At 39.6% G+C, this 288,358-nt stretch overlaps 5 protein-coding genes, 1 long non-coding RNA gene and 1 other non-coding gene across 9 annotated transcripts in view; 3 read left to right on the forward strand and 4 right to left on the reverse strand.

Moving 5' to 3' along the window:
* Positions 1 to 9,707, forward strand: part of LOC110386611 (uncharacterized) — a 10,621-nt gene extending 914 nt beyond the window's left edge. Inside the window, exons 1-3 of one of the 2 annotated variants that reach the window (XM_062675648.1) lie at positions 1 to 8,076; positions 8,740 to 8,983; positions 9,387 to 9,707. The exon at positions 1 to 8,076 is cut by the window's left edge and continues 914 nt beyond it. In XM_062675648.1, coding sequence (XP_062531632.1) covers positions 1 to 3,840 — 3,840 coding nt within the window. In that variant the 3' untranslated portion in view covers positions 3,841 to 8,076; positions 8,740 to 8,983; positions 9,387 to 9,707. Of the gene's footprint in view, positions 8,077 to 8,739 lie in introns of both variants that reach the window. The other variant, XM_062675646.1, reaches the window with a different exon arrangement.
* On the reverse strand, positions 5,784 to 9,676 carry LOC101745787 (uncharacterized). The gene is made up of 3 exons (XM_038020109.2): positions 9,507 to 9,676; positions 6,806 to 7,078; positions 5,784 to 6,057 (listed from the first exon to the last, which is right to left on the reverse strand). Exons 1-3 carry the CDS (start codon positions 9,540 to 9,542, stop codon positions 5,881 to 5,883), a joined length of 486 nt encoding a protein of 161 aa, XP_037876037.2. The 5' UTR covers positions 9,543 to 9,676; the 3' UTR covers positions 5,784 to 5,880.
* A 6,970-nt stretch (positions 9,708 to 16,677) lies between the features above and the next one.
* Positions 16,678 to 19,182, reverse strand: LOC110385307 (uncharacterized). 2 transcript variants are annotated; one of them, XM_021348436.3, is made up of 4 exons: positions 19,070 to 19,172; positions 18,489 to 18,590; positions 17,778 to 18,143; positions 16,678 to 16,951 (listed from the first exon to the last, which is right to left on the reverse strand). In XM_021348436.3, the coding sequence occupies exons 2-4, from the start codon at positions 18,540 to 18,542 to the stop codon at positions 16,715 to 16,717; spliced, it is 657 nt and encodes a 218-aa protein (XP_021204111.2). In that variant the 5' UTR covers positions 18,543 to 18,590; positions 19,070 to 19,172; the 3' UTR covers positions 16,678 to 16,714. The 2 variants fall into 2 exon arrangements, with proteins under 2 accessions (XP_021204111.2, XP_021204117.2); XM_021348442.3 differs by lacking the exon at positions 18,489 to 18,590 and having other exon boundaries at positions 19,070 to 19,182.
* A 42,208-nt stretch (positions 19,183 to 61,390) lies between these two features.
* Positions 61,391 to 65,552, forward strand: LOC101738299 (uncharacterized). Its single transcript, XR_209695.1, has 2 exons — positions 61,391 to 61,508; positions 64,818 to 65,552. It is a non-coding gene; the product is annotated as an uncharacterized LOC101738299 (long non-coding RNA).
* A 7,652-nt stretch (positions 65,553 to 73,204) lies between these two features.
* LOC101739354 (irregular chiasm C-roughest protein) lies at positions 73,205 to 180,306 on the forward strand. Its single transcript, XM_038019886.2, has 22 exons — positions 73,205 to 73,359; positions 105,527 to 105,862; positions 112,269 to 112,419; positions 115,116 to 115,196; positions 127,546 to 127,697; positions 130,093 to 130,184; positions 131,926 to 132,034; positions 144,505 to 144,589; positions 145,208 to 145,296; positions 149,120 to 149,222; positions 152,841 to 152,974; positions 155,916 to 156,039; positions 157,923 to 158,068; positions 162,495 to 162,648; positions 163,104 to 163,336; positions 164,453 to 164,626; positions 166,646 to 166,835; positions 168,660 to 168,758; positions 169,890 to 169,976; positions 171,117 to 171,211; positions 172,753 to 172,840; positions 175,348 to 180,306. The coding sequence occupies exons 2-22, from the start codon at positions 105,560 to 105,562 to the stop codon at positions 175,377 to 175,379; spliced, it is 2,721 nt and encodes a 906-aa protein (XP_037875814.1). The 5' UTR covers positions 73,205 to 73,359; positions 105,527 to 105,559; the 3' UTR covers positions 175,380 to 180,306.
* Positions 128,535 to 128,606, reverse strand: TRNAD-GUC (transfer RNA aspartic acid (anticodon GUC)). The gene has a single exon. It is a non-coding gene; the product is annotated as a tRNA-Asp (tRNA).
* A 71,185-nt stretch (positions 180,307 to 251,491) lies between the features above and the next one.
* On the reverse strand, positions 251,492 to 258,176 carry LOC134201221 (uncharacterized; the record flags this gene model as incomplete). Its single annotated transcript, XM_062675575.1, has 2 exons — positions 257,960 to 258,176; positions 251,492 to 252,063 (listed from the first exon to the last, which is right to left on the reverse strand). Coding segments are annotated over exons 1-2 (789 nt in total), but the record flags the coding sequence as incomplete, so codon positions are not given.
* Positions 258,177 to 288,358: the final 30,182 nt, after the last annotated feature.

A 288,358-nucleotide genomic window follows, 5' to 3' on the forward strand; every position in this document is an offset into this window, starting at 1 on the left:
GATATTATAACAAACATTGTCACAGCAAAAAATATTATCGATCAACAAAATTCGATTAAAGATGAAGATAGACGCAAATCGATCTTCCAGGAAGCTCAGGGTAGTCTCGATCATCACAATATTGGTGTAAAATTACCGCAAATTCAAATATCTAAATTCAATGGGTCCTATTTTCACTGGTTGGAATTTCATGATACTTTTGTAAACCTAGTGCATAAAAACGAACATATAACGAACATACACAAGTTCCATTATTTAATTTCATATTTGGAGGGCGACGCAGCGCGCATAATTTCTAATCTCGAAGTGTCCTCGGCGAACTATGCAGAGGCCTGGGAACTACTTTGTGCGCGATACAATAATAAACGATTACTTATTAACCAACACCTTAAATCACTATTCAATATTCAGTCCATTACTCGCGAATCGGAAAGGTCACTACGTTTCTTGGTGGATCATGTAACCAAAAATTTACGGGCGCTATCTAGCTTGAAACAGCCGACTGATCATTGGGATATGCTTATTATCTTCATGCTCTCTTCCAAGCTAGATAATATGACGCTAACCAAGTGGGAGGAGACGCGTAATGCCATCGACGATGTACCTACTTTACAACAATTCTTTAAGTTTTTGGTCGATCGTGCTGACGTTCTCGAGGCTTTAAATAGAAACAAATTTGATAACCCTACCAAGACATTACTAAATACTTCGCGTCACTCAGCCCCTACTACTAATAATAAACCAATCCATGTGAAATCGTTTACCAGCACCACTCAAAATTATTCATCTTCTTGCATTATTTGTAAAGAAAACCATCGAATCTATAATTGTCCCATATTTATATCAAAAAACATAAAGGAAAGATGGTCTGAGGTTGAAAATTTAAAATTATGCGCTAATTGTTTGAGAGCTGGCCATTCAGTGACTGAATGTCGATTAAGCAGCTGTCGCGAATGTAATGAGCGACACAATACACTTCTCCACCAGTCTAATACTGCAGTCGTAAGTACTTCCGCTATGTGCTACAACTCTAGTGATGTGCTACTATCCACAGCATTAATCGAAGTATCCAATCCAAACACTAAAGAAAAATCTACTGTACGTGCCTTTTTAGACTGTGGAAGTCAATATTCGTTTATCACTAAATCTTTAATGCAAAGGTTATCACTTAAATCTAGATCCATTGATATACTAAATGTAATCGGAATCAGCAATAAATCAGCGGATACGATTAAAGAAAGTTGTACTGCGCAAATATCGTCACTACGAACTCAATTTAGTGTGACACTTTCTCTATTTGTCCTCGACCAGTTAACGGGTATATTACCTAACACTCCTATCAACATCAAACATTTAAATATACCTAACAATATTAAACTAGCCGATCCTTCTTTCTATCAACCTGGTCCAATCGACCTGTTGATTGGATCAGATATTTTTTGGGACATTTTGGGTAGCGAAAAACGTTCCATAGGCCCTAGTAATGTTAAGTTAATTAATTCTAAATTTGGTTGGTTGGTCGGCGGCAACATAAACAACATATCACGAAACAACAATACATTTATTCATCATTTATCCAAACATCATCCATCAAAACATAATTTAAACACACATCATTCTATTATACATTGCAATCATGCTGCAGTATATAACCCATCTAGTACAACAAACATTCATGAAATGTTATCTAAATTTTGGGAGATAGAAGATCTGCCTCAAAACAAAAAAATAAGCATAGAGCATAAGGCTGCAGAAGATCATTTTGTAGAAAACACCACCAGATTAGAATCAGGTCGATTTTGTGTCAGATTACCTATGCTTGAGTCCCCGGACTGCCTGGGTGACTCATACAATACAGCAAAAAAACGTTTCCTTAATCTAGAGAAAAGGTTCCGTAGAAATGGTAAGTTAAAGTCGCAATATACAGAGTTCCTACGTGAATATGCGAGTTTAGGTCACCTATCTAAATCTGATACTCCAATACCGCCACTATCATACTTTTTATGTCATCACGCCGTATTCAAGGACAATAGCGAAAGCACAAAAATCCGTGTTGTTTTTGATGGGTCAGCTGTCACCGCATCCGGATTTTCCGTTAACGACATACTTCGGGTAGGTCCAAGTATTCAGGATTCTCTTTTCTCCATATTGATAAGAGCACGACAATACAAATATCTATTGACCGGCGATATAGAGAAAATGTATCGCCAGGTATTAGTTCACGAAGACGATCGTGATCTCCAACTAATACTATGGAGAGAAGATGAGTCTATGCCTATCGAGACTCTGCGCCTGAATACTCTCACTTACGGAACCGCAAGTGCTAGTTATCTAAGTACGCGCCATACGCGCTGTCTGTGGCAGGTAGGTGAGGAATGTACTGACGAAACTATTAAGACAATTATAAAAAGAGACTTTTTTGTCGACGATCTCATAACTGGTTCAGATGATGAGCTCACGCTACGTTATAATATTCAAACCGCAATATCACAAGCTCTTAATTCAGCATGCTTCAAACTTCGTAAATACAAATTCAACTTACCTTCTATTTTTGACAATTCATTTATTGCCGTTCAAGAAAATCTTGCGTTGAGTGAGTCTTCGAGCACTCTTGGAATCGGGTGGAGTCCTTCTAGTGACTGCATACATTTTCCCATAAAGATTCCTCACAATACAAACAACGTAACAAAGAGAACGATCATGTCTGACGCGTTCAAAATATTTGATCCTTTAGGTATTTTAAGTCCATGCATTATTAAGCCTAAAATGATTTTACAAGAACTGTGGATCCTCAAGCTCGATTGGGATCAACCTGTTCCCCATGATGTTAAAACTGAATGGTACGATTTTATTGATAATTTAAAATTTATATCAGAAATACAAATCCCAAGGAGGGTGCTTTGTGACTCACCTATCGCAATCGAAGTGCATTCGTTCAGTGACGCATCACAAAGAGCCTACGGGGCATGTATTTATATAAAATCTATAGATTGCAATAATGTAGCTACAGTAAACTTATTATGCTCGAAATCTAAAGTAGCTCCACTAAAACCTGTGACAATTCCAAGGCTAGAGTTATGCGCAGCTTTATTAGCGGCTAAGTTATGCAAGAGTGTACTCGATTCTATACGATACGTACCTTCTCGTTCTGTATTCTGGTGCGACTCAAGCATAGTACTAGGGTGGCTGAATAGTAATCCGGCTAAGCTCAAGACATTCGTCGCCAACAGAGTAGTTGAAATACTAGAAACATCAAAATCATCATCCTGGAGATATGTACCTACCGATATGAACCCTGCTGATTTAATATCCCGCGGTGTTAACGCAAATAAACTTCAAAACATGAGTTTATGGTGGTCAGGTCCTGCTTACCTTGGTCACGACGAAACACATTGGCCAGTCTTGAATCCCACTAAACTTCATGAAGAGCTACCTGAAATAAAACAAAATATTAAAACCAAACACTTACCAAACATATACGCTAGTCCGGCTGCCATCCTGGAGCCTGTAATAAAAATCGAAAATTACTCTAAAATAAATAAATTAAAAGGTACATTGGGATACATAAATAGGTTCATTTACAATTCAAAAAATCCCAAAAACAAATTAACCGGCCATTTATCAATCGAAGAAATAAACAATTCATGTACTCACCTTTGCAAAATAGCACAAAAACAATCATTCACTGCAGAATACAATTCACTAAGCACAAATAAAATATTAAATCCAAAATCAAAAATTTTACCTCTGTCCCCATTCATAGATAAAAATAATTTAATACGGGTCGGTGGTAGGATCAATGCATCGAATTATTCTTACGGCGCGAACACTCCTTTTTAGTAATAACTGTAAAAGGATGATGGATAAAAAAAAAAAAAATCAATCAGATTTGAAGTTAGTGATTAAGTGAAACAGCGAGCTAACAATTTGCTCGCTGTTTTTTCTTTAAATAAATTTTTGGGTTAAAAGTGTAGTTTAACAAGCGTGGTGTTATTGTTTTTATTTAATTCTGGTATACTATATGAAATGCTAATGAATGTAAATTGGATGCAAAATCTGAGTAAATGAAAAAAAAACCAATTGCATTATACGGGGCGCCCGTGTGGGACCAGTATTATTAGAGATCCTCAAAATTTATATTCCATGAGGGTGGGGGATGGAAGGGGGTCGGCTCTGTGTTCGCGTTAGAAAAAAAAACCACAATTCGCAACATCTTCAAACCGATCTTCGAATACTCAACATATAGCGTTGGGATATTAAGCAAAATAAAGTTAAGACTAAAATCTGGATGTTTTTTTTGTATTTCAACTCCTTTTCTGTTTCATAGTGTAGTCTTTAACACTAAAACAGTATTGATAGTTGAAAAAGATCGAAAAGTTATGCCGCCCGAATGAACAGTAAAAATATTTCACTGGGTGCACCTCCAAAAGGATATTGACAGAGAAGAATTGCTGGTTGATGCGGCAGATAGAATCGATCTCCGCTCCAGAAGGGAGCCGCGTCCCGGCGCGGCCGAAGTTCGAGCGCGGAAGCTTCAATCTCGGCGTGCCGTGCTCGAGGCGTGGTCTTGCCGCCTGGCGGACTCCGCTTACAGGCGACGGACCGTCGAGGTGATCCACCCGGTCCTCTCGGACTGGGCGAATCGCAACCGAAGACGTTTCACCTTCCGAGCGACGCAGGTGCTCACGGGACATGGCTGTTTCGGTCACTACCTGCACCTCGTCGCCCGGAGGGAGCCAACGCTGAAGTGCCACCACTGCAGTAGCTGCAACGAGACACGGCGGAGCACACGCTCGTGTACTGCCCCGCTTTCAGAGGAGCAGCGCCGCGTCCTCGTTACAAAAATAGGACCGGACTCCGGCCCCTATGAGGAGGCAGTCTCCTCCCGGTGATGGTCACGGGGCGACCTAAGGGGGTTGAGGCTGTGCCGCACGCTACCGTCACTTAGCGCGCTGGCACCAGGAGGATGGGACGACGCGTCGGCGGCTGCGGACTGCGATGCGGTCCGCATTTTCGTCGTCGCTGTTATCGCCGAACATACTGGGAAGAGCAACCCGGTCGGCGGTGTATCGCGTTCCGACCCGGCAGGCTGGTTCTGGCCCAGCGGGGTATTCCGGAACACCAGCGGCATTGCCCGGGCGGCCTGGTAGGGCCACCGTACCGCGGAGACCGACATCGTTGGTCGTCGACTATCGCCTCGACCACCCGTCGGTCGGGCGTCCTCGGGGTGGCGCCGCGTGTCTGGTTGTAGTGTTAACCGCGGGAACCCCCCTACTCTGACCGGGTTTTGACCCCGGACGAAGATCGGACGTCGGGTGTAAGAGTGTAGGGGAGTCGTTTAGTGGGTGGGCCCTAAAATTCCTTGGGCCGGCGGTCTGCTCTCAACACCTGCGGATCGTTGAGTCTCACATACCCCGCGCGCCCCCTAGGCGCGGGGATCTCGTAAGAGGTTCGGCACCCGGCCCGAAAAAAAAAAAGAAGATAGAATCGATAACCACTCATCTAATTATCGTCGATTGGCGACATGTTGGCCTACAATAATTACCCGTCTTTTCTCTTGTGGGTCATTAAGCCAACAAAGAGATATTGTTGTGAGAGCATGTTTATATCTGTTACCAGCAACTCTAGATTCCTAATTAGAAAAGCAGAAAAATCGTAAAAACTTTGTAACCATATATTAAGTGGATTGTAGCATTAAGGTGCTTACGCCGTGAGTTCTGGTAACCAACAATTGGCGCGGTAAGCTCGTCTGCCAATAAACAACAGTAATAAAACGACAAAGCAACGGATTATTCGTTTAATTCGAAAATTCAAATACGTTTACAACCAATTTGGTGGCAAAGTCCTTCCGCATTTCGTTTTTTTGCATCTTTTTGGCTTCTACGATGCGCAAATGTTGAATTCGTCGTAACTTTCTTTGCAGATAACAGGGCAATCTATCTGATTCTTTTGACATTGTAGGACGCAGCGTTTTACTTTCTGGCATTGGTCTCTGAGAGCAGAACGAAGGCTGTCTTTCGCCTCTTTGAAATCGGAATGGTAGTTGTTGTTGGTATTCTGGAAACAGAATAAAAAAAACATTTTATGAAAACTTTTTCACGTCACAGTATTGGAATTTTATCTTATTGCCATTTAAAGGAAAAGTAAGAACATGAATAATTTTGGAAAAAGAAGGAAGATTTTTCTAAAGGTTTGGATTTCGATGCTAAAAATGAGGAAAATGTAGATCTTACTTCAGATAAGCAGATCCAGGCAAACAGAGTGAACGTTGCTCCAGTGACAATTGGTACTGAACTAAACTTTAGCCGGTTTTACGAAGATCCACGGTAGGCAGCGGCTTGGCTCTGCCCCTGGCATTGCTGAAGTCCATGGGCGACGGTAACCACTCACCATCAGGTAGGCCGTATGCTCGTCTGCCTACAAGGGCAATAAAAAAAAAAGATCCAGCCGGGAGCTGATTATACTCCCTGACCCGCGTTTGTATCTGACCTAGCAGGATTGGTAGTAAGTACCACTTAGTCTCATTCGAGGTTTGGATGCCAGTTGATGGGGGCTTTAATCATTTTAATTCCACCTACGTCCTAAAACGCTTTGGTGGAAGTCAGGCGACTCAATAATGGCCCAGATAAAAAAAAGGTTTTATTTCAGTGTCCCATTTTAGACTATTTAATTTTACCGTCGGTGTGATGACGTTATCAATCGACGGTGCTATAGGTTCGAGGAGTGAGGATGCTAATTTGAATAAAAACAAGTTATCAGCTGTGTTGATTTTAGGAACTATCTAGTAATTTTTATATGAACTCACCCTAAGAAGATGATAAAGTATATATGCAGCATCGTCATTTGCAGATTCGGTGTTGTGTTTAACGTTATCGTCTGTAAAATAATTAGGTACGTTCTGCGGATGATCGACTTCATGACTGAAACCGTGTCTATTCGCATTTATGATATCATTAATGACGCGATGCGAGTCAAACCCAGGTTCCTTTGGTACAACAAAAAATATTGAATCGCTTTTATCGGCCACGTCAGAATTAATTTTCACTGAAGCATAATTCGCGAGCTCGCCGTAAGTGTTCTGAAATTTAACGTTTTTATTTTTATTTTTTATTGTAATAGTAAAATTTTTATTTTAGTAATAACAAGTGTTTTTGTATTTGAATTTCTATGGTAAGCAATTGCGGTCTAGGAGAGTATATTATTACACTTAGCGTACTTTTCATTAATGGGTTATACCTCACGGACATTAAAGCTGGGAATGACCAAGCCAATCAACTGTCTTGAGTTCATTAAAAAGAAATGCTTGAATTTTTTTTATCGTGTTTTGCTTACGGTTTGTTGAGACGTAATTAATAATAAAATAACTTTGTATCCATTTTCGTTGTAATGAAATGGAGATAATTGAATATTTGAAAGCAATAGTTACTTTAGCCAGTCCCGCGGACAAAAGCATGAGAACACAACTGCACGGGCCCAACATATCGATTACAATGAACCGTTCTCGTTCAAAATTTTTCTTCCGAAAAATCTTAATTAAAGAAAACAAGAAATTTCTAATTTAGTAAACATGCTTTCTGAATATCATGACTGATTAGTTTGTGTTTGTTATAATGTACAGGGTGTTCGTTCACGTATACTGGTACTGGTGGTAGGACCTCTTGTCAGTTCGCACGGGTAGGCACCACCGCCCTGCCTATTTCTGCCGTGAAGTATTAATGCGTTTCGGTTTGAAGTGTGGGGCAGCCGACCTTAGAACTCATATCTCAAGGTGGGTGGCAGCGTTTACGTTGTAGATGTCTATGGGCTCCGGTAACCACTTAACACCAGGTTGCCTGTGAGTTCGTCCACCCATCTATGCAATAAAAATATATGACAACGGGTAATAAAAACATTTATGACCGAGCAGGTCATTGTCTATAGTTAATCACGGAAACAATTCCCAGTATTTAGAATGATTCAACAAAAAATCTATTCAAAATCAACAAGCAAAAACTGGATGGAAACAGATTACCAGAACACGGCGAGGCTGGATCGCGGTTGGCAGTACGTGCATACCATTCGGACTTCAGTCTAAAAGTGAGCATTAATTACCGAATTACCGACACCGTTACAAGTATCCCAACTCAACTGACATTGACATCTCGCTTAGCCAACCTCCATTTCTGACCGACCAAGTCTTTTCGGACTTGACGTTTCACAACAAGAATATTAATTTAAAGTGGGTTTGGTCATAGGATTTTTTTTATTTATTCTAATGTCCGTTCTGCTCTTTCAACTGAAGCACAGGATAATTTTAAACAATATTTCAATTACAACATTATCAATAGTGTGAACAATATTCATTTATTTATTTATTTATTTTGCTGACTTCAAAACAGAGCACACTGTATAAGGTAGCAGCCTAGTCATATATGTGTGACTAATAAAGAATAATTATTACTGTAACCAATGCTATTTAATTAAGTCATTTAAGGGAAATGCAATTTTTTAATTATTTTCTCTTTTTAAATGAAGTTTTATGTAATGAGTGTATCAGTAGACAAAGATAAAGGGTATAATTAAAATTCGTTTTACGATTTTATTTCGCGTTTGTTATTACTGATTATGATTATTCTGTGGTTACGCGCTATGGTTCGAGATAAATAAAATTCTACCGAATTACAAGTCAACACTGTATTAGCACTTAGAACACTTAAAATACCTTAAAATTTTCAATTCGCTTCTTCTACTTCGCTTCAGGTGATCCGTTCGCTGTTTCGCTTCGAGTAGTACCGATTACTGACTAACTGCGTGCCATCTCTGCAACGCTTTTATAGCCGATACCACATCCCTAGAATTATCGAGAATATTCCATAAAAGTCGAGTATTGTATTTCGGCAATCTGACAGCAGATGGCGTCGTACTTCTCGAGCGTTGTAGATCTTACTAGATCCTTCGATATTCGTTCGGCTATTCGGCGATAGATGGCGTTACTTTTACCTGGGTAACATTATTTTATTATTATTATTTTATTGATCTGGTACGCAAACGAGCATATGGCCCACCAGATATTGAGTGGTTACCGTTGCTCATGGACTTCGCCAATGCCAGGAGCATAGCTAAGTCGCTGCCCACCGTTAAGTACTCTCCAAAAGCCGCGTTTGAAGAAGGTCATGTCACAGCGCTCGGGAAGCACCGTGGAGGGGAGCTCATTCCAAAGCCGGATGGTACGTGGCAAAAAGATCTCTGCAAACGCACTGTGGATGAACGCAGGGCCTCTAGGTAGTATAGATGAACTCTACTCCGGTGGCGGGTGGTGCGATGGTAATAGCGTGATGATGAGAATTTTCTGAAACAATTCCTCAGAGCACTCCTCCACTTCTTCCGACGTTTCGAATAATTTAAAGGTTTTGTGATCAAGTGGTGGTGGTTTCGTGGAATATTGATCCAGCTGGTCCAATAACACTGATAGTAAACTGCTGCAGCTCTAACACTAGAAGGAGGAATAGGAACCCTGGTAGCCGTACTCGTAAACTCTTCGAAGTGTTCGAAATGGAACGCATCCCAGGTCCGCTGAGTTTCCCGTCGGTTCTTCTGAGATCCGCTCAGGGCTCTAATCGGCAGTTGATGCATTCGTGAAGCAGCTGCCCTTGAGCTGCTAGCTCTCCTTCGGAGGCGTTTGGGTGGCTATATATTATATAAAAATAAATAAAATAAATTAATGCTTATTTCTTTCTTTTTTTTTGTAAATTTATGACCTGGTAACTAAGACAATTAGGTCAAGTCTTATTGAAATTTATATTCTTAATTTTATGAAAAATGATTAAATGAAATGAAATGAGATGAGATGATATAGAAAGAAATATAATCTCAGTAAAATGGTGGTCACCTGTCGATGCCCATATCGTGGTTGGAGGTGTCCGTATCGGGGTCGGAGTGCAGTTGAAGTACCTCGGCCTCATTCTGGACAGTCGTTGGACCTTCCGTCTCCTTCTGAACGTCGGGGGGCCTGACCAGGTGACGCGCCGACTCTATACAAGGGTTTTTTGATCTAAAAATCTTCAAATCTGATTACATTCATTTAACTAGTAATATGGACTTAACAACTCGTTTTTAGTAATAACTGTAAAAGGAGGAAGGATAAAAAAAAAAAACAATCAGATTTGAAGTTAGTGATTAAGCAAAATTGTTAGCTAGCTGTTTTTTCTTTAAATAAATTTTTGGGTTAAAAGTGTAGTTTTAACATGTTTGGTCCTTCGAGCCGGATGGTCTTTTTTGTGGGTAACATTTACCATCTCCATAGAACGGAAACAATTTTCTAAAAATAATGATAAAATGGTAAATGTGGGTATGTCTTGAGATGATCCAAGTGACTGTTCCCATTGTTTGTGTGTTTCCAAGTCCAATTTGGATACAACTAAATGTACGATAATTGCATCCCATGTATCCAGGGGTATCCACGCCGAGATTGTCAAGAGAATTCAAGCATTCCTTCGTAGTATCTAAAATTTCCTTTAAACTTTTAAAACATTCTGTGTTCATCTTCTTTTGATTTAAGAGGCGGCTAATAAAACTCCCGTTGACTCCTGGTCATTTTTTGATCGGCGAAGCACCGGTTACTATCCCGGAAGAAAGTTTCGTGGATACTCAACCAGACTATTTAAACCGATGCAAAAGGTGCAACGTATGGTACGAAGTCTATGGCGACGCTGGCGATCTGAGTATCTTACTTTATTGCAACATCGTTACATATGGTCCCAGAATCACCCCGACATAAATGTTGGTACGATTGTCTTAGTGAAAAAAGATCGTTTACCTCCAAGTAAATGGCTTTTGGGACGAATTGTGGCGAAGCACCCGGGAGCAGATGGTGTAATGCGTGTAGTCGTCTCCTTACAATTTAAAGATCGTGTGTTTAAGAGACCAGTTACTAAACTGTGCCCTCTGCCTTTAGCTGCTTCAGAGCCTTAGTTAAGTTATAGTTTATAGTCTTGTTTTGTAGATTCTCACTCTATTTAAGTTAAAGTTCAGATGTCTGTATCTTCCACGGTTAAAGGACCCATATAGTCCTTGGGTCGCGGCATGTTTAATGTAAAAATCTTTAAATCTGGTTACATTCATTTAAATAGTAATATGAACTTAACAACTTGTTTTTAGTAATAACTGTAAAAGGATGATGGATAAAAATAAAAAAAAATCAATCAGATTTGAAATTAGTGATTAAGTGAAACAGCGAGCTAACAATTTGCTGGTGGTGGTGGAGGTGGTGTTATTGTTTTTATTTAAGTCTAGTATACTATATGAAATGTTAATGAATGTAATATGGATGCAAAATCCGAGTAAATGAAAAAAAAAATTGCCCTATACGGGGCGCCCGTGTGGGGCCAGTATCATTAGAGATCCTCAAAATTTATATTCCATGTGAACGGGGCGGGGTGGAGGGTGACGGGGGGGTCGGCTCTGTGTTCGCGTTAGAAAAAAAAACCGCAATTCGCAACATCTTCAAACCGATCTTCGAATACTCAACATATATCGTTGGGATTTTTTTTTATTTTTTTTTATTGCCCTTATAGGCAGACGAGCATACGGCCCACCTGATGGTGAGTGGTTACCGTCGCCCATGGACTTCAGCAATGCCAGGGGCAGAGCCAAGCCGCTGCCTACCGCTTAATACTCTCCACAAGCCTCATTTGAAGAAGGACATGTCATAGCGCTCGGGAAACACCGTGGAGGGGAGCTCATTCCATAGCCGGATGGTACGTGGCAAAAAAGACCTCTGGAAACGCACTGTGGATGACCGCAGTGGCTCCAGGTAGTATGGATGAACTCTACTCCGGTGGCGGGCGGTGCGATGGTAAAAACGAGATGCCGGTATCATCTCGAACAATTCCTCAGAGCACTCCCCATGGAACATACGGTACAAACTACAGAGGGAACCGAAGTCCCTCCGCAGACCCAGAGGTTCCAAGGATATTAAGCAAAATAAAGTTAAGACTAAAATCTGGATGTTTTTTTTGTATTTCAACTCCTTCGACGACCGAGGACGTCTCACCTTCCGAGCGACGCAGGTGCTCACGGGACACGGCTGTTTCGGTCGCTACCTGCACCTCGTCGCCCGGAGGGAGCCGACGCCGAAGTGCCACCACTGCAGTAGCTGCAACGAGGACGCGGCGGAGCACACATTCGCGGAGAAGCGCCGCGTCCTCGTTGCAAAAATAGGACCGGACTTGTCATTTCCGACCGTCGTGGCTACGATGCTCGGCAGCGACGAGTCCTGGCAGGCGATGCTCGACTTCTACGAGTCCACCATCTCGCAGAAGGAGGCGGCGGAACGGGAGAGAGAGAGCTCTTCTTCACTCTCGGCGCCGTGCCGCCGCCGCTGAGCCGGGGGTCGGAGGAGGGCGTTTGTCCAGCTCCAGCCCCTATGAGGAGGCAGTCTCCTCCCGGTGATGGTCACGGGGCGACCTAAGGGGGTTGAGGCTGCGCCGCACGCTACCGTCACTCTAGCGCGCTGGCACCAGGAGGACGGGACGACGCGTCGGCGGCTGCGGACTGCATTTTCGTGGTCGCTATCGTCGCCGAACATATTGTGGAAGAGCAACCCGGTCGGCGGTGTATCGCGTTCCGACCCGGCAGGCTGGTTCTGGCCTAGCGGGGTATCCCGGAACACCAGCGGCATCGCCCGGGCGGCCTGTGGTAGGGCCGCCGTACCGCGGAGACCGACGTCGTTGGTCGTCGACTATCGACCCGTCGGTCGGGCGCCCTCGGGGTGGCGCCGCATGTCTGGTTGTAGTGTTGACCGCGGGAACCCCTCTACTCTGACCTCGGACGGAGATCGGACGTCGGGTGTAAGAGTGCAGGGGAGTCGTTTAGTGGGTGGGCCCTAAAATTCCTTGGGCCCGCGATCTGCTCTCAACACCAGCAGATAGTTGAGTCTCACATACCCCGCGGACCCCCTAGGCGCGGGGACCACGTAGGAGGTTAGGCCCCCGGCCCGAAAAAAAAAAGCAGATAGAATCGATAACCACTCATCTAATTATCGTCGATTGGCGACACGTTGGCCTACAATAATTACCCGTCTTTTCTCTTGTGGGTCATTAAGCCAACAAAGAGATATTGTTGTGAGAGCATGTTTATATCTGTTACCAGCAATTCTGGATTCTTAATTAGAAAAGCAGAAAAATCGGTTTGCAATACCATCACAACTTTGTAACCATATATTAAGTGGGTTGTAGCATTAAGGTGCTTACGCCGTGAGTTCTGGTAACCGACAATTGGCGCGGTAAGCTCGTCTGCCAATAAACAACAGTAATAAAACGACAAAGCAACGGATTATTCGTTTAATTCGAAGATTCAAATACGTTTACAACCAATTTGGTGGCAAAGTCCTTCCGCATTTCGTTTTTTTGCATCCTTTTGGCTTCTACGATGAGCAAATGTTGAATTCGTCGTAACTTTCTTTGCAGCTAAGATGACATTTTTGGACGCAGTGTTCTACTTTCTGGCATTGGGCTCTGAGAGCAGAACGATGTCTGTCTTTCGCCTCTTTGAAATCGGAATGGTCGTTGTTGTTGGTATTCTGGAAAAAGAATAAAAAAAACATTTTATGAAAACTTTTTCTCTTTAATTATTTAAAATCTGCTTAAAAAAGTACTTAAGTAACATATAAATCTTTAATCGGGAATTCTATGACTATAATCACGTCACAGTATTGGAATTTTATCTTATTGCCATTTAAAGGAAAAGGTAAGAACATGAATAATTTCGGAAAAAGAAGGAAGATTTTTCTAAAGGTTTGGATTTCGATGCTAAAAATGAGGAAAATGTAGATCTTACTTCAGATAAGCAGATCCAGGCAAACAGAGTGAACGTTGCTCCAGTGACAGTTGGTACTGAACTAAACTTTAACCGGTTTTACGAAGATCCACGGTAGGTAGGCTTGGCTCTGCCCCTGAAGTCCATGGGCGACGGTAACCACTCACCATCAGGTAGGCCGTATGCTCGTCTGCCTACAAGGGCAATAAAAATAAAAAGATCCAGCCGGGAGTTGATTATACTCCCTGAGCCGCGTTTGTATCTGACCTAGCAGGATTGGTAGTACCACTTAGTCTCATTCGAGGTTCGGATGCCAGTTGATGGGGGCTTTAATCATTTTAATTCCGCCTACGTCCTAAAACGCTTTGGCGGAAGTCAGTCGACTCAATAATGGCCCAGATAAAAAAAGGTTTTATTTCAGTGTCCCATTTTAGACTATTTAATTTTACCGTCGGTGTGATGACGTTATCAATCGACGGTGCTATAGGTTCGAGGAGTGAGGATACTAATTTGAATAAAAACAAGTTATCAGCTGTGTTGATTTTAGGAACTATCTAGTAATTTTTATATGAACTCACCCTAAGAAGAGGATAAAGTATATATGCAGCATCGTCATTTGCAGATTCGGTGTTGTGTTTAACGTTATCGTCTGTAAAATAATTAGGTACGTTCTGCGGGTGATCGACTTTATGACTGAAGCCGTGTCTATTCGCATTTATGATATCATTAATGACGAGATGCGAGTCAAACCCAGGTTCCTTTGGTACAACAAAAAATATTGAATCGCTTTTATCGGCCACGTCAGAATTAATTTTCAGTGAAGCATCATTCGCGAGCTCGCCGTTTGTGTTCTGAAATTTAATGTTTTTTTTTTTTTTTGTAATAGGCGAATTCTTATTTTAGTAATAACAGTATTTGAATTTCTATGGTGAGCAATTGCAGTCTAGGAGAGTACATTACACTTAGCAGACTTTTCATTGATGGGTTATAATACCTCACGAACATTAAAGCTGGGAATGACCAAGCCAATCAACTGTCTTGAGTTCATTAATGTTTTGCGTTATCGTGCTTACGGTTTGTTGAGACTTAATGAATAATAAAATATCTTTGTATTCATTTTCGTTGTAATGAAATGGAGATGATTGAATATTTGAAGGCAATAGTTACTTTAGCCAGTCCCGCGGACAAAAGCACGAGAACACAACTGCACGGGCCCAACATATCGATTACAATGAATCATTCTCGTTCAAAATTTTTCTTCCGAAAGATCTTAATTAAGGAAAACAAGAAATTTCTAATTTAGTAAACATGCTTTCTGAATATCATGACTGATTAGTTTGTGTTTGTTATAATGTACAGGGTGTTCGTTCATGTATACTGGTACTGGCGGTAGGACCTCTTGTCAGTTCGCACGGGTAGGTACCACTGGCGGAAGCTTCAATCTCGGCGTACCGTGCTCGAGGCGTGGTCTCGCCGCCTGGCGGACTCCGCCTACGGGCGACGGACCGTCGAGGCGATCCGCCCGGTCCTCTTGGACTGGGTGAATCGCGACCGAGGACGTCTCATCTTCCGAGCGACGAAGGTGCTCACGGGACACGGCTGTTTCGGTCGCTACCTGCACCTCGTCGCTCGGAGGGAGCCGACGCCGAAGTGCCACCACTGCAGTAGCTGCAACGAAGACACGGCGGAGCACACGCTCGCGTACTGCCCCGCTTTCGCGGAGCAGCGCCGCGTCCTCGTTGCAAAAATAGGACCGGAATTGTCGCTTCCGACCGTCGTGGCTACGATGCTCGGCAGCGACGAGTCCTGGTAGGCGATGCTCGACTTCTGCGAGTCCACTATCTCGCAGAAGGAGGCGGCGGAACGGGAGAGGGAGAGCTCTTCTTCCCCCTCGTGGCCGTGCCGCCGCCGCTGATTTGGGGGTCGGAGGAGGACGTTTGTCCAGCTCCGGCCCCTATGAGCAGGCAGTCTCCTCCTGGTGATGGTCACGGGGCGACCTAAGGGGGTTGAGGCTGTGCCGCACGCTACCGTCACTCTAGTGCGCTGGCACCAGGAGGATGGGACGACGCGTCGACGGCTGCGGACTGCGATGCGGTCCGCATTTTCGTCGTCGCTGTCGTCGCCGAACATACTGGGAAGAGCAACCCGGTCGGCGGTGTATCGCGTTCCGACCCGGCAGGCTGGTTCTGGTCCAGCGTGGTATCCCGGAACACCAGCGGCATCGCCCGGGCGGCCTGGTAGGGCTGCCGTACCGCGGAGACCGACATCGTTGGTCGTCGACTATCGCCTCGACGACCCGTCGGTCGGGCGTCCTCAGGGTGGCGCCGCGTGTCTGGTTGTAGTGTTGACCGCGGAAACTCCCCTACTCTGACCGGGTTTTGACCCCGGACGGAGATCGGACGTCGGGTGTAAGAGTGCAGGGGAGTCGTTTAGTGGGTGGGCCCTAAAATTCCTTGGGCCGGCGGTCTGCTCTCAGCTGCGGATCGTTGAGTCTCACATACCCCGCGCGCCCCCTAGGCGCGGGGATCTCGTAAGAGGTTCGGCCCCCGGCCCGAAAAAAAAAAGAAGATAGAATCGATAACCACTCATCTAATTATCGTCGATTGGCGACATGTTGGCCTACAATAATTACCCGTCTTTTCTCTTGTGGGTCATTAAGCCAACAAAGAGATATTGTTGTGAGCGCATGTTTATATCTGTTATCAGCAACTCTAGATTTTTAATTAGAAAAGCAGAAAAATCGGTTTGCAATACCATCACAACTTTGTTATCATATATTAAGTGGGTTGTAGCATTAAGGTGCTTACGCCGTGAGTTCTGGTAACCAACAATTAGCGCGGTAAGCTCGTCTGCCAATAAACAACAGTAATAAAACGACAAAGCAACGGATTATTCGTTTAATTCGAAAATTCAAATACGTTTACAACCAATTTGGTGGCAAAGTCCTTCCGCATTTCGTTTTTTTGCATCCTTTTGGTTTCTCCGATGGGCAAATGTTAAATTCGTCGTAACTTTCTTTGCAGTTAATAGGGCAATCTATCTGTTTCTTTTGACATTTTCGGACGCAGTGTTCTACTTTCTGGCATCGGGCTCTGAGAGCAGAACGAAGGCTGTCTTTCGCTTCCTTGAAATCGGAATGGTCGTTGTTGTTGGTATTCTGGAAACAGAATAAAAAAAACATTTTATGAAAACTTTTTCTCTTTAATTATTTAAAATCTGCTTAAAAAAGTACTTAAATAACATATAATTTTTTTTTAATCTTTAATCGGGAATTCTATGACTATAATCACGTCACAGTATTGGAATTTTATCTTATTGCCATTTAAAGGAAAAGGTAAGAACATGAATAATTTCGGAAAAAGAAGGAAGATTTTTCTAAAGGTTTGGATTTCGATGCTAAAAATGAGGAAAATGTAGATCTTACTTCAGATAAGCAGATCCAGGCAAACAGAGTGAACGTTGCTCCAGTGACAGTTGGTACTGAACTAAACTTTAACCGGTTTTACGAAGATCTAGCCGGGAGTTGATTATATTCCCTGAGCCGCGTTTGTATCTGACTTAGCAGGATTGGTAGTACCATCTAAACTGGCTTCGAATAGTTTACCAACAGATACCAAGTGGTCGTGATGCCAACGACCTGCATTTCCACTTCTGATGGGAAAGATGTGAGAAAAGGTCACCTTGAACTTAGTCTCATTCGAGGTTTGGATGCCAGTTGATGGGGGTCTGGGGGCTTTAATCATTTTAATTCCGCCTACGTCCTCAAACGCTTTGGCGGAAGTCAGGCGACTCAATAATGGCCCAGATAAAAAAGGTTTTATTTCAGTGTCCCATTTTAGACCATTTAATTTTACCGTCGGTGTGATGACGTTATCAATCGACGGTGCTATAGGTTCGAGGAGTGAGGATGCTAATTTGAATAAAAACAAGTCATCAGCTGTGTTGATTTTAGGAACTATCTAGTAATTTTTATATGAACTCACCCTAAGAAGATGATAAAGTATATATGCAGCATCGTCATTTGCAGATTCGGTGTTGTGTTTAACGTTATCGACTGTAAAATAATTAGGTACGTTCTTCGGATGATCGACTTCATGACTGAAACCGTGTCTATTCGCATTTATGATATCATTAATGACGAAATCTTCTTTCTCATTATTCGAATCTGATCTATATCTGTCCTCGAAATCATATTCGTAGTCATCCGAGTCCTTGACTACATATGTTATATCACTGCTCAAATGTGAGTCAAACCCAGGTTCCTTTGGTACAACAAAAAATATTGAATCGCTTTTATCGTCAGAATTAATTTTCACTGAAGCAACATTCGCGAGTTCGCCGTGTGTGTTCTGAAATTTAACGTTTTTATTTTTATTTTTTATTGTAATAGTAGAATTTTTATTTTAGTAATAACAAGTGTTTTTGTATTTGAATTTCTATGGTAAGCAATTGCGGTCTAGGAGAGTATATTATTACACTTGGCGTACTTTTCATTAATGGGTTATACCTCACGGACATTAAAGCTGGGAATGACCAAGCCAATCAACCGTCTTGAGTTCATTAAAAAGAAATGCTTGAATTTTTTTTTATCGTGTTTTGCTTACGGTTTGTTGAGACGTAATGAATAATAAAATAACTTTGTATTCATTTTCGTTGTAATGAAATGGAGATGAATATTTGAAAGCAATAGTTACTTTAGCCAGTCCCGCGGACAAAAGCACGAGAACACAACTGCACGGGCCCAACATATCGATTAAAATGAACTATTCTCGTTCAAAATTTTTCTTCCGAAAGATCTTAATTAAAGAAAACAAGAAATTTCTAATTTAGTAAACATGATTTCTGAATATAATGACTGATTAGTTTGTGTTTGTTATAGTGTACAGGGTGTTCGTTCATGTATACTGGTACTGGTGGTAGGACCTCTTGTCAGTTCGCACGGGTAGGTACCACCGCCCTGCCTATTTCTGCCGTGAAGTATTAATGCGTTTCGGTTTGAAGTGTGGGGCTTAGAACCTTAGAACTCATATCTCAAGGTGGGTGGCAGCGTTTAGGTTGTAGATGTCTATGGGCTCCGGTAACCACTCAACACCAGGTGGCCTGTGAGTTCGTCCACCCATCTATGCAATAAAAATATATGACAACGGGTAGTAGAAACATTTATGACCGAGCGGGTTATTGTCTATGGTTAATCACGGAAACAATTCCCAGTAGAACGATTCAACAAAAAATCTATTCAAAATCAACAAACAAAAACTGGATGGAAACAGATTACCGGAACACGGCGAGGCTGGATTGCGGTTGGCAGTACGTGCATATAATTTGGTCTTTAGTCTAAAAGTGAGGATTAATTACCGAATGACACCGTTACATCTATCCTAACCCAACTGACATTGACATCTCGCTTAGCCAACCTCCATTTCTGACCGACCAAGTATTTTCGGACTTGACGTTTCACAACAAGAATATTGATTAAAAGAGGGTTTGGTCATAGGATTTTTTTTACTTATTCTACGAGTAATGTCCGTTCTGCTCTTTTAACTGAAGCACAGGATAATTTTAAACAATATTTCAATTACAACATTATCAATAGTGGGAACAATATTTATTTATTTATTTTGCTGACTTCAAAACAGAGCACACTGTATAAGGTAGCAGCCTAGTCATATATGTGTGACTAATAAAGAATAATTATTACTGTAACCAATGCTATTAAGTCATTTAAGGGAAATGCTATTTTCTAATTATTTTATCTTTTTAAATGAAGTTTTATGTAATGAGTGTATCAGTAGACAAAGATAAAGGGTATAATTAAAATTCGTTTTACGATTTTATTTCGCGTTTGTTATTACTGATTATTATTATTCTGTGGTTACGCGCTATAGTTCGAGATAAATAAAATTGTACCGAATTACAAGTCAACACTGTATTAGCACTTAGAACACTTAAAATACCTTAAAATTTTCAATTCGCTTCCTCTACTTCGCTTCAGGTGATCCGTTCGCTGTTTCGCTTCGAGTAGTACCGATTACTGACTAACTGCGTGCCATCTTTGCAACGCTTTTATAGCCGATACCACATCCCTAGAATTATCGACAATATTCCATAAAAGTCGAGTATTGTATTTCCGCAATCTGACAGCAGATGGCGTCGTACTTCTGGAGCGTTGTAGATCTTACTAGATCCTTCGATATTCGTTCGGCTATTCGGCGATAGATGGCGTTACTTTTACCCGGGTAACATTATTTTAATATTATTATTTTATTGATCTGGTACGCAATGGTATGAGCATATGGCCCACCTGATATTGAGTGGTTACCGTCGCTCATGGACTTCGGCAATGCCAGGAGCAGAGCCAAGCTGCTGCCCACCGTTAAGTACTCTCCAAAAGCCGCGTTTGAAGAAGGAATGCCATAGCGCTCGGGAAGCACCATGGAGGGGAATTCCAAAGCCGGATGGTACGTGGCAAAAATATCTCTGGAAACGCACTGTGGATGAACGCAGGGGCTCTAGGTAATATAGATGAACTATACTCCGGTGCCGGGTGGTGCGATGGTAATAGCGTGATGATGGGATCATCTGAAACAATTCCTCAGAGCACTCCCCCACTTCTTCCAACGTTTCGAATAATTTAAAGTTTTTGTGACGAAGTGGTGGTGGTTTCATGGAATATTGTGGGACTATTCCTGCAGTCACCGTCAACGTCCCAGACACGTCTTTACGGATCCAGCCGGTCCATAACACTGTTATTAAACGGCTACAGCTCTTTTTTTTTATTGCTTAGATGGGTAAACGATGGGCTCACAGCCCACCTGGTGTTAAGTAGTTACTGGAGCCCATAGACATCTACAACGTAAATGCGTCACCCACCTTCAGATATAGCTTCTAAGATCTCGGTATAGTTACAACGGCTGCCCTATCCTTCAGACCGAAACGCATTACTGCTTCACGGCAGAAATAGGCGGGGTGGTGGTACCGACCTGTGCGGACTCACTTGAGGCCCTACCACCAGTACGGCTGCCAGGATCCCTATTCCTGCTCTAACACTAGAAGCAGGAATAGGGACCCTGGTAGCCGTACTCGTTGAACTCTTCGAAGTGTTCGAAGTGGGACGAAACCCATGTATCAACCCGCTGAGTTTCCTGCAGGTTCTTCCGAGCGGATCACGATTCGGTAGTTGATGCATTCGTGAAGCAGCTGCCCTTGAGCTGCTAGGTCTCCTTCGGGGGCGATCGGGTGGCTATATATTATATAAAAATAAATAAAACAAGTTAATGTTTATTTCGTTTAGGAGTCTAACCTATAATCATCAGTATTGTGCTTAATATAGTACTAAACTACTATAGAGATACCCAGCTCTCAAGTTATATGAATGGTAGCCTATGGGTCCTGTGACGACGTTCAATCAGAGGGATAAAAATTTGGGAAACTATTCTGAATGAAAATCAAACATTCAAGGTGACGTTTCCTTGTAATTAAAATCCATCTCAGCCACAGATTCAGCACTCCGTGCGTAAGCACAATCGGAATTTACATTAACGCGGTCGTATGACCTCATTTAAAACCTTCCGCGCGAAAGGAGAGCCTCTCTATGGTACATTGAATCACTTGAATCGCCGGGACGCACAAAAGTATTGGATATGCCATTAAGCATAACTTATTTCGAGCCTGCGACCCCAGGTGGGGGAGGAAAGTTCTCGAATGGAGGCCACGGATGGGTACCAGGAGCGTCCTCCAACCAGGTGGACGGCGGTAAGTCGTTGGATGCGGAAGGCGGAGGACCGCATTCTGTGGAAGGCATTAGGGAAGGCCTATGTTCAGCAATAGGCAGATAAAGGCTGATGATGATGATGATATCTTATATTTCGCCCATATGAGATCACAGATAACCAGATTGGCTATTGCTATCGTTGGTTATATATTTTTATATATATTGACATTTTTTCATTTTGATCTTTGATGTCCTGTCGGTAATGCTTTCTCGCCTGTCAGTAAAATCGTCGTGGACTAAGGGATATGACACCCGGTGTAATCGTATCAAGCGATACCTACATCGGTGTTCGAATCTCACAGGCGGGTAACAATTCTTCTAATGAAATACGTACTTAACAATCTTTCACGATTGTCTTTCACGGTGAAGGAATAGCATCGTGTAATAAAAGTATAATTTGCGTAGTAACTGGTGTCGTCAGTCCGCACGGGTAGGCACTACCAACCTGCCTATTGCTGCCGTGAAGCAGTAATGTATTTCAGTTTGAAGGCTGGGGCAGCCGTTACACTGTACTGTAAAAACTGCGACCTTTACAACTTATATCTCGAGGTGGGTGGTGCCATTTAAGTTGCAGGTGTCTATGGGCTCCGGTAATTACTTAACACCAGGTGGGCCGTAATCCCTTCTAAGCAATTAAAAAAAAAGGTAATAGACAAAACCACATCCGATTTTCATTAATCAATGTTTTGCAATCAAAACGCTTTCCACTCGTGGAACGATTCCTAAATTAGTGTGCATTTACGTATATATGTATATGTGTATATGTGCATGTATGTAAATTAATAGTTTCGTCCAAAAGCCTAAACTAATAGAACTTTTGTTTTAGAATGTGTACAGATTAAGATCCAACGAATAGATTTTGTCTATTATGCCTGTCCTCACAGACACAGCCCACTGAGTTTCTCGGTGGATCCTTTCAGTGGGTCATGATTTCGATCCGGTGGTAGATTCTGCTAAGCACTAGCCTTGCTAGGGCTAGTGTTAGTAAATTCGCCAGGTTAAGTCCGCTGAACTCGCCTACGCGTTGAACCTAGATTAAGAACTCGAGGTTACTGGGCTAGTCATGAAAACAAAAGTGCCTTCACTAATTTAAGATGTACCTTCATATAACATTGGGTAAATACCACCATACGACTCTAATCTGTTATCAACGGATCATACTTTTGGGTTTCAAACTAAAAATTTCCATACCAAAGCCCAAAAAAACTGCCTTTTCCTTTTCTAGGGACAAAGGCATTCAGCGAAGGAATGGGTAGCAGTGGTCTCTGAGTATTATACCTTACTCAGATTGAGAACCTGGATTTACTGACGATAGGCCCTTGTGGATGCTAACTGCCTATTTATGCCGTAAAATAGCCACACGTTCCGAGTTCGAAGCTTGAGACAGTCGTTGTACAATACGATTGAGAGCTGGACCTCAGGCCTCAAGGAGGTCAGCGGAATTTGCGTTATGATATCACTAGCAACCACTTTATACATCCGTGACCTCGTCCAGTCCCCTTTTTATTTATTTATTGCTTAAATGGGTGGACAAGCTCACAGTCCACCTGGTGTTAAGTGGTTACTGGAGACATCTACAACGTAAATGTGCCATCTACCTTGAGATATAAGTTCTAAGGTATAGTTACAACGGCTGCCCCACCCTTTAAACCGAAACGCATTACTGCTTCACGACAGAAATAGGCGCGGTGGTAGTACCTACCTACGTGCGGACAAGAGATCCTACCATCAGTAAAACCTATGCAATGAATTAAACAATGTTCGTGGAATAGATTAAAAACTAATATAAAAATTTCTCGAAATAACCAACACAAAGTAATTATTAATGTAATTATTTTTTAATAACTGTTTCATTACAAAACTTTTGTAATCGGTCGATAATGTGTGTTGAAATTTTCATGAAGTCGGTGATAATGACGTTCAAAGATTCCATTACGCACAAACTAAAATAGCCCAAAATAAAATCGTGCTAATAAAATAATAGAATTCATCTCTACTGCCACGCTGGTAAGAGTAACGCCATCTATCGCCGAATAGCCGAAACGAATATCAAAAGTACTAGTAACGTCGAGAACGCTCGAGCAGTACAACGCTATCTATTGCCAGATAGCGGAAACACGCATCGAAGCTACTCGACTTGTCCAGAATGTTCTCGATAAATCTAGGGATGTCGTATCGACTATAAAAGCGTTGCGTCGGAATCGGAACTACTCGAAGCGAAACAGCGAGAAGATCACCTGAAGCGAAGCGGAAGAAGTGAATTAAGAATTTTAAAGTGTTCTGTGAGCGTTCTAAGTGATAATACAGTTTTAATTTATACTTCGGTAGAATTTTATTTAACCCTAGCGTGTTTATTTTTTATTGCTTAGATGGGTGGACGAGCTCACAGCCCACCTGGTGTTAAGTGGTTACTGGAGCCCATGGACATCTACAACGTAAATGCGCCACCCACCTTGAGATATAAGGTCTAAGATCTCAGTATAGTTACACCGGCTGCCCCACCCGCGCGGACTCACAAGAGGTCCAACCACCAGTAATTACGCAAATTATAATTTTGCGGGTTTCACTTTTATTACACGATGTTATTCCTTCACCGTGAAAGTCAACCGTGAGCATTTGCTGAGTACGTAATTCATTAGAAAAATTGGTACCCGCCTGGGATTCGAACACAGGTGCATCGCTCAACACGAATGCACCGGACGTCTTATTTCTTAGGCCACGACGACTTCAAACAACACTACTAATAAAGATGAATTTGGTCTTAACTTTGAATTATACGATTGAGTAATTACAACCAACTATGAAATTGTAAGTCTGTCTGTCATTGCGCAGCTGGCAAAATCATTATACGTCGGTCTAACGCGGTAGTTTGAAACTATACCAGTAATTACTGCCGTAATTATAGATAACAAAGTGGGCGGTAGTAATGGGGTTGGGCCTGAGTTACTACGGGAGCACACAAGCGATAGTACAGTAGATGTTGCAAAAGTCCTGGTTCGATTATCGATATTAATCGATAAATGATCGGTACGTTCGATAAATATTTGTGGGTAACGCAGAGATTACAACGTTTTTGGCACTTTTACTTCTAAAATTCTTTAAACACAAAACACGCATATGACACCATAACCAATCTTTATTTATTTTTGACTACCTTAATTTTTTCATAGCATTGACCGTAGTAGTTCTATTTTCCCAACTGGAAATGCAAAGGTATCATGCCGTACAGCCTAATCTTTTATATTGGCTATTAATGACGAACACCCGCTGATACAACAACACGTGTATTTAGTACTCAGTAAGTGTATTTCTATACTCAAACCGTAGAGCGCACTATTTGGTCGTTGCCGAAAAAAACCTTTTTATTTGGGATGGGGGCTGTACCTCCCACGAGGTCCCCGCGCGGGGTGGAGATAAAAAAATCAAATTCTCTCCGTAGACCGAGAGGCTCTCAAACGATTCGTGAGAATTAGATTATCTCCTTTAACGGCTTAATCTCGTATTTATTATTGTCATTTTCTTATAGTCGTCTATGGCTACGTATACTGTAAAATATTCAACGCTTTGAGACTGATATAATGACAGAAAACCTAGAGATTAAATCGTAAAAATAGTTCTTAAAATATCTGATTAATTTCAGCAATAATTCTTCTTCTCAGTCGTATGCACTCTTGGCAGAGTGGTCGTGGTCATCATTTCGGGTGGTGGTGCGCTTCACCAGACGTTGCTATTCCTCGCGTACCGCAGCCCTTCTTGTGCACTCGTTAACGGGACCGTCTAGAGCTGCCTTTATTTGGTCGGTCCATCGTAACGGTGATTTATATTTTTAATACTTATTACAATGTATTAAAAAACAAACATTAACATGGAACAAATATTGGAGTTTAAGAGAAATATTCAAGAGTAACCTAATCTCAAAACGAAACTTCTAAATTCCAGCCCACTGAGTTTCTCGCCGGATCTTGATCAGTGGGTCGCGTTTCCGATCCGGTGGTAGATTCTGCGAAGCACGGCTATTGCTAGGGTTCGTGTTAGCAACGTCATCAGGCTTGAGCCCCGTGAGCTCACCTACTGGTTAAGGTTACGCTGAAATAGCCTCTCAAGGCTCTCAACTAGGTAGGAAAAAAAATATCGAAATTCTTGCCTTCTGCCTTGCTTACTTATAGATACGGATGTCAACCATGGAAGTTCAGTAACAATATAAAAAACCAAACAGTCACATGCCAAAGAGAAATGGAGCGTATTATGCTAAATTTAAAGAAAATACAGAAAATCCGTCACTCAAAAATCAGAAAAATTAGCAAAGCAACTGATGTACTAGTTCAAGTCTTAACTTTAAAATGGAAATGGGCTGGACATGTTGCACGCCTTCAGGACCAGAGATAGACAAAAAAGGTAACAATATGGACGGGCCCACTAGGAAAAAGAAAGAGGGGAAGGGCATATACTAGATGGGAACACGATATAAAGAAAGTAGCAACTACAAACTGGGTTAAAATTGCGCTATGTAGAGAAGATTGGCTATCCTTGGAGGAGCCCTTTACCCGAGGAGGGGTTCTTGCAAGTGGGAAATAATACCTGATATTATTCAACAAACATATTATGTATTCGTTAATTAATAGCATAGATCACATTGCATTAATTTGTGTTTTTATGTCACTTTTACGAATTAAAAGGCCTTTTTAATTTTTATTTATTTATTTCATGAAAAACAAAAATATAACCGCCCTTAATCGCGCTCCACCCTTATTAAGGGTTGAGGGGAAACTTCGTACGCAGGCCACAAGACAATTTATTATGCGGATGTCTCAATGTTATGCTGACTTTTAGCTTCTATAAAATGCTAAAGTCAATTATTTTGTTAAGTTGTGACTGTGCTTGCGTCCGCCAGTCTTCAGACGGCAAGCAGTTCGATGATCATAAAGATAATTGTGGCCTTTTAAATGTTTTTTATTGCCCTTGTAGGCAGACGAGCACACAACCCGCCTGATGGTGAGTGGTTACCGTCGCCCATGGACTTCAGCAATACCAAGGACAGAGCACTTATCGTTAAATACTCTCCACAAGCCTCGTTTGAAGAAGAAGGTGGAGGAGAATCGTAGAGGGAAGCTCACTCCAAAGCCGGATGGTACGTGGCAAAAAAAATCTCTGGAAACGCACTGTGGATGAACACAGTGGCTCCAGGTAGTATGGATAAGATCTACTCTAGTGGCGGGCGGTGCGATAGTAATAACGAGATGATGATATCATCTCAAGCAATTCCTCAGAGCACTCCCCATAGAACAGGCCCAGAGGTTTCCAACGTTCCGTGAGAATGCGGTTATCGAAAATCCGAACGGCCTTCTTCTGTATGGAGTCAAATAAAAGTAGCTGATATTTGGGAGCCCCGGCCCAGAGATGGGAACAGTACTCCACGCGAGGCCAGATCTGTGCTTTATAAAGCAAAAGTCTTTGTCCAGGCGTGACATACCGCTTCGCTCTGTTGAAGACTCCAAGCATTTTGGACGCCAACTTGGCTTTGCCCTTCAAATGACTCCGAAATTGGCCATCTCTCAGATCCTATGATCTAAGTACAATTTTATGACAATTAGATTGAAACTCAAGAACCAATCAAACAGTAAAATGTAACGAAATAGAAATCACACCGAGTCAAAGTCAAAAGTCTGGTCAAAATCAAAGCCAAGAGTCAAAACGTTAAACATCCAAAAATATTATAACATAATCAGATAAAGAGCAAACAAAGTTGTTCATCGCCCGAATGTTTTCTCAGCATGGGAATCGAACTCACATCATAGCGCTCAGAATTGCAAAATGCGCCACCGATTCAATCATGTCAGTTTTCATGCCGTAACATAACACTATATAGTCGGCTGATTAAAAACATCGTATAATATGAAATTTCATTCTTTTTATTATTTTTTATTATAGCCCCTGTAGGCAGACGAGCATACGGCCCACCTGATGGTGAGTGGTTACCGCCGCACATGGACTTCAGCAATGCCAGGAGCAGAGCCAAGCCGCTGCCTACCGCTCAACTCGATTTATTATGTTCCCGTAAGAAGGACACTGAATAGTCATAGTAAAACCGTAAGAAAAAATCCGTGGAAAAAAGTGCGTGGAATAAAACCGTTAAATGAGAAGTGCGCAGGCACGACAGTCGTATACACAAGCGAGTAGTGTATAATACCTTTCACTTTCTCCTTCTTTCTTTTCGTTCTCTAATCCCTTCTCTCTCTATTTAGTAATTATTTCTATTTCTATGTAATTTTATGTTGTCAACCAAAAATAAAGAGATATATTTTGTTATTTTAATTGATAATTTGAATTACTATTTTTTTTATTTTACGTAATTTATTATTTCCTAAAATACTGAATTTCGTAAATACTTTCCCGTACTTAAATAAAAAGTAATCAGCAAAATTTAACAGAAAAACCAAGAAAACCTACATAAAATTGAGCACCATTTCTTTTTTTGCAAATTGTGTCGATTCTACATTAGCCGAAGGAACTTCGTTCCTACCTGGTGTCCCACGACACCACATTTTTATTTTTATTGCTTAGCTGGGTGGACGGGCTCACAGCCCACCTGGTGTTAAGTGGTTACTGGGGCCCATAGACATCTACAACGTAAATGCGCCACCCACCTTAAGATAAGTTCTAAGGTCTCAGTATAGTTACAACGGCTGTCCCACCCTTCAAGCCGAAACGCATTATTGCTGCACGGCAGAAATAGGCAGGGTGGTGGTACCTACCCGTGCGGACTCACAAGAGGTCCTACCACCATTGTTCGAACCATATTCTCAAATTAAGGCAAACAATTTTTGTACCGTCAATATTCGTGGTATTTTTAATTATAATTGAAGCTACTGACGCGATGTCAAAGGACGCCGCTGTGAACGAAACCCTAGTTACTCGTGGAACTAACGGACAACACGAAAAAAGTAAAATATCAACGTAACGTAGAGGCTTCGATACGTACGCAGTGCAGCGAAATTGCAGTAAGACAAGTTCAGATCGAAAGAAAGCTTTGACAAATCTGAAAGGAAATCAGGTATCAAAGTAATTACAACGGCTGCCCTGCCCTTTAAAGCAAAGCGTATTACTGCTTCACCGCAAAATTAGGCGGGGTGGTGGTACCTACCCGTGCGGACTTCTAAGATATCCTACCACCAGTAATTACGCAAATTATATTATATAGTTTGATGTTTATTACACGATGCTATTCCTTCGCCGTGGAAGTCAATCGTGAACAATTATTAAGTAAGTATTTCATTAGGAAAATAGGTACCTACCTGCGGGATTCGAATACTGTTACATCGACACGAATGCATCGGGCGTCTTATCCTTTAGGGCACGAGGACTAAGAACTTCTTAAGAAGTCTTTTTGATTTTAAGCAAGTTAATTTTGACGCAATATTAACGAAATCAGGCATTGCGGTAATCAAATAGAAACAAACTATTTAAATGTGTTTGATTAAATACTAGTGGACCCGGCGAACTTTATTCCGCCACACGGTTTGTTTCAAACACATCAACCGGTCAACTTCAAAATTTTACTATAATTAACCATAGAACGTTTAGCTGTCAGTTGCGTTTTGTTATTCCATATCAGTTGCGTTTTGTTATATCACGTTTTATGTCACGTCCCACGGGAACGTGATAAAAAGTATCCTATATCCTTCTCCTGGTTCTAAGCTACCTCCTCACCAATCTTCAGTCAAATCAGTTCAGCCGTTCTTGAGTTATAAATAGTGTAACTAACACGACTTTCTTTTATATATATAGATTATTAAATAGGTATATAAAAACTTCGATCAATGAATTCAATTTCGTCACACTTGATTTTTCCAATATACGTTTTCCAATGTACACTCGAAGGAGACATAGACTTAGCATTGAGGTGCGGTTCACGGAAAGGCCGAAGAAGATTTCTTTAATTAAACATCTCCCCTGAAACAACCTATTGAAATTTAAAAGTAACACCTAAAAATACAGACAAACAGGTTCTGTAAAATTCAGCTAAAATACTTGCTTGAGGAGCTCGTTAAGCACTTTGGTACTAAAGAGCATCTCCGTATGATGAAATTGGCTGAAAACTCTACCTGAATATCTTGCATGGAAGAAGTAAAAACCGTACGTCAAACACTGTGTAAACACGACAGTCTGTCAAGAACCATATTGAATCTATGTGACGGTTACTCGAACTAAGTTAACTGTATGATGCTTATCTCCCATTGTTATAGCAAAATGCATGCGAATTACGGGAAAATGTATTAGGTAAAAATTGGAGGGTTTTTTACTGGTGTTAGGGCCTCTTGTGAGTCCGCACGGGTAGGCACCACCACCCCGCCTATTTCTGCCGTGAAGCAGTAATGTGTTTCGGTTTGAATGATGGGGCAGCCGATGGGGAAGTCGTCGTGGCCTAACGGATAAGACGTCCGATGCATTCGTGCTGAGCGATGCACCGGTGTTCGAATCTCAGGCGGGTACCAATTTTTCTAATGAAATACGTACTCAACAAATGTTCACGATTGACTTCCACGGTGAAGGAATAACATCGTGCAATAAAAATCAAACCCGCAAAATTATAATTTGCGTAATTACTGGTGGTAGAACCTCTTGTGAGTCCGCGCGGGTGGGTACCACCACCCTGCCTATTTCTGCCGTGAGGCAGTAATGCGTTTCGGTTTGAAGGGTGGGGTAGCCGTTGTAATTAAAACATGAGACCTTAGAACTTATATCTCAAGGTGGGTGGCGCATTTACGTTGTAGATGTACTGTAGATGACTACTTAACACCAGGTGGGCTGTGAGCTCGTCCACTCATCTAAGCAATAAAAAAAAAAGTATCTATACAAGCATTTTTTTTTTTTTATTGCCCTTGTAGGCAGACGAGCATACGGCCCACCTGATGGTGAGTGGTTACCGTCGCCCATGGACTTCAGCAATGCCAGGGGCAGAGCCAAGCCGCTGTCTAAGGAATAAAAAAAAGGCGTCTCAAAATATCTTTAAAGATCGCAATGCGGCTTTGCTACCCAACGCGAAAAATATAACATAAAAATATATTTTATGTTTCAAGACATTAACGCTATAGTATCAAGTAAATTTAAGTAGCTGATCGAAATTCCACTGTGGTCCCATCTGTATATAGAATACTGATAGCGCTCGGTGTTGGCTGCTGCAAATAGAATCGTAATAAAGCAAACACCATACGAACGAAATGCTATAGTGCATTTAAATTTAAATCTATCAAAAAGAAAAAAGAAATATTGACTGCTGTGCATTTGAGAGATATTTAGCGACAGAATTTTGATTTTTTAAAAGAGGTTTGACGACTGATGTCCCACCGACCTATCCAGTTTCACCAGGACTGATGGGCGAACACCAGCTCAGCCAGGAGTGGTGGGATTTGCTTTAACAAAGCTTCCCGAGCCCCCCGTAGAAGACTTAACGGCTCAAGGGCAGATGGTTCGCGATTTCATCTAATACCAGATCGGGATCGCGACCCTTTGAGAAGATCCGCACGGTAGGTACCACCAGCCCGTCTATTTCTGCCGTGAAGCAGTAATGCGTTTCGGTTTGAAGGGTGGAGCAGCCGTTGTAACTATACTGAGATCTTTGAACTTATATCTCAAGGTGGGTGGCGCATTTACGTTGTAGATATCTATGGGCTCCAGTAACCACTTAACACCCGGTGAGTTGTGAGCTCGTCCATCCATCTAAGAAATAAAAAATAAAAATATCGGGCGAGAAGAGCTTTGACGAGTTCAAGGATTACGATAACCAGGGTCCCTATTCCTGCTTCTAGTGCCAGAGTTGTAGGGTTTTAATAAGTGTTATTGGATGGGGTGGATTCGTGGAGAGCGTGTCTAGGACTTCGACGGTGACTGGCTTCTGCGTGAGCCGCAGTGGGGGAGTAATCAACGGCGCAATAGTCAAATCTCGATGTATAAAAGAGTCGTCTATTATCAAAGGCGGCAATCTGTGCATTTGGACAAAAAAAAATTATTGATATGTCAATACAGATTGATTTGAATATAATCGTCTCCTTCCAAGAATACGGTTCAAAACCTGCATTAAATAAAGGTTAATAGTTAACCTGTTATTTATCTAAGATGTCGTTCAGAAGAGTTTTGTGACTGCCAATGGAATACAAAGTCAATAATTCGTTTTTCTGATTTACCAATAATTGTCCAAAAGTCACATTGCCGGCTTTGATAATAGTCGACTCAATACTTTAGTTATCCGTGGCCTTGAAAACTGGAAGGTATCCAGAGCGTCCGAAGAAACATAATTACAATAAAATAGCGAGATAAAATCGCTTTTATTATAAAATATATTTTATTTAAATACAAAGTAATTAAAAAAAAAAAAAAAAAGATTTGCTGTACACCGCCAATGATAAGAAGTAGTGGTGTACCTTAGAGATGGTTTTTACCCGAAGGGGGTCCGTACAGACATAATGTAACTAATAATCAATAATACATTAATATAAGATACTAACTTTCTAATACATTAGTGTATGTTCAAATTGTTTGTAACTATATAACTATTTTTGTATGTAATAAAGAAAGCTTTATTATTATTATTATTATTAAATGGTAATATTGATTCAGAGCTGGAACACCAAATGACGTCAAGTTATCCATTCTCTAGTGCTCGTATGCGTTGGTACTCAAAACCATTGGCTAATTATTTGTTAATAATTTATGAATAAATTTAATTGATTTCACTAATTATTGTTGTAATCCCTGATTGTTTTAGTGATTTAATAGTCTGCATAATTAAAATGGTACAGAGTCAACACCACAATTAAAATATTTTACCATTACGGATTCCATTGTTGGCCAGTTTACGAATTAAAAATATGCATAGGCGAGAGTCTGGCCTCCAGACGCCGCGAAATGTATTTCTATGCATTTCCGTTGGATATAAATTTTTATGTAATAAAAAATAAATATGTCTCGTCAATCAAGATACGCATTCAAGGTATCGATGCATTTCTGAATTCGAAATTGAAAATCGATATTTTAAAAAATAAAATTTCATTAGTGCTTACAAATTTATTATACCAGCCACATGTCATCAAGTATTGATTGACGTGGTCATCCAAAGAGCAATCGAGAGGGCTATGCTCGGAGTTTACCTATGAGATCAAATCAGAAATGAGGAGATTCGCAGGAAAACCATAGTAACCGACATAGCCCAAAGGATTGCGACGTTGAAGTGCCAGTGGGCAAGGCATATTGCTTGTAGAGTTTTCGCGTCCAAAAATTATTAGTCACGATAGAAAATTTTAGAAACAAAAATCACAAAAAATATTAACAACTTTCGCAGTGTTGGCAACCCTGACATACAAAGTAGATTTTCTTAGAGTTAAACATCCGGGCTACCCCCGGTTAACGGATTATCCACTAATTACTACTGACCATGTATAATAACTAGGATATAACAGTTCGTTTCCCGTAACTGGTGAAATTTGTTGCGAGCTTCTCTCCCGAAAAATAAACCTAAAAGCATTATTTAAAAATTCTGCACCAAAACTGTATGGTAGCTTCGAAATTTAAAATGCAAATGCGCTTCACAGAAACGGATATAGAATCAAAAACAAAAAAACCGTACGCGAATAGAGTGTTCGCGATATCCGATTTGATTGCTCACTGAATTGATTTTTTTCAGTGTCCAAACATTGATTTGCTTTCAGTATATCGTCAAAATAAAAATTATCTATCTATATATCGACGCTTGAAAGGTAAACGTGACTAAGCGACAATAACTGCTTTGTACATAAATGATAGGCAATAACCATATTCGATGCGCAAAAAAAATATATTTCTAGGTCTATTAAAATCATTTCAATCCTACAACTACTAGCTAGATTCTACTACAGCTAGATTCGTTAAAATAAATTTTGTTTTCAGGTATTTCAACTTTAAATTAGTCCCCTGTAAAGTTCACGCATTGTCGCTTAGTCACGTTTGCCTTTCAAGCGTCGATATATTATTATATATAAAAATGAATTACTGTTCGTTAGTCTCGCTAAAACTCGAGAACGGCTGGACCGATTTTACTAATTTTGGTCTTGAATTATTTGTGGAAGTCCAGAGAAGGTTTGAAAGGTAAATAAAAATATGAAAATGCTCGGAATTAAATAAAAATAACAATTTTGTTTTTCGTTTGATGTGTCCCCCGTCGGATGGATTGCTTTTGTTTGTTTTAAGTTCATTTTATACAAAAGTGTCTTTTATTTATCGATTGAGGCACAACGAAGTCTGCCGGGTCAGCTAGTTTAAAATAAATTCATCTCGTTATTGTATGCGAACAACAAACACACAGCCAAAGATATTTAATAATGATATATTATTATTTCTGTTATCCCGTAGTATATTCTTTCTTGGAAATGACAATATTGGGTATTGATCCAACACAGTACATAATATTTCAATTAAACTCTGCAATAAAAGTTACGTAAATTTTATTCACGTGACTATGGTGCTATTTCGAAATAGGCTCTGATTTTATATATACATATAAATAATATGTATTTCTTACTGGTGGTAGGACCTCTTGTGAGTCCGCTTGGATAGGTACCACCACCCGTTTCGGTTTGAAGGGTAGGGCAGCCGTTGTAACTATACTAAGACCTTAGAACTTTAATCTCAAGGTGGGTGGCGCATTTATGTTGTAGATGTCCATGGGCTCCAGTAACCGCTTAACACCAGGTGGGCTATGAGCTCGTCCACCCATCTAAGCAATAAATAAAAAAAAAGAGCTCGTTCACCCATATAAGCAATAAAAAATGTTTTGATAGATCTTGCTCAGAGAATTGGGAAATGCTACACAAAACGAACACACGGAAGATTCAAATCAATTGTACGTTTTATTGAGTATTGATTTGCTTTGTTAGTACGTACGCTGGCCTAACAGAATACTAGGAATCAATTAGAATTCCGCTTCTGTCAAAACCACAATCTCGGTGAATTGTTTTTTAGTGATTTATTTTTATCTTAGAATAACAGTAATTGTCTTCGTTGCCTTTAAGATTAATAAAATAACTGCCAGCCTCTTTAATTAATTCAATTATTTATTTCTTGCTTATACGGGTGAAAGAGCTAACGGTCCGCCTGGCGTTAAGTGGACATCGAAGCTCACAGACATTACCAACGTAAATGCCATTACAAATGATTCTTTACTCTTGTATTCAATCGATCACTTTACAGCTAGACAGTTCAGGAGCGGCTGATTCGAAAAGCATGCAAAGACACTGTCAAGGATACTAGGAACGTAATACCCTAAGCTCTAACGAGGAGACACCTCTTCAAAATATTACTATAAAGTATTTTAATGAGATGATGATGAGATAATCAGTGATGATGAGATAATCGGATCATGATGAGCTAAAGTTAACGGCCGATACTAACTGGTGGAGGGTTGCTAAAGAAAGACAATAATGGAAAATGTTTGAGTAGGCCTATGCCCATAGGAACACTGAACTGAGAGACATTCTGTAAAATAAATTCCTTTTATTAGTTTACTTGACTAGCCTGTACAAACATTTTGAATTATTCTTTAATATTATTTCTAATTACAGTTAATTTATTTATTATAAAAAAAATAACACAATATTCCTAACCTAAAAGTACATGTTATTATCCGCAACATGCTTCGTCAAAAATTTCTTGACGAAGCATTCTGTAAAATATACAAAAATGAAATCAACAGTTCCAAAAATTCAGGATAAAGGACTTATTGATTGATTGATTGATTTTTAATCACATAATATATCAAAAGCCATAGAAAAATTTAGTTATCTTAACTGAAAACCCTATATTTTCGTTGTCTCAGTGATACCTCACCTAGATACGTCGATCAAAAAATTGGATAAGGGAAGGCAATGCCGCGTTTCCTGGTGTTTTGGGTAGCCATCTAATCAAATGTTCAGAATTGGAATTTTAAACAGGGAAAAACCACATCCCACCTTCCATTCATGCGTTCTGTTTGAACCCTACCATTTGCTACGCGAATCATTTTACACGTCATTGCGAATAAATTCTGCAGTTGTAAAAATCTAATGGTGCGTGACCTGACCAAAGTTAATAAGAACAATGATCCCAAATGAATAAAAAATACCATGAAGAATACTTTATAAAATGCAACCTCTAAAGCGAGGTAATATCGTTCCTATAAAGTTAAATATGGAGAGTTCTGCAAATAACTATCTTTTTTTTTTTTATTGCCCTTGTAGGCAGACGAGCATATGGCCCACCTGATGGTGAGTGGTTACCGTCGCCCATGGACTTCAGCAATGCCAGGGGCAGAGCCAAGCCGCTGCCTACCGAATCTAATTCTGGATTTCGCCAGAAGTTTATAACGGATATAGAATGATGGATAATTAGGTATTTTAATACCTCGTTTTTGGTGTATTTGGTTGGAGTTATTACAACGGTTGATTGTGCGATGCCTTTTAAATGAGTGATATGAATTATGGAACAGAGCTGTGTAAACTAAAGGAAGACACTTTGGCCTTTAGTGTACGCAAAGATGTTAGAATATAATTAATTACATTAACGTAGGTTTTTTTTTGACGATTTCTTCTCTAAACGCAGAGCTGCAAGGGACGTTTGACATACGGTAAACTTCAAACCAGTTTTGTTCACTGTTTCGGTTCCATCATTTGCAAATAGTCGAACAGAAAGTTGGTGCTAAGAAGATAGAAGATGAATAGGTGAAAGCCCAATTCTACAACTTAATAGCTTTCCCAAAAATCAAACAATAAAATTGAAGTCTGATGAATATCTCACGTGGGCTTACACCTATCACCAGTAATAACGCAAAATTTGAAAGGGCGCTTGTGAACAGGTGCTATGTACTTTATTTTTGGGGTTTGTGACGCGATAGCTACCTGCCTGCTAGATCCCAACACGCAAAATCGTATGGCTCGATACGAGCACATGCGTCATATCATTCGGGCCACGACAATTTACTCCGTAACATTTGCCTGTTCGGAAAACGCTGCCAAGAATTCGAAGCGCTAACAACTTCGATAACAAGGGAACTTATTGATCGTTTGTTTCACGAGTTGAACCTTCGAGTTTAACACAAAGTTGGGGATATTTCACGTTAATATCCATTTCCTTGCAAGGGTCGGAGCCCTTTCGTCGGGTCGCGCCGGGCGTCTGCAAAATTTACGATTACGCTAGATTTACAGCAGTCATAAAGAATTCAGTGGGCGCCCTGCGTTTCGCCTTTCAAGTTCTGTACTCCATGTTACCAGATGTACTCGCCGTTTTATTGTTCAGAGGCATTTTAAGCGTCATTTCACGTGATTGTAATTCGGCAGAAAGAAATCGCATTAGGATTTCATTTATTGAACCTAAACTCAAACTGAGAGTATTGTAAAAGGGAGTATTATCGAATCGAATTGTTTTCTTAGATTTTTATTTTTGGGAAGAAGTTCCTTATGGGACGATGCGGAGGGATATCCTAACCGGGAAAAAACGTCCGTAACGTAAGAGTTTTTCTATTTAGTTTTCATCAACAGATGTCACTGCACGTAAATTCAACAATTCCTGAATCGCGATGACGAAATGTTACACAGTTGATAGACGTTCTCGTATTTCTCTTGCTAAATCATACCTGACGTAGGGGATACTGTGATCATGCAGGCAGTTCTCCAAGTCGAGGCTGCTCCATTGCACTGCGGAGTGGTTGACCCTTGCGATTATTTTTATTTTTATCAATAAAAAAATCTTAATAAAAAATGTATTACCCGAATAATTATTTTCTTTATACCTCGAATAGAACTTAAAATTATTATTTTTATAGAAAGTTCGTTCTTATTTTCTTATCCGGTGTCCCACGCCATCACACATCTTTTTCTTTTTCTTTTTTTTATTGCTTATGTGGTTACCGGAGCCCCTTCAAACCGATATGTATTACTGCTTCGCGGCAGAAATAGGCAGGGCGGTGGTACCTACCCGTGCGGACTCACAAGAGATCCTACCACCAATAAGATTATCTAATATTCGTTCAAATGACACATTCTACAGCTTAAAGACCTAATGAATTATAATATGAGTATAATAATCCTATGGTTCAATAATTGCGAGAGTTAATGGTAGATCATTTTAATAGTTGGTACCAAATTAGAATTTAGTTCTGGAACTTTCGGTACATAATGACGATTCAAATATTTTTGCCCCAACTATGAATCCGTTTATGAATTTTGGATGAGAGGATTTGCATGGGACCATGAGATGCTTTTGATAGGGTGCGACAGCTGTTGTAGGATTCCCTACTTTGTCCTATAAGCCTTCCAAATCTACGTGGTTGTACATCAAAAGGATTAATGGCGTATATCTTACTGTATCGTGCCCATTTGTCCTCTGAATAATTACACAGTATAAAACTATCTGGCCTGTTTATAAGAGCTTGTTTGGAATATCGAAAAGGCCAACCAAGAGTACAACAATTCACACGTGGTAGAAGTGAAACCTTCCAAAATTAAAATACAATTATCCTAAACGTCTTAAGTATATGTAAAATTTTGTCATTAGTAAATAATTGTAAGGTAGCGCCCTCTGTGAATTGATATTTTAATTTCACGTATAATCCTAAATTAAAATTCACTACAAGAACTTTCATACACACGTTAGTATTAAAAAATCTCACAGATGGCGCTGTATTAAATAGTATGTATATTTCTGTCTCATTCTTTGCTGGCTTCATCCTACACATTTTTGTATTTGTGTCTCTTACCTGTCGTTTTTTCCGTTGCATCCGGTTTGAAATCACAACGATTCTAAAGAAGTTTTCACTTCAAAAATAAACACCGCCTTTGAAAATGAAACAAAAATCAACAAAAATATCCGAAAAGGTTTTACGAAACTTACTCAACAATATTAGGACAGGCTGTACTTTATGCTTATACAACTTTTAAATTGGATTCCAGCTTTCAGCCTTTTTCGCTTTGTGCCCACATATTTTCGTACCGATGCCTGCGAATCGAGACGGCAATAAAAGACGAATACCATCATTGTTCGAGTGAAAAATTGGTTACCCATTCTCTTAATGCTTATAATGAATTACACTTTACCTGAACTTGTAAGGTTAATAACAGAAAAACATTTATTTCCTGACAATTTCGCGACTCAGATGCGATTTAAAAATTGTCTACTCTACATAGATTTCTTATGGATTGTGTTCACTTTTATATTAGGAAAAAGATTAGGTAAGACTAAGTAATCCTATCCTAAGATCCTAATAGCATAATGACTATAAAAATTGGACGCCTACGATGGACAGGAATTGTACTTGGAATGGACGAGACCAGCTATTATTCCTTCAACGTGGAAGTCGATCACGAATATTTCTGCTGCTTCTATTCTTCTCTATTGGTAGCTTTTCTGGACCAGATTGTCCATCCAATCATCTTGATATCATATGTCCATTTTCTAGCTTGCTTACCTCTTTTTCTTTTGCCATCACGTGGCTGCCACTCTGCTATAATTTTAGTCCATTTCATTCTGCTTTCCCTTGTCATCTCTTCTGTCCATCGCCAAGACAATTACTATATGGCAAACCAGAGGGCCGCAGAATTCGTGGCAGGCCCAAACTTCAATGGTTAGATGGCGTAGGGCAGTACCTCAAAGTAATCGGTGCCAGGAACTGGAACGAGAAAGCTCTGAGTAAAGCAGTCTGGAGAGACATACTGGACCAGGCTAAGGCCCACCCTGGGCTATAAGATGATGATGATGATGAAGACTACGTAATATATATACCATCTAATCTATCTAGTTTTTACTGGTGGTAGGACCTCTTGTGAGTCCACACAGGTGGGTACCACCACCCCGCCTATTACTGGTGGTAGGACCTCTTGTGAGTCCGCGCGGGTGGGTACCACCACCCCGCCGATTTCTGTCGTGAAGCAGTAATGCATTTCGGCTTGAAGGGTGGGGTAGCCGCTGTAACTATACTGAGACCTTAGAACTTATATCTCGAGGTGGGTGGCACATTTACGTTGTAGATGTCTATGGGCTCTAGTAACCACTTAACGCCAGGTGGGCTGTGAGCTCGTCCACCGATATAAGCAATAAAAATAAAGTCAAACTAGCCAAGTTTATCAGCAGAAAATATGCATAAATTACCAAAGAAACAACATGTATGTTTTTTATTCTATTTAGAAATATTATGTGAATATAGATAATTAATATTATTATGTAGATTTATGTTGCTTATGTTAAACAAACAAGAGTGTTTCGAAATATTTTAAACTTTCTTGGCTTTAGACTATACTCCTAAATGCTTTCACTTACTCTGTATTCGAAATATGAATCACTCAATGTCCTATAAAACTATGGTAAATGTACCCTCAAAAATAAAAATTTAATAGATTATTTTTTCCCGAATAAAATATTTATAATTTGACGCGACTCGCGTGTCGTAGAAACCGTGACATTTATCTATATATTAATACGCGAAGCCAAAACTTTGTATCCCTTTTTACGTAAATTGCGCGGACGGAGGAGTATGAAATTTTCTACACTTATAGAGAATATAGAAGAAGTGCATAATGCTAATATTTTTTAAAAATAATGCATAAAAGACACATTAAATCAATAAAGAAAACATTACACACACTACATACCATGCATTTGACGCACACACGCATGCATACTATTTATTGTCAAACTTTTGTTCTTGACGTTTGTGGTCAAATTGAGAATAGATTAAATATTGTTTGTCTTTATTAATATTTTTTTCTAATGTAGCCTTGGCGAAATTTGTGATCATAGAAGTATAAAATACAATCTAGTGTACAAACTTACAATTCCAATTAATTATTATAGTCGAATTTCGACTACTGCGGGACCTCTAGTTGTATTTAAATACATATTTTTTAAGATATTTAAATGAAAAATTTTTTTTAAAGGAATTTTATTTGAATAAAATATTAAAATCTTAATACATATTTAAATTAACAGAATAATTTAATTAAGATTTTTGTGTTACATTCTATCGAAGTTTCACATATTCCCGTAACAATACACAACAAACATAGAACCTAACTGGTCCAAAGAAGGTTGCGCGAAGCCAATTACTCAAATTATATCAGTTCGAAACTTTGTTACGAAGCTCGAAAAGCTTTGAGCTTTCGAGACGATAACGGTTTTCTGAATTCACAACAGTACGTGAAAAGGAAATGGTCGAAGTCATATTTCTAGGTTTTATTCTATATTTTCAAAACCCAGTCAACTTTCATCCGAACCTGACCACAATTCATTTCGCGTACATGATTTGATCACTTTCTTGCTTTAATGATTGGTTACTGACTTCTGTAGTTGTGTTTAGTTTAGTTTAGTTAGTTAGTGTTTGTTTTTGTTTTGAATGTGTATCGTTCCAAAACCCAGAACTAGCTATTAGATTCCTGGGCCAATACAGAATTTTCTTTAAGCAATATAATGTAAAAGACAGAAGATTCACCAAGAAGTTTTGGTCATGTTCTTATTTGTAAACTATTTGACCAAACAGGCTTCGAAGTCCGCGGAAAGTCATTGTGGTCAGTAATGTAGTCTACTTTTAAATTCGGTCTAAGACAACTTTTTATGAAATTACCATTGAAGTGTTTTATTTACGGCCTGAAAATCATGTAAAGTGTAACTGTTACTGACATGGCATTATGATTTCGAATTGTATAAATTTTTTGAGGGTATCTATCTACAAGGTAGTGCAAGGTAAAGGGGGAAGGGATGGACCGAAGAAGACATGGACGGAGTGTGCGAATGACGATATGAAAAAGAGAGGAGTGAGTGCCGAGATGGCGGCTGATAGAGGAGAATGGAATAGAAAAATTCGCTGTATCGACCCCACCTAGTAGGATAAGTTGGAGACAAAGAAGAAGATCTACATTACACACACTACTTTGACGGGTTCTTGTAACAATTGTGAGTTTTTTTCCCTACCTATGCTGATAGCCTTGAGAGGCTATTTCAGCTTCGCCCTAACATGTAGGTGAGCTCACGGGGCTGAAACCTGACGACGTTGCTAAAACGAACCCTAGCTCGTGCTTCGTAGAATCTACCACCGGATCGGAAACGCGACCCACTGAGAAGATTTAGCGAGAAACTTAGTGGGCTTTGTTTGTGGGTTAATTTACTCGTCAAGCCCTTCGTCGCAAGCGACGGGTTCGACGAGAACGATGACCGGTGCTTGGGGTACCTAAAAGCACCGTTAGTGGATCGGGGGATCCGAAATGACGTGTTTTGGGCGACGTCGACTGCTTTCCATTCGGTCCGCAGGATCGGGAATGTAGTTACCGGCGGTCACGAATGAGTTTTCGTCAGTACTGCAAGCGCCACGATTGCCACTTGGCGCTTGTAAATTGCTTGAAAATCGTATTAAGAACCCGTTAAATAATAGGGTGTGTATTAGTTTAATTTGGTTATACCTTCGAAATTATAGGCCTGAGGAATTCCACTGTGGATGGTAGTTACGGAGTAGCTTATTTTTGTTTAGATGGGTTAATGACCCATCTGGATAGCATAGTAAGTTATGTCATTAGGTCGTAGGTTAGGTCGTCGTCTTCCAGCAGAAACGCATGACGGCTTCACGGCTGATTTAAGCAGGATCGTGGTTCCTTCTTATCCAGGCCAGCAATACGCCCCACAGCTACAGTGCCATCTTCGGGGCAAATTTTAAATGAAACATTTTACAACGCCGATCGATCTCCACGTTTGGATCCATCAAATGACAGAGCGAAGGTACATCGCATGCACACACACATCGATTACGAACGGGAGCCGAGCAACACGCAACCAAATCTAGAATATTTAAATATAACCGAATTCGACGACCGCGGGTGAAGTTCAATTATAATAAATTAAAAAAAGGCCTAGTGATTCTAGAACAGTGCACGCGTCCAGGAGCTCCGTGTGGCATTCCCAGGTGCGTATGTGCATTTACTCATTTTTTTAATCCTAGACGTACATCGGGGACCTAGGAGACCTTGCTGGGCAAGTACCGTATCCATCCCCGACCAGGGATCGATTGGTTTGTCCAGACCCAGTGTGTGTGTGTGTGTGTCGCGAAGATAACCGGCTTTTTTATTGCTTAGATGGGTGGAAGAGCTCACAGCCCCACCTGGTGTTAAGTGGTTACTGGAGCCCATGGACATCTACAACGTAAATGCGCCACCCACCTAGAGATATAAGTTCTAAGATCTCAGCACAGTTACAACGGCTGCCCCACCCTTCAAACCGAAACGCATTACTGCTTCACGGCAGAAATAGGCAGGGCGGTGGTACCTACCCGCGCGGACTCACAAGAGGTCCTACCACCAGTAATATAAGCCAGTAATGTAACCTAGTATATTTGGTTTTCCTCAAAAATCTCCGTTTTCTCGGCAACAACGAAAATCCAATTTCAAACATAACGACTAACGTACATTTTATTTTGTACGTAACTAGCCTCTTATAAAATTCATTATACATACATTACCTAGTTGAAGTTAGAATTAAGTTGGTGGAACTCGCGCTCGGTAACTTAGGGCAGGTTAAGTTAGATTTATGTTACTTTCTGAGTGGATCGGACGGGTCTTAGGTCGGCGCTCCAATGACTTTACTAGGCTGTATTAAACTTATCTGTATATTGCATGTAAATTAATCTATATATTAATACGTGAAGCAAAAACTTTGTACCCTTTTTTACGAAAATTGCGCTAACGGAGCAGTATTAAATTTCCCACATTTATAGAGAACATAGAGAAGAAGTGCAGAAGAGTGCTCATATTTTTTAAAAATTATGCATAAAAATACAATAAATCGATAAAAAAACATTACACACATTATCATGTATTTGACACACACACGCATACATACTATTTGTTTATTGTCAAACTTTTCATATTGCTTATAGTCTGTGGTCAAATTGAGAATAGATTAAATATTGTTTGTCTTTATTAATATGTTGCCTAAAGTGTAGTCTTGGCGAAATCTGTGATTATATAATTTGACAGTAAAATCAGAATAATGTTCAAGCTTATAATTTTAAATATTATAGTCGAATTTCGACTACTGCGGGACCACTAGTTTACAAAAATACGTCCACTTAGAAGGGTCAGACAGACGTTATACAAAAAACTGAGGCTTAGACCTCAGATCTCAAAACGGGTGGCAGTATTCACATTCTAATGTCAATGGGCTCGAGTAACCACATTGCATGAAGTCAACCTTCAGCTCTTACACCTGTCGAACCAATAAAAAAATATAATAAATTTACTTTTTTTTTCTATTCTATCAAGGCATAGGCCTCTCCCAAGCTTCGCCACAAAAGTCGGTCCTGCGCTGCTCGCATCCAGCGGATCCCCGCAAAACTTAATAGATCGTGGGTCCATCTTATCATCATCGGGCTGAAAAGTTCTTGAGTGGCGACCGCGTACCGGAAGACGTAGCGTGGGTAGGCTTCCCACAAGATGGACCGACGATATTCTTCTTAATCCCGAATTCAATAAACTATTTTTTTAGCTTAATCTGTTTTGAGCTTAATCAGGCTTAATTGAATTACAGAACAGCCTTTAAGCTTTATATCCAGTTAGCCAACAAGTCCGTTCGCCGCGGCGGTCTACTGAGAGAGGGGGCTTTGCCTTTGATTTTATTCATGTGCTTTTTTTTGCTTAGATGGGTGGACGAGCTCCCAGCCCACCTGGTGTTAAGGGGTTACTGGAGCCCATAGACATCTACAACGTAAATGCGCAACCCATCTTGAGATATAAGTTCTAAGGTCCCAAGTATAGTTACAACGGCTGCCCCACCCTTCAAGCCGAAACGCATTACTGCTTCACGGCAGAAATATGCGGGTTGGTGGTATCTATCCGTGCGGACTAACAAGAGGTCCTACCACCAGTAATTACGCAAATTATAATTTTGCGGGTTTCATTTTTATTACACGATGTTATTCCTTCATTGTGGAAGTCAATCGTGAACATTTGTTGAATACGTATTTCATTAGAAAAATTGGTACCCACTTGAGATTCGAATACCGGTGCATCGCTCAACACGAATGCACCGGACGTCTTATCCGTTAGGCCACGACGACTTCTGTGCTTATCACAAACCGCTTTGTAACCTTAGCCTATTTGCTCTTGTTTTATGAAAACAATATGTTTTTTCAATTGATTTTAATATATGGAAATCTACTGAAATAGCCCGCAAGGCTATATAGTTACTGGAATACATACTTTAGCCGTGTGTGTATACGTTTCCTTGTGAACTTAAAGATATTGTATCGCCAACAATTGGTTCTCGTGTAACAAGACTCTTCAATTTTAATGACATCCGTGTAGTAGTAATAAGGTCTTGTACGAGAAATGGCGTAACATTTTTTTATTAAGGAATTCATTTTTAGAAAATACCATGTATTTTGGGTAATATTTCCTTGTGAAAATTCTTCAAGTATAAAATTGCCATTTAAGGGTTTTTTTTCTTCTATAAGGTGGAAAGTCGATTTTGAAGGACACTGGAACACTGAAAAAATTGAAATTTAACTAAAAAATGAAGAAAAAAAAATAGTTAAAAAAAAAAAAAACGCTTTTATAGAAAATCCAACTAAAAAATAGAAAATAAATTTTAATAAATTTGAATTAAAAATAGTGTAAGGTAAAATTATTTTATTGTAAAAAAAGGGTGGGGTGTATGGTATCAGTAGCTATAAATATTGATGAACAGATATGAGTAGAAGGATTATTTTGATAATAACCTGAAAAGCACCCAACTAGCAAAACTATTAATTTTTATTCTTAAACAAAACATTAAAAATGTCATGCGAAGGGCACATTGCAAAAAATTAACACTCACTATTGCGAGAAGTGTCTAGCGGAAAAGCTTCCCTTAAAGCTAAAGTGTACTCCATTGTAACGTGTGGACTAGAGGAGTGCGCTGTGCGATTTTATCGATAAGATTTAAGAATAGAACCTGCCTATTTCTGTCGTGAAGCAGTAATGCGTTTCGGTTTGAAGGGTGGGGCAGTCGTTCTACTGTAAAAACTGAGACCTTAGAACTACCTAATGTCTCATGGTAGGTGGCGGCATGTACGTCGTAGATGCCTATGGGCTCAGGTGACCATTTAACATAAGGTCGGCCGTGACCTCGTCCTCCCCACCTAAGTAATAAAAAAAAATATTCGATCCACACTTAAAATCTTAAATAATTACAGATAAAATTGGGCTCGGAAGAAATAGGTAAAGTTGTAGTTGTCGTGGCCTGCAGGAAAAGACGACCGGAACATTCTATTCATTATAATTTTTTTTACGAGTATGAAATACGTACTAAACAAACGTTCACGATTGAATAACTAACATCGTGTAATAAAAATCAAACTCGAAAAAGTTATATTTTGCGTAATTACTAGTGGTAGAGCGTCTTGTGAGACAGCACGGGTACATACCACTGCCCTGCCTATTTCTGCCGTGAAGCAGTAGTGCGTTTCGGTTTGAAGGGTGGGGCAGCCGTTTTACTGAAAAATTGAGACTTAGAAGTAATGAATTAAGGGCAAGTTCGTTGTTGATGTCTATGGACTCCTGTAACCACGGAACACCAATTGGCCCGGGAGCTCGCTCTGCCCATCTAAGCAATAAAAAATAAATAATAAAAAGATCTACTTTACAAATACCTAATGTTATGTTCGGTGACTTTCGTCACGATTTTGAAAATAATCGAACTTAAAGTCTTTCTGGGGGGTAAATATCTGAATTACAAATGTAGGTTCCTAATAGACTGTTTATTATTAACTAACTTTTGTGGAATAGTTCACAAATAATGCTTTAGTTTAGAACAAATTTGGTTAGCATAAAAATCGTTATAGTGAGACAACCTTAACATATAGACATATGCTGTCGCGGTCTTTTTTTAGATCTTTTAAAGGAGAACAATTCTGTCATACATTATTTTAGCGAAACTTGAACCGTTTCTGCACCGCACGCAGCAGAAGCTCTCAAAAAAAAAAAAAAAAAACGATTTTGAAACATTATTTATTGGTGCTCCGCTTGTATTGGTCTTAGCTTGATGTTATACAACCTATAGCCTTTCTCGATAAATGGGCTATCTAACACTGAAAGATCTGGTAGTACTTTTGACCCCACTAACTTTAGACCCATTTCAGTACTACCAACATTGAGTAAAATTTTTGAAAAAATTATTTTGGAACAGCTTTTGAACCATTTCTATTCCAATAACCTGCTTCATAACAAACAATATGGATTCACTAGAGGCCGTTCGACTATTGATGCAGGTGTAGATCTTATTAAAAATATTTTTCAGGCTTGGGAGGAATCGCATAATGCCCTTGGGGTATTCTGCGACTTATCTAAAGCTTTTGATTGTGTTGAGCATAATACATTGTTGAGGAAATTACACCATTATGGTATTAGGGGCGTTTCATTAGAACTTATTAAATCTTATTTATCCGGAAGAATCCAAAAGGTAGAGGTTAAAGGAAAGAGATCTTCCGGTGTCTTACTTAATATGGGTGTTCCTCAGGGTTCCATATTGGGTCCCTTCTTATTTCTTGTGTATATCAATGATTTACCAAAGTTTATTGAAACCCGTCACGAGGTCGTATTATTCGCTGATGATACATCATTATTGTTTAAAATTAAACGACAATTGGAAGATTATGACGATGTGAATGATGCTATCTCGCGCGTGGTACATTGGTTTAGTGTTAATAATCTGTTATTAAATAACAAAAAAACAAAATGTATAAAATTTACCACACCTAATGTTAGACAAGTAGACACTAATATCATTGTAAGTGGAGAGACACTGGAGCTTGTTGATTCGACAGTTTTTCTTGGTATAACAGTTGATTCCAGGCTGCAGTGGGGTCCTCACATACGCAAGTTAGCGAATAGACTTAGTTCTGCAGCGTTTGCGGTAAAAAAAATACGAACGTATACTGATGAAGATACGGCACGTCTAGTTTATTTCAGTTATTTTCATAGTGTTATGTCCTATGGCATTTTGCTATGGGGCAATGCTGCCGATGTCGAAACGATTTTCATCCTGCAGAAGAGGGCTATTCGTGCTATTTATAATATGCACCCGAGGGAATCCTTGAGGGACAAGTTTAAGGAAATCAAAATTCTAATTTTAGCGTCCCAATACATTTTTGAAAATTTATTGTACGTGCGTAAAAACATTGTAGAATTCCCCAGAGTCTGCGATTTGCATAATGTGAACACTAGGAACAAACATAGGCTTGCGTTGCCGGCGGCTCGAATTAAGAAAATAAGCAACTCTTTCAGGGGGCTGGGTGTACAGCTTTTCAACAAGATCCCACAAAACGTTCAACTACTACCTGTTCATAGATTTAAGAAAACTGTCAAGGAACGTTTGTGCAACAAGGCATATTATAAAGTTAAGGATTTTTTACTAGATGGCACTACGTGGGAATGAGGCGTTCGCTCCTGGCCTTTTCATTTTTCATTATTATTATTATTTATTTGAATTGTATTTTTTTGACTTGTTTTTTTGTATACTGTAAATATGTTTTCTTGTTTTTAAAAAAAAAAAGAAAAGAAAATAGTTGAGAAAATACAAAAAAAAAAAAAAAAAGCCCGCTGAGTTTGTTTCGCCGGTTCTTCTCAGGACTGTGGCTTTTTTTGGAACCGGTGGTAGAGTTAACATTTTCTTTTACATTTTGACATTCAACAAGTGTGTTTTTGATGACATCCAAGTTGAAATAAATGATTTTGAATTTGAATTTGAATTTGAATCGGACCAGTAGTTCCTGAGATTAGCGCGTTCAAACAAACTCTTCAGCTTTATAATATTAGTATAGATTATCGAGTTTTATAAATTTTCAATCATTCCCATCTCTACTCTATGCATCTCATTGTATGTAATTATATTAGTCCCCCGTGGTCTCAATGGAACGTGCAATGCAGTTGTACTATTTTATTACAATACTAGCTATGCGCCCGCAGGTTGGTTCAGGTAGAATATTATTTACATCGCGTAGTCAGTGACACATGTTAAGCATGTAAATTAATCTATATATTAATACGTGAAGCAAAAACTTTGTACCCCTTTTTACGAAAATTGCGCGGACGGAGAAGTATGAAAATTTCCACACTTATAAAGAATATAGAGAAGGACTGCAGATTGTAACATTTTTTTTTAATTATGCATGTATAAATTAATTGACACACACACTTCAACGATATTTGACGTTGTTTTATTTTTTTAAATAAAAGAACGCTTATTGTGGCATAACTATAATAGTTAGACATATGCTGTCGCGACACTTTTTGTAAATAATAATGTGTTCTACACAGACGTAGTACATTATTTTATTCTACCATCAATAGTTTTCGCAGGGCACGCGATGTAAAGAATATTTTAGGTAATTTTTTTAACACCTTCGGCTACACTATTGGAGTTTTAGTAAGGATCCCTAAATTTTTTCAAAAAAGATTATAGCCTATGTCACTCGGGAATATTGAATTTGGGGGTTGATGCTTCCCGCTTCCGTAGGTTTAACCCGCGATTCCCTACAAGTAAGCCCTGGGTGGTGCTAAACGGGAGCCGAAAACACAATCGGTGGTAGGACCTAGTCCGACTGGCTGGCGACCACCCTCCAACTAGAGTCTGCCGCCAAATAGCCTAGCTGTGTTCCGGCATGTGGGTTGGAGAGCCAGTTCTATTCCTTTCCTTTCCTCCTCCTTGTTGGGGGTGAATCTTGGTGATACTTGGAACATGCAGAGCAAACGTGCGCGCAAGTCCGCGGGGCGTGGGTTGCTGACGGGGGTATAGGGAGACCCAGTGAAACGGTGCCTGCCGCCGCCCGCCGGTCAGTAGGGGACCTGAACCTGGGTGTCACAACTAAACTCCGCCCCAGGAAGCTGTCCCGCCAACCGGTGTAAAATCCTGTCATGCGGTCGTCGTGCCGGAGTCGGAGACCGGAGTGGATCCCGGCGATCGTATGCAGGGTGGACTGGGGGCCCTTCCATGCCCTGCGTCAGCTTCTCGCGCACCCCCGGATCGAGTGTTCATTGTGCCCTGCGCTTTATTCAGGTATTGCCTTGATCTCACCTCTAGCATCCTGCCTCTCCAAATCCTTACTCTCCAACTAAAATTATCTATCATGAAAGTCGACAAAAGAAAAAGAGTTTTTTCGGCGGATCCCCATTCCACGTTTAATGTGGATTTCAGCAATGTCAGGGGCCTACACAGTAACCTTGACGCCGTACATCACCACCTTGAGACGGCGCAGCCTGCCCTCTTTTTCCTGACTGAGACGCAGATATCTGCCCCGGATGATACGTCGTACCTCGGATACCCCGGCTACGCATTGGAGCACACCTTCCTGCGTAAAGCCGGGGTGTGCGTGTTTATCCGGGAAGATGTCTGCTGTCGTTGGCTTCGGGGCCTCGAGCAACGGGACCTGTCCCTCTTGTGGCTACGCGTGGACTATGGGGGCTGTACCCGAGTCTACGCTTGCCTGTACAGGTCTCACAGCAGTGATGCGGGGTCAGCTCTGTTTGAGCATGTACAAGAGGGGACTGACCGCGTGCTTGAGCAGTACCCATCTGCGGAGGTGGTGGTCCTTGGTGACTTTAACGCTCATCACCAGGAGTGGTTGGGGTCCAGAACCACTGACCTCCCGGGTCGGGCTGCCTACGATTTCGCCTTGTCCTACGGCCTCTCTCAACTGGTGACACAGCCCACCCGTGTCCCAGACATTGAGGGGCACGAGCCTTCTTTGTTGGACCTTCTGCTGACCACTCACCCAGCTGGATACAGTGTGGTGGTCGACGCTCCACTCGGATCGTCTGATCACTGCCTTATCCGTGCTGCCATACCACTCTCTCGTCCTAGTCGTCGAACGACGACCGGGTTTCGAAGAGTTTGGCGGTACAGGTCAGCAGACTGGGATGGAATGCGTGAATTTTACGCATCCTACCCATGGGGGCGGCTCTGCTTTTCCTCCGATGATCCTGACGTCTGTGCGGACCGACTTAAAGACGTGGTGCTTCAGGGAATGGAATTATTCATTCCTTATTCTGAGGTGCCCGTTGGGGGTCGCAGCAAACCCTGGTATAATAAAGCCAGTAGGGATGCTGCACGCCTCAAGCGGTCTGCATACGTGGCATTTAATGTTGCTAGGAGATGCCGGGATCCTGATATCTCGGAGAAAAGGCGGAAATTTAACGCCGCCTCTAGGTCCTATAAGAAGGCTATTGCCAAGGCGAAGTCGGAGCACGTTGCCAGAATTGGCGAGCGACTGAATAGCTATCCCTCTGGGAGCCGTGCTTTCTGGTCGCTGGCTAAGGCTGCAGAAGGTAACTTCTGCAGGTCTAGCCTTCCACCACTGCGTAAGTCCAATGACAGTCTGGCTCATAGTGCGAAGGAGAAGGCTGACCTTCTGGTCAAGCTCTTTGCCTCATACTCGACTTTGGATGACGGAGGAGCCACGCCGCCCAACATCTCCCGGTGTGACAGCTCCATGCCTGAGATTCGCATCACACAGCGTGCGGTCAGACAGGAGCTTCGGTTTCTTGATGTCCATAAGTCGAGTGGGCCAGATTGCATCCCCGCAGTGGTTCTAAAAACATGCGCCCCTGAGTTGACACCCGCGCTAACGCGTCTATATCGCCTCTCGTACAATACCAACAGGGTTCCGTCTTCATGGAAGTGCTCATGTCCACCCTATCCCCAAAAAGGGTGACCGGTCGGACCCCTCGAATTACAGACCTATCGCGATAACTTCCTTGCTTTCCAAGGTGATGGAGCGAATCATAAACATCCAACTTCTTAAGTATCTTGAGGATCGCCAGCTGATCAGTGACCGGCAGTACGGTTTCCGTCATGGTCGCTCAGCTGGCGATCTTCTTGTATACCTCACACATAAATGGGCTGAAGCCTTGGAAAGCAAGGGCGAGGCTCTCGCTGTGAGCCTTGATATCGCGAAGGCCTTCGACAGGGTCTGGCATAGGGCACTTCTATCGAAGCTTCCAGCATACGGGATCCCTGAGGGACTCTGCAAGTGGATCGCTAGCTTTTTGGATGGACGGAGCATCACAGTTGTCGTCGACGGCTGCTGCTCCGATACCATGACCATCAACGCTGGTGTTCCACAAGGTTCGGTGCTCTCCCCCACGCTTTTCATACTGCATATCAATGACATGCTGTCTATTTATGGCATGCATTGCTATGCGGATGATAGCACGGGGGATGCGCGATATATCGGCCATCAGAGTCTCTCTCGAAGCGTTGTACACGAGAGGCGATTAAAACTTGTGTCTGAAGTGGAGAACTCTCTGGGGCGGGTCTCCAAGTGGGGTGAACTGAATTCAGTTCAGTTTAACCCATTGAAGACACAGGTTTGCGCGTTCACTGCGAAGAAGGACCCTTTTGTCATGGCGCCGGAATTCCAAGGAGTATCCCTGCAGCTTTCCGCGAGTATCGGGATTCTGGGGGTCGATATTTCGAGCGATGTCCAGTTTCGGAGTCATTTGGAAGGTAAAGCCAAATTGGCCTCTAAAATGTTGGGAGTTCTCAACAGAGCGAAGCGGTATTTCACGCCTGGACAGAGACTTGCGCTTTATAAGGCGCAGGTCCGACCTCGCGTGGAGTACTGCTCTCACCTCTGGGCCGGGGCTCCCAAATACCAGCTACTTCCATTTGACTCCATACAGAAACGGGCTGTTCGGATGGTCGATAGTCCTGCTCTCGCGGATCGCTTGGAACCTTTGGGTCTACGGAGGGACTTCGGTTCTCTCTGTGTTTTATACCGCATGGTCCATGGGGAATGCTCTGAGGAATTATTCGAGATGATTCCCTCATCTCCTTTTTATCATCGCACCTCCCGCCATCGGAGCAGAGTTCATCCATATTATCTGGAACCGCTGCGTTCATCGACAGTGCGTTTCCAAAGATCTTTTTTGCCACGTACCATCCGGCTTTGGAATGAACTCCCCTCCACGGTGTTTTCCGAGCGCTATGACATGTCCTTCTTCAAACGAGGCTTGCGGAGAGTACTTTATGGTAGGCAGCGGCTTAGCTCTGCCCCTGGCATTGCTGACGTCCATGAGCGACGGTGACCACTTACCATCAGGTGGGCCGTAGCCTCGTCTGCCTACAAAGGCAATAAAAAAAAAAAAAAAAAAAGAATAGTGTAGCTTCCAAAAAGTGAAATAATTTTTCATATCGGTTCAGTAGTTTCGGAGCCTATTCAATACAAACAAACAAACAAATAAATCTATATAATACGACTAGTATAGACTAGTATAGGCTGGTATAGACTAGTATAGACTCGTATGGACGGGTATGGACTAGTATAGACTAGTATAGACTAGTATAGACAAGTATAGAATAGTATAGACTGGTATAGACTAGTATAGACTAGTGTAGACTGGTATGGACTAGTATGGACTGGTATAGACTGGTACCGTTAGCACCATGTTTGCATCTCTAACAAATATTCGCAACTGCGTTCAAATGAAACCCCAATTAATGAATTGATAGCGTATTCGCAGTTTGTGGTTTACATGATCATTTTCGTTTAGTGAAAATTCATTCAATTAATTATTTATATCACACAGGACAATTAAAGTAAAAAGCCCAATTTCAATTGGATGCATTAATGTTGAGATTAACTAAAACATGAGTTTTATTTAAGGAAAATTAAAGATGACATAGACACTAGTGAACGTGGAAAATATGTCAAAACAGTTCTAAAATATTACTTTTTTTTTTTTTCCTACCTAAGCTGGCCTTGAGAGGCTATTCCAGCGTAACCTTAACTAGTAGGTGAGCTCACGGGGCTCAAACCTGATGACGTTGCTAACACGAACCCTAGCAAGAGCCGTGCTTCGCAGAATCTACCACCGGATCGGAAACGCGACCCACTGAGACGATCCGGCGAGAAACTCAGTGGGCTGTATCTGAGGGTAAATATTACTAAGTGAGATTATAGTAAAATTTTATAAAATTTACTAAGCGTCTAGGGCAAATTCTTAGCTCGGACGCGCTTGATACGTACATAAAAATTGTTCACGATTGATATCCACGGTGATGGATTAACATCGTGTGATAAGAAGAAAACCTGAAAAAGTTATATTTTGCGTAATTACCAGTGTTAGGGCGTGTTGTGAGTCCGCACGGGTAGGTACCACCACGCTGCCTATTTCTGCAGTGAAGCAGTAATGCGTTTCGGTTTGAAGGACGGGGTAGCCGCTTCACTGAAAAACGGAGACTTAGAAGTCATGGCTTAAGGGAAAGTTCGTTGTTGATGTCTATGGACTCCTGTAACCACGGAACACCAATTGACCCGGGAGCTCAATCTGCCCATCTAAGCAATAAAAAATAAATAATAAAAAGATCTACTTTACAAATACCTAATGTTAAGTTTATTAATACTAGTGGTCCTGCAGAAGTCGAAATTCGACTATAACTAATTGAAACTATAAGTTTGAACATTATTATGGTTCTATTGTCAAATATTATATTATTATATTTCTATATTTAGCCAAAACTACACTATAGACAAATAATATTAAAGACAAACAATATTAATCTATTCTCAATTACGCACGGGTAGGTACCATAAGCCTTCGTATTTCTGCAATGAAGCAGTAATGCGTTTCGGTTTGAGGAGCATGGTAGGATACGAAAATGAGACCGTAAGACCCATGTCTCAAGATGGGTGGAGGAGTTTACTTTGTTAATGTCTATAGGATCACTTTTTTCCTCTACCTATTCGCTTGTAGTCTAAAAGCTTATTCAAGCTTCTTCAAGCTTTTATGATTTGGATTTAATTATTATTATACGAATTTACACAAAAATTTAGATTAATTTTTTTTCAGATCTGCTCAGAAATGCAGACTTATTTCTTATCGTTTAACCCTTAATTTGGCTCAGTCCGCTACAACGAACAATTAAATAAATAAAATCTGGTGGGTCTATGAAAACTTCTATACGGCTTAAATATCTAACAAAAACTTTAAAATATATTTCTATTATGGTAAAAAAAATAAAATTCTTATTTGGTAATCTTGTATCTGTGATTTTGAGACAAAATGTGGACGAAGCACAAGCCATCCGTTTTACTCAAAGTATTTATAATTTTTTATAAAGGTTTTACTAATAAATGTGCACGTTTGTTTACTGTAATAACTTTGTAATATTGTAATTTATTAAATCACTTAAAGATCTTGTAATTTTGTATGGTTTTGGTGACTTTTTTTTACTAAAAACAATGTTTGTCCGCCACAGCGAACAAAATCAATTTCATAAATATTTAGTGTTTGATTGATTTGTCCGCCACAACGAACATTGCCAAAGTTATTGCGGGCTTAACATGTATTGGGATGATTACTAATATTTTACCTAATTATTAAATTTACATATTTATTTATACTTATTTGCAAGAAATTGATGCAAGTAAGGATAAGGAAATGAAGAAGAAGGAGAGAGGTGCATTTTCAGAATCGACATGCGATAATAACTGCCTACCTGTTGTTCGGTGGGACGATAATAAGGCTGTTATGTTTATAAGCACATGCGTAGCTAGGGACCTCATCGAAAAAATTCAAAGATATTGTAAGGACTCGCGAAAAAATGTTGACGTGCAATGTCCTCAAAGTACGTCAATATAACAGGCATATGGGAGGTGTAGATCTTGCAGACATGCTGATATCATTGTACAAAATAGCTTTCAAAAGTAGAAGGTAGTACTTAGGTATTTTTGCACAAATAGTTGATATTTGCCTGAATAATGCTTGGCTTGTTTATCGAGTCCAACGCGGGCTTGGAAGTAAAATTTCCCTAGAGGTATTTAGACATCAGGTATATGAAAACCTATTTTTGCCCAATCGAAGTGCCAAAAGAATGTAAGAGAACACTCAAAAATAAACAAACCTTACGCAGCAAGACCTTCAAGCCCTGTAAAATATGATGATGTAGGTCATTTCCCGTCAATTATGGATGAAAGACGTGCAGATATTTGCCAGAAAAAATGTTTTTTTTGTATTTATACATTTTGTATTTATACACATTACTGACATTGCGTTAAAATGCAATGTCAGACTTTGTTTTGTAACTGGCAAAAATGCCAGAAACTGTTTTCTTAATTTTCGTACTAAATTAGATGTGTAAATGTCATAACTAAATACTTTTTTATTATATCTGTCCCAAAATACTTCAACTTTTTATTTACCGCATATTTAGTACTGGCCGCTACACTGGACATGTATATTTATGACTCCTTTATAACATCATTGTCAATGTTCGCCACAGCGGACATTGATTATCTCAAAAATGGGAAATGATATATTTTATTTATTTATTTTACAGAGATCCTAATGTCTATACAGACATAGGAAAATAACAAAAATTAAAAAAAAATTGAAAAAAATTCTTGCCAAATTAAGGGTTAAGTATATTTAATAAAACTAGGGGCAGTAGTCGAAATTTGACTATAATTAATTGAAATTATAAGTTTAAACATTTTCATGGTTCTATTGTCAAACACTACCTACCTATTATATTTCTATAATTTTATAACAGATTTCGCCAAGACTACACTATAGATAAATAATATTAAAGACAAACAATATTAATCTATTCTCAATTTGACCACAGACTTCAAACAATAACAAAAGTTTCACAATTGACAAAGAGTATATTTTTATGTATATGTTGCATAAAATACATGCTAGTGTGTATAATGTTTTTTTTTTTATTTAATGTATTTTTTATGCATAATTTAAAAAAGAACTAGTAATCTCCACTCCTTCTCTATATTCTCTATGAGTGCGGGAAATTTCATACTTCTCTGTCCGCGTAATTTTCGTAAAGAGGGGTACAAAGTTTTTGCTTCACGTATTAATATACTAGCTTTTGCCCGCGACTCCGTCCCCGTGGAATAGTTACTTGGCATAACGCTAAATTTTACCCTCCACTTCATTTACGTAGAATCTGAAAATATTTTTGAATTATAGAATGATAAGGAGCCATTTAAGCACCTTATTTTGAAACATTATTTATTGGTGCTCCGCTTGTATTGGTCTTACCGTGATGTTATAGCCTATAGGCTATAACATCACGGTAAGACGTGCTTAATGGGAAGAAGGCTATAGCCTTCTTCAATAAGTGGGCTATCTAACACTGAAAGAATTTTTCAAATCGGACCAGTAGTTTCAGAGATTAGCGCGTTCAAACAAAAAAACTCTTCAGCCCTGTAATATTAGTATAGATAGATATTGTAAATTTTGTGTGTGACGTATATTTGGAGAATATCGAATGTTTGAATTATTTATCTATACTTCTCAGCGACGAAGCTACATACCGAATCTTTTACGTAACGATTTAAATGCGCCTACCAGAGCTCACTTGAATAAAACCTTTTTGTATTTATGAGAACGCCCATCCATCAACGCTACGAAATAAATTATTTCCCGAAACTCACAATCAACTCCGAAGTCAATGTATCATTACACGTAAACAAATGCTTTAATTAATTTCGCTTCGGCCGTCCGCCTCGACGTGCTTTTGATTCGTTTTAAAACGATTGTTTCGGGCTTTTGTTGTGTAAAGAGTGACCCCGTTCCACCTGGTCTCGTGAAGGGCTAGGCATATTTGAGTGGAGAAGTTTTATTAAAAACCAAATTCACTCTAGTAATTGAAAAAAATTAAAAAAAAAAAAAACAAGATATATTCGGTTTTTACATGCTGGGATTTTCTGTATAAGCGCCATCTATTGACACTTTGAAACAATCACAAGTGTCTCAGAAAATAAAACAAAGAAAATGGCGCCAAAACCTTAACACTGTGTCGATGTTAAAAACCTGAATTTGTGAATTTTCTTCATCAAGGTGTCTTAAAAAAGTACCGCAGTATAAGCATCATAAAATTATGCATTATGCATGTTTTGCATCCAAGTCCAAAATAAACTTATATATTTCGTTAACAAGTCTGTACTTTATAACTATACTAGCGGACCCGGCAGACTTCGTAGTGCCTCAATCAATAAATAAAATACCTAAACTTTTGTATAAAATAAACATAAAACAAACAAAAGGAATCCGTCCGACGGGGGACACATCAAAGGAAAAACAAAATTGTTATTTTTATTTAATTCCGAGCATTTTCATATTTATCTTTATCTTTTAAACCTTTGGACCATTTTGGTCTTGAATTATTTGTGGAAGTACAAATAATTCAAGACCAAAATTAGCCAAATCGGTCAAGCCGTTCTCATGTTATGTCGTGACAACGGAAAACGGGTTTCATTTTTATATATATAGATAACATATATCAAAATATACTCAAATATGCTTTAAAATTCAAATTATATTACAATTCAAATTATAATTGTATTTTTTAAGAAATATTGAATAATTTATCGCTAACTGCTGATGATTTCACGACTGTTTTTACAAAATGTCGGATATGTTGCGTGGCGCTAGTATCGCGCTGAACTAGTTACATAATTAGCGGACAATTGAGCGGGATGTATCATAATTCAAACGCCGAAATAAAAAAAGCCTAATTTTGTATACAATTGTGTTATGATCAAGCTCTAATAACCTGACCGGTATCGATACGATAATTTTTTTTTGTTAGGATTAGGTAGGTTCTAGGAGGTTCTAGGAGGGTTTCGTAGGTTCCCGGAGGCTCCAGTAGGGTCTCGGAGTGACTGGTGACGTCAGCGACTGGCGCCACGTTGTTCATACAAATTATGACGTCGTGAATATAATCTTATTAAAATTATCATGACGCATATCAATGCATGTTAATACTAGTTTCGAATTTCAATAATTTAGACAAACATACATATTGTTACGCCGGTAAGAGTAACGCCATCTATCTCCGAATTAGAACGCACGTAGTGCGACGCCATCTATTGTCAGGTAGCGGAAACGCACAATACTCTACTTTTGTGGAATATTCTCGATAATTCTAGGGATGTGGTATCGGCTATAAAGCGTTACAGAGATAGCATGCAGTCAGTCAGTAATCGGAACTACTTGAAGCGAAACAGCGAACGGATCACCTGAAGCGAAGCGGAAGAAGCGAATTGAGAATTTTATAGTGTTAGTGAAGTGTTTTAAGCGTTCTAAGTGCTAATAATACAGTGTTAGCTTGTACTTCGGTAATTTTTTTTACTTATCCCGAATCCCATCTCGTTTTTACCATCGCACCGCCCGCCACCGGAGTAGAGTTCATCCATACTACCTGGAGCCACTGCGGTCATCCACAGTGCGTTTCCAGAGGTCTTTTTTGCCACGTACCATCCGGCTATGGAATGAGCTCCCCTCCACGGTGTTTCCCGAGCGCTATGACATGTCCTTCTTCAAACGAGGCTTGTGGAGAGTATTAAACGGTAGGCAGCGGTTTGGCTCTGCCCCTGGCATTGCTGAAGTCCATGGGCGACGGTAACCACTCACCATCAGGTGGGCCGTATGCTCGTCTGCCTACAAGGGCAATAAAAAAAAAAAAAGAATCCCAGCGCTTAATAATATATTTAGCTCCATGTATGATAATACATTATGGTCGATACCGAATTGCGAATCAATAGCGATTGTGATTAGTCATCACGAACTTTGAAAGGGTCACTGGTAGGGATGTGAAAACTATGAGTAGGATTAAATATCGATAACATTGTTTTAAGCTTTCGCGTTTATATGCTTCGTACATGTTACATTTAAGGGCCTAATGCTATTTCACTAATTGTTCTGGATTGTGAATTTCAGACTGTATTTCCTTTGTGATTTTTCTTAGGTGGTTTGTGAAGTCTGCCGTTAAATTACAAAATACTATTGAATTATTTTTGGTTTTAATGTAAAGTAATATTGTACTGTTTTTTTTTTATTGCTTAGATGGTTGGACGAGCTCACAGCCCACCTGGTGTTAAGTGGTTACTGGAGCCCATAGACATCTACAACGTAAATGCGCCACCCACCTTGAGATATAAGTTGTAAGGTCTCAGTATAGTTACAACGGCTGCCCCACCCTTCAAACCGAAACGCATTACTGCTTCACGGCAGAAATAGGCAGGGCGGTGGTACCTACCCGGGCGGACTCAGAACAGGTCCTACCACCATAATATTGCGCGTCTTGTAGCTGTTGAGTCCCATTCAGAAGTGAAGGTGGTTGTGTTTTGTCGCGTCGCGCAGCTCGCCGTTCCGCCGGTTTGCCGTCCCCTCCCTCGCCGCGCTGCCTGCGTCTTTCCCGACTTTGCGAAAGAGGAGTTGATACGTAAACACGAATTGAGTGTAAAATTGTGGCAAGAACTCGTTAAATTACGGCGCGTAAAAAAAAAAAAACTAAGGCATTTCATTTTTAATAATGACTTATTTCTTCATGTGGGAATTCTGTGAAAAAATATAATCGTTCGCAATTTTAGTCTAATATTTTAATATAAATTTAGGACTTAATATTATCATCCATCTCTTTTAATAAAATCCATATTCTATGAAAATTCGAGTTTACCGAAATCGCTTGGATGTTTTAGAGCTGTGGCTTATTATCGAACAGTAGTGAAAACATTTTTGACATCAATATGAATCCAGCGGAATCGGCTTATGATTGATACAGCTATTTATATTTAGATATAAATATTATAAGTCGCGCAAGAAGTGTTTTTTTATAAAATCACTCAATCGAACAATACAGGGTGTCCAAAACTTATTATTTTTTCGGCCTTATCGTCGTTGATATCTATATGTTCCTTAACACTTAACATCAGATATCCGTTAGCTCGTTCGTGTAAAACTTAAAAAAAAATATAAAAATGTTGGATAATAATCATAGGTGACTATCATATGGGGATCATATGGACCAGCATTAAATACTGTGGTCATTTATCTAACTTACATTATTTATTTATTTTATTGCTTAGATGGCTGGACGAGCTCACAGCCCACCTGGTGTTAAGTGGTTACTGGAGCCCATAGACATCCATAACGTAAATGCGCCACCCACCTTGAGATACAAGTTCTAAGGTCTCAAGTATAGTTACAACGTTTGCCCAACCCTTCAAACCGAAACGCATTACTGCTTCACGGCAGAAATAACTAAAATCTCAAGAACGTACCTTATTTGAGGTGGTTAAAGAGATAACAGAACGAAAATTTAATTATTTCGTGTGTTCGTTCCATAGTAATATTTATTAGCTTAAGTAAATTCACATCCTTATTTCACATCGAGATCCCTGAGGCGGTACACTGTGTAATTGCGCCTAATTTACTGTTCATATTTTATTCACAACCATTCTTTGATCTATTGGAAGGAAAGGGAAGGCTTAGAACAAACTGTATAATTTATTTGGTACATAAACTTTGGTGATATTGGCAGATTTGGATGCGCTTTGATTATTTATATTCGATTTCTCATATTATTATTTTTTTTTTTATCACGCCACGTTAACTGGTCCCGTGATAAGTTCGTAAAGAACTTGTGTTACAGGTACCAGATAACGGAAATAAATGTAAGATTTTTATTATACACATACATATATTTAATATACATCCATAGCCCTGGAAAAGACATTTATATTTATCATACAAATATCTTCCCTTGGCGGGATTCGAACCCGCGACCCCCTTGTGTAGTGACCATGTCACTTACCACTACACCAGACGGCCGTTATTATTTATATTTTTTGAGTGAAACAAATTTAGTGTGATAAAGAGCAGGCTATGTTGTGTAATTGTTTAATGTTTATTGCATTATTTATAACACTGTGTACAAATTCAGCACATTTTCTTGTTTAGTCGTGCGAAAATGGCTTATGTTGCAAGCCAGATTTTTTTTTATAATACTTGTTGTATTGTTAGTGTATCTTTTTAGCTTTTAATGTGTATTGTGTGCCTAATAAATAAATAAAGAATTAAATGAAACTAGAGATCCCGCAGTAGTCGAAATTCGACTATAATTAGTTAGAGTTGTAAGTTTGTACACTATTTTGATTGTATTTTATACTTCTATAATCACAAATTTCGCCAAGACTACACTATAAAAAATATTAACAAAGACAAACAATATTTAATCTATTCTCAATTTGACCACAGACGTCAAGAACAAAAGTTTGACAATAAATAGTATGCATGCGTGTGTGCGTCAAATACATGGTATGTAGTGTGTGTAATGTTTTCTTTATTGATTGAATGTATCTTTTATGCATTATTTAAAAAAAAAAAAATTAGCATTGTGCACTTTTTCTCTATATTCTCTATAAGTGTGGAAAATTTCATACTCCTCCGTCCGCGCATTTTTCGTAAAAAGGGATACAAAGTTTTTGCTTCACGTATTAATATATAGATAAATAGATTTGGCGTTTCTGTCATGTTGAATGTGGCAGGTTAGTGGGTCTTATCATTGTGGCCTAAGGGTAAGGACTGCCTGCAGTGTACTCCTGACAAATGATACGACTATGTTTGACATTATATAACATTTTTAACACGCTTTTATAAGCTCGGCATATCTCAATCTATCGGGATTTTTAATTGAAGTGAACTAAAACAATTTTCCACAATGAGATTTTCAAAATACTTTGAACGATTTACAAACATAATTATTTATATATTATATTATTATTTTCTATACTAATATTATAAAGCTGAAGAGTTTGTTTGCTTGAACGCGCCAATCTCAGGAACTACTGGTCCGATTTGAAGAATTCTTTCAGTGTTAGATAGCCCATTTATCGAGGAAGGTTATCGGCTATATAACATCACGCTAGGACCAAATGCAAGCGGAGCACTAATAAAGAATGTTTCAAAATCGGGGTTTTTTCCCTTTTGAGAGCTTCCACTGCGTGCGCTGCGGAAATGGTTAAAGTTTCGCTAAAATAATGTACCAGAGAATTGTTCCCCTTTAAAAGATCTAAAAAAAGTCCGCTACAGCATATGTCTATATGTTAAGGTTGGCTCTCTATAACGTTTTTTATGCTAACCAAATTTGTTCTAAAATAAAGCATTATTTGTGAAGGTGTTTTTATAAAGATAATATTCTACGTAAATGAAGAAGCGGGTAAAATTTACCGTTATGCCAAACTTACTATTAAACGCGGACAAAGCCGCGGGGCAAAAGCTAGTTTTAGATAAAAATGAAATTTTATTTTAGTTACAAAAGAACTTTAGGTCTTGCAAGGCTCAAAATATTAAAATCAAAACTGAATTAGATTTCTTCAATCATATTTTTGACGTTTACCAAAAAAACAAAAATTTTTGGATTAAGCCACATCAATTTTATAAATCCGATACTGCGAACTGAATATTTGAAAGTCATTTTCACCGACTTTAAGAAATGCGAGTGACTTGAAGATTTTCTATTATGACTGGTATGAGCAGGACAATAAGGTATAAAACTCATTGTTACTTCGGTTTGCTTTGTTTAAATGTATTTTTTTAGTTCTTAAGCTACGTAGGTATTGTTACCCGCTGGGGTTCGGGATAAATAAAACTCTACCGAATTACAAGTTAACACTGTATTAGCACTTAGAACACTTCACAAGCACTTTAAAATTCTCGATTCGTTTCTTCTGCTTCGCTTCAGGTGATCCGTTCGCTGTTTCACTTCGAGTAATTCCGATTACTAACTGATTGCGTGCCATCTCTGCAACGCTATATTACAAGTCGATACCACATCCCTAGAATTATCGAGAATATTCCACACATTTCGGGTATTGTGTTTCCGCTATCTGACAATAGATAGCGTTGTACTTCTCGAGCGTTCTAGGTGTTACTAGGTCCTTCGATATTCGTTCGACTATTCAGCGATAGATGGCGTTACTCTTATCGGCGTAACAGTATATTAACTAATCTACAGGAATGCGTGCTCAACACTTGATCAGCTCCGACAAGTTTGTTTACTCATAGTCCGGGCGATTAAAATCTCTATATTATGTATGCATTTATTTACAACTATATTTAACAGTCTCTGATATCCGTAATTCAAAGAGTTTTACTTTTGAAACCAGATGGCGGCGTATCTTTTATATTTGATTAGTCATTTCTTTTGTCACGTATGTACGCAATGAAGAAACCATGTCGTGTAACATAAATAGAACCAAATATAATTATAATTACAAATGAAAATAAGTATATTATGGATTAAGCGACTTCGACCGCGAAGCCGTAATGGATTGCAGTTTGAAGAGTTAAAGTATGATATACAGTTGATATTTCAATCATAAGCCTCAAAGGGGGCTGTGAGATTCACGTTATTGTCTCTATAGAGTCCGGTGACCACTTAACACTAGACGAGGCGTGTTTATATCTACCCATATTGCAAAACAAAATCGACATGTGTGCGGTAGCGGTAGAAGTGAGAGAGAGATTTTCTATCTCACTCTTTCGCCGGCTAAACCTTATTTGTATTAGCATATATTTTAAAAAAAAGCACTCAATAGATGAACTGATTATACGAACACGCTTAGAAATTCGAGTGCGAATTTATCAGGGCGAGGGTTGAGCTTACACGTCATAAAAGTCGCGACCTCTCGCAAAAACTATCATAATTCAAACTCCGACCGTGATTTGCCTCCAAGCTACTACAGACTTCAGAAGAGAATAGAAATGAAATCAATATTTTTTTTTATTTTTTTTTCATGCCATTTCATTATTTTTTCTAATCGCATTTTTTTGTTGCAGAAGTTATTTTTTTACACAATAGGTTCGCGATTAACAGATCTCCTAGAAATTACAAGGTGAATTCTATGGCCAAAACCGGGAAATGAGATCAGTGGTTTTTAATTTCTACTCGTATTTCAGAAAATGGGCGAAAGAACTCTTTGTGTTGAATGGATATTAAAGCCTATAGACATAATACTATAGACATATATGTGACACATTAATAAGATGTGACATATCCAAAGATAATATAATATTAAAAAAAATAACGTGACCTAAATTTGATTTGGTGACCGATTAAACTAAATTAAGTTCTGAAATATCACAGCAGCTTGGCTTGAACAGCCGTCGTAAATATTCTACGAAAAATATAATGACGAAAATTTTTCCAAAATTACCCACCTGTGACTTTCAGAATTTTCCCTAAAATTGTTAAGAACCTTTCCGGCAAGAATTTTTATTAATATAAATATAATCAATAATAAAGGCACGCAATAACTTTATATCCGGATTCCGCTCAAATTCATTCCATGAAAATATTAAATTTGTGCTCAGTCGATTTATGATTACGTCCAAAAATATGATATTATTACGATATATATTACGATACATGATAATGACAGTTGACAGGAGGGAAGAAAAAAAAATTGGAGGAGAGTAGCAGCCGCCCCCCAAGAACGAAGAAGAGAAGAAAGAAGAAATGAAGATGAAGAGAAGAGGGACGAGAAGAAAGAAGTCGTCCCATCACACACCTCGAGCCTGTTACATACCATCCCGCAGTGCATCACCCCTGCCTCAATAGGTAGGGAGATCCAGTCCGGGCAGAGGGGTTACCCCGAGGCCCGCTCCGCGCCCCCGCAAGGGGACGCGACGACCCCACGACGGTGTCATTATATTATTTCCGATGTTTTGAATACTTTTCAGTTCTCGTGGTCACGGACGACTAAGTTATTGTTCGTTGACATTTTAATACTATTGCAACTACCCACCAATTTTCAAAAAGCGACCAATAAGAACGACTGGCGAATATCGAAAAAAATACTAAATTGTAAACCAATGTTTATTTACTGTTCATTAGATAAGTAAAATTTAAGAATTTCGAATTACTAAATCTATTTTTTACGAAAACTATTTAATTTATGTCACTTCTAAACGTTTCTACGTCTATGCTGGAAAATGGCCACAGTTGTTGAACAAAGGAGGGAAAAAGTCACATTACCTCGTCCCTCTCGTGATCCGACCTGTTGGCTATGTTTACTTTATATCATTTTTATCTGATACTATGTTTTGTAATAATCTGTTCAGACAAAGAACAGGAAAAATATTCGTATAATTAAAAAAAAGTCCTTTGAAAATTATTTCGGTGTTTTTTATCATGATGACATTACCGGTTATCCCATCTACACTTGGTAAGTGATAGGATAAGAAAGAACACAACCGGGGTAGGTGTAGGGCGAGATTTACTGGTGGTAGGACCTCTTGTGATTACTGGTGGTAGGACATCTTGTGATTACTGGTGGTAGGACCTCTTTTGAGTCCGCGCGGGTATGTACCACCACGCTGCCTATTTCTGCCGTAAAGCAATAATGCGTTTCGGTTTGAAGGGTGGGGCAGCCGTTGTAAATATACTTGAGACCTTAGAACTTATATCTCAAGGTGGGTGGCGCATTAACGTTGTGGATGTCTATGGGCTCCAGTAACCACTTAACACCAGAGGGCTGTGAGTTCGTCCACCCATCTAAGCAATAAAAAAAATAAAAAAATAATGGGTTCCTCGTGAAGAACATCCATCCTCAATGGTCCGTGGGCTAACCAAAGGGTATGGGAGCCACCAAGAAAATATAAGTACGGTCTATAGAGGCGTGGTCTGTCGCGCTCAGGGCACGGCGATAGACCCACCATTGGCAATCAACAGCGCGTATCTTCCCCTAATCACGTGTATTAATTACCCCGAAGGAGATAGTGCGGCTCTGAACGTGAAGGTGGAGGCTAAAGCAGCGTCACAAGCCCGACCGTTCAGAGTCCAGAGTCTTAACTATTACACCATGGAACCGCAGGAAACGCGACTCTCTTCTCAGTGGGTCGCGTTTCCGATCCGGTGGTAAATTCTGCGAAGCAAGGCTCTTGCTAGGGTGCGTGTTAGCAACGTCATCAGGTTTGAGCCCTGTGAGCTTACCTACTAGTTAAGGTTACGCTGAAATAGCCTATCAAGGCTTAGGTAGGAAAAAAAACGAACGTTCGTACAATCTTTCTTTCTTTCTGGTCGTTCCCTCAATGCTGAGGATCCTGACTGTATGTCAATCTTCTCCACTCGGTCCGGTTCTGCGCCATATGTACCGCTCCCTGTATCTGGCCTCCAGTCACCTCCTTGAGTTGGTCCACCCATCTAGCTGGCGCTCTTCCTCTAGCGCGCTTCCCCTCCATTTATCCAAGAATGGTGAGTTTCTCCAGACTGTGCAATGGGGATCGCATTATGTGCCCAATCTAGTAACACCTATATTCCGAAATTTCGCTTAAATGGTTCATTAGACCATAAGTCAATGGCTTTGTGACCAGTTTCCATCGATAACACAGTGGAACGTCAATTTATTCAGCGACTTATGCAAAAAAAAACCTTTCGGTAATTACGCAAATTTTCACTACTCCGCTACACTAAAATTAATATTTATATGGTAGTGTAAGTAGGTACCTAGTTTAAAACTGAAATAATACTAACAAAATTCGCGTAGTTGCTAGTCGAAGTATGCAAGAAGTGGTCTAAGTACTCGCTAGTGGCTCGTAGTCTAAGTCTGCGGGTGTCAAGCGACATTCTGTCGGGGTGGCAAGTTTTTATGTTGCACGAAAACCGCGAAACGAGAAATTAAAAGAAACGTCTAGAAAAAAGCTTAGGATCATTTTTTTCGTGTAATCGGAAGAGCTATATTTTATGTTCGGACAGAGTAACAAGTTCAGAACATTGATAATGATGTGACGTAGTAAGTAAGCATTTATAAGTAAAAAATTACATCTTAATATAAAAAAGAATATTTAATGGTTTATTTTTTATTTTATTTTTGGTAGGGCATGTGACGTAGTAAGTGAGCATTTATATAAACATGTACCTATCGTTTAATTACGAGAGGAGTAATAAATCATACTTGTCTTTTAAATACCTTAGTCCAGTCCTTATAATAATAACGACAATGACAATGTTTATGACGCACGGTTTTCATGTGCATATATAGATTAATTATTAGGCTGTTCTACCAGCTGTTACTTTAATATTTTAGTTAATTTTTTTATGAACGTAAATGAGTCTATCAAAATATCACATAACCACATTTACTCAATCGTCAAAATTCGTAAAGGTTTATTTCTGATGATTATAGTATGATGCTAATGAACTAAGAGGCTAATAGAATCCTTGTATGACCAAATGGTATAGTAAACTCATCGATTTAGGCCCATTACATTCGTTTTAAGGAGGTTCTACAAAAACTATCGTATTTAAAGTCAGATCATTACTTACGGGAGTATGTTTTAGAATGTTCTGAAAAATTACGCGATTTCCTCCTTCTTTAACGACGAAATGAAGTTACGGATTGACATGATTTGTAAAAAGTGATAGTTTTAAGTCACGTGTGTGATATAGGCTACCTTTTATCCCGAAACAGCCTCTCATTCTGACGGGAAACTTCACTGATACTTTTCTTTGATTGCACGGACAAAGCCGTGGGCGAAGGCTAGTTTATAAAGTCTAAAAGACTGTTTATTTGTATTTTGGTTCTCGTTCTGACGTCACTCGTTAGACTCGTGATGAAAAACAGTCGTCGCTAATACTCCAATGCTTACGGCAGTGAGACATGGTCGCTGAAAATGGGCTTTATCAGAAGGCTCAAAGTCACTCAAAGAGAAAGGCAGAGAGCTACGCTCGGAGTTTCCCGTGCGAAATCCATCGAAATCGAAATCAAGAATGAGGAGATTCGCAGAAGAACCAAGGTCACTGGCATAGCTCGAAGGATTGTAAGTGGCAGTAGGCAGGACACATTGCTCGTAGAGCATATGGCTGGTGGGGCCGAAAAGATTTCAAGTGGCGACAGCGCACCGGTGAGCACACCGTGAGTAAGACTCCGACCATGATATGCTAAAGGTCGCGGTAATACGCTGGATGCAAGTTGCGTAGGACCGGTTATTGTGGTGAGCATTGGGAGGGGCATATAACCAGCACATTTTGGGTTGAAAAAAAAAACACTCCACTGTATCTAGTGTGAGTATTTTAACGTTCTCGATAACGTAAAAGTTACTCAAAATTGTATGCATTTGAAACTTTTACGCTATCGAGAACGTTAAAAAACTCGCACTAAGCACACAGGATATGTATACTCCACTCTGTCATAGTATTCAGTGTAAGCATAGGTCTCGTTAGCAGTTTCATGTTAGTAATAGTTACATGGAACTATTATTCGATCATATGCAAAATGTTAAATACGTTAAAAGAATGTCGTCATATTTAAGTTTTTTTATTTTATTTACTGCTTAGATGGATGGACGAGCTCACAGCCCACCTGGTGTTAAGTGGTTACTGGAGCCCATAGACATCTACAACGTAAATGCGTCACCCACCTCTAGATATAAGTTCTAAGATCTCAGTATAGTTACAACGGCTACCTCCACCCTTCGAACCGAAACGCATTACTGCTTCACGGTGGAAACTGGCGAGGTGGTGGTACCTATCCGCGCGGACTCACAAGTGATCCTACCACCAGTGATTACGCAAATTATAATTTTGCGGGTTTGATTTTTATTACACAATGTTATTCCGTCACCGTGGAAGTCAATCGTGAACATTTGTTGAGTACGTATTTCATCAGAAAAATTGGTACCCGCCTGTGGGATTCGAACACCGGTGCATCGCTACATACGAATGCATCGGACGTCGTATCCTTTAGGCCACGACGACTTCAAAAGTGTAAGTAAACGTTTTTTTTGGCTTAAAATGAGACTTTAAAACGTTAGTCCTAGTCTCCCACTATTCACAATACAGTGTCTATAGCTTTAAATAACCACTAAGCTAGTAAACGGATAGGGTTGCGCTGAAACCCAAAGTAGCAGCTAGGCATTTTCAGGCGTGCTTTATTAAGTTTGAATGCGACATAGGACCCTTCGTAGGCGACCCTTTTTAATTCATGGTCTCGTGACAAGTGCAAAGGGGAAATGCTATTTATACGTGGTTTTTTTTTCTCCATCGAACGGGAAATTGAAAGGTATCGGCCGCTTGTCGGAAAGTCACTGCATATTTTCAGGCTACCACTGTTCGCAAAGAAATATATGTGAACATTCAAAAGCATTTAATGGTTAAGTCGCAGTCGCATAAAAAAAGCTCCCTCGCTCTATAAGCTCCGCCATTACTTATTTATTTATTTATTTAGACACACCAACAGCAATACACACTAAACATTCAAACTTAAAATTAACATGTGTAAAATTAAGTACTGGTATGTAAGCCAGTTACAGGCATGTACCGCAATCTCTTATAACACACTATGACATGTTACAGCAATTTTACAAACAGCGGAAAAATAGGCTAAATTTATATGTTAACAGTAGTACGACAAAAAAAGTTTATTTGAAAATAACATGAAAACAAGAGTTAACTAGACACACTACTAGAGTCACAGATTACTAAATAAAAAGTCGAGCGCGGCCATGCAAAAAATATAAATACATAGAATAGACTGCGCAATGTAATCAGAATGACATATTCGCGGCGTTGGCGCGGTTGAGGACCCATAGAGCTAGGAAGTGTCCAATGACCAGAGCAATTGCGCTGTTAAACAAAGTTTTGTCCGAAATCCAGAATGCTGACGTGTTTGCCGATAGTCGGGGAATACTTTTGTCTAAAATAATGTTATTTTTAGCATAATAATAATCTATCCATCTATCTATATACATAAAAATGAATTGCTGTTCGTTAGTCTCGCTAAAACACGAGAACAGCTGGATCGATTTGGCTAATTTTGGTCTTGAATTATTTGCGAAAGTCCAGAGAAGGTTTAAAAGGTAGACAAATATGAATATGCTCGGAATTAAATAAAAATAAAATTTTTGTTTTTCCTTTGATGTGTCCCCCGTCGTATGGATTCCTTTTGTTTATTTTAAGTTTAATATAACAAAAGTTTAGGTATTTTATTTATCGATTGAGGCACTACGAAGTCCACTGGGTCAGCTAGTACTTTATAATTTTAGTAATGTTTTTTTTGTGTTAACGAGTTAGGCGTTTTGGTGCAAACTATAAATAAATAAAGCGTAAATCAAACTCAACGATAATTTAAAACTCTTAATGCGAAATAAACTATATTTCACAAAATAAACGGGTAAATTGCCTTTTAAAGTTACCATCATGGCGTTATCAGAACTTAAATAGGGACAGACACGCGAATTCATAAACCATTATAAATGTTATTTAGTGTGTCTACATAAATGAAATTATGAATTGGTGTAGTTAAGCTTCTGCAGTGATATAGAGCGAGACGGAGATATCCGTTGTGAATGTAACTAAAAAAGGACAGAGTATTTTCAGTAGACGCTAATTAAATGTTATTGTATTTTTAGTATTTTTTTTATTGTTATAATACGATAAAAGTATAAATTTTATTTCTATTATTTTTAGAAGACTCTTGTTTGATTTGTCTCGTTGTTTCGTATATTACTGCTTACAATGGACTTCTTAAAAAACTAGGTTTAAGTTGTTCAAGGTTGCTAGTTAAGAGAATAATACGATGTCTTTTTTTATTTATTGCTTATATGGGCGGACGAGCTCACAGCCCACCTGGTGTTAAGTGGTTACTGGAGCCCATAGACATTTACAACGTAAATGCACCACCCACCTTGAGATACAAGTTCTAAAGTCTCAGTATAGTTACAACGGCTGCCCCACCCTTCAAACCGAAACGCATTACTGCTTCACGGCAGAAATAGGCAGGGCGGTGGTACCTATCCGCGCGGACTCACAAGTGGTCCTACCACCAGTAATTATGGAAATTATAATTTTGCGGGTTTGATTTTTATTACACGATGTTATTCCTTCACCGTGGAAGTAAATCGTGAACATTTGTTGAGTACGTATTTCATTAGAAAAATTGGTACCCGCCTGCGGGATTCGAACACCGGTGCATTGCTTCAACACGAATGCACCAGACGTCTTATCCTTTAGGCCACGACCACTTCTTCTAAAACTTTAATGTGCTATTAATGTCGACGAGGATTTAAAGGGTCAGGGTGTTCATGCAACACAGCGGCCTCGGCAAGAAGGGACATCAGACTGTTTAGGGCAATCATAAATATAACATTTTAAACTAACATTTTTACTAGTAGTAGGGCCTCTTGTGAGTCCGCACGGGTAGGTACTACCACCCTGCCTATTTCTGGCGTGAAGCAGTAATGCGTTTCGGTTTGAAGGGTTGGGCAGCCGTTGCAACTATACTGAGACCTTAGAACTCATATCTCAAGGTAGGTGGCGGCATTTACGTTATAGATGTCTAAGGGTTCCGGTAACTACTTAACACCAGGTGGGCTGAGAACTCGTCCACCCATCTATTTTTGCTGATTGGCTAAAGATGTATGAGGTCTAGCGTTATCATGATGAAAAACCACACCCCTTCTATTGATTAATTCCGGCCGCTTTCTCTCAACCTTTTGCTTTAATCTCATCAGTTGTTCGCAGTAGAGTACAGAATCGATGGTCCTGCCTGGTGGTAACAGCTCATAATGAATAATGCCTCTCCAATCCCACCACGCAAACAGCACCACCTTGTTGCGAGTTAGCCCGGGCTTCGCCACAGTCTGTGAAGCCTGACCGGCCTTTGACCACGACCTTTTTCGCACGTTCTTGTCGTACGTGATTCACTTTTCATCACCAGTTATCAGCTTCTTCAAAAATGGTTCGGTTTCATTACGTCGTAATAAAGAATCGCAAATGAGTACACGGTTCATTAGGTTTCTTTCAGTGAGCTCGTGAGGTACCCAAATATCAACCTTTTTTGTGTACCCAGTTTTTTTCAAATGCGCCAAAACTGTTTTGTGGTCAATTCCCAGCTCTTCGCCTACGTCGTAACTACTGATATGCCGATCTTGCTCCACTTTTTCAAAAATGACCGTAATAGGGCGACCAGAGCGACGTACATCTTTGACATCATAATTTCCAAGTTACTCTCACAGACACTGCACTAGGTCCATAAAGATCGCAAATTTTTTTCACGACTTGCGTTGCATTTTTACTTTATTGAAGAAAAATAAAAAAAAAAAATTTTCATTAGATTCACTCGTCCTGACAGTACGAAAAATAAATAAAAATCACACATTTTCATAATTTGAATTTGGAATTATCTTCTTTAAAATTTTAACTTTAAACGATACCAAAACCAGCCAGATACAAATATGTAGTATAATAAGCCAAAGAGATTTTATTACAAGTTCGTACATACAATAATGCGAAAAGACTTTTTTCCCAACCTATTACTTAATTGGTCATCATTACATTTAGTGTACATGTTTTTTAGGGACATCAACGTAGGGAATTTTTTGTTTATTGCGTCTTGTAGGTATATCGTTTGTGGCTACCGTCACCCATGGGCCTCAGCAATGCCAGAGGCAGAGCTTAGCTTACCGTGAAATAAAAAAAAGTGAACATTCAAACAAACTTCTTTCTTACACTAATATTTGCCCAATGTGGGAAACGAACCCTCGATCTTTGGCGCAACAGTCAAGGGCGCTAACTTCTGCACCACCGAGTCAATCGACGAGTATTTACCCATAATTACTTAAATGTATACACTCACAAATAGAATAACTTTTTAAAATTCGAAATGTATTCCATTATCATTTGTATGTGTGTGCAAAAACGAACAAAATAGTCTTCGAAATTCGAAATACAAATCTAATAACTTAATAGTGAATTTCAGCTAATTTCGTTAATGCATGTTATGGCTGCCCACGCTTCTTCGCGTCACTCTATGCGCCAAGGGCGGGAAAACACTTTGACTACCAGTCAGCTTACGGGCTTAGTACGCGGCAGACGTGTCTTTTGTAAAACCAATTTCACGAAAAATAAAACATCGCGGATTATTAAGTTAATTATACGAAAAATATATAAGAGTGTTAGTGTTGTTTTTTGGATTTTATTGTTCGGTATGTATCTTTTTCTTGCAATACATTATAGTGCACGAGCTCACGGCCCGTCTGGTGTTAAGCGATTATACACACGCGTATTCTGTCGCTCATCATTAAGCATGAGATCGAAGACTCAGTTGCACTGTAAAAACGACTCTCCTGCCTTTGAATCTAATATGCATTTAGCATGAATGCCTCGCAGCAAAAACTGTCATGATTATGGTACCCGCGCGGCTAAAAAACACCCACCCAATTTTTTGTAGAAAAATTCAATATACCAGAGGTCCCGCAGTAGTCGAAATTCGACTATAATTAATTGGAATTGTAAATTTGTACACTATTGTGATTGTATTTTATACTTCTATAATCACAAATTTCGCCAAGACTACACTTTAAAAAATATTAACAAAGACAAACAATATTTAATCTATTCTCAATTTGACAACAGACGTCAAGAACAAATGTTTGACAATAAATAGAATGCGTGCGTGTGTGCGTCAAATACATGGTATTTAGTGTGTGTAATGTTTTCTTTATTGATTTAATGTATCTTTTACGCATTATTTAAAAAAAAAATTAGCATTATGCACTTCTTCTCTATATTCTCTATAAGTGTGGAAAATTTCATACTCCTCCGTCCGCACAATTTTCGTAAAAAGGGATACAAAGTTTTTGCTTCACGTATTAATATATATATATATAACATGAATAAGTTAAGAGCTCTGCGTCTGTGATTCCGTGAAATCATTAATGTTATTATAACAAAATCGTTCTATTATAGATTTCTCATTTCATAATAATCGAATAGTGATGTAAGAGCGCGTATAAAAATATTGAAAGGGCAATAAAAATTAAACGTGCGGCATTTTTCTAAAATATTTTACGGCTCGGTAACGGGACCTTTAAGTCAAATTTTATTTCTTCTTAAATTATGTTCTGTGAAATGTGTGTGTATGATCTTTTCTATTATGGTATGAAGCTAAATAACATTTCATTTTAGACTTAAATCAATTGGGATGAAATTAAATGTAACGAGAAGAGTTAAGATGAAACAAAGTTTAAGTAAAATTATAGTTAGTGGATTTTTCGAATGAACCCGTGAAGCTAATCATCACCCACAGTTAAGCCACATTTGTACAATTTCACAGATTCTAAACAGTTATTAAACCACGGTTATTATATGTTTAAACCTAAACAAACAATAACAAAATAAAACAATTCACACAACTTTTCCCCTTACGTTCCCGATAGAGTCCTACGGCTTTTAATCCTTTATATTATAGAAAAATCATAAATTATATTAATATAATATAAATTATATTGAAAAATATAAATTATATTAATTTATATTATTATTATTAAGTATTAAATATTATTGGCAATTGGAAAAAAAAAGTTTTTGCCAGAGCTGTCAATAGATGGCGCTACCAGGTTGGTCTTTGTTATATTGGTTTGAAATTATTACAATAAGTTTGTGGATTATCATAGAGCATTTAAGATATTTGATGCCTGAATAGCGCTAACGAAATTTTCAAGGTAAGCTTGCGTTGACAAGTTGTGAACAACAACATTTGGACCGTCGGTCTACCGAGTATTTTCAGCCGCTCGCTGGAAGATCTTCTAAAGAGAGCTAGCTTCCTCCCAAAACCGACCAACATTCCAATAGATCAGACTTTTTGTTTTATTGCTTAGATGGGTGGACGAGCTCACAGCCCACCTGGTGTTAAGTGGTTACTGGAGCCCATAGGTATTAACAACGTAAATGCCGCCACTCACCTTAAGATATGAGTTCTAAGGTTTCAGTAAAAGAATGTGGCATAAGCATGTCTGAAGTGCTAGACGCCAGTTTTCGCTGACGATCAATCCAGCTACGTACCAAACATACACATATGTAGTATTATTATGAAATTAATTTCTCCTTTAAAAAAAAGTAGCTTGCATTCTTTTTTTTCTTTTTCGTTGTTTAGATGGGTGGACGATCTCACAGCCCACCTGGTGTTAAGTGGTTACTGGAGCCCATAGACATTTACAATGTAAATGTGGCACCCACCTTGTGATATAAGTTCTAAGGTCTCAAGTATAGTTTAAACGGCTGTCCCGCCCTTCAAACCGCATTACTGCTTCACGGCAGAAATAGGCAGGGTGGTGGTACCTATCCGCGCGGACTCACAAGTGTTCCTACCAGCAGTACTCGTTCGTTCAATAAGGGTAATTAATTGTAATTTTTTTTTTGGTACGGATCCCTAAAAATCAGAGAACCAGTTCGGTAGCGGCAACACCTGTTGTGTCGTATCCATACAGGCTTCGAACTCGGGCCCTGGGGTCTTCGGGAACCGGTTTATATAAAGCCGAATTGGGCCTCGAGGGATTTTAATTGTTTAGCTTTCATTAGCCGCCCGTTCTTAAATCGATTTTGAGCTTTTTTTGTTATTTTATTTTAACTCGTTTACCATCTAAACAATCTGCATTGATTTACTATATTTTTACAGCGATAAGGCATTTCGTATGCGGTTTTTTCTAAAATTTTTTATCATATGTTGTAAATATAACGGTGAACCTTGGCAAATATTCCGATGTTTACTTTGTAAGAGGTATAAATTAAACTATTACGCACTGGGGTTCAGGATAAACAAAATTTCACCAAAGTACAACCAAAAGCTCTATTCGACACTTAGAACACTTAACAAACACTTTGAAACTCTCAATTCGCTTCTTCCGCTTCGCTTTAGGTGATCCGTTCGCTGTTTCGCTTCGAGTAGTTCCGATTACTAACTGACTGTGTGCCATCTCTGCAACGCTTTTATAGCCTATACCACATCCCTAAAATTATCGAGAATATTCCACACATTTCGAGTATTGTGTTTCCGCTATCTGACAAGAGATGGCGTTACTCTTACCGGCGTAATAATATGTTGTAAATATAACGGTGAAACTTTGCAAATATTGCGATGTTTACTTTGTAAGAGATATAAATTATACTATTACGCACTGGGGTTCAGGATAAACAAAATTTCACCAAAGTACAACTAAAAGCAGTATTCAACACTTAGAACACTTAAAACACTTTAAAATTCTCAATTCGCTCCTTCCGCTTCGCTTCAGGTGATCCGTTCGCTATTTCGCTTCGAGTAGTTCCGATTACTGACTGACTGCGTGCCATCTCTGCAACGCTTTTGTAGCCGATACCACATCACTAGAATTATTGAGAATATTCCACACATTTCGAGTATTGTATTTCCGGTGTCTGACGATAGATGTCGTTGTACTTCTCGAGTGTTCTAGAAGCTACTAGATCCTTCGTGTTCGTTCGACTATTCGGTGATAGGTGGCGTTACTCTCACCTGCGATATTTTTTTTGTTGGTTCAAATAAATAAATAAAAATACATTTTTTTTGGGTTCCGTGAAGAGACCCGTGTAACATTTAGTTTGAATGGCAACAACAATAGTCTTGATCATTGAAATAAAAAATTGCCTTGCCTAATTATTACATGGCCGTATCGCATTTAAATAAACATGAAAGTTAAAACTAGTAGTGTAGTAAAAAAAAGGGTTCGACTTTAAAACAAAAAAAGCACTACCTGACCCTTGGTTCGAGTCTCGACTATGATTACCTGTGGTCGTGTTCCCACCACGCTCATTAAGCTGTCAACGAGCTTTCTGGGAAAGTTTTAAATTCAAAAGACTTGTATAAGGTTCTGTTTTTAAAATCAAGAACATTAAATTGTGTCCTTAAAAATTTTCAACCAAGTATATAATTATTTTAGCGCCGTCTGTAACTGTCGATATGTTGTGTGCAATTTGTATGTATTCACACAATATATGTGGGATGGTATGGTGAAATCTAGTGGATATTTAGTTTAACAACAAAATCTTTTATTCTCTTAAAAAAATACTACATACACATTCGTAACATCGTTCTGTAAATTTTTATATCTGTCAGTTATATTTTCTTCTTTTAAAAATAAAACTCGTGTGCTAGTGTGAATTAACCAAAAAGTTCCAATCTTCCCACTTATATGTACATTGGTATAGGCACATAACTCTTTTTTTTACTTTATTGATGCACAAAACAAATTACATCATTACAGTACATAATATTACCTAAATCGTACAAGTAGTACCTAGATCTAATCTGGATTGCAATGTAAATAGTATGTGCACTCAGAAAACCATATTAATGTGCATAGCTTTGGCTATTGAAAAAACAATTGAAATTACAAATATTGATAACTAGCCTTTGTTGAATAGGATATCCTTCACACATCTGGCAAAATGTTTAATCTTGGCCCTAATGCATTCTGTATTAAATATTAAATGTCACATCTACAGTTTATCTACTCATTGTAGAGAGTCGTTAAAGCAGGTTACTATTTCTAATTAAGACAATGTATTATAAATACAATAAACTTACATTTCTATCGGTTTTCTCAAAAGATTACCTCGCCGGAGTTAGCACTGTCCTGAACGGGGTTAATTAATTAGGAATGTTTTTTTTATTGCTTAGGTGGACAAGCTCACGGCCCACCTGTGGTATTAAGTGGTTACTGGAGCCCATAGACATCTACAACGTAAATGCGCCACCCATCATGAGATATCAGTTCTAATGTCTCAGTATAGTTACAACGGCAGCCCCATCCTTCAAACCGAAACGCATTACTGCTTCACGGCAGAGTTAGGCAGGGTGGTGGTACCTACCCGTGCAGACTCACGAGACGTCCTACTACCAGTTTGGATTATGAACTCATATACCTATCATGATCCATCTTTTCAATGAAAGTAATCCTCACTCAGCGACTAATAAATATGTACATCAGAGATGTCCTATCGTAAAATGTTGATAAAGTACACTTTCCATAAATTTCTTCAAATTTAATTTGTTTTGATAATTTTGTTATTTTAAGATGTATTATGAATAATTTGACGCATTACTAATTTTAATTTGTTTATCCTCATAATATTGTTACATTTATGTTTCTCAAAATAAAAAAACAAAATTGAATGTCTTGTGAATTAATTACTAGTATTTAGGTATCAGCTATTAAAATATCCCTAGTGACTCAACACCCAAAACATTGTCGTCTCGGGTGTATAAGAAGAAATTATGAATTTTCAGTATTCCTTTCATTGTACTTCTTTTTTTTTTTTAATTTTATTGCTTAGATTGGTGGACGAGCTCACAGCCCACCTGGTGTTAAGTGGTTACTGGAGCCCATAGACATCTACAACGTAGACGCGCCAGCCACCTTGAGATACAAGTTCTAAGGTCTCACTATAGTTACAACGGCTGCCCCACCCTTCAAACCGAAACGCATTACTGCTTCACGGCAGAAATAGGCAGGGCGGTGGTATCTACCCGCGCGGACTCACAAGTGGTCCTACCACCAGTAAAGTACACAATTACACAATTAAAAGGGAAACTTTAAAGTTAATTGGGAACCTACTTAAAAATCAATTTAAGTCGAAAAAGAAATTACCCGGTAATTTACATGAAAACTTCGTCAATGATACGGCGTGGTTATGAAACTAATTTTAGAAAATGACAAAAAGAAGTGGATATTCTAAAATTTTATTTTATCATACTGGGCGCAGATTACCATTTTTTGGGCATATCTCCAGGCGAGGAAGTGACTCCATAGAGCGCCTTCTCGTTCAGGACAAAATAGAAGCCACGTGTGGACGATCTCACTAGTGTTAAGTGGTTTCTGGAGACGTAAATGCGCCACCCACCTTGAGATATAAGTTCTAAGGTCTCAGTATAGTTACAACGGCTGCCCCATCCTTCAAACCGAAACGCATTACTGCGTCATGGCTGACATAGGCAGGGTGGTACCTATAATTGAAAAATATATATATTTAAATAAACTATTCACTGTTTAATCTTGACCTATTTTCTAGTAGCCTGTCGTATCACTCTTGTCAGAGTGGTCGTGGTCGTCATTCAGCATCATTACTGTGGGCAGAATTTATGCGCCAGTATTACATAAAAAAACTGTAGATTTCGAGGTCTAAATTGAAATCTATGAGAATTTCCGAAAAACTGTAGATCTACAGTTAAAACTGTAGTGTTGGCAACAGTGGAGAACGTCTGCTAAGATAATAAAGAACCCTTCCACGATTATTTAGCGCGATTGCCTACTGCAAATCAAGCTTAATCGCATTACCCAGAATCCCCTCTTCATAATATACAGGTGTTCGAAATTCAAAACGCAAGCTAAATTCTCATTAGATTACACAACGTATGATTAATGTTCGCTCGTCAAGCTCGACGTGTGTGGTGTACGATGCTGCCAACTTTGCAATAAAATTAACCGCTAAATGCTTAAATGTACCGTCAGCAACGCAATCCGGTGAACGTGAATACGTCTGTGTAAAGTTCGCAATATCTACAACGACTATAGTCATTAATCGATCTAGTATCGACTATCTTTCTTATACCTTTAAACGAGCAATTCTTGTATATCAAAATATACTAGAGGTCCCGCAGTAGTCGAAACTCGACTATAATTAATTGGAATTGTATAATAAGTTTGTACACTATTATGATTGTATTTTATACTTCTATAATCACAAATTTTGCCAAGGCTACTCTATAAAAAAATATTAATAAAGGCAAACAATATTTAATCTATTCTCAATTTGACCACAGACGTCAAGAACAAAAGTTTGACAATAAATAGAATGCATGCGTGTGTGCGTCAAATACATAGTACGTAGTGTGTGTAATGTTTTCTTTATTGATTCAATGTATCTTTTATGCATTATTTAAAAAAAATATTAGCACTTCTTCTCTATATTCTCTATAGGTGTGGAAAATTTCATACTCCTCCGTCCTCGCAATTTTCGTAAAAAGGGATACAAAGTTTTTGCTTCACGTAAAGATATATAATCTGAATCTGCTGAAATAGCTTTAGTGTTATTGTGTCTTTAAAGCACTTAGTTGAATTTATGAAAAATAGTATTATTATTCGCCAATAGATGTCGGGAAGAGTTGATTATTGAAAACACGAATAAAACATTTTTTTCTGATAATAAATCGTAGCTAGATCGATTTATCGCCCCCGAAATCCCATGTATACTAAATTTTATGAAAATCGTTCGAGCCGTTTCCGAGATTCAAATTATATATATATTTATATTTATATAAAAGAATTGCTCGTTTAAAGATATAATAATTAGAAAATAATAGATAAATAACTGGGAAGTAGTAGAAGTACCATAGACTGACATAAATACTTATATACGTTGTAGATAATAATACAATTATTGACGGTTCCACCTCATTTCTCAAAGTGGGGGATGGTGGTCACGTCTATGAACTTATAAATGTTAACAGCCACCAGGACCAAACTCATTCAAACTCATCCAAACATCTATCAACAAAATATTTATCAAATTTAAATACATATAAGCACTGAACAATCACTGGTACGACCTCTTGTGAGTCCGCGCGGGTAGGTACCACCGCCCCGCCTATTTCTGTCGTGAAGCAGTAATGCGTTTCGGTTTGAAGGGTGGGGCAGCCGTTGTAACTATACTTGAGACTTTAGAACTTTTATCTCAAGGTGGGTGGCGGATTTACGTTGTAGATGTCTATGGGCTCCAGTAACCACTTAACACCAGGTGGGCTGTGAGCTCGTCCACCCAACTAAGCAATAAAAAAAAAATTACATCACTTTGATCTGTAACTCACACATATACATTCACGTACACAACTACACTACACACACGCGTGTATGAGATACCACATAGAAAATGAACTAGAGAGATATTATCCAATTAAAAAAAAAACCGTAGATCACACGAAATGCCTCGGATAATTCCAGTTGCAGGATTATTTAATTGATGAAAAGAACTTCGGAATCGAAGAGTTATCTCGACGGAATCAAGCTCGCATGGAATGAAGTACACATCCGCCATCGCGAACGCCAGTGTAAGGCTAAGAAGCTTAAGTTAGGCGCGTTTTCATTGATTTTGATTTCCAAAAAAAAAAACTAACTTAAAATAATCCTTCCCGAGATACTTGAATCTCCACTGAACTAATGTAACATTAGTTAGTATTTACGTAATTAGCAGCTAAGTAAGAACATTAAGTAGGTACTCGTACTACTGTGCCGATTCCTGCGTTAAAATTCACCGGTTTACCAGTCGTTGGTCGTTTTTTTTATTGCTTAGATGGGTGGACAAGCTCACAGCCTACCTGGTGTTAAGTGCTTACTGAAGCCCATAGACATCTACAACGTAAATGCGCCACCCACCTTGAGATATAAGTTCTAAGATCTCAGTATAGTTACAACGGCTGCCCCACCCTTCAAACCGAAACGCATTACTGCTTCACGGCAGAAATAGGCAGGGCGGTGGTACCTAGCCGCGCGGACTCACAAGAGGTCCTACCACCAACACTATGTTTCAAGGTGCTCTGAAAAAAAATAAATAGAAACCGTTCGTCTGATTGTTAGTCTAAATAAATTAGTCAAGTCGAATTAAAGGAACAAAAAAATCCATCAAAATCAGTGTAGCTGTTTAGGGAGAGCTCAGTGGTAATTGAACGTAATAGTAGGCGGTTTTTAACTTATGATAATTGTTTGTGAATGATGATAAATACGCCATCTAACAACTTAGCGAGATCGCCGCTGTTTTAACCGTTTTTATTGGTATCCAATCGAATTTATCTGCTTTCTGTTTGTCGGTACGGTATTAGGGTATAAGTGCTATTCAGTGATGATAAGAACATGTTAATGCTTTTTTAATGGCTTCGAGAAAGCGGGCACGTGCTTTGAAAATAGACGGCAGACAAGATTATGGTACACGTGATGTTAGCCGGCCTTCGATACTGGACGCTGGTAATGCTAGCGGTATACCCAAGGCACTACCTTTTTTTTATGGCCCATAGACATCTACAACGTAAATGCGCCACCCACCTTGAGATATAAGTTCTAAGATCTCAGTATAGTTAAAACGGCTGCCCTACCGCTCAAACCGAAACGCATTATTGCTGCACGGCAGAAATAGGCGGGGTGGTGGTACCTAACTGTGCGGACTTACAAGAGATCCTACCACCAGTAGGTCCTACCTATTGCTAAGGACTGTTTTCTAATCTCGCTTAAACAAGAACAAGGGGCAGCGGTGCGATAGAATGCCTTAAAAAAACTTCCACTTTAAATCCGTTGGGTCAGGCCTTGGGGCAAATCTCTTCTGTCCGGGCTAGGAGCTCTTGGCCTATCAGGACAGCGGTGGTATGTTACTGGATATGTACTTAGATATAAGAGGGTAAAAAAATTTATGATAATGGGTAGATGTGAGTGATGATGATGGTAGGACCTCTTGTGAGTGCGCACGGTTAGGTACCACCACCCTGCCTATTTGAAGCAGTAATGCGTTTCGGTTTAAAGGGTGGGGCAACCGTTGTAACTATACTCGAGACCTTAGAACTTATATCTCAAGGTGGGAGGCGCATTTACGTTGTGGATGTCTATGGGCTCCAGTAACCACATAACACCAGGTGGGCTGTGAGGTCGTCCACCTATCTGAAAACCATAAGTACATTTTTTTTTATTGCCCTTGTAGGCAGACGAGCACACGGCCCACCTGATGGTGAGTGGTGACCGTCGCCCATGGACTTCAGCAATGCCAGGGGCAGAGCCAAGCCGCTGCCTACCGCAAACCTACCTGTTGTTTGTCGACCTTTCTCCAGTATTTATAGGCCGGACTCAGAAACATCAGAAACCCTTTATATTCCAATACATACGATCAAGCTATTTCAAATGTCATCGACCAATATTCAAACAGTATGTCCAATAAAATTCAGAGCATTTTATTAAGCTTTATCGAGGTTTAATATCTAAAAAGGTTCTATGGACGTAATAGGATGAAACCGACACGACTAATCGTAAAGAACCAAGAAATAATTACATTTTAATTTAATGAAATTTAACTTATCGCGTGCATAAACTAAAACCTAATCGTGGCCAACGTTTACATGGAATTATATAAACTAGAGGTCCCGCAGTAGTCGAAATTGGACTATAATTAATTGGAATTATAAGTTTGTACACTATTATGATTGTATTTTATACTTCTATAATCACAAATTTCCCCAAGACTACACTATAAAAAATATTAACAAAGACAAACAATATTTAATCTATTCTCAATTTGACAACAGACGCCAAGAACAAAAGTTTGACAATAAATAGTATGCATGCGTGTGTGCGTCAAATACATGGTATGTAGTGTGTGTAATGTTTTCTTTATTGATTTAATGTATCTTTTATGCATTATTTCAAAAAAAATATTAGCATTGTGCACTTCTTCTCTATATTCTGTATAAGTGTGGAAAATTTCATACTCCTCCGTCCGCGCAATTTTCGTAAAAAGGGATACAAAATTTTTGCTTCACGTATTAATATATATAGATATTTAAAAAATAAATGCCAAGTATTGATTTGTAAACATAAATAAAAATTATATACTCTTCCCAATTTGCCTGGGTTTTTTGTTTTAAATTAAAATCTAATTACTTACAAAATCACCCGTTAAAACTAGTATGTATGCATGTGTATATATAGGACACAACTCGACTTGTCGTATGATAGTTAGAGTGATTAACCACTCGACAGACGAGACGATTAGCGGAGGCTGGTCCCTCTTTGCATGACAACGACCAAACGAACGGACGAGTGTTGTTTTGTCAGCCTCGGAAACAGGTGCATGGCGTCGCATACACTTAAATGTACAGCGTGTTACATTCAATAAGTAATAAATAATAATTATTATTATAATTGGGAACAATTCACACACGGTCACCGTGCCACAATTTACGATTCCTTATGCTATGGGTACCAGAGGCTGACAAACATACTAATATACGATTTAAAAATAAACATATATATCTGTTCATCACATGAATGTTTGCCCGATATGTGAATCGAACCCACGACCCTCAGTGCAACAGTCAGGGGCGTTAATTACTTACCGCACTACCGAGCTAGTCAGTAATTAATAATAATAATTATGTACTATATACTATAATTATATATAAGAAAGTCGTGTTAGTTACGCTATTTATAACGCAAGGACGGCTAAACTGATTTGGCTGAAAATTGGTAGGGAGGTAGCTTAGAACCAGGAAATGGACCTATGGTAGTTTTATGTCGCGTTCTACCGCGACATAAAATGCGTAGAATAGGGATCACAGCGCATAAAATAAAACCTCCACTGTTCCAAAATCTTCTGTTATTATAATAAAAATTATCTAACACTTTTTTTTACACCTTAACTGTGTCTTCGCCATCTTCCTTTTCTCTGTCATTCTCTTCTCCTTTTCTTTCCGTTTTCTCCCACTCACATATTAACGCTCCGTTTTACACAGTTTCATACGTTCCGTTTTTACATTTATAATCCAACCATGTAATCCCAATATACCTACAATTCGTAATTAAGGTCTAATATTTAATTTTTCATGTTTGGACCTAAATGCTTGTTGGGAATATTTCGCCACTCTTATATGAGCATTTATGAGTTAAATAAATAAATTTTAATTGTGTTTTTTTTTCGTCAATTTTTTGTTACCAGTTACTGATGCAAACCTTCTCAAGCCAAAGTCTCAATCTTAAATTTAATTTAGTACACTTTCTTCTTGCAAATTCATCGTATTCTTCATCAGTGCAATTTCTTCGTGTTCATAATCAGTTTTCACACTGTTTTTACCCGGAACCCGCATCACTGAATTAAACCTGAAACACATTCGCTCTAACAACATAGAATTAGTGAAGCAATTCACGATTTAAACACCCCGTATCTTCAATCTCTATATAGATAATTGATAACTTCGTCTCACTCGCACTCCAGTTTGTTGAACCCCGAGAAAGATCTTCAAGTACAGAAAATCGAACAACACAGAACCTGATAGTTAAATTATATGTTTACGTATGAGATTTCATATCCCATATGGCTTAGGTGAGTGGACGAGCTCACAGCCCACCTGATGTTAAGTGGTTACTGGAGCCCATAGACATCCACAACGTAAATGCGCCACCCACCTCGAGATACAAGTTCTAAGGTCTCAGTATAGTTACAACGGCTACCCCACCCTTCGAACCGAAACGCATTACTGCTTCACGCCAGAAATAGGCAGGGTGGTTGTACCCACCCGCGCGGACTCACAAGAGGTCCTACCACCAGTAACTGTAAGTAATATTAGGTATATTAAGTTTAACTCAATATCCTTTTTTTATAACTAGATCTCTATTGCCAAATAATATGTAATTTTGAAGTACTCTTGTTTAAATCGGCAAGATAATGCAGTAGAAAATGAATTTATTAAATGATCCGTTACCCCACTTCGATAAAGCAGCACGACACGAGAACCCTCTCATCGTGGCCGCCGGTAACTACATTCCCGACCCTGCGGACAGAATGGAAAGCAGTCGACGTCGCCCAAAACACGTCATCTCGGATCCTCCCGATCCACTAACGGTGCTTCTAGGTACTTCAAGCACCGGTCACCGTTCTCGTCGAACCCGTCGCTTGCGACGAAGAGCTCGACGAGTAAATTAACTCTCAGACACAGCCCACTGAGTTTCTCGCCGGATCTTCTCAGTGGGTCGCGTTTCCGATCCGGTGGTAGATTCTGCGAAGCACGACTCTTGCTAGGGTTCGTGTTAGCATCGTCGTCAGGTTTGAGCCCCGTGAGCTCACCTACTAGTTACGGTTACGCTGGAATAGCCGCTCCAGGCTACCAGCTTAGGTAGGAAAAAACAAAAAAGAAAAAAAAACCTTTATTGTTTTCTATCGTAAAATAAGAAATGTTTTCTTTAATACAAAGACGTAATAATCTAAGGCTTATTTCACGCATGTGTTGATTATATTTATTACTATCTGAAAAACTGTGTAACGATACAGCCAATGAACGACACGTGTAATGGGAAACAACCATTCACCTCTGAATACCCATAAGAAATCGCAACATCGAACTTTAATAGCCAATTACAATCTTATTGCTCAAATAATCCCATTCTACAGGATAGCCGTCGGAGCACTATGGTTCCTGAGGAACGTAGATCTCCACGATGACAAACGTTAGGGTGAAGCTGAAATAGCCTCTCAAGGCTATCAGCCTTGAAGTCGTCGTGGCCTAAAGGATAAGACGTCCGGTGCATTCGTTATTGCGATGCAACGGTGTTCGAATCCCGCAGGCGGGTACCAATTTTTCGAATGAAATACGTACTTAACAAATGTTCACGATTGACTTCCACGGTGAAGGAATAACATCGTGTAATAAAAATCAAACCCGCAAAATTATAATTTGCGTAATCACTGGTGGTAGGACCTATTGTGAGTCCGCACGGGTAAGTACCACCGCCCTGCCTATTTCTGCGTGAAGCAGTAATGCGTTTCGGTTTGAAGGGTGGGGTAGCCGTTGTAACTATACTGAGACCTTAGAACTTATATCTCAAGGTGGGTGGCGCATTTACTTTGTAGATGTCTATGGGCTCCAGTAACCACTTAACACCAGGTGGGATGTGAGCTCGTCAAACCATCTAAGCAATAAAAAAAAAAAAACAGCATAGGTAGGGAAAAAAAAATGCTCAGATGGCTGGACGAGCTCACGGCCCACCTAGTGTTAAGCGGCTACCGAACCTCAAAGACATCTACAACGAAAAGGCCACCATCTTGAGACATGATGTATGATCTCAGTTTTAACAGTAAAAGTTGCCCTCACCCTTCAAACCGAAACGCATTACTGCTTCACAGCAGCACCTGACCGAGACGGGTCCCGATCTTTCGGCGGAGCAATACGGCTTCAGAGAGGGCCGCTCGACTATCGACGCAATTCTGCGCGTGCGGGCCCTCTCCGATGAAGCCGTATCCCGGGGCGGGGTGGCGATGGCGTTATCCTTAGATGTAAGGAACGCCTTCAACACCCTGCCCTGGTCGGTGATCGCGGGGGCGCTGGAGTATCACGGCGTCCCCGCATACCTCCGCCGACTGATCGGCTCCTACCTCGAGGGCAGGTCGATCCAGTGCATCGGACACGGTGGGGCGATGTACCGCTTCCCCGTCGAGCGTGGTGTTCCACAGGGGTCCGTCCTGGGCCCCCTGCTGTGGAACATCGGCTACGACTGGGTCCTGCGGGGCGTCATTCGGGGACCCCTCCCCGGGCTCAGCGTAATTTGTTACGCTGACGACACGTTGGTCGTAGCTCCGGGGAGGGACTACCGGGAGTCTGCCCGTCTGGCGTGCGCAGGCGTGGCACACGTCGTCACCAGGATCCGACGGTTGGGGCTCGAGGTGGCGCTCGACAAAACCCAGGCCCTGCTCTTTCACGGGCCGGGACGAGCGCCGCCTCTGGGTGCCCACCTCGTGATCGGAGGCGTCCGCGTCGGGGTCGGGGTGACCGGTCTTCGGTACCTCGGCCTTGAACTGGATGGTCGGTGGAACTTCCGCGCTCACTTTGCGAAGTTGGGCCCTCGACTGATGGCGACGGCCGGCTCTTTGAGCCGGCTGCTTCCAAACGTCGGGGGTCCCGATCAGGTGGCGCGCCGCCTCTACATGGGGGTGGTGCGGTCGATGGCACTATACGGGGCTCCCGTATGGTGCCACGCCCTGACCCGCAAGAACGTCGCGGCGCTGCGACGTCCGCAGCGCGCGATCGCGGTCAGGGCGATCCGAGGATACCGCACGGTCTCCTTCGAGGCGGCGTGCTTGCTCGCCGGGGCGCCACCCTGGGACCTGGAGGCGGAGGCGCTCGCTGCCGATTACCGGTGGCGTAGTGACCTTCGCTCTAGGGGGGAAGGGCGCCCCGGCGAAGGAGTAGTTCGAGCGCGGAGGCTCCAATCTCGGCGGTCCGTGCTGGAGGCGTGGTCTCGCCGCTTGGCGGACCCGTCGGCCGGCCTCCGTACCGTCGAGGCGGTCCGCCCGGTTCTCGCGGACTGGGTGGGCCGCGACCGCGGATGCCTCACCTTCCGGCTGACACAGATGTTGACCGGCCATGGGTGTTTTGGCCGGTACCTCTTTAAGATAGCCGGAAGGGAACCGACGGCGCAGTGCCACCACTGCGCGGACCGCGACGAGGAAGACACAGCGGAACACACGCTGGCGCGTTGCTCTGGATTCGACGAGCAACGCGCCGTCCTCGTCGCGGTCATTGGAGAGGACCTCTCGCTGCCGCGCGTCGTGGCTACGATGCTCGGCAGCGACGCGTCCTGGAAGGCGATGCTCGACTTCTGCGAGTCCACCATATCGCAGAAGGAGGCGGCGGAGCGAGAGAGGGAGAGCTCTTCCCTTTCCGCACCGATCCGTCGCCGTCGAGCCGGGGGCCGGAGGCGGGAATACGCCCGTACGTCCCGGCCCCTGTAGGTGGCGGCCTCCCCCCGGTGAAGGTCAAGGGGCGACCTGAGGGGGTGAGGCCGCGCGGCGCGCTACCAGCACTCTAGCGCGCTGCCGTGGAGTGAATAGAGCGACCGGTCGACGGTGTATCGCGTCCCGACCCGGCAGGCTGGTTCTGGTCCAGCGGGGTATTCCGGGACACCAGCGGCACCGTCTGGGCGGCCCGACGGGCTGCCGTACTGAGACGGCCGACGTTTCAGAGCCTTCGATTCGCCTCGAAGGCTCCGTCGGCTGGGCGTCCTTGGGGTGAGCCGCGCCGTCTGGTTGTAGTGTTGACCGCGGTAGCCCCCCTACCTCATCCGGGTTCTGACCTCGGAGGGGATCGGACGTCGGGTGTAAGAGTGCAGAGGAGTCGTTTAGTGGGTGGGCTCTAAAATCCTTGGGCCCGCGGTCTGCTCACAACACCATGCAGATCGTTGAGTCTCACATACCCCGCGCGCCCCTTTTGCGCGGGGACCTCGTAGGAGGTTCGGCCCTCTACCCAAAAAAAAAAAAAAAAAGGGAAAAAAAAATGCTCAGATGGCTGGACGAGCTCACGGCCCACCTAGTGTTAAGCGGCTACCGAACCTCAAAGACATCTACAACGAAAAGGCCACCATCTTGAGACATGATGTATGATCTCAGTTTTAACAGTAAAAGTTGCCCTCACCCTTCATACCGAAACGCATTATAGTAAAAGCTCTTTATTTGCGGGTTATACGTTACGTGAATATTCGGTTGGATGCGTATATATAGGAATCCATTTTATCAATGCGTATGTACCGAAGTACCGATTGGATCCGCGAATAAAGAGATCTTTAGCCAAGAAGATAGGTTAGGGTCGTATTTTTTGAAATCTGCGAATAGTGAATACGCGAATGAAGAAAGCACAAAAAAGGAGCTTTTACTGTACTACTCCACGGCAGAAATATGTAAGGAGTGGTGCCTACTCGTGCGTGCACATAAGTCTTACCACCAGTAATTTAAATATAATAATACTAGCGACCCGCCCTCGCTTCGCTTCGGAAACATTAAAACACACATGAAACAAAAAAAAAAACAAAAAAATAAAAAAAGTAGCCTATGTTCATCAGGGACAATGTCGGCTTCTAATGGAAAAAGAATTTTTCAAATCGGTCCAGTAGTTTCGGAGCCTATTCGAAACAAACAAACAAACAAATCTTTCCTCTTTATAATATTTAAATATAATAAAATTTGAATAATATTCCCGATTAGGAGGTTTGATCTTTATAAAAATGATATCAGTCAACGAGTAGTAGTTTAAGAGTTAACTTAGTCGCATTATGATATTTGATACTGAGATTTTTACTGAGAGAAATCTAAAAAAATCTTTTTGAAGTTGTCGTGGCCTAACGGATAAGACATCCGATGCATTAGTGTTGACCGATGCACCGGTGTTCGAATCTCAGGCGGGTACCAATTTTTCTAATGAAATACGTACTCAACAAATGTTCACGATTGACTTCCACGATGAAGGAATAACATCGTGTAATAAAAATGAAACCCGCAAAAATAGATTTGCGTAATTACTGGTGGTAGGGTCTTGTGAGTCCGCACAAATAGGTACCACCACCCTGCCTATTTCTGCTGTGAAGCAGTAATGCGTTTCGGTTTGAAGGGTGGGGCAGCCGTTGTAACTATACTTGAGACCTTAGAACTTATATCTCAAGGTGGGTGGCGCATTTACGTCGTAAATGTCTATGGGCTTCACTAACCACTTAACACCAGGTGGGCTGTGAGCTCTTCCACCCATTAGCAATAAAAAAAAATCTTTGTCCATTTCCTCAGTATGACCTCAATAGTGAATAACAATCTAGTTTATTGTTTGATCGTATAATGTTGATTTTGTGTGTTCTTTTAGAAACACTGATTCTCCGAACAAAAGTCCGTTTTATTTTTGACCCATACCTTATGAGTATTATGATCGCACAAACACCTGGTTATCTGGTATGCGACCTCGTATTGACCACGGTACATGGTGTAAGCGAGAAGCGATTGATTTTTAAATATTTAATGCATACGTGGAACTTTAAAATTCAAAATTGCACGCAGTTTGAAGATACTCTAAAACTGTATGAAAATGAGATAAGATTCCTGAACTTTATACAATTGATTGCAGAATCAACAACGGGCATATCGTTTATCAGTTGTATGGCATCGTATTTTTAGATAAAAAAATAAATATGTACTAACAATCACACCACGTAAACTGGTCCCGTGATAAGTTCGTAAAGAACTTGTGTTACAGGTACCAGATAACGGAAATAAATGTAAGATTTTTATTATACACATACATATATTTAATATACATCCATAACCCTGGAAAAGACATTTATATTTATCATACAAATATCTTCCCGTGGCGGGATTCGAACCCGCGACCCCCTTGTGTAGTGACCATGTCACTTACCACTACACCAGACGGCCGTACGGACCAGACGGATGAAATATAATTGTTTTATTAGCGGCAAGTTATTCAAGTAAAGTAATATATTTTGTCATCTCACTTCAATTATTGACTTCTGTAAAATAAAATTAACAAATCGTTATCTTATTAGATTAGTGAGACTAATTATTATTAGTGAGAATGAAGTCCTAAAAATAATAATTCTAACATCTTTATGTCTTAAGTGAAAACATAGTAGTATTTTTTTTCGTTTTCAAATCGCCACTGCTTTTGGAAATGGCACAGGGAGTTTATGACTATGCAGCCTGCAATCCGTCTCTTGTTACACTATTATTGTAACATAATACCCAGTTATCGAGCACGTATTGGCTTAATAAGCCTTCCACGAACTGGTGATAGGAACGATAAATTAAATCAGGTATTAACATGTGCTGAGCTTGCGGGGTTCTTAGCTATGCAGCTGACCTGTTGTCTGGTTATAAAATTGTGACGCAGTTTATTTATTTGAGAAACCCAAAAGTACAAAACAAACATAATATAATCTATACTAATAAAACTACAGTGGTTTTCACGGATGTTCCGTTATAACTACTGAACCATGCATCCGATTGATTTGAAACTTGGCATCCATGTAGAAAATACATGTACTTAATGGATAGGCTAATGTTTATATGAGTGTTAGACTCCCCAATGATAATGACAATAAGTAATAATGTTAATTTTAAATGCCCAGCGAAGCGGGCGAATACGGCTAGTAATCTCCACTAATATTATAAAGCTGAAGAGTTTGTCTGTTTGAACACGCTAATCTCAGGAACTACTGGTCCGATTTGAAAAATTCTTGCAGTGTTAGATAGCCCATTTATCGAGAAAGCGAGTGAGAGCTTCCGCTGCGTACGCTGCAGAAAAGATTAAAGTTTCGCTGAAATAATGTATGACAGAATTGTTCCCCTTCAAAAGATCTAAAATAAAGTCCGCGACGGAATATGTCTATATGTTAAGGTTGGCTCCTTATAACGTTTTTTATGCTAACCAAATTTGTTTTAAAATAAAGCATTATTTGTGAACTATTCCACGCGGATGAAGTCGCGGGCATAAGCTAGTATTTAAATAAAATAGATAAAGCAACAACCAAACAAGTTTCCACCATCAAAACTATTTGCTTTTTTGGCTATTGGCTTTTGGATTTTTTGTAGCTTAAGGACGAGGGCTGATTTTGGAACAAGCCGTGACGTTTAAAGTTGGAATTTTTGGAGGGGAGTCGTTTAGTGAGCTGTTTAGTCGGTGGGCCATTAAAATTTTCGGCTACCAAGACCTCCATATCTCACAAGTTTCCACCATCAAAATCACATATAAGTAGAAAGTAAAAAAAGGAAAAGAAAAAAAAAGAAATTCAGAAAATTTAGTTTACAAAAGAAAACAAAAGCAACACATTACGCACATATGTACGCTTACATCAACTTACACTTTAAAACTTAATAATACTCATCGGATTGTTCTAAGATATCGATTTGAAAATTGGCTTTCTTGTAGCTTAAGAAGGAGGGTTGATTTTGAAACATGCTGTGACGTTTAAAGTTGAAATTTTTGGAGGGGAGTTGTTTAGTGAGCTGTTTAGTCGGTGGGCCATAAAAATTTTCGGGTACCAAGACCTACGTATATCGCATGAGGCTTGAAAGCCTTGTAGAAGGTTCGGATTTCGGACTATAGCAAAAACGGGAATCATTTAATGGGCGGCTGCTACCATCATACCAGTCGCACATAAAATACGTACCCTTTGACGCTTGAACCTAGCGGAAGGTTTGAACCCGATCCAACAAAACATTTTTTTTTTTATTGCTTTGATGGGTGCATGAGCTCACAGCCCACCTGGTGTTAAGTGGTTACTGGAGCCCATAGACTTCTACGTCGTAAATGCGCCACCCACCTTGAGATATAAGTTCTAAAGTCTCACGTACAGTTACAACTGCTGCCCCACCCTTCAATAGGCAGGGTGGTGGTACCTACCCACGCGGACAAGAGAGCCTACTACAAGTAATTACGCAAATTATAATTTGCGGGTTTGATTTTTATTACACGATGTTATTCCTTCACCGTGGAAGTCAATCGTGAACATTTGTTGAGTACTTATTTCATTAGAAAAAAAAATACGACGACTTAAACCAGACAATAAACTTCACTGTACAACTACAAAATACATTCATGACCATGAATATTGCGATGTGCTAGCCCAAATAGTATTTTTTCTTTATTTGACCCTAGAATTTTAACGATGGTGACCAGTACACAAAAGCCGTGGTAACAATTGCCTTATACGAAAACAAATACTCATTATAATAATAAATATTCACATTGAAACATTTTCGCTGTCAGAGCGATGTTGGGTTCGGAGAAAAAAAAAACTTTTTTAATTAAAAGCAAAGGTTTTTCGTTGAAGTCTCATATCGGATACTCAAATTTGTTAAATGAGATTATTCCTTTTCCAATATCTCGGAATTCCTCTCGACCTACCTACATTGTATTTGTAATTAACCTTTTTCATAGCTGTAATGGGCAATTTGCTATAATATAATCTATTTATATTACCATAGAATTCAAAGTCCAGTTTTTCAATCTGAAAAGGTTTTGCTTTTGTAATTCGACAGGAAAACTTGAATTAGCTACCAAATAATAATCCAAGAATTATTAAAAATGAAAAATTACACAAAAATCTTGTCTACATTTTCAAATCCTAGCTCACCTATGTTAGCGTGGTGATATAGCGTTTTGGCTTTTATTTCCAATTAGTTTTAAGCTCATTTTTCTTCCTGCAGTCGTTTTAATACCTGGCTCGCTTCCAACGTATTCAGTGAATTGCAATAATTCTATCAGAGATTGGACTAGTAGGTTTTTTTTCTCACTGACCAATGGGTACATTGAATTTTGCTCTTTGTGTTATAGACCCAGTGGCGTATTTCATTAGTGTTAGAGCACTAGTGATGGTTCTTACCAAAATAAAAAGTTTTCCCTGAAGTGGGCGCCTTCAAATATCAATCAAATCAAAATCGATCTTCTATATTATTATGTACTAACAAAACAAATTCAATTAACAAGGAAACAAATTAACCCTCAGATACAGTCCACTGAGTTTCTCACCGGATCTTCTCAGTGGGTCGCGTTTCCGATCCGGTGGTAGATTCTGCGAAGCACTGCTCTTGGGCTAGTGTTAGCAAACTTTCTAGGCTGAGCCTAGTTTGAGCCCCGTGAGCTCACCTATTAGTTAAGGTTACGCTGAAATAGCCTCTTAAGGCTATAGCTTAGGTAGGAAAAAAAAATATGATGATAATAAAAAAAGTGAGTTCGCTTATTCGCACGGTGAATCTAGTATAAGCCCCTCGAGACTACTAGAATAGGTAGACCAAAACAAAATTGGCAATGTGAAAATTTTTACAAAAAAAAAAAACGATTTTCGTACATTATAAATTAATTTAAAATCCATACATAAATATTACCGTACTTGAATTGTTTTGAGTTTTTAAAGCTGCACAGAGGGTAGGTCAATTAGGAGATCGAGCGATTTGAGGACCGATTGCTGATAAACACGCAATGTACTTCAAATAAATGATCAATTGACGCGTGGAATCGCAGGGTCGTTTGACCGATCGTCGAGCGCTTTAGATAAAGGCTTAAAAAAAAGTTTTAAAACGAGCAGCGTTTTTAAGTCAGTGTTTTTTTTTGTTTTATTAATGTTACTGTCTCGAAGTACAAATCCCGCAGGTACCAATTTTTCTAAAGATATTACTTGAAATCTGTTCATAGCCGACTTCTAAGGTAAAGGAGTAACAACTAATTATAAATTTACCCAATCCCTGGTTGTATATTTCTGGTTTAAGCAGGTAGGTGCTGCTATCCTCCTGTAAACGCTACAGGGCGACCTAAGCGATCGAGGTCCACCCCAGCGCGCTGCTTGACAGCTGTTCCACGAAAATTCTGTGGGTGATCAACCCGTTGGCGGTAAATCGCGTTCCAACCCATCAGACTGGTTTTGTTCTAGCGGGATATTCCGGGACATCAGCGGCACTGCCCGCAACAGCTTGACTGACTACCGTACCGAGATGGCTGACGCTGAGTTGTCGACTATCGCCTCGAGAACCCGTCGATCGGGCATCTTAGCGATGGCATTGCGAGTCTAGTTGTATTGTTGACCGTGGAAACTTCCTTATTCTCCTTGGGTTCTAACCTCAGACGGAGATGGGCCATCGGGTGAGAGAGTGCAAATCGTGTCGTTTTGTGGGTAGAGACAGCATCTGCAGACTGTCAAGTCCCAAATTCCTTTCCCTTTGCGCTGACGCCCCGTATGAGTGTCGGACCCTTACCTAAAATATCTCCAACCTGCTTATTTCCACCACGAAGCAGTCAGCTTTAAGAGTGCGACAGTCTTTTGACAATACAATTGACAATTCGATCTCATTTCTCGATGTGTATGAAGACATACATAATATTGCCTCTGTGGACTCTATTACCCATTAGCACTAGGTAACCCGTGAGGTAGTTCACACATCTAAGGAATAATCGTAATAAAACTTAATGTTTCAATGAGAAGAAATGTGGAAAAAGTCTTTAATTCAGACTACCTATTGGACATGAGTTAAAGAATTCTAAACTCAATTTCCATAGTGTTAAAGTGAAAGTTTCTATTCGAGTCATGTTTTAATTCCATGGCTGGAAGCCAAGACCTGGGTTAATGGTCAATAATTCTATCAAGGATCAGTGCCGACGTTTTTAATTATTTCTCATGGTTTGGTACAGTTTCCTTATAGAGCCAGATTCAAAATTGATTTTAGAAACTAGGGATTTCTAATCAGCACTTGTGCATATAGAAATATATTACTCTACGCCGATTGGTCGAAGTTTGACAATAGCCCAGTGATTATGATGACAAATATCGGTTAAGATCTAGATTCGCATCATGTAGGTACCTATTTAATTCTCCCTTTTGTTTTGCCATTGATGTTATTTCTGATAATACTAGACGAAAAATAGTTTTTGAAAGTTCTCCAAATATTACCAGTAAACAAACCTAAGATAAACTCTATTGATAAGCAAAGAATAAAAAGGCATTGAGCAGTTTTGTCTTTTGTTTTTTTTTTTAAATTCCTGCTTTCACTTAGCGACTTCGGTGGCATACAGACGTAATATGTCTCTGGGGAACACTATTTTTGTTAATGAATGATAAGTAATCACCGCTATCGTATTGCTAAAATCTATATTAATATTATAAAGCTGAAGAGTTTGTTTGTTTGAACGCGCTAATCTCAGGAACTACTCAGGAACTACAACTCAGAAAATATTATTTCAGTGTTAGATGTTTCAAAATAGGGGTTTAAATAACTCCTTAATATTTATAAATTCAAAAATATTTTCACTTTTTACTAAATGAAGGGGGGGTAAAATTTAGCGTTATGCCAAAGTAACTATTCTACGCGGACGGAATCGCGGGTAAAAAGCTAGTACATAAATATGGCTCGAAGAGTTTTAAACATAATAACGTTATTACGAAACGCTATTGCCATACGCAATGATGGTAATTCCCTGTCGAAATATAATTCCGCTATTGGCCGGCGCTGTATTGACGCCCTAATTAATTTATTGTTAATTGAAAACGTTCATTAATTTAATTAGCATGCGATTTTGTTGGGTTCATTGGTATTCACAATTACGTCGGTAATTATATTACAAAATACGTTTTTAACGTGCTATTCCCTCAGATTTTCATTGCGTTAAAATATCTTTGTGGTTACTGCCTTCTTTTTTTTAACTCTGGGGAATCCGTTTACAGATACCCGGTCGAGGGGGGTAACAGACCGGGTTATGTCGGACTCCGGCGCCTCCAGAAAAGAAGAGGCAGGAGAGGACGGCAGCGGCGTGACTCTGCCCCTGGAATTGTTGACGTCCATGAGCGACGGTAACCACTTACCATCAGGTGGACCGTGTGCTCGTCTGCCTGCTCGGGCAATAAAAAGAAAGAAGGAAAACCGAGGTTCTCCTCCTCTTCCAATTCTTCCCGGGATACTACGCCTTGAAGAAAGGCGCGTGAGGCACCGCCCCACAATACCGACCACGGATTAACACTATCGAGCTCCACCACTCCGACTCCACGAAAGGAACTCTTCATCGTAATCGACGACTTCGATGAGGTCAGTGACCGGTGCTTCAAGAGCTTAAAGCACCGAGAAAGAAATCCGGAGGACCCGACAAGACATCTTTGACCCCGGGTCGGATATGTGATCAGCGGCAGCCACGATAAGGAGGTTATCGTGTCCATTTTTCTATGTAAATCTATACTAATATATAAATGTACAGTAGTTTAACGGATGTTCCGTTATAACTACTGAATCATGCATCCGATTGGCTTGAAACTTGGTATCCATGTAGAAAATACATGTATTTAATGGATAGGCTAATATTTATATGAGTGTTCGACTCCCTACACCAGTTGCGGGGGCGTTAATGATGAGAATCTTTGTGAGGGTGAGAAATGATAATGTTAATTTTAAATACCCAGCGAAGCGGCCGGGTGTAGCTAGTTGCCTGTAAATTTCTTCTTGGTCCAACGATCAGTGATACCCAGGGTACCGTACCAAAGATATGGTATTTTTTTCTCATAATATGCTTTTCATGCCTAATATCAAGTAATAATAGTTGATGAGCGTCGAATGAAGAACATTTCAATCTCTGACTACATTAACTAGAAAAATAAATTTTACTAATGAAAGTTTATAAATAGATGAAAGGATTTTTCAGGATTGAAATGCGTTACGACTCCGAACGACGCGGCGTCCCCTTGAATATATCGTCCTTAAGCTAATAAAACAGACTAACAAATGCACAGAGTTCGGCAAGCCGTTAAAGGAATACGAAACTATTAGAGCGGGCAGCGGAAACTTATTTTTAATTGCATCCGATTTGATTTGATTTTACGAGCCATTTGGTTAACGACACCAATTAGTGTTTTTAATGTCTCAATGCGAATGCCTAGAATCACTTAAATTGAGACATGAGGTCGAAATCATGAGGTCAGTTGTTTCGTTGTGTCTCAAGTTTTATAACGGCTGCTCCACCGCTCGCACTGGAACTCACTGGAATCACTGCTTCGGAATAAAAATAAACGGGACGGTCAAAGTTCATGTCGTAAGTCGACCCGGATGGGTAATGCTATCCTATTTCTGCTGCTAAGCAATCATGAGTGCTCTGAAGGAATGTTACAGACACAATACAATCAACAGCTTGATCTAATGTCAGTGACCGGAGTTAATTGTTTCGGTAACAACTTTTTTTTTTGCTAATATGGGTGGACGAGCTCACAGCCCACCTGGTGTTAAGTGGTTACTGGAGCCCATAGACATCTTCAACGTAAATGTGCCACCCACTTTGAGATATAAGTTGTAAGGTCTCAAGTATAGTTACAACGGCTATTCCTCCCTTTAAACCGAAACGTATTACTGCAGAAATAGGCAGGATGGTGGTACCTACCCGCGCGGACTCACAAGAGGTCCTACCACCAGTGAGACAACTTAACGCCAGGTGGCCCATAAAACTGTTAACTCGTCACGGCAGTGAATTAAAATGTATTATTAGATATGTTTGTCCGGTGATTTCTTACGTAGTGCTTCAAATAAGGAAAATTAGTAATGATTTATATTTAGAATAGTCATGCGTTAAAGACGATCGTAAAATTTGTACAAAAATAATTTTCCTGTCCGTAACTTAATTAGTCCTTTGAAGTTTTAACTTAGAATAGAAAAGATACTCAGGTTTTTGTAAAAGTGAAGTAGATAGTTCGAATTAACAAAAATTCAGTTTTTGTGATGAGACGAAATGAAAATGAGGTTGGTAAGAGAGTGTTAACTATGAATGTGGAAGGATATAGAGGAAGAGGTAGACCTAAGAAGATATTGATGGATTGAGTGAAAGACGATATGGGTAAGAGGGGAGTGAGCGAAGAAATGGTATATGATAGAAGAGTATGGAAGGAGAAAACATGTTGCGCCGACCGCAAGTGACTGGGAGAAGGGCAGGATAATGATGATGATGATGATGATGAAGTTTTTGAAACGGAAACGAGACAAAAATGTTCATCAAAATCGCCAAGTGAAATTTATGTGTATTCGGCTAATTATTTTCATTTAAATGAGCAAACACTATAGTTTCCGGTTATGCAACGAATGTTTTGCTAATCATGCACCTATTTGCCGTTAGAAGCCGGGCTACCTCGTTTCCAGGGTTGGCACGTGCACTATTAATAACTAAATTGTCTATTATTACAAGTACAAACTTTCGCGGCTATGTATATTACACACAATATTATATAACAACTAGCTTTACCCGTCCTCTTCGCTGGGCATTTAAAATTAACATTATTATTTGTCACCCCCACAAAGATTCTCATCATTAACACCCCCGCAACTGGTGTAGAGAGTCCAACACTCATATTATTATAAATATTATATGTATTTTCTACATGGATACCAAGCTTCAAGCCAATCGGATGCATGTTTCAGTAGTTATAACGGAACATCCGTAAAAACCACTGTAGATTTATATATTAGTCTAGATTTCTTACTACGTATTACACGTGTAATCTGTTCCAAATATTCTTAGACGTACATAAACAGATATTTGCTTCTTTTTATTAAATGCTTTTAAGTTTTTCTTGTTTTAGAAAGTGTTTATATTTTTATTATTATTTAAGACGCTTCTGTTAGTTTGGTACGTTATATAATGGAATATCTGACATTTTCACTGACATCAAGATGTCCGATTAGCTTGAAAACTTTTTTTTATTTTTTTTTATTGCCCTTGTAGGCAGACGAGCATACGGCCCACCTGATGGTGAGTGGTTACCGTCGCCCATGGACTTCAGCAATGCCAGGGGCAGAGCCAAGCCGCTGCCTATCGCTTAATACTCTCCACAAGCCTCTTTTAAAGAAGGACATGTCATAGCGCTCGGGAAACACCGTGGAGGGGAGCTCATTCCATAGCCGGATGGTACGTGGCAGAAAAGACCTCTGGAAACGCACTGTCGATGACCGCAGTGGCTCCAGGTAGTATGGATGAACTCTACTCCGGTGGCGGGCGGTGCGATGGTAACTAACTTTGCACACACATCAAGGACTGATGAGAATCTAATAATTATATAACATCGCTCTAATATTCTGACCAATATCAAGAGGATAAAAAAAAACCGAAATTAATTGTTAGTTTGGTTCACCATTAAGTTTTTAATGTACATAATTATGCTTATAAAAATAGCTTTTAGCTATAGTAAACTAATAATATATTTAACAATCCCTTTATTTTATTTTAATTTTTTTTCCTGCCCTCCCAGTCATCTGGGGTTGGAGTAATATGTTTTCTCCGTCTATACTCCTCTATTGTATACCATTTCTTCTTACATATATCGTCTTTATATTTCTATAAAATTAGAATCCAGTATTTCCGATTCAGCCAACCCTATCAAACTCGGACTTGACTAAGCCGTTAGAATATAGTTATTAAGCCATGAAGAGGTCCGGTCTTCTAGTCTCACAGGAAATTAATGGTTTATAGTAAATACCTAAACGAGAGATCAGGGGATATGAAGCAGGCGTGTTCATGGCAGGAATTAGCTTAAATTGATTTACTAAAACTATACATATTTATATTATACTATACTGAGACCTTAGAACTTATATCTCAAGGTGGGTGGCGCATTTACGTTGTAGATGTCTATGGGCTCCAGTAACCACTTAACACCAGGTGGGCTGCGAGCTCGTCCACCCATCTAAGCAATAAAAATAAAAAAAAATATGACGTCTCATCATGTGTGAAAAAGTGGAAAAGTAATTTGTTCGTTGTCACTTTCAAAGTGATTGTCTGTATCATAAAGCACGATACTAGTGCTGATGGTAAGTATTTTATCTACAAATGTCTCATTTCATTATATTCAAATACATACGATCAGCTTCCTGTTGTATGAACACTGAAGTTTTTTATTGGAACGAAGTTCCTTATGGGACGATGCGGAGGGGTACCCTAACCGGGAAAAAACGTCCATAACCTAAGATTTTTATTAGTACTGCACACAGTGTACGACTTAACTTTGTAATAACGTAAAATTACATATTTTTTATCATTCATTGACCACGATCTCAGAGCGTTCGTTTGCGCAATACACTAACTCTTATGCAAACAACCGTGAATGAAGTGTACCACAATAAGTTCGCATGTTACCGAATGACCGTGGGTTGTTGCGAAACCTCCAGTTTTATTTCTTTTATACCTCGAATAGAACTTAAAATTAATATTTTTATAATAAGGAACTTCGTTCCTATCCGGTGTCCCACGACACCACACATATTTTTCTTTATTGCTTAGGTGGGTGGATGAGTGATTACTTGGCTGTAGGTAAAAACTGAATCGTGAAACCTTGGGTAGGTCCGAAATACGCCCAGCCATAAGAGAAAAGTTATACTGAAACCCTATAATGAAATTTTACACGGGAGAATTGATTTTTTATGGCTTACGTATGGATAGAAGAACTCACAGCCCACCTGGTCAAGTGGTTACTGGAGCCCATAGACATTTACAACGTAAATACGCCACCCACCTTGAGATATAAGTTCTAATGTCTCACTATAGTTACAATGGTTGCCCCACCCTTCAAACAGAAACTCATTACTGGTTCACGGCAGAAATAGGCAGGGTGGTGGTACCTTACCATGCGGGCTCACAGGAGGTCCTACGACCAGTAAAGTTCGTGGAGATCAGGAGAGCTAAGCCAAATATTGAATATCCAGTCAAAGAGCAAACTAGCTTAGGTCATCGACCATCAGCTTAGCAGTTAGGGGCACTAATTCTACAGGCCAATTGGATAAGACGGCTCACCCATACTTAGCCAATCAATTAGAATTGACGACCTTAAAGTATTGCTCGAGTTGAGTTGTTCGCTCCGGGCATTTCAATATTGCAATAATTGTTACGTTATAATACTCATTGTAAAAATTGATATTAAAAAAAATCTAATATTAAAAAAAAAAAACCAAAAAAAAGGACAATATTTATTATTTACTCTGCACTACCTTTGGTTGACTGGTAGAGAATGCCTTAGGCATTAAGTCCACCAATGTAAATTTTACATGAAGTGTAATAAATAAATAATAAATATGCCCGCTGAGTTTCTTGCCAGTTCTTCTCAGTACGGAGGCTAGTTTTAGTGAAATGGCGGTAGTTCTTTTTGACGTTCAACAAGTATGTACTTTCATTTATGTTGAATAAAAAAAAAATTGATTTCGTTTTGATTGGATTGTTTTTCTCTAACGACCGAGAATTCTTAATTCTTAATATCACTGACAAAATTCAATAATACTTCCGATCGTCAATAGAACCTAGAGTCTCTGGTATAGCAACGAAACTTGTTAGCCGCTAACTTAACTAGGCTGTGCGAAGACTGCATTGCAATAACTGTATTTTATTACCCTGAGAAATGGAGAGCGTAACTGGTTCGCGGTGGGAATAAAGACAATTCACCATATGCTTACACAGCGTCGACTAAAATCACCAGTGGGCTTTTTTTTTATTGGGACGAGCGCTCACAGCCCACCTGATGTTAAGTGGTTGCTGGAGCCCATAGAAACCTACAACGAAATGCGCCACCGACCTTTAGATATAAGTTCTATCTCAAGTATAGTTATAACGGCTGCCCCACCCTTCAAACCAAAACGTATTTCTGCTTCACGGCAGAAATAGGCAGGGTGGTGGTACCTACCCGCGCGGACTCACAAGAGGTCCTACCACCAGTAACATTTATTTAGGCTTACATAAATATTTTGTTTCCTCCCTAATAGCTTAGGATTATTCCAGCTAGACTATGTATATCGAAACTTCATTAGGATTATCAGTTAGAATGTAGATAGCAGTGAAATTTTAATTATCCACCAAGTTGCAATGCGGTTCAAATTGTAGACCCCAAATTGCGAACAGTTCATGATGACATTTTTTTGATAATTGATCTGTGAATGAATATACACATAATTTTCTTACTAATTGTAGGACCTCTTGTGAGTCTGCGCCGGTAGGTACCACCGCCCTGCCTATTTCTGCCGTGAAGCAGTAATGCGTTTCGGTCTGAAAGGTGGGGCAGCCGTTGTAACTATACTGAGATCTTAGAACTTATATCTCAAGGTGGGTGACGCATTTACGTTGTAGATGTCTATGGGCTCCAGTAACCGCTTAGCACCAGATGGGCTGTGAGCTCCTCCCCCTATCCAAGCAATAAAAAAAAAGAATGGTAATGAATTGGTAGATATATGTATATAGATTTAGAGGTACAATAATGAAACTTCGAACTCGTGTTTTTAGTGAATGGCAGCGTTTGTTACTCGAAAAAGAACTCAATTATGTCGGAAATTAGCTCGCTTTTTGACATAAAATTAAATTCATTAATTAAACTAATATGATATTCTTCAATAAAAGTAATTTAAGTAGTGCCTCTGATTCCCGAAAACCCTAATTCATACCACGTCTACTATATTTTAAAATAAGAATTTACTTGAGAAAAACGTCCGCAAAAGAGGAAGTTTTAAAAAAGACATGTGTAATCCGGTATGTTTTGTCGCGTTTGTTCCTAACAACTAATCTAAAGCCCGAGAGAGATAGAGATATATATTCTTCATCCCGTTGCGCTGAGAATAACTCCTACTACAGTCACTGAAGTGTTAAAAATAAATATCTCTGCCCGTACTCAAGTTTAAATGCACATATTTCGCGCATGAGGTTTTTTTTTTATTGCCGTTGTAGGCAGACGAGCATACGGCCCACCTGATGGTGAGTGGTTACCGTCGCCCATGGACTTCAGTAATGCCAGGGGCAGAGCCAAGCCGCTGCCTACTTACTGCCTACTAGGTACTTAAAAGCTATTTGAAACTTTTTTCTAAACTTTTTCTCGTAATTTTCTAATTGGGTGATAAAAGGCATGTAAAGTGTAGTAGCGGAGCGTAGATATCACAGCGTGACCCACTTTGAGACATGAGGTCGAAATCTCAATTTTACTTTAAAACAGATCTCACTCTTTTCTCTCCTATCACTCTTCTCTCCCTCTCCTTCTCTCTTCGGAAAGCCTAACTGCTTGTCAGCGCAAAAAAGGCAGTATCGTAGGTGGCATTCAAATACTTGGGTAACCTTGGGAGTGGATGAAAACTGGACTGACTGTCTCTCTAACTGTTTCAAGAAACAATATTTTGACAAACAAAAATTCCTTCCTAAGCTGATGGTCTAAAGAGACCATGTCAGCATCGCCAGGGTAGTTGGTGAGCTCACGGGGCTCAAACCTGACGACGTTGCTAACACGAACCCTAGCAAGAGCCGTGCTTCGCAGAATCTACCACCGGATCGGAAAGGCGACCCACTGAGAAGATCCCTTCGTCGCAAGCGACGGGTTCGACGAGAACGATGACCGGTTTTGACAATACGGAGTCGTTGTCGAGTTTAGAACCGATAGTAACGCGATGAGTCTTACTCCATACCATTTCCTACAACTACGTGTATAAACTGCAGTTGAATTTACCGTCTTTTGCAACGATATAAAATGATTTATTCATGCACGCCTCATATACGAACAGCGTGTTTGTGTTTGTGCATCGCTTATGTAGTTATGAGACTTAAAAATACACTTCACGCTTAAATAATGCACACGCCTTTTCTAAGTCGACATTGTGTATCGTTCCGAGGTAATTTTGTTTGTTTTATCAATAACTAGCTTTTGCCCGCGACTCAGCCCGCGTGGAACTTTATACTTTGATATAACGCTAAGTTTTACGCCCCACTTCATTTACGTAGAAAGAGAAGATATTTTTGAATTATAGAATGTTGAGGAGCTATTTAGACCCCTACTTTGAAACATACTTTATTGGTGCACCATTTGTATTGGTCTTACCGTGATGTTATATAGCCTATGGCCTTTCTCAATAAATGGGCTGTTTTTTTTCTTTTTCTTTTTATTGCTAAGATGTGTGGACGAGCTCACAGCCCACCCGATATTAAGTGGTTACTGGAGCCCATAGACATCTACAACGTAAATGCGCCACCCACCTAGAGATATAAGTTCTAAGGTCTCAGTATAGTTACAACGGCTGCCCCACCCTTCAAGCCGAAACGCATTACTGCTTCACGGCAGAAACAGGCGGGGCTGTGGTACCTACCCGTGCAGCCTTACAAGAGGTCCTTCCACCAGTAATCCTTCCAGTGTCTAATACTGAAAGAATTTTTCAAAACGAGAATGTAATTCTGAAGATTAGCGCGTTCAAACAAACAAACTCTTCAGCTTTATAATATTAAGTATAGATTTACTTACGTACTTTTTAATATTGTTTCAGGTAAAGGACAGAGTAGAGAAGATTTGCAATAAAATGTGTTGTGAATATTCAAGATGGACGACGAATGGAAATTCGGATGGTGATTTCAAAATTCAAACAAAACTTGACGTAAATTGTAATCTAGAACATTCTATAAACAAAATGTGTTTTATTACGAAAGCGTGTAATAAACGATTGACGAGCAGATGCTGCAATACATTGTTCCTTTTGTTGAGGATATCGGGCTTTATGTCAGTTTTAGTGAAGCAATGGATGTTGTTTATCTTTTTTGTTAGTGTCAGTGCCAGTGTCAGTGCGTTTGGGGAGCAACGGTTCGCGCTAGAACCTCAAGATCAGGTGAGACATTTTTTTCTTACATTTAAGGGTTTTTTTAACTATCGGAGTTGAGCTTTAAACCCGCCCGACCTGAGTCCATAGATAACGTGAGGTCAGTATTAAAACTTACGAGAACTTTATCACTACAAATTACTCAATGTCTCAAGAAAGATTATTTTGACGTGACAACGTCTTATAATTCGATGGATCCGGCTGCACGCACGAAAAAACAAGACTGCGGCGCTACCTCACTATGAGGCGTTCCATTTAAGGCTTGAAGTGCAAGCGAGAGCGCGCAACGAGCGACAAAGAGGCACAATCGGCCTCCGCGTTCGGCAGCGTTCGACATCTGTCTCTCTCCTACTAGAGTGAGCGATGCATCCGCGTGGACAGCTGCTATACAATAATACATTTACATGTTTTCGTCAAGTATGAAGTTCAGTGAAAAGTGAATGTGGTGTCAATTGTTTATAGCAACGATAATTGCGAGAACTGAAAAATGAAACCATTCCATCAGTATTTTCTTATGACGTTGTCACGTTCAACTATCGTCAGTAAGCCGACTTTACAGACAACCGATTTTTTTTATTTAACACAACGCATCCTACTCCGTACGATTTCTCTGGTGGTACGAATGGATGGCGACATTCACGTTGTGTGCGTACTTCAAGCAAGAAAGCACTTTAAGCTAGATGGGCTGTAAGTTCGTTCAGACATCCACGACATGAAATAAAATAAAATCCCTTTTAGTTTTTTGTATATCACACGAAGTCCCACTGGTCCAATTAAATTAAGACGATATTGGACTTCATCACCAATCCACCGCGGACAGGAATGAATGGAGGGATATGGTCTGAACTAAAATTCTCCGTAAAGGTCACGACCCTCAAAACTGAGGAACAAGATGTAAAGAGGAGGAGGTTTTTTTTTATTTTTATTTATTACTTATATGGGTGGACGAGCTCACAGCCCACCTGGTGTTAAGTGGTTACTGGAGCCCATAGACATTTACAACGCAAATGCGCCACCCACCTTGAGATATAAGTTCTAAGGTCTCAGTATAGTTACAACGGCTGCCCCACCCTTCAGGCCAAAACGCATTACTGCTTCACGCCAGAAATAGGCGGGGTGGTGGTACCTACCCGTGCGGACTCACATGAGGTCCTACCACCAGTACAAGGATATGAAACAAACTCTGATAAAAATCTTGTTCGTTTCTGCTATACATGACTGATCGGAAATCAAATACGCCTCTAAATTGTTTCCCAAATTTCCGGGCCAGAGTTCCACTTACCCAACTGCGTTACCAATAAACCACCGGGCAATCCTATTCATCCGGATTACAAACAAAACGCTTCGAATCAAATCAATACCGACTGTATTTTCTCTTGCTCTACTAATTAAAACAATGCAATTGCGATCCGCGATAAGTGCTTTATGCTTATACTGTTTTCGGGACGTATTTGTAAATTAATTTCGGATTTGTGTTTTATTATTATTTACTCCGGTGTCCACTTAACACCAGATGGGCCGTGATCTTGTCGATCAATCTTAGCTATAGTAAAAAACAAGATCACTGTTCCACCCCATAATTTTCATGAAAAAATTCCGTCTAATATCCTACGTAAAATGTTTTCGGAAACAGAATTGAGACGTGTGTATTTCCGATGAGAACGTTCAATGAAAGCTATTTTTATCAGTTTAGATATGCAAACTAGTTTATCTTCCACAAAGCGTTAGATTATGCCAAATATCAGTAAGCAATACATGATGGATGTGTGATGTCTTAGCGCTAAATATTTCAGCTAGTCGCATAGTGAAGACATTGTATTCTTTGCAATTATGTTTCCCGCAACGACGACTCTTTGCTGATGTGTAACGCTAATGTCTAGAATAAAACTGAACCGTGAAATTCACATTAAAACAAACGCTAACTGCATGTGGCGTCATTTTATCAAAACATTGCTAGTTGATAACTAATTTTGTAATTAAAAGTCGCGTATGTTATTATAAACAAAACAAAAACTTAGATAAAGCTCATGCGAACCCTTATCTTCTCCATATTCTTGTACGCTTCTGAGACGTGGACCCTCAAGGCCCGTACCCGATCGAGAATTGAGGCATTTGAAATGTGGTGTTGGCGCAAAATGTTGGGCGTATAATGGACGGAGCGCCGAACAAATGTGTCAATTCTCGAGGAGCTAAACGTCAAGATCCGTCTATTTACGATCTGTATGCAGCGTCTCCTCAAGTACTTCGGACATGTGATCCGACGAAATCCTGACAACTTGGAAAAACTAATAGTTGTAGGTCACGTGGAAGGAAAGAGAAGTCGAGGAAGATTGCCAACCAGGTGGACGGACATTGTCAAGGAGGCCACAAACACCAGCGTCCCGGGTGCCATTAAGCAGGCCGAATGCAGGCAACATTGGAGGAAGCTGGTGCAAAAACTAGACCAAGGTGGTCACGACCTTCAGTAATGAGGAAGCGACGTAGAAGAAGAAGAAGATGTTATTGTAAATATAATGTCGCACAATATTCAAATGTCGACGAATAGCACTTTAGTCATTCGCGACCACGAATACTGTAAAGGATTCGAAGCGTTGGAAGTTCTGTAAGAAATAAATAACTGTGTTATGGGTATTAGAGACTGACATACATACTTACATAGATAATAAACAAGCAAACTTCATCATACGAATGTTTGCCCGTTGCGAAAATCGAACCCACGACCATCAGCGCTAACTAGCGCACCACCGAGTCAGTCTAAATAGAAAAACCCGACATTAATTCGCAAAAGTAGTTTTAATTTACGTGTTCCCGAAACCAAAGACAAAGTACATACCTCATTAATTTTAATTACTAAATTTAAAAAAAAACACGTGTGGCATTCGGAGACTGCCGCGGTAAAGCTATTATTGCATAGCATTTTGTACCAAATTATGCAATTATAAATCGACAATAATAATTTAATATTAAAACAACAATAAAATAAGACCACTCTATATTTATAAATATTAACAAAAGCAGAACATTAACTGTCCCCTTCACACTCATAACCTAGACCGCGCGAGGGAGAGATGGGCAGACTTTTCATGATGTGTATGCGGCAGTGCGACGTCACGCCGCGTGCTTATTCACAAACACTACACAAGCGCAACTTGTGAATGTGTGGAATGCGAGCTACATAGTAGGCTTAGTGGGGGTGTCAGGTTATTTTCGTTACGGAATTTCTTTATTCAGTCGCCGCGCTCAAGGCCCGCGATAAAATCTATGCAATAGCATAAAAAAAACGATGATATGACATCAAAATACTCGGCTAATCTTTAATGGTTCAAAACAATAGGCAACTGAAAGGTTGTTTATTATTATTTATTTGGACTACTCCGCTCTTCAAATATAGACAAATGTTGGATAATACCAAAGGTTTTCTGATTCCTCTCCTGACCGATCTGCATTAAATTAAATTCGTCGAGAATTTCATTGGCAAGCGTTATATTAATCAGTTTTGTGTATTATTGAAGCATTCTGAACAAGGGAACGTATAATCTCTGTTTTCCATTTGTATTTGGTTACTAAATAAACATTTTGAAATTGTTAGCCGCGTATCGCAGATCGTGTTAAGAGATAAACAATGATTTTGGGTTTTATTTATCTCTCCTTATTTTTCATGTATTATTGTATAGCAGCTGTCCACGCGGATGCATCGCTCACTCAAGTAGGAGAGAGACAGATGTCGAACGCTGCCGAACGCGGAGGCCGATTGTGCCTCTTTGTCGCTCATTGCGCGCTCTCGCTTGCATTTCAAGCCTTAAATGGAACGCCTCAGAGTGAGGTAACGCCGCATTAGTCATGTTTTTTTTTGCGTGCAGCCGGCTCCACTAATTATAAGACGTTGTCACGTCAATGATAAAAATAGACAATTTACACGGCCTTGTGCAATATTGCGAATCCAGATAGCCCCAGCTATTTCAGTAGCGAAGTGATCTTGCATTCTAGCTTTGGGAATAGGACAGTATCTATACTAATATTATAAAGCTGAAAAGTTTGTTTGTTTGAACACGCTAAGATCAGGAACTACTAGTCCGATTTGAAAAATTATTTTAGAGTTAGATAGCCTATTTATTGAGGAAGGCAATAGACCTGAAGGCAATATCATCATGAGACGAATACAAGTAGTACCAATAAAGAATGTTTCAAAATATTTTCACTTTCTACGTTAATGAAGTGGGGGGTAAAATTTAGTGCTATTCTAAAGTAGCTATTCCACGCGGACGGAGTCGCGGGCAAAAGCTAGTCTTTTATATATGAGACATCGAGAACTAGTTCCTAGTGAGCATTTAACGCCAATTTGGTGCTCACCCATTACTGCTGACGATACCGCCAATAATATAGCGTCCTTTACCAATTTTGCGAGCGACTTTTTCTTTTACCACGGAAGTTGCACGGAAGTCGTCGTGGCCTTGAGGATAAGACGTCCGGTGCATACGTGTTGAGCGATGCACACCGATGTTCGAATCTCAGGCGAGTACCAATTTTTGTAATGAAATACGTACTCCACAAATGTTCACGATTGACTTCCACGGTGAAGGAATAACATCGTGTAATAAAAATCAAACCCGCAAAATTATAATTTGCGTAATTACTGGTAGGACCTCTTGTGAGTCCGCACGGGTAGGTACCACCACTCTGCCTATTTCAGCCGTGAAGCAGTAATGCGTTTCGGTTTGAAAGGTGGGGCAGCCGTTGTAACTATAGCTTACTATGCTTAGTTGTAACTATGCTTAGTTTGCCTTTGCAGTCCGTTGGTACGTACCTTCCGAATTTATACCAACATTTTTCTGTCTTAATTTCCAGGGAAAACTTGAGAAGCTTGTTGTGGTAAATATTTACTCGTCACAGAAAAGGATACCAAGGAGTTTTTAATATAATACCTTACGTTGCCGTCATTGCCTTACGTTTTCCGGATATTCTAATGTTACTACGAATCATATTTTGTAATGTTAATATTAAATCCGTTAAGAAGGAAAAAATATTGACCTCTTTTAATCGTGTTCCGCGCGCAAATATTTGGCGTAATCGACGATGGCTCGCGCGGTGTACTTAATAAAAGTTACTTAATCATCAGAGATGTCGGCTTAGGTGCAAGTAATTCCCAAAGCAGCCATGCTCGTCGGGTCAGCAGAGTTACGTACAACCATCCCAACTATTTATACAATTTGTTTTCACAGTATCATACCTACAAGTGGAAAATGCTATAAATTTGTTTATACATTTCAGTAAAAAGCACTTAAAAATTGAGTAGGTACATTTTTAATCGACTTAAAAAAGAGGAGTGTTTTTGATTCGGCTCTATTTTTTGCTGCGTGTCAATTCAGAACCTGTTTATATGTTTACTAGCTGACCCGGGAGACTTTGTAGTGCCTCAATCGATAAATAAATTGTATAAAATAAACTTAAAACAAACAAAAGAAATCTGTCCGATGGGGTACACATCAAATGAAAAACAATATTGTTATTTTTATTTAATTCCGAGCATTTTCATATTTATCTACCTTTTAAACCTTCTCTGGACTTCCACAAATAATTCAAGACCAAAATTAGCCAAATCGGTCCAGCCATTCTCGAGTTTTAGCGAGACTAACGAACAGCAATTCATTTTTATATATATACTTATAGATAGATATAGATTTGAAAACTGATGCTTATCATGTGGTCCCATTTAAATTTTATTAAAATCTGGCCAGATCTACTGACGATGCTTTTAGGTAACTCAAGCACCGGTTATCGTTCTTGTCGAACCCGTCACTTGCGACAAAGAGCTCGGCGAGTAAATTAACCCACAGACACAGCCCACTGAGTTTCTCGCCGGATCTTCTCAGTGGGTCGCGTTTCCGATCCGGTGGTAGATTCTGCGAAGCAATGCTCTTGCTAGGGTTAGCGTTAGCAACGTCGTCAGGTTTGAGCTCCGTGAGCTCATCTAGCTATTAGGTAGGAAAAAAAGGGATTCTGCGATTTTCACTGCGCATTTTACTGCGCTTGCCAGTTATACAACCACCCCGCCTATTTCCGCCGTGAAGCAGTAATGCGTTTCGGTTCGAAGGGTGGGGTAGCCGTTGTAACTATACTGAGACCTTAGAACTTATATCTAGGTGGGTGGCGCATTTACGTTGTAGATGTCTATGGGCTCCAGTAACCACTTAACATCAGGTGGGCTGTGAGCTCGTCCATCTACTTAAGCAATAAATAAATAAAACCTTAATAATGCATAATATATTTAATTCACTTTGACTGCATTGATGATATTGTAATTTGATTTTGTTGAAGTTCTTTTTCTTTTCCATAAAAAATGTTGTATTATAAATTTATTGTACTACGTCTCAACTCGTTTGGACCGTGAAAATAACGTAACATTATTTTTTTTCAGACCGCCATATTAGGTTCCAGAGTGATCCTTCCGTGCAGAGTTGAGGAGAAGGCTGGGCAACTTCAGTGGACTAAGGATGACTTTGGACTCGGTACACACCGCCATCTGGCCGGATACGAGCGCTACAAAATGATTGGCAGCGACGAAGAAGGTGGGTTTTGACAGTACAGTGCGCTGATAAAACAGTGCTTGGTGCTTGCAAGCTATACCAAACAAAACCAAAAGTGTCTTTGGCCACTTTGGTCTCGGCTTTTTTACTGGTGGTAGGACCTCTTGTGAGTCAGCACGGGTAGGTACCACCGCCCCGCCTGTTTCTGCCGTGAAGCAATAATGCGTTTTGGTTTGAAGGGTGGGGCAGCCGTTGCAACTATACTAAGACCTTAGAACTCATATCTCAAGGTGGGTGGCGCATTTACATTGTAGATGTCTATGGGCTCCGGTAACCACTTAAAATCAGATGGGCCGTAAGCTCGTCCATCCATCTAAGCTATAAAAAAAACGTATTCACCGAAGTTCCTATATTTTTAAAAAGGTTAGGCATCAGTGGACTATTTTTTTAAAATTACAATTCCTACCAAAAGTCTTTCCCGAGCTAAGACTTATCCTATGATTTGTGGTTGCCGTAAACTTACATGTACGAGACAAGAGCGCTCAAAACTCAAAAATTATCATTCAAAGAGACACCAGCTCTAGCCGGTTGACGAACTTGAAATGCGTAGTACATTAGCCACGGTAACTAAATATTACGCGAATCGTAGATATATTATTGAACTAGCAACCCGCCCTCGCTTCGCTTCGGAAAGATTACATTTTATTATTGATAGCTGAGTCCCGCAATGTAACCCGCGGTTATTGACGGTACCGCGAGTGACGCCGCGAGGCGAAGCTAGTCTAAAAAAAGGAGCCTAAGTTACAGTTACTGTCAGTGAAAGTCCCGTCAAAATCGGTCCAGCCGTTCCAGAGATTAGCCGGAACAAACAGACAGACAGACAAAAATTGTAAAAAATGTTATTTTGGTGTATGTACCGTATGCATGAATATGCATGTAGTAAAAAGCGGTTGTTTCAATATTACAAACAGACGCTCCGATTTTATTTATATGTATAGATATACAAATTTCGAAATGGGCACATGTCGCATATTTTGTCAAATACGTTTTTTCATGTACATGTAGTTTTGAGGCTTACCTACACCCATTTTATAATAATTCCAGTAATTTCCAATTGCTAATTAAGTAACACTAAAATATATTATCTCAAAAGTTATTATTTTAAATTTTACACTGCTTTAGAAAATAATCAGTTTTTTTTTTCATTTCCTGAACATTTTATATTTTCGGAGATGTGCCCTTTTCGAAATTGCATATTCAATTAAAAGTAAATTTACGATTTAATCTCTCGTTTATGATATTATCATTATATTATCATATCCGATGTTTCGAATACTATATTTCGATTTTTGGGAGTAGTTTAAACTTTTGAGCGCCGTCGATAGATCGATTCTCTATTAATACGTATAAAGTGCGAAGCGTCGGAATACCGACTATCATTATAGGTGTCGACCTGTACGGACGTATGTATAACGTTTTTAATTGAAAAATAACATTTATAAATAACAATTTCAAATTATTTTACTGTCGATTGAGCATTAATTTTTGTATTTTTTAAATTCTAATTTTTTATAAGGTAGCTTTTTTCAAAAATCCTTTTGGCAATTTATGCAAAATATGTAAAAATAAACTCAGCACTAAAAGGGTTAAATTAGTTTGAATTATGTTAATAGGATGTTATTTTGAAGAGATTTGTAAAGAAGCGCTTCGCACCATCGCTCAACAAATGTTCACGATTGACTTCCACGGTGAAGGAATAACATCGTGTAATAAAATCAAACCCGCAAAATTATAATTTGCGTAATTACTGGTGGTAGGACCTCATGTGAGTCCGCACGGGTAGGTACTACCGCCGCGCCTATTTCTGCCGTGAAGCAGTAATGCGTTTCGGCTTCAAGTGTAACTATACTGAGACCTTACAACTTATATCTCAAGGTGGGTGGCGCATTTACGTTGTAAATGTCTATGGGCTCCAGTAACCACTTAACGCCAGGTGGGCTGTGAGCTCGTCCACCTATCTAAGCAATAAAAAATAAAATAAAAAACACGCGACTCAATGATCTGTTCGAATATTATTCTTATAAATCCCGCGTTTAAATAGCATAGGGAGAGTCTTTGCGAGTCTGCAGCAAAACCGCAGATTATTTAAGTCTAGTTGCGCCGCTGCATTCCGAGGGGAACGATGATCTGTCGATATTTTTAGTATGACTAGCATCTGACATAGGGACTTTGTTTTGTTTCGAGAATGTTCTGAGCAGGCAGCAGTTTTTTTTATTGCCCTTGTAGGCAGACGAGCATACGGCCCACCTGATGGTGAGTGGTTACTGTCGCCCATGGACTTCAGCATTGCCAGGGCAGAGCCAAGCCGCTGCCTACCGCTTAATACTCTCCAGAAGCCTTGTTTGAAGAAGGACATGTCATAGCGTTCGGGAAACACCGTAGAGGGGAGCTCATTCCATAGCCGGATGGTACGTGGTAAAAAATACCTCTGGAAACGCACTGTGGATGACCGCAGTGGCTCCAAGTAGTATGAATGAACTCTAGCCCGGTGGCGGGCGGTGCGATGGTAAAAACGAGATGTCGGTATCATCGATTATTACGATTAGATATTACGATTTACATATTCGTACAGATAAAATGAAGCAACCTCTAATCAAATCTCTGGAAACGAACCTGAGAAAATACGATTTCTATGATATTAATTTTTTGCTCATCATCCATTACTGATCTTGTTATAGGCGACTACTCGTTGGACATCAGAGAAGTTACGCTGGATGACGACGCAGCATATCAATGCCAAGTTAGCTCTGGACCGAGGGGTAAGTTCTCAATATTATAACAAAAGTTTGGCCCATTATAAATAAGCGATATCAAAGTTACACTTTATTCGGCTTTTTGTCTTTCCGCTCATATCCACCAATTGCCGAAAGAGATAGTGCGATGCAATATTACCAAGTTATTACATGTTGATTCACGATTTCCTTTTCAAGGCGTGATTGATAGGCCATAGTGCTATAGTTGATAAATAAAAACCCAACATCATCCTATTTAATTATAAACTGTGAATTTAATATTTATAAGTCGAAGCCCAAAATTATCGTGGCTTAAGGGATAATATGCCCAGTGAATTCAAATTCAGTGATCCGCGTATAGCGGTTTCGAATTCCGCAGCCAGGTGTACATACCTATTAGTTGTTGAATGGCTACTATCACATCATGAAGACTCTGCATCTAGACACATGGAGTTGAAAATATATCAAATGTATTGTACAACGACTGCTTCACCCTTCAAATTGGGACACTTGAGTGTTTCGCTGCAGAAAGATACAGAATGACGATACTTAATCATGTGACCTCAGAATACGCCCTACATCCAGTTTATTTTCGGTCCTGGGCTATGAGAAGCTGATTGGGAAACATGTAAATATACACATATAGATATTAAATAGCCAGAAAAAGACCATATAAACATATTCGTCATGCGAATTACTCCCCGAAGTGGAAATCGCGGCCACCGAATTAATTACCAGAAATTAGCGTACATATAATTATGTTGAAGCACAATTTATCATTGATCGTCGCCAGATTCAGAAGATTCAGGTCCACTAGGTCTATCAACAAAGCCCCCAAGATAACACTGTTTTCTTGAAATACAAACGTCAAACCCAATTTCGTTCGCAATATTGCATTTCCAGTATTGTTCTGTGGCACAACGCGTCTAATCTAAACATATTCCATGCCTTTGAGTAAAGGCTTTGTGCTCCGTAGTATAGACAGGTCTATGACTGCAAAAGCTTCTGATCGAGGATCGAATGTGGCATCTTTAGTTTTTGTCATTGAAGGCAGACGGTCACTCTAATGGGCTGTGGACGTTCTGGTATGTATTAAGGCAGTATACATTCCAATTAGTATTACTTAAATCAATAATTGGGCTCGTTCACAGTGGATTTCTAGAGATCTTTTTACAACCTGGGTCTAGGATGGTCTAGTTTCAACGGTGTTGTGGAGTGCCATAGAATTGTCTTGGTAACAATTCTAAGTGCTAGGCAGTGGCTCAGCTGTGCCGTTGGCATTGCTGTTTCCTATGAGCTTTGGTGACCACTTTCAATTAGGGAACTCCTATTTGCATAGTTTTAAAGATCCTCCTCGCGTCGGTTTCCTCATTACTGAGGGTCGTGACTCCTCTGCTCCATCAGTTTTTCTCGTACGATTACCCTCTATCCGCTGCGATCCTTAGCTTCATGAAGGGCATTGTGGAAGTTAATGTTCAGAGAAGATCGTATTTGGTCCGACCATCTCGTGGGACTGCGTCCTCTGGGACGTTTGCCATCTACCTTGCCTATTTTAAAGATAACGATCCAAAAAAAAAATTTGTAAAAAGTACATGTCACATCCATAGTTTTTCATTTCCTACTCCAGGTTCCGTCAATGGCGCATCCTTTATTTTACCTGGTATCGAAGACGTTCGATTGAGAAATGTGGCTTATTCCTTGTATGGAACAACTGCAATCCGCCTCCAGTGTAACCACTAATGCAATGTTCCAGTCTTTTAATGAAATAATTCTTTCTAAAACAGAAAAAAACTGATGAGTTTCTTTAAGTTATGAAAAAAATAAAGTCCTTATTTTTGTCAAGAATTATCGACAGTCATAATGTGTTCATAATTATTATCTTATTGAATAATAATAACTTATTAGAATTTTTCCTTTGAAAATATTTTAGCAGTAATGAGATACCGTCTCATAATTAATTTTATTATTATTTGGAGACATTTATTTGCTTCTATATTCTTTATAGCATTAAATAAATTTAGGAAAAAAAAAGAAGATAGATAAAAAATATGTTATTTATTACTATGAATATTTAAACAACATAACAGATCATATGATGTTTAGTGTTCTCTGGAGTCAACCTAATGGAAAGCCGCTACGCATCATGAGATCAGTCTCAAATTGTATTGAAGAAAATAGCACCCTTCACATCGGAATGCATTACCGCTTCTGCCATGCCATGAGCTCACAATTGACTCTCTCTTCAATCGGTCCCTTATTACTGAGGATCGTGACTCCATCCGATACCGTCAACCAGCTGTCTCCATCGATCCCGTTGGTGGAGTGAGTCGCTGACAGGTATTTTCAGTTCCTCCGCTATTTGGTCCGACCATCATTTGGAACCTCTACCCCTAGGCCTTTTTCCCTCGATTTTACCGGTCACCGCAAGGCGTTCCAAATTGCTGGCGTCCCTGCGTGCAACATGACCAAAATACCGCAATATTCGTTGTAGACAGGTTGTGGATAGACGTTGAGTCTTTTCTATTTTTAGCTGCTTGAGAATAGAGATGTAGCTGCGGCGGGCCGTCCATGGTATTCGTAGCATATATGGGCGCAAACGCCACTATTGGCAATAATTAACATAATAATATATAGTATAGTTTATTCTACGTAATTTTTTATTTATTATTAGCAAGATGAAACTGTTATTCTACCATATTTAATAATTAGCAGACACTGTTGTGATCTTAAGATGTTCAGAATATGTTTAATGTTTATATTATTGTTTAAAAACACAAATGCTTGTATAAATAATTAAATATGAATAAAGCATAAATATTAATAATAATTTATATTATAATTAACAGTAATAAAGTAATTAAGTATTGTAATTGTTATGCAATGATGTTGTTGGCGCCATCTATTATTAGGCTGGATAATAGCAATATTAGTTTATATTAGTTAAAAGTAATTTATGTAAAATAAATTAAAGTCAGAGTCATGTAAAAATCTACAGCTGGTGGTAGGACCTCTTGTGAGTCCGCGCGGATAGGTATCACCGCCCTGCCTATTTCTGCCGTAAAGCAGTAATGCGTTTCGGTTTGAAGGGTGGGGCAGCCGTTGTAACTATACTTGAGACCTTAGAACTTATATCTCAAGGTGGGTGGCGCATTTACATTGTAAATGTCTATGGGCTGCGGTAACCACTTAACACCAGGTGGCCTGTGAGCTCGTCCTCACATCTAAGCAATAAATAAAAAAAATTAAAAATCACTAAAATGTGTATTGTGAATATTAAGCCATATTTTGTGAATTGTTTCGCAGTAATTACATTTGTTTGTATAAAAGAAGTTGTAGTTGCTATAACCATCACAAAATGGCTAATTGTCTAAGAACTAAGACGTGGCTTTTTGTAATAAACAAATAATGTTAAAGTTTTATAGAATTGTATTGTATTTTCATTTTAAAAGAACTTATGTGTGATCCTGGCTTAAGGCCGACAGCACAATTAACTCAATTACCATTAAAATATAACTGAATGTACACTATCGTATCCGTGATTGGATATCTAGTGGGTTCACGGTAGATAGGTATCAAATATTTCATTACGAACTTACTCTAATTAAGTTCGCTCGGCAAAGCTCTCTTTTGTTTCCTTTGCGGGCATATCACTCTGTTTATATCGTGTTTCTAGTCGCAGGGGTGTCGCACGAAAATAAATGCAGCGTTTATTTTAAGCTGTCACATGTGTGCGGGAGGTGTCTTTGATGAAGGGAGCCGGTTAGGGTTGTCAGTTAGAAATATGTAAGTGATAATTGTATTTTTTTTGCATGAGTGACTGAGAGACTTCTCGATTCGCTTGGCGTTAAGCTACCGAAGGCCATAGATATCACAAATTCTAAATAATATAGCAACCTTCCCGTCTTTCCCTTCCTTCCCAAAAATTGCTTCGATACTTTTATTTTAATTAAAAAAATGTTTATCATAAATTTGTACTGAGACTATGGTATGTTGAGATTATTACATACGTCCATTTTGGTTATAGTACAATGATTGATTTGATAGAGTGGCCTTATTCCTGGGCTCGGTATTAGTCTTCTACCATTTAAATTCGGGTTTGGTCTTCAATGGTACAACGACTTAAATATTTCACAAAACTGACCACGGACAACCCTACACGGCGACCCTTAATTACATCTCAAATAAGATCCTCTCCCTATGACACGCTCAATTCAGAAGAAATACACCGTTAAACAACCGAAACATTTGGCGTTACTGTGGACGCTTATCATTTCTACATCTACTCCAATGTTTCAATGTTCAATGGCTTCGTATTTCTTACCTACCAGCCGTGAAAGTAGTATGGAAGTAATACAGTTTTCTTATTACCATTTTTTATTTATTTACGAGGTGAAAACTCGCATTCATATACCCTGCACTGACAAAAAGGTAAGAGCGGACAACGCAAAAATTTGTAGTGGAAGTTTGAAGAGTCTGCGATCAATGAACACAATCACGTGACAATTTTTCTAATGAAATACTTACTTAGCAAATGTTCACGATTGACTTCCACGGCGAAGGAATAACATCGTGTAATAAAAATCAAACCCGCAAAATTATAATTTGCGAAATTACTGGTGGCAGGACCTCTTGTGAGTCCGCGCGGGTAGGTACCACCATTCTGCCTGTTTCTGCCGTGAAGCAGTAATGCGTTTCGGTTTGAAGGGTGGGGCAGCCGTTGTAACTATACTGTGACCTTAGAACTTATATCTCAAGGTGGGTGGCACAGCAGGTGGGCTGTGAGCTCGTCCACCCATCTAAGCAATTAAAAAAAAATCTGTATACTACAGACGACTATATTTGATTATAACCTTCTGTTTTCACTGATCCAATTATACAATACCCAAAAAGTTATAGCTTTCGAAGAATTTTCTTTAACCTGTACATCCTGGTTCTATCAAGCTACGAACGTCGAAATTTAAACAGAGAAATTCTATGTACAAATTCACACTTCACACACATACACACACTTTTAGAATATTCTTGACGTCCGCGAACGTAGCTGACGACTTACATTGCCATCTTTATTTCACGTACAATTTAAGATATGCTATTTTCGGTTCACACTCATTTGGCCTGACACAAATTATCTGTCATATCGCACGTCTGCGTAATATCAACCCACGCAAAAAGCATCTCACATTTTCCGTTCAACGTTATAGAAAATTACAATACCTCTTCGCGATACTCTCAGTACCTACAATGAATTCGAAGAATTTCTAAAGATATCTGCAGAAAAATCGTGAGGAAAGAGCACGTGACCGAATTCATTGATTTTTAGTGAGTAGAAGGACCGAAGCCATGCATAGACTAGGCAATATTCTTTGGAAACCTTACGACTGGTCGCAATTACGCGAGTAAAGGGCCCAAGCGTGTCAATGGACTGCGATCCCAGACAACGAAGTTGAAGGTTTTGACAGCTTAAGTACGCATCTGCAATTAATCACTTACAGAGTTTTTTTTATTTATTGCTTAGTTGGGTGGTCAAGCTCACAGCCCACCTGATGTTAAGTGGTTACTGGAGCCCATAGACATCTACAACGTAAATGCGCCACCCACCTTGAGATATAAGTTCTAAGGTCTCAAGTATAGTTACAACGGCTGCCCCACTCTTCAAACCAAAACGAATTACTGCTTCACGGCTGAAATAGGCAGGGCGGTGGTACCTACCCACGCGGACTCACAAGAGATCCCACCATCAGTAATTACGCAAATTATAATTTTACAGGTTTGACTTTTATTATACGATGTTATTCCTTCACCGTGGAAGTTAATCGTGAATATTTGTTGAGTTATATCATTAGAAAAATTGGTACCCACCTGAGATTCGAACACCGGTGCATCGTTCAACACGTATGAACCGGACGTCTTATTTTTTAGGCCACGACGACTTCAAAAAGTTTTAAAATATCTGTTTACATTTCGACTTTTCGTAAAAATAGTATCATTTTTTGCGATTTGAAAATTAGTAATGCCAATATAAATCAATTTCATTTCGGTACGATTTCCGGCTAATGTTATTTAATCTGCGAGCATCCGTTATCTTTACTACCTATCTGTCAAAGTATGAAACACCTGATGCCGTAGCCGCATTGAATTCTTGTACAAAACTTAGTACAACCGTTAATTGTACAAAACAAAAGAACAACGATTCGGCCATGAGAAAAGTCCGAGTTTCTAGGAAAGAAAAATCTACGTTTGTCGGCGCTTACGAACGCAAACACCCCACAAATTGTCAAACCACAACCGCTGTGCTGGAATCTATACGTCGGGCTAATGCACGAGTGACAGCGATAGCCAAAGAGATTCAGTATTTTGCACTTATTCATTACTAGCGACCCGCCCTCGCTTCGCTTCGGAAAATGTAATTTATTATTGTTTTCTCCACTATTTAATGGATGTTATTATACATATAAACCGTCCTCTTCAATCACTCTATCTATTAAAAAAAACCGCATCAAAATCCGTTGCGTAGTTTTAAAGATTTAAGCATACATAGGGACAGACAGATATAGGGACAGAGAAAGCGACTTTGTTTTATACTATGTAGTGAAGATAATAATCTTAATATAAACTACATGATCCAATTGAAATTTACAATAACCTGAATCATATTCACGTGTAGCCTTCATTTGTTATTTGCGTGTGTGGCGCAATACTACTTCTACAAGAGGTTGTTTTTTTATAATAAATAAATATACTATATTTAATAACGATCACGCCACGTTAACTGGTCCCGTGCTAAGTTCGTAAAGAACTTGTGTTACAGGTACCAGATAACGGAAATATATGTAAGATTTTTATTATACACATACATATATATAATATACACCCATAACAATGGAAAAGACATTTTATATTTATCATACATATATCTTCCCTTGGCGGGATTCAAACCCGCAACCCTGCACAAGGTGTAGTGGCCATGTTACTTACCACTACACCAGACGGCCAGTAGGTTTACAACAGGATCGCCCAGTTAGCTTTTTGGTAATGTTAATGTCATAGGCAAAGGCTACGCTAGAGTCACAGTTTCATCTGTCAAAAACATTGCGATTTTGTAGGCCTACTGCCCTCGTACTTGATTCAATTAATCTATACACCAAACCATTATTTCTTAGGACGAAGCGGTTTATTTATATAGAGAACCGGGAATAACCATGACCTACGTGGCGTTAGCGATCATTTGTAGCCATAAAAACCAGAAAGGTGTCGTTAAAATATTTTCAAATCTTTAAGTCGAGGAAGATTGCCAACCAGGTGGACGGACATTGTCAAGGAGGCCACAAACACCAGCGTCCCGGGCGCCATTAAGCAGGCCGAATGCAGGCAACATTGGAGGAAGCTGGTGCAAAAACTGGACCAAGGTGGTCACGACCCTCAGTAATGCGGAAACGACAAAGAAGAAGGAGAAGAACAATTACCATCTACATAATCGCTAAAAGCGCGACACTTGTACCCCAGGCATTGAGTCTTTAAACAGAGAAACGAATAGTGAGCTAAATAGGAACGTAACTCGGACAATTTCGTCTCACTGACACAACTATTGTGTTTGCAGTGCGACCTTTGGACTTCAAAAGGCAGTGCGAATTTGTTTTGTGTTGACAGAGCCCCGGGCTTTCGGGGTACGGTACCGGGTCGAGCTCTCATATAAAGTTCGGAGTACCCGAATTCTCAATTAGATATGTTTGGAAATGTTTTAATGTAATTCTATTTTCCGACTACATAATAATTTTTATCTTAAGAGAGGGTAGAATTAAGTTTTTCTTTATCATTCTCCTCTGACTTTTTGGCGGGAACACGAGGAGTGAAGTTGTTGTGATTTGTTTTATTTTGTCTATTTAGTGTTTCTTCGGGTTTAAATGTGTAGTAATGGTGGTTTATTAACTGTTTAATATCTGTGAAAGTACACAAATGTGGGAAAATGAAACAAAGCCGCTGGACGTAACTTCTTGGGATCCTCCAAAAAGTCCACTGAAAAAATCTTAGTAAATGACCACAATTTTACTGAGATTATATTTCATCCCAATATCATCTCATCTCATTTCATTTAATTTCATCCCAGTTGATTAATGTCTCAAATTAATCATCTTCATTTCATTTCACTCCATAATATAATTTTTCATGAAAATATGAATATAAATTAAGCGAATTAATCATAAGACATGACTTAAAGGTCTTAGTTACCAGGTCATAAAATCCCTTAAAAAAATATCATTCTCCTCTTTCTCTCTTTATCACACTCCCGCTATATACTGGATCGATGGCTTAGCTGAAATCCTCTCGAATGTTATCACAATATGCTAAATAGACTGACTTCACTGTAGGACGCCAAAGCGTCCCACTAATTACCTCGTCTCCAAAACAGCATCCAAAGCGATCATCCATTGCGATCCAAAGTTTCGTCTCTTACTAGCGAACCACGGTAGTCATAATAATATTATATTTTTCCTTGCCTAATCGTTGGTAGCCTAAGGGGCTATTCCAACTACGAGAGGATGGATAGGTGAGCTTACGGGGCTCAACCTGAGAGAACTTTCTAACACTAACTAGAGCGGTACTTCGCTGGATTTGCCAACGGATCGGAATCGCAGTTAGATTAGTTGATCTGTTCTATTAAATTTTAAAGTGGCCTTTTTTTAACTATAATATTATTATTTATTAGAAAAAGATTGCTTGGATGAACAGGGCCTAGCTGGTTTAAGGCCATAACCCGAATCCCAATTTTCATCAACATTTACCCTTACTAGGGTAGAATTTTGCAAAATCTACCAGGCTGAGCCCGTCAGCTCGTCTACACGTTTCTTGTAGTTAGCATAACCTCTCGAGGTCACTAACTATAGGCAGGCCAAAAAGACGGGTCTAAAACCAAAATACTGCACCGATTTTCATGAATTTTCCACTGTACCATCTGAAAGTGTATTCTTTAAAAAGAAAAAAAAAAACAGCTTTACCAATGTCGAAACTCTTCGACAACAAACAGAAAAATAGCAAAGAAAATGTCAGCACCTACTTCTTTGAAATCGGTTAAAATCTCAACCACGTCGTAATGAACCGAATAAGTTTCACCAGAAACAAGTTCAACTTTAGCTTTTAAATGGCGAAACTACTAAAGCGAACTGTCAGAATAAATCAGATAAAACTTTGTTATGGCTTTATCTATGTCTAATTCACACACGAGACGCTAGGGCTGTGATCGCAAGGTTTTTTATTTCTAATTGTTTTCTTTCAACTTTAAAAATAATATTACATTTTACGTACATAATCCAACTCTACACGGATACTTTGCTGACCGGTACAAGTGGATCTCACAATTCTATTTTTTTCGGGTTTTTTTTTTTTTTTATTGCTCAGGTGGGTGGACGAGCTCACAGGCCACCTGTTAAGTGGTTACTGGAGCCCATGGACATCTACAACGTAAATGCGCCACCCACCTTGAGATATAAGTTCTAAGATCTCAGTATAGTTACAACGGCTGCTCCACCCTTCAAACCGAAACGCATTACTGCTTCACGGCAGAAATAGGCAGGGCGGTGGTACCTACCCGCGCGGACTCACAAGAGATCCTACCACCAGTACAAAGCGGATCTGGTTCGAATAGTGAGCCAGCTATATACAATGCAATTGAAACTTCAATGTCACGTGTAAAATTGGCCGAGGTCCATGGGCTCCGGTTATCGATTAGCACCGTAGTTTCTTGAACTCATCCATTCATGTAAGCAATAAATAATCTCCGTTTTAATTTCAATTCGTAAATTTTGTTGATAGCAAATGTAACATTGGGTAGTATATAGAAAATATAACATTGGGTAGTCTAAAGAAAGCTATGGTGGTATGATGAGATTTTTGCAACAATTATTCGTCAAATTGGGTAGGTAAGCGCTTAAATCGTACAAGACTGCCTATCTGGTATTAGGTGGTTACTGGAGCTCATAAACGTGTGATCTAAGCATCAATTGTAAAGTATCACATTTCAAACCTAGCTCCATCACAGCAGAAATAGGCGAGGTATTCGTTATCACCAGAGCGCTTTCACAAGATGCCTTAATAAATAGTTAATTGCCCTAATAACGAATAAATTTGGAAGTAAAAAATGAAACAGCATAAATTTATACAGACTTAAATTCTGATAGTGACTAATTAAAAATATATTTCGTAATCAAAACAGACTTGGTTTTGCGAATATTTCGAGTTGGGAGTAAATTTTGATTCTGTCCTAATTCGTTTTAATAACAATTATATTTAATCTGAACGTAAACAGACAACCTTTTAGTTCGGGGATTTTACGTTGAAATTAAATTATGTTAGTCTTAGTTTTTTCCAGGGCTGTAATTAGGTTCCAGTTTTGGGATGCAAATCTCGAATTAACATATTATTTATCCATCTCTTTATACTAACTTACTGAAGACCATAGAAATAATGCCGAAACTCCTTGAGACACGATTGAAACCTCAATTTCTTGGTATGGTTCTCTACTTTTTATGCTGGATGTGACTTCCAAGCAGTATTTGGGTAGGAATTAAGAAGTGAAAAAACTGTAAATAAGACCGGATGATATATGTAGATAGATTTCAGGGCCCTAATAGAATTGGAACTTTAGGGGCTTGTATTAGAACTAGTTTTTATCACACTTTTCCTAGCTTGATCTGTATCTGTATCTATTTCTTTAACTTACTGAAATATACCGCAATAGAGATATAATAATGTGTTATTTTCATAAAATCTGGTCTTTGGTATCGTCATATAAAAATGACTATCTTCCTGGTACTTTGAAACGTAAATTAGCGTAAAAAAACTACACGGAAACCTCATAGCTGACTACGTCCGCGCCTATTTCAGGGAATGTGTTGAAATTAATATTAGGGAGTGGAAAATTGGGTCAGACCCATTTTGTTGGACAATGTGACTAGATTATAATAAGGCAATAAAGTTGAAACTATGCTAATGTATCAAGGGGTAACTTTATTGTCTAGAGAAGTGCAATGAATAAACGGTAGAGTTGTTTTGTGTGTGTTCGAATTATATAGCGTGTACATTAAGTAGAAATTCAACTGTAATGCTCTTTACTTAATGAAGAAATTTAGAAATTATGACATATTTTATTTCTTCCTCAGGGTCATAATTTTCAACTCTCAGTCGTTAGGTTGCTATTTTAGATGTAAAGGCTGAGTGAGAGATTTAAGCTACTTAATGGTAGACTACTAGTCATCATCATCATCATCTTAGGCCTTACAGCCCACGGTGGGCCTTAGCCTGGTCCAGTATGTCTCTCCAGACTGCTCTGTTCAGGGCTTTCTCCTTCCAGTTCTTGACGCCGATATTTTTGAGGTTGCGCTCCACGCCATCCAACCATCGGAGTTTGGGTCTGCCACGACTTCTGCGGCCCTCTGGTTTGCCATAGAGCAATTGTCTCGGCATTCTGGTACTCTCCATTCGAACCACATGTCCCGCCCATCGTAGGCGTCCAATCTTTATAGTTGTTATGATATTAGGATCTTTGTAAACATCATACAACTCGTGGTTATAGCGCGTCCTCCATATGTCGTTTTCCTGCACAGCACCGAATATCCGTCTTAGAATCTTACGCTCGAACACTACTAGTCGAGACTACTAGTGGTAGGACCTCTTGTGAGTCCGCACGGGTAGGTACCACCACCAGGCCTATTTCTGCCGTGAAGCAGAAATGCGTTTACGGTTTGAAGGATGGGGCAGCCGTTGTAACTATACTGAGATCTTTGAACTTATATCTCAAGGTGGGTGGCGCATTTACGTTGTAGATGTCTATGGGCTCCAGTAACCACTTAACACCATGTGAGTTGTGAGCTCGTCCATCCATCTAAGCAATAAAAAAAATAAAAATATATATTACCCGAATTTTACTGCTTTTGACTGCATATAATATTCTGTAGTATATGGAGGTGGAGCTTACACCTTCAACTTAATTATTTGGCATTGGTATCATGTAATTTGAGCATAAACAATTTATCACAGTTAATTATCTATCTATATACTTATAAGTATATATAAAAATGATTGCTGTTCGTTAGTCTCGCTAAAACTCGAGAACGGCTGGACCGATTTAGCTAATTTTGGTCTTGAATTATTTGTGGAAGTCCAGAGAAGGTTTAAAATGTAAAGATAAATATGAAAATGCTCGGAATTTGATAAAAATAACAATTTTGTTTTTCCTTTGATGTGTCCCCCGTCGGACGGATTCCTTTTGTTTGTTTTAAGTTTATTTTATACAAAAGTTTAGGTCTTTAATTATCGATTGAGCACTACGAAGTCTGCCGGGTCAGCTCGTTTTCAATAAATGAATGTAAATAATTGTCAACAGGTGAGCCAGCAATTCGGTCAAGGTACGCCCGACTGACGGTGCTGGTACCACCAGATCCTCCAAAGATACTTCGGGGGCCCGTCATTCCAGCTATAGAAGACAGAGAGCTGGATTTGGAGTGTGTTTCAGTAGGAGGAAAACCTCCAGCGGAGGTAACAATTCCATGTACATTTAAAGCACTACAGGTGGTAGGACCTCTTATGAGTCCGCACTAATAGGTACCGCCACCCTGCCTATTTCTGCCGTGAAGCAGTAATACGTTTCGGTTTGAAGGGCGGGGCAGCCGTTGGAACTATACTGAGACCTTAGAAATCATGTCTCAAGGTGGGTGGCGGCATTTACGTTGTAGATGGCTATGGGCTCCGGTAACCACTTAACACCAGGTGGGCCGTGAGCTCGTCCACCCATCTAAGCAATAAAAAAAAACTCTCTGCAATCTTAGGAAGATTAAAAATTCCTTAGATGCGCAAATCGGTATAAGAATCTCTGTTTAAGGGTAAATTGAACTAAATATGACCATTATGACACAGAAACAGAAAGTTAGCAAAAGCAAAATTCTATACGTGTTGAAAGAGAACGGGAAAGCAGTTTTTTTTACAGAATCTTTGGAAGTTTTAGGAACTGATAGGAATAATATCATGAAGAAAAAGAAATTGCATGATACGCTAATAAAATAGATTTTTACCATATTAAAAAGACACTACTTGTAATTAAGAAACCTAACTACGCAGTTGAATTTGTCTACGCGTTTATCGATAGTTCATAAATTTTAATTATCATAAATTATACATTAGCCATTGACGGTATGGAGACTAAAACACTACGTATATACCACCTGTCATTACAATCGGATGCAACACCTGCTACTGTATAAAAAATTATTTTTTTAAAATTAAAATTGTAATTTGTAAATTATATTATAATGTAAATTATCATAATTGTGATATAATTATCGCAAAATAAATTTGCCAAAAAGATACAAAAAAGATCTCTCCGGCGGGGAATCGAACCCCGGTCTCCCGCGTGACAGGCGGGGATACTGACCACTATACTACCGAAGACCGTGATAGACCGTACAAAATAGAGTTATACATTCTAAATTGATGTAAAATTTTCAATTGATCATATTTTTGTAGGTAATAATCCAGTTAAAATTATTATGTAAACTTCCCACGTGTTTATTTTTGACTGCACGATAAAATGTGAATGCAGAAGAAAAACACATTATTAAAGTTTATAGTTTATACGTCTCAAAACATAACTGTTCTGTGACTTTTTCAACATTATCAGATAAACATGTCTTTTGCTTTCAAAGTACGTGTCGGGTTGACCCGTGATTGCTTCAGTGGCCCATGGACATCAGCTAAGGATCAGCTATCCAAGAAACGACCTCCTAACTTTTATCAATGTTCCCTGATAGTTTTTTTTAATAGTCAACTATGACCGGACGACGTTATCAGCTTATCAACAAGCATCTATATATTAATACGTGAAGCAAAAACTTTGTATCCCTTTTTACGAAAATTGCGCGGAATGAGGAGTATGAAATTTTCCACACTTATAGAGAATATAGAGAAGAAGTGCACAATGCTAATATTTTTTTAAAATAATGCATAAAAGATACATTAAATCAATAAAGAAAACGTTACACATACTACATAACATGTATTTGACGCACACACGCATGCATACTATTTATTGTCAAACTTTTGTTCTTGACGTCTGTGGTCAAATTGAGAATAGATTAAATATTGTTTTCTTTATTAATATTTTTTTATAGTGTAGCCTTGGCGAAATTTGTGATTATAGGAATATAAAATACAATCATAATAGTGTACAAACTTACAATTCCAATTAATTTATAGTCGAATTTCGACTACTGCGGGACCTCTAGTTTCTATTACTATGAGTGTGTCTGTGTATATGCTATGTCATGCGGAATTAAATGTCAAGATTATTTTCCAATACTATCTTTCTGTTGTTATCCTTATTTATTTTCAATAATATAAGTATGTACTTTAAAAACTAAAAAGACAATTTAAACAATTATTCGTCCTTGATGCGTGTGTAAATTTTCGAGTCAATCAGACGACTTGAAATCAGAGGCAATGACATTCAAAGATTCCGTTACCTTTACGCTATTCGTCAAAGCGCTAATTCTTTTTTAATACGTTTTTATTAGCTTCAGACGTATGTATGTATGTTTGTAACGGAATCTTTGAACATTATTTTGACCCCCTTCAAAACGTCGGAAAAAATTGAAATTCAACTAAAAAATGAAAAATAAATTTGAATTAAAAATAGTGTAAGAAAAAATGATTTTATTGTAAAAAAAGCGTGGGGTGCATGGTATCAGTAGTTATAAATATTTTATGAACAGATATTAGTAGAAGGGTTATTTTGATAATATCCTGAAAAGCACAACATTTTTTCTTACACTATTTTTAATTCAAATTTATTTTGTATTTTTTAGCTGGATTTTCTATGAAAGCGTATTTTGTTGGTTTTTTTTAAACTATTATTTATTATCGCCTTTCTTTTGTTCAGATAACGTGGGTCGACAATGACGGTGGAGTTTTGACTCAAGGTGTCACTTATACCGTGGAACCGATGGGTGATGGCAGAAGATTTACGGCGAGGTACGTGTGAGGATTCTTTACAAATAAATTTTACAAGTTTTCAACACGTGTCCACCCAATGTTGAGTATAAAAGACATTTTACAAGTTTTCAACACGTGTCCACCCAATGTTGAGTGTAGGTCGTATTAACACGTTGACTGCGAGACTATTATGAGGGATTTTTAGCTAGTACGTATGAGGTCTTTCCCAGGCAAGGTTGGACTTACCGTATGAGACTCGATAGGCCTCAAAAATGTTTTCGATTGTACCCACCCACACTTATAGAAATGTGGACTTGTCATCTTAACGCACCAACCGAAAAGTTTTGCTTGCGGCATCAGGGAGTAGTTGTGTGTGGGACTTTTAAATCACATAACGCAGTCAACGTGTTAAATGCATCGTTCTTTTTCAAATAAACATACTTCAAATACATTATTTTCTTGTCTCTTGCCTTTCACCTTTCGCATTTTACAAGATAATATCGTTTTTATCTTACATGATACCGTGAGAGTTATATTGGCATTCTAAAATTGTTCCTCAAAAATATTACGAGCAATTATTTATAGAAGTCAATTGCTATAATTGTCAATCAATTATAATTCTTTTCATTATTTTTTGTTGCTTAGATGCGAAGACGAGCTTACGGTTCTCCTGATGCTATGTGGTTATCGCAGCCTATAGACATCTACAACGTAAACGCCCTCATCAATCTCGAGACATGAGTTCTAAGGTGTCAGGTTTTAAAGTACAAAGGTTGATGGAACACTGTTATAATTTCATCTCTTATCACGTAGTATGGAATGTACGCAATGAATTCCATAAGTACTTTGCCAGTTCTGTCAGTCGGATTCAACTAAAGAATTATGAACAAAATGAAACAATAGGTTCAGTAACGAAAGCTAATTCGAAATATTATTGTGTGCAGTGTTTTATAGAAATCTCGACTTTATCATTTTAATCGTAATTCGAGTATTATAAGAAAAAGTATTTGATGAAATTTAACGAAAAATTATTTTTAACTAAATGTTTTACTAACCAAGAACACAATATGATGTGATTGAGAAGTATTATTGTTAGCCGACAATCTCTTGGCAAGACGGCTATAATCCTTATGGAGTTCATAGGAGATATTGCTTGACGAATTTCGCGATCATTCGTATGGCTCATTTAGGGACCAACCACCACAGCAGTGGCGTAACGATCTAGGAAACAATACCTTTTTAGGGCTTTTGTTATATTACACTGCCACCAAATTTAAAATATTTTCCAGTAATCAATAACAATAAAAATAAAATTTATCCGGATTTTTTTTTGTTTTGCGAACCATTTGACCCCTTTGCCTGTAGCGCCCGGGGCATAATGCCCTCCCTTGTCCGTCCTCGCTACGCTACAGATATCTTTCGATTGATCCATCCATTAACCCACAGACACAGCCCACTGAGTTTCTCGCCGGATCTTCTCAGTGGGTTGCGTTTTCGATCCGGTGGTAGATTCTGCGAAGCACTGCTCTTGCTAGGGCCAATGTTAGCAACACTTCCGGCTTGAGCCCTGTGAGCTCACCTACATGCTAGGGTGAAGCTGAAATAGCCGCTCAAAGCTATCAGCATAGGTAGGAAAAAAAAGGTCCATCGCATAACTTCATCCAGAAGCCTGATACTTTCCATTCCGCCCTGTACGATAAGGAACTTTTATGACTGTGACATATACGTGCTCTAATAATGTTGATTATTTCTAATGCCTATAGTGCCTTTCCTCCTGCAGGTCTACCCTCAGAATACGTCCCAGACGCCAACACCACAATCAGACTTTTACTTGCCAAGCGCAGAACACTGCAGACAGGGCGTATAGATCTGTCAACGTCAAATTACAAGTAAGTTCCTGTTGCTTAATCTAAATAGACAGATGTGACCGCCGCCCCTTAGATAAGATCCAAGTTTTAATCTCATTTATGTGACTATATACCGAAACTCAATGTGTATTACTGATTCACGCTATGATGGTGAATGATTGCCGAATGATGGTACAGGACTGTACGTGTTCGCATTAAGCAGTAAGCTTATACCAGTGGCAGAACCTCTTGTGAGTCCGCGTGGGTAGATACCACCACCCTGCCTATTTCTGCCGTGAAGCAGTAATGCGTTTCGGTTTGAAGGGTGGGGCAGCCGTTGTAACTATACTTGAGACCTTAGAACTGATATCTCAAGGTGGGTGGCGCATTTACGTCGTACATGTTTATGGGCTCCAGTAACCACTTAACACCAGGTGGGCTGTGAGATGGTTCACTCATCTAAGCAATAAAAAAAGCTCTGCCATCTGCCAAGCATTACTTGTATTCGCTATTATTTACTGGAAATGTATTAGAATCTTACATACAATCGATTACACGATATAAAACATGTTTAAAAAAGGGTTTTTAAATAGCCTTATAAAAATTTATTATCGCTAGTAGTTGTGTGTGGATGACCCAAATAATGAAGATACTTTGGAGCCTTAAACTCTGGGTTACGGCTCTAGAGTGAAGCACCTATGTACTATACATACTATGACCGCTTTTTATATCTGCCCGTTTGGTGCGAAAGCTTCTTTAGGTATTATTCAAATTGGCCATCAACCGGAAGCAATCGTTTTTGAATTTAATATAACATACGGCGGTAATCGCATCGAGCAGGTCCTAATATTTAGTAATCATTTTAAGGATCCCTATCAATGCTAATTGCAGTCTAGTCAGCGTTCTTTTAATCAGTAATAGCAACAATATTGTATTTATCTAAGTAACTTTATTGATTTTCAAATCGATTTACAAATTGCAAAGTTTGAAATACGTTCTTTGTGCACGCGAACTACTGTATCATTACTTAACTGTTTTTGATTGAAATGAATGCAATCATCTTCGCGATGTTCACAATGTCCATAATTTTCGTGGAAAGCCAAGTCACATAATTCTTTTTTCAAAATTAAGACGTAAGATATATTTTTTGTAGATTTAAAAAAAAGGAACGTTTTTATCATCATACCTGGATTGTTTATGGACGCGAATAAACAAAATCCGAAGGCCAACAAAAAATATAAAAACATTTTTCATCATAACTTTCACAAGAACCTCAGGGAACACCATCACGGAGTGAACAATACAAAGATAACAGTACTCGAGACGCGAGGAGGCGAAATAAAGAAATAAATCTTCGAGATATAAAACAAAAGCCTTGAAGAGGTCATGAATCCGTTCTCGTACCTATTTGTTATCTTATGGTAATACAGGAAAACATCCCTCTAGTTACGAAGGCGTCTTACGTAACAAGAAGCTATTTCTTTCTTCTTTTTTTTTACTTCCCTCAAGGCATTTTATACCGAAATTATACGACCGAAAAAGCCAAGTTTCACCATAAAATCTTAACCTAAACGTTTGTTTAATAGCTACATCAAATTATCTCATTTTTTTGCCTCCTTCCAAAGATAAATCCGAGTTTGGGTGTAACACGAACTTTTGATAATATACAAAGGATATTATTCGGATAACGTTGGTTTGTTTAATCGACTGTTAAATTACGGCGTCGTAAGTCAAGCCTTTTAGGAATTTATTGGACTAAACGATTCCGAGAGACTAGATAGCGCGAAATCTTATTGTGGTGTTCAAGTTTTCAGCCGGCTTCGTAACCCAATTTACGGATGTCGAAAATCGTATTACGATTGTAATATTCGTTGTTGGCTTGTTTTTATTCCTTTTGGGGGTATTGGCCGATAAATTGTTTTCGTTTGGTTTTCATTGGCGAGGACTAATAATTTTCAATATAAAAATCAATTAGCGATGTTGACAGATGTTAGAGCGCCGATTGGAGAAAATTTGTATATCATGGCTTAGCTAGTGCTTATTTTCTTCTATGCCCTTCTCTGTATTCGTGATAATGTGCTAGCAAAATTTCATAGCGACCTATTGAGTAATTAAGACGTGAATGTGTAACAAATAAATATTAATTTTGACATCTATAACATTAAGTATAGAGAATATATTTCCATATTCCAGATTCGTCGAAATAACTATATTTATGTTTCTGGGAAATTACCTTCTTTTTGGCTTTGTTTAATTTTATGTAAATAAAGATATTATTTTTCCTTGAAGTCCCAAACAGATAATGTACTATTTGGTCACTTTTGCCTACATAGTATAAGAGCATAGATTATATCACTATAAGGTTCAGGTATGCTCATGTAATCATCTTGTACGTTCAAATAACCATAACTTAATCTATGCTTGTCTGTTTATGGAAGTTGTGTGAATATGACAAATCATGATCATTGATCAGTTAGAAAATTTATCTTGTAAAATTACTTTGTTTAATCTTAATTTTATTATATTTGCTGTCAAATATCTTAATCAGTCAGATAAGAATGATGTTGTTACATCAAAATTTAATATATTCATTTAAATATCAATACTAACTATTATGATTTATTGCAAAACACCTAAAATACGTTTTATGAATAAAATCAATTTTATGTTTTAATCTCTTTATTAATCGTAAATATTACTTTAATATCATGTATGACGAAATCAGAGAGTTAAATTTTTTAGATTTTCTTATTCTAGACACATTTCTATAACACGCCAATCTCTTTTCGTTTGAAATACAGTAATACCCGAAAAACCAGTACATTGCCGGTCAAATTCTGATCTTGTCAAACAAATAAATTACATCTTAAGCCAAACTCCCAAGAAACGTATACAACGGGAGAAAGAAATAGGGGAGCAGGCGTTTGCCAGAGAAAAAGATCCTTTCCACAATTTTTGTACATTTCGCTCTTAAAAATATCGCCGATTCGGCTTAACATGCCCACCACTGGACTTGACCTTTTGGAGCTGACGATTCTGCAACCGAATTCATTGTTGTCAGTGTCACACGCAATCGAAACGGAGGCCTCGATTGTCTGGTCTCCGAAACGTACTGAAAAAGTGAAAATAAGAGGGACTGTGTAAGCTCTAATTTCGTAAAGACGCGCGCAGTGGGTATGTCAGCAAATCTTGTACGCGCGACTGGAGCCCGAATTATTTTGCTGTTCCTGTCGTATCTTACGTTTGACTTGGAACGTTGTGTGCTTGTTGAAGTTTTGGAAAAAAAATACTTATATTTAATACCAGATCGCCCAGAAAAAGGGCACAAGCGGGCGCATCACGAGCCATGAGCGATTGATTGAAAAAGGAAGAGGCCTAACAGTTCAGCTGTCCATTCACATAATAAAAATAAGAAAATAATGTAGCATACCAAAAGATGTACCGAAAAACTAAATTTGGCTGAGGAATGAAAAAAATCCAATACCATTTCATCACATCAAAATACGCTTTTTCTATAAATTATATACTTCATAAAAAAAAAAACTAAAAAAGCAATTCTTCGCAATTGACAAATAAAATATAGTCAATCAGTAACTAGAATGGTTTCAACGAGATTTTTATGTTGCTTTTATTCACATTCCATTACATTAAGTTTTATTTAATACCAAACTCCGAAGGGCTTCGTCTAGACTTAAAGCTTCGGCGATACGGCGTCAGAAGCCCTTGTTAATAGCCCTGTATTAATTCATTGGAAAAAATCCCTTTTCACAAACATGGAAGCTTTTTAGAAAAATATTAATTGAAACTCTTTAGATTAATTGGGTCATAGGCTGTTATTTCAGTTCCATCATCGGCCTGAAGATATTATTATATTCGTATTATATTTATTATACTTATTATATTATTAATTCTGACCTCATCTTTCCATCTAACCTATTTTATTCTTCCTAATTTATCTTTTAGCTACTGAGTAGGTGGTGTTGAAATCAAAACAGTTTAGCACCACCGTACTGTCTATTTTAACTTTAACATCTTAATGTCTACATTAAGTAAAAAGGAACCAAAAAGATTTTTGTTCAAACAGCCCTATTAAATCTTCATAAACCAACAATTCCTATTTCAGTTTGAGAACGACTGAGAAGAATTGGACCAGGAACTCAGGGCTGACTATTTACTAAATATATGTAGATCATACAAAATTATTAAATCAGTACAAAAACTGACAGGAATCTGCCAATGTTTTGGTAGGCAGTGGCTTGGCTTGGTAGGCAGCGGTTTGGCTCTGCCCCTGGCATTGCTGAAGTCCATGGGCGACGGTAACCACTCACCATCAGGTGGGCCGTATGTTCGTCTACCTACAGGGGCAATAAAAAAAAAAGGATTCCTGTCCTGTTTCCTGTAGAGGAATTCCTTTAATATTATACACAATTTTAGATCCACGTACACAGAATCGCAAGAGCCAATTTTCCATATTAGTCCTTTGACTGTGTTGTTTAGTTACTTTGGAAATTGCGTCCTCCGATTTCAAACGTGAAAGTTTCGTTGTGTGGTTTTTGAAATGAGTTAAAGTGGTTCAACTCTGGCTTTTTAGTCCAGGCTTAGCATAAAGGACCTTATTAAATTAATGACTGCTTCGTAATGGTGTAGGGCAGTGTAGGCCAATCTCATTTTAGAGTTTATAGTCGCATTTGAAGGCTATAGCTGAAGTCTTTGGGATAGTATTTTAGGTGCGTTACGAGATTTTAGTTTTTAGATAACAAGAAGGAGACCATATTGATCGCTTTTTTATTAATACGTTTAATGATAATTGAGCTGCTTGAGTAGATGTAGGTATTCGTTGTTTGGTTCCTACTGGTTTTTTCAAATTAAATTTGGAGTGTAATCGTTTGAAATACAGGTAAGGAAATTTAGGTAGGAACTCAATATTAAACAGTCTGTTTCATTGCGTTGCCACTTTATGCTCGGTTCGAAAATACCTTGACCAGCACGTTATCGAAGGAAAGCTGTTTAGTTCTTACCTTTTACTATGGTTTCTATTATGCAGATACAGAAAAAAAAAACGAACAAATTGTGATATTTTTTTATAATTTTATACGTAGTTGAAAACGTAGATTTTATTGTTAATGTTTATAATAATAAAATGCGAATCTTAAAACTCAAAACGAACTGGCCAATTAAATATAACAAACACCAAAAGTAAAAACAGTAAAAGTACCTCCCTATAGCTCATTGAATTGCATAATATGCTACTACTAGGCTGCACTAAAAGTATCGGGAATGGAATATTTCCACTGTTCCTGTCATATTAAAATATTTTTAATTGAAAACTCCTTGGTTTTAAAAATTGAATATCATTTATTTATTTAAAAATAGAATTCTCGGTCTTGTCACGAGGTTTTCTCAAACTTGTTTAGTCGTTGAGAAAATGGAATTGACTCGCGAAAATTCAAGAGCGATGATTTATTATGACTTTCGAAGTGGTTTAACACAAAAACAGTGTGTTGACCGGATGATTTCTGCATTTGGTGATGAATCCCCATCTAAAACCACAATTTATCGCTGGTTTGCTGAGTTTCAACGTGGACGTGTCAAGCTCAGTGATGATACCCGTCAAGGTCGTCCAAAAACTGCAGTCACCCAAGAAAACGTTGATGCTGTGCGTAAGCTGATTGTGGAAGATCGTCATGTGACATACCGCGAAATTCAGGCAACTTTAGACATTGGCATGAGTCAAATACAAATAATCTTGCATGAACAATTAGGTGTAAAAAAGTTGTTTTCCCGATGGATACCGCATTCGCTCTGTGAAGAGCAAAAAGCGGCTCGCGTTACTTGGTGCGTCAGAACTCTCGAAAGATTCCACGCAGGATCCTCAAATGCTGTACACAACATTGTATCAGGTGACGAATCCTGGATATACGCGTACGAACCCGAAACAAAAAACCAGTCACGAGTTTGGGTGTTCGAAAATAAGTTAAAGCCAACAAAAATTCCGTTCACGGAGTGTTGCAAAAAAAATGGTGGCCACGTTTGTCTCCAAAACTGGCCATGTTACGACTATTCCTCTTGAGGGACAAAGAACGGTTAATGCAGAATGGACTGTGTAAGCTCTAATTTCGTAAAGACGCGCGCAGTGGGTATGTCAGCAAATCTTGTACGCGCGACTGGAGCCCGAATTATTTTGCTGTTCCTGTCGTATCTTACGTTTGACTTGGAACGTTGTGTGCTTGTTGAAGTTTTGGAAAAAAAATACTTATATTTAATACCAGATCGCCCAGAAAAAGGGCACAAGCGGGCGCATCACGAGCCATGAGCGATTGATTGAAAAAGGAAGAGGCCTAACAGTTCAGCTGTCCATTCACATAATAAAAATAAGAAAATAATGTAGCATACCAAAAGATGTACCGAAAAACTAAATTTGGCTGAGGAATGAAAAAAATCCAATACCATTTCATCACATCAAAATACGCTTTTTCTATAAATTATATACTTCATAAAAAAAAAACTAAAAAAGCAATTCTTCGCAATTGACAAATAAAATATAGTCAATCAGTAACTAGAATGGTTTCAACGAGATTTTTATGTTGCTTTTATTCACATTCCATTACATTAAGTTTTATTTAATACCAAACTCCGAAGGGCTTCGTCTAGACTTAAAGCTTCGGCGATACGGCGTCAGAAGCCCTTGTTAATAGCCCTGTATTAATTCATTGGAAAAAATCCCTTTTCACAAACATGGAAGCTTTTTAGAAAAATATTAATTGAAACTCTTTAGATTAATTGGGTCATAGGCTGTTATTTCAGTTCCATCATCGGCCTGAAGATATTATTATATTCGTATTATATTTATTATACTTATTATATTATTAATTCTGACCTCATCTTTCCATCTAACCTATTTTATTCTTCCTAATTTATCTTTTAGCTACTGAGTAGGTGGTGTTGAAATCAAAACAGTTTAGCACCACCGTACTGTCTATTTTAACTTTAACATCTTAATGTCTACATTAAGTAAAAAGGAACCAAAAAGATTTTTGTTCAAACAGCCCTATTAAATCTTCATAAACCAACAATTCCTATTTCAGTTTGAGAACGACTGAGAAGAATTGGACCAGGAACTCAGGGCTGACTATTTACTAAATATATGTAGATCATACAAAATTATTAAATCAGTACAAAAACTGACAGGAATCTGCCAATGTTTTGGTAGGCAGTGGCTTGGCTTGGTAGGCAGCGGTTTGGCTCTGCCCCTGGCATTGCTGAAGTCCATGGGCGACGGTAACCACTCACCATCAGGTGGGCCGTATGTTCGTCTACCTACAGGGGCAATAAAAAAAAAAGGATTCCTGTCCTGTTTCCTGTAGAGGAATTCCTTTAATATTATACACAATTTTAGATCCACGTACACAGAATCGCAAGAGCCAATTTTCCATATTAGTCCTTTGACTGTGTTGTTTAGTTACTTTGGAAATTGCGTCCTCCGATTTCAAACGTGAAAGTTTCGTTGTGTGGTTTTTGAAATGAGTTAAAGTGGTTCAACTCTGGCTTTTTAGTCCAGGCTTAGCATAAAGGACCTTATTAAATTAATGACTGCTTCGTAATGGTGTAGGGCAGTGTAGGCCAATCTCATTTTAGAGTTTATAGTCGCATTTGAGGGCTATAGCTGAAGTCTTTGGGATAGTATTTTAGGTGCGTTACGAGATTTTAGTTTTTAGATAACAAGAAGGAGACCATATTGATCGCTTTTTTATTAATACGTTTAATGATAATTGAGCTGCTTGAGTAGATGTAGGTATTCGTTGTTTGGTTCCTACTGGTTTTTTCAAATTAAATTTGGAGTGTAATCGTTTGAAATACAGGTAAGGAAATTTAGGTAGGAACTCAATATTAAACAGTCTGTTTCATTGCGTTGCCACTTTATGCTCGGTTCGAAAATACCTTGACCAGCACGTTATCGAAGGAAAGCTGTTTAGTTCTTACCTTTTACTATGGTTTCTATTATGCAGATACAGAAAAAAAAAACGAACAAATTGTGATATTTTTTTATAATTTTATACGTAGTTGAAAACGTAGATTTTATTGTTAATGTTTATAATAATAAAATGCGAATCTTAAAACTCAAAACGAACTGGCCAATTAAATATAACAAACACCAAAAGTAAAAACAGTAAAAGTACCTCCCTATAGCTCATTGAATTGCATAATATGCTACTACTAGGCTGCACTAAAAGTATCGGGAATGGAATATTTCCACTGTTCCTGTCATATTAAAATATTTTTAATTGAAAACTCCTTGGTTTTAAAAATTGAATATCATTTATTTATTTAAAAATAGAATTCTCGGTCTTGTCACGAGGTTTTCTCAAACTTGTTTAGTCGTTGAGAAAATGGAATTGACTCGCGAAAATTCAAGAGCGATGATTTATTATGACTTTCGAAGTGGTTTAACACAAAAACAGTGTGTTGACCGGATGATTTCTGCATTTGGTGATGAATCCCCATCTAAAACCACAATTTATCGCTGGTTTGCTGAGTTTCAACGTGGACGTGTCAAGCTCAGTGATGATACCCGTCAAGGTCGTCCAAAAACTGCAGTCACCCAAGAAAACGTTGATGCTGTGCGTAAGCTGATTGTGGAAGATCGTCATGTGACATACCGCGAAATTCAGGCAACTTTAGACATTGGCATGAGTCAAATACAAATAATCTTGCATGAACAATTAGGTGTAAAAAAGTTGTTTTCCCGATGGATACCGCATTCGCTCTGTGAAGAGCAAAAAGCGGCTCGCGTTACTTGGTGCGTCAGAACTCTCGAAAGATTCCACGCAGGATCCTCAAATGCTGTACACAACATTGTATCAGGTGACGAATCCTGGATATACGCGTACGAACCCGAAACAAAAAACCAGTCACGAGTTTGGGTGTTCGAAAATAAGTTAAAGCCAACAAAAATTCCGTTCACGGAGTGTTGCAAAAAAAATGGTGGCCACGTTTGTCTCCAAAACTGGCCATGTTACGACTATTCCTCTTGAGGGACAAAGAACGGTTAATGCAGAATGGTATGCTAGCATTTGTTTGCCACAGGTCGTTTCTGAACTCCGTAAAGAGAACTGCAACCGCCGCATCATCCTTCATCACGACAATGCGAGTTCTCACACCGCGCACAGAACAAAAGAGTTTTTAGAGCAAGAAAACATAGAATTATTAGATCATCCCCCGTACAGCCCCGACCTAAGCCCTAATGATTTCTATACTTTCCCTAAAATAAAGAATAAATTGCGTGGACAGAGATTTTCATCACCTGAAGAAGCTGTGGACGCCTACAAAACGGCCATTTTGGAGACCCCAACTTCCGAATGGAATGGTTGCTTCAATGATTGGTTCCATCGTATGGAAAAATGTGTCAAATTTCGCGGGGAATACTTCGAAAAGCAAAAAATACATTTTTAAATAGTAATGTTGTGACACTTCGTTAATTCCCGAAATTTTCAGTGCCGCTCTCGTAGAGGTATAGTCCAAGGAGGGATGACGTCAGACAGGCGACAGATCGCAAAACTTATGTCAAATCTTTATGCATAATAGAAATACATGCTGCGTCGACCTGCAAATAAGGGCAATTATATCTTAAAACTAGCTGACCCGGCAGACTTCGTAGTGCCTCAATCGATAAATAAAAGACCTAAACTTTTGTATAAAATAAACAAAAGGAATCCTTCCTACGGGGGATACATCAAAGGAAAGACAACATTATTCGTTTTTATGTAATTCTTAGCATTTTCATATTTATTCACCTTTTAAACCTTCTCTGGACTTCTAGAAATAATTCAAGGCCAAAATTAGCCAAATCGGTCCAGCCCTTCTCGAGTTTTAGCGAGATTAACGAACAGCAATTCATTTATATATATCGACGCTTGAAAGGCAAAAGTGACTAAGCGACAATAACTGCTTTGTACATAAACGATAGGCAATAACCATATTCGATGCGCAAAAAAATAATATTTCTAGGTCTATTAAAATCATTTCAATCCTACAGCTACTAGCTAGATTCTACTACAGCTGGATTCGTTAAAATAAATTTTGTTTTCAGGTATTTCAACTTTAAATTAGTGTACTGTAAAGTTCACGCATTGTCGCTTAGTCACGTTTGCCTTTCAAGCGTCGATATATATATATAGATAGAAGATAGATAGATAAGGAGTAAAAGTCGTAATTCTATTATAGTAACGGTTGTGTTAAATTGAAATTTAGAATAGATAATCCTTACTGTAGGATTACGTCATCAATGAAATTGAAACATGTATAAAACATCTCCGAACAAAGAATAGCTCTTAATAAGCCAAAGATATATTTTTTTGGTACAATTTTTCCTTGTTAGGAAAGGCAAGGGGATCTAAGCCCATATAGCCTTGTCTGTTCTATATATTTTCTGAAATCATTTTTCAAAAAAGTCGAAGACAGGAAATAAAAATGTCATTAAGGCCGAAGCCAAGTCCTTTATAATTTCTTCCTGAAATAAAAATTTCAATAAGGCCGAAGCCAAGTCTTATATATTTTCCAATCATTGTAAAATGGCAAATTCGAGTTTTTACTGACAAATCCAAGTTCGAGACTTTTTTAAATCTTAGCTGGAATAAAAAAAATTAGTAAACAATAAGCCAAAGATAAATTAGCTGACTCGTTTTCTCTCAAAAGTAAAAAAAACCATTACAATAGACAACTAGTATCGAAGTTTCCTCAGGAGACGGTATTTCTTTGTTTGTTTTTACTTTTTGTAGCCACAATGAGTTTCCTTTCTGTTTTATTAAAGAAATACGAGAAATTAAATTCAGCGAAACGCGATCATTTCAATGGGTGTTTAAATGTAAAGGAATTTTTCGTCTTTTGCTACATTTCCTACCGATATAATAGATAAATCTATGAACACTATTTTCAGATCACAGGTAGAATATTAATAAAAAAATATCACATGGGGGGAGGATGTACTCAGAAAGATCTCACTTTCGAATTCCAATTTTATATAAACTTATAATAGATGCACCAAACACAGGAAGCAAATTAAATATAATTTAACACTGTCTCGCAAAACACACAGTGTCAAACCGACAAACTTCCTGCAATCGACTGAGTTATGAAGTATAAAAAGGCGAGCTTTTTTGGGATGGATGGTTCAAGTCTCTTTCAGACGCCTTGCCACTAGGCTAGGGCGGATTGGCGAACCCAAGGGCTCAATTAAAGACAGAATTAGCGAAGCGAGTGTCTGTTCCTATTATCTTATAAAGGCGATGACTACATACCCGCATCTAAAATTTAGAATGAAGAAATAATATAATACATTCAATAGAACAGTGTTTTTGTTTAAACTCTAAATTAAGAAAAGGTCTTTGCCTGTATTTGTAATGGTACCTATTTCTGCTAGAACCCAACATTACGTTTCAATGTAGTAGGCAACAAAATCATCATTGCAAATTGCAATTTTCATTCTAGTTACAACATAGAGGTCGGGAAGCTAGACGCGACTCAGCAAAAGACAAGCGTTCTCAATTGTAGACTGTGCGAAATAAGAGTTCTTATTTTCCCCTTCCTCGATACGGAGTTTTAACACACAACAATAGACGGAAGGCTCGGAAGTTCCCCCCGGAGACGGCGAACTGTTTGTTTTTGCTCTTTTGTAACGATAATGTTTTTGGTTGCTGCGAAAATGTCGTTTCCAGCTGTTAAATCGGGCCTTTTGTGTGGCAAGTTTCGTCGTTGACACCTAGGAAGTGTCTCGTGTGACTTTTTTGATGCACATTTATGCCATTATTGGTCATTCCATTCGCACGAATGGTTGGGAATATCTGGGTCTGCAGGTCTGCTAATCCTGAGATGATCCTTTAATTGATTTTTAACATCGCATCTACCGTCACCAGAGCACAATCCATCCAAGCTATACCTGCAATCAGGCACAGTGCATTTGTTGAAATCTATTTGGCCACTTGCCATCCGGCTCTGGAATTAACTCTTCTCGCCATGGTGTGACCTGAACGCTATGTCCTTCTTCAAGGTTTGTGGAGATTACTCAGTGGTAGGGGGCGATTTGGCTGTACTCTTAGATTTATTGACGTCCATGAGTGAAGATAACGACTCACTTCAGGTAGCCCGTATCTGCCAACAACGGCATAAAAAATGATCATTTAACTAAACCAATATGTATCGCTGGCTTTCAATCACGTAATCAGAACCATTAGGGACTGTTCTGAAACTCTATTTAAGGAGATATGTCAAAGCATCACAAAATATTCTGGAGAAGAGTTAATTCCAGAGTCGGGTGTTAGTAAGGATATTTTTTTATTTTGTTTTATTGCTTAGATGGGTGGATGAGCTCACAGCCCACCTGTTGTTAAGTGGTTACTGGAGCCCATAGACATCTAAAACGTAAATGCGCCACCCACCTCGAGACATAAGTTCTAAGGTCTCAGTGTAGTTACAATGTCTTCGATTTGATGGTTTTAAAGTAGTATGACTTTTTACAGGTCCAATACGCGCCTAAGGTCCGTCTCTTCATGAAATCCGGGTCAATAAAAGGGAGAATACAAGAAGGGGAAACATTAATAATAGGTACAATGAATTTAAATATTCTTTCTCTATGAAGTTTTTATATGAATCATTTTGAACTTTGGTAGTTATTTACAATATAAGCACTATTATTTAACATGTTTTCACTACGAGTTCTCGATTTTATAAATAAGTAAATAGTGAGTTTTCAAAGTATCCTGAAAGAATTTTCGATAGTGTTAGGCCAGGAGAAAGTGGACAGGGGAAAGTGGAAAAAGATCCTAAGATTGAAGCTCATGGGTGATGGTGGTCACGACCCTCAGACATGAGGAACACGACTCGAGGAGGAGGAGGCCAGTTGTCAGGGCGAGTCGATTTCCAGTGGTAGTACACGGAAAACATACCAAAAAGATGGTAGGCAGATTTTTCTGCTAATATCGCACCCCCATTCTTCAGTTTAGACGTGACTATGGCGTTTACCGAAATATTGGAAGCGCATTAAAATTAAAAATCGTAGGTAGAACCCGTTAGCTGTTTTTTTTTTAATAATACAGCGAATAACAATATAGCATATGCGCAAAAACAAGGCGTTAAGTGATAAAAGGTTGCGCAAATTAAGGTATTTAAAATTAAGTAATAATACAAATTATATTAATGCAAAACATATTTATTTTCTCATAGGGTGCCAATCGAATGCCAACCCTAGTAATGTATCTTACAAATGGTACATAAACAATGATGAAGCAATTGGAGAAGTGAAAAATGAATTGGTAAGTATTCAATGAATTTACATGTATACAATTAAATATTTACTTATGATTAGTACATAATAATCTGTTGCGTTGTTATAGAAGAAGAAGAAGAAGTATATTATATAATAAATTATATTATTTAATGACTTTTTACGACGATTTTCACATTATTATTTTATGAATTCACAATATTTCGGCGCTGTTTCAAGCGCCATTACTGTGACTTGGTGCTTGCAACTTACTTGAAATTTGTGGTAAAACCCCGTTTTTAAAATACTAGTATTTATAATAGCAAATATTTTTTTGTTATTTTAAATAATAAACATATTGGCGAAGTATATTTGTGAAAGTATGCTCTCGAGAGGAGGCGATTCTGCTAGTCTTACTCCTCCTCCTCGAATCGTGTTCCTCATGTCTGAGGGTCGTGACCACCATCACCCATGAGCTTCAATCTTAAGATGTTTTTCCACTTTAAGAATTCCAATAACAGCTATAAATTAAATTAATCATGCAAGATATAATTTTAGTTCGTGAACGATTTCTAAAGTAATACATAGTTTCACGATGTTAATACATATGGGTTTCTTAACCATAACTAAAATTGCGTAGCTATTTGACTTGTAGCTTAAGCTAACCAGCACGGGCCACCGCCCTTCCTATTCTCGCCAAGGTTGGTTTAAAGCAGCGGTCGGGGAACTTTTTTAATTATTACCCCAAAATATTTTTGTGTAAGTTGATATTACCTCATGGCGAAGAAAAAAAAACAGCGAAATCGCTTCTTTTTAGCATCTTTCATATTATATAGCTAGCCCCCATGACAATTTTGAAAAGAAAACAATAACTAAAAATTTAATTTAAGCATGATTTATTCAATTTATCAATGTAATACCTAGTAATACATAACGGTAATAATAGTAATATATGTAATATACAGTTGAGGAAAAAAAAAACGCCCCCACAGAAAATATAAGTAAATGATAATTTCTTGTTATTTTATAATTCATATGAAATTTAACTTGTATTATTAGACGAAAAAACTAGTTAAAATTTTATATACTTATGTAGCCCCCATAAAAAAGCTTTTTTTAAATTTAAATGATTTTTTCGGGATCTTTTACCCCCCCAATTTTTTTCATTTTACCCCATTTGGGGTAATTTACCCCGGTTCCCCGACCGCTGGTTTAAAGGATGACAGCCGTCATCTACGAGTAATACGTGAAGCAAAAACTTTGTATCCCTTTTTACGAAAATTACGCGGACGGAGGAGTATGAAATTTTCCACACTTATAGAGAATATAGAGAAGAAGTGCACAACGCTATTTTTTTTTTTAAATAATGCATAAAAGATACAATAAATCGATAAAGAAAACATTACAAACACTACGTACCATGTATTTGACGCACACACGCATGCATACTATTTATTGTCAAACTTTTGTTCTTGACGTCTGTGGTCAAATTGAGAATAGATTAAATATTGTCTGTCTTTATTAATATTTTTTTTATAGTGTAGTCTTGGCGAAATTTGTGATTATAGAAGTATAAAATACAATCATAATAGTACCATAAAATAAAGTCGAATTTCGGCTACTACGGGACCTCTAGTACAGTATAATTTTACCTCGTCTATTTATTTAAGCGCCACTTTAGGCATTTAACACGTACATAGCCGTCAGCTTGTAAAAGATCAACAAAAACATTAAAAGATATTTTGAATCGAGAACAACATTCTTGAAATATTCTATTCAGTAGCGATATTCTCAAATATTTTCGCTCCGACTTGGATCACGTACAATATGCATATTACATTAAAGCAACTAGGGACAAGTATCTCAGGGAACACACTGCACTTTGCATGTAGTCTAGAAAATGAGAAAATCGCGTGTGGGAGAGACCTTAACTCTGCTCAGTATAGTTTGTAATTTGAAATATATACATTACGTATTATCTCTAACTCATGTTTATGAGTGACTTACAGGATGAAGGATTATAACTTTTTTTTTTATTGATATTAGATAGGTTGACGAGCTCACAGCCCACCTGGTGTTAAGTGGTTACTGGAGCCCATAGACATCTACAACGTAAATGCGCCACCCACCTTGAGAAATAAGTTCTAAGGTCTCAAGTATAGTTACAACGGCTGCCCCACCCTTCAAACCGAAACGCATTACTGCTTCACGGCAGAAATAGGCAACAAGATTGACCTCATCAAATTGGAATTTGATTAATATTGTTAAATACGGGGCTCTATTCTGATAAAGCGTCTTTAAGCAAGTAATTTTCAGACTAAAAACAAACCAGATTTCTTCATAGAAATCTATAGAAAGTCCATTTTTATTCAATACTCGTATTCCGACGTTTTCAATATTTATTAGTTTTATTTATTTAGAAGCTGTTTTCGTGAGTAAAAAAGCTCCTGCGATACCATGTGAATTTGAAACTTCAACATAAATGAACTGCCGGATCTCCAGATGCTTTTCGCAATTTCTATGGCCAAGGAAACACGTATAGTCTAATAAATATTTTATATACCACTGAGCGGTAGATGATATACAAATGTTGAATTAGAATTTAAGTCATTCCTAAACACGAAAACTGTGGAGTACTCGTAACATTAAAGATTACATAAAGAATATTAAAAATAAATGCGAGATTAAACCGTAGATATTGTTTGAATTATATCTTGACGAAATACCTTGGCTGGCCAGGCTTCCAGTCTTATATAAGACGGCTTCGCACAACACGAAAATTTATAGGAACGTATCTACATTGTTATAAGGGGGTACCTGTAACAATAACATTGCAATCCACTGAGTTACTCGCTGAATATTTTCAGTTGGTCCCAATTTCAATCCAGTAGATTAAGGGAAGCGCTCTTTTTGCTAAGGCTAGTGTTTTTTTATTGCTTAGATGGGTGGACGAGCTCACAACCCACCTGGTGTTAAGTGGTAACTGGAGCCCATAGACATCTACAACGTAAATGCGCCACCCACCTTGAGACACGAGTTCTAAGGTCTCAGTATAGTTACAACGGCTGCCCCACCCTTCGAACCGAAACGCATTATTGCTACACTGTAGAAACAGGCAGGGTGGTGGTACCTACCCGTGCGGACTCACAAGAGGTCCTACCACCAGTATTTCTGTAACCTGTGATTCTCTCAAATTGAGCCCGTGAGCTCACCTACCCGTCCGGCCGTAATTGAAATAGCCCCTTAGGTTACCATGTTGGAAGAAAAGACTTTGCGGCTTATTTTTAATCTAATGTTCTGGAGCTTATAGGTCCTACGTCAAAAAATAAGAACAGTAAAAAATAGTGGTACAATCATTCCATTTTCAATTGGTAGAGGAATTCCATTAGCTGATAGAGAGTGAAAAGACCACATTTTCGTTCGATTCGACATAATATATTAATTACTAGCGACCCGGCCTCGCTTCGCTTCGGAAACATAAAATTTCATTATTGATAGGTGAGTCCCGCGATGTTATTGTTGTACCGCAGGTGAAGCCGTGGGACAAAACTAGTCTAAAAAAAGTAGCCCAAGTTACTCCTTATATCATCAGCTACCTATCAGTGAAAGTCCCGTCAAAATCGGTCCAGCCGTTCTAGAGATTATGCCGGAACAAACAGACAGACAGACAGACAGACAGACAAAAATTTTAAAAAATGTTATTTTGGTGTATGTACCGTAATATATTCATATGCATATAGTAAAAAGCGGTTATTTAAAATATTACAAACAGACACTCCAACTTTATTTATATGTATAAATTTAAAGTGAATTTTTTAATACTGGCCACATCTATTTTGCTGGTTTGATTGAATTGATTATTTTTGTTGCAGATTATAACAAACGTTTCTCGTAAGCTTAACGAAGCGTCTGTCAAATGCGAAGTGCACAATAAGGTTGGCAATAGCGCCGATACGAAAACCTTAGAAGTGATCTGTAAGTACTTTTTAAACGTTATATTTTATGGAACTTTCTAGAATACTTGACTCTAAATTTGTATTGGGGCATGCTACGAGAGCCTTTGTATCGATAACGGAAGCAGAGGAGTTATAGGGAGTACTATACAAAAGCGAAGGTTTTTATCTAATATGTACAGGTAGGTATACATAAAGGGTTTTAATGCCAACACGATAATCAATAGTAACATTAATTAATAGTAGTAAAGGTGAACTTTAATCCGATGAAGGTGCCGATAAGCAGGAGATGAAGATATCAGCTATAACGAACCCTGAGAGTTCTTTACTCCAATAAGGTTGAAGGCAAGGTGAATTAAGCAATTTGAATTTTAAATAAGTTGTCGTGGACCAAAGGATAAGGCGTCCGGTGCATTCGTGTTGAGTGATGCACCGGTATTCAAATCCCATGCGGGTACCATTTTTTCTAATGAAATACGTACTCAGCAAATGTTCACGATTGACTTCTACGGTGAAGGAATAACATAGTGTAATAAAAATCAAACCCGCAAATTTTAATTTGCGTAATTACTGGTGGTAGGAACTCTTGTGAGTCCGCGCGGGTAGTTACCACCATCCTGCCTATTTCTGCCGTGAAGCAGTAATGTGCTTCGGCTTGAAGGGTGGGGCAGCCGTTGTACTGGCATACTTGAGACATTGGAACTTATATCTCAAGGTGGGTGGCGTATTTACCTCGTAGATGTCAATGGGCTCCAGTAACCACTTAACACCAGATGGGCTGTGAGCTCGTCCACCCATCCAAGCAAAGAAAAACCCTGAGAGCTCTTTACTCCAAATATGGTTGAAGGCAGGGCGAAGTGAGCCGACTTTTCAGAGCCTTCGACTCGCCTCGAAGGCTCCGTCGGCTGGGCGTCCTTGGCGTGATCCGCGCCGTCTGGTTGTAGTGTTGACTGCGGTAACCCCCCTACCTCATCCGGGTTCTGACCTCGGAGGGGATCGGATGTCGGGTGTAAGAGTGCAGGGGAGTCGTTTAGTGGGTGGGCCCTAAAATCCTTGGGCCCGCGGTCTGCTCACAACACCAAGCAGACCGTTGAGTCTCACATACCCCGCGTGCCCCTTCGCGGGGACCTCGTAGGAGGTTTGGCTATCTATCCGAAAAAAAAAAAAAAATGGCGAAGTGAGCAATTTGAATTTTAAAACAAGCGATTGATAAATAAACGTTGCCAGGCGATCATTTTGAAACTGAATTGAAAAAATATATCAATTTTATATTCCGGAATACAATTTAAGACTCGGGAATTTTTTTTACGTATAATGAACTTCTCATTTTCTCAAAAAACAAAAGCTCGTAATAATCCGTAATGGACTCTGAGAACCTAATTCGTCATTTAAGAACTTAAGTTGTAAAATGGATACTTTTGATTCTTGTTTTAGAACAATGGCAACGTTTAGCGCTGTTTGAGAATAATTAAGCGATCTTAAAGGTATTTTGCCTTTTGTTTTATGAATTAACGATTAAATCCAAGCTCGTAGTTAGGTGCGCGTCGGGAATAGGCAACAATTTGGTAGAGATATGTACGGTTTCTCAATAATAAAATTTGGGCAAAACCAATGGCAACTACAAGAAAACACAAAAAATTATGAATGATCGCACTGTGCTACGTATTTCTATAGCGTAGCAGATCATGGATGATAAGACAGCCATTATATGAAACAATTAAGAGGGAGATAGAGAGATAGAGAAAGTTTACTTTATTGTACCCAAAAACATATTAAATATTGAAAATCAGTCAACGGTTTTGACATAAAGAAAATTCTGAAAAAGATACGGTATGTATGTTAGCGGTGTGCAAACTAATTTATTATTATTATTATTATTATTATGAACAAAATTCAGTGAGATCTGTCAAAATAACCATAATCTTTAGACACATCCTTAAAATTAAATAATGAAGCAAAATATAAACAAAAAAATGTATAAATGTGTGTAATAAACTATTATATAGTTATACTTAAGGAACACTTTACAATTCGCAATCCACTTCTTCCGATTTGCTTCTGGTGATCAGTTCGCTGTTTCGCTTCGAGTAGAATGATTTATTAACTGCCTTCATGTCATCTCTGCAACGCTTTTATAGTTGACACGACAAGTCTACAATTATCGAGAACATTTCCGACAGGACAAGTCGTTTCAAGATTCGTTTTTGTTTTCTGATAATAGATGGCGTTACACTTTTAGAGCGTTCTCGATATTACTAGTTCTGTTGATATCCTTTTCTGCTATTCGACGACAGATGGCGTTACTCTCACAGGCGTAATAATATTATTATGTTGTATTTGAATAAAACGATAAAAGGCTTTTTATTTTTTTATATATGATGAATATGCATTGTATGGGCCTCACGGTTAGGGCATAATTCCAAAATTTAAATCCAAAGCGACATGTAACTAAAATGTTTGAAAATCAACACGCAATACCGTAAGCAAAATATAGTTGCATAAAGTCGAGCTCGGCATATTGAAAGAACTCTTCAATATTATCTCAAAAGTATTTTATTGCTCTGAGAATTTTCAGATTTAAAATTGCTTGTTAGTTTAATCCTGCACTTCAACTTGTTATAACACCCACGTTACACTAGGATTCTTTCTTGTATTCTTGATTTTAATGGCGAATGCAATTTTTTTTTTTTTATTGCGTTGATGGGTGGACGAGCTCACAGCACCCAATCCTTAAAGTCTGCGCCGCCTTCAGAAAATTATAAAATGACGCTTAGTGTCGAGGTTTACGCTTCAAGTGATGTTATTTCTATTCACTAAATATATAATACTCAGCAAATATTTTTTACTAGTGGTAGGACCTTTTGAGAGTCCGCACAGGTAGGTACCACCACGCTGCCTATTTCTGCCGTGAAACAGTAATGCGTTTCGGTTTGAAGGGTGGAGCAGCCGTTGTAACTGTACTGATACCTTAGAACTTATATCTCAAGGTGGGTGGCGCATTTAAGTTGTAGATGTCTATGGGCTCCAGTAACCACTTAACACCAGGTGGGCTGTGAGCTCGTCCAACTGTCTACACAGCAAAAAAAAAAGGATTTTAAGAAGTCGTAGTTCATAAGTTCATGGGATTACTATTCTTATCATAAGGTATGGTGGGAAAATCATAAGTTTAGCATCCAAGCAAAATGGTACAATATTGTCTTATTGTCTACTGTACGACCACGACCGACAGTTTGTAATTAAAATTGGAAATGCAAATAAAATACGTTCCGAAAGATACGCAAGGAAAATTTTAAATTCGTCGTAATGAATTTTAAACTCTATAGCAAAGGCGATACGGACGTGTTTACACGTACCTTTCTCTGTATTTTAATAAGGCCTATATTGTTTCGTAATAAAGGCCACGTTTATTTTACCGGTAGAAGTTAAATGCGTTAGAATTTGTTTTCTGCTCATTTGGAAATTTGTATTTAAATGTGTTATTTGCTAGTCGGTAGCCGGCTTAAGTTTTCTGTTTATTAGGAACTCAGCATACAAGTGCTTATAATAACTGTAAGTGCTAAACGATGATCGAAATTCATCCTTAATATCTGATACTTTAAGATTTAAGTTTGTTTGTGGATAACGGTAATATTTCTCGTAGATGGACCGACCTTCAAAATGAAGCCGCAGAGCGTGGAAGCAGACTCTGGGTCCACAGTAACATTGGATTGCGCTGTAGAAGGTCACCCAACACCAAAGATCATGTGGCTCAGATATGACGGCGACCGGTTCATTGTGAGTACCATCGAATCTTTTCTCATAAGTTTACGAGTCGACAGCTCATCTGATTTCATCGTCAGAACACAGCAATTCACCGCTGGACATAGGCCGATCCTATAGACCATGTCCTAAATGCCACAACCCAATATCTTATTCTGCAAATCGGTATATGATTAAAGATAGTTATTTAGTTATACGTCTATAGTCCACGTCCATTATTACTTATCACAAGTAAATTCATAGGATAATTAAGAAATTTGGGTTGGCTGAGGAATACAGCGGACACTACTAATAGCTAAAGCTAGAATTGGTTACCCAGATTCTCTGAAAGTTGATCTGGCAGGCTTTTAAACAGGTCCCAGGTTTATTCTTACCATACGACAAATTTAGCCGGAGGAATACAGCGGATACTACTAACAGCTAGGGCTAGAATTGGTTACCCGTGTCCCCTAAAGGTTGACCAGGCAAACTTTTAAACAGGTCCAAGGTTTGTTCTTACCATAATAATATGATAAATTTAGCCGATTATGCTATGAAGTCGTGGCCCAAAGGACAAGACGCTTGGTATACTCCATAGTGATACAACTGTGACGACGAATTCCGCAGGCGGGTACCGAGGCCCGTACCTAACCAGACTCACAAGATGTCCTACCATCATTCTACTCAATCAAAGTATAATTTGTATTTTAACTAACCGCGATACTGTATTACGACCATGAAAACAGTACAATTTTCTTTAATAAATTTTATAACAGAATACGAAAAAGCCAAATAAATTTCACCGCACATTTTGCGGCTTATGTGTTCGAATAATACATTCCCGGGCAATGGGCCAACGTTACAATTCTATTGGTAGCACGAAAAGGTCTCACTTTACGGCCAGACTTACGAGACTTACATTCGAAATAATGCGAATAAAAATACAGTTAAAATTTGAACCGACTTTAACATTGTAGACCATTGACAATTACATTGACAATTGTCAGTTAATGATGTAGAAATTCGCTAGATAGCAAGATTGACTATCTTCTGATACGCATATAGACATGAATTTAACTGTATGCTTTAAACGTTTTGTTATATACGTCTGAGCGTTGGTCTTGTTGGCACTGAAGCTCTGGACAGTCGATGTAGGGACTTTAAACAAGGTTTTACAATGGCTGATCGCGTACACAAATATAATTATAAAGATAATTTTCTGCCAAAAAGAAATTCGCCTAAGAAGCAATAATCATTAACCAACCTCAATATAATTATATAATCATATCCTTGCGTCGATAACCCTCAATGCTGAGTCTCTTTATCATTTTCTCCAAAACTATTCTGCGCCATCTCTGCCTACCCTCAGCTGCATGGTTGGCGTCGTGGACAGAGGTGTTGAGAGTAGATTGTACCTGGTCTGACCAATACATTGGACTTCTGCCTCTGAGTCTTCTTCCTTATATAACACAAAAATATTACTAAAGTTATCACAATGAATTACATTAATAACAGATCCTATTGATACAATATAATTGATAGGCAGCGCCTTGGCTCTGCCCCTGGCATTGCTGACGTCAATGAGCGACGGTAATCACTTACCATCAGGTAGGCTGTATGCTCGTCTGACTGCTCGGGCAATAAAAAAAAAATAACAAAAAAAGGTTTTCGGTCTTAAGGTTATATTTCTTTAGTGAGAATGATTTAGTGATATAAAAAACGTTGCTGGAATATTTGAGAACTCAGTAGACACGGTAGATAGCGCGCGATCTATTTCGTAGTAAGTACAAGCGTTCCCGAAAATACAGAGGAAAAGGCTTTCAAAGTTCACTCAACTTAAAATGTCTTCTCAGTACGTGAACATAAGAAGCGAACCGATGATAATTTGATTTCAAAAGTTCGAGTACAACTTCCCGACAGTTGGAAGAGTTCACGATTCGATCATTATACCTTTTAGTTGACTTAAAAAATCCCTAATGGCCAGACTTTTTTCAGATCTTATCTCTATTTGCGTTGTCGCCATGATATAAAAACTCTGTTACTGGGTCAGAGTGAATCAAAGTTACCTCTTATTCTTCTAATTGAACCGCAATGGACTATCTCACAGCCAATCGAGAGTTGACTGGTTAACTGAGACCATTGACATCGTCACTTTCATACATCAGGTCTATTGCATTTTCATTTTAAAACTTTACCTTCAATTAAATAAAATTATACTTTTTTATAATATTATCTTTAGTGTTTTGAATATTCTGAATATCTGTTGGTTTACTTTCATTTCATATAGGATGTTGATGTAGGGAAAGCTTAATGACCTGTGGCCAGTTGATTGAAGTGTTCACTGGCCGAAATACTCTGGAAAATTATATAATTATAATTTGACGCCGAATAAATTACGTTGGAAATTATTCATTTATTTTGTGTATTGCGATAGAAGGGCGTACGATGTCGGATACGACTTATCGTGGATGACTAAGGCGTTGTTCGAATATTATTAAGTATACACCTACTCTATATACTCTTTGTTTATTGTCAAACTTTTGTTATTGTTTAAAGTCTCGGCGGGATGGATGTAATGTGCTCTGTGTCAACCCTGTTCCGCCGTCTCAATAGCCCCGACTGGACTCCGGCCCGGTCCGGGGTAGGGCGCCGGTTGTGTGCGGCAGGAGTTTTTAGTGGGGTTCAACTCCCACGTACCCCACCAGCCGCGCGGGGGGGGGAGGGGGTTTCCGGCGATTTTCTCCTGTGAAAAAAAAAGTTTAAAGCCTATGGTCAAATTGATAATAGGTTAATGTTATTGGTCAATAGTGTATATAGTCTTGGCGAAATCTCTATAGAAGTATAATGTAAATAGAAGTATATAATAAATATTATTTGACAATAAAACCATAATAATGTTCAAACTTATAATTTAAATTAATTATAGTCGAATTTGTAATGGTACATATAAAGATGTAATAAATGCATTTTTGGACAGAGAGTGGGTAAAACACAAACCCTGAATGTGACGGTAACCCATCAGACAGCCGGACATTATTGGTGCAGGGGCGTGGTCGAAGGAAGACCAGAAGTGGAAGCACCAGCCGTTGTTTATATTAAAGGTAAGTCAACTCTTGAACAAGGCTCACCGATTAATATAGCGGAATTAACTTGTGGGATTACTAAAACTATATATGTATACATTTTTTATTGCTTAGATGGGTGGACGAACTCACAGCTCACCTGGTTAAGTGGTTACTGGAGCACATAGACATCTACAACGTTAATGCGCCACCCACTTTGAGATATGAGTTCTAAGGTCTCAAGTATAGCTACGACGGCTGCCCCACCCTTCAAGCAGAAACGCATTATTGCTTCACGGCAGTAATAGGCAGGGCGGTGGTACCTACCCGTGAAGACGACTCACAAGAGGTCATACCACCAGTTCTTTATTTGTTCCTCAAAAATAAGGCAATTTTGGATGGCAAGGTTGGATACGTACTTATAAGCCATTTAGGTTTCGTTTTTTTAGTGCTTAAGCATTTGGGCTGTAAAAAGTTAGAAATATAAGATGCTACGTGAAATGATGTTGGACATAAGGAACATAAAACGGGTATAGTCGTAAGGTTTCTCGGGAAATCCCCAAGGCAATAGGATCCAACAACCAACTCGCCAAGTCCCCAAGTTACAGGCTGTTTGTAAGGTCATTCAGCTAAAACACGTCAAGGAACGGACGATTTAGTTACAAACTTTGGCGAAGTTACAGAAGCTCAAAGTTTATGGTCCATCCAAGTGGAGTGAAATAGGGAATTTACCGATCTAGATAATTTATAGAATTTCATACTGTGCGTTAATACAAAATATTCCAAATTATGTTTCAAATTTTCATATGAAAACTTTGAGTACTTGATAACACTGTGTGGGAATGTTTAAAAATTCTAATTTGAATATTAACGGGAGCGGCCTTGTCAAAGTTGAAAAAAAAGAGGTAACTGAACCGAAGCTCATCAGTCACATGTTTGTCTTTAACAAACATCCAAAGGCAGCCATTATTGGTTTGAAAGATTAAGTCTCGTAGTATTTGAGAAAATCAATCAAATTTTTTTTTGGACATTTGAAACAAATAAAATCTTTAATAACAATGCTCTTTCGATATTCAAATTGAAATTGGGAATATTTTTGGAAAAGAATACTGTTAAATTCATCATCATCATCATCATTATCCCAGCATGTCCACTGTCCACTGCTGAACATAGCCCTCTCCAAGTATGGAGGTATTTAGCCTACTGTACCACGCTGGCTAGACCGGTTGGTACAGGGTTTAATTTCGAGTTTTCCTTCTCTTACACTGATGTCTTATGCATATTCCCTCAGTCGGTTTTTACGACTCCCTGGGATAGTATAGGGGTGGTGACACATTGTATTCTTACTTCGTCACCACACGCCGAGTTGCTGTTACATCACGCTGTTGCATTAAAGCTTTTATATTACTTGTTTTGTATTAATAAAACGTTAAAGATAGAATTTCAACATAAAATAGTTGTTGTTGGAGATATTTTATTTTTTATTGTTTATATATATTATTTTATTTATTGGTGTTATGTTGTTACTGGAGCCCATAGATATCTACAATGTAAAATGCGGCATCCACATTGAGATATAAGTTCTAAGGTCTCAGGGTAGTTACAACGGCTGGGGGGGCCTTCAAACCGAAAAGCATTACTGCTTCACGACAGAAATAGGCCAGTAATTACGCAAATTATAATTTTTACGGGTTTGATTTTTATTACACGATTTTATTCCTTCCACCGTGGAAGTCAATCGTGAACATTAGTCAAGTACGTATTTCATTAGAAAAATTGGTAGCCGCCTGCGGGATTCGAACACGGTTGCATCGCTAGATACGAATGCAACGGACGTCTTATCCTTTAGGCCACCATAACTTCATTTTCTTTTAATATCTATTTCATAATATCTAATCTAACCAATATTATATCTTTAATAGGTCCACCGAAGATTATGTCAAATCTAACTCAGTACGGGATCGAAGGAGACACAGTCCGAATCGAATGTATCTCGTTTTCAGTACCAAGACCTGATTTCGTGATGTGGACTTTTGGAGGCCACGAGATAACCAGTTTCCATAACCAAGTTAGTGCTCATAGCTTTTTATTTATCTAATTGAATTAGGTATTCTGAAGTTCAGAGGTTATTTATAGTTAGTCAACTATAAAGTGATACTCTATTTAAAATATGAAATAAATAATATGTAATGTTAGCTATTTATTTCATTATTTATTGTGTTAGTTCTTTTATTTAATTTTAATTTTATATTAGTAGTCATTTGATGTAATTTGATTTTATTATTATTTTTATTTTACATAATACTGATAAATTGTAATTTTAATTTTATTATATTTTTTTATTTAAATATTATGCAATTGAATGCGACATTTTATGGGCTAAGGTACCTAAGATTATAAATGCATTTTTCACTTTTTTTATTTTGACAAAACACTATTATCATATATTTTTTTACTTAAAAAGAACCAAATGTGTATTAATTTTTTTGCGATGAACATATCTTCACTATTATCTTTACGAAATTAAGGTTAATAAGCACCAACAAAGTAAGATGTTGTTGTTGTTTGTGTTGTAGTCTTAGGGCACCGCGGTACATAGACCCTCATAAGTTGTCTCCATTTGACCCGGTCTTGCGCTTGCTTTTTAACATCGCTCCAGATCATGCCGGAAGTCAAGGTATTAGTAAATTTAACGGTAGGCAGCGGCTTGGCTCTACTCCTGGCATTGCTGAAGTCCATGGGCGACGGTAACCACTCACCATCAGGTAGATCGTATACTCGTCTGCCTACAAGGGTAATAAAAAAAGTAAGGTATAATAACAAAAAATATAGGTAGACGGTTGTTGATATCTCAAAGGAAAGGCGGAAATATAACGCCGCTTCCAGGTCCTACAAGAAGGTTATTGCCAAGGCGAAGTCGGAGCACGTTGCTAGAGTTGGCGAGCGGCTAAATAGCTATCCCTCTGGGAGCCGTGCTTTTTGGTCGCTCGCCAAAGCTGCAGAAGGAAACTTTTGCAGGTCTAGTCTCCCACCACTGCGCAAGTCCGATGACAGTTTGGCCCATAGTGCGAAAGAGAAGGCTGACCTTCTGGTCAAACTCTTTGCCTCGAACTCGACTGTGGACGACGGGGGTGCTACACCACCGAACATCCCCCGGTGTGATAGCTCCCTGCCTGAGATCTGCTTCACGCAGTGTGCAGTCAGGCGGGAGCTCCGACTCCTGGACGTCCATAAGTCGAGTGGGCCAGACGGCATCCCCGCAGTGGTTTTGAAAACGTGCGCCCCTGAGCTGACGCCTGCGCTAACGCGTTTGTATCGCCTCTCTTATTGCACTAATAGGGTTCCGTCTTCATGGAAGACCGCCCACGTCCACCATATCCCCAAGAAGGGTGACCGGTCGGACCCATCGAGTTATAGGCCTATCGCGATAACTTCCTTGCTTTCCAAGGTGATGGAGCGAATAATAAATATACAACTCCTGAAGTATCTGGAGGATCGCCAGCTGATCAGTGACCGACAGTACGGTTTCCGTCACGGTCGCTCAGCTGGCGATCTTCTTGTATACCTTACTCACAGGTGGGCTGAAGCCTTGGAGAGCAAGGGCGAGGCTCTTGCTGTGAGCCTTGATATCGCGAAGGCCTTCGACAGGGTCTGGCATAGGGCACTTCTATCGAAGTTACCATCTTACGGAATCCCCGAGGGTCTCTGCAAGTGGATCGCTAGCTTTTTGGATGGGCGGAGCATCACTGTCGTTGTAGACGGTGACTGCTCTGATACCATGACCATTAACGCTGGCGTTCCACAAGGTTCGGTGCTCTCCCCCACGCTTTTCATCCTGTATATCAATGACATGCTGTCTGTTGATGGCATGCATTGCTATGCGGATGACAGCACGGGGGATGCGCGATATATCGGCCATCAGAGTCTCTCTCGGAGCGTGGTGCAAGAGAGACGATCAAAACTTGTGTCTGAAGTGGAGAACTCTCTGGGGCGAGTCTCCGAATGGGGTGAATTGAACTTGGTTCAATTCAACCCGACAAAGACACAAGTTTGCGCGTTCACTGCGAAGAAGGACCCCTTTGTCATGGCGCCGCAATTCCAAGGAGTATCCCTGCAAGCTTCCGAGAGTATCGGGATACTTGGGGTCGACATTTCGAGCGATGTCCAATTTCGGAGTCATTTGGAAGGCAAAGCCAAGTTGGCGTCCAAAATGCTGGGAGTCCTCAACAGAGCGAAGCGGTACTTCACGCCTGGACAAAGACTTTTGCTCTATAAAGCACAAGTCCGGCCTCGCGTGGAGTACTGCTCCCATCTCTGGGCCGGGGCTCCCAAATACCAGCTTCTTCCATTTGACTCCATACAGAAGAGAGCCGTTCGGATTGTCGATAATCCCATTCTCACGGATCGCTTGGAGCCTCTGGGTCTGCGGAGGGACTTCGGGTCCCTCTGTATTTTGTACCGCATGTTCCATGGGGAGTGCTCGGAGGAATTGTTCGAGATGATACCAACGTCTCGTTTTTACCATCGCACCGCCCGCCACCGGAGTAGAGTTCATCCATACTACCTGGAGCCACTGCGGTCATCCACAGTGCGTTTCCAGAGGTCTTTTTTGCCACGTACCATCCGGCTATGGAATGAGCTCCCCTCCACGGTGTTTCCCGAACGCTATGACATGTCCTTCTTCAAACGAGGCTTGTGGAGAGTATTAAGCAGTAGGCAGCGGCTTGGCTCTGCTCCTGGCATTGCTGAAGTCCATGGGCGACGGTAACCACTTACCATCAGGTGGGCCGTACGCTCGTCTGCCTACAAAGGCAATAAAAAAAAAAAAAAAAAAAAAAACCGTATCAAAAATCGTTCAAAGATGCGGCAATGCTCATGAATTTTACTAAACCTTTTACAAAACAAAGAGCAGTTTTTATTTTTCAAAACTTTCGTATAAGAAGAGTTCCGTAAAGTCTTTCTACATTCGAAAGAAATGAAATGAAAATGCAGAATCTTTATTAAAGTCGAATACAAATGTGTATTTTGCGCTTATCTCGGAAGGGAGTTCCAGTAAAACTTAGTCAGTTTGGTTTGTCGTTAGCTTAGTTGCTGTACGAGATACATATATTTTAAAAAGTGCTTAATAGAGCAGATAATTCTCGAGCGGCTTTCGATAATGGACGATGTGTAGCTGTTCTTTTAAACTGTATTTCACATGGCTTTAAAGCTTACACCAATGAAAAATTCAGAGCTCCAAGTAACTATTATAAGGTTTTAAGTAATTTAATAAAATACAAATTGCAGATTTATTATGGTACAATTTTGCAGAAGATTAGAGTTATTATTGTCTCGTCTTGAATACTTTTACGGCACCCAAAAGATAGAGTGCCGATATTATAGATTAGCAAGTGATGTCTCCGGTAACAAGCCCAAAATGGGTCGTAAGTTCGCCCGTTGAATAAGGTCGGAAATATTCGTGATAATACAATTATTAAGGTTATACGTGCAACTGTAACAAGACTTGACAATCTGTGTGTGTCAATTATAAGCGTCGTCGCCAAGTGAACTTTTCCACATGTAACAAATTTAGTGATGTGAAAGATATTTTCTCAAGATTCAATTATTTTTATTGCTTAGATGGCTGGACAAAACTTACGGCCCACCTTGTTTTAAGTTTTTGCCGGAGCCCATAGATATTAATAGGGTAAATGCCACCATCAACTTTTTTTTTATTGCTTATGTGCGTGGACGAGGTCACAGCCTTCCTGGTGTTAAGTGGTTACTGGAGCCCATAGACATCTACAACGCAAATGCGCCACCCACCTTGAGACATAAGTTATAAGGTCTCAGGTATAGCTACAACGGCTGCCCCACCCTTCAAACCGAAACGCATTACTGCTTCACGGCAGAAATAGGCAGGGTGGTGGTGGTACCTACCCGTGCGGACTCACAAGAGGTCCTCCCACCAGTGAAGTTCAGTGGAGTTCAGAGAGATAAGGGGAGCTAAGCCAGATATTGAATATTCAGTCAAAGAGCAAACTACCACCAGTAAACCACTTTGAGACATGAGTTGAGACAAGACTTAGGTCTTAGTTTTTACATTATATCGTCTGCCCCACCCTCTCAAACCGAAACACATTCTGCTTCACGGTAGAAATAAGTAGAGTGGTGGTTCCACGTTACTAAATTACAGCCAACAATTCCAGTCTGTAATATGGTTGTGCCCGTGTGACCAGATAAAAAAACCATCAGGTGGGCAGTATGCTCGTCTGCCTACATGGGCAATAAAAAAAAAAGAATGCCGCCTTGACAAACCAAATCGAAAACTTAATTCCGTTATGAAACCTAGTTTTCTTTAGTCAATATAAATTCGGCTGATCCAACAGGGCAGTTTTAGCACTTCCAGTTACTAAATAAATTGCTAGCAAATATTGTACCGATTATAGGAAAGATCGAGAAAGGTGGTGAGTGTCCTATTAATACAAATATTGAATATCATTATACTTTAACAGGAATACGCTTTTCTAGAAGAGTCTTTAGCGGACAAGATGACGAAGTCCACTTTGATTATCCGCAAGAGCGAATCGGAGCATTTTGGCCCCTACAATTGTACGGTTATAAACTCCTATGGGACGGATAGCGCCGAAATTCATTTAATAGCTGAAAGTAAGTATCTGGCACATTCGTAAATCAGAAAACTCATCTCGATTCCACAACTATGGCGGTTTATGTTTCATGTAGGTATTAAATATGTGCAAACAGTTTATTGTTTACCGCGAATAATTGAGGTTCATTTTGATTGGTCGTACACATAATGATACAGTTGACAGTGTAATGTTTATGACATAGCTATTTAGCTATCTTTAATTGGACTCCAAATAAGAGATTCTATTATCATTTTTATTAATGATAATGGACTGATTAAAGATGATACGCAATAGAATTCCCGTGATGCGTGTGAGGTTTTAAAATAAGCGATAATTAAAAAAAAAAATAACAGCTGCCCTATACTCAAAGCCTTTTAAAATAATGATTTCCTTGAAATCTTGATTCATCTATTATTAAAAACCCAACCCTTTTTCGTGGTATATATATTTTTTATACAAATTCCATCTTTTCAGAAACATTCCCAATGCTGATATCGTTAATAGGAGGTTCGTCGGCTATAATATTTATCCTCATTATAATGTTTGTAATAATGTTATTCCATAATAAAACTAAAAAGGCTGATGTAAAAAAACCACATATAACCGATATAGAGAAGAACTGTGGAAGCTATAAAGAGAGCGATCGGCATTCGAACATAAGTGATCTCAAATTGGAATTGAGACAAATCGAAGGGAACTGTGATATGGTAAGATTTAATATGTGTTTTATATGGATTTTATGAAGATTACCATAGCATTAGGGGTATCTAATTTTAGCCAAAAAATACACGAATTCGAATTTGGCAAGCAAAGTAGGTACTGCTTTTGACTTTTCGGGGTGAAATGTAGATTTTATCGAACAAAGATTTAGAAACTTATCGTAGTATAGATCGCATATCACTATACAGTATAAAACAAAATCGCTTTCTGTATCCCTATATCTGTCTGTCCCCCGTGTATGCTTATATCTTTAAAACTACGCAACGGAATTTGTCGCGTTTTTTTTTTTTTATAGATAGAGTGATTGAAGAGGAAGGTTTATATATATATAATAACATCCATTAAATAGTAGAGAAATTAATAATAAATTACTAGTGTATAAATAAACGAATAATCCAATAGAATCAAGTATAATTTGATCATGTCAGAATTCTAAGGTTTATATTATAGGTTTGAGGCCTATATTTGTGAGGTTTCAAAGTTTGTAAATTAAAGTCCCATAATGTAATTTCTCTCCGGAAATCTATTTGTACCGGGTTGGTTTATAGATGGAGTTTGGTGAAAGCCTATCCATTTCTTTTTAAATAATTTTAAGGTAATTAAATTATGATAATTAAATGGTTATTAATTCTTATTAATTGTTAGTTAATTAATTGATAATTTATTAATTAGTTGGTATAATTGATTTAAATAATTAAAGTCTAGTTTTTATGATCGCCAACAATTTATTACCACTTATTACCAATTTTATTCAAAACGGTAACATTAAAGCTTGTCAATGGTTGTAAGCATTTAAAGAAAGAAAGAAATTATGTTACTCTAATCTAATCTGATCTGATCTGATTTAATCTGATCTAACTATTTTGTTTTTGCCTATTTATTTAAATATAAGCGAGTCTGGTTGAAACAAATTTTCATTCGAAAGATTTCAATTTTTTTGGCAATCACTCCTTTTTTTTTATCAATAACGCTAATAGAATCTTCAACGTGATTATAAATTACATTACTCATCTCATCTGTAATGTTCTTAGTCAACTCAAACCCCTCGACACAGCTAAGCACAGTTTCCACGGGTTTTCCTAATATTAGCCCGCGTTTTCTAGGACCACTCAAACACCGAAGCAGATCTACATCCTACATTACATATAACAACGAACCTTGGATTGCCACTAGCTGGGCCGGTTCCCCTACCGGAGACCGGCTTTGACGACGAGCTTATGAAGTACCAGAGATACAGCGGAGACTTCAATCAGCAAGTGAACAGTTTGCATTTTAAGGTAAAATCGAACAGGCGGCTATCACGGAACACGAGATGTTTGTTTTTTTTTTTCCTACCTGTGCTGATAATCCTGAGAGGCTATTTCAGCTTCGCCCTAACGTTTGGTAGGTAAGCTCACGGGGCTCAACCCGGAGAGTTGCAAACACTGACCCTAGCAAGAGCAGTGCTTCGCAGAATCTACCACCGGATCGGAAACGCGACCCACGGAGAAGATCCGGCGAGAAACTCAGTGGGCTGATGTTTGGTAAAGATCTGAGTCGCGCTGTTGACATTATTTTAGATATGTATACAAGTTCCGTAAGACATTCCGACCGTCAGTCTACCGAACACTTTCACAGGCTCGTTGGAAGATCTTCCCTTTGTTGTACTTCCAAACTACGCCTGAGTAATGACGCTACATTTGTTGGACATGCTGTAGGCCCAAACGTACCCACTGACAACAAACTGAATTTATTTTTTCTTTATACATCCTTAAAATATCAAATATTTTCAAATTATTTTACCAGCGGAATCTTTGAACGTAATTTACACCGAATTAAAAAAATCCGATTAATTTTAAAATTTGTACACGCATGTAGAACAGATCACAATACAATCATTATATAATTTCGCTCTAAGACCAGTATCAGTGGCATAAAAAAAATCAATTGTTACCTTGGTTTACTTTTTATACTTTTTTATATCATTAAACTATGTACATATACTTAAAATATGTATTTAAAAGAATCTATCTATGTATATGTATGTTCACCTAATTCATTCATTCCTTACCTAGTTAACTTTTTGAATCGTCTTATGGCTTGTATGGTTGACTATAAAATAGCATTTTATTGCGAGCGAAGCCGCGGGCGCATCTATTATTCAATAAAAATAATCTTACAATGAGTCACAGATAAGTGCCCATCATCATAACAGCTGGATAAGTACGAAATTGTCAAAATAGTTTGACACTACAGGAAAGTTTCCCGGAATCACCTACCTAAGCGCAAACCGTTATCATATCGATTATTTGTTAGTCTTATAACACGGAGAACTATTTCCAAGTATCACAGTAAATATTTCCCAAAGTTTCTTTTGTAACAAAGAAACCTTATACGCGGAGTCAGCTTTCGCAATAAAAAGCCGAAGAATATACCGAGCAAATCGTTATTGAACAAAGGTTTTCTACGGAAGTCTGGTATAATTTTGAAATTCATTTTAAAGCGATAGAACTGCATTGTTGTGGATATTACGATTAGCGGTAATGTAATGTGATCGGTGTGAGAATTTATACGTGGGATCTTTGTACGGTTCTGATTAGGTTAGGAGAATTAAATTTTTTTTTCTTGCCTTTGTAGGCAGACGGGCATACGGCCCACCTGATGGTGAGTAGTTACCGTCGCCCATGGACTTCAGCAATGCCAGGGGCAGAGCCAAGTTGCTGCCTACCACTTAATACTCTCCACAAGCCTCGTTTGAAGAAGGACATGTCATAGCGCTCGGGAAACACCGTGGAGGGGAGCTCGTTCCATAGCCGGATGGTACGTGGCAAAAAAGATCTCTGGAAACGCACTGTGGATGACCGCAGTGGCTCCAGGTGGTATGAATGAACTTTACTCCCGTGGCGGGCGGTGCGATGGTAAAAACGAGATCATCTCGAACAATTCCTCCGAGCACAATTCCTCAGAGACCGGATTCTAATCCCAAGTGGTGATCGGACGTCGGGTGAGAGAGTGCATGGGAAGTCGTTTGGTGCAATAGGGCCTTAAAGATATCCTTGGGATCTAAAGATATCCTAAAATATACCCTAAAGATATCATGCAGACCGTAAATTCCATATACTCCGCTTGCCTCCAGGCGCGAAATCCTTGTCGGAGGTTCGATCCCCTGCCAAAAAAGAAGAGTTAGTTAAGAAAAGCCGTCTATCCATATGCTTTTTGCTGTGGAAGATGTATCTACAATCCCCTGATGCTGTGCTATCCTTGACCGAGATTGCTAAAGTAAGCACTTAATAAATTCACTCAATCTCTTCTCCCAGTCGCACCCTCAAAGCAACGGCTACGTTCCCTACGTGGATTACTCAAGGGACTACGCCCCGCCAGTGCCATCGGAATCGCTGTCCAGTTCGCTGACCAGAAGCACTGACGGGTCTTCGTACCCTGGTCATTATGGGTCCTTAAGGCGGCAAGCTAGCTGTGGAAGACTGGGTGGTCTCGTCGGACCTGATGGTATGTACTACAGAAGAACTAAATTAATATTTTTTTTTAAAGATCTTCGAAAATTGAATACAATCTCCAAATACAATGGTAGCTTGCAAGTGCAAATTGCAAGTGAATAAAAAAAGGTTTACCTTAGAACCGTTTCCAAAAATACTCGCAGTTTTGGGTAGGCAGCGGCTTGTCTGTGCTCCTAGCATTGTTGATGTCCATGGCTTCATATCATCGTGCGCCGTATTATAGTTTGCCTACAAAGAAAAATATCATAAATCTATCGAAAATTCATCAGGCATGTTTTTAGGTGTCAATTAACACCATATATCATTAGAAGAAAATACTTCCGTCTATCCTTATCTCTTCTGAAATTTTATAACATAATAATTCGTAAATGATTAGGTCAAATCAAATCAAATCAAATCAAAAAAAAATATTTAACATAAATGAAAGTACAAATTTGTTGAACGTCAAAAAGAACTACCGCCAATTCACAAAAAACTAGCCTCCGTCCTGAGAAGAACTGGCAAGAAACTCAGCGGGCATTTTTATTTTTTTATTTTTATATTAGAATATTTTTGAAATATTCATTTTTACAACGAGTATTATAACGTAATAATTATTGTAATATTGGAATGCCCGGAGATAGCAACTCATTCCCACTTTGTGCAATCTTCTAGTCAAAGCTTAGTGAATGATGACGTGTAAGTTCGTCAATTTTACCTGGAGTCGTTTAATTCCAGTACATTGGCCTTCTAACAGCCATTTCTCTCGCGCGATAAACCTTCGAATGAACTCCCCTTTACGATGTTTCTTCAGTTTTAAAGGAACTTTTTGGTTCATTTTGCCTTTATTTATGCCGTCACCAATAATAATTAAACTTGGATCTAGAAGTTTTACACAAAATATTGGAACAAAGTTCCTTATGGGACGATGCGGAGGGGTACCCTAACCGGGAAAAAACGTCCGTAACGTAAGATTTTTATTAGTAATGCACACAGTGTACGACTTAACTTTGTAATAACGTACAAATTAGTAATGCACACACACAGTGTACGACTTAATTTTGTAATAACGCACAAAAAAGAACATATTTTTTTATCATTCATTACCCACGATCTCAGAGCGTTCGTTTGCGCAATACACTAACTCTTATGCAAACAACCGTGAATGAAGTGTACCACGATAAGTTCGCACGTTACCGAATGACCGTGGGTTATTGCGAAACCTCCAGTTTTATTTTCTTTATAGAATAGAATAGAACTTAAAATTAATATTTTTATAATAAGGAACTTCGTTCTTATCCGGTGTCCCACGACACCCACCCACCACATATCTTTTTTTAACGGTTTCATGTTTTGATTGGGCGGGATGGACAGACGGGCTTATGACCCATTTTATAGCCCAGCTTGAGACATGAGGTCGGCGCTTCAATTGTATAACGGCTTTCCGATTCATGAAACTAGAAACTCGATCGTGTGGCCGGAAACTTGAGGAGGAATTTACAATTTCGGTAGGCAGCGGCTCGGCTCTGCCCTGGCATTGCTGAAGTCCATGGGTGACGGTAATCACTCACTATCAGGTGGGCCGTGTGCTCGTCTGCCTACAAGTCCAATAAAAAAATAATCTTATACGGCAAAAAGCTGAGCAAATTAATGTACAACAATTCCGGTATAAATTCATCCTATTAAGGCGATTATCGAATTCATAAAAATAAATAATATTTTACAGGCTTTTCTGGTCAATCAGTCCTTTTTATTAGTTGTGAAGGAAAATCTATCATATTATCTTTCGTAGTTCACATATGTCTCACACTCAAAAGTTTTATTTTTATTGAAACAGTGATACCGTTCACGAATCCCGGAGTCGTCCTGTCAGGCCTTGACGTGAGGTACTCTGCTGCATATGGAAATCCTTATCTAAGAAGTGGCGGATCTTCGCGTAAGTACATTAATCTTAAATCAATGTGAAATAAGCGTGTAAATATTCCGTATATATACTGGTGGTAGGACCTCTTGTGAGTCCGCACGGGTAGGTACCACTGCCCTACCTATTTCTGCCGTGAAGCAGTAATGCGTTTCGGTTTGAAGGCCAGGGCAACGGTTGTAACTATACATGAGACCTTAGAACTTATATCTCAAGGTGGGTGGCGCATTTACGTTGTAGATGTCTATGGGCTCCAGTAACCACTTAACACCAGGTGGGCTGTGAGCTCGTTCACCCATCTAAGCAATAAAAAAAATGCATGAGGAGACCCTTTGAGAGGATCCCGTCATTTGTTTTTACCAATATTCCGCCACCATCGGAGCCAAGTTCCCCCATATAACTTGGAACTATGCAACTGAGACTTTAACCGCTATTTCTCATTGTGGAAGGCATTCACGTTAACTCCAGTAACCACTTAGTGGGATTATATAGATCGCAGACTTAATTACCGATCTATCTAACAATAAATAAATACAAGACACTCTATTAAGTTTGCGAACATACCGAATTAGGTATGTATAAGACAAAACGAAAATTTATTGCAAAATTTTCAACACGAACCCATAAATATGAGGTTTAAAAATAACAGGGTGGAAAACGGTAATAATTTTACGGTTGTATGTACGGATGGGTATTGGCAGTAGCTACAGCTTGTAGGAACCAGAATAGCAACCTGTATCTATTGTTGAGCCAGATTATCTTCTAAGTCGCCCCAACCTGAATTTTGGTCTCATACGGTCAATGTAGTTCATCATCATCATAGTCGGTTGCTCTTGGCAGAGCAGTCGTGGTCATGTAGAATTCTTGTTTATTAAAGCCTTGACAGATGCTTTCTTCGATATTTTGGACACGTATCGCGATGGCCAGCGGAGTCTATCGAGAAACTTGTTGTTCAGGGTAGGGTAAATGTTAAGAGATCTCGTGGACGAATCCCCATGCACTGGACTGATCAGGTGAAAGGCCTTACTGAAACCCCACTTAACGAGTGCGTGCGCCAAGCCTCAGTTCGCAGACTATGGAAAACATCTGTCAATGTAGTTAAATTGTATTAAATGGACAACACTGGTCATGTGTGTATTTTTTTAGCATACGGCTCTCAAAGTGCTTCGCTATCGACTGGAAAACCAACTCCACCACCGTACTATACAATACGTCAGGGGTGTCATCCGTCAGGTAAGTTCAGCGTCACCACAATCCAAGGAGGTCTTGGAGTTATTTATTGAAATAAAATTAAGCTATTTTGAATATTGACTATTTTAATTTTTTGTTTGTTTTAATTGGCGTGCAAGCAACCAAAATTTCATAAAAATAAATCATAATATGGTTTATGAGTAGTTTTTAAAATTAGATACATTTTATAGTAGTGAAAATGGAATATACCTCAGAATACTAGTTCTCTTATCTTACACTAGTGGCCCGCTCCGGCTCCGCTCGGGTCTATAACAAAAATTTCAACGATATTTGACGTTGTTTTATTTTTTAAAACAAAAGAACACTTATTGCGGCATAATTATAATAGTTAGACATAATAATATGCTGTCGCGACACTTTTTGAACAAAAATAATGTCTTCTACAAAGTAGTAGTACATTATTTTATTCTACCATCAATAGTTTTCGCAGGGCACGCGATGTAAAGAATAATTTAGGTATTTTTTTTACACTTTGGGTTACATTATTGGAGTTTTAGTAAGTATCCCTATTTTTTTAAAAAAAATTGTAGCCTATGTCACTCGGGAATAGTGTAGCTTCCAAACAGTGAAATAATTTTTCAAATCCGTTCAGTAGTTTCGGAGCTTACTCAATACGAACAAACGGGAATGAGGCGTTCGCTCCTGGCCTTTTCATTTTTCATTATTATTATTTTTAGTTGTATTTTTTTACTTGTTTTTTCCTTTATTGTAAATATTTTTATTTATTAAAAAAAAAAGAAAATATTTGAGAAAAAACAAAAAAAAACCCGCTGAGTTTGTTTCGCCGGTTCTTCTCAGGACTGTGGCTTTTTTTGGAACCGGTGGTAGAGTTAACATTGTTATTTATATTTTGACATTCAACAAGTGTGTCATACTGACATCTAAGTTGAAATAAATGATTTTGAATTTGAATTTTTGAATTTGGAAAAAAAAAACAAATCTTTCTTTTTTATAATATTAGTATAGATTTGGAAGTTAGAAAGTAAGGAAGGTGCTTTTGCTAATATCGGTTCATCAAGGTTCGAGATTGGCTTGGGTCGTCAACCCATATTTTGTTATTGCTCACATGCTTTGTAAGAAGATCACCTGGTAAATTGCTTAATGCCTCTTTCTCTTGCGCAGTTCCGCCGGTAACGACTCCTTCATCATCGTCGTCCCGACCGGTCACCAGCCCTCCAGCTTCGTCGTCATCGACAAACAGTGGAGCTCAGCCTCAGGCTAGTAACAGGCTTGCTATTTCAGTACACTGACACGAGGAAACAGTCGGAAATCCACACTTTACTCATAACGATAAACAATTGAATGATTCTAATTTTTTTCTCTACCTAACCTGATAGCCTTGAGAGGCTATTTCAGCGTAACCTTAACTAGTAGGTGAGCTCACGGGGCTCAAACCTGGGGACGTTGCTAACATGAACCCTAGCAAGAGCAGTGCTTCGCAGAATCTACCACCGGATCGGAAACGCGACCCACTGAGAAGATCCAGCGAGAAACTCAGTGGGCTATGTCAATGGGTTCATTTACTCATCGAGCCCTTGGCGCAAGCGACGGGTTCGACGAGAACGATGACCGATGATTCTAATGTGGTGTTTCGCATGTACCGGTTTTTTTGGATAAGGTTCTAACAGATTGGATAGTGGATCGTAAGCTGACTTAGAATTGGGCGGGTGGGTTTACTAGTGGTAGGACGTCCCGTGAGTCCGCACGGGTAGGTACCACCACCCTGCCTATTTCTGCCGTGAAGCAATGTAATGTAATGAAGCAGTAATGCGTTTCGGTTTGAAGTGTGGGGCAGCCATTGTACTGTTAAAAGTAAGCCCTTACAACAGCTCATGTCTCAAGGTGGGTGGCTTCATTTACGTTGTAGATGTCTATGAGCTCCGGTAACCACTTAGCATCAGGTGGGCCGTGGTGCTCACGTCCACCCATCTAAGAAAAGAAAAAGAGTGAAATTTAAAATAAAAGTATTTGTCTATTGTTGTATATAAAGTGAACTACGAAATAAGCTACATATAAACTATAAAATAAGCTACGTGGCGTGAAAAGTCAACTTTAGTCCATAGAAACCGCAACTGGTTGCAAATATATTTTTCTCGTAAGAGCGATTAAAATGCAGACCCGTTAATATTTATTTTACAGCTTTTAAGCTCGTCTTTTCAATTGTTATTACCCTATATCCGATGTTTTGAATTTACGTCGAAAATTTCATATTACGCTAAATACCGTTTATTTATTTCTAAAATTTGTTTACAAATTTAAGTTTAATTTGTTTCTGTGTGAAATTAAATCGTAAAATTAGTTTTTTTAATTGTTTCTAGTCGACTTGCGAAAACTAAAGAAAATACTAAATACCCTAGTGTTACCGTAATAAATCGACATTAATATTAAATATTTAGCCAAGAGCTATCGTTATTGGGGCATTAAAATTTTAACTCCAAACTTTATATCAAGCGAATAAAGTTGACGGACGTCCGAGTTGACTGTCGAGTCGCACAGCAACTGGTGTTTGTTCGATTGAAATAAACACATAAAACTAAGAGCAATTTGCTCAGAAGTTTGAATACCTAATTTATTTGCAAAAAAACAAAACAATTTTTACCAGTAAATTTTCAAGTTTTTTGAGTGTGTTGGACATTTGCGAGCTTCTGAACGCTTTTTATATTACGTAATTGGGATCGACAAAGTATTGCTGTCGTAATTGTAGTATTAATTAGTTGATATTTTAAAAGTGGTGCTATAAATGGGTTTCTTATGACAGATGCCAAAGCCGTGCTCACAAAATTCAGCCCAATATATCCTACAGCCGTCCAATCAGGGAAAGATACAAACCAAACATGGAACCAAAGGTGGGTATAGCTATCGTTTTATTGATTTTATAGGCTGATGAGCATAGAGTCCACTTTAATTGGCGTAGATGGGTGGAAGAGCTGACGATCCATTTGGCGCGAAGTTACCGAAGCCCATGGACATCAATAGCGTAAATGCCGCCATACACTTTGAGACACGAGTTTTATGTCTCCATTTTACAGTACAACGGCTGACATGTCCTTCAAAATGCAATACTGCTTCACGGCAACAATAGGCAGGATGATGGTACCTAGCCGGACGGGCTCATAAGACGTTCTACCAGCAATAAACTTGAGCTACGCATTACTGCTTCACGGCCGAAATAGCCAGGATAGTGGTACCTAGCCGTACGGGCTCATAAGACGCCCTACCACCAATAAACTTGAAAATATTATTGCTTATGGATATTAACAATGACACAGCTGGGTCACTGGCTACCGCCAAATACTCCGCAATTTTCATTTGGAAAAGGACATGTCATAGCGTGAAACATTCGGGAGCTTAATCCAGAGTCTAATGGTAAGTGGCAAGAAATATCTCTGGAAACGCATTGTGGATGATGCAGGAGCTCTATATAATGTGATAAACTCTACCTAGATCACTGTGTGGTGCGATTGTAAAAATTAGATGATAGGAACATCTATTTATTTATTGCTTAGATGGGTGGACGAGCTCACAGCCCACCTAGTGTTAAGTGGTTACTGGAGCCCATAGACATCTACAACGTAAATGCGCCACCCACCTTGAGATAAGTTCTAAGGTCTCAGTATAGTTACAACGGCTGCCCCACCTTTCAAACCGAAACGCATTACTGCTTCACGGCTGAAATAGGCAGGGCGGTGGTACCTACCCGCGCGGACTCACAAGAGGTCCTACCACCAGTACAAACAATTCCTCATAGTTACTCTCTATTGAACATTCGATTGTAATAGTTTTAAGAGAAAGAGATAATTTGAGAGAAGGGTGTGTAAGTGCAGACTGTAAGTGCAGGGTAGGCAAGCGCAGAGTGCGAGATCATATAATTTATTGCACACAATTAGTGCTAGCGAGTGCTCCGAGGAATTGTTTGAGATGATCCCCTCATCTCCTTCTTACCATCGCACCGCCCGCCACCGAAGTCGAGTTCATCCATATTATCTGGAACCGCTGCGTACATCGACAGTGTGTTTCCAGAGGTCTTTTCTGCCACGTACCATCCGGCTATGGAATAAGTTCCCCTCCGCGGTGTTTCCCGAGCGCTATGACATGTCCTTCTTCAAGTCTAGTGTGTGGGGAGTATTAACCGGTAGGCAGCGGCTTGGCTCTGCTCCTGGCATTGCTGAAGTCCATGGGCGACGGTGACCACTCACCATCCGGTGGGCCGTATGCTCGTCTGACTACAAGGGCAATAAAAAAAAAACAATCAACAATTAAATGGCAGAAATATGTGTACAATAGGCGGTTTTATCGCTAAAAGCGATCTCTTCCGGAAATCTCTTTATTTACAGAAATCCTGAAAGTATATAAAGATACAGCAGGTATGTTGCGGTGTACTATTAAGAGAACATTAAGATAATGTGTACATACATACAATAAATAAATATATACAGAGTATCTAAGATATATCAATGTGCCAATTTTGGGAAACACTACCAGCTTTGATACACTCAATTGAAACTTAGAGTTCTCGTTCCAAGGATGACGGTGAGACACAAGCCTCTGCATCAAACTAAAATAAAATAAGGCAATTAGCTAACTTTAACACCTATAGAACTTCCATAGGACCTCACACAAGTGTTATATGGACCGTTTATTTTGAAAGTGGCGTAAGTCAATTTTCTTTTGTTTCGAGAAAATTAAAGGTTACTATATTTGTTGATTTGAAAAATACAGGCAAATCATATGAGGTCTGGTTATGCCACCTACCTCTGTCAACTGGACTTACACTACTTTCATAATCGATGATTATGCAATTTCATTTACCGACCGATTTTAAGTTGTAGAAAACATGGGATTTTTTTGAGAAATTAAACACGGACTACTTATATATAAAAAAAAACTTCAGAGGTGTCAAGGGACACCCGGATGGAACGAAGTTCCTTTCGATTAATTAGTGAAGGAATTGTAATATTTTTTTTAAGTTATAATAAAAAATTACGGCATTATGAAGAAGAAAAAAACAATACTATGAACTAAATTACTATTGTTGAAACGCTATCTCGAGAAACTGTACTCATTACGCGGACCAATCGGATACGAGCAATGTCACGCGATAAGCGCCTACACGTTGATTGGTCAGAATGACGGATCTAAAAAGTGTCGTGACAACTTTTCGTAAGAATTTTTTCCGTCTAGCCCCCTTTCACAACGCGCGATAAGGAACTTCGTTCCAAAATTTACATTAAATTTAGCATGAATTACGTGATAGCTCATTTTTCTCAAAAATGGACTTACACCACTTTCAAAATAAACGGTCCATATATAGTTGAAATTTGTCCAAGTGAAAATGTTGGCTTATAATTTCCAGGTAATGGAAGCCATCTAGCCGCGCACGTGTAGACACTAAGTAATTTTAGCATAAAGCTCATTTCGTTTTATATAATTAATTACATTAAAACGTACTCAAAGAGACTGGTTTGGTTCCTTATTTTAAGCAAGCGTTTGTTTTACGCGTGTACTGTATACTCTAAAAATATATATATTATATATACGTAAATATTCCAATATATGTGGATATTGTATACGTATATTCAAAAGATTAAAGTACGCTGTACTCACACTAAAATTGTAACTTGTTGAAGTTGTATTTATATCAATTATCATATTTGCGAGGGCAAAAGATCTCGCAGACGACCTCCAACACGATGGACCGACCTCATAAAATCTATGACTCACTCCAATATAAATGATTGCTCTCACTCCGCCAAACATCGTGCCACATGGCGTCGCATCGCGACAACATCGGTATCGCAGGATTCGACTGATGCATGACCACGACCACTCTGTCAAGAGTTTATGACTAGGAAGAAGAAGGAGAAGAATTCTATTGACTATCAGGTTAGGTGTCAAGCTTGGTTCTAAGTGAATCCAATGCTAGTTTATGTCGATTAATACATATTAGATTATAGATTGGTGAAACTCTATTTGGTTAAGCAATTTTTGCAACCTCGCACGAGAAGCCGTTTAAAATTTCAAAAAAATATCATGAGAAAAAAACTTCTTCAGCTATTTGAATGGAGTAAACTTAAATGAAGTTCAATTAAAAATATCGAAAGGTTCATGCTAATACCAAATAAAACGCAACTTTATTTAATTACAACGATAAATGTCGCGTATAAGGGCCTGTCCGCACAGCGATATTTCACCGCGAGGTTTTTATTCGCGTGTATTAAATTCCGCGATCGGAATTGCACCTAGTACGCACTGCGAATAAAATTTCGTACTATTTTCGTCAGTTTAATTCAGTTCTCGACTGAGACACACGTGTAAAATGGACAACTAAACAAACATTTTAATTTATCTAAAAATCTAAAAAATGCTAAGGCGGCGTAACAGACGTATCAAAAGATATCACGAGCATTGGATTCACCCACTTACGGCATTGAGACCCATGTAAGGATTTTTCTACATAAAATATCAAGAGTTGCGAAAATACAGCAAAAGGTTAGTTGCTCCATATCAATCTCATCATTTTCTTGCACGGCTGCCGATCGGGCGGGAGAAGAAGCGCGCGACATCTTTTCAATAGCGACGTTGCACGACTGAACGAAACGCGCGAATTTTATTCCACAGTGCGAGCATAGCCATACTTACTTTATACGGTACAAAATATTCGCGCGGAAATAAATCGCACCGCTTCGCGTTCAATTTGCATCAAGTCACAGATTTTTTTCCCGCGCGATTTTTTTAGCGCCAGTGCGGATACTCCTATAATATTAAACGTGTTACAGAATTACGAGAAAAAAATCGCGCGGTGAAAAATCGCTGTGCGGACAAGGCCTTAGGCGAAATGTCACTTAAACCAAACCCTTCGATATATTCTTCACAGTGTCAATATGATTTTGAATAACTAATGTGTATAACTCTCGATTTAATTTACCTAAAGATAAAAGTTTCCCAGAAAATCGGAACATTAATATCAAACAAGATTTAATACAATTTTGATAATTTAATAAACCCCAGTCGCAGTACGCGCGTAAAACAAAAGCGCTATTTATAAACCTATACTACGTAATTTACCTTTAATTTTACTGAAAATTTAATTACTCGAGGAATTCTCAGAATTATGTTTAATATATAAAATTACGATAATTTATATTTAACGTGATATTTAAAACGTCTGTAGAAAGAGTTGAGCGTGCGAGTTCAAAGGAACCTATTTATATCTTCATAATGAACTTCGTTTTGTTCAAGAAGTTACGAAGTATTTATTTGACTAATAGCCCGAACAAAACTTATCAATACGAACACAGATCAACAGAATTCGCGTAAAACTTCGAATTCAAAAGAGCCGAGTCGCTTAGATCATACAAGATATTCTCGTATTTTATTAGTAATTTTTTACGTGACAACGTCTTATAATTCGATGGAGCCTGCTGCACGCACGAAAAAACATGACTCGTGCGGCGTTACCTCGCTCTGAGGCGTTCCATTTAAGGCTTGAAGTGCAAGCGAGAGCGCGCAACGAGCGACAAAGAAGTACAATTGGCCCCCGCGTTCGGCAGCGCTCGACATCTGTCTCTCTCCTACTCGAGTGAGCGATGCATCCGCGTGGACAGCTGCTATACAATAATACATTTACATGTTTTCGTCAAGTATGAAGTTCAGTGAAAAGTGAATGTGGTGTCAATTGTCCATACAAAATATCTATCAAACAAATAAAATTAAAATTTTCTTTCGAAAAATAAAAACCATTCCATCAGTATTTTCTTATGACGTTGTCACGTTCAACTACCGTCACTAAACCGACTTTACAGACAACCGATTTTTTTTTTGAGATCGACAACGCGTTTTATTCAATGGCGTCATAATATATTAGCTCGGGAATTGTGCGCTTATTCAAGCAATTCACAAAGATGATTCAAAAATACTTTTGGTGTTTCTGACTGCATTTGTTTCATTCCTTTTACGGCTTTAGATATTTCGATGGCGTCACGATTTTAATGGTCACCGAAAAATCTGCAACTGTAAAAGTACTTTTGAACAATTCTATTGATGACCGGGTGAGAAAAATACTTGTGAATTGCACATTGATCTATCGAAAGAAATCAGTTTAATTGTTTTAAATATTACGTTGAATTACATGTATTTTTAGTGAAGTGTCCGATAAAGGTGCGTTTTAGCCAATTGAAAATTCTATAATGAAAAATCTATTTATGTGATCGTAAAAAAAGTAATTAAACTTAACAAGTTTCTGAAACAAGCCTAAAACTTAAAAGCTTTAAATGTAAAATATCAAAGAAATGTGTTTTTAGTGTTAACTCTTAATTTAGATGTTATAAGTATGGTGTTCGCTTTGTGAATTTTTTTAAGTGTATTATTATAACCGTGACGTCTTATGTCATTTTGACAGCTGTCACATTGTGAACTGTCTATAGGTACTGAGTATTATTTTTATCTTACTTCGAATGAAATTTTCGAAGGATGCATTGTTTTTACATCAGCCGATTTTTGGATTTCTATTTAAAGATTACTTTGGAATTAAGAATGTTTTAATATAGGCTGATAATGATATTATACATTTTACTAAAACGTGAATATGAATCGGAAATCGTCTATTGTAAAGTCCTTTCGTGCGCAGAACATTAGACAAGCTAGAGTTCAATTCGCTTCTTAATTTCTTGATACCTCGACCGGCAGGATATCACTAGTGTAAGTTACCGGTCTTACAAGTAAGGACAAAGAGATGATCCTCCACTGAGCGAGTGAAATTGCTGAGTAGATACACGGTCCGTATGTTAATATTCAGAATTTGTCAGCATACTTCAAGATGAAAATGTTGTTAGCGAGATTTTTTGTGTTACATGATGGCTACCATAAAATGAGTGCTCAAAGTAAATTTACCTTGTCCTACAGGTCAACGGTTTAAAATGTATTATGATATCTAAGAACTATGTTGATAAAGGTTAAATTTCCACAGCAAGATAATTGAATTTCATCATTGCTTGTTTTTTTTTTCTGTGCAGGGAAGGACATCCTTATTTTTGAATTAAGACTGATATAGCCATGCGTAATAAAAATAATTACTAAAACATTTTATTTAGGTTTATTTTTAGCGACACTTATTGTTCGTTGTTTTGAAAAAACTTCCTCCTGGAGTGAAGAAGAGAATCGGTTAAATACCATTTTACAGAATCGCGATTTTATAAAAGACAATCTCATTTACTTAACGCACGTCGATGGCACTATACCAAGCTTACTGGTTTACTTTTTTATTGGTGGTAGGATCTCTTGTGAGTCCGAACGTGTAGGTACCACCACCCTGCCTATTTATGTCGTGAAGCAGTAATGCGTTTCGGTTTGAAGGGTGGGGCAGCCGTTGTAACTACTGAGACCTTATTGCTTAGATGGGTGGACGAGCTCGCAGCCCACCTGGTGTTAAGTGGTTACCCATAGACGTCTACAACGTAAATGCAAATGCGCCACCCACCTTGAGATATGTGTTCTAAGGTCTCAGTATAGTTACAACGGCTGCCCCACCCTTCAAACCGAAACGCATTACTGCTTCACGGCAGTTTATTCTAAGGTATTCGTAATTTCCAAATCCAGTGGCGTGAGCTATCAGTATTTAATTGAGAAATGGTTGGTTACTAATGTGTTATTAAAAGGTTTCTTCGGTTGTGATTAGATGGATTGTTGGTAGTTTAAAGGTATTTCCAGCTTCGCCACGACATGTAGGTTATTAGGGCCTCTGAACGAAGGAATGGTTGTAATGTTGTGCTTTGGGAGGTGTTAAAGGAAAACGTCTTCTTGCGTGTATTCCATGTTTGATTATCATCTTAATCCTAGTTTACAATTATGAAGAAGCCTGTTTCTGGGTGGTCCGCCTTATTAGGGGGACATACGAGATTACACCTATTAATTATGTTATATATATTAAATGCTATGCTATAATATATAAGTATACCTACACACTTCATGGTGATTCGCTGAGAAGATTTGGCACGAAACTCAGGGTTCTGATGTGCAGGTTTTACGATGTACTCTCCGACGAAGTCAACCAGCTCCTGTGATTTGGATATTAGAACGCATTGGTAACTTGAGTTTCTCACTAAGTCTCCGGATGGAAGTTTTATCGAATAATGTTTTTTACTTTCCAAAGGTCTCAAGCTTTCTCTGTATCAAGAAGTTTTTAATTAAGTCAAAGTTTAACTGTTAAGTATTTTGTAATTTGAGATGAAAAAACCTTTTTTTTTTTTGTCAGCTATAAAAAAAAAGGTGAGATCGTGAATTTTTAACATTAATTAAAAGAGAATTTTGATTAAAAGCGTTCGTTTTATTAACGAAACCTCCTTTTTGCTTTTTTTATGCTTTAATATAATTACGACATGGTTTCTTGTTTGTGTCCCAATTTTGCGGGCTTGAAACTTTATATATAGAGAGACTCTTGTTTTAGCTCATGGTACATCTACCACCAATTTTTGGCGCCAAGCAGTCATCCGTGACGGATTGAAAGGTCCCAGCTTTTGCAATAAATCGGAACGGAGCTCATTTTTTTTTTTTTTTCGGGCCGGGAGCCGAGCCTCCTACGATGTCCCCGCGCCTAGGGGGCGCGCGGGGTATGTGAGACTCAACTATCTGCAGGTGTAGAGAGCAGATCGCGGGCCAAAGGAATTTTGGGCCCCCCCCACTAAACGACTCCCCTGCACTCTTACACCCGACGTCCGACCTCATGTCTCAAGCGTGGTAGCGTTAACGTTATATTGCAAGACTACCACAACTTAACTACAAATAGGCCGTGAGATCGTCAACTCAGCAGTTACAAAAACATTTTTTTTATTGCCCTTATAGGCAGACTAGCATACGGCCTCACTGATGGTGAGGGGTTACCGTCGCCCATGGACTTCAGCAATGCCAGGGGCAGAACCAAGTCGCTGCCGTTAAGTACTCTCGCCTCAAGCCTCGTTTGAAGAATAAAATGTCATAGCGCTCGGGAAACACCGTGGACGGGAGCTCCAATTAGATGAAATTGTTCTCAAATAAATCATAGGAAAACTCACTTTTAAACCAAATATTTACTTAAGTTTATCATAAAATCCGATCCACTGTACAACCCAAAAGAAAAAAAATATATTATCCGTCCTCTGGGTTACAAAGTTGTGTACGATTTATGAATACTGAAATATTTTGTACATAAATTGTTTGAAGTCACTTTGCAGTCTTTCCTTTGATCGCTTGGCCACGAAAAACGTGTTCAGTGATAAATATATTTTCTCTATAATGTTATATTAATTTGGTTATTTCTAAAATTAAAATTTTGAGGACGATTGGTCTTAATTCAAACAAAAGAATAGACTAAATAAAGATGTTATAAGGTGATTTGTTGTGTTATATTTAATTACATGAGCAGATTATATTTTGGTGGTAGGACGTTTTGAGTCCGCACGGGTAGGTACCACCACTCTGCCTATTTCTGCCGTGAAGCAGTAATGCGTTTCGGTTTGAAAGGTGGGGCAGCCGTTGTAATTATACTTGAGACCTCAGAACTTATATCTCAAGGTGGGTGGCGCATTTACGTTGTAGATGTCTATGGGCTTCAGTAACCACTTAACACCAGGCGGGCTGTAAGCTCGTCCACACATAAAAGCAATAAAAAAAATTTAGAACCCCTGCTATCATGGGAACCTGGTAGGGTCTTCGGTTCTCTCTGTGTTTTGTGCCGTATTTTCCGAATAATTCGTTCGAGATGATCCCGCCATCTCTTTTTTTCATCGCACTGTTCGCCGCCGGAGTAGAGTTCATTCACTTTACCTATAACCACTGTGTTTCCAGAGACCTTCTGTACTCGCTGTTTCTTGAAATGTGGCTTCTAATGAGGTTTTCAGGAGTAATCAGTGGTGATCAGCAACTTGGCTGTTTCCCTGGCATTGACTTACTTACCATTAGGTATAAATGTATCTACGAAGGAAAATAAAAAGGTGATTACTTCATGATGAGTTTGATTATGAGTGGGTGCAGGATATATGATTGAAGTCTCTGAACTATTGTTATAATACCAGTGCTATTTCAAACCGGAAAACGCTTCGTACCTGATATCCACTCCTATAGTTTATCAGGAAAGGTGAACAGAAAGGCTTTGGGAAGGAGTAGTAAACTTTAGATGAGATTGGAACGAAGGAGGGGGTGAGTGAATTTATGGTGGGTAATAGCTATAGGTGATTTTGGTGGCGTATTTTTTATTTTATTTTTATTGCTTAGATGGGTGGACGAGCTCACAGCCCACCTGGTGTTAAGTGGTTGCTGTAGCCCATAGACATCTACAACGTAAATGCGCCATTCACCTTGAGATATAAGTTCTAAGGTGTCAAGTATAGTAACGACGGCTGCCCCACCCTTCAAACCTACCGGCGAGGACTCACAAGAGGTCTTACCACCAGTAACATTTCATTCTTATATGAATAATCGGATGGACAGACAGACAAATATCACTATTAGATTCTATAACCTATTTTTTGCTGTATAAAACAGTTTAATAGCATATTATGTATAACTTGGATCGTCATTGTTTTAACACAGATAGTGTATAGCTACATCTGGCCTTCCATAAGAAGCGATACTCTTACATCATATAAAAAAATCGATATGGTTGCTAAAGCCACTGAAATCTCCATCGATTGATAAAATCGCTTGCTCAGAGGCCCTTACCGCCCTTGCCGAGAGCGCTTCACACAAGTGGCCATTCCGAGTGACGTCACGTCCGACCATTGTTTCCTGTGTGTGATCCCGCCTTTATAGATAACAATGGCGACTTCTCGAACCTTCGATGGCCTCTTTTATTTTATAAATAAGGGGTTTCACGCTTTCCTTTTGATCTTTCTTAGATGTGACATATTTTTTTCCCTTGAAGAGGGTAGTTAAGTGTATATTTATGGAGATATTAAATTGATAAAACTTGGCCCTTAAGGGCCTGTAATAACTTACTTTGAGACTAATTAAATCGCATAGTTTTGAGATATAAACTGACCCACCAAACCGGATAGCCTTAGATAATATTGTCTCCTGCTATAAAATTTGGCGCATCAAAATTCAATTCCCTTTTCTTGATCTGTGTTTAATGAATGTTGCCTTTAATAGGTCATTACGGATCTTCTCGATCGATTAACGTTGCTTTTAGGTACCTAAGCATCGGTCACCGCCGAACCCGCCGCTTGCGACGAAAGGTCCGGCAAGTACTGTCTGTGTACTTGCCGGACCTTCTCAGTGGATTTCGTTTCCGATCCGGTGGTAGATTCTGCGAAGCAATGCTCTTGCTAGGGCCAGTCTTAGCAACACCTCTTATTTGGTTATAGCCCCGAAAGCTCACCTACACGCTAGGGTAATGCTGATATAGCTTCTGAAGGCTATCAGCATAGGTAGAAAAAAAAAGAGTGCTTCAAAATAATTTAATCAGTGAAATAAAGTTCTCGTGGAGTGAAGAATAAACGCCCGGTGTATTCGTATCACTGGAGTCCATAGACATCTACAACGTAAATGCGCCACCCACCTTGAGATATAAGTTCTAAGGTCTCAGTATAGTTACAACGGCTACCCCAGCATTCAAACCGAAACGCATTACCGCTTCACGGCAGTAATAGACGGGGTGGTGGTACCTACCCGTGCGTACTCACAAGTGGTTCTACTATCAGTAAAATGATTAGTGTTTGGCAGCCGAAGCAGCACAGCAGAGGTTTCATGGATGAACTCTGCTCCGGTGGTGGTAGTTTGATGGTAAAAACGATATGACGAGATCGTTTCAGTGGATTCCGAAGGGATGCGGTGATGCGTTTCTGTTTGAAAACGATACAGCCATTACGTTATATAATTCAGATATAGACCTTAAATTTCAAATTGGTTGGCGGCAGTCATGTTTTGACATATTATTATCATCTTTTCGCATTAAAAGTGTACAATTTCCAAAAATATTCGAAATTGACTTAATATGTGGAATCATTTGGTATCACCAGTATTTTTCTCATGAATACTGTCAAAAGAGTGTAGTTTAGTTTTTTTTTTTTTTAGTTTAGTAATGTTTTGTCTACTATTAACAAAATTAATAAATAATTTTATCTTAATTTAAAAGACAGATAATGTAACTGTTAAAAAAGGAAAAGTAAATGTTGCAAAGAATCACGTCATGTTGAACCTTTTATCACCGGTAGACCGACGGTCCAAATGTTGTTGTTCGGAACTTGTATGTATGCAAGTTAATCCTGAAAATGTCGTAAGCGAGATTCAGGCAAATATCTTGTGTTCTGTGATGGCTACCGCCACATGTCTAACGACAGCTTACTGAATAAATAAATAAAAACTGATTTCAAGCATATAATGCCTGGCACTGCGGAATTAACGCCAACGGGTATTCATTCAGTTAAGTGAGTTAATTCTACAAACGTACGCTTTGCTCTTTTTTTTTATTGCTTAGATGTGTGGAGTAGCTCACAGCCCACCTGATGTTAAGCGGGAACTGGAGCCCATAGACATCTATAACGTAAATGCGCCACACACCTTGAGATATAGTTCTAAGGTCTCAGTATAGTCACAACGGCTGCCCCACCCTTCAAACCGAAACGCATTACTGCTTCACCGCAGAAATAGGCGACATACATTCAAACATAATACACAAGTAAATCAAGATAGCACGTTGAAAACAATATCTGAACCCTTGGAGACGTCTTAATTTATATAAGAAATGTCCTGAAGCCGTAACCTGTTCAATTTATTAGTCTAGACGAAACCTAAGGCGATCTTGGATGTTATCTAGATAACACGGAGCTTGGGTTGACTCAAATTTACGAGTATTTTAAGGGATTATTTGAAATTTAGTATTTTGATGCGACAATATTAAAAACATATTTGATGAGTCTGGTAGACATTTTATGTTTAAGACGAGTTCAGAGCCCATTTTGTTTTTACTGGTAGTAGGATCTCTTGTGAGTGCGCGCGGGCAGGTACCACCGCCCTGCCTATTTCTGCCGTGAGGCAGTTATGCGTTTCGGTTTGAAGGGTTGGGCAGCCGTTGTAACTATACTTGAGACCTTAGAACTTATATCTCAAGGTGGGTGTCGCGTTTACGTCGTAGGTGTCTACGGGCTCCTGTAACCACTTAACATCAGGTGGGCCGTGATCTCGCTCACCAACCTAAGCAATAAAAAAATAAAATAAAAAAAATAACAGTACTCTATGTTCAGAATTTTCTAATTTACAAATATTGAAGGTTCATATTACTTCAATATATTTCCAAAATTAATAAATAAATATTTTTTATACATCGGAATGGCTTATCGAAATTTTAGGTTAGTTTATAAATGACAAGAAATATTCTGATCAGGTCTTAATTCTAGAAAGACCTATTTTCAGACTTAATCTATATATCTCTATATATAAAAATGAATTGCTGTTCGTTAGTCTCGCTAAAACTCGAGAACGGCTGGACCGATTTGTCTAATTTTGGTCTTGAATTATTTGTGGAAGTCCAGAGAAGGTTCAAAAGGTAGATAAACACGAAAATGCTCGAAATTATATAAAAATAACAATTTTGTTTTTCCTTTAATATGTCCCCCGTCGATCTTTTACCTATCGATTGAGGCACTACGAAGTCTGCCGGGTCAGCTAGTTTTAAATAAATCGAATATCATTTCCTTTAAAAATTACTCGGCATAATTTCTCGGACTCCAAATCCATCCAAAAAAAATTCCGAAAAGAATTCAAAAAAGTTATATATATTTTTAGGCGTCCGAAATCCATACGTGTGTATACAAAGGCATTGCACACACACAGCACACGCTAATTAAGTTGGAACCAACAACAAAGCTTAGTTTTCCGTTTTCATTTATTCCGTTTTGTGAACTGAACAAAGAGCTGAAGCCGTTTTGTTTGATTGAATTGGAGCGCGTGGGTCTAGTTTTTATTGGCGTCGATAGATATCTGAACTTTGTTAAGCTAGCCAGATATTAGATAGACATTATAGTGTTTTTTTTATTGGTTATATAGGTGAACGAGCCCACCTGATGTTAAGTAATTACTGGAGGCCATAAGTGGTTACTGGAGCCTATAGACATCTACGACGTAAATGCGCCACCCACCTTGAGATATAAGTTCTAAGGTCTCAGTATAGTTACAACGGCTGACCCACCCTTCAAACCTAAACGCATTACTGCTTCACGGCAGAAATAGGCAAGGTACCATGCGGACTCACAAGTGGTCCTACCCCCAGTATGAAGCGAGTGATGAGCGTGGAAGCTACTTCCCAATTTGAGGCATAAGAATAAAATTTTAGTTGGATTAACGCGGCTGTCTGGTTCTTCAAAGTGGAATGCTGCAATCCATCTTGGAAAAATAGACAAAATATTGGTATCTAATATGGGTGGACAGATTATTAATAAAGAATCAAATCAGATGCATGAAGATTTTTTTCTAAAAGTATACTTTTTTTTTTTTTTTTTTTTTTTTTTTCCTACCTAAGCTGAGAGCCTTGAGAGGCTATGTCAGCGTAACCCTAACTTTTGTAGGTGAGCTCACGGGGCTCAAACCTGACGTCGTTGCTAACACGAACCCTAGCAAGAGTCGTGCTTCGCAGAATCTACCACCGGATCGGAAACGCGACCCACTGAGAAGATCCGGCGAGAAACTCAGTGGGCTGTGTCTGAGAGTTAATTTACTCGTCGAGCCCTTCGTCGCAAGCGACGGGTTCGACGAGAACGGTGACCGGTGCTTGAAGTACCTAAAAGCACCGTTAGTGGATCAGGAGGATCCGAGATGACGTGTTTAGGGCGACGTCGACTGCTTTCCATTCTGTCCGCAGGATCGGGAATGTAGTTACCGGCGGCCACGATGAGAGGGTTCTCGTGTCGTGCCGCTTTATCGAAGTGGCGCATGGACGCCGACTGAAGATACTTACTGATGGACTCTAAGTCCAGGTCGTCATGGAGGTCGACGTTCCTGACGAACCACGGGGCTCCGACGGCTATCCTGCAAAAACGGGATTGAATAATTTGAAAGGATTTTAAGTGTATGCGGGCCGCGTGAGCGAACACTACACTTGCATAGGTCATGACGGGGCGTATGCAAGTTTTGTAGAGTGTCACCTTATTTCTAAGGGACATTTTACTTCGCCTACATATCATCGGGTAGAGACGTCCTAGAATGAAGGCGGCACGGTCGCGTACCGTCTTGATGTGGGGGCGGAATGTCATCCTACTGTCGAGGGTGACGCCTAAATATTTGACCTTCGGGGCCCACGGTATGGGCTGGTCGAACATCGTGATTGGGCGAACGGCGGGGGCGGGGTTATTGACGCGCCTAGTCGGGAGGGGGATGCTCAGCGTGGTGTTCGGAGGGCGACCCCTTTTGAAGAGCACCGCTGTGCTTTTCGTGGGGTTGATGTCGATGCGCCACTTCCGGAACCACTGTCCCATGGTGGTAGCCGCGGTCTGAAGTCGTCGATGAAGCAACGCCTTCTTCCTACACGAGTAGTAGATGGCGGTGTCATCGGCGAAGAGCGCCAGATGGGTCTCCGGAGACCGGGGTATATCATTGATATACAAACTGAATAGTAACGGGGAGAGGGCGGAGCCTTGCGGGACTCCGGCTGTGACGTGACGGGGCCGGGAACGCGTTCCCTCGACTCTATATCGGAACGAACGGTTCGACAAGTAGTCTCGTATGATGAGCACGAGTCTGTCTGGCACTCCCATGTTATACAGTTTGTATATCAAACCGTTGTGCCAGACTTTGTCGAACGCCTTCGCTATATCGAAGAAGAGGGCTCCTGTCGGAATGGGTTTCCGCCTGTTCAGCCCTAGTAAGATGTGCTCCGTGAGGCGGTGCACTTGATGGACGCACGAGTGTCTGGCGCGGAATCCAAACTGCTCGTCTATAAGAATTTTATTCGCGGATACGAAGTCCCAGAGGCGTTTACGAAGGAGCCGTTCGTAAAGTTTGCCTATCGCCGGGAGGAGACTGATGGGGCGGTAACTCGCGGTTTCGTTCTTCGGTTTGCCCGGCTTGTGTATGCCGATAACGTCCGCTTCTTTCCACGCCGCGGGAAAGATGCAGTTCGTCATAGCAGCATTTAATATGGTGGCCAACATCGTTATCAGTTGGGCTGGTAACAGTTTAAGCGCGCGGTTGCGGATGCCGTCGGAGCCGGGAGCTTTCCGTGGTTGTAGGCTATCGATCGCCTCCTTGACCTCGGAAGTGGTAATGGGGGGTAACGCGTCCGAGGGCGGCAGGGAAGCTCTGCGCTCGACCTCCCTGTCGACGAACTCGGTGTGTTCGGGGTCCGCGTGTTGAGTGCTGGTGGTGCACTGCTCTTGCAGTGCATCGGCCAGCAACTCTGCCTTGTCATCGTCATCGTAAGCCGGTGATTGGCCTGAGGGGCGTACGAGAGGCGGCATAGTGGCTATAGTTTCGGACTTGAGGGTCCTAGCTAGTCGCCAAAAAAGTATACTTATAGCATATGACATACATTCATCTAGCACTCTCCCTGTATCGCAAGAAAACCTATGTAGTATTTTTGCCATAAATACTCTAAAAAGTTTAGGTTCTTGCTAAAGTTTCTAAAATTCCCAAAGGAGCAAATAAAAGCAAACTCAGAATTTTAAAATAATATTATTTTACATATATAGGTACTTTCTATTTGTGATGCACGCACACTCCTTCCTAAAAGGTCTTAAAAGAACTCTGAGAGGTAAGTAAAGTTTTTGCGGGGCTTCTAAAGTTACTTAAATCTATCATTGGCGGTGTCTACCACTATAATCTGAACACACTCGACTTTATTCGAAGGAAATTCAAAAATTTGTCACAGTATCATCCAGTGTTAAGGTATGATGTTTTCTTTATCTAAGCCAGGCTACTGTAGATATTTAAGAGTGAACTTGATCTCCTACCAACATATGGGCTAAATGCTATTTTTCCTACCTAATTTAAGGGGCTATTCCAACTAAAACAGCCTGATAGGTGAGCTCATGAGGCTCAACCCGAGAGAACTTGCCAAAACTAGCCGAAGCCCAAGCGCCAGGTTGCCTCGTTACCTTTGAATATTTTCATCTTCACCAAACTGTTCATCGCTCATAAATCCTTAAAGATGTCACTTGTGACCCGAGACGAATCATAGATACAAAAAGGGATCCAATTACATCCATGGACCTTTGTTTCTGCGAATGTCCGAAAAAGATGTAATTTGTATTTGTTTAGCAAAGTTTTCTCATTACGTGTTTATCCAGGCCGCCCCCAGAAAGAGGTTTAATCAAATGCTTTGAAAGGTTATGAGAAAAAGTTCTCTTAACTTACCAGTATTAAAAAGAATACGAGGGATACCAAAAATTGTACTAGGCGAATTCAGCTGTTTTGCTTGTTATTTTGGAAGCTATTTTGATGCTTGTTTGCACGAAATAATCCATAATCCATTTTCACAGGCTCTAGGGCGTCTTGTGAACCCGCATGGGTAGGTACCACCAATCTGTCTTTTTGGCGGCATTTACGTTGTTGATGTCTATGGGCTCCGGCAAACACTAGGTGCGCACGCAACTACATACTTTCAATCATTTAAGCAATAAAAAACATGGTATTTATGGTTTATGGACCTTGGATGGTGAGGTGTGTCCACGAAGTATTTAGAAGCTGCTGTAGGCAGCGGCTTGGCTCTGCCCCTGGCATTGCTGAAGTCCATGGGTGACGGTAACCACTCACCATCAGGTGGGCCGTATGCTCGTCTGCCTACAAGGGCAATAAAAAAAAAGAATCTTTAATTTTTAATCTTTGAATAGACAGATGAGTTCAAAACCCACTTAACTTAGTATTAAGTGATTACCAAAAAAAGCACATCTCGTTTAGCATATAATTAGGTAAACCCAAGCATTGTTTACATTTAAAAAATTCATATACAACTCAAGCCCACGATGGCTTCAGAAACAAAATGCCACTATGTACAAACAGCTTTTCGTTTCTGTTGCTACATAATACTTTTCCTTTGAAATTAATACCAGTTCAGAATTCGGGATTAATAATCAAAAAATATTTGTTTTCAAACTTTTATAAGGTCTTGGTACGTAAGGCTTTTACAATTCGCTTTTAGTTCTTAGGGGTATAGTGTTTGCCTAATAATTAAAGCTCTACCTCTACCGCATTTACTGATACTTTAACATCTATATATTATTATTAATACGTGGAGCAAAAATTTTGTATCCCTTTTTACGCGAAAAGTGCGCGGACGGAGGAGTATGAAATTTTCCATACTTACAGAGAAGAAGTGCACAATGCTAATATTTTTTTAAAATAATGCATAAAAGATACATTAAATCAATAAAGAAAATATTACGCACACTACATACCATGTATTTGACGCACACACGCATGCATACTCTTTATTGTCAAACTTTTGTTCTTGACGTCTGTTGTCAAATTGAGATTAAATATTGTTTGTCTTTTTTAATATTTTTTATACTGTAGTGTGATTTTGTGAATTCGTGCTTATAGAAGTATAAAATACAATCATAATAGTGTACAAACTTACAATTCCAATTAATTATAGTCGAATTTCGACTGCTGCGGGACCTCTAGTTTAGAATATTTTTTTAGTAGAGTAGTTTTCATTGTACCGAGAAAAAGAAAGTATTACGGAAAGAAAGTATTAAAAAAGCACAACGGGCGATGTCTATCTTTTTTTTTTGCCTGCATACTGGTAGTTATCCGCGTAGGGCTATTCTGGCTTCACTGGATGAGTAAGCAAGCGCACGAAGCTTGGCCTGAGAGACTTTGCAATGCACCGCCGGATTCGAATCGCGACCCATTCAAAAAATGCGGCAAGGAACTGAGTGGGTAGTGTTTGTGGTTTAATTTTTATTTCGAACCCATTGTCGCATTCGCAGGGTAAATTACCATTCTCCATCGTGTTAGAAGCAAACAAAATATTCAACGCAATTGGATTTTCTTTTTAGTTTAATTGGTTAAGAAGAGTTAGAAGAGTATATGTGAAGAAAAGTTGGAGTATGAAATATATTTCACCGTCCACCACACAGCATAACACTAAGGAGGCCGTGAACTTGTTCACGAATCTACGAAAAAAGAGCAATATAAGTTAAAGTTTGAGATGAGTGTGAACAAGGTTTCTAAGACCCTAATAATAAAATACCTAAAGTGAAAAAATCCATCATCAGTAGCTTTTATTTGCGGTACTATTTTATTTTGCATTTTAGGCAAATCGTCTTCTCGCATTAAAACTGTATAATCTCAAAACTTACTAATTTTACAGAAGAGTGCTTTAAAGGTTTAACAGGCCATTCCGATAGAGGCACCCGTCACGTGCGGACGTGCTCATCGTCCACTCGATCGCCCGGTCTTTGTTCGCCCGGCTTTTGTTAGCCCGGCCATTGTTCGCGCGGCCTGTGTTTGTGGTACATCTGCCGACTAAGTGCTCTTTCTGGAAGTTTTTATTTGTTTTGTTTCCTTTTGTTGTTTCTGTGTTCGTGGTACATCTGCCGACAAAGTGGTTTCCTGCAAGTATTTATTTGTTTTGTTTCTTTTCGTAATTTCTGTTTTGTTGTGCTTTTTCTTTGTCCTGTAGTAATCGCGCCGCATTGCCACCTGTGTTCAATAGAACCGCTCAGGTCCGAGAAGTTGGGGCCTCGCCGCAAGGCGAGTGTTTTCAAGACCCGTGGCCGCCCCACCTGGGTACTCAGCGATCATGGACGCTGTATTCGCGGAATTCCTCCGACTTCGCCACCCACAGCTCGCCTCGGAGTTTTTGGCCTTCAAGGCCAATCACACTGCGAGCCCTCTCGAGGACTCCGCCGCGCTCGCTGCTCCTGCGTCGCCTGTACCTGCGTGCAGAGCTTCTGCATTGAGCACCGCAGCCTCTGTCGTGCCTGCCGCTCCCGTGTCGCCTATACTGGCGAGAAAAGCTGCTGCGTCGTCCGCCGTGACCATCGTTTCAGCTGAGCGATCATCCGCGGCCTCCGTCGCGCCCTCTAAAACACCTACACTTGCTCGTAGGTCGCCTGCACCCGCCTCCTCGTGCTCCGACTCTGACTCGGACATGGAGGTCGACCTCGCCCCCGCCTCATCGACGGATGGATTCACCCTGGTACAGAAGGGTAAGAAGCGTGCCGCGGAGTCTCGAGCTCCCGCGACCGCTAAAATTAGCAAAGCCGTGAACGCGTCGCGCCCCCGCCCTCAGACTCCCGTTGCGCCCCCAGCCCGTGCCACTCCGTCGCCGCGTCCGGTGGCACAAAATAAAACCCAGACCCCTCCCCCGGTTATCCTTCAGGAGAAGGCAGCTTGGGATCGAGTTTGCCTGGCCCTTAAGGCCAAAAATATAAATTTCACGAATGCCCGTAACCTCGCGAACGGCATTCAAATTAAGGTTCAAACACCCGACGACCATAGGGCCCTCTCTTCTTACCTCCGTAAGGAGCGTATAAGTTTCCATACGTATACGCTCCAGGAGGAGCGCGAACTCCGCGTTGTAATACGCGGAATCCCTAAAGAGTTAGATGTAGAGCTCGTAAAAGCCGACCTGTTAGAACAAGGCCTACCAGTGAATTCTGTGCACCGTATGCACACCGGTCGCGGTAGGGAGCCATATAATATGGTTCTAGTCGCTCTCCAGCCTACCCCCGAGGGTAAGAAAATCTTTAACACACAGACCGTCTGTAGGCTCTCTGGTATCGCTGTCGAAGCCCCCCATAAAAAAGGCACTCCTAGCCAGTGCCATAACTGTCAATTGTACGGGCACTCTTCCCGTAACTGTCACGCGCGCCCCCGATGTGTTAAGTGTTTGGGCGATCACGCCACGGCCCTCTGCGCTCGCGACCAAAAAACCGCGACGGAACCGCCTAGCTGCGTCCTGTGTCGAACACAGGGTCACCCCGCGAATTACCGTGGTTGCCCCCGAGCCCCTAAAATAAATCGCCGCGTCGCCCGCCAAAACCGCCTCCGAGCTTCCGGCCCAGACATCAAAGCCTCGGCACCCTCTGCGTCGCAGGCTAAGCCAGCGTTCGTTCCGGCGGCGGTGCCCAGTGTCTCGGCCTGGGCAAAACCGCTGCCGTACACGAACACGGCTACAACTCCCTCCTCCGCGATTCGTCCCGCCCCCGCGACTCGTCCCTCTCCCGCGACTTGCCCTCCGACCGCGTCCGACAATCTCGCTTTAGCGATCGACTTCTTTCAGTCGATCAACTTTGAGCGCGTTAACGCTTTGGGCGACGCCATTCGCGCTGCCTCCACTGCACAACACTTTATCGCCGTTGTGCAGGAATACGCCGACGTATACGCGTCATTAAATACGTACGTCCTCCCCTCACTCCGCCGGTAATCAATGGCGTATATAAGTAGAATAAAGCCCCTATCCGTAACGATAGGATTTTTTAACGCTTACGGTCTCGCAAATCAACGTGATCAGGTTTCTGACTTTTTGCGTGACCACCAAATTGATATCTTTTTAGTGCAGGAGACCCTACTTAAGCCCGCGCGCCGTGACCCTAAAATCGCGAACTATAACATGGTCAGGAACGACAGGCTCTCTGCCCGTGGTGGTGGTACCGTCATTTACTATAGAAGAGCCCTGCATTGCGTCCCGCTCGATCCTCCCGCGCTCGCTAATATCGAAGCATCAGTGTGCCGAATCTCACTGACGGGACACGCGCCGATCGTTATCGCGTCCGTTTATCTTCCACCGGATAAGATCGTTCTAAGCAGTGATATCGAGGCGCTGCTCGGTATGGGGAGCTCTGTCATTCTGGCGGGCGACCTAAATTGTAAACACATCAGGTGGAACTCACACACCACAACCCCGAATGGCAGGCGGCTTGACGCGTTAGTCGATGATCTCGCCTTCGATATCGTCGCTCCGCTAACCCCGACTCACTACCCGCTAAATATCGCACATCGCCCGGATATACTCGACATAGCGTTATTAAAAAACGTAACTCTGCGCTTACACTCGATCGAAGTAGTTTCAGAGTTAGATTCAGACCACCGTCCCGTCGTTATGAAGCTCGGTCGCGCTCCCGATTCCGTTCCCGTCACGAGGACTGTGGTGGATTGGCACACGCTGGGCATCAGCCTGGCTGAATCTGATCCACCATCGCTCCCGTTTAACCCGGACTCTATCCCGTCTCCTCAGGATACCGCTGAAGCCATAGACATCTTAACGTCACACATCACCTCGACATTAGATAGGTCATCGAAACAAGTTGTAGCGGAGGACTTCCTTCACCGCTTCAAATTGTCCGACGATATTAGGGAACTCCTTAGAGCTAAGAACGCCTCGATACGCGCCTACGACAGGTATCCTACCGCGGAAAATCGTATTCGAATGCGTGCCCTACAACGCGACGTAAAGTCTCGCATCGCCGAAGTCCGAGATGCCAGATGGTCTGATTTCTTAGAAGGACTCGCGCCCTCCCAAAGGTCTTACTACCGCTTAGCTCGTACTCTCAAATCGGATACGGTAGTAACTATGCCCCCCCTCGTAGGCCCCTCAGGCCGACTCGCGGCGTTCGATGATGACGAAAAAGCAGAGCTGCTGGCCGATACATTGCAAACCCAGTGCACGCCCAGCACTCAATCCGTGGACCCTGTTCATGTAGAATTAGTAGACAGTGAGGTAGAACGCAGAGCCTCCTTGCCACCCTCTGATGCGTTACCACCCGTCACCCCGATGGAAGTTAAAGACTTGATCAAAGACCTACGTCCTCGCAAGGTTCCCGGTTCCGACGGTATATCCAACCGCGTTATTAAACTTCTACCCGTCCAACTCATCGTGATGTTGGCATCTATTTTCAATGCCGCTATGGCGAACTGTATCTTTCCCGCGGTGTGGAAAGAAGCGGACGTTATCGGCATACATAAACCCGGTAAACCAAAAAATGATCCGACGAGCTACCGCCCGATTAGCCTCCTCATGTCTCTAGGCAAACTGTATGAGCGTCTGCTCTACAAACGCCTCAGAGACTTCGTCTCATCCAAGGGCATTCTTATCGATGAACAATTCGGATTCCGTACAAATCACTCATGCGTTCAACAGGTGCACCGCCTCACGGAGCACATTCTTGTGGGGCTTAATCGACCAAAACCGTTATACACGGGAGCTCTCTTCTTCGACGTCGCAAAAGCGTTCGACAAAGTCTGGCACAATGGTTTGATTTTCAAACTATTCAACATGGGCGTGCCGGATAGTCTCGTGCTCATCATACGGGACTTCTTGTCGAACCGCTCTTTTCGATATCGAGTCGAGGGAACCCGCTCCTCCCCACGACCTCTCACAGCTGGAGTCCCGCAAGGCTCTGTCCTCTCACCCCTCCTATTTAGCTTATTCGTCAACGATATTCCCCGGTCGCCGCCGACCCATTTAGCTTTATTCGCCGACGACAAGACTGTTTACTATTCTAGTAGAAATAAGTCCCTAATCGCGAAGAAGCTTCAGAGCGCAGCCCTAGCCCTAGGACAGTGGTTCCGAAAATGGCGCATAGACATCAACCCAGCGAAAAGTACTGCGGTGCTATTTCAGAGGGGAAGCTCCACACGGATTTCCTCCCGGATTAGGAGGAGGAATCTCACACCCCCGATTACTCTCTTTAGACAACCCATACTCTGGGCCAGGAAGGTCAAGTACCTGGGCGTTACCCTGGATGCATCGATGACATTCCGCCCGCATATAAAATCAGTCCGTGACCGTGCCGCGTTTATTCTCGGTAGACTCTACCCCATGATCTGTAAGCGGAGTAAAATGTCCCTTCGGAACAAGGTGACACTTTACAAAACTTGCATAAGGCCCGTCATGACTTACGCGAGTGTGGTGTTCGCTCACGCGGCCCGCACACACATAGACACCCTCCAATCCCTACAATCCCGCTTTTGCAGGTTAGCTGTCGGGGCTCCGTGGTTCGTGAGGAACGTTGACCTACACGACGACCTGGGCCTCGAATCAATTCGGAAATACATGAAGTCAGCGTCGGAACGATACTTCGATAAGGCTATGCGTCATGATAATCGCCTTATCGTTGCCGCCGCTGACTACTCCCCGAATCCTGATCATGCAGGAGCCAGTCACCGTCGACGCCCTAGACACGTCCTTACGGATCCATCAGATCCAATAACCTTTGCATTAGATGCCTTCAGCTCTAATACTAGGGGCAGGCTTAGGGACCCCGGTAACCGTACTCGTCGAACTCGACAAAGAGGTCGACGTGCAACCTAACCCATGCATCAGCCCGCTGAGTTTCTCGCCGGATCTTCTCAGCGGGTCGCGATTCCGATCCGGTAGTAGATTCATTCGCGAAGCAATTGCTCTTGAGTTGTTAGGTCTCCTTCGGAGGCGCTCGGGCAGTTGTTAGCAAATCCCACCCCTCTTGGCTGAGCCTTTGCTCGCCCACCTGTCCTGGTGAAACTGGAAAGGCCTTCGGGCCACCAGTAAACTTTCAATCATAAAAAAAAAAAAAAAAAAAAAAAAAAAAAAAAAAAAAAAAAAAAAAAAAAAAAAAAAAAAAAAAAAAAAAAAAAAAAAAAAAAAAGGTTTAACAGGTGATATTTTTAATATTAATCATCTTTGCAACTTTTATTTTTTATTTTTACCAGTTACATAATTTGTTTTTTAAAGTAAGATAAAATGATGTATTAAGTTAGTTAATAGTACCTACTCAAAACATAGGTAAACTAAAAAAAAACTAAACTACGCTCTTTTCACAGTATTTATGAGAAAAAAAATGGTGATACCAAATGATTCCGCATATTAACTCAATTTGGAATATTTTTGGATATTGTACACTTTTAATGCGAAAAGACGAAATGTTCAAAACGAGTGCAGTGATTTAAATAAAGACACAGTTTTTTAATTGTAATAAGACTGTGGTAATTCACAACATTAAGAAGCAACATTTCAAATCTGGTCGCTGTTGTATGACGCTTCTTCTGTGAGTAGGTAAAGTCTTTCCATCCAAAACGCTATCTGTAAAATATATACCTGTAGCATTTTTCGTGGGAATTTAACTGAAAATTTGCCCAAATAATCAGCGACTTTGTATCCAAGCACAACTTTTGAATCAATCAAATCCAGTTTTAGCCTTAAACCATTTGTCGTTCTGTAAATCTGCACCATTTCCAATCGTAAATTAACCGTTGGGTGGATCGTAAATTCACTCGTAAAATACGAACGTCCCCGACCATGGCCCGCTTCGGTAACGTGATTGGTCGGATACCTGATCGACTTTTAAATTTTTAAATTCGATTCCCGAATTTAGTGTTTAGTACAAATGATTGAATGGGGACAAAGCTCAGGGTGTTTTTAACGGATTTTATTGATTTTTTAGAGGTCAAGGGTTATTCAGATTGCATGGCCAATTTTAACGGGATTCGTATATTTTTATATGATTATGATGATATTTAGATATGATGAAGGAGGATAAGATGATTCGTTGGTCACACAGCACGGAGAACTGAAAATAAATGTTTAGATAATTAATAGATACGTTTATTTTCACCGTAGCAAACAAATTGACAGAAAATCATGAAATAATGAATGATCTAACGAATAAATTAATATTGCTTGGCCGAGAAACGAGGTAAGATCATTATAGCGATGCACGTGACATCGTAATGACCGTTTGGATCGGTGCTTCGACACAGTATGATCTATTTTTACCGTCAAGCCATACTTCAAGCGTCAAACGTCAAACTGCCGAAAACTAGTGTTGCCATCGCTGTATCGACCCAATTACTAGACGTTTCGGACTAAACTCGATTGATGACATTTGGTGAGATTACGACAGATATAATAATATACCTACAATGCACACTAGCAACGTGTAACTATTTTAAAATATTTTAATAATATGGCACAATATTAGCGAAAGTCTGAAAGTGACACCTATGATAGAGAAGTTGAGAAGTGCGCGTTTGAGATGGTATGGACATGTAATGAGACGAAATGAAAATGAGGTCGGTAAGAGAGTGTTAAGTATGAACGTGGAAGGATATAGACGAAGAGGTAGACCTAAGAAGAAATGGATGGATTGCGTGAAAGATGAGAGTGAGTGAAGAAACGGTATATGATAGAGGAGTATGGAAGGAGAAGACATGTTGCGCCGACCCCAGGTGACTGGGAGAAAGGCAGGAGAATGATGAATGATGACTGTGGTACAATATTATGTTTATTTTGAGATCGTCTTGGCCTAATAGTTAAGATGGTCGATATTATTATATTTGTTTCGAATGACGTAACTATATCGATGTTCAAATTCTGAAGGCGGGTACCAATTTTTCGAATTAAATACATAATCAACTCATATCCGCGAATAGCTTCCATGTCTCCTTCGATGACTGGATGGATGACCGCAATGGTCTTTATTCAGCTAACCGGAGCATTCTCCTTCACAACTTTTATTTATTTATTTTTTATTGCTTAGATGCGTGTACGAGCTCACAGCCCACCTGGTTTTAAGTGGTTACTGATGCCCTTAGACAGTTGCAGCGTAAATGCGCCACCCACCTTAAGATATAAGATCTAAGGTCTCAAGCATAGTTACAACGGCTACCCCACCCTTCAAACCGAAACGCATAACTGCTTCACGGCAGAAGTAGGCAGGGTGGTGGTACCTACCCGTGCGGACTCACAAGAGGTCCTACCATCAGTGAAAAACTATCGATAAGATCCTGCAACTAATATACCAAATAGCCTTTCACAACTCGATATGCAATGAAAATATGTTTTGTTTTCTACCTCTAAGCGGACAGAGGGTGCACGCGCAATCACGTATTCGTAATTTTCCACACAAAACAAAGAACGGCTATATTTTTTGCCACGTTACAAACAAAAGCTTATCACCTAAATTATTTCAACGCAAAGCGCGGAACTTCAGCCATATTACCGACTTTCAAAGATTAGAGCATATTTACCTTCTGTCCGAGTGTTAAGATGTAGCGATTTAATCAGATTAAAATTATGCATTTTAGAAGTATAGTTTACGTTATACATAATATTATGTCAATACAATATTTTTATCGTCTATTAATATTTAAAAAACGATTAAGTGTTTAAAATATTGGTAATTGAAATATAAATATATGTATATGCTACTAGCAGACCCGGCCACACGTTGCTGTGGCTAAGGTTTTTGTTTCTAAATAGCACGTGGACGGCTATGCTAATAGCAAAACCAAGTAAGAACAATTGGATTTCATTGTATTGCGCATACTAAGAAATAAATTTATACTGTAGCCTCAGCAGCACGTGATGTTTATGCCACTAAATTGTAGCTTATGTGAAATGTTGGTAATTTTAACACAGCGCCATCTATGAGACAATGATGAAGGTAAAATAAAATAAAAAAAAAACAGTGTTACAATTACAAATACAAAATTCAAATTTAAATTGTCGCTTAGCATAGTGAATCTCGTTTGTGCGCACATCTTAATTGCGATATCGTATGATACGATACGATACGATGCGTATCTCTCTCTCTCTCTCTCTCCTAGTATGTATAGATATATACATATATTTTTCACTGGTGGTAGGACCTCTTGGGAGTCCCCAAGGGTAGGTACCACCACCCCGCCTATTTCCGCCGTGAAGCAGTAATGCGTTTCGGTTCGAAGAGTGGGGTAGCCGTTGTAACTATACTGAGACCTTAGAACTTATATCTCAAGGTGGGTGGCGCATTTACGTTGTAGATGTCTATTGGCTCCAGTAACCACTTAACATCAGGTGGGCTGTAAGCTCGTCCATCCATCGAAGCAATAAAAAAAATAAAAAAATTATTAATACTCATATTATTCATTTTCTAAGCTCTTCTGATTAAACCATCTGATTACAAATCCGATTACGAACTAATGAACACGACCACCCTGCCAAGAGCGCAAACGACTAGAAGAATAAAAAGCTCTTCTATTTCTGAAGTTTTATCGTAACCAGCCAAACAAAGAGGTCCGAGTTTAAAATCGCTCTAAATTTCCATCTTAAGCCATAACCAAAATAATAATGATACAGTAGGCGCAAAACACGCTAGCGTCCTCTTAGTCAACGCCGGAATTACATTACCTACAAGGAAAGTCACTCAGTTATATTCCTGTGCTTGTTCGCTTCAAGCAATTAAGTATTTAATTGCAAGTTATGACCGAAATTCTTGAAGGTGCACTAATGAAAATATAAAATAAAAATTGTTTATTTTTTTCGAATTACTTTGAAGTATACAAGTGGAATATGCGTATCAGAAGGCTAAAGATGTGATGCCGAACTCGGCAACAAGCAGCAGTGCTATTACCGCAGTGTTGACACTAAGGTGCTGCCCAGCAGTGACGCGTCTGCCGTTGCAGCAACAGTAACTAAGTGAACGACAGACCATGTCGCGGCGGTAGGACCTCTTGGGAGTCCGCACGGGTAGGTACCACCACCCCGCCTATTTCTGCCGTCAAGCAGCAATGCGTTTCGGTTCGAAGGGTGGGGTAGCCGTTGTAACTATACTGAGACTTGAGAAGTTATATCTCAAGGTGGGTGGCGCATTTACGTTGTAGATGTCTATGGGCTCCAGTGACCACTTAACACCAGGGGGGCTGTGAGCTCGTCCACCCATCTAAGCAATAAATAAAAAAAGAAAAGAAAGGATTGTGTGGTTTTGTGAAACCACGGTAAAAGTGAAACTTTTTTTCACATTATAGACATTAAACACTGACAAAAACAAACAAAATAGCGTGGAGCACTGGCATAAATGAGTAATAGTCTACACAACAACACGGTCAGCTGCTGCAAACTATAGGCGCCGCCATATTGGCCTTGGCTGCACTGACGAGCGCCTTTCACTTTATCCCTAATCCGCGGCCGACCGTCACGCGACATCCAACACACAGACGAAAAAGTTTGATACGATGTAATAAAAGTTTCACTTTGAAATAAAATAAATAAATAAACGACACTAATTTTCTATGAAGCAGCCCTTTCACAGATGAAAGTGGCTTAACCAGAAACACAAAGTTTGTCTCTGTCACTATTGATGGTCGTAGCCTAATAGAGGGATTACGTGCGCTGCCAATTTGATATCACGGACGAGATATGCTTCGTATCATGCTACATGCGCCCTGGAAACGGGCCAGATGACCTCATTAAAAAACATGTTGTCCAAAACAAGAAGCCAGCAAGCTCATCACGATCACCGTTTTCGTTGATAATACTCACCGATGCACTGGATTAGGCGTTAACGAAGATTGGATCAATTGTTCCAGGGGAATGAGGAAGATTGCGACAACTGTCCCATTGTCCTATATATTCGATGCTGTGGGACCTCGATGTTGAGAGTATCAGTAGGTTTGTTCGTATTAAGCTTTTGTACCTTCCACCAGAGGCGGATTATCCGTAAGGCAAACTAGGCACGTGCGTGTAGTTACAAGGGACGCGCAAGCTAAGATTTTTAAATAAATAAAGAAAATAACATATTGACGATTAAGAACTAAATGCTGATCTATAATCTAAATCTTCTGTCGTCCCTCTTAATTCCTTCACAGTTATAACGTCATATTTCATTCGCGCATTAGCGTAATTACAAGGGTCCTGGTCTACTAAAGTCTAGGGTTTGATGACACAACGTCATCGTAATTGCAAAAACAACTAGTTAAAATGTATAGTATTATGATGGCCGGTACAGGGGCGCCGATAAAGTGATTGCCTAGGACGCTTAATCCGCCACTGCTTTCCACTGTATAAAAAGTTTCACCACAATCAATCTTTTGAAATCAATCATAATGGCAATACGATACCATTTTGATCTCTCGCATTTCTCACGGATCTTTTGGAGCCTCTGGGTCTGTGGAGGGATTTCCTTATGTATTTTGTACCGTATGTTCCATGGGAAGTGCTCTGAGGAATTATTCGAGATGATACCATCATCTCGTTTTTACCATTGCACCGCTCGCCACCAGAGTAGAGTTCATTCGTACTACCTTTAGCCACTGCGGTCATCCACAGTGCATTTCCGGAGGTCTTTTTTGTTTCGTGCTATCCGGCTATGGAATGAGCTCCCCTCCACGGTATTTCCCGAGCGCTATGACATGTCCTTCTTCAAACGAGGCTTCTGGAGAGTATTAAGCGGTAGGCAGCGGCTTGGCTCTGCCCTGGCATTGCTGAAGTCCATGGGCGACGGTAACCACTCACCATCAGGTAGGCCGTATGCTCGTATGCCTACAACGACAAAAAAAAAATCTTTTGAAAGAGTTACTATACTCTTCAGGCGTATGCGGCGTCATCTATCTAAATATCCTCACTAAACTTCGGAATCGACAACCCTATTTTAAATATTAATTATTGTGTTACTGTTGAGGCATCTTCAAAAGTCATACAATTGGATTCCGTGCTGTTTTAAGGCTACGACAAGTTTACCAATGCAAAGATGATTGCACTGTTTGTTACATTTCATAATGAGCAGCCGCTTCTAAATATGAATTCATTGTCTATCATTCTCACGCTTACTCTCAGACATGCTTGAAGTCGTCGTGGCCTAACGGATAAGACGTTCGATGCATTCGTGTTGAGCGATGCACCGATGTTCGAATCTCAGGCGGGTACCAATTTTTCTAATGAAATACGTACTCAAAAAATGTTCACGATTGACTTCCACGGTGAAGGAATAACATCGTGTAATAAAAATGAAACCCGCAAAATTATAATTTGCGTAATTACTGGTGGTAGGACCTCTTGTGAGTCCGCGCGGGTGGGTACCACCGCCCTGCCTATTTCTGCCGTGAAGCAGTAATGCGTTTCGGTTTGAAGGGTGGGGCAGGCGTTGTAACTATACTGAGACCTTAGAACTTATATCTCAAGGTGGGTGGCGCATTTACGTTGTGGTCGTCTATGGGCTCCAGTAACCACTTAACACTAGGTGGGCTGTGAGCTCGTCCACCCATGTAAGCAATAAAAAAAAAAACATGCTTTCGCAGTCTGTCATAACTAAGAAGTCACAGTAGTTTACAAATAACAATATATATTGGTTCTTATAGCACCGAAGTTACTTAGCTGACTTTCAATTTGAGATCTTTCAGCCAGCGTGCTGCAGTAATCGTCCTCCCCGCAAGGAAATTAATGTTTGTACTGTGAAATTAAAAATGTCGGCGTCGGCGTGTGCATGTTGCAGGTATTTGTAAAATATTGGAATGTTTGATAACAACTCCTAGTCTTGTTATTTTAAGATGGCGGTGGCTTTATAATTTTATGACTATAGACGGTAAACACTTAACGCTAGGTGGGTTGTAAGTTCTTCCGTCAATATATGCCATTGAAATAGATAAATGTATTTTCTATTTCTGTTAAGCATTGACTGTTTTTCGTATAGTTAACTTTAATGTATTTCCTTTGTATTTATTTTAGATCTGTTTCAAGCGAGAAAGAATTAACGCTTTGTTTTATCTCTATATATAAAAATCAATTGCTGTTCATTAGTCTCGCTAAAACTCGAGAATGGCTGGACCGATTTGGTTAATTTTGGCCTTGAATTATTTTTGGAAGTTGAGAAGGCTTAAAAGGTAGATAAATATGAAAATGTTCGGAATTAAATAAAAATAACAATTTTGTTTTTCCTTTGATGTGTCCCCCGTCGGACGGATTCCTTTTCTTTGTTTTAAGTTTATTTTATACAAAAGTTTAGGTCTTTTATTTATCTATTGAGGCACTACAAAGTCTGCCGGGTCAGCTAGTATCGAATAAAAATTTGCACGTCTCTTTGTACATAACATGAAACAATAATCGCTGATACGGTAATTTTATTTTAAATATCATTGCAAAAAGTTCCTCCCTGTGTTCATCTCTGTCCCACCGTGTACACTTAGTAATGGGTTACAATAAATATTACTTCAAGCAATTACGCTTATTAAAATTTCCCAGTATTGATTTTATTACACGAAATTATTACTTCATCGTGCAATTTAAATTCGTGTGCACGTGTCAAGTAAGTTTATCTTTACAAACGTTAGCAACTGCATGCTAGATTCAAACTTGTATTAAAGATAATACACAAAACCGAGCGTGTTATCCCTTAGACCATGACAACTTAACAACTTCAAAACAATGTTGAAGATTCCGACGCTTCGCTTCGCTTTAGAGAAATCTATAATTTAATATTGCAGAAGTTTTATAAAGTGCCCGATTTTTTGGTTTGACTGCAACTGATCTGCCATCGGTAGGAAGCCGTCAGTTATTTTTGTTTACCTCAAGGAATTGCTTTGGAAAAGTACGGCTTTTTATCTGATTCACCTTGAACAGAGTATTCATGGGATTTTTATTAAAAGGTTTCGGATTTACTTTCTTGTATCGTAATCCGCCTTATCTCTATTGCCCGCTTTTGGTCCTGTGGCATAATTTCTCCATCACCCTGTCTGTACTGCCGCGTCAATATCGCCACTTTATTCTGTCATTCGTTCTTGTTCAAAACCTTGTAGAGCCGCTTTATAGAATTGAGACCTAACTCCAATCTAAGATTCGCTTGTAAAAAGTAGATAAATTTTTACACTTTCCGTCCGATTTTTCCAAATACCTCAAGGTATGGTCCTATATCAATAATTGTAAATCTATATCTATTTTCAGCTGGAAATATAATTATCTACGTGTCATATAATCTTTCTAAGAATTTTCCAGTTGCGAGATAAAATACCACAGCTATAGCACACAAAAACAATGAATTCCCGCATTCAACAAGCCCCTTAAGGGTACCCACCCATAGGCTCAAATTAACAATCGCACCGATCCACATTAATGCCAAATGGGGCACCATAATAAATGGCTTCGATAATTAGCCGATCTTTTGTAAATGAAAGGTGTGTATTGTTATGATGGTCTGAATATTAACGAGGGTATGATTAAATTCTGGAAGGGTTAAAAGTATTTAGTTGGATGGTTCTTTAATTATTGGAGATTTATTTTATTGAAATTAAAAAAAAGTGAAATACAATCAAGGGTTATGCTTTTTTTTTTGCTTTTAGGTAGTACATTTTGTTGTCTGATGCTACTATAGACAAACGAAGAACATTTCAGCATATATGACCTCATTTAAAATGACCACGCATGCTGTAGGTAAGCCGATTTTTACTTGTTAAAACAAAGCTAGTGAGGTCTAGCTCAATGGGTTAATTGGTAGCCACCGAAAATGTTCATTACCCAGATTTAAGATTCAACATCAGACCCGATCAATATCGTGTATACTTATCAGAACTATAGCCATTTGAGTTTCATCAAGACACACTACTAGGGATGGATGAAGATTTAATTTAAAGTTTCCAGTATGGGTAGAGGGTATTCGTCTCTTAATATTAATGGGTACCGAAAACCACCGAATTAAAATCCAGTACTAAGTAGGCTGGGACATCGTTTAGCCATTTTCAGAAAAAAAAAAAGAGCCAATGACGAACGTGACGAAAAATCACGCAAAAATCACGTCACACTCTTAGGTCATGAAAAATATTCGCTCATTCCAACATTTATCCCTCTGCTCTTAATATAATGCCAGGCATTTTTTTTTCGCTCAGGAAGAAAACTTCGTTTGTTAAATTCCCCAAGCCTTTTTGATCTCAAAGTTAGGGAGGCCCGATAAATTACCTTCGGGAACTTTGGTCGTGTACCTTGAAACTTGGAAATTGTAAGATCTCGTTTCTCTTTCAGATGGGTAAATTAATATGAGTTTTAAATGAAGCTTATTTTGAGAACGCCGCGCGAAAGTTGCGTTACGCAACCGAGCTTTTGTGCTCGTCGTGTTTAGCTCGGCTATTGGCGCTTCGGTAAAGTAGGATCCTGAAAATTTTCGTGTTTCAAAACAAGTATTTCCTTTTTTGTATACGCCCAATTAGCTTGATTAGAAACAATGCCTGAAATTTTAATGTGATGTATGTATATCTCCACAGATACATTTTACAACAGATTATCTTTTTCAATGACAGTACCAGCTAATGACCTACTTCACTGGCAAATTGTGAATTATACCCTCTTATTTATAAAGTCGAACGCTCATTTGTATTGTTTTTTTTTTTATGGCAGTCGTTTACAGGAACGTATGACTGCTTTGGTATGAATGGATTTTCGGTTTTCTGAAGGTTCTGTATATTTTTACTGTATAGAACCTTTCAGGGCCATCATAGACATCTAAAACGTAAATTCCGTCCCAGCCACATTGAGATATAAGTTCTAAGGTCTCAGTATAGTTACAATGGCTGCCCTACCCTTCAAACCAAAACGCATTACTGCTTCACGGCAGAAACCAGCAGGGTGGTGGTTCCTCACAAGAGGTCCTATCACTAGGTGAAGAGTGGAAGACACATACTAATTACAGCACAATTGCGATTTTGAGTCGGCTTAAAAAGTAATTAATTATTTTTCTCCGTGACATAAATGTTAGGATTACTATTAATAATACCTTCATGTTAGGATTACAAATTTTATCGCGCACACGACACCATGAATAATGCATTATAGCAAATATTAATTTATGTAATGTTGGCATACGTTATAACTACCGATAAACGTAAGACTTGCATTACATTGATAAAGAAAAGCGATGTTAAGCTGTAAGATGCTATTTTTTATTTTCTCCTTCGTAATTATCATATTGTTTATCATCACCACTCGTTTGGATACACTAAAATTTTGTGAGGGAGAAGGTACTTTAGGAAAGCAAATTTCTTATGTGTTTGAGTTAGAGAAATTTGAATACACCTATTGGATTGCCTAACATTATCTTCTGTTAAATAACCAGATACCAGACCAGACTATTATATAAATAGATTAGCGACCCACCCTCGTTTCGCTTCGGAAACTGTACTATTAAATTTCTCCACTATTTAATGGATGTTATTATACATATTATAAGCCTTCCTCTTCAATCACTCTATCTATTAAACAAACCGCATCAAAATCCGTTGCGTAGTTTTAAATATTTAAGCATACATATGGACAGATATAGGGACAGAGAAAGCGACTTTGTTTTATACTATGTAGTGATATACGACACTTTCGACTTTGCTAATTGCCTTTTCAAAAGATTTTTATCCGCGCGCATTGCTCCAAAAAAACCTATCAGGGTAAAAACCCTGTAAAAGACAAAAGTCAGAGTGCTAAGTATAGACATTTTAAGCCAGTTTTAGTCTTCTCCTACGATGAAAACTGAAAAGATTACGACATATTCGATTCGTCAACTTTTAAAACATATTTATAGCGTTTCGTCTCTGCTATGGGATGTACCCGGTCTTAATGCGATATTACTAGCATATTCATAAGCCATGTATCTTGATATGTTTAGTTAAGCGATATGTGATACATCACGATTTCAAATAAATTTAAGACGTAGGAACTATATTATTATATAAAATACATTATGAGCAAGGTTTTTTAAATGCAGAATTATAGATATGTCGTGGTTAATGACTTTTAGTAATATTAAGACGTTGTTTTGACTATTATTTTAAATGATGAAATGTTGTTTTGATAAAATTCAAAAAATGTAGGGTAGACTCCGTAACGCCACAGTGTAAAATGACGGTACGTGGACAGAGTCTTGGCATTCCGTGTCAGACAGTCATTCAGTCCGTATCAGACGGTCCGTCCGTCTCAGTCAGTGAGTCTCTGGCAGTCAATCAGTCAGTCTGTCGGTATGTGGAACGAAACTGTCGGTTTACCCTGTCATTGTGAAAGTTGTGTGTGTTGAGTTTCAATAATTATTATTCAAAAGGTTTTATTGACTTTTTATAAACTGAGTTCAACCAAATACGAGTGATGACGGAAACTACCGCTCAGCCATCCCTAGCCTGGCGCCGCGCGACGACAGATACAAATTTTAGAGGCGAATTTCTTTTTTGATTAGTGCTTTATTGTTAGTTATGGTAGGGCGTCTTGTGAGCCGAAACCCCGCCTATTTCTGCCGCAGAGCCGTAATGCGTTTCGGTTCAAAGGGGGGTGCAGCAGGTACTATAAAACGGAGACATAGAAGTCATGTTTCAAGGTGGGTGACGGTATTTATGTTGTTGATATCTAAAGGCCCCGATTTCAACTTAACAAAAGATGGTCCGTGAGCTCAATATTCCGAGTCAAGTAATAATAAATGTGTCTTTTTTTATTGCTTACCTGGTGTTAAATGGTTACTGGAGCCCGTAGACATCTACAACGTAAATGCGCCACCCACCCTGAGATATAAGTTCTAAGGTCTCAAGTTACAACGGCTGCCCCACCCTTCAAAATGAAACGCATTACTGCTTCACGGCAGAAATAGGCAGGGCGGTGGTACCTACCCGCGCGGACTCACAAGAGGTCCTACCACCAGTAACAATGTGCTAAATGTTCAATATGTAGTAATATCTATATATTTTCATTTTCCCTTAGTGTGCAGTTACAAGCAAAAATATTTAGATTAAAAAACTTTACAGTTGTATTCTTGGTTCAGCTGCGGAAAGCTCAGTGCTTTCCATGTTGAGTCTAGGATGAAACGAGCACTTTATAACGCAAGTTTTAAGGACCTATTCTTTAAATTTATCCCTTAAATTCTTGGGCGTACAACATGCTAATAATATTATAAAGCTAAAGAGTTTGTTTGTTTGAACGCGCTAATCTCAGGAACTACTGGTTCGATTTGAAAAATAATTTCAGTGTTAGATAGGCCATTTATTGAGGAAGGCTATAGGCTATACAGGCGGAGCACCAATAAAGAATGTTTCAAAATCGGGATTTTTTTCCTTTTTGAGAGCTTCCGCTGCGTGCGCTGTAGAAACGGTTAAAGTTTCGTTAAAATAATGTATGACAGAATTGTTACCCTTTAAAAGATCTAAAAAAAGTCTGCGACAGCATATGTCTGTATGTTAAGGTTGGCTCACTATAACGTTTATGCTAACCAAACCTTTGTTCTAAAATAAAGCATTATTTGTGAACTATCCCATGCGGACAAAGTCGCGGGCAAAAGCTAGTTTTTTTATAAATTGCTCCACCTATCACATCTCCTAATGAGGAAACCATTGAAGATTCTCGAGCCTACTAAATCTCACACGACTTCATCCGAATGCCCACTAATGCGGCAAAATTTGGCCGACAGATTATCCCCAAAAGCTCTGCGATCCAAAATAATATGCTATTATTATACAATTCAGAAGTTTTCACTTCTCCAGGCGTGGAAACAGAAATTGATAAATTCCCCTTTCGGTAATAAGACGTACAATTTTATCGAGTTTGGCATCTGTCGGTGTTATTTCGGAATTGAAATATCTGTTTTGTTCTTTGTGAGATCGTACCGATTGGGGTGTCAACTTTTGCAGGCTTTTTGTTTTACGAATTTCACATGTTTGTATTTTAGATCATCACACGATGACGTTGAGATTTTGGACGAGATTAGCAAGAAACTTTTGGAATTATATTGTTTGCTTGAACGCTTCATGATGTGATCGTGAGATTTATTAATGCGGATTGTATGTGCAAATGTTTAATATTTTGAATGAATTGTCTTCAATAAAAATCATAATCCTTTTCACCATTAAAGGTATATTTAGCGGCCGTCTGGTGTAGTGTTAAGTGACTTGGTCACTACACAAGGTGCTCGCGGGTTCGAATCCCGCCAAGGGAAGATATTTGTATGATAAATATAAATTTTTTATTTTTTTTATTTAATATTATTTTTATTATTTTTATTGTTAATGTCTATAGTATAAATAATTAAATTAATTAGATTGTACTCATCTACCCACTCATGTAAAGCTTTCCTTCTTTGAGAACGGTTAGCTGGTAGATAACTCAATTGTTGAGTTAAGCTCGCCATTTTTTATATCTTATCGCAATTACTGTATTATATTAACAGTGTGTACAAAAAAATAAAGAATAAATAAATGTCTTTTCCAGGGTTATGGGTGTATATTAAATATATGTATGTGTATAATAAAGATCTTACATTTATTTCCGTTATCTGGTACCTGTAACGCAAGTTCTTTACGAACTTACCACGGGACCAGTTAACGTGGCGTGACTGTTAGTAAATATTTATTTATTTATTCATGTATGTTGACCCTACAAGGACATATCAAATCTTATATTTGACAAATAGATTAACAAATTTTCAATGCTTCCGAGCAATATAAAAAAAAATCCTAAAATATCACATTCAGATTGCGGTTCCCTTGATTTTCAATTCTGTACAAGATGCTTTCGTTCTTATTATAAGATGAATTCTATATACAATCTTATCTACTAAATTTCAGCTGCTCACTGAAGTGAAAACCGTTTCTAAAGAAGCTTCATAGTAAGACGTAAAGAACAGAAACAATGGAGATAAAATGTTATTTAAAAATGGCCATGTGTTCAAACACAGTACATAATATATAATATTTTATATTCAATATAATACGCTGCTTGAGCAGCGTTCTGTAAACTGCACAACGTCTTCTCGTCCAAAATACCTCAGTGCCTTAAGACAAAGGCGTACAACCAATGTGTGTTACCAGTGATGACTTACGGCTCGGAGACGTGGTGCTTCACTAGGGATCTTTTTAGAAGGCTCAAAGTCGCGCAGCGAGCTATGGAGAGGGCTACGCTCGGCATTTCTCTACGTGATCGAATCCGAAATGAGGAGATCCGTAGAAGTACGAAGGTTGCTGACATAACCCGTAGAATTAGTGAACTGAAGTGGCAATGGGCCGGCCACATAGCACGAAGAGAGGATGGTCGATGGGGCAGAAAGATCCTGGAGTGGCGACCACGTACTGGCAAGCGCAGTGTGGGACGGCCACCTACTAGATGGACCGACGACCTAGTAAAAAGCGCTGGGTCTCGTTGGCAATGGACCGGTCGCACTGGAAATTTATTGGAGAGGCCTATGTTCAGCAGTGGACGGCGATAGGCTGAAATGATAATGTTGATGACGCTGCTTGAGGTAAACTCGCATTTAATATTTTAGTATTATGCTTAATAGTATTTTATATTTTTGCCACATACTTACCATCCGGGTTTGGAATGAGCTCCCTTCCACGGTGTTTCCCGAGCGCTATGACATGTCCTTCTTCAAACGAGGCTTGTGGAGAATATTAAGCGGTAGGCAGCGGCCTGGCTCTTCCCCTGGCATTGCTGGAGTTCATGGGCGACGGTAACCACTCACCATCAGGTGGGCCGTATGCTCCTGTGCCTAAAAGGGCAATGAAAAAGAATAATATAATTAATAATTTCTATAGCTATACTTAGGTGTACTTACATCTACTATTGGAATTTTTTTAATATTTTTAGTACTCTTTTTTATTAATAAATTAATGTATGTGCTATTTTTAACGGTACCAAATCAAAAATACTGTATGAAAAATACCAAATGTATTATAATCTTATACTTGAATTGTTAAATACGATCGTTACAATTAAGTGCAAAATCCCATTGAACATAAAAACCGGCTTGAAAAGATAACAAAAGCAAAAAATACTTCTCCAATGGTTTTCTACAACATTAAATATCACTCAAATGAGAATGAAAGGCGGAAACTGCATCTAATTTGAATATTTCACACAACATTTACTCGGAGTAATCTTGTTACAAAAAAAAAATTAAGGGAAAATATTCTTTGCCTACTACGTACTTTTGCAAGTGGATTTTTCATGCACCACTTTTGTGTAGGAGAGGGCTTGAAGACCCCAGAGCTCTCCTGTTGAGGGCTTGTTCATTGTTCTATCGCATAATAGCGCCGCCATTTTGTGTCGTCGGCCATTTTGATTAACGATTTTGGCGTTTTAACTCTTATAATAATTTAAGTAGGTAATTATTTGACTTAAGATCCGAAGTTTTCCGAGTATTCTTGAAATTAAGAATAGTATAAGATAATTATTAAGTAATAAATAAAATTTAATTATGTGACATGCATATAACAATCATGAAGCTGTTGTTTATCAATTCCTATATGGATCATTAGTACTTGTATTGAAATACATCGTTGTGGCGAGTCTTGGGGGAGACTTATGTCTATCAGACGCCCACAGACCATAGACGTCTAGTCTGTGGGCTGAAAGATATATAAAAATAGATCATATTATGACGCAAAAATTACCTGGTAGCGAACTCTGACATTGTGTAATAGAATAAAACGAAAAGATTATGGATTTTTGTAAATGTATGATCACAAAAAATACAACGCAAGACTTACAAATTACGTCGAAGACTTTAAAATTCATAATATAATTTCAACTCTAACAAGCTTTTGCAGGACATCAAAGCCCATTTTTACTACGAACTCATAAAATATGAATTTCATTAACTTAACAATTTTATTGTTGGATTGTTTCGTGTGATTTGTGAATAATTTATGTTTTTAATTTGTTAGTGAAATTGTATTTGGCACATCTTGATATTGTTAACGAGGTAATGTTTTATTAATTTTTAATTGACCTTTGAGGCTTAAGGCCTACTACACCTATATAAGTAGATTTAAATTATGTGTGTTGAGTGATACATTTTCATTGCCTTGTAAAAAGCTAATTCTGAATCATAAGCAAAAGGTCGTATGTACTTTTGCAATAATTAACAAAAATCGCTTTCATATCACTAATCGTATAGTCAATGTTATTTCATTATTTATAGAAGTCTTATCTTAATTGTCGTATAGCAAATACTACCTTAAATAGCAACGTCAATTTTTTTATTTAAATAGTTTATAAATGAATACCCGGTGACACTAATGCCCTTATATAAATATCAAAACTATATAATCTATATTTATAGTAATATATAAATCTACAGTGGTTTTTACGGATGTTCCGTTATAACTACTGAACCATGCATCCGATTGGCTTGAAACTTGGTATCCATGTAGAAAATACATAATATACTTAATGGATATGCTAATATTTATATGAGTGTTGGACTCCCTAATAATAATGACAATAAATAATAATGTTAATTTTAAATGCCCAGCGAAGCGGGCGAGTACGGCTAGTATAATAATATAGTATATAATATTATATAAAACATATAATACTAAGAATTCTAACACTATTTTAAGGCAAACTGAATTAGTTGTTTTTTTTAAATGGAAGTAGATTGCATAACAATAAAAAATAAAAAAGCATGCTCGAGGGAGTACATTTTTTTTTTTTATAAATTTAACTTTATTAAATTATATATCTAACTACGTATAAGGACTTTCAACGTAATTCCCTCCAACTTGAAAACATTCGATTAACTTGAAAATTTGCATACGTATCAAACCGACCGACGATGAATAATGTTTTCCGTTTGCTTTAGTCTGGTAGCTCATAATATTCGAAAGGTAATGAGTTGAAGTCCATTTGTATTGTTTTAAAATGCTATTTTCACGTATAAAAACAGACGCGTTCTAAACAGACCTTCCACATGTCCACGGCTCGAACGAAATATGCTTCTAACTCTTTTGTCCGTAGATCTTTACTGGTTGTAGGACCACTTGTGAGTCCGCGCGGATAGGTACCACCGCCCTGCCTATTTCTGCCGTGAAGCAGTAATGCGTTTCGGTTTGAAGGGTGGGGCAGCCGTTGTAACTATACTGAGACTTTAGAACTTGTATCTCAAGGTGGGTGGCGCGTCTACGTTGTAGATGTCTATGGGCTCCAGTAACCACTTAACACCAGGTGGGCTGTGAGCTCGTCCACCCATCGAACCATTAAAAAAAAAACTCGCGGTGACGGTGTTCAAACTTTCTTACTTTTTGAATATTCCTACTCGCTCTACCGTGCTCTAAGACTCGCACTGGTGGGTACCATTATATCTGCCACTAAGCACTCATCTACGAAATTAACGTTCATGTGAGTTCCAAATGAACATTTTTAGATATAAAAGTGAAACTATTATTACATCGTCTCAAACTTTTTCGTCTGTGTGTTGCATGTCGCGTGACGGTCGGCCGCGAAATGGGGATAAAGTGAAAGGCGCTTGTCAGAGCAGCCAAGACCAATATGGCGGCGCCTATGGTTCGCAGCAGCTGACTGTGTAGTGTATAGACTATTACTCATTTGTGCCAGTGCTCTACGCTATTTTGTTTGTTTCTGTCAGTATTTAATATAAATGTTGTTTGTCAGAGTTAAATGTCTATAATGTGAAGAAAAGTTTCACTTTTACCGTGGTTTCATAAAACCACACAATCCTTTTTATGATTACTGCAGTATTTTACTATATATAATAGTAAGCAGCGACTTGGCTGTGCCCCTGGCATGGCTGATGTCCATGAGCGACGGCAATCACTCACCATTATGTGGGTTGTATGCTCGTTTGCCTACAGAAGCAATAAAAAAGCAATGTAATCACAAGCAATTTTTTTCTCCATGTTTTGTACAAAAAAACTCTTGCGATTCTTTTTACGCAAGTAACAGTACTCGTAATATGAAAATAATGCTTAATCGTTTTTTGTTCCTGACAGACAGAGCCTGCGTCATTTGGAACGATTCCAATTTACAAAATGTCGCGCGATTTATTTATTTATTTGCGATTTAATTCCGGAAACGTCAGGTGTCACTCGTGTTTTACGAATGAGTGTTATTTATAAATGTTTTGTTCGTATTTATTCTAATATCGATTTTCCTTATGATATTATTAAAATGTGTTTTAAGGTATTCCTAGATTTCCATTGTTTTTGCAGCGACAGATAATTTTAATGCTACAATGGTTATTGGTTTTGTGTGTAGTTACACAAAGATCAAATTGGCCGTGCGGAAATGTTTTAACGACAGAGGGAACATCTTCCGCCGAGCGGGTGTTATTGTTCGGTAGACCGACGGCCTATCATTCTCCTGCCCTTCTCCCAGTCACCTGGGGTCGGCGCAACATGTTTTCTCCTTCCATACTCTTCTATCTTGCCCATATCGTCTTTCACGCAATCCATCCATTACTTCTTAGGTCTACCTCTTCCTCTATATCCTTCCATATTCATAGTTAACATTCTCTTACCAACCTCATTTTCATTTCGTCTCATCACATGTCCATACCATCTCAAACGCGTACTTCTCAGCTTCTTTGTCACAGGTGCCACTTTCAGACTTCCTCTAACATATCGACGCTTGAAAGACAAACGTGACTAAGCGACAATAACTGCTCTGTACATAAATGATAGGCAATAACCATATTCGATGCGCAAAAAAAATATATTTCTAGGTCTATTAAAATCATTTCAATCCTGCAGCTAGATTCGTTAAAATAGATTTTTTTTCAGGTGTTTCAACTTTAAATTATTATTAGTCTACTGTAAACTTCACGCATTGTCGCATAGTCACGTTTGCCTTTCAAGCGTCGATATTCATTCCGTATTCTATCCATTCTCATTACTCCACACATACATCGCAACATTCGCATCTCTGCTGCATGCAATCGTCTTTCATCATCATTCTACTGAACTTGTACATATGTAAGCTTATCTTGAAAATGTCGTAAGCGAGATTCAGGCATCTGTCAAATATCTTGCGTTGTAAGATGGTCGACCCGCCACAGCCGTGCGCTGTGGTTTGAGGTTAATGAAAATGGCCTCTTCAAATAAGTGACAGCTCTCATGCACTAGAATGCGATTGGGTAGAAATTGAAACTTATGTACCTTAGGCATCTAAAATCAAATGAATAACTCAACTCCAGCCTTGACGATTTTTTATTAAACCTAATAAATTTTCGCTTTCACCTAACAAAACACTTGAAAGAAATCTTTAAATCAAGTTCAGTTCAAATTCAACTTTATGCTCATACATAGAGAGCACATTACGAAAAAAAAAATTACATACAACCGAAGATTTCTTCAATTTTGTATACGCGAACGTCCCTAGACATTTCAAGTTGACGCATGACCTTTTGACTGGATATTTGCTGGGTCTGTTGTACCCGTTAGGGGTTAACTTAAGATAAATATTTGTGAATCGTATTTTTGTAGGTGCCTACGGCCATCCCTAAGCTTGAGGTCATATTCTCAATTAAATTGTGCTCAATTCAACGCAGGACTCCAATATATTTGTTGCTTAGATGGGTGGACGTGTTTACGGCACACCTGGTGTTAAATGATTATCGGAACCCATAGACACCTGTGACGTAAATGCCACCATCTACCTCGAGACATGAGTTCTAAGCTCTCCGTTTTTGTAGTACAACCGCTACCCCGTCCTTCAAACCGAAACGCATTACTGCTTCACGGTGGAACTAGGTAGGATGGTGGTAACTACCCGTGCGGACTCACTAGACGTCTTACCACAAGTAAAAGTGAACTAGGTACGATAGAGATACCTGCACATGCGAACTCATTAGACGTCCTATGACTATAGAGATTATAATATGTGATAACGTTATAGCTACAGATTTTTGGACACCCTGGATTTCCACCTACGCATTCAGACACTAGGCGTAGCTATCAGAGTTGAACCGATTGAAATCCCCGAGCACTGGGTGGCTCGAAATCCAAATGAGACAGAACGCAACTAAAGCAGACAAAGGTCAAGATGACATATCGGTCACGAAGCCCGCCTAGGAGGCATTACCAATTAAGAGTTCTGTCATACAAACATGGCTAGAACAGCGTGTACCTGAGAACGTTGTCTTCCATTACTCGATTTTCATTACTATTAGACAAGTAACGCAGCTTGTACAATGTCTTTTTGGGTCTCCCTTGCCAGATACTGGCATCAGGAAGGAGCCTGACGTACATACGTGGCCAGGGTTCTGGACACATGTCTATTCCAGTTCCATCTTAACGGTGACGGGTTGATTAGAAAAGAGAAAAGCGTTCTTTTTCAAGAGTTTACCCCGTTTTTCGCAATGCACTCGTAAAAGTCGAACGTCTTTCGCTACGACTAGTCGATGCATCGTTAGCACACCGTTGGGTAGCGACTAATCACCGATTTGGGTGACGAGAATATCACCACTCAATATAAAACCCACTAAAAAACTCATGATTCAACAGGTGGTAAGTGCTTTCGGTCTGTTAGCAACGTTACAGCCGCTGTCTACCTCTTGGCCTATTAATTTAGATGAGAACAAACCGTTGGCTATAGAATTAAAAATCATTTTATAATGAACACAATCACAAAAATTTATGTAGGCGAATTAACCCTTCTTGTCGAAGTCGGCAGGTCGCCTGTACCCGGACAAAGGGTTAACTCGCGATGATCTACGGGTTAAGGAAAATTTGATATGCTGTGATTTCATGGGCGCTTTAACTTAAGGTTTTTTGAGGTTGGGTAAGTTAAGAGTGGATGCTAACTTTTTATATTTTTTGTTATACATCCATATATTAAACCGTGTGATTTAAATGGGTTAGACGACTATAAATATGGCTGCTTAGAATTAAATGTAAAAGTTAATAGATAAACAGCAGATGAAATTGATATTGAAATTAAATTAAAATTACCATTGATTGAATTTTTTTTCGTACCAATACAGTTCTTCTATATGTTTATAAATTTGATAAGATAAGACACTTTTAGTAATACATCTACAAACCAAATATATAGATGAACGCTTGTAGAAACTAACAATCTATTTACTACACAGACATCCATATCCTTCAGAATTCAGATCGTTACAGACTCTAGTTGAAGTAACTTTGAAAAGCAAAACATACAAAAGATAAGGGTTAAAGATTTCCGAATGTGTTCCAAATTCTTGCTATACTTTGGTGAGCTATCACCAGATCACGTACAGAGATTCATTGAATTGACTTAGCGCAATCATATTTCGTATTCTTTGTAAATAGTCCTGTGTGCCTCAATTATTTATTTATTTAAGGATTACCGACAGGGTTTACAGTAAGACATAAAATAACATTGACATGTATAGAGCAATTATTGATAACTGCAACTCTAATTAGAGATTAATATATTAATAGTTTAATGTTAGGTGCCCGACTGGCATGAGACTCTCGGGTTGTCAGTTCCGGTATCGACCGGGGACGCATGTGTTCCGCTTCAAAGTCTGGCGCGCACTAACTGGGGGTGCGAATGATGCAACAGATGCGCGGGCGCGGGTAGCGCGGGGTGGGTCGTCGCGGCACGGACCTGAGTCACATTCCCTTTGGCTACTGTTGCCCCGCGAAACGGAACGCTGCGTTACAATAGAGATTTAACAATACTATTATTAATAATAAAAAATTAAAAACAAAAGAAAGACAACAAGGACAGTAATACCCAATATAAATATAGTAATATATATAATAATAGTATATAGTAATACCCAATTATAATTTATAGAGCCAATGCCCAAGATAGGTTCAATTCTTCAGGACAATGGAGTTTGGTTATTGACGAAAAAATTACTACAAATATTGATTTTGATATTAAAGTCAGACAATAGATTCAGAGGCCTATGTCAAGAATACCAAGTTTTTTTTTGTATGACAATGAAGAACAGAATAACACAAAAAATGTTGATTAAAAATCCACACAGAAAACTCTCAATCAAAATGACACACAATCTATCAAACCTGGAACCTCCCTATTCAATTCATTATAACACCCCCCCGACGCTTATAAAAATGAGCAATTTTCTGTAAAAATAATATCTTAATAGGGATTTTTTTTTGCTGAAAGCCTTTTTACATCCCATTGTAATAATTTTGTACGATCGATGTCGACAATCCTCTTGAGTCGTCTTTCAATTATTGGTGACTTGTTTGATGATTAATAATAATAGATATATTAAACGGTTTTCTTTTATTTGTTATGGGTTGAAGTTTTAACTATTAAGTTGGTTGTAGCGGTAGCCATTATAGAATCGGCGGGGTATCGCGTTCCGACCCGGCAGGCTGGTTCTGACCCAGCGGGGTATCCCAGAACACCAGTGGCATCGCCCGGGCGTCCTCGGGGTTGCGCCGCGAGTCTGGTGGTAGTGTTGACCCCGGACGGAGATCGGACGTCGGGTGTAAGAGTGCAGGGGAGTCGTTTAGTACGGTAGGGCCTTAAAACTCCTTGTGCCCGCGGTCTGCTCTCCCTACATCTGCAGATCGTCAAGTTCCACATACCCCGCGTGCCCCTTAGGCGATAGGATCTCACACGAGGGTTGGGCACCGGCTAGAAAACAACCTATAGAACAGAAGATATTTGACAGATGTCTACCACAAGCAGCGGTCACCGTTCTCTTCGAATCCGTCACTTTGCGACGAAGGGCTTGACGAACGAATTAACCCATAGACACAGCCCATATACGCTTTTCGAGTATAATTTTCATTGCATCGAGAAATAAATGTGTACTATTAATCGCTTTAATAACATTATTGGATCATGTGTATATTTATACATCTATATATTAATACGTGAAGCAAAAGCTTTGTATCCCTTTTTACGAAAATTGTGCGGACGGAGGAGTATGAAATTTTCCACACTTATAGAGAATATAGAGAAGAAGTGCACAATGCTAATATTTTTTTTAAATAATGCATAAAAGATACATTAAATCAATAAAGAAAAAATTACACACACTACATACCATGTATTTGACGCACACACGCATGCATACTATTTATTGTCAAACTTTTGTTCTTGGCGTCTGTTGTCAAATTGAGAATAGATTAAATATTGTTTGTCTTTGTTAATATTTTTTATAGTGTAGTCTTGGCGAAATTTGTGATTATAGAAGCATAAAATACAATCATAATAGTGTACAAACTGACAATTCCAATTAATTATAGTCGAATTTCGACTACTGCGGGACCTCTAGTACAGCTTAATAATATGAAACAATATTCAAATATTAAATGGATCATTTGACAAATCAATCAGTCATATTTATCTCTTTTGACATAAGTCCTGAGCGAGATGTATCATCACTTACAATCTGGATTTCTGAATTTCACTTAAGAAACACGAATTTGTTGATCCGGTTGTTTCAGTTACAGTCAAATTGCTTTCAATCTCATCTTCAATAATTAGGAGGTTGCGTAAACCAATCTATTGCGGATAGAGTGAATCTTTAGAGCGAGACATACGGATTTATAGTGTGTAAGATGAAAAAAAACATTACAAATAATTTTTGTATTTTTTTTATTTGCTTTTATTAGCCTCACTGGTTTTTATATATGTAACGAAATTTTTTAAACGTAACTTTAAGATGACGCCTTCTATAAAAATTATAAAATGTCCGAAAGTATCACTGTATAATAACTACTTAATATACAATAAGTACTTTAGCTTAATTTAGGTTAGCGTGGTATGGACATGTGATGCGTAGAGAGAAGATGCATGTGACTAGGAGATGTATGGAAATGGTAGTGCAAGGTAGAGGGAGAAGAGGTCGACTGAAGAAGACATGGGTAGAGTGTGTCAATGACGATATGAGAGAGAGGAGTGAGCGTTGAGATGACGGTTGATAGAAGGGAATGGAAGAGAAAATATTAGCTGTGCCGAACCCACCTAAAAAGTAATTATTTGAATTTTGAGCTCAACTAACTAGGAAAACGTGTTTTATATGGCAATATATATATATATATATATATATATATATATTTGGTATGGTATTATAATATATATACAAATTTTATAATATATAATTTTAATATGTATTATGGTAATCTATTCTTTCGTAATATTATGTTCTTGCAATTATAGACGGAACATTTCACGCCCTACCAGATATATTATTATAGTAGTTATCGAAGGCATAACCTGAATATCACTATCTAGCTAGAAACATGAGTTTGAAGTACAAATTATATTTCTAGCAAATTTTCTGTCCCTTGAAACCAGAACCACTGCTTTGCTAATTTTGCCTTTTTTATTGCTTAGATGGGTGGACGAGCTCACAGCCCACCTGTTCTTAAGTGGTTACTGGAGCCCATAGACATCCACAACGTAAATGTGCCACCCACCTTGAAATATAATTTCTAAGGTCTCAAGTAAGTTACAACGGCTGCCCTACCCTTCAAACCGAAATGCATTATTGCTTCACGACAGACATAAGGGTGGTGGTACCCACCCGCGCGGACTCACTCACAAGAGGTCCTACCACCAGTAATTACGCAAATTATAATTTTGCGGGTTTAATTTTTATTAAACGATGTTATTCCTTCACCGTGGAAATCAATCGTGAACATTTGTTGAGTACGTATCTCATTAGAAAAATTGGTACCCACCTGAGATTCGAACAACGGTGCATCGCTCAACACGAATGCACCGGACGTCTTATCTGTTAGGTCATAATGACTTGTCGTTTCTGAAACGACAATCGATTGGTATTCTTGTTGGCGAACATGTTGGCCATTTTAGTTGGCCGTACGCCAAACCGCGTCACTTCATTACCGTCCAACGTAGAAAGGATTGTCGGTTCATTAATTATATAGACTTTAGACTATTTATTGATTGAGGATCCATTTGTTATAGTAGTCCCGCTTAATGTTATTCGAAGGGTTCAGTCGATGGAATCAAAGAAATTAATGTAGTCTTGTCAAACGAATTAATGAGAATTATTTCAATGACGATTTCGAGAAGCTTCTAATTAATGTTTTGATTTTGTTTGACTTTGCTGTCCTTGATGGCTGTGTACTCTTCTTAACCGACTTCAAGAAAAGGAGGTTTTCAATTCGACAAGTGATTTTGAATGTTGTGAATTTGAATTTATGTGAAAGTTCACTCATCATTATCTTCGACTTCGACTACATTGATAATGTTCCCAGTTCATTTCGTTGAGCTAGGTTTTTAACCGACTTCAAAAAAGGAGGAGATTCTCAATTTCACTGTATGTTTTTTTTTATGTTTGTTACCTCATAACTTTGGCTGGGTGAATCGATTTTAGTCCCAATTTAGTTCAGTTCTGATAATGGTATCCATGAGAAAACCACATAAGTCTCAAATTTGCATTAAGTACGTGCGCGACAAATAGACGAGTAACTCAATATCACGCCAACCGATTTCAATGATTATTGTTTTTCGTGTTTATTAATTTGTTTTGGAATATGTGATTTTTTTTCTATTTGAAGTCGGTTTTTGTTAAAGAATGTCTATTTATAATTTTTTTGAAGTGAAACTTCCTTATCGGCGTTGGAAAAAAATTTACCGTCACATTTTTCGGTTACGCGTCACATTTTTCCGTTACGCGCCATCTTTTTCTTGCCCCTACCACGGTTGGTTCAGACGAAGAGTACTTTCACTTTCTCCAACGGAGTAGGGATAGCATTAATGTTTCACTTCTTACGTGTGTACACTAGTACACGCACACATTTTTTTTTGCATTACGTGCTTAACTTTGGAACTTGTTAGATCGGCATGTGATCCTTAAATTGAGCATCACATACTTTCATTATGATCACGCACAAATATGATACGGGCATTTTTGTGTCTTAATTGGGGCCAAGATTTTTATGGTTCTCATAGAGCTTAGCAACTTCGCATCTTAAAGACTAAAATATGTCACTGGTCACCTCATGATCCATACTTCGCACCATTGGTAGAAGAAAGTCGCAAGTACAATTACTTCAAAATTTTTTTATTGCACTATTCGTTAAAGGAGACCATGACACATGTGCTCAACAAGTTTGAAAAAAATATTCGAAAAAATGACGGAGATATCGCAAAATCTGCGAAATGCTAAGATTTTTATTTTTTAAATGATTCGCCTTATTATTTACGTAATTTTTGTTACATTTGGTCATTTCTGAAATTTTCCCTATCAATAAGAGCTTAATGTTACTTATACACAATTTTATTAAAATATACGTGCATAAATGAACATGCACACTTTTGCCACGATATTTGATGAAGATGTGAAGTGCGCAAGTTCAGTTACGTGTTTTTTGTACGTGACTTTTTGCGAATCATACATACGTAATATTATAAGCTCGCTTATTCTATGATTAATTTCGATTGATTTTAATTTTTAAATGAAAATACTTAATTTTATACTGTATATTTTGAAAATATTTCGTAACGTAATTATAATTAAAAACAAAAACATTAGCATATCAGTTGGATAAACCACACTACATACTTAGTTATTTCTTGCGAAATTTGATTATACCAAAATTTGTATCACGAAATTTCTTGTTTGTTTTTAAATCTATCACGCACGAGAGTGGTGCATGGGCACTAGCTGAATAGTTCTCACGTGCATGCCGCTACCTAGTTAACTATCATTGATCTAAACGTATGTGTACCATTTTGAAAACGTATATAGGTACCATTTTTTTACGCGAAGTCAAATACGATACTTCTGCAAACTGTACTGCAGAAGTAAAGTTATGGATATTATTGAAAGAAAATGTAAATGACTTGATGCGCATGCGCATGGTATTAAATCTAAATAAAGTCTCAAAGGAATGTTCTTCTTCTCATGACGATGGATCATAAACTAGTTTAAGTAATACAGTACAGAACAGTGGAACTAGACAATGTGATTCCGAATTAGCAGCTTTGTCGGAAACTATAAACTTTTATACAGAATCAACCAAAGAATCTCGATCAAAAGAAACACAATCGCATAATGCAAATGTTTTAGAATTAGCGGAGGAGAAAGTCAGTGGAAAAGAAAACTCTATTTAAACTGCCAATGATATAAATTTCATCGCATCGTAGTTAACCCATAACAATAATCAAATAGCAATGAAAAGAATTAAAAAAGAATGCGAGATGAAAGTTCCTGGCAGGTGAAGAAGTAAAATATTCAAATGTTTTGGTAAATCATACCGTTAATGGATACAGGAAAAGGGAAGAGAAAAAGTTACGGGAGATCCATGTAGATAAAAGAAAAAAGTGTAACGAATAAATAGATAAATTTGAAAAGATTGTTATTTTCAACTATTATTGATGTTTGGGAAATTCTGAGCGTCAATAGAATTGTATTTTATTATAAGATTTGTAAAATCTAAGCCTAAACTTATGACACTGGTAGATTCGAAAAGACTAATAGCATAGACTTTGGAATATAATTTCCCAAAAAGTTTAAATACTGAAAATGTAGTAACTATTTGCGAAAATATTTTTATACAGAATTTGGATATATATGAAAAAATTGTCTACACAGCTTGATGAATAAGAAATGGAGTCAGTGAAAGATTTATGAGGATGTCATTCTGACCGGCCTAAAAAAGTAGATGATTTAAATAAAAAGCTTTATTGATCATATAAACCAATTTCCAAGAAACTCAAAGAGAAGAATTGGACGAAAAGCTTACTTATGCTAAAAGTGTTTATATCTAAATTGGACAAAAGATCAACAACTCATGCGAAATGTTAAGCCAGCAACATTATATATACCCTTGCTCTATTTTCAACAGAAAATTCAATATCGGATTTTTCTACCCTAATTTTTTTTTATGTGTTACATGAAGGTGTAGGAGCAAGCGGATGATAAAAAGAAAAAGCAATTGAAATACGAATACGAGAATTATTTAAAGGACAAAAAAATTGTACGGGATATAAAAAGCATAGAAAAAGAAAAAGCTAATTCAAAAGAAAAACCAGTAGCAAACTTGATTTAGACAAAGTTTTGAGCGCACCTCAATCGGAGATCGGAGTTTTTCGCAAATCCAGTATAACATTTCACTGTCGATCATATTTTAACTAAAGGTGGTTATTGCTATATGCGGCTTGCTGGAATTGCGAAAGGGGAAGCCAATGAAATAGATGTCTATGGATTTTTTTACAAAATGCAATTTTAGAAGCATTAAAGGGTATCAGAAAAATATCGTTCTATTTGGAGAATTGTTCAGGACAAAACCGAAACTATTTAGTTTTGCACTATATATGTATATATGGATGTTGCAAGTAAAAATTATCCACGGCTTTTAAAAAAAATCTCATTTTCAGAATAAAGGAGACTCGATGCAGTATGTAGAAACAAAAAAAAAAAACAAGTTTATTACGTACCAGACGAAAAGCACTCAATCGTTCGCAATGCGAAATTAAATACGAAGAAGTATGTATTGTGAAACAGATGATACAAGAGAACTTCTTTAACTATAAACGATTAGTTGAACTTGCTAAAAACTGGTATGAGGATACCGCTGGCAACAAAGTTTTGTGGTCTAAAATAAAACGATTATTTGTTGATCTCCAAAATCCTATAATTATTAATATGAAATATGATATTTATGAAGAAGAACCTAAATGGCTTAATACCAATGCAAATTACAGAAAGGGAAGGCAGAACAGAAAGGCTCAGATTGAAAGTAACCAAGTATTATCGGCACTAACGCAGATATACAATGGCCTATTTCCAATTTCTAGAAATTTCAACAGAGACTTGATAAGTCCTTGTTGCGGCAATAATATACGATCGCATTATCATGGTTTTTATAAAAGATTACGTCTTGAGCATTTTATTGACTAATTTACTTATAAACATTATTATCAAGTCCTTTTGTTTAATAAAGTTGGTTGATTTCATTCAATATGTTCATATTAACAATTTAAATTTAATTACTACCTTAAGCATTCAATTTTCACATAAATAATAGCAAACAAATGTTGTTGTAGTAAAAAATTACGATTTATGAAATATATTTTAACGTTTTCTATCAGAGTAGAATATGTAAGTTGTTAGTGATACAGACATATTTATTTTATTATTAAACTTGTAATAAAAACATAAATTTATTTACTATGATTATTTTTATTTTTATTCTTCCGCAACAAAGGCGTATTTTTTTATACACATACATAGGCTAGGTCAATTTTGTCGGCAAGAAATACGTAAGTAAAATTACGAAGCTATGATCCGTGTGAACACCGTAGCAACAAAGCGGTAACTTTACTTATTCCTGAAAGTCATAATATCATAACGGGGATAAAAGACGTAACCGATTAATTTCAAATTAATTTGAAAACTACTCAATATTGTTTTAAATCAATAACAGATATATATGCAGCTTAATTTTGTCCATGAAGTCTCTTAAGAACATTTTCATCTATGATTTACCATTTCTTAACAAAACAGTTTTTTTACGTTCCTGAAAAGTTCGAGTTTTTCACTTGCGACCTTTTTCCACGAATGGTGCGACTTATGTCTTATTTAAAAGCAAAACTATGAGTTTACCTATAAGCAATCAAAATGGAGTACTTAAGGAAACCCCATGAGAAACTTTGTGATACTGTTTCTTACTGGTGGTAGGACACTCATTATGTGTTTCGGTTTGAGGGGTGGGGCAGCCGTTGTAACTATACCTTAGAACTTATTTCTCAAGGTGGGTGGCGCATCTACGTTGTGGATGTCTATTTTTTTTTTACTACCTATGCTGATAGCCTTGAGAGGCTATTTCAGCTTCGCCCTAACGTTTGTAGGTGAGCTCGCGGGGCTCAACCGGAGAGTTGCTAACACTGACCCTAGCAAGAGCAGTGCTTCGCAGAATCTACCACCGGATCGGAAACGCGACCCACTGAGAAGAAACTCAGTAGGCTGTGTATATGGGTTAATTCGCTCGTCGAATCCTTCATCGCAAGCGACTGGGTTCGACGAGGATGGTGACCGGTGCTTGTGGTACCCAAAAACACCGTTAATGGATCGGGAGGAGCCGTAATGACGTGTTTTGGGCGACTAAGACTGTTTACCATTCGGTGTACAGGATCGGCTATGATATTTGGATCGGGTATGGTATTTTATCAAAGCGCTTCTGATAACAAATAGCTTCTACAAATAAAAATTTTCTTTTTTTTTTAATTGAATATAGCGACATTTGTACAAAAAAGCAATACCCTACTAACGTAAAAAAAGTACTAAATGCCACATTTACTACAATTTAAGCTATTCTCAAAACCATCAATGAAATAGAATTCATTGACACTCGCAATCATACTTTAGGTACTGCAGAAAAACTTGTACATCTTATAATTAAGAATAGAAGTATAGAATCTGCATTTAACATTAATTCTTCAATATAATTCAGTATATTTTACAAAGTAAATGCTTGCGGTGAATCTGGAATTCATTTTGTAAATTTTCATACGCATATTAAACATGAATCCGTTTACTAAAGTAAGAATTTTGAAACAACTATTATAATTAACTCGTCAAATTTGAATGGCGTCGAGTGCTCTCTTTGAGCCGAGTGCAATGTTCGCTTACAGTTTGCTCAAAATTTTAATTAAAGCTATTATTTGGCTTTTGAGTTTTGGGGTTCTGTATGTTAAAGCCTATAGCATGCAGCATTTAAAAAAAAATCAAAATCAAAATCAAAAATTTTTTATTCTACATAAATGAAAGTACATACTTGTTGAACGTCAAAAGAACTACCGCCAATTCACAAGAACTAGCCTCCGTCCTGAGAAGAATTGGCAAGAAACTCAGCGGGCATATCTTTATTTTTTTTAAATATTTTTTTTTATGTTAGTTTTTTTGTTTACAATGAGTATTATAACGTAACAATTATTATAATATTGAAATGCCCAGAGCGAGCAAGTCATTCCCACTTTGTGCAATCTTCTAGATAATCATTGACTTTATAGTAAGCTTTATTGCACAGATGTTCTTTAATAGTTTTCTTAAACCTATGTATATGTAGGTTCTGAACATCTTGTGGGATTTTGTTGTACAGGCGCACAGACAAACACCCGAATGAATTTCGTATCGTATGTAACCTACTCATCGGCACAACAAGCTTGTGTTTGTGTTTGTATTTGAGCCGTATGCTCACGTCAAAGCACAAAATTACCCTTATGTATTTATTTTTTATCTATGTGAAAAAGGCTTTACTTACTCCATATGCGCTATTAATTAATGTAAAAAAACTTTATAAGAAATTAAACCATTAACTTTGGTAAGAATTTCTTTTTAAACAAAATCTCCATCGATTGCGATACCCCATTCTCCACTGTGGATTCATAAAAACAAAATGGATTTATGGTACCTATTTGCGGAGTGTCAGTCGTTATTGGCGGCGACCCAGTGTGACTTTTTTATAATAATAATAATAATAATTTATCTATTTATTAACCTTGAAAACATTTAGACATAACATTTTGCTAAAAACTCTCCACACTAGGCACTGCCTGTCTCGTGGAGAGTTTTTTTTACAGGAGTATCTTAAAACTAGTAATAACGGTGCTGAATATACGAGTATGCGACTGGTACTTTGGCTGATGGTTGAAAATCCTTACGAGATCCCCGCTCTGAAGAGGCTCGTCATGTAAGTGGAACTCCAGAAGCCTCCCTCTAACGGCTCCCATGTACACTCGTCCAAACATAGTACATCCGAGTATCTTTTCCCACTCCAATAGGTGGCCCAACTTACGACCTACATAGTATTAAATTATTACCAGATCCCAGGAGTCCATAGACATCAAAACGGGAGTGCAGGGACCTTCAGACACGCGTGTAGTGTCACAATTGCATACGACTTCTACACCATTAAAAATATATTACACGATTGTTTTGCGCCAGAATTAGATTGTGTTAAGGTAAGTTTTACATCCTACCACCAGTAAATTTAGAAGGGTAATAAGTAAATAGTATATCAGGAATAAAAAAAGATGTGTGGTGTCGTGGGACACCGGATAGGAACGAAGTTTTTTTTTTTATTATTGCTTAGATGGGCGGACGAGCTCACAGCCCACCTGGTGTTAAGTGGTTACTGGAGCCCATAGACATCTGCAACGTAAATGCGCCACCCACCTCGAAATTTAAAACCTCGTTATTATAAAAATATTAATTTTAAGTTCTATTCGAAGTATAAAGAAAATAAAACTGGAGGTTTCGCAACAACCCACGGCCATTCGGAAACGTGCAAACTTCATTCACGGTTGTTTGCAGAAGAGTTAGTGTATTGCGCAAACGAACGCTCTGAGATCGTGGTCAATGAATGACAAAAAAATATATTATTTTTTGTACGTTCTTACAAAGTTATGTCGTATACTGTGTGCATTATTAATTTGTACGTTATTACAAAGCTAAGTAGCACTCTGTGTGCATTACTAATAAAAATCTTACGTTACGGACGTTTTTCCCGGTTAGGGTACCCCTCCGCATCATCCCATAAGGAACTTCGTTCCAAAACAAATACAACTAACTACCAAGAAATCATAAAGTATCAAGAAAGTACCAACAAGTTGATTGAAGCGTACTGATATAGGTATTTAAGTCGTTAACAAAAGTGAGTAGTTACCTGAATTTGCATAGTCTAGTCTAGGCTTAATTGGATCGGGTAGAAGGGCGATAATACACTGGGGGTCCACGGAGCTTAGTTCGCTTGATATGAACATAGGGCTGGCTTGAGTCCAAAGTTTAAATTTTCGTAATATTTTTCGTGGCTCGCGCATTGCGGTAGCATGAGGGGTTTTCAAATTGTGCGCCATTTTTCAAAGTATTTTTGATGTGAAACTTCTTTGGGCGCATTGAGAGTAAAATGTAACTCGCGACAGATTCGTTACGGCTAGAAAGAATCGATACAAGTAGAATTCAGGAAGAGCGTGAGTGAGAAAATAGACTGGTAGTAGGACTTTTTGTGAGTCCGCACGGGTAGGCACCACCTCCCTGCATATTTCTGCCGTGAAGCAGTAATACGTTTTTGTTTAAACACTTTAATTAACAAAAAAAATATCATAACGCTCGGGAAACATTGTGGATTGGAGTTAATTCTAAAACCAAGTATTATGTGACTAGAAAGAATCTGAGGATCTCTGAATACGCCTTGTAAATGAATGCAGCGGTGACGGAAGATACGATGGTAAAGAAAATTCGAACAATACTTCAGACCATATGGTTGCTTTCTAGCCAAAATAGATAGATTTGTATCAATGCGAGATGACTAGCTAATCGACTTATTACCAGTACTGATTAATAGACATTGTGCTAGGCTATAAACAAAGATATAAGGGCGTATGGTAGGTAGGTAGGTTGAAATTACAAACAAAAATAATTTTTAATATAATAACATTAACGTTTGATTTGCCAACCCTAATGCAGACTTGGTCGTCTCAAGCGACGCATTAATTTGCATTACACCCAGCGCGGTGCATAGCCAACAAAATGTGGTAATGGACAAGCTCATATCCCATAAAGTGCCATTTCGCCTGTATAAAAACGAGGGAGCTCTGCGTTATATTTGATGAAACAATTAGTAGGGCGCAAGGGATTTTCAACCTTCTTGCTTGTGTACGTTATTTTAGTTGCTTAATTGTGTGGCTGCTTGAACGTTGTATTTTAATTTTAAAGTCAGTAAAATACGATAATGCTTTCGCCAATTTCTGTAATATCTTTTTTGTGTGTGTTATTAAAAATATCCTTTTTTCCTTTACATTTAAAGTCTGAGACAATTTTGATAAATAAAATTTTTACACAACATTTTGTACATACTACGCTTATGGCATGAGTGAGTTACTGTGTTAATGGATTCACGTTCGATTCGCGGCCAGTTTCTTAGTGTAAGTTATTTAGTGGTAGGAACACTTGTGAGTCCGCGCGGGTAGGTACCACCACGCTGCCTATTTCTGCCGTGAAGCAGTAATGCGTTTCGGTTTGAAAGGCAGGACAGCCGTTGCACCTATACTGAGACCTTAGAACTGATATCTCAAGGTGGGTGGCGCATTTACATCGTACATTTCTATGAGCTCCAGTAACCACTTAACACCAGGTGGGCTGTGAGCTCGTCCACCCAACTAAGCAATAAAAAAAAATTGACTTCAACCCCAGCTCGTGTTCTTGAGTTCTTCAAGCACCACAATTCAAAATATTAAAAAATAATAACTCGCAATCGGTCACGACAAAGGCAATGAACATTATTCAGTGCAAAACGTCCGCAGCTAAGAACAAAGCGAACGGTGAGTCGTTTAAATCATTTTCGTTGCGAGGCTCGGAATTGCAAGCAATTTCGGATAGTTTTGAGCTGGATGTCACGCGCGTCGCTTCCCTGCCGACTTGAATTCTGATGTGCGCTGTGTAACCATAAATGGAATTCAATGACTAATGCTTAGCAGTGCAGCGCAGAAAGTGGGCTTAATAGGGTCTGACACAGCGGCATAAGCATTGAGGTCTCTACATTTTTATTATATACTAACTCAGTCTTTCTCAAAGTGGGCGATAACGCCCCCTGGGGGGCGTTTGAAACCTAGAGGGGGGCGTTAACGGGCCCAGGAAAAAATGGGGGGCGTTGATGTGGGTTAGGGGGGCGCTGTAAAATTTGTAATTTCATTTACTTTATAGTATTTTAAATTTTACTAAAATTAAAACTCACCTACTACACTATAACGAATAATTAGTTTATATTTCTACCCTGTAGGTATGATGTTATAAAAACTTAAAATAATTAACATAGATTTCGTAGGATAGCCCACACACCGTACGCAATCAAGTTGTAACAAGTTTCTGCGGAACATGATCGATGATAGTTAAAAAATTAGAGCAATTTTACCTTAATTACATTGCACCAGAAAATATTTTAAACATTAGAAAAAAAACTACCATGCAGAGTTTTAAAATATTACACATACGTAAACTAACACAAATTGAGGTTTTCTTTACTTTCTTTCTTGTTTTTAACATAAGGGCATTTTAAAGCATTTTCCTAGCATTTTATAAGAAATTACTGATGTAAGAATCATAATTTTTATATAAAATGGAAATGCGTATATAATTATTGTTCAAAAACTTGTCTTAGATTATTATTTTTTACAATTTACCCATTACCGTCCAATGTCAAATAGTATAATAGTATAGTAAGCCTAAACAGCTAACTTATTGTAAACATTGTTTACTATTTTATTTCCATATAATAATAGGTTGGGGAAAAAGTTTCTTCGCATTTTTTAAGAAAATTCACAACATTTTTTAATATAGTTTATTCACATTTAACTAAAGTATGTCGGTACCATTTTGTTCGATAACTTTTTGCCATCTTGTAGGTGATCCCATTGCTATAGAAATTTTGGGGCTTCTGATCAAAATACCGCGACAATTGGTTTTGGCAGTCCTCTCGTGATGTTAACCTGACACTGCCTAAAGAATTCTGAAGAGACCGAAACAGGTATAAATCTGAAGGTGCAAGGTCAGAACTATACGGCAGATGCATTAACACCTCCCAGCCAATCTCTCTTAATTTTTGCTGAGTGGGTAAAGATGTGTGAGGTCTAGCGTTATCGTGATGAAAAACTACACCCCTTCTGTTGATTAATTCCGGCCGCTTTCTCTCAGCTTCTTGCTTTAATCTCATCAGTTGTTCGCAGTAGAGTTCAGAATCGATGGTTCTACCTGGTGGTAACAGCTCATAATGTATAATGCCCTTCCAATCCCACCACACACACAGCATCACCTTGTGGCGAGTTAACCCGGGTTTCGCCAGAGTCTGTGAAGCCTGACCGGCCTTTGACCACAACCTTTCTCGTACGTTCTTGTCGTACGTGATCCACTTTTCATCACCAGTTATCAGCTTCTTCAAAAATGGTTCGGTTTCATTACGTCGTAATAAAGAATCACAAATGAGTACACGGTTCATTAGGTTTCTTTCAGTGAGCTTTTTTGTGTACCCAGTTTTTTTCAAATGCGCCATAACTATTTTGTGATCAATTCCCAGTTCTTCAGTTACGTTGTAACTACTGATATGCCGATCTTGCCCCACTTTTTCAAAAATGGCATCGATTTTATGCGTAATAAGGCGACCAGAGCGACGTGCGTTTTTGACATCAAAATTTCCGAATTGAAAACGCTTAAACCAAATTTGCAAAACGCAAATTTTTTTCACGGCTTGCGTTGCTTTTTTACCTTTTTTGTAGTAACATTTTAAAATGTATCGAATATCTTCTTAAAATAAAAAAAAATCACACATCTTCCTAATTTTAATTTGGAATTATCTTCTTTCGAATTTAAACTTTTAATGATACCAAAACCAGCCAGATACAAATAGTATAGCCAAAGAGATTTTATTACAAGTTCATACATTTTTAAGCTATTGCATAGCTTTTATCACGGGCCTTGAGCGCGGCGACCGAATCATGAAATTCCGTAACGAAAAAAACCTAACACCCCTCACTCCGCCTACCATGTAGCTCGCGTTCAACACATCCACACGTTGCGCTTGTGTAGTGTTTGTGAATAAGCGCGTGGCGTGATGTCACACTGCATGCGAATAATGAAAAGTCTGCCCATCTCTCTCTCGCGCGGTTTAGCTTATGAGTGTGAAGGTTTTGCCTTTATTAAGGTTTAATATAGCGTGGTCTTGTTTTATTATTGTTTTAATATTAAATTATCATTGTCTAATTATAATGTCATAAGTTGATAAAAAATGCTATGCAATAGCTTTACCGCCGCAGTTCCCGAGTGCCACACGTTTTTTTTTTTGTCAGGTGGAAATCGCCGGACTTCCGCCCTTCACTGGGGATGGAAGGCGGGGCATGTCGGAATCGAACCGACTAAAACCTCCTGTCGCTCAACAACCAGCATCCAAACGTCGCATGAGACAGAGCTCATGAAAAGGCAAAGGGGGAAAGTGAAGTGCTTAGTGCGGAGCACATCTCTCCCATCACCCTCCCCCTCGGGATGCCGGACTGGCGGTCGTCGGCGCCACGACCACCAGCTCTCTCGGTCGGCAGGCTGTCCGAAGCCCGCCTAGATGGCGCCGGTTAGAATGGTCTATCCTACGGAATACTCCGCTGGGTCAGAACCAGGGTGGGTTGGGGATACCCGGCCTTCCATCACCCGGATGCTCATACGTAAAACGTATGCAGAGCAGCTTGCACGTCGTCTTCTTAGGCCCCCTTCGCCGGTCCCCAGGCCGACATGTAAGGGAGACCCGAAACACTTAGAGGGCCAGGGCTTAGGCGAGATCCGCCTCCCTGGACCCCGCTCGACGGGGGCGGGCCTGTGCATCTCTCACGCGCCCCGCCGCCTCCTTTTGCGAGATGGTGCACTCGCAGAAGTCGGGCATCGCCTTCCACGACTCGTCGTCACCGAGCATCGATGCCAGAACACTCGGCAACGACAAGTCGTTTCCTATTTTTGCGACGAGGACACGCCGCCACCCCTCCCATGCGGGGCAGGCGACGAGCGTATGCTCTGCCGTGTCCAAGTCGCAACCACAATGGTGGCACTCTGCCGTCGGCTCGGCTCCGATCCGGTGTAGGAACTCATCGAAGCAACCATGCCCAGTGAGTACCTGCGTGAGCCGGAAAGTGAGGCGTCCTCTGTCACGATTCACCCAATTCACAAGAACCGGGCGAATCGCCTCGACGGTCCTACGACCAGCTGAAGGATCGGCCAGCCGCCTGGACCATGACTCCAGCACGGATCGCCGAGATTGGGCCCTCCGCGCTCTGACCACACTGGGGCTGGGACGCGCCACGCCCCGGGCACGAAGGTTAGCCCGCCACTGATAGTCAGCGGCGAGCGCCTCCGCCTCCAGGACCCAAGGTGGCGTCCCAGCTAGTACACACGACGCCTCGAAAGAGATGGTGCGATAAACACGGATGATCCTGACCGTAATGGTGCGTTGCGGCCGTTGCAGCAACTTTGTTACCCCCACGGCCAGTGACTGGCCCCACGCGGGCGCCTCGTATAAGGCCATTGACCGCACCATCCCCGTATAGAGACGGCGCGTCACCTGGTCAGGCCCCCCGATGTTGGGAAGAAGCCGGCTTAACGCGCCGGCCACCCCCAACAACCGAGGGACCAGTTTCTGAAAGTGAACACGGAAGGTCCAACGACTGTCCAGAATGAGGCCGAGGTACTTCAACTGCACTCCGACCCGATACGGACGCCTCCAACCACGATTTGGTCATCGACAGGCGGCACTCTCCGGGGCCTGTGGAACTACATGGCCTCAGATTTACTGAGTGTCACGTCGAGGCCCAATCTCCTGATTTTGCCGACGACATGCGCCACCCCAACGGTGGCAAGACGAGCAAACTCAGCAAAAACCCCCCCGGGACACGACCAGCGTGTCGTCTGCGTAACAGATTACGCTTAGGCCCGGGAGGAGGGCACCTCTCAGTACCCAGTCATACCCGATATTCCACAAAAGGGGGCCGAGCACCGACCCCTGTGGAACATCGCGCACGACCCGGAGCCTCTGCACGATCCCACCGTGTCCAGTACACGTGACCGATCTGTCCTCCAAGTAGGGAGCCACCAGTCAGCGAAGGTAGGGGGGCACTCCGTGTCTTACCAGGGGCATTTTTTTAAATAAAAGAACACTTATTGCGGCATAACTATAATAGTTAGACATATGCTGTCGCGACACTTTTTGTAAATAATAATGTTTTCTACAAAGTCGTAGTACATTATTTTATTCTATCATCAATAGTTTTCGTAGGTACGCAACGTAAAGAATATTTTAGGAAATTTTTTTTACACCTTGGGTTAAATTATTGGAGTTTTAGTAAGGATACCTAATTTTTTTCAAAAAAGATTATAGCCAAACAGTGAAAGAATTTTTCAAATCGGTTTAGTAGTTTCGGAGCCTATTGAATACAAACAAACAAACAAATCTTTCCTCTTTATAATATTAGTATAGAATAGTATAACTATTAATTATTACAAATAATAAAAACGCTCACTTAGGCGGCGGTTTTTATTTGAACCAGTTCTAAATTTTAAACTACAATTCTATGAAAAATTACCCATATTTATCTATAATACGAAATGATATTCGGGTTAAAGATATTCTTTATTCTCAAAAGAATTACATAAATTCACTTAAATGAGAACATTAAAATAGTTATAATTAATTCAGTTCGTGCAGTACATGAAAATATTTTATAGTAACAACATGCGGTGCTATCACAATATATTTAACAAAAACTATAAAGATTATTATTTTAATATTTATATATTAATTTATTTTTCGTAGTTTCCTTCCTTCTTGCGTCGATAATCCTCAGTGCTGAGGGTCGTGGCCTCCTCTAATAACTTTCTCCTGCATCATCTTGCGCCATTCCTGCCTGTCCTCGGCTGTGTGGATAGCAACGTGGACTGAGATATTGAGAGTGGAGCGTATTTGGTTCGACCAGCGCATTGGATTTCTGCCTCTGTGCCTTCTCCCGCATACCTTGCCAGCTTTTCCAGATTGTCACCTCTCTTTCTGGCGATATGTCGAAAGATCTCGAAACTTCTCCGCGCGCATGTAGTGCTGAGGTGCATTGGAATCTTGAGCTCGGTAAGAATGGATTCGTTGGTTCTGTGTTCTGTCCAACGAATCCCGAGCATTTTCCTCCAGCACCACATCTCAAACGCGTCGATGCGTTGGCGATCGGCTTTCTTGAGGGTCCAAGTCTCTGCGCCGTAGAGAAAAATGGAAAAGACGAGGGAGGTGACGAGCGGCTTTTTGGTATTCCTCGAGATGTTTCTGTCCGCCCAAACACGGTCCATTTGGGACATAGCTCTCTTCGCCATACTGATTCGCCTTCTGAGGTCCTTTTCGGAGGATCCATTACTAGCTATGACGGAGCCCAGATAAATGAAATCCTCTACGACTTCCAAGTTTAGCTTATTCGTAGTTTAATAAGTTATTATTGTTAGTAGTATTATTTACTCTCCTCCTTGCGTCGGTTTCCTCATTACTGAGGGTCGTGGTCATGGCCTTGAAACAGATTGTTTTTTATAGTGCACCGCCATCTGTTCCTATCTGCAGCTGAGTGCAGAGCATCGTGCACTGTGGTATCCAGGGCTGCACGAATCTGGTCCGTCCAACGGGTCGGGTTCCTGCCTCTTGGTGGCTTGCCCTCGACTATTTATTATTATTTATTTACTAGTCGAAATATAATTTTTTAATTATCTTATGATGAGAATCTTATATTAATGAGAAAGATATTCAACAAAAATAGTTTCGTTCTAATAAATTAGCATAGTAATAGTACAGTGAACTAGTCATTTATTTTGGTGATTCTGAATTTAAACAAACATATTGATGAGAAGAATTCATTTTTACTTTGCAAATTTGTAAATACACGCTCTGTAGCAATGTACGGACATATAATAATATGAAGAAACAATAATAGCATCTACAATACATAATTATGTACTACGTGGTACTACATTTACTAAAATTAATACAACATTTATTAATTAAATTAATGAAATTGTGGTTTTAAAGTTTTAGGGGTGTATAAAAAATGGGGGGCGCTGAAAAATAATTGATTTTCAAAGGGGGCGGTAAAAGAAATAAGTTTGATAATCACTGTACTAACTGAACCGGTAGACTTCGTAGTGCCTCAATCGATAAATAAAAGACCTAAACTTTTGTATAAAATAAACATAAAACATCAAAGGGAAAACAAAATTGCTATTTTTATTTAATTCGGAGCATTTTCATATTTATCTACCTTTTAAACCTTCTCTGGACTTCCACAAATAATTCAAGACCAAAATGAGCTATATCGGGCCAGCCGCTTTCGAGTTTTAACGAGACTAACGAACAGCAATTCATTTATATATAATATATAGATTGCCCTTGTAGGCAGACGAGCATACGGCCCACCTGATGGTGAATGATCCATCGCCCATGGACAGAGGCAGAGCCAAGCCGCTGCCTACCGCAACCTACATACTACGAGTATATCCAATGATGGTTTAACAATAGTCGGGTTGTGAGTCAACTGCCTAGCTTTTTCGATTAAAATCATAATGGTATAAAAAATCCTTGTGATGAATAGAGCTTTATGGATTTAGCTGGTGATACTGATGACGTATTGCGTGCCAGCCCAAGGACCCGTAGCACTTTATTTCCTCTTTCTTCCACCAATCAATCATGCGGTCCAGTTTGAAGATTGAGATGGTCATTATGTAATAAAATTTAGACTTTGCATTTGTATAGAGGCGGATATTAGATCGAATGCAAAAAAAAAACCTTTTTATTCCTAAGATGGGTGAAAGAACTCACGACTAGCGTGATATTGGTTATAGAAGCCCAAGACATAAACAGCGTCAAGGCCACCACTGACCTTCGCGCAGAAACAGGCAAGGCGGTGGTACCTACCCGTGCGGACTCAAAAGACGCCCTACCACCAGTAGATTTTGCCGTAAATGCCATGAAGACAGACAAGCAATTAATTACTTTTGCCTTGGTAAACAGACCATAGTAGGGCTCACCAGGTGGTAAGTAATCATCGTCGCTCGTGGATATTAGCAATATTAGGAACACAGCCCAGCCGCTGATATCTGTTAAGCTTCTTCACCCTATTTTTATGATGATCTTTTAATGCATATTTACTTCTAATACTACTAACTCATTGAGGAAAACTAGGTAGCGGTCTCTTCTCTCTGGAGTCGGTCCAATTTTTAGTTCTTTTCATACTTTCTTAGTTGTTATTGCGTTGGGCATTCAGGTGGGGCTCAGGACACATATGCGATACCCAAAGACTAAACAGCGCAAAAGTCATCGACTAGCTTTAGGGACCTTAGTCTAAATTATCTTGCGAAAGACTGGCCCACCAGTCGAAACTACTGGCCCACTGTCCTAACTAGAACGAACTAAAAAATATAACTGAAAGCATAGAGAAAAACCGCGTAACAAATGCAAAATTCGCTAAGTTTTCATTTCGATGCTCTCAGCAACAATACAGTAGGCAAATAATCGTTTCGCTGTACAATCGTTCGAACATAACGCGTTATTTACGACTTCACTCGATCAGCTATATAACTCAACTTGAACGTGGCTCGTAAAGAATATTCTAAGGACCAGTAGAGATTTATGAATATATTTTGGTCCCAAAATTCCGTATCTAAAATACTAAAGGCGACTTACGTTCGCAACTGGTTTTCAAGGGGTTCTTGAAGGCCATAGATAGAGCAACAAGCACTTTGAATACCAGAACAAAGAGTACCTATTTTGGCGTACACGCCATATTACCAAAAAAGAATTAGAGAATAATTAGAGCATCTAGATTGGTTCAGAGGTTGTTGTTGCGGGCCAACCCTGATCCTTAATATCGCATAGCTCACAAATAGTTCGCCTCCCACATTACAGTGCAGAGAGTGTAAATCTGTTCAGAATTACATTAATACTGATGACAAATACCTCGATTCGGCTTTAAGCTGCAGCGGCGTTTGTTTTATTGCATTTCAACTCGGAAGTTTACTGTTAGTGTGATCGTTACCAAATAGTTAGTTTACTTAATAGTGTTTCTTTTGAAATTGATTTCCAATTTTACAAAGTGTCAACATTTTTCTTCTCGCTGATGGCTCTCACTGATGTTATCTGCTCAAGTTTTATCCAACTTAAGTTCAGCTTTCAGATTAATTTCAATTGGCAATCTGACTTTGAATATCGAATCCGCTTCTGGGTTTTAATTTACTTATGGGTGCCATCACAAATACTGGCCATTACTGGTGGCCCAGAGGCCTTTTCAGTTTCACCAGAACAGGTAGATGAGCAAAGGCTCAGCCAGGAGGGGTGGGATTTACTAACAGCTACCCGAGCGCCCCCGAAGGAGACCTAACAGTTGGAGAGCAGCTGCTTCGCGAATGAAACTACTACCAGATCGGAATCGCGACCCGCTGAGAAGATCTGGCGAGAAATTCAGCGAGCTGATGCATGGGTTAGGTTGCACGTCGTACGGTTACCGGGGTCCCTTAGCCTACTCCTAGTGTTAGAGCTGAAGGCATCTAATCCAAGAGTTATTGGATCTGATGGATCCGTAAGGACGTGTCTAGGGTGTCGACGGTGACCGGTTCGTGCTATACTGAGTACTTTGAAGGCTTATTCGAAGTGATTCCTCGTCCCCTTTTTACCACCCATCATCACTACAGCAAAATTCATACCTATCACTTGGCATAGTCAATCCACAGTGCACTTTAAGACTTAATTTTTTACCACATATCATCCAGCTCGGTGTTAAACTCCTCAATAAAAGTTCTCAAAGCGAAATGAGCTGTTGTTTGAAACATCAATCTCTTGGAACTGCTCGCGTACTATCAAACCTATGTTGGTGTTGCTACAGCAAAAACTTTACTGGATCGCCAAAAATTGCTGTACCAAGTTTTACCAGAATCGGACGAATGGTTGAGAAATGTATAGGAAATAAAAAAAAACAAAAAATCAGTCGATAATTTAATTGTAATTAAAATGTCGATATTTTAAAATGTATATTATTATATTTGACAGTTATATCAACATCTTTTATACTCGTAGTCTTGTGTGCTCGGAATATAATAACTTCTGTTAAAAAAATGTAAAAGATATTTTAAGTCCGTTCATGTCTTAATGTGCGTTTATTATTAACATAGAACAGTTTTTTCACTTATTTATCATTTTTTATCGTTTCACTTATTTCATTATTATTATTTATTTATTTTTTCCCTACCTATGCTGATAGCCTTGAGAGGCTATTTCAGCTTCACCCTAACGTTAGTAGGTGAGCTCGCGGGGCTCAACCGGAGAGTTGCTCACTGACCCTAGCAAGAGCAGTGCTTCGCAGAATCTACCACCGGATCGGAAACGCGACCCACTGAGAAGATCCGGCGAGAAACTCAGTGGGCTGTGTCTATGGGTTAGTTCGCTCGTCGAGCCCTTCGTCGCAAGCGACGGGTTCGACGAGGACGGTGACCGGTGCTTGTGGTGCCTAAAAGCACCGTTAATGGATCAGGAGGATCCGTAATGACGTGCTTTGGGCGACGTCGACGGTTTACCATTCGGTCTACTGGGTCGGGTATGTAATTTCCAGCGGCTACGATGAGAGGGTTCTCATGTCGTTATTTCATATAATTCATAATCTTTATATAATATTTCTTCTGTGCGTGTGTTTGTCACTGAACTCCTTCCAAACGGCTGGACCGATTCTAATTAAATTTTCTGTGTACCTTCGGGTGAGTTCAAGAATGGTATAGATTTACAAATCAGCCCGGCAGACGGCGCTGCAGTCGGTATCTAGGTTATTTATCTTTCCTACAAATAATTTATATGGCAAAACAACGTTTACCGGTTCCAGCTAGTGTAAATATATATTTCGCAGCTTTAAAGGTAGAAAGCGCCAATATTCAAAATCAAAATTGATGTTGTTTGGTTAAGAATTCCAAAGTTTCCAGCCGACTAAGATCAACGGTTATAGCTTAATTGAAGAATGGATAAGCACCTTGGGGTTTTCATAATTGCTTATAATCTAGAATGTTTCAGGATTGACGTAGGCAATATACTTATGCAAAATACGAACTTTGATATTCAACTAACTAACCATAATCTATAATTATAAAGCTACTTTCTTTTCCTCCTTTTTATTTATTTTTATTGCTTAGATGGGTGGACGAGCTCACAACCCACCTGGTGTTAAGTGGTTACTGGAACCCATAGACATCTACAACGTAGACGCGCCGCCCACCTTGAGATACAAGTTCTAAGGTCTCAGTATAGTTACAACGGCTGCCCCACCCTTCAAACCGAAACGCATTACTGATTCACGGCAGAAATAGGCAGGGTGGTAGTACCTATCCGCGCGGACTCACAAGTGGTCCTACCACCAGTAATTACGCAAATTATAATTTTGCGGGTTTTTTTTATTTTTTATTACACGATCTTATTCCTTCACCGTGGAAGTCAATCGTGAACATTTGTTGAGTACGTATTTCATTAGAAAAATTAGTACCCGCCTGCGGGATTCGAACACCGTTGCATCGCTTCAACACGAATGCACCGGACGTCTTATCCTTTAGGCCATGATTTATTTTTAATTCCATTAAAATATGAGTTCTAAGGTCTTTTTTTTATTTTATTTTATTGCCCTTGTAGGCAGACGAGCATACGGCCCACCTGATGGTGAGTGGTTACCGTGGCCCATGGACTTCAACAATGCCAGGGGCAGAGCCAAGCCGCTGCCTACCGCTAAGTATAGTTACAACGGCTGCCCCACCCTTCAAACCGAAATGAATTACTGCTTCACGGCAGAAATTGGCAGGGTGTAGGTACCTAACCGTGCGGACTCACAACAGGTTCTACCACAAGTAAATAATAATAATAATATTTAGTATGCTTCTCACAACAAATGACTACCGTCAATTCTTTACGAAAAGCCAATCCTAAGTGGTAAGCAAATCCGTTCTAGTATAGCTATAAATGCTATAAATAGCATACATTAGTGCATCGTTATTTCAAATATAATTTCACCCAAAAATAACATATGAATATAATAAATTACCATTTTAATATCCACAATTTTGCATGCCCAGGCATCGGCGAACGTCGATACTGAAGGATCATTTTTTACCTAACGTGGCTAATGAAACCGTTACATCGACTTGAGATATGATTTTTCATCGCTACTTCAATAGATTGGATATTTTTCTTCCTTTCATTACACCATTGTTTGATCTTTTTTTTTACTATGAAGAAATAATGTGTTTCGGTTCAAAGGGGAGGAGGTGGGGGACAGCTGTACAAAACAGTTGAGGATTCGAGATCGCATCTCTAAGTTGGTGGTGGCATTCACGTTGAGATGTCTACGGACTCTAGTAACTATGCAAGACCTGGCCTATCAGATGAGGCCTAATGTGAAACCTCTCATTAACGTACTTAATGAGAATGCCGCTCAGAGTGGACCTGAGGTATGAGGCCAAAATCACAATTGGCACAAATTTCAATCCTCCCCAAATAGAAATAAGTGGTGGTAGCTATCTATGCTTGTGACTCACAATACGCCCCAAACGAACAAACTAGTCAACGATCAGTGATGCTATAAAGATCATCAAGAAATAACATGGCACTACCAGAGCTTTATTTTCATTTACTCCATATCCTTCCAGCTTTAAGCCAGATTCGATCGACCAAGCACTCACTAATGCGTAGGCCGAAAGAAAAAAAGGATTGTGTGGTTTTATGAAACCACGGTAAAAGTGAAAGTTTTGTCACATTATAGACATTTATTTCTGACAACATTTACATTAAACACTGACAAAAAAAAACAAAAACAAAATAGCGTGGAGCACTGGCACAAATGAGTAATAGTCTATACACTACATGGTCAGCTGCTGCAGGCACCGCCATATTGGCCTTGGCTGCTCTGACGAGCGCGTTTCACTTTATCGCCGAAAATCGCCGCGGCCGACCCTCACACGATATGCAACACACAGACGAAAAAGTTTCAGACGATGTAATATACTCCACATCCTATCTTAACTAACTCTGCACACAAAGCAGTTATGCGTTCAGATGTCTGCGATAGATCAGAGCGTGGGCGATAAAAACACGTACTACTTAAAATAATGCTATTAAAAACTTCTACGGTCATTGTTCTCGATAAAGGGCTTGGCGAGTAAAGTACCCCACAGACACAGCCCACTCAGTTTCTCGCCAGATCTTCTTAGGAGGTCGCGTTTCCGATCCGGTGGTAGATTCTCAATGTTAGCAACTTCGTCAGGTTTGAGCCCCGAGAGCTCATCTACTCATTCGGTAACGCTGATATGGCCTCTCCAGGCTATCAGCATAGGTAAAAAAAGAACTTCGGTGTAACAGTCAGCCGACATGTCAGTTTTAATACCATAAGTATTATAACATATCATACCTTATGGGAGATATGAATATTATGCTGACACGAATATTGCTAGCCGCAAAGCTTTTGTATGATAATAAATTTAATTAACTGAGTAATAAGATTTTCGCGATTTAATTTTGCTTTAATTTTATTATATATTTTAAAGTTCCTCGATATATTCCAACATATTCCATTCCTTAGTCACGGATGACTATCGATCAGTCATGGTTAACATTAAATGAGGCCGAAGAATCACCGAAAATATCGCTGGGAAAGCTTTGAAAAGGCCTTAACCCCAGTAATTTGTATTGCCCTCTGAGGCAAATGAGCTTATAGTGCAAGGAGATAAGTGCTGACTGAAATTCATTGGCATCTGAATACCTTGGGCAAAAGCAATCGGTCCACGGTACGACCAAGGCGTTGCGTGTCACTGCATATTGTTATATGTTACAACGTCCAGAAATCACCATAAGCGCCAGTTAACTTTGGACGTTTTGGACGGTATGGTATAATGATCTTCTGTAAAGCACTGTGGATGAAAAGCATCGTTTCCAATAGTACGGGTATGCTATAACACAGCAGTGGGTAGTACTCATGATAGGAATTAGGCTTACAGTTTGATAAACACTGGAAATACTGAAAATTTAATACATCCCTAGGTATTACAGGCGTTGCTAAAGAATTTAATAATAACTTTTTTTTTATTGCTTAAATGGGTGGACGAGCTCATAGCCCAACTGGTGTTAAGTAGTTACCGGAGCCCATAAACATCTACAACGTAAATGCGCCACCCAACTTGAGATATAAGTTGTAAGGTCTCAGTATAGTTACAACAGCTGCCTTCCTTCAAACCGAAACGCATTAGTGCTTCACGGCAGAAAAAGGCAGGGCAGTGGTACCTACCCGTGCGAACGCACAAGAGGTCCTACCACGACCAGTAATTACGCAAATTATAATTTTACGGGTTTGATTTTTATTCCACGATGTTATTCTTTCACCATGGAAGTCAATCGTGAGCATTTGTTGAGTACGTATTTCATTAGAAAAATTGGTACCCGCCTACGGGACTCGAACACCGGCGCATCGCTAGATACGAATGCACTGGACGTCTCATCATTTAGGTCACGATGACTATAAAATATTCAGACTAAAGTCGTAAATACGCTTCGAGATCTGAAATACCTTGAATAATCCGAAGCCAGGACGTTTGATAAATGATCTTAAGTAACAGTAAAGGGACAACTGACCTTTTGAGCTTTAGGACGAAAAGGACGCACCGCACGTATGAAATATTCAAAGGTTCTGCTTTGCCACCGTAAAAGGCTTTCGAACGGCTTTCGGAAGTGAGAAAAGAATGCGAAATTATTTTCCGGGTTCAAGGTCGCACCTGGCATATTTTTAATTTTAATTTTTTTTTATGGCCCTTGTAGGCAGACGAGAATACGGCCCACCTGATGGTGAGTGGTTACCGTCGCCCATGGACTTCAGCAATGGCAGGGGCAGAGCCAAGCCGCTGCCTACCGCTAGTCCACCTTACTTAAGCTATATTCCTAGGGGCCTCTTATTTAAACTGAGAAACTTAATTCAAAGGCTCTTAATGACGAGTCTTAGATTAGGTTAAAGCGCGTTATGATCCAGCCCCTCTACTACCATCCTGTATATTTCTGCTGAAATTTGTGAGCCTTGTGTCCCAAGATGGGTGGAAACAATCCGATTAATTTTAAAACTTGAGGTTTCCTCATTTATTTATATAAATAAAGGACCTCACTAATTGATATCCTATCTTAAATATTAATTGGTATATTCTTTGAAATGTTATTCGAATACTTTCACTGTTAAGGTTTTTTGGGTCAAGCCACAACCCTTTCAAATATCGCTCACAAAAATTACGCTATAACTTTGGGTGCTTTGCATTCTGTAGCTGATTTCGTCCAGACCGGGTCTCTATAGGACGAAGATCAGACCCAAACCAGACCAAGCAATTACTGATTTCAAGCCATCATATCCAGAACACGTCCATTCTGATCCTTGCTCGTTAGGCCGTATATCCGGCAATGAAATCGAAAAGCTTTCGCTGCTATTGCAATCAACAAGACTTCGACATTATATTACTATCGTGATGTAGGCAGTGGCATATTATATTTGGAATGCCAGTTATAATGAAGTCCATGTTGGCTCAAGCCCAGCCTTGGTCAATGTAAAATAATAAATAATACACTTCAAGATTTTGTATTACTAGCACTTCATAAGAATATGGAATTGAATACTGAAATAAAAGGACAAACCCGAAATCCATACAAACTTGGGCCTGGCGTTACAGTGCTAGAATTTGGGCATAAGTTACAATACCTAAGAAGGTTTCATGAGCCCAATTTTCAGGTCTCCCAGCAATGGCCAAATTGGTAAAATCTGACAATGTTTACATTTTAGGTTATGTTTATTGTTCGAGATATTTTAATAAAAACGATATTTTTGAGGCTGTTTCCTACTAAAGATGAGTAATTTTTTACGAAACCTGTTGCAGCAACAGGTTGCTTTAAAATAAAAATGGAACCTGTTACGAGAAATCGCGCGTTAGGTTGTTTACGAAAACGAACGAAAGCCAAAAATTAAAAACAACGTAATGCGAAACATATAATCTTACTCTATGTGCGAAACGCACTGCGCACGAAATGATTTTTTAAGGGATTTTATGACCTGGTAACTAAGACCTTCAGGTCAGTCTTAATTTTAATGAAAACTTTTTTATATGAAAAACTATATTTAAATGATAACTTTTTTATATAAAATATAAATCATTACGTGCTCCCATATTATCTCATCACATTTCATTTCATGCCTTTTTTATTTTTATTTTTTATTGCTTAGATACCCATCGACGAGCTCACAGCCCACCTGATGTTAAGTGGTTACTGGAGCTCATAGACATGTACGACGTAAATGCGCCACCCACCTTGATGTATAAGTTCTAAGGTCTCAGTATAGTTACAACGGCTGCCCCGCCCTTCAAACTGAAACGCATTACTGCTTTACGGCAAAATCCAAAATATCTTCAGTTGGCAACATTAAAGATAACATAACACGATTGACTTTTTGGCGGGAACGCGAGGAGTGAAGTTGTGTGATTTGTTTTATTTTGTCTATTTAGTGTTTCTTCAGGTTTAAATGTGTAATAATGGTGGTTTATTAACTGTTTAATATCTGTGAAAGTGCACAAATGTGGGAAAATGAAACAAAGCTGCTGGACGTAACTTCTCGGGTTCCTCCAAAAAGTCCACTGAAAAAATCTCAGTAAATGACCACCATTTTACTGCGATTATATTTCATCCCATATCATCTCAGTTGATTAATGTCTCAAATTAATCATCTTCATTTCATTTCACTCCATATTATCATTTTTCATAAAATTAAGAATATAAAGTAAAATAAGACATGACTTAAAGGTCTTAGTTACCAGGTCATAAAATCTCTTAAAAAAAAAAACATAACACGATTTGATATATTTGTGTTTTTCTATGGCATAGTCACATTAATATAAAAAATGCAAAACTACCCTTTCATGCTATATTTAATGTTGTCAGTTGTAGATATTTTGAATTGCCGCCATTGTAAGTAGTTGTGTCACGATTCGATGACCATACTCTATTTACATTGATTAAAATACCTATAAAAACAGTCATTTAACCTAAAGCAAAAGAGTATTAATTATTTTTTACACTTGATTTCCACTAAATCGATCCTATTTTATGGATGTTCTAATTCTAATCCGCACGTTTGTGGAGCTAGTTACGTATATTGAAATAAGTGTTGCAAATGCTTACAAAGATTGTTTAAAACAAAAAAATGAATTCAACTTATTTTCTACACTTGGCCATTGTCAATGAAGCTAAGATTTTAATAGGTTAATCAAGCAAAATAGACGAATTTTTTGGTACATATCCCATTCGTGTAACGCTTAGGCCCAAAATGGGGTTTCTCCTTTATTATTATTAGTATTATGTGTATTAAACACTGCCTCGCCTGAGAAGACGGCAGGACACACTCCGGCGAGGTGGGCAACAAAAAAATTATTATTATTATTTTTATTATTATAATACGTTAAATGAAGAAAGTTGTTCGTCCATAAAAACAGGGACGCAAAAAAACCCCACGCAAATTCATTTCAAAGAAATTTGTATTTCAATACGGCAGTATCCCCCTGGCCCAAAGGCTAACAAGCCGGAGCGCCAACACCGAGGTCCCGGTATTGACTTCCGCAACGTGTCAATTTAGTTAATCTCCCCTAAATTGTCTCCAGTCATTTCCGGGGAATGTCTCCAGGGAATTTCCATTTGGCTTCCACGTTACAAGGAATCTTATAAGACGGTATGGAAAAAAGAAATATTCGAATTTTAAGCGTCATCAAATAATTTTATGTAACGTTAGAAATCGGTGCACGGTAGTCCAAATTGAAAACAAATCTTAAAGCAGCAGAGTTTATTAATCCTCCAATTAAGTTTTACAAATACACTATGTCTCAAAAAAAGGAAATGAAGCGAAATGAAATGAAGTGGAAGATAAGGAATCAAACGTCATTAAATAAAATCAAATCAGCAGCAGCAGGCTTAGAAACCCCGGTAGCTGTACTCGTAGAACTCGACAGAGTTCGGAGAGACCTCCAATCAACACAAATCTTCGACATAATATGACCATTTTGTCTTGGCATTCAGCTTTGTTAAAAACTTATAAGCGTTCGACAACGACTACGCTACGTTTGAAATTAAAGAATACCAGTACTGGTTAATATTGACTCCAACAAGCCCTACCTAACTAGTAACTAAAATACATTTGAGCAATAGATTCGTTCCCTCTTGCAAGTTGTTTTAGACTTTTATCCCTAAAATCACAAAATTTGTTTTAGCAAAACTCACATTATTAATTTTATTAAGTCTTCCGATAATTTTTACTAAAAAAAACTAGAATATTCTAATTTAATTTAAACAAAAGAACAAACGTTCTACCTTATTGCGTTATATCGCACAAAGAATGTGCGAAGTACAAGCGTAAACAAAAGGTGTGTTAGCCGCAAACGGTCTCGCAGATTTTCACCTCGATATATTAACGAAATAATGATGGTGTCGTTCAACAAAAGTATTAGCGAGTACAAAAAGCTTTGGTAATATTATATTTTGCAGATTTGTTTTATTTCTATCTTTTTTTTTTATTGTTTAGATGGGTGGACGAGCTCACAGCTCACCTGGTGTTTAGTGGTTACTGAAGCCCATAGACATCTACAACGTAAATGTGCCACCCACCTTCAGATATAAGTTCTAAGGTCTCAAGTACAGTTACAACGGCTGTCCCACCCTACAAACCGAAACGCATTACTGCTTCACGGCTGAAATAGGCAGGGTGGTATTTGGTCACCTATTTGCACGGATTGGAATCACGACCCACTAAGAAGATCCGGCGAGAAACTTAGTGGGCTGTGTCTATGTGTGAAGCACTTAGGTGTTCATGCCGCAGTACTAGGAAGCGCAGTCAAAAAGGAAGGATCTCTTACGGCAATGTTGCAGTAAAAATCGATGATTGAGTTGTGGGAGTGCGAGAAACTTAGATAGTCTGACAATGACAATGACTTTATTCATTTAGAATAAAGTCATTGTCAAAAACTTGTATACACGAATGGGATTCTTTCTGTTCAATGATTATTGATAACTACTGCTACTAAAGCTTTCAGTGAACTCCCTCCATACCTAAGTTCTTCGTTTTGGAATATATTTTTCGATTTGTCGATTGACCCTGGTACCTTTTAAGCAGGTAACAAAAATAATTAGATCAAATGCCTTTCGTAAAATTAAAACTAAAAACATTCAACGAATACATACGTGAAGTCGTCGTGGCCTAACGTATAAGGCGTCCGGTGCATTCGTGTTGAGCGATGCACCGGTGTTCGAATCTCAGGCGAGTACCAATTTTTCTAATGAAATACGTAATCAACAAATGTTCACGATTGACTTTCACGGTGAAGAAATAACACCGTGTAGTAAAAATTAAACCCGCAAAATTATAATTTGCGTAATTGCTGGTGGTAGGACCTCTTGTGAGTCCGCGCGGGTGGGTACCACCACCTTGCCTATTTCTGCCGTGAAACAGTAACGCGTTTCGGTTTGAAGGGTGGGGTAGCAGTTGTAATTATGCTTGAGACCTTAGAACTTATATCTCAAGATGGGTGGCGCATTTATGTTGTAGATGTCTATGGGCTCCAGGCAACCACTTAACACGAGGTGGGTTTTGAGCTCGTCCACCCATCTAAGCAATAAAAAAAAAAAAATACATCCGACGAAAAAAAAAAAACATTATATTTAACTTTTCCTATTGATAGTACTGTACCGTGTAACACCCGTCACAATAGTAAAGTTACATCCGATTAAAGAATGGAAGGGGCTCACGTTTGTACTTTAATCTACATAATAGTATCACGTAGATATATAAATTTTGTCTACGTGCCGCGTTTTCTTGAATAAATAATAATAAATAGCCCGGACGATAATTTTCTTGGACTTATTGTCAACGGCCTATCTCTGCCTTGGGAATTATTAAGTTTTACGTCCTTTTTTTTTTTTTTTTTTTTTTTTTTTTTTCGGGTAGAGGGCCGAACCTCCTACGAGGTCCCCGCGCAAAAGGGGCGCGCGGGGTATGTGAGACTCAACGATCTGCATGGTGTTGTGAGCAGACCGCGGGCCCAAGGATTTTAGAGCCCACCCACTAAACGACTCCCCTGCACTCTTACACCCGACGTCCGATCCCCTCCGAGGTCAGAACCCGGATGAGGTAGGGGGGCTACCGCGGTCAACACTACAACCAGACGGCGCGGCTCACCCCAAGGACGCCCAGCCGACGGAGCCTTCGAGTCGTCGTGGCCTAAAGGATAAGACGTCCGGTGCATTCGTATCGAGCGATGCACTGGTGTTCGAATCTCGCTGGCGGGTACCAATTTTTCTAATGAAATACGTACTCAATAAATGTTCACGATTGACTTCCACGGTGAAGGAATAACATCGTGCAATAAAAATCAAACCCGCAAAATTATAATTTGCGTAATTACTGGTGGTAGGACCTCTTGTGAGTCCGCACGGGTAGGTACCACCGCCCCGCCTATTTCTGCCGTGAAGCAGTAATGCGTTTCGGTTTGAAGGGTGGGGCAGCCGTTGTGACTATACTGAGACCTTAGAACTATATCTCAAGGTGTGTGGCGCATTTACGTTGTAGATGTCTATGGGCTCCAGTAACCACTTAACACCAGGTGGGCTGTGAGCTCGTCCACACATCTAAGCAATAAAAAAAAAAAAAAAAAAAAAAAAAAAGGCGAATCGAAGGCTCTGAAACGTCGGCCGTCTCGGTACGGCAGCCCGTCGGGCCGCCCAGACGGTGCCGCTGGTGTCCCGGAATACCCCGCTGGACCAGAACCAGCCTGCCGGGTCGGGACGCGATACACCGTCGACCGGTCGCTCTATTCACTCCACGGCAGCGCGCTAGAGTGCTGGTAGCGCGCCGCGCGGCCTCACCCCCTCAGGTCGCCCCTTGACCTTCACCGGGGGGAGGCCGCCACCTACAGGGGCCGGGACGTACGGGCGTATTCCCGCCTCCGGCCCCCGGCTCGACGGCGACGGATCGGTGCGGAAAGGGAAGAGCTCTCCCTCTCTCGCTCCGCCGCCTCCTTCTGCGAGATGGTGGACTCGCAGAAGTCGAGCATCGCCTTCCAGGACTCGTCGCTGCCGAGCATCGTAGCCACGACGCGCGGCAGCGAGAGGTCCTCACCTATGACCGCGACGAGGGCGGCGCGTTGCTCGTCGAAACCAGAGCAACGCGCCAGTGTGTGTTCCGCTGTGTCTTCCTCGTCGCGGTCCGCGCAGTGTTGGCACTGCGCCGTCGGTTCCCTTCCGGCTATCTTATGCAAGTACCGGCCAAAACAACCGTGGCCGGTAAGCATTTGCGTCAGCCGGAAGGTGAGGCATCCGCGGTCGCGGCCCACCCAGTCCGCGAGAACCGGGCGGACCGCCTCGACGGTACGGAGGCCGGCCGACGGGTTCGCCAAGCGGCGAGACCACGCCTCCAGCACGGACCGCCGAGATTGGAGCCTCCGCGCTCGAACTACTCCTTCGCCGGGGCGCCCTTCCCCCCTAGAGCGGAGGTCGCTACGCCACCGGTAATCGGCAGCGAGCGCCTCCGCCTCCAAGTCCCAGGGTGGCGCCCCGGCGAGCAAGCACGCCGCCTCGAAGGAGACGGTGCGGTATCCTCGGATCGCCCTGACCGCGATCGCGCGCTGCGGACGTCGCAGCGCGGCGACGTTCTGGCGGGTCAGGGCGTGGCACCATACGGGCGCGCCGTATAGTGCCATCGACCGCACCACCCCCATGTAGAGGCGGCGCGCCACCTGATCGGGACCCCCGACGTTTGGAAGCAGCCGGCTCAGAGAGCCGGCCGTCGCCATCAGTCGAGGGCCCAACTTCTCAAAGTGAGCGCGGAAGTTCCACCGACTATCCAGTTCGAGGCCGAGGTACCGAAGACCGGTCACCCCAACCCCGACGCGGACGCCTCCGATCACGAGGTGGGCACCCACAGGCGGCGCTCGTCCCGGCCCGTGAAAAAGCAGGGCCTGGGTTTTATCGAGCGCCACCTCGAGCCCCAACCGTCGGATCCTAGTGACGACGTGTGCCACGCCTGCGCACGCCAGACGGGCAGACTCCCGGTAGTCCCTCCCCGGAGCCACGACCAACGTGTCGTCGGCGTAACATATTACGCTCAGCCCGGGGAGGGGACCCCGAATGACGCCCCGCAGGACCCAGTCGTAGCCGATGTTCCACAGCAGGGGGCCCAGGACAGACCCCTGCGGAACACCGCGCTCGACGGGGAAGCGGTACATCGTCCCACCGTGTCCGATGCACTGGATCGACCTGCCCTCGAGGTAGGAGCCGATCAGTCGGCGGAGGTATGCGGGGACGCCGTGATACTCCAGCGCCCCCGCAATCACCGACCAGGGCAGGGTGTTGAAGGCGTTCCTTACATCTAAGGATAGCGCCATCGCCACCCCGCCCCGGGATACGGCTTCGTCGGAGAGGGCCCGCACGCGCAGAATTGCGTCGATAGTCGAGCGGCCCTCTCTGAAGCCGTATTGCTCCGCCGAAAGATCGGGACCCGTCTCGGTCAGGTGCCGGACGATGCGGGCCGCGACGATCCTCTCGAGCATCTTGCCCGCTTCGTCCAGCAACACGATGGGGCGATAGCCCGCGGGTGAGTCCGCGGGGCGCCCGTCCTTCCGCAGAAGGACCAGTCTGCCCGTCTTCCATTTCGACGGGAACCGTCCCGACTCGAGGCACGCTTCGAAAAGCCCCCCGAGCCGGTCCCCTAGGGCCTCGAAGGCCAAGCTCCAGACCCGGCCGTGAACGCCGTCAGGGCCGGGGGCCGTGTCCTTCGCTCTCATTTTGGACACGGCCGCATGGATCTCCGCCCCCGTGATAGGGTGAGGGGGCTCCTCGGCAGCGGGAACGCTGGGGCGACGTGGAGGTGTGCCCCACGTGGCGTCCATCTGGGGGGGCTCAAAGTCCCCCCCCGCTGCCGGCGGGAAAAGCGCGGAAACTATCTCCCGCAGCTGCCGAGGCTGGAGCCGCTCGGTCACCGGGAGCGCCCACGGCTGCAGTTTCCTGCGAACCATCTTGTATGGGCGCCCCCAGGGATCTTCGTCGAGCGACTCCAGGAGAGTCTTCATGCTCTGCTTCTTGGCCTCGCCGATGGCCAGCTGCAGCGCCGTCTGCTTTTGACGACAGTCAGCGTGCAGCTGGGCCGCCGTCTCCGCGAACGCAGCGTCGTGACGACGGCGGCGGCGGTGGCGTGCGCTCCGGCGGCGCGCCCTCACGCACTCCTCACGGAGTCTCGCGATCTCGGGCGACCACCAGAACCACAGATCATAGAAACACAGGAGATATGGCAAGGAGGCGTGGCGCTTGCGAACGCATCTGGCCTCAAAGCGGCTTGATGCCAGTTTCGGTCATTAGTCGAATGTCAACTTGCGACGTCTTCATTGCTTACGATTTTTAACAAAATGCCGCGTTGTTCAGTGATTGTTTGCAAAAATAACAGCTGTATTGTGAATTACAAGAAAGATAGCATCTCATTTCACACGTAAGTACTACAATATTATAGTTTATCATATTGAAATTACAGAATTCATTAAAAAATTTAGAAAAGCGATGATAGATCCCTTTTCATTAGGAACTAAAACCATTGCTTGCTTAGTACAAATGAATCGATGAATCGGCTGCTCTAATAGCGCAATGGATAATTTTTTTACTGATACTCTCACTCACACGATAGTTTCGTGAAGCGGCCGCTGTCGGCTTTTGTGTGTTAGGGTTGTCTGTTATTGTATTGTCTGTATTGTCGATATTTTATACGATCCTATTTAGTACGAATGATTATTTAAGATACAATTAATTATTTAAAAACCCAATTTGTTTCTATTTCTTGATTACTTCACCTAACTTTTATTGAATCAATAGCTAATGGCAATATAGGTAAATAGTAACTTCAGAAACTGAGCATTAAATAACTGATAAAACGTAAAATAAGTGTAGATAATGTGTTGGTTTTTAATATATTGTGGTATTCATGCATCATTCATATAATGATCATCATTTATACCATGCTTTTATTTTAAAACTTTAGCTATCCGAAAGATCCAAAGATAAAAGAAATGTGGATAAATGCGACAGGAAGGGGTCCAAGCTGGTTCCCAACAAAAAATCACACCATATGCTCGTCCCACTTTGAGCCAAAGTGCTTTCAACCATTGAAGAAAGTTCGTCGGCTCTTCGAATGGTCGGTCCCAACATTGAAGTTGCGTATGGTATTGATGAATTATATGGAACCTTCCACATCCAAAGTGTGCTTTTATTCTGAATTGGATAAAAAGGATCCTAATTTGGTAAGTTAAACTATTTTACAACATCAAAAACTTGTTTCTTTTTTTTAATATAAATATAAAACAAAGTAAGTTTTTTATATGAGAAATTATATAAATGCGGAATGTTTTCTTAATTACAGACGGTTGCTTTAAAACTTCCAACCGGAACCGAATCACAAAATCTCACTTGTGAAAAAAACGATAATTCGGAAAATACTGCTCCAACGTCTACAATATATGGTATCGATACAAACTTTAATGCTCGACAAAATAGCATTTTGGAACAAGAAAATCTGGAAAAAAATGATCTCATCGAAACACCTAGAAAGCGTAAATTACGCCAATTGATTTTGGTACAAGACAGTTTCATAAAAACACAAAAAATGCAAATCAGAAGGCTTCAAAAGAAAACCAGCCGTTATCAGAAAAAAATTGCTAATTTAAAGGACATTTTGAAAAACCTTAATGAAAAAAACTTCATTAGTGCTGATCACGTTACGCAATTAGAAAACATTGGAGTAACCGACCTTATCCAGCGTTATGAAAGAAATGTTTCATCGGGTCAAAGTACTAACCAGAAATATCCGCCTGCTTTAAGAATTTTTGCCACTACTCTTCACTTTTATTCGCCAAAGGCGTACGCGTATGTAAGAAAAAAATTCCAAACAGCTTTGCCTCATATTCGAACCATAAAAAAGTGGTACCAATCTATCGATGCTCAGCCTGGATTCACGCAAGAATCATTAAAAGCGATAAAACTTAAAACTGCCTGCACTAAACACAAATTGTTGTGTAATTTAGTTTTAGATGAAATGGCAATCAGACAGCATGTAGAGTGGGATGGAAAACAAATGCACGGGTATGTTGATATTTCTAATTCAATTTATTATTATTATTATAAGTATTATAGTCAATAAAATTTTAGGAGAGAGAGCAGATAATATAGTTAACTGAATTTTAATCGATACTTTTCTATGATTATCACTTAACATCACTAGTTGCATAACTTGCACATGTGTGTTTATTCAGAGTCCGTAGCTACAGGTAAATGCGCCGCCCTCTTTTTGCATGTGTTCTATTAATGAGTTTATTGGTGTTGCTGTAAGTTTCTTCGTGTGCGGGAGAAATATGAGCTCGTGTGCCGTTCTTACAATTTTTGGTTTTGTGTGAGTGAAGTAAGTGGGAGAAACGCGGAGACATCTGAACACGAATAATTTTTTGTACAAAGCTAATCTCCTTGTTTCTATGATCTGTGACCAGAACGCACCCCCACGTGGTGCTCGGGGGCCGACCCGGGGCATGGCGGCATCACAAATGTTTGCCATGGTGCCCCGGAACCAGTCGACCTCCGCATCCACGTCCGCGAGCCGCGCGGGTTTTGGCGCCCACGCAGCAACAGCGGCCGCCTCCATCAGCAACTCCTTGTTCATCCGTTTCAAGGCCCACCTGGGGAACGAACGGGGCGCACCTTGCGGGAGCTCCTCCTCGCCGCGGGCGCCCGCGGCTGACGACGACGACAAGGAGGAGGCGGAGAGCTCGAATCGGACGTATCTGTGGTCCGAGAGCGTCTCCGCCCCCTCGAGTACGCGCCAGCCGCGGGTTCGGCATGCGACGGACGGGGACGCGAACGTCACGTCCACATGAGACTGCCCGTTCCACCGCACGCAAGTCGCGACCGTGCCTCTGTTTAGGAGACAGAGGCCGGTCGCGATCGCCCACTCCGAAAGGGCCTCGCCTCGCGCATCCGTACGAGGGGAACCCCAAGCCGTGCACTTGGCATTGAAGTCCCCCGCGACGATGACAGGGCGGGACCCGAGGCGGTGTAAAAGCGCCTCGAGCCCGCCCAGAAACCGCTCGAACTCGGCGAGGCTCCTGTTCGGAGAAAAGTACGCCCCGATCACGACGGTCCCGTCGATCCTAGCCGCGACGTACCCGGGTCCCCTGGCCACCATATCCAAGGGGGGTAACGCCGCGGACTGTCTTAGTACGATGGCCACGGAGCCGTCGACGTCCCCCATCCAGCAGTCCTGGTCGGTGGGGACGAAGTACGGCTCCGCAGCGACAGCGACGTCGATTGACCACTCCGCCATGGTGTGGACGAGGAGATCCTGTGCCCTGGCGGAGTGGTTCAAATTACTTTGAAGGAAGCGATGGACACAACCCATTACGGGGCTACGTCCATCGCTCCCTCGTCTGTCCCGCCCTGCGGCTCGACAACAGCCGCGGCGGGAACTGACTCGCCGGCTGCCCTTGTTGCAGCCGGCTTCTTTTTCTTTCTGCCCCTCCTCGTTTTTGTAGAGGAGGGGGCGGATTTACACGCCGGGCCCCCGGCCCGGTGGTCTGCCTTCCTTTTAGCCGCGTCGCACAAGACGCAGTGCGGCGCGGCTGAGGTGCAGGAGGCTGCCTTGTGCCCCGGTTGGCCGCAGCGGAAACACAGGTTGCTGCGGTCCACGGTCGAGGGGCACTTGGCGAGGCCGTGGCCGGTGCCGAAGCACCGAAGACAACGCCACGGCCTGCTCTCCTGCAGTTGCACGTGGGCCACTACCCAGCCCACGCGCAGCCATCCTGGGCTGTCCGAAGGCCGACCCTGTGGAGGAGTGGCCAGGAGGTTCGCCGTTGCGATGGGGCAACGCGCCCACGCCGTCCGGGTTCCGGAGTACGTCACCCGGAGCTCCCCGACTTTGACGTCGGCGAGGGCGCAGTTGCCCTGCGACGCAATGGCCGCGGCGACCTCCTCCTTCGTAGCGCATTCGTCGAGGCCCGTAATTTTCACCTCCGCCATTTTTACGGGCCGCGCGATGCGCACCACCTCAGGGTCCGGCAAGATTTCCCGCAGACGGACCGCCAGTTTTTCTGCCGCGGCGCTGGAATTCGCGCCGGGACATTCCACTAGGCGGGCCCCGTTGGCCGTCTGCCGGACCCTCAGGCCACCCTCCACGCCGAGGGCGTCCACATTTACGCCGCCGCGCGCCTGGGTCATCACCTCGTGGTAGGTGATGCCCTTTTCTTTGCCGGCCGGCAGCAGCTCCACTACCACTGCAGCCGACCGCGGGGCGCGCGGCCTCCTTCGTCCAGTCCGGCCCCTAGGCTCCGCTCGACCCTCTTGGCGGGGAGCGGTGGCCGCAGGGGCGGGCTTGGGGCGCGGCGCGGTAGGCGCCGCTACCTTTTTGGGCCCTCGCCGCACCACCGTCGTCCAGGCCTCATTCATGTTGGCCGGGGCGGGAGGCAGTGGGCGGGGCTGGGGGGTCGGTGCCGGTTTGGCGGCGTTGACGCCTCCCTTTTTCTTTGTCCGGCTCCTGCCGGGCCCTGCCTTTGCAGGCTGAGGCGGAGCAGGAGCGGATACCGGTTTCTTTGGGGGGGCAGATCTTGTTGCCCCCGCAGCTGCAGGCGTAGAGGCTCCGGTTGTACGAGCCCCGGCCGGAACAGCGTCAGAAGTGGCCGACAGTGTCGCGGGTGTTGCAGCTTTCTTCGGTCCCGCGTACGCTTTCACAGTAGCCGCTCCCTTGATCTTTCGAGGTGCCGGCACAGGGGCACCATCTTTCGCCTCGTGAGCCAGGGGCGGCCTCGCACGCTCCACCCTGGAGCTGCGCGCCTCCTGTATAAGGAGCTGCCGCCTCAACTCCTCGACCTCAGTGAGGCCTTCCGCTTCGGGCGGAGGAGGGACAGGGGCCGAGCTGCGTTGCCGCTCGATGAGATCGGCAACCATCGTTCGCAGCTCGGCCATGTCGACGCGGAGCTGACCGTTCTCCGCCCGAAGATGGCCATTCTCTTCTGACACTTGCTCGAGGCGGGCGTGCATCAGATCCAGCTCCTTGCGTTGGTCCATTGTCTCTTCATTTGTTGTGCGGCTTACTATCCTTTCCATGCGCTCTGCCAAGGTGGCGGCTGCTGACTTCATGGCACGCACGTAGTCGCCCTTTAATCCCTTGGCCGATTTTGTAGCTATGGTGGCGACCATGTCCTTCACTATTTCGAATGCTCGGATGTGGTCATAGGGACCCACCTCCGTCAGGGAGCGCTCCAGGCGCTCGACCTCTCCTATTTTTATTTTTCCTCTTGCCTCACGGCCGGCGGCCCTGGAATGCGCCGAGAAGGCAGCAGCCAGTCCGCGAGGAAGACTATCGTCACAATCAGTGGCGGGCGGCGCCGCAGCAGCCGCCGGCCCTTCCGCCAACGCCATGTATTTGGCGCTGACAAGCTCACCCTCCGAGGAGTCGGACGGAGCGGAGGACGCCGGCTGACGAGCCGACTTCCGCTTCCGCCGAGTCCGCTGCCGAACACAATCAGCAAACAGAGCTGGCGTCTCCCGCCCACTAGACGCGTCGCCCCTTGCGGAGCTCCGCGCCGAGTACAGCGAGATCAAGCTCTCACAGCGCTCGAGGCGCACGGTGGGGACTCTGTCCCTTACGCGACCCGTGCTGTCGCCCCCTACGTCTTGGCATTGTTTGCCCCCCCCAGAAACGGTGGGGCAGCGTGCGGCCGATCGCTCGACCGCACGGAGGGATTCTCCCCCCGCGGAGCGGGAGGTACCCTCCTGGGGTAATAAATCTTTCACAAGTGCCATGGTTTTCATATTTCCTTTTTGATTAACCAGGGGTCGGTCCCCTGGGGTCTGGTTGGTACCCTTGGGACTGGACTCCCTCCAGCCATTCATCCCATCGCCGGGCACCAGAGCTTAGGATTGGGGCATTTTTTAAAGAGGTTTACGTCCTCGCGGCCCCGTGCCTCGCGGCAGCGGCCTCCGTCCCCCACGCGGTGAGGATTACGGGTTGGCCGGCGGCCCGCCGAGTGCAACGAGCAACACGACAGACCACCGCCCGACGCTCAAAAGAGCAACAACCACGAAGCCACGCCGGTATACCGGTACCCCCCTCTGGAGGGCGTGCCCCTGTAGCCGAAGCCGGGGACATGGCGACCAGCGGTCGGAAGATGCGTAAGCAACGCCGGCTCACTTCTCCATCGAAGGGCAGGCCAAAAGTGGCCCACCACCACCCATGGGTTACGTCCGAAACGGGTCGGACGTTACCCGAAACAAACAAAAAGGGGATGAAGGAGGAAGAGAGAGGGAGCCCGAGCGTCTCCAGGAGGAACACCCTTCAGCGAGTGAAGGGCGTGGAAAGCCCGCAACTCCCCCTGCTGGTTTTGGTCCGCGTCATCCGATCTCTTTCGTTGCAAGGCCTAACTAGGCTACCCTACTCCTACACCTAACCTACCTCCCTAACACCTAAGAATCCTTGCAACGAAAAAGACCGGACGATACCCCTGGGAGTGGGACTGTTCCCAGAGGATCCCGTTATCCGCCACCTACGGACGCGCCCGGTGGAAGTCCAGCAAAACTCCCCCACAGACGGAGCCCCCGGCCACGCAAAGTGCGCGCCGGGGGGCCCGCCCAGGTCCCTCGGGAAGTTTTACGTCCTGCTAAAGATATTATTTTCTTTATCGTTCTCTGCTATGTTGGTCCAGAAAATATACTAAGTTATTGGCAAAGTTTATCATAGATAAACCTGATATTAGTTTCAAACATATTATTGACAACACTGTCTAAAACTTTTTCTTTACTGTGATATATGAAAATTAAACTCCAGATCACAGTTTTTTTTCATTTTCTGGCCAAATTCATTCAATTCATGCTTAAGAGATACGAATTAGAGATTAGAAGACTTTTATTTTGTCAGATAAAGTTTTATCTGCAGCTGTTTAACGTTGACCCTTTATAACACCCAATATCAGGCATCGGATACCCGAGTCAGAATTGGAAATCAGTGGTGGGGTTAGGTCAGGAATGGAACGGACGACCCACCGGTCGGGCGTCCTCGGGGTGGCGCCGCGTGTCTGTTTGTAGTGTTGACCACGGGAACCCCCTATTCTGACCGGGTTTTCACCCCGGACAGAGATCGGACGTCGGGTGTAAGAGTGCAGGGGAGTCGTTTAGTGCGGCAGGGCCTTAAAATTCTTTGGGCCCGCGGTCTGCTCCCAATACCTTGCAGATCGTCAAGTTCCACATACGCCGCGCGCCCCCCAGGCGCGGGGACCTCGTTGGAGGTTCGGACCCTGGCCCAAAAAAAAGGAATGGAATTAAGAATACTATTTCTGGGAGCACATTATTGGGCATTATTATTAGTAGGGGACGTCACGTTGGTATACGGTTATCTTCAAAGTCAGTCGATTAGGATGGTCAACAGTAACGTCCAAAATTTTTGAGCCGCAGTTTCACAACGTAAATGCCGCGACCGACCTTAAGACATGAGGTCGACGAGTGAGGTCTTTTTGGCGGGAACGCGAGGAGTGAAGTTGTGTAATTTCTTTTATTTTGTCTATTTAGTGTTTCTACGGGTTTAAATGTGTAATAACGGTGGCTTATTAACTGTATAATATCTGTGAAAGTGCACAAATGTGGGAAAATGAATCAAAGCTGCTGGACGTAACTTCTCGGGATTCTCCAAAAAGTCCACTGAAAAAATCTCAGTAAATTACCACAATTTTACTGAGATTATATTTCATCCCATATCATCTCATTTCATTTAAGTTCATCCCAAATGATTAATGTCTCAAATCAATCATCTTTATTTCATTTCATTCATATTATCATTTTTTATAAAAATAAGAATATAAATTAAAATAAGACTACTTAAAGGTCTCAGTAACCAGGTCATAAAAAGCCTTTAAAAAAAATGAGGTCGAGGAGTATAACGGCTGCTTCTCCACTCTAGCCGGAACGCATGACCGCCCCACGGCAGAAATAGGCAAGATGTTGCAATCTCCACGTGTGAACTCACAATATGCCCAACCACCAATGTGTTATAAATACTAGACGGATATGTTATCGGGCAAAAAACACAAAGTCATCAAGCTACACATTTTGATTCCCTGAACTTTACCAAACAGAAACTGGAACACACATTTATGAATGCTTAAATATAAAAATAGATGAAATACCTCTTGACTTTCTATAGAATATCATCATAAGACCATCCATTACTGTTGCAAAGCAGTAACGCGTTTCGGTTTGAAGGGTGTTGCATACGTTGCAATATAAAACTGAGGCTTAGTGCTAATGTCTCAAGGTGGGTCAGGACATTTATGTTGTTGATGTCCACAGGATTCAGGGAGAGATTCCAACCATCTAAACAATAAAACAGAAAAAATACCGTTGCGATGACCTCTTTACGAACCCAGTAGCAACCTAGGTATGATCAGAATCTATTTACTAGAACCAAATAAATCTAGATAATTAATAAACATATTAGACAATAAACATAGTATATTAGACATTAAAATAACTTAATAACAATCGAATTTCCTGTTTGTAAAAGACGTGCTTCTAAATAAATCAATAGATCAATATCCTTGCTGCTCCTGCCAGGAATGGATCGAGCTTAATAAATAAGCAAAGCTCGTTCGTTCTGTCTGTATATTATCGTGGATTCCTAAATCCAGCCAATGAAATTAGCCGTCTGTCGAATGCCAAAGGATGGGACGTGTCGACATAATATTTATTTTATGAAAATATAAAATCAAGAGAAGGGAGATTTTTCTGATACGCTATAGAAATTAACTATGTTCATTAATTATCTTGTTAAATGTTCAAACGAATAACTTAACAGGTTTTTTCAGAGCCATTGTGTGGACCTAAGTTTTTAGACTATGGTACTTAGCATGTGAAGGCAGCAACTGACCAGGAGATTGTCGAAACCTCAATTATACAGAACAGCTTTTTGCTGATGGCCAACCATGTCTTAATGATAAGCTTCGTATTTTGTGCCTGCATCGATTTTGAGCTTTTACTGCTTAACAATCATTATGCTTTCTAACTCAAATATTATCCAACTCAAATATTCATCTTAATTTAAGGTGTGCAGTATTCCCGTCTGTATGTTTCTGTAACAGCGAAAGCAATTAGTCTTGTTCATGTGCATATGGACAATTATTCTATTATAACGCTACGCCGGCAAGAGTAACGCCATCTATTGCCGAATAGCAGAAAATGATATCAAAAGAACTAGTAAAATCGAGAACGCTCGAGAAGTGCAACACCATTTATTATCAAATAGCGGAAACACGTCATATCGAAACGACTGGTCTTACTGAAAAATTTCACGATATTTGTCGTATTGACCATAAAAGCGTTGCAGAGATGACACAAAGGCAGTCACTAATCGGATCTACTCGAAGCGAAATAGCGAACGTATCACCTGAAGCGAAGCGGAAGAAGTGAATAACGAATTGCAAAGTGTTCTGTAAGTGCTATAAGTGTTAAATAGTTTTTATTTGTACTTCGGTGGAAGTATTATATTTATAAAAAAAAAAAAAGTTTTATATATCCTGCGCGTAATAATTTCGATCTCATATCTAAGAGTGGGTGGCGAAAATCATGTTGCAATATCCAGTATCCAGTAACCGTCTAGCACTAGGTATACCAAAAAAGCACAAACAAAATTATCGATATCGACTTAATTATCGATTTATTTACAGCACTACCCGGTATCGGCAAGCAGCCAATCGGCGCGGCGTCCTCCCTTGACGTATTGCCGTGCATTCTTCTAGCTCAAGCCCTTGATACCCATTTATTCTCCACTCGGAAATCCACTCGGCTTACAGTGACGCGGTCCTGCTGTAATTTCAATTGACATTTTGTCGAACTTGCATTAAGGGCTCAGCTAATGAAGAATATTGTTTGAGGCCCTTTTCGAATATCATTGCTCATTAGCAAACAGTCTACCCCTCATCGGAATACCCGGGATATCATTATATTCAATGAGGGGTAGACTGTTTGAATGAATTCAGTACCGTTCTTGAAATATTATTATTCTTATTTTCTTCGGTTCCAATCTAAGCCAAATAGACTGCAGGACCTCAAGATTCTATTAGTTCGTTCTATAAGCAATAGAACGTAAATTTCAAGAAATATTTTTTATAGAAAAATTGGCGGTAGTTGGCACTCTATTGAAAAGTCTTCCTTGTCGTCCGTTTCCGCGAAAAACTGGAAAAAATCCTAAGTGCCAAAAATAAACACAATGATAAATGCTAGATTAAGCCGTAAAAATAGCTTAAATTGAATCATTATTAATGTTTCAGTTTCAAAGTAAACGCGTGGTCTAGTACAAAAGACAGGGAAGAACATTCCAGAAGGCATGCTATATTACAGTTGTGGATTGCGTATGAACTGTAATAATCGCCGCTTACCACCAACCGTGGACTACTCGTATATTTTTGATTGGTGGTAGGACCTCTTGTGAATCCGCACGAGTAGGTCCCGCCTAGGGTAATGCAATATGCTGCTTCCCATCATCTAAGCAATGTCCATCTCGCCTATTTCTGCCGTGAAGCAGTAATGCGTTTCGGTTCGACGGGTAGGGTAGCCGTTGTAACTATACTGAGACCTTAGAACTTATATCTCAAGGTGGGTGGCGCATTTACGTTGTAGAAGATGTCTATGGGCTCCAGTAACTAGTTAACACCAAGTGAGCTATGAGCTCGTCCACCCATCAAAGCAATTAAAAAAAAACTTCTATAAATGTCTAAAATACCACCCACCTTAAATGTAACTTCGGAAAAGCCGTGTTTCTACTGGCGCGTTAGTATGACGACTTCAAACAAAGAAGACAAGACACAGTGCAGATATTTCAAGGCTCGCACCACATTAATAAACAACAGATTATCTGTCCAAAGCTTTTTCTTTTAACTTATGTAGCATAGTAAAGTGTTTTGTCAAACTATAAATTCTACAAGTTGGTTGTGTGGGTGTCTTGAAATATTCATCTATTTCATCATCATCATCATCATCATCTCAGCCTGTCTGCTGTCCACTGCTGAACATAGGCCTCTCCAACTGATGTCCAGTGCGGCCGGTCCGTTGCCACCTGCTTCCAACGTGACCCAGCAATTTTCACCAGGTCGTCGGTCCATCTGGTAGGTGGCCGTCCCGTCGCCGTCATCTATTTCACTTTCTGGGTACTTAGTAGTTTGTGTTGTGTTTGTAAATTGAATGTATAATATCGTGTTTTCATACTGAACTGAAAACCAGTAATGGTATGAGTATAATTCAAACTAGTTTTTCGCTATAATCATTTTCATATTTTTTTGGAGTTTACTCCTTAAGAATCGATTTACATATATAGGCCCGGGGTATGAAAATTATGGGGACCAAAATCGTACTAGAGAGTATAGCATGTCACACGAAATGCGTTATGCGCCTGATTGGCTCCTGATTGGCGCGCGCACGCATCACCATGGTGGCGCGCACGCATCACCATGGTGGCGCGTGCGCGCGCCAATCAGGAGCCAACGCGCGGCCGCGTTATCGCAGGTGACGCCGGGCTGCTGCGCCGGCAGTCCGCCACAAAGCCTCGTACTGATCGCGCGTTTCTCTCATTATTGTATTTTCATATATTTGTTAGTCGTTTGTTTTGTGTCTCGTTAATTTGTTAATAATCTGTAGTGTATCGTGTTGTCGTAATATAGAACTATTTCTCGTATTGTTTCGTTTAATTTACCGACATCGTTTTGCTTGTGGCCGGACGCCGTTCGGGTTCGATTCCTGAACGTATCAACTGTTAGTGGGTTGATACCCGAATATAACCCGCTACAAATCATTTATTAATAAAGCTTATTAAATATAAACAATTCCTTCTATCAGTGAATGGACAACTTATATATTAATTGTAAAAGTGAATTATATAGACTTACTTAATTACCGCATCCACGTGTTCCGCAACTCCCGGATCATTCTCACTAGAATACGTAACTTCCATATTTTACTGTATTCAACTGACACAAATTTATATTTATATCCAGTAAACTCCAGTCGTGCGTCGGAGCGGACACACACACTTTTTTTATTGCTAGGTAGGTAGACAAACTCATAGTCCACGTGGTGTTAAGTGGTTACTGGAACCCTATAGACATCTACAACGTAAATGCGCTACCCACCGTGAGATATAAGTTCTAAGGTCTCAGTATAGTTACAACAGCTGCTCCACCCTTCGAACCGAAACGCATTACTGCTTCACGGCAGAAATAGGCAGGGCGGTGGTACCTACACGTGCGGACTCACAAGACTCCCTATCATCAATATTTTCGACATTACGAACACGGCTTTGTACGACACAGTCCTCCGTGACCAAGAAACTGTGTCTCAGTCCCCCATGTCGATCCCAAGCCCATGTCGACTAATTTTACGGCCTATACAATGGGTGAAAAATATATCCAAATAATAGATGTGTAGGAACGGAACGGAGTGATATGGAGGAATGACAGATAGGGAGCATGACTGAGTGAGAGAGATAGGAGATGTCGTGTTAGGAAGTAAGAAAGGAGGCGATTGAATGCGGAACATCTAGTTTATCGCGCTCAGACGCATTGTAACCCGGAAGAGGTAACTTAAGATGAAATAAAGCATCGAGTTTTTGTGAAGTGATCGAGCGTTTCACTGGCCCACCCCGAATTTAAAATCCCACAGATATTTACAAATTTAATGATAAAATTTGTCTGTTGACTTTGTTTGGGTTTTACTACAGTTGTAACTGTTTCATTAACATGGACACGATAAAAAATCCGAATAATTATGGGGTACGAGCGGCAGTTTTACCGTACCTACGGCTCACAACATTAATAAAGTGTACGGAATGAGCACTACAAACGGACGCACCTCCCGTTAGTGCTTCGAACGCTTCCAACATGGAGAATCTCTACATAGTATAAAACAAAGTCGCTTTCTCTGTCCCTATATCGGTCTGTCCCTATGTATGCTTAAATCTTTAAAACTACGCAACGGATTTTGATGCGGTGTTTTTTTAATAGATAGAGTGATTGAAGAAGAAGGTTTATATGTATAACAACATCCATTAAATAGTGGAGAAATTAATGATAAATCACAATTTCCGAAGCGAAGCGAGGGCGGGTTGCTAGTTTTATCTAAAAAACGAAACCTGTGGTCGTTTGATAACTAAAATCAACAACGACCACTGAGTTTCTCGCCGGATCTTCTTAGTAGGTATCAATTCCGATCCGGTAGTAGATTTGGCGAATGCAGACAGCTCTTGCTAGGGCTAGTGTTATCAAATTCTCTCAAGTTGAGCCCGTGAGCTTACTAACCCTTCCGGGCGTAGCTGGAACAGCCTCTTACGCTAATAGCGAATAGGTTGGGATAATAAGTCAACAATGATGAATTAAAGGCGATAGTGGAAGCTGAAAAATTACAATTCCTCAATTGCATTTTGGCGTTTACCAAAAAACAAAAATTTTTAATTAAGCCACTTGAACTCTAAAGGTGCGATTTTATGATTCTGCTAGACTGTTAATTAATTTAACGCTTTATTATGTTACAAATTGATTTCAAAATCAATTGTATTACAATAGTGATCTTTTTTCGCTAGTGAAACACCAGGCTTTGATTACGCAGCATCTGGTGTCGATACCTAGTCCATACGGATTGATTGGAGTCCGGTACTAGCATAAGATGTTCTCGAAAAATATTGAAGCAATTTATTAGGATTGTGGTCTAAGGCATGAGCGCAGACCCAAAAAAATATCATTATTTATATGATTTATCTATATTAATATTATAAAGGTAGTTTGTTTGTTTGAACGCGCTAAACTCAGGAACTACTTACTGGTCCAATTTGAAAAATTCTTTCAGTACCAGATATCTCATTTATTGAGGAAGGCTATGGGGTATAATATAACATCACGCTAAGACCAATATGACCAAAAGGACCACGCGGAGTACCAATAAATAATGTTTCAAAATCGGGGTATCTTTCCTTTTTGAGAGCTTACGCTATATGTAGATATACGCTAAAGCAACTATTCCACGCGGATGAAGTCGCGGGCAAAAACTAGTATTTTATACATACAAATCCACTTTGCTTGGATCTGCTTTCTGCGTATATATTAACGATGCATCGGATACTACTCGTAACAATCTAATATAAATCAAAGGTTATCGTAGCCACAGATCCTGTGGTGACTGCGTCCAGTGGATTCCTGTAATATTCGACAATCCCTCAGTCTACCTTGTCGGGAACTGGACACAATACATTACATATTATTTATAAAAAACATAACAAGTAATAATACAAAATCACTTGAACTGATAATAGAATATGAATAGAGAACAAAATATAAAAAAAATGTCTCTTCGGTTTTTTTGGGGCCCAAGTACAATTTTTAGAAAACGATATATTACATACAGATCTACGGTGAAAAGCGGAAAGGAATAGATCTCATGCCTTGTACTACACACCACAACCAAAAAGGGTTCGTGTAATCTTGCAAGGTCGAACTGTGTATTTTATTTGATCGGCTGTCGCCCTCCGGATTATGGCTTATGTTTCACAAATATTGGCGTTCGGAATACCGACTGATTGATGCGGGTACACTGGATGACAGTTTTATTGGCGTTAGAATGTTTTCGTTGGATCAATTTGTTTTTAGGCTCGCGGAATGTTGGGCAAATATCTTTTTGTGCATCCGCAATTGGTTAATGAATTATACAATATTGGCCAATTTTTAAACATTGCTGTCATTGCATTGCATGCATGGCATTGCTGAAGTCCATGGGTGACGGTAGCCACTCACCATCAGGTGCGCCGTATGCTCGTCCGCCTACAAGGGCAGAATTAGACAACGTAAGAAATAATCCCATATTTCCTTGACTTATAAATCCAATCTGAATCTAAGTATACATTTGATGACATAAAAACTATAGGTGCCAAGTTTTGATTGGCCGGATAATCGCTCCCCGAGGTATCAAAAAATCCTTTTGTCATAGTCAAATTCTATATTTAATTTCATTATATTATATACAAAACTAACTTGTAAATCGAATTGTAATGTAGCACATTAAGGCCCCAACGTTTAGCGTAATTTTCGAGGCAGTCTTGCTAACACTAGCTTTAGCCAGAGCAGTGCTTCGTAGAATCTACCACCGGATCGAAATCGCGACCCACCGGTAAGATCCGGCGAGAAACTCGGTGGGCTAACTCATTTGTCTAGATTAGACAGAAATTATCACAAGACTAATAACCAGCTAAAGTTGAACTCATAAAAAATAAAATACGAAACGAGAGTACATCGATCTAGGCAGGTAAGTATGAAAAGCCGGAACGCTAATTGGTCACGCGTTCCCACTCCGCACAAGGGCTGTCGGTTTGAGAGCCTGATGTTTTGATCTGTACAACTGAACGTGATTACATAGTGTTCCTTATACCATCCACAAGTGGCGTCTGGATGGCTTTCTCCATTTATAATAGGAAAGGATAAGGACTTAAAAATTTAAGTCATTATATATCATCAAAACTGATTTAGGTTCTAAATTCTGAATCAGATATTGTTGCAGTTATGAAATAATTACTAGAAGTATTTTTGTTAATAGGTAGTGGTATGTATTTAGTATTTATTAGTTGCAATTGTTATATATGATTTAAATCGCTTTTATTTTTGTTAAGCAATGTTAATCCATCATCTAGAAAGTCGGTAGTAATATGAATAAACACAATAGGCGGTTTTCCCGAGTTGCTGACATAATTAAAAGTGCTCTAAAGTGTGGTTTCCAATTTTTTTATTGTCATTACATTATTTTTGAGTTTTCTAATACTTTAGACAATTTGCGGTTATGGAGGGAAATACTTGTAATATGTATAAAGACAATAAAAAAGGGATTTTCAACCTTAAGCCTTGTTTTAATTATGACAGATTTAGATATGAAATTTTAGGGTAGGTTAGGGTAATGAAGCCATTAAATGAGAGTCCAATTTTTAAAGTACTAATAGTATTGGTACTTCATAAAATTTTACTCTATATGACTAATTTATGAATATATGTATTGTTGCTAAGTAATCTATTAAACATAATAGTAAATAATATTTATTTCGCTTGATAAAAAACTGATAAAAATTTATTTGATAAAAAAAACATGCAGTACCCCATAGCTACCTGTTAGGTTAAGTATGGCTGTTCCAAATACACTTATCCGATATAGAGTCAGTAGTATGGGGTACGAAGTGCCCTTCAGTTCGTACTTATAACCCCAATAAACCAAATATCTCATAATACGGGCGAAGTTAGAAGTTCTTAGCGATAACTTTTGTATATTTTATTTATTGTTTATATGTAGTACACTAGTCTTCTTTTTGCCTTCATCTAATATAACGTGGGATCAGTGCAGTTCTTATCATGGTGTAAGGAATTTGGCATTAGTTTTATGACCAGCCGCCTTTTACGCCAATCCATTTTGGGTTAGATCTCTAGTAGTATGTCCATTGCAACGTGCCATAGCTAAGGACTGTGCTGTTTCTTCTTTAAATGTTTCCTTTATTCAATCCTTTTTTGGTTCTATGACTTCCATTATATTATTGAATAGCGATAAACGGAACATTTTTGAGCGAGCGGGTGTAAATGCTCTATAGAGCGACGGTTCGATTATTTTTTTGCAACCTTATGCTAGTAGCCTCAAGGGGTTATTCTACCTTCACCGGACATGTAGGTAAGCTCACTGTGCTCAGCCCAGCAACTTTGCTAACACTATCCCTAGCAAATGTAGTGCTACTTTAGCAAATGTACTGCAAAGTACTGACTTTAAGCCATTATTTTTAATTATTTTACCCATCACAATATTTCAGGTACGGTTTTTGGTCAACCTTAATACATTGCAGAAGACACTATGCGCATAACGTTTATTTTTATAATCACTAAACACTATTTACAGATAAAATTAAATCGCTTCAGCTTTTAATATAGGCCACCGCACTCCGTGAAAATCAGAGTTTATTGTGCGGGGATTTCGTTTGCGATCCGTGATTGTTAGCTTTGTCGAAATCTCATGACTGATTGCTAGATAGAGATGGGATAAAACACGTTTTTGTGATTCCAACTCTATTTTAGGATTACTCATGGTGACTTTATTTGAGTCAGTGCATTCCAATTGCGATGTGTTTATTTTACTTTATTTATTTATTAAGTTGCACCAACAAAGTGATCATCAATACAAAAAAAATTACAAACTGACAAAAGTTCATGGCAGATATCCCCTCAACTATAGGTGCAGTTGACAACAAGAATAAAAAATATATATAACTAAAACACGGATTACATATTATTTTGATTACTTCTGATTAATTTATATTTATTTGGGACTTGATGCGCGACAGATTTTTCCTGTAAGTTGTGAGACAATTAAAAAACACATCTATTCCACTTAAAATTAGTTTAGTGTCATATAATATCTTTTATTTTCATTCGTTTTTGATACTTGTTGTTGTACACATACTGTAAACAACGACCCTGCTATACATCTGATATTGTCGACCTCTATGCTGACTATTTACTATCAGGTGTTCCGTACAGTTGGCAACTGCAGACGCGTTATACAAGATTTATTTTATTTAAGTTGAGCCATTTTTTTTTAAATGAAATGTTTCTGCTGTATAGATTTCATAATGACTAGAGTGAGTATGCGGCGGATAGTGCCTCCAGCATCATTAGCATCCGCGTCGACAAGAACCAGTAAAGTCAAAGTTTAGAAGTACAAAATTTTTCACATAGAATAGAACAATTCAAATGGGTTTTCATACTGCATGACGAAAGAAATTATAATTAAAAAAAAAGTTATAATAACATATCGACGCTTGAAAGGCAATCCTGACTAAGCGACAAAAGTATGTAAAATGAGTTAGATACGCCATTGGAATCGTCTGATTTTTCTGCGTCGTTTAGTATATAGGTTTCATCACTCTGTGACGTGTTTTATGTCGCTTAAATATGGTGTGATTTTCATAAAAATGCAGAGTTTTTTCCTACCAAACGACAAAAAAAAAGTTATTTTAGAGACATCCTGCAGTTAGGACATTTTAATAATAAGGTATTATTTACTTAGTCAGTTATTCATGTTTTTAAATTTTCATTTGTTTGTATTTATTTATTTTTACTTGTTATGAAATTTTTCTTTGAAACCACTTAGTTGATTATACCTATACAAAGTAGTCGTAATTGGTACAGCTATACAATTTAACCTGAAACAAAATGGAATAATATTGAATCTTAGATAGTTTTACTTGTTTAACATAATATTACTTATTATAATGAAATTTTTTGTTCTTTGTTTAACGCGATACGGTCTCTATCTGTTTGTAGAGGATTCGTAGGAGACATAATATTTAAACAAGCCGGCTTCTGATAACATTTAATCCACACTAATTGCGTGATTAAACTAAAAGGTTAAGAGAATGGACTGTCTAAATGCGTGCCACTTGTATGAAATTCTGATATCTGTGTTTTATTTGTACAATAGATTTGAACATGTTTGTTCGTAATCTATGCGCTCGTCCATAGCTACACCTTTTGAGTGATATTTGCCGCAAGTCGCCATTAACTGTTTGGAAGCAATTAATAATAAATATGTATAGAATAAATTGATTGTTGAAGGAGCTTTTCATTGCTATCTTACTTGCTTTTACTTAACTTTGTAATAACGTACAAAAAATTACATATTTTTTATCATTAATTGACCACGATCTCAGAGCGTTCGTTTGCGCAATACACTAACTCTTAAACAAACAACCGTGAATGAAGTGTACCACAATAAGTTCGCACATTCGAAACCTCCATTTTTATTTTCTTTATATCTCGAATAGAGCTTAAAATTAATATTTTTATAATAAGGAACTTCGTTCCTATCCGGTGTCCCACACCACACTTTTTTTTTTTAAATTACTATTAAGTATAGCTGCCGACCTTCATTATTTGTATATCTGTATCTTCGTTATCTGTAGCTTCCAAAATTTTATTGTAATTTAGGTTGGCTAATGAAACAGCTGAAATTTTCAGGACACACATACCTATTTGGAACATAACGCAACAGTTTACACTACAAATTGAATTAATTTGTCTCATAAATTTCGACGTAAGCCCGGCCCGCTCCTTCAGACTGCTGAGCCCGAATTGAGTTTCGATATTGAATTAACTAAAATCAATTCGCCTTGCCCGCGGTCTTGTGGTCTCCAAACTTTGGGCTGTACGAGTTTCCGTTATTGTCTTGCGTTTAAATATACAAACGCACATAAGCTAAACAATGTTATACTGTGGGTATTGGATTTGTTTATACAGAATGTTAAAATGAGATATTTATGGAGTTTGGTTATATTTTAGGTTACTTTACTTTTGTTTAGAATGCAATCTCTAATGCATTTCAGAGATCATTTTTTCACGGTAATATCAAGCTATGGAATGAACTGAAAAAATTAAATTCATAGCATTGACTATTTGAAAATACCTTTTTACTGGTGGTAGGACCTCTTGTGAGTCCGCACGGGTATGTACCATCATCCCGCCTATTTCTGCAGTGATGTAGTAATGCGGCTTGAAGGGTGGGACAGCCGTTGTAACTATACTGATACCTTAGTACTTACATCTAAAGGTGGGTGGCGCATTTTCGTTGTTTCTATGGGCTCCAATAACCACTTAACACCAAGTGGGCTGTGAGCTCGTCCACCCAGCTAAGCAATAATAAAAAAAATGAGCCCGCATCGGATAGTACCGCGATTGTTCGTTATTCTGCCGCAAAACGGCCATAAGCTCTAGTTTGAAGAGTGCAAAAGCCATTGTACATTCCAGCGACGTTCAAGTTCTGTTCAAAACATAGCAACCCTATTTTCCTCACCGCGGCTAAAGCGGGGGAGAGGCGTGAACTTGCAAAATAAAACGACATGCATCAACGAAAAAACGCATAATCATTGTCGGTCCTGCAAAATTGTACAAACTTTAATTATTTATACTAATCTATACTAATATTATAAAGAGGAAAGATTTGTTTGTTTGTTTGTTTCGAATAGGCTCCGAAACCACTGGACCGATTTGAAAAATTCTTTTTCCATTAGAAGCCGATATTATCCCTGATGAACATAGGCTACGTTTTTTTATTTTATTTTTTTGGTTTCATGTATGTTTTAATGTTTCCGAAGCGAAGCGAGGGCGGGTCGCTAGTATTTAATAAACCAGCTTAACCGGTAAGCGGTAAGCGCAGCGTTGGGCGTCCCCCTGCCCGTTGGACCGATAACTAGCGGCGATATGCTGGGAGAGATTGGATACGGAAGGCGGAGGATCTTTCATTGTGGCTGATTATGGGAGAGGCCTACATCCAGCAGTGGAGAGATACAGGCTGATGATGAAACCAGCTTTAAATACAGTTTACTTTTATTCGAATACGCCTTGCACCCAAGATTTCATGGCAACGGCGCCAACAAGTTCCAATAATTACAACAAAAAGCCCATTTTCGTCCAAGGCTATTTGGCTTCAGTCCTTGTCAATTAACATGTATTATTTTTGGGCACTATTCAGTAAGCAACGAGTACTTTAGGGTTCCTCGGCGTTACTTATAGCCGCTCTTACACCCGGTTTCCCTTTGCTAGAATAAGTTATGAACTTCGATATTAGTTTCAGGGTGACGCTCAAAAGTGTCAAGTTTGTTCCAAACACGGTTTTGTGAAGACGACAGGGTACGCAAACTTGGCTGTTCGTTAATAATGTCAATTATAATGTAATTTTCTGATAAATTACACTATATTTTAATAATTAGAACCAAATATTACGATAAAAAGACGGAAGGAGGCTTGAAGTGTACTCATGAGTGATTCGAATACGCGGTAACACAAATCCACGCGAGTGTGGTGTTCGCTCACGTGGCCCGTACGCACACAGACACCCACCATCAATCCCTACAATCCCGCTTTTGCAGGTTAGCCGTCGGAGCTTCGGGGTTCGTGAGGGAAGTTGACAGACATGGCGACCTGGTCTTTGAATCAATCCGGAAATACATGAAGTCAGCGTCGGAACGGTACTTCGATAAGGATGTGCGTCATGATAATCGCCTTATCGTTGCCGCCGCTAACTACTCTTCGAACCTAGTCACCGTCGACGCCCTAGACACGTCTTTACGGATCTATAAGACCCAATAACCTTTGCATTAGACGTCTTCAGCTCTAGCAGCAGCTCTGGGAGCAGGCTTAAGCACCCTAGTAACCAGCTTACTCGTCGAACTTGACAAAGAGTTCGATGTGCAAGCTAACTTACGCATCTGCCCCTTTCTCACCGGATCTTCTCAGCGGGTCGCGATTCCGATCCGGTAGTAGTTTCATTCGCGAAGCAGCTGCTCTAGATTTTTTAGGTTTCCTTCGGAAGCGCTCGGGAAGCTGTTGGCAAATCCCACCATTCCTGGTCGAGCCTTCGCCTATCTGTCCTGGTGAAACAGGAAAGGCCTCCGTGTCACCAGTAATCCTTTAACCATAAAAAAAGAGTTCAAATCGCAATTTTTCTAATAAAATACGCGTGTCAAATGTTTAAGATACGTTATATATTATTATATAATACGCTAAGATAGTTTCATGATACAGGAATAGTTCTATAGTGAGTGTTTTAATCTAATAAAAAATAATACATATTTTAGGGCATATTATGATCCCGCACGAGAACATGCCATCGCCCTGCCTATTATGTACAATACAATTGAGATTTTGAATTCATGATTCAAGACGGCATTCTAGTGTATGGGTCCAAGTTCAGATGGACCTTGAGTTCACCTAAGTTGAAGTCGTCGTGGCCTAAAGGATAAGATGTTCGGTGCATTCGTATGTAGCGATACACCGGTGTCCGAATCCCGCAGGCGGGTACTAATTTTTCTAATGAAATACGTACTCAACAAATGTTCACGATTATCTTCCACGGTGAAGGAATAACATCGTGTAATAAAAATCAAACCCGCAAAATTATAATTTGCATAATCACTAGTGGTAGGACCTCTTGGGAGTCCGCACGGGTAGGTACCACCACCCCGCCTATTTCCGCCGTGAAGCAGTAATGCGTTTCGGTTCGAAGGGTGGGGTAGCCGTTGTAACTATACTGAGACCTTAGAACTTATATCTCAAGATTTTACGTTACGCGCATTTACGTTGTAGATGTCTATGGGCTCCAGTAACCACTTAACATCAGGTGGGCTGGGCTGTGAGCTCGTCCATCCACCTAAGCAATAAATAAAAAAAAACCTAACGTTCCTTACAAAGTAATTGTTATGTCTTTAATATATTTCGGTACTACAATTAACGACCACAAGACGTCTGGTACTAAGCACAAATCCCTTAAGGATTTGGCTTTTTATTTCTGATGAAAAATATACGCATTCTTTCAAATCCTGCCCGATGTAAGCGAGTTCAAGGTGAACCTTTGACCTTCAGACAAACGTGGACAAGATAAGGGTCGAGTAAAAACGAAATTAATCCCGATTTTTTTTTGAGACGACACGAATCAAAGGCACTTATTTAAAAAAAAAACATGATCACACCTTCAGATGTGCTTGAGCTATTATTATTATTCTTTTATAAATATATTTTATATCCACGTTGTATTATATTAACTATTCTAACTAACTACTAACTACTCTCATATATATTTAAGAGAATGTCACAGTAAATTGGCTGACTTTGTGGTATATTTTTAATAAAGACTTTATCAATACAACTGTGTTTGTTGTATTTTTTTTATTTTATTTTTATTGCTTAGATGGGTGGACGAGCTCACAGCCCACCTGGTGTTAAGTGGTTACTGGAGCCCATAGACATCTATAACGTAAATGCACCACCCACCTTGAGATATAAGTTCTAAGGTCTCAGTATAGTTACAACGGCTACCCACCCTTCGAACCGAAACGCATTACCTTCACGGCGGAAATAGGTGGGGTGGTGGACTCCCAAGAGGTATGTATGTGCTATCTTTTTCTAGGTAAACCGATTCTTTGGTAATTTTTTTTAGAAACTGGTTTTTCTCGTGTTTTATTAAGGTGTTATTTAAATATTATATAAAGATCAGATTGACCTGTTTATGAGTTGTCAGTGTCAGTTTATAATATATTTCATTGATTTCGAACGATTACAATGGTGACAATTATTCTCATGTTATAATTTCTTTTAAAAAAAAGTATTATGTTATATAAAACATGTTCCCATCATCAACTGTTCTTATGTAGCTATTTAGTAAATACAAAAAAAGATGTGTGGTGTCGTGGGACACCGCAGAGGAACAAAGTTCTATTATAAAAATATTAATATTAAGTTCTATTCGAGGTATATAGAAAAAAATTATTCGGGTATACATTTTTATCATGATTTTTTTTATTAATAAAATTAAAATAAAAACTACTTGACAAAGTTATCCACTTTATTTTATTCACAATGATTTATAAAAAATATATAATAAAAATATGTTATTTTTTGTACGTTATTACAAAGTTAAATCGTATACTGTGTGCATTACTAATAAAAATCTTACGTTACGGACGTTTTTTCCCGGTTAGGATACCCCTCCGCATCGTCCCATAAGGAACTTCGTTCCAAAAACAATCCAGCTCTGTCCCAGATGCCCAATTATAAAATTTACGATTCCATTTTCTTTTATATCAATTCATAAATCGCTTAGTTCTTCTAGACGTTAGCTTGACTACGCCTATAATATTTTCGATAGCATAAAAACTAATGTTGCCCGAGCAGAGACACCTGCTCGAAACACGGGAAAATATTTGCACTAACACGTTTCCTAATATCGAAAAACGATTACATTAAAACGATCGAACACATAGCTATAAGCGGAATTCACTATCAATAGCGGTTTTATATCGATACGACTCACGTATTCGAATAATCGAATTAATATGATCGAATCCATTACTCGTTTTCTGAATCATATTGGTTTGCCGTTAAGGCTTTCTGTTCAGTAATCGATTTTAATGTTTCGATTAAATAGAGTAACGGTTCAAAGTTTTAATGTAAAATGTAAAATAGATGTGCTGTTTTTAATTTGATGGGTACCTATTTGGCTCAAATTCACGGACTATCTGATGTAAAATGGTGACAGAATACATCGTGAGAATACATTGACTTTGAAGTGATGTGTAGGGCAGATAATGTCTACTTTAAACAAATTATCTTTCGGCTCTAAAGCGTATGGCGTACTTATCCTAAAACAAATTATAGTTCGACATTATGTCGCATTGTTATGTCTATAGGCTTAAAAATACATTCACACTTCGCGGAGCCGTATAAAAACAATTTCCTTAACCATAAAGTAATCCGTGCATGCATTCACGTAATATCCCGGCGGAGTGGAAGGAAGGAGCGCTCGACGGGAAGCAGTCGCTCTCTTGACATCCTGTCGCCGGAAAATGTCTTTTTCCTTTTCAGTTTCTTTATTATTACTGTTGATGACGAGATCGCGGTCGCAGGCTTTGATAATAAGGCTCCTTGTTGTGTGATTGGAAATTGGATTCGTATTAGAAAAGAATATTAAAAAAAAATGGCTACAATCGCAGAACTTATGGCATAGAATGATCTTTTTCAGAGAAGCCGGCACGAACGACGGTTTTCAGTACTCAAATTATCGACAATGTTTTTTATTTACGGAACATATCCAATTTTTTATGTTCTCAGAAGTCTGGAAGTAGTGCCAGCGACAAAAAAAGTAAATAGTGAAAAGTTATGATGGAATAGGCACGTTATACGAAGAGAGAAAAATAATACGTGCAAAAGACCTTTGGTATTAAATTAGATAGTAATATGAGGAGAGGACGTCCTAAGACTGTGTGAATTAGTTAATGCGAGATAAAGGTGTGAATGCAGAGATGACGTTTGATACGCCTGAATGGAAAACAAGGCCTGTTGCGGTAGTGGGATGAGGCAAGAAGAAGAAATAATACATGTCATCATCATTATCCTGCCCTTCTCCGAGTCACCTAGGGTCGGCGCAACATGTTTTCTCCTTCCATACGCTCACTCCCCTCTTACCCATATTGTCTTTCACGCAATCCATCCATTTTTTCTTAGGTTTACCTCTTCCTCTATGTCTTTCCACATGCATAGTTAACATTCTCTTACCAACCTCATTTTCATTTCGTCTCATCACATGTCCATACCATTCCATCTCTGTCACAGGTGCCACTTTCAGACTTCCTCTAACCGTAATTTATTCCGTATTCTATCCATTCTCGTTACTCCACACATCCATCGCAACATTCGCATCTCTGCTGCATGCAATCGCCTTTCAAGAAATACTACAAGTATACTATAAAATTAAGATTTAGAACTGATGTCGCAAGCCGGGTGGCAGGGATAAAAGAAAGTCTTCCGTTGGGGGCTAGCTTTTTTGGTGTTCCATTTTACAAAACGATATCATTAATTCTCGTAGCTGTAAATAACCAGACTCTTTGGTTTTTGTCAACTTGTACAGTTTTACAAGTGAATTTGTAACGGTTTTATATTATGTAATATTCGCGATCTCACCCTTATCAAGTAGGGCTGTCATAATGTCAGAATCCGCTACAAATCTCCGTAACACGTGTCTTTGACATGATTAGTTGTAATGGCGTTGGTAACTTGAAACATGCTTTCTGAAAATTAAACTCAAACCATCGTTTTAAAGATTCTTCGATTTTGGAACGAAGTTCCTTATCGCGCGTTGTGAAAGGGGGCTAGACGGAAAAAATTCTTACGAAAAGTTGTCACGACACTTTTTAGATCCGTCATTCTGACCAATCAACGTGTAGGCGCTTATCGCGTGACATTGCTCGTATCCGATTGGTCCGCGTAATGAGTACAGTTTCTCGAGATAGCGTTTCAACAATAGTAATTTAGTTCATAGTATTGTTTTTTTCTTCTTCATAATGCCGTAATTTATTATTATAACTTAAAAAAAAAATTACAATTCCTTCACTAATTAATCGAAAGGAACTTCGTTCCATCCGGGTGTCCCTTGACACCTCTGAAGTTTTTTTTTTATTGCTTAGATGCGTGGACGAGCTCAACACCCCACCTGGTGTTAAGTGGTTACTGGAGCCCATAGACATGTACAACGTAAATGTGCCACCCGCCTTGAGACATAAGTTGTAAGGTCTCAAGTATAGTTACACCGGCTGCCCAACCCTTCAAACCGAAAGGCATTACTGCTTCACGGCAGAAATAAGCAGGGTGGTGGTATCTACCTACCCGCGCGGACTCTCAAGAGGTCCTACCACCAGTAAAACGATTTCGATTAAACAAGCCTTAGAACTGATGCGCCAGTCAAGTGACCCAAGTACTGTCGAAAGACCAGGTCGGCAATGAACTACGGAAACTTCACCCAGTGGTAGAAAACACTTCTGGAGCTCAAGAAATGGCGTATCTTGGATCATAGCCTCCAATAGGAGGCCATGATCCAGTTTGGATCGTTGCGCCAAGGTAATAGTAATAATATAAGTACAACTGGTCTGTGTTTACTAATCAGCATGCACTACTGCTTCGTGGCAGGAATAACAGGGTAGTGGTGCCTACCCGTGTGAGGTCACAAGACGCCTTACCATCGCTTTTTTCTTGATTATCACATAAGAATTATTAATGATATACTTCAGAAACTTTAAAGGGGATGTATGTTCATACTCGCCATAGGCATTCGAAGGACAATATTTGAAAAATGGAACGTGTTTTCATTGTATTCATTAGATTAAGACAAAAGCAAAAGAGATAATTTATATGTATTTGATATGGGGTGTGTCTCCGCAAATAAAATATGCCGCTGTTCTTGTGATAAAAGATTACGTGACTATAGGAAATCGAATAAAGATAAATAATATCTAATATAAATAATGAGATAGCCCGTGTGCTCGTCTGCCTACAAGGAAAAGAAAAAAAAATGGGTGGACGAGCTCGCAACCCACCTCACAACCCACAACACGAATGCACCGGACGTCTTATCTTTTAGGCCACGACGATTTCATTTTCAATTCTGCTGTGTTCTTACCGCAAAAGTATTGCGAACTAATTGAAGATGGTAAACAAATGATAGTGTCCATTAACGTTACTAAAAACCTGTATACCTATAGTTGCTGAAGTTCACGCATTTTTTCTGCGTCATATTGGGAGTTTTGTAAACTTTGGAGCATCCAGTTATTCAACTCTACAACTTGCAAGTCCATAGCTTTCCAATAAAACGTGTGCTGTAGTGACAATGACCGACATACAAACTCTGCACAGAGGACCGATACCTACAATATGTATATTCTGTTTGAAAGAACCGTGATACGCCAAGCCTGCCTATAGCTTACCTTTTTTAAGACGCTTTCATTATTCTAACCTTCCAAAGGAATATTTTAATGGGATTATGCGACCTCAAGCCTTCTTTAGCACCTACATGATCTTTGAAACTTTACCTATGTATGTATGATCGATAAAACTTTTGCTCTAATATTGGTCTAATATCATGGCGATGTAAGATAAAGAGCATTATCATAATTTTAATTCAGCATGCTATTAGAGTTTTTAGATTGTCTTAAAAGTTTTATTGGGGTATATGACAAAGGGAAGATCTTCGATCGAGCAGGTGATATTGCTCGGTAGACCGACAGTCCGAATGTTGTTGTTCGGAACTTGTATATATGCAAACTTATCTTGAAAATGTCGTAAGCGAGATTCAGGCATCTGTCAAATATCTTGCGTTGTATGATGGCTACCGCCACAGTTTTATTAATACGATATTGATTATAATTATCACTACCTACATAGTATAAAACAAAGGTGCTTTCTCTGTCCCTATATCCCTATGTATGCTTAAATCTTTAAAACTACGCAACAGATTTTGATGCGGCTTTTTTAATAGATATAGTGATTGAAGAGGAAGGTTTATATATATAAAAAACATCCATTAAATAGTCAAGAAATCCATAGTAAATTACAGTTTCCGAAGCGAAGCGAGGGCGGGTCGTTAGTACTGTAATAAAATATATTACAACTTTTTTTTTTGTTTCCCAACAATGAACCATTTGAATTCACAATTAAGATTTCTCCTGAAAAATGTAACAAGAAATATCATTAAGAACACATAAAAAAAAAACGAACTGGCGCCTGTCAACGAGTCTTCAACCCTTCGCTCCATCCCTTAAAAAGGATTAATTTTGAGGGGGTTAACGCACCCAATTTCCTTTCTGTCACGGTAAGCTTCATTAGCTGAATAATTTATTGTTTTAACATTATTATACTTTGTTTATTTTTTTATTTGTTCAGGTCTTAGCGGAACAAAAGGGTGATTCTGTGGGTTTCCATCGCATTACTGCTTCTCTGTGTAATGCGAAAAATGTTTCTTAACCTTGTTACTTTTAGAAGTAGTTACTCCAAATAAATTTTGATTTGATGTCTCATAGTTCTTGTGAACATCTCCGTCATTTTATTAATCGCGTAATGGCTTGTATTAATCAAACGAGACCTGAGACAATTTCAATAAAACATTTTAAATATTCATTTTAATATCCAAACTATAATTGCGTAATCCATGGTGGTTCATTTATTCTTTATTTGTACACACTGTTAATATAATACAGTAATTGCGATAAGATTTAAAAAATGGCGAGCTTAACTCAACAATTGAGTTATCTACCAGCTAACCGTTCTCAAAGAAGGAAAGCTTTACATGAGTGGGTAGATGAGTACAATCTAATTAATTTGTATGGAATTGAAAGTTTTTTTTTTATTGCCTAGATGGGTGGAGAGTTCTAAGGTCTCTGTATAGTTACAACGGCTGTCCCTTTCTTCAAACCAAAACGCATTATTACTGCTTCACGGCAGATATAGGCAAGGCGGTGATACCCGTGCGGACTCACAAGAGGTCCTACCACCAGAAAAAAATTCTAGAAGTAATTCAAGTATTAATACTTTTCGTTGTATTTAGTTGATAATTTTCAGTGTGTCATACCCACGTGATGATAGTTAGCATGATAGCATACCCTTCTCGGATAACATCGAGGCAGTAGACTATCCGTGTTTGTTGATTTTGTTTTGTTTTATTATACATCGCGCGTCTAGCAGCTGCATCGACATCCCGTTAAAGTATGTACCGTATCATTGTGATCCAAATTTAAATAAAATCGCAATACCAGTATTTTTAGATCTTATTTTTGTGTGACACGCAGGGTAACATTTTTTACTAGTTAATTCCGGTTACTTCCGGACTACGCTACAGTTGTAATACTGAAAAACCGTCCGTAAAACTTAAATTTCCTATGACCCTAATAGCATCACCCTGTATGTCTGTAGATAGAGATTTTTGTGTAAATCTGCTACGTAAACATTTTCTTGAGACTATGTTATAACTTAAGATAGAAATTTTTGAAAGCAATAATTAAATGAACACAATTGCAGGAAATTAGTGGTAGTAAATTATTTGAGCAAATCTCTTTAATAAAATTTTACATATAAGTCAACAACCATAAAGAAATAATAAATTTAAAGTCGCGATAGGACTATAATAAAAAATAAACTATTAAACACAAGGGGTTAACCATTTCTGTTAATTACAAGATAATGGTCAAGACGAAAGTTATCTAGAGTGTTTCGTCTCTGCGGTGACTTTAAATTACTTAAAAGCTTTTAAAAATCGATTATAATATAATTTTCTATGCTTTCGCTTGATAAACTAATTACAATAGATTAAAAAAGTAACTAAATAAGCTTTAATCTGGTTTTAATAAGATAAAAGTAGAGAGAGCTGTAGAGCGGAAACGTAGAGACCGTTACAAAGGCTTCGGCGGACTCAACCGGAGCTTTGTGCAGGGCTGTCACGAACTTTCACGACTTTACACAAAAAAAAAAACTTTTGAACTTTTATTTAAAGATGAAACTGAAGCTTTTAAACGTGGAATGGACGATTTAATAAGTAAAGTGACATGATATTATTATGACATAGTATTTTACATTGTTAATACTAACTTTAAAGATATGTAAGTTTGTATATTTGTTAATCTATAGAGAGGGCTTTTGTGGAGTTTTTTTGAAGGATCGAATCCGGAACAAGGTGATCGGAGAGAGAACAAGCTATCCACATATCACAGCGGATTAGTAAGCTGAAGTGGCAATGGACTGGTAAGTGGTAGGACCTCTTGTGAGTTCGCGCGGATAGGTACTACCACCCTGCCTATTTCTGCCGTAAAGCAGTAATGCGTTTCTGTTTGAAGGGTGGAGCAGTCGTTGTAACTATAGTTGAGACCTTAGAACTTATATCTCAAGGTGGGTGGCGCATTTGCGTCGTAAATATCTATGGGCTCCAGTAACCACTTAACACCAGGTGGGCTGTGAGCTCGTCCACCTATCTAAGCAATAAAAAAAACGCTGTAAAACGTGTTCTTCAATGGAGACCGCGAATTGGCAGACGTAATCTCTCTTTCTGGCAATGTGTCCAAAGCACACGAAGCTCCTCCATTTAGTGCTGAGCCTCATTATTATATTGATACAGTGTGCTTCATGAAATTGACCAATCAAATACAAGAAATAAAACCTCGCCTTTGTTCTTATTCCGTCCAAACTGCAAGTGGGTGAAGGCTAAGTGCCACCAGTCTCTTTACTGGGGGCAATACTAAAAAACGAACCAGAAAGAGGGTAGACAGAATTGTTTGCTCCGAAAATCCACCCGAGGATCATGGCGATGGCAACAGCGCCTTAATAGCAGGGAAGTTAATGTTTGTGAAAACCGTGGTAAGATCCCGACGAATAATATTGTGTATGATGTAGATTGCAGTGAAAATTTAAAGCAATAATCGTTTGAAATTTGTCCTGAGTCGGAAGCAATCAGCACGCCCCGTTCCTTGTCGCAACCTCGTCTGCTTTGGGCGGCAAAAATATATCTAAACTCTCTCCACGTATCGGGAAAACTAGAAATATATTACGCAAAAAAAAAAATCAACAAAATACCGTAGTATTTATTTATCTTCGCGAAACTAGTTCGAAGAGGATTTAGTGTGGATATTCGCAACTTAAGTTTTCTTGTTCGAGACGCCGCGCCGCCAGATCCGTAGCAAATATTACTAGTTCATTGCGATTCGACAGGTGAAGTCAAAAGTTACGGAATCGGTCGACTAACGCCCGTATTCAGCACACGTATTGGACGGTGTTATGCCATATGGACTGAGTATCGAACGTGTATATTATGAATTTAATATTTATGAAATTTTAAAAATTTATTTTCAAATTTGTGTGTTGCTAGCTGTTGATTATGCTAAGTTTTTTTCGATGATACACATAGCTACTCTAGGTATAATGTGTGGCGTTTAAGTACGCATATTTTTTATGATCCGTAAGCCGCAACGCACGAGAGGTAAAAAAAAAGAAGATAGACGAGATTTTTTTACCGCCGAAAAGAAAATACATAAGACAAAAAAAAATGTGTATAACTTAGAACTGTGTAAGGCGCTGCAACAATAAAAACTCCTATTGTTTCAACTGTGGTGTTAATTAAGAGTGATCCAAAAACACGATTTTCACGCGAAATAAAGAGGGAACTCTATACGGACTCTCTCAAATGTTTTTTTTTTACATCCCCTCTAGGCAGACGAGCATACTGATGATGAGTGGTTACCGTCGCCCATGAACTTCAGCAATGCCAGGTATAGAGCCAAGCCGATGCCTACCGTAAAAACCGCCACCATATTGCGAGTTCGCTCAGTTACCATGGTTATACTTATTTCGGCCGCTAAACAGCTATGTGTTAAGGTTTGAAAGTTAGAGCAGCTGTTAAACAATACAATAGCCAGTTATAGCTAACGTTTCAATGTGGGTGTCAGTATTCACGATGTGATGGTGAATCCCGACAGCCATATACAGCTGTTTCTTTTTGCTCACTAGCATTGAGTATTTATATGGACTAGCGGTGGTTGTCGAAATTCGACTATAATTAATTGAAATTATAAGTTTGTACACTATTATGAATCTATTGTCAAAGACTATTTATTAAACTTCTATAACCACAGATTTCGCTAAGACTACACTTGAGACAAATATTAATAAAGACAAACAATATAATTTATTCTCAATTTGACCGCAGACTATATGCAATAAGAAAATATTGACAACAAACAAATCGTATTAATGCATGCGTATGTGTGTCAAATACATGGTAGTGTGTGATGTTTTTATTTATTGATATAATGTATTTCTTATGCATAATTAAAAAAAAGTTACATTCTGCACTCCTTCTCTATATTCTCTATAAGTGTGGGAAATTTCATACTCCTCCGTCCGCACAATTTTCGTAAAAAGGGGTACAAAGTTTTTGCTTCACGTATTAATATTATTATATAGATTAAATATACCATGGTCCTTTATTACATAAACTGGTTCGGGTTGAATTTTTCCATCGATTGGCAAATTAGAGCGTACGTGAACTCAGATACCGCACCGACTTAATTCAGCCTAGACGGAGAGGTTTATTGGTTCATTTAAGGTAGATTCGATGGCCTAGAAAGATAACAAGATTCTTAAACGGCTTCCTTTGCAGGCAAACTTGGTCTTTAGTGGTTATTATAGCTCATAGACATCAAAACGCGAATTCCGTCACCCTCTTTGAGACTTGAAGTTTAAGTCTCATTTATATTATAAAACGGCTATTCGCAACAGAAATAATGTGGTGTCGCTCTATTTTATGTTATAATCAATTATAATTAAAAATAATGCAGTAGCAACGAAAAACTCACTCTAACGGGCGCCATCTAGGCGGGCTCCGGATAGCCTACCCGCCGAGAGGGCTTGTGGTCGTGGCGCCGACGACCGCCGGTCCGGCGTCCCGAAGGGGAGGGTGATGGGAGAGATGTGCTTCGCTAAACGTTTCACTCTCCTCCTTTGCCTTTTCATAAGTTCTGTCTCATGCGAGGTTCGGACGTGGGTTTTAGACAAGAGATTTTAGTCAGCTCGACTTCGACATAATATCCCGCCCGCCATCTCCGGTGGAGTGTGAGAATCAGACGATTTGATATTGAGCAAAAAAAAAAATAGTTACGAAAAAAACCTCAAGTCCACAAATAAATCAAATGATCACCGAAAAAAGGGAATTATATCCACGCTCGGCGAGCAGGATAATCAAACTTCAAATAAAAATATTTAATCTTAAAATCCAGAAAGAGCCACATACCCATTCGCTCAGACCTTGGTCAAACAAGCAGAAACATAACAAGATAAAATTCAATTTAAAATCCTTTGTGCCCGCCCTTAAGCTAAGGGCTAATTATCTGAGCGAACCTTCGGGCTATGCTTTGAAACGCTTCATTGCGAGCGGAACGTAAAATATTTTCTCCTTCTTAACATATTTTAATGAGTTACAAATTAAACTCGTGATGCTTGTTGCGAAAATGGAATTCACGCTATGATGAATACAGAAAGCTAGCGTTGAATGTAACGAGATTTATTGAATAAAATTGTTGAAAAGTGATGTTTTCTAGCTCGGCAGTAAAGACTATTTTGAAATGGCAGTTCGAGACGTAAGCCTGATCATGCTGCTGACCACACCCCCAAATCACATTACGTAAGAACCAACCACAGTTGACGCCCTCCACAGATTCACATGGATCATGAAGTCACTCTCAGTGCTTTGGGATGCTACTGACACACAAGTAACACACGGGTAGGTCAAGTTTGGCGTAAGCTGAACTTTCAAGTTCGCTCATCTATTCTAACCAAACGGCAAGGTTATTGAACCAAGTGCAATCACAAAAAAAAGACGAAAAATTTAGCTTTTTTTAACCGAAACTAAACTTTTTGGGCCATTAGAAAATCACTGGAATTCCATATATACCTAAGAGAGAGAGAGAGAGAGGGAGCAGAGAAGTCAATCGTGAGCATGTCTTGTGTTCAGTTTTTGAAAGGAGCATATGGCCAACCTCATGGACGTCAGCAATGCCAGAGGCAGAGATAAGCCGCTGCCTACCGTTAAGTACTCTCCGTAAGCCTCGTTTGAAGAAGGACATGTCGCAGTTCGGAAAAGTCGGAAAAAGGGAGCTCATTCCGAACTCGGATGATGGGGTGCAAAAAAGATCCTAGGAAACATACTGTGGATGAACGCAGTGGCAGGTAGTATGGATGAACTCTACTCCAGTGTCGGGCGGAGTGATAGTAAAAAGCGACATGATGGAATCATCTCAAACATCTTCCTCTTATTTTTTTGTAAGGCAAAAGTCTTTATTTCTCTTCTTTGTCTAAAACGGCTAGCCTTAAGTAATTCTTCGCTTTGTTGAGGACTTGGACATTTTGGACGCCAAATTGGCTTCACATATGGAAATACCACAAAAAACTTGCTAGTTTCATTGGAAATAATGTTATTCCCATGCGATTTGGATATTGACATAGTCACACCGATCGTTATGAGTACACCGGACGTCTAATCTTTTAATACACGAAGCTTTGTAATACATGAAGACTCGAAGCACCTCTGCCCCCTAAGATCTATCCAATTCAAAAAAATGCCAAATTTAAAATCTTTGAATTGATTTTCTGGTTGATCGATAGCTTGAGTTTAGATTTCAGTGTGTTCACAATTAATTGTTAGCAATATGGGGATGTCGTGGCGTGCAACCTTTTAGACATGACTAGACATAGAATAAGAGGGATAATTGACAGGTGTAAGTTTTGGAGACGAGAAAAAAACAATTGAATGAAGACAACCGTTCAATATATTGTCATTCCTTCCTTCCGGCCGAATCCGAGGTAGGGTGCCGGCTGTGAGCGTCAGGAGTTTTTAGAGAGGTTCAACTCCCACATACCACAAGTGCCGGGCGGGTGGGGATCCGGCAATTTTGTTCTGTGGAAAAAATAAACTAGATGCCCACATTTTCTCTATGCTAAGCCAGTGACGTCGTTCACAGAACCAGCGGTAATTTGAGCTTCTCACGTTAATCTAGGCACTAATTTAGCTCCTATTAACGTGAATTGTTTCCATCAGTCGTATTAATATCACGAACTTACGTGCTATGTGAGAGGTGATAGAATTTCAAAGTAATCTTAGAATATGATTTCTAAGTACGTATTGGAATTTGGCGTGCCTTGGCAACTGTTTTGAAGCTCTGATGGATGACTTTGTTTATAATCGAAGTTAATACGACCATTTGAAAAGTGAATTGTGTTAAGGAATAGTCTGTTCGAATTTTTATAGGGGCATTTAAGTACTGTCATTAACAGATAAAAGTAATGACAAAACGCAATATTAGCTTAATACATACGGTACAGTAAATAGCCCTACACATCGGTCGGTTACAATCTGAAGATTTCGACGTTTTACGTGTGTAGTAAGTGTTTATTTATTTATTTAGACACACCAACAGCAAT

This window comes from Bombyx mori, chromosome 24, assembly GCF_030269925.1.
Source record: "Bombyx mori chromosome 24, ASM3026992v2".
NCBI lineage: Eukaryota > Metazoa > Arthropoda > Insecta > Lepidoptera > Bombycidae > Bombyx > Bombyx mori.

Excerpts from the sequence above, each read along its gene's own strand:
- LOC101745787 (XM_038020109.2), bottom strand. The coding sequence starts at position 9,542 with ATGCGTTCCATTTCGAACACTTCGAAGAGTTTACGA. Across the intron at positions 7,079-9,506 it reads ACACTTCGAAGAGTTTACGA|AACACTTACGGCGAGCTCGC; the intron begins GTACGGCTACCA and ends GTTAAATTTCAG. Across the intron at positions 6,058-6,805 it reads TACTTTATCATCTTCTTAGG|AATACCAACAACAACTACCA; the intron begins GTGAGTTCATAT and ends TTCTGTTTCCAG.
- LOC110385307 (XM_021348436.3), bottom strand. The coding sequence starts at position 18,542 with ATGTTGGGCCCGTGCAGTTGTGTTCTCGTGCTTTTGTCCGCGGGACTG. Across the intron at positions 18,144-18,488 it reads TGTCCGCGGGACTGGCTAAA|AACACACACGGCGAACTCGC; the intron begins GTAACTATTGCT and ends GTTAAATTTCAG. Across the intron at positions 16,952-17,777 it reads TACTTTATCATCTTCTTAGG|AATACCAACAACAACGACCA; the intron begins GTGAGTTCATAT and ends TTCTGTTTCCAG.
- LOC101739354 (XM_038019886.2), top strand. The coding sequence starts at position 105,560 with ATGTGTTGTGAATATTCAAGATGGACGACGAATGGAAATTCGGATGGT. Across the intron at positions 112,420-115,115 it reads GATTGGCAGCGACGAAGAAG|GCGACTACTCGTTGGACATC; the intron begins GTGGGTTTTGAC and ends ATCTTGTTATAG. Across the intron at positions 152,975-155,915 it reads ATGACGGCGACCGGTTCATT|AGAGTGGGTAAAACACAAAC; the intron begins GTGAGTACCATC and ends ATTTTTGGACAG.